The following is a 288358-nucleotide window of genomic DNA, read 5'->3' as shown; positions in this document are numbered from 1 at the left end:
AACTATAATGCGATTTCCTTTGTAAGAGTAAAACTTTTCTGACCAAACAGGTACCTCCTTCAACTTTAGTTTCCAGGAAGCTTAGAGACAAGCTGGAAGCTCAGCTGCATCTAATGGACTTTCTTAATTTTTCCTGCTATGATGTTTCTGTTTACATCCATATACATCATGGCTACTACACTATTTAGCCATTTCATCACAGTTTTATTGTTTGGGGGCTTGTGCAAGCTGTCTAAAATCTTTTATGGTACGAGCTGGGGAGAAATAATTTACTGATGAGAAATAGTTAAGAGGCTGCATTTGTTTGCTGGGGCTGCCATTACAAGCACTACAGACTGGGCGGCCTAAACAACAGATATTTATCATCTTGCAGCTCTGGAGGTCAGAAGTCTGAAATCAAGGTGTTGGCAGGGTTCGTTCCTTTTGCATGCTGTGAGGGAGAATCTGTTCAGGCCTCTCTCCTGGCTTCTGTTGATCTGCTGGCAATCTTTGGTGTTCTTTGGCTTATAGCTGGATCACCTTTATCACTGCCTTCGTCTTATTCTTGTAGACGTGTCTGTCTCTGTGTTCAAATTTCCCCTTTAAATATGGATACATTCATGTGAGATTAGGATATATCCTAATCACCTCATCTTAAGTTGATCATCTGAAAAGACCTTATTTCCAATTAAGGTCACATTCACAGGTGTTGGGATTTAAGACTTAAACATCTTTTCTGGGCGGGAGGAGGGGTGGTGGGGGTGTCAAAATTCAACCCATAATAGAGGTTATGCAAAGAGTGAGACAAATTGGAAAAAATCAAGTCCTTGTGAGTTCAAAGTCTATATTTTTTCCTAATTCAATACACAAGCTTCTTTGCACCTCCTCCTTTCAATTCAGCTTGGGTATTCTTCTGTTATCTCACCCTACCTACGTGTTCCTTGGTTCTTCTAGTCTCTCTAGCACTTGGCTTACCAGATCAAGAATAAGGACAAGTGACTCCAAAGGCAATGTGACTGCTTCCTTTTAGCAGGATGAGTTTTTCATCTCAGCCCCAAATCTCCTTAAGCTGATAAGCAACTTCAGCAAAGTCTCAGGATACAATATCAATGTTCAAAAATCACAAGCATTCCTATACGCCAGTAACAGACAAACAGAGCCAAATCATGAGTGAATTCCCATTCACAATTGCTACAAAGAGAATAAAATACCTAGGAATACAACTTACAAGGGATGAGAAGGACCTCTTCATGGAGAACTACAAACCACTGCTCAAGGAAATAAGAGAGGACACAAGCAAGTGGAAAAATATCCCATGCTCATGAATAGAATCAATATCGTGAAAATGGCTCTACTGCCTAAATTAATTTATAGATTCAATGCCATCCCCATCAAGCTACCATTGACTTTCTTCACAGAATTAAAAATGACTTTAGATTTCAAACAATTTGTAAAAGAAAAGGTGATCTGAGACCTGAGAAATGCAGCCATCATCTTGATTTTATTATGACAGCTGCAATAGTTCTCATCACAGGGTCACAATTTTTCCTACTTTGAGTTGGTGAAGACATAGCCTTTTTTCTTTTTATGTAAAATGTACTGTCTTTGTCATGACTCCCACCTTCTGTGTGGCATTGGTGATGACAGTGGTGAATTGGGGGAATATGATTAGGATTAGTCTATCATGTCAGTTTAGCTTAATATAACCATTTTCCATTTTCTCTCTTTTCTCTGTTCCCCTCAAAGATTGCACTGAGTGTACAGAATGTAGTGAGTTTCGAGATGACAGAGTAGTGGACAGACAGGGTTTCCAAATCTATGGGAATCTGAGATCATGCCAGTCCCTGGTGTAGGTTCTTTCTTGTATGGCGCCCTACCTGGGATCTGATGCTGGAATCTGGTGGCCAGTCTCTTAAAGTTTAATCAGGGCTGGTGGTTCTCTGTGGAGGTCTTGGCCTGCCTTCATTTCATACTGGCACAGCTTAGCAGTTAACACCTTTGTCTTTTATTTAGGCAACCCAGGAACTTTTCAGTCCCATCCATGTCAGTTATTAGTAGGCATGCTCAAGAAAGCTAAGCACCAACATTTTCTCTGTGCCTATCTACATGGCATTACTGGGATCACTTTGATGCTCTGTCTCCCTTTACCCAGTGGGTATAGGGACAGTCAGCAAAGTGGTTCCTCTTCCTGCTACTGGTATTTCTTTTTACTGACTTAAAATTTCTTTCCAGTCTTGGACACAGTCTGGAGAAGAAGAGTGTCCTGTCCTTCCTACCTTCCTGTCCTCCTTTCACATTCCTCAGAACAGAAGGGATGAACTTCTGCCTCCTTACTTTCTCCATCTCAGCAAGACCTCCTGCAGGTAAAACTCTGTGGTCTAGTTTATCCTTCAGGCATCTTGATAATTGATTGAATAAAGACTTTCCCCTGTTGACAGTCTGGCTTTTATGCCTACTGTCTAGCCATTCGCTGGAAATTCCCATTAGGGTTGTTAAAAAATGGTTTCATCTCTTTCTCTTTCAATTTCTCTGGTAACAGTCCTGAAGCACCTCTCTCCATGGTGGATGCCTCAACTGAGTTGGGAGAAAATTATACATTCAAAAAAATGTGAAAAAAGACACAGTTATCTTTCTCCCTCTCACTCACAAATACACATGCCCACCAAATATTATCTCCATTATGAAACAATAATTGATACCATTTCTGGCGCATGTGATAAGGTGCCAAACATTTAGCTAGGCACTTGACATATATTATCTCATTTAATCCTGGTAACAACTCTGAAGTATGGTTCTTTTTAGTCCAATTTTCCAGTTGAGGAAGCTGAAACTTAGAAGGAAGATACATTTCCCCCCATGTTCAATTAGCTATAAATGATGGAGACAAAATATAAACCTTGGTAATTCTCCACTTTTGCTTATTTCCATCTAGAAGAAAACTCTAAGTACTGAAAAGGATTGTACCTTCTGATCTCATTATAATTCTTAGAAGCTGCCATTCTTGTAAAGCAATTCCACGTAGTCTCTCCTATCCTCTCCTGATATTTGTAGTATGCCTAAAACTATTTATGGCCAGCAGTTCCATGGGCTACCCTCTCCCTTGATGTCACTGTGTTCGTAAATATCATCTGCAACCCTCCACACCTAATTCAGCCACTGATGCTCATCTTTTCTCTACAAAGATTAACTGTCATGCATGCCCTGTTGCCCAAGCATTTTTCATGCCTGGCAAATATAACCATCATCAATAACCTATTAGCATTCAGCAGCTTCAGTGAAACAAAAATAAGGAACCAACTGTTTAAGCTCCAAAATGTATAGAACCTCACATGCAAAGGAACTGACAAAGAGGGGTTTGTTTGCTTCTAATAGAAAGCTCTTGCTTTCCTACCGAAGCTGATCCACCTGTAACATGGCATCTTAGGTTTAAGACCTACAAGTGAGACTGATCAAGAAAGATTTTGTAGCCTTTTATGAATTTCTATTTGCCCATTAAATTTTTCCCCAGTCTCTCTCACACTTGATATATGTAAATATTTTATTTACTGGAAACCTTACCTTTGACAGGTGGCGATTCTAGCTGCCACTGACTGTCAGGGTTTAATCCTAAAACAAAAGCTCACTTAAAAGTAAGCACAAGTTATGAATAAAATAGTGATAAAATGTCATTTAATTTCTTTTAGAAGTTCCGTTACTCAGAAGCCTCCAGGTAAATTTTCTAGGCTCCCAAGCCTAGCAGTGAAAAGGCCAGGCATGCCTCAGCCCCACCCTGTTCTCCTGACTTTATCTTGCTTCCCTTTCACAACTCTGGAGAAGAGGGAGAGTGGTGCTCAGGAGAACTGTCCACAAACAACATTTTGTAGCATCAGAGAGCAATTTGGATAACAAGCCATTTTGATTGCAAGGCACAATTTTTTGACCAAAAACAATAATTGTCAGTTGCAACAGTGACAGGAGGTGACTACAGAAAAGAGTGGATTAAAGTTCAGTGTCTGATAAAAGGGCTTTTAGATTTGTAATGTAATCATTCTGACATTTTGATGAATGCCTAACCTTACAAAATGGGCTGGAGGTTGAAGTGTTAATCATGGGATACGTAAAGGCTGCTGCTGTTGCTCTGAGATTTGAACATGAATGTGCAAGTGGAACTTACCTCTTGAAGGATGAATGTTTGTGGTCCTAGTTTGAAAAATACCTGTAGATTCCATAATGTACAAAAGACAACAAGTTCATGGGCTCTGCAGGAGATGCATACATTTTTTTTCAAACCTCCATAATGACATCGTGGTGAGAAGTCATAGAGATTTGCCATAACAAAACAATGTTTATGTGTAATGTGTCTGCCATTTCCCACCATTCATTTCACTTTTGTATCTTATTATCATGGTTTAGCCCACCAATGATTTCAAAGATTGCTTCCCCATTACTAATCTGATATTACTTTTTAAAGCAAACACCTAAAAAATCTAATTGAATAAGGGAGAATTCTTGTGACAAGGCTTCTAGTTGCAAATGATTTGTGTCATCCCTCTGAAACATTATAGGACATCAGATTTGGTACATTAAGTTCTGCAAGATGAAACACTGTATATATTTCCTCTTACTCTAATGACTGTAACTCTCTAAAGGTAACACCAGGCCCACCGAACAATATCAGAAAAATGCATCGATGTTAGGCAGTAAATTATTTTCAGATAAAACAAATCCTTTGGAGAACAGGTAATGAAGGGTAATGCTGGGAGAACCAAATCATTAAAATGAAGAAGATAACAGAGTAATAACCCATTTCAATTAGACTGATTGACACTTTAAGCAATAAAGAAAGGAATCACATTAATGGCATGATAAAAATTACCATTCTCTTCTATTATGCAATATGGGGATTAAAAAAAGTAAGGTAGCAAGTATGTGTTCCACTTGCCTGAAGTTAATAGTTGATTTCAGAGAAAGCAGGAACTGTATACTGTAGTTTTCTTTATTGCTGTATTTCTAGATACAAGAAAAATTAATGGATAGAGAATGGAGAGAATGAAGTGAATAGAAAGATATATTGTAAATCTAATCTACCAGGATCACCTACATGGGCTTGCAAAATAACCTACTGGCTTATTCCATGTATATTATGAAATACACAAATTGTTTACTTTGTTTTCTTTTAGGATACTGCACGTTGGACCTTATAAGGACATTTGTTTTACACCAATAATGACGTGCTTTCCATTCTGTGGTAACAAAAAGATATTTAGCCCACCTAATTTGGGGTATGAAGTAATTAAGAATAAGACCCAAGCGACTGTGGCAAGAGCCTTGTGTACTAGAGGTGCCCAGGAAATGCAGTCATACCCATCAATGAGAGAATCTGCTTTTAGCTCAACCTGCAAGCAGCAGGCGACCACCCTCCAAAGAGAGATTACATCACCTTCTCCACAATGAGTGTCAAGAAAATGTTGATCCTTGCCATAATACATAGCTGACAAAGGAACCCCAAAAAGAGAGTGGGGAGGGGGAGGGTAGGCAGAAGAGGATGGGATGGGAGGGCTGAGGGGAAAGAAAGTGCATAAACTGGAGCAGTCATTGTCCCTCAAAAGTCAATCAGGCCTCTGACATTGGTAGAGCATATTGGTCATTAGGAACAATAAACTCCAACATAATCAGCTGAAAAAGAATTAGGCATTTGAGCAAATCTATAAACAATGGCTAAGATCTAGTTTGAAGAATCTTAACTAAGAGCTGACATCCTGATTCAAAGAGTAAAGCTCCTTCACCTTCACAATTTTTCTCAGAGGTCACTATCTCAATGAGCCATACCTAGATGATCAGAATTTTTTTAACATCCTCTTCCCCCCAAAACTCTACCCTCTTTCTTGCCTTATTTTTCTCATTTGTACATATTACCTTATATTATGTACTTATTTATTTCCTTATTTTCTGTCTACTCCAACTAGAATTATATTTCCAGCACAGCAATGGCCTGTTTTGTTCACTGCTGGGCCCCTAGAACCTAAAACAGCATCTGACGTACAGTACATACTCAAATGTTGATTGACTGATTGCATGAATGTAAAGTTAATCATTGTGTATACAACTGGGAATGAAATATACCTTAAAATCAGCAGATTATGGTTTATTCACTAGAAACAGATGAGGAAGATGAAACTGTTGGAGTGGGGGAATGATGGAAGCAAGGAGAGGTGATACTGTGGTTCCTATCAAGTTCTAGACAACTACTGGGATCATATACGGTCATATTATACAACACGAATTTCCCAAGAATCTTACAGGTAGATTGCGTTTATCATCTTGAGTTTATAAGAGAGTCAGAGGAAGTTCCCTAAAAATAACCAGTGTGACTAAGGTCACCATATTTGGACCTGGAAGTCATCAACAGGTTCACCTCATCTTGACCCATGTGCTGAAGTGAGTACATCTTCAAAAATATCCCACCTGTGACCTTCTGGATGTTTGGGTATATGTGGATATACATGCATAAGGGTGAAGGAGGAGAGATGAGTGATGTGCAGATTTTCCCAGTGCTTCTCTGACATTATGACAGTGATAGAAAATAACTATGACACAAGATTAGCAGGCACAAATGATATTCAACTTTGCAGATTTTTCTGGAGCTTTGAGTCATAGAAAGAGAAAAGACACTTCTTCAGGCTTGCGCAGCTCCTCAGAAAACTAGCAGAGGGTTCCCCTCTCCAATTTATCCTAAGGCTAATGAGTATCATAGCAAAAATGAACTTGACATAATCTGGTAAATTGTTCTCAAATAAAAGTGTCACTTTTGTATTAGGAGTCATTGAAAACTTTTCAGTTTTTTTTGAAACCAGTCTTCTTCTTAATTGTCTAACACACACGGATATTAGTGTAAAATATGTACTATGTATATATATGTATATATATATATTCACTATTTATGTAAGTACATAATATTCTAATCAAGAAAATACTTAGTATTTGAAATATTCATGCTGAGAAACAGAACTAGGCAGATTAAAGCTTACAAGGAATTGATTTCCAAGCAAAGCTATTTTTTTTTCCTAGCAGTGGCAAAGAAGAAGTGGTTTTGTTTCTCTAATAATTAAACTTGTTTGAAACTCCTGAAGAGGCGTGAATGGAATAGTTATACATGTGTAACAGCTCCTTGGTGTCTGGGCCTCAATGGATCTCAGATTCAGTGGGGGAAAGTCTGAGTTCAAACTAGCTTCAAAAAAGTCATGCATTCGACACTCCGGGAAAGCGTACTCTGATAAATATGTGAAAGAACAAAAGTGAGCCGACACTCATCTTCACTAAGCAGCCTATTCGCTGCAGAAATAGGATATGTCTTAATGCTCCAGAAGACTCCATCAACAGACTCATTCTTTTTAAGAACTGCAAAATGGATAATGAAATAGCAAGAGAAACATACCAGTCACAACTATACTGATTCAAGTGTGGTGTTCCCCGAGACTTTTTAAGCTTTCATGATGTAGCATTTCTTCTGGTAGTTTTTCCTAAATCCTGTAGGGCTTTGGAGTGGGGGATGGGCACTGAGTAGGGAATAAATCACAGTGCAGTCACTCATAGCAGGGCTGGGTACAGTCACTATTGGGCACCCTAGATTTGCCTTCTAGCCAATTTCAACACAGTCCTGAGAGGTAGGTCAATGTTAAAATGGCTCTTAAAAATGTGTAGCTCCAGAGAATATCACAGCTTGGATCCAAGTCATAGATATCCCAGCCGGTAGTACACTGAAAACTCAGAGGCTTTGAATATACTTTATTTCTCAAACTAATCTGAGGGCAAGTCCTATAGAATTGACATATTGACATAGTTCAGTGTAAAATAAGTATTGGAAATCAAGAGATGTGGATTGCAGTTCTATCTCTGCCATGAACTGGCCGAGGACATTTGAATGAATAATTACACCTATTAAAGCCTCGGTTTTCTCAGTTGCAAAGAGTAACCTTGGACAAGCTAGTTATTTCCTCTGGACTTCATTTAATTATCCATTAAAAGCAAGCTTGCTATGGTATTTTATGGTATTATTAGAGAGAGTCTTACTATAATATTGTTTTTCAAATTCAGTTAGTGTCCCTGCCTCCAGTAGATATTTAGAGAGGATTCTGAGCAGAATTAGCCAAATAACCAAACAAAGTTGGAGGATTTGAGATTATTTGCTTGATCAATTAAAATATGAAGGTCAGAGCCAGTACGGCTTTTGAGTAGAAAGGTCACTAGGTTGAAAATCCTTCATCTTGGCTTCTAGTACCAGCTTTGCTTCCTACAACCTGTGTATTACCTTAGCAAATGGTTAGATTTACAAGATCCTTTATAGTATGCAATTCTATGCTATATATATTAACAACTGAAGCTTTTAAGGAAAGAGACTTATAATCCTTTATGGGACATCTGAGGGAGACTATTCTATTCGTTTAAATGAAAACAAAAGGAATGTCAGTGGGATGTAAGGAAAAACGGCCTAGTACTCTGAAATAGCAAACACTGGAATTGGATCCTCTTTGACATCTCAAAGTAAACAGCTACCGGTTTTGATTGCTATATTTATTGTCTACCTTATCTTATCTGGGTCTGGTTAAGGTATCACAAGGTCAAAGTCAAGGTGATGGCTTACTGGGCTCTAATCTGGAGACTGTGGGGCAAGAAACCACTTCCAAGATCATTCAGGTTGTCAGCAGAATCCAGTTCTTTGTGGCTGTAGGTCTGAGCTCCAGGTTGCGTTGCTGATGCTCAGCTGTGAATCTCTCTCTCTCAGAAACCCATGGCTACCCACCTTCCTTCTCATGTGGCTCCTCTGTATTCAAACCAGTAACAGCTCAAGTCCTTTATACACTTTGAATTCCTCTGACTTTCCTGATGCTTTCTTCTTCTGTCACTAGCATGGAGAAATTTCTCTGCTTTGAACAGCTTCTGTGATTAGATGAGGTCTACCAGGATAACCCGACCCTTCCAGGGTCAACTATGCCATATCACATAAGACAATCATGGGAAGGAAAAGTCATCACATTCACAGATTCTGGATATCAGCCCTGTGAAATTGGGGGTGGGGAGGCATTTCTGGAAATTCTGCCCAATACATCTGTTTTAGTCATACCCTTTCTGGAAGGCAGAAGGCCCTAAACAATAATGACCTTTTGGCCGAGCTGTTAAAGATAACACAAAGTTTTTTACAATAAATAGTGTTTACGCCTACAAATCATGATTCAAAGGCAATCCAATCTATGTCCACACAACCAAAACCAACTTAGGTGGTTCTGTGAATATTGGAAAAATATGACCCATTGAAGTGCCTAAGTTAGATCATATAAAATAGAGCCATTATTCTCTAGATAGTTATTGAATAATGCCTCGAAACCTGCCTACGTGTTGTCTTTGTTCATGCTGCCAAAGTGTGAAAAGATAAACATCTAGACTCAGGTAGTAAATTGGATAAATAGTGAGAAAGTGAGAGAAATTCACTATGCTAAGGAAAATAACTAGAACAAAGAAACTTCTAATGAACCAAAAGTCAAATAAAAATTCTTTTTTATGCTTCCATTAGTGACCTCTATTGTATTGAAAGTTCAAGCACAAATACAAAGAACAAAATGGAACTGATACCAGCTTATGGATTATGTAACAGCAACCTAAGAAAATAGTTCAGCTCATTTTCCCACTAAATAATAATAATTTAACACTCATCTCACTGAACATTTTGTTTCTGTTCATCCACTTTGAAGAGGCATTTGAACTATTATAGAAAACTTTTACTGTCAAGTGTCTAAAGCATAACACCAATTGCCTCTGAAATATTTTAAGATAAATTAAATAAAAATTCTTGATTGTGCAAAATTGCTTTTTTCAGTAACTGGATGGCAATATTTTAAACTAGCAGTTATACCATGTTCTTAAGACGACTATTTTTCAGCAATTATTATTTGGAAAAATTTAATTTATTGCCCCTTTTCTTTTTCCACCTACAAGTCTCTTTTTCTTTCATCCTTGACCAATCTAACCATTTTTATAGGAATGGCTTATATGTAATTATCCATGTACTACAAGACACATTCACAAAATAGACCACAGAACTTCTACGATGTCTTCCACTGGCTCTCAATATATAACTTCAGGGAAAACGTAAGAATATGTGAGGATACTTGACTCTTTAGCATATGGAGCTGATGTTAAGTCCCACCTCTTCCTTCCCCTTAGCTCACACAATCTACAGAACAGTTACACATCCTTCTCATCATTCCTCACATGTTTTGGTTTTCCCTCCCTCCCTCCTTCCTTCCTCTCTTCCCTCCTCCATCCCTTTCTATCTTCCTCTATCCCTTTCTATCTTCCTCCCTTCCCTTTTTCCTTTATTTCTGCCTCTTTCCCTTTCTATTCCTTCTCTATATGTTTTCTTCCTTTCTTTTTTTCCTTCTTTACTTTTCTTCCTTTCATTGGTCATACCAAATTTTCTTCTTCTGGTTTGAGAATTATATTCTCAAATTCTATTTTTCCTTAGTTGTTCCCACTGTATTAAATAAACACTTGTATTAATTACCCTCAAATTCTATACATGATTTTATATTGCCCCCAAGACAAGTATCCTAGCACATTTTTGCCTCTCTGAGGTCTCATCATGCTTTTCTTCACACTCTCCATCCCAATTTTCCCCACCACACCACATTTCTATCTTTGAGAATTGTTAGTCTGGGTTGTTTTGTATATGCTTTTTCTCTTTTGTTTCTTGTTTATTTATAAGTAATATACCTTACTTATAGCTTTGATAGTTTTCTCATCTATACTTCCCATATTTTCCTAGGTTCTCCTGGATTTATTTTCTTTCTGGGTGTAATTTTTTTTTTAATCAACAGACTTTAATTTTTTTAAACAGTATTAGATTCATAGAAAAGTTGATCCTCTTTGACATCTCAAAGTAAACAGCTACCAGTTTTGGTTGCTATATTTATTGTCTACCTTATCTTATCTGGGTCTGGTTAAGGTATCACAAGGTCAAAGTCAAGGTGACGGCTTACTGGGCTCTAATCTGGAGACTGTGGGGCAAGAAACCACTTCCAAGATCATGGAAATTCTGCGCAATACATGTTTTAGTTTTAGCTGCCAAAAGCACAGAGTTCTCATATATTCCTTCTGCACCTTCCCCCAGACCCCATCCCCCTGGGTTTTTCCCTATTATTCACATCTTGCATTAGTGTGGTGCACTTGTGAAAGTGCTGAACCAACACTGATATATTATTACTAACTAAAGTTTATAGTTTACATTAGATTTCACTCTCAGTGTTGTGCAATTTTATGAGTTTTCACAAATGCATGATGCCATGTATCCATCATAACAGTCTCATATAAAATAATTTCACTGCCCTCAATACGCCCTGTATTCTACCCATTTCCCTCCCCATCCACTGCCCTCCCCATCCTCATCCAGTCTCCGAATCCTTGACAACCACTGATCTTCTTTATTGTCTCTATGGTCTTCCCTTTCCCAGAAGGTCATGGGGCTGCAATTATACAGGCTTTTCAAACTGGCTTCTGCCATTTAGGAATGTATATTTAAGTTTCCTCCATGTTTCTTGTGGCTTTATAACTCATTAGTTTTTATTGCTGAATAGTATTTCATTTTATGGATGTTCCATCTTCAATGGTATTTTCAAAGCACATCTTAAGTGGTCAAACTAAAAATAAATTTGTTTCATTTTCACATTTAAATATTTTATAATATTTTAATAAAATATAAATTCCCAGGTTTAAAGCACTTTTTCTTTAGTAATGTATTATCTTCATGTATCCAGCATAACTGGTGAGAAATATAACAATTGAATATTTGTTTCTTTTTCCCTCCTTGAATATTTTGTTTTGTTCTCTTTGCCTTTTATGTCCTAAAATTTGCAATAATGTAGCTAGGTATACATATTTTTTTCTTTATTCTGTTTACCATTTATGAAATCCTCAAATTTAGATTCTTAATTCTTATATAATTTCAAAATTTATAATGTAGGCCAGGCGCGGTGGTTCAAGCCTGTAATCCCAGCACTTTGGGGGACCAAGACAGGTGGATCACGAGGTCAGGAGATCGAGACCTTCCTGGCTAACACGGTGAAACCCTGTCTCTACTAAAAAATACAAAAAACTAGCCGGGCGAGGTGGCGGCACCTGTAGTCCCAGCTACTCGGGAAGCTGAGGCAGGAGAATGGCGTAAACCCGGGAGGGGGCGCTTGCAGTGAGCCGAGATCCGGCCACTGCACTCCAGCCTGGGTGACAGAGTGAGACTCCATCTCCAAAAAAAAAAAAAAAAAAAAAAAAAAAAATTATAATGTATATTTGAATACAATATTCTTCAAATATTTTCTATCTTTCATTTTTTTTTAATGCTTCTTGTATTTCTATTTTATGGACATTAGCATTACAACATCTTCTCTTTATTTCACTTTTTCTACTATTTCTTTATTTCATTTGTTTGTCCTTTCCTTATACTCTCTGGAAAAGTTCCTCAAACTGATTGCCATGCTTTTGAATTTGTTAAGATAAATATTATGGCCCAGAATATGGTCTACTTGATGAACATTCCATGTGAGGTTGAGAAGAATGTGTATACTGCTGTTGTTGGATGGAATAGTCTATACATGTCAATTAGAACAAATTGATTGCTAGTGCTGTTCAGGTCAACTTATTGATTTTATATCCTTACTGATTTCCTGCATCACTGCATCCTTAATCTTCTTTTCAGTCTTTTTAAAAAGGTTTCTTTAGAGTTTACAATATGTATTTATCACAGGATGGTGCGCAGGCTGTGCCAAAAGAATATAACTATATCACAAATGTACACTACAACCTCACTGAAGGAGGAGGTTGGGGTAAAAGTGGTTAACAGTAATTTTGGAAATGAGTGGAGTCTGTAAGTGAAAAAGGAAGAGGAACTGCACTAAACTCTCTAGTTGATAAAGTGTCTTTCCTACAGCAATATGGGTTAAAATTTTTGTTCAGCTACATGCATACAATAGAATTTAATAATTATGTGAATGGATAGAGGAAGGTTGAAGCCATGTTTCTCACTTCGGTGTAGGATTTTACAGAAAAAACAAGGGGAATAGGCTAGACTAACCAGGCGGTAATAGATTAGACTTGGAAACACCAAAATGAACTCCTGTTTAGCTTAATGTAGACACAGAAGTTTACATACATAAATATTTATAGATAGGGGCACATGTACAAGTTAGCATACACGCATACATTTTTACTTCTTCAGCTGAGAAGCTCTACAAGCAAGGGCACCCCAATAGTAAATCACACTTAGCACTCAGGTCTTGGTTTCTGTTCTGTTCCCCAATTAAAAGAGTCAGAGCTCCTTGAAGAACTGGTTGCTTAATGCTGAAGTAGAAAATATACAAGATAAGCTTGGAGAATTGTGTAGTTCCAGAAAGTAAAGAAGTGCTTTAGAAAAAAAAAAATAAATCCCACACTGATGGGAAATGTCAGAAGGACACAGAAGTCAATGGCCAAAACTGGAACAATTTAAGCAACAAAGTGAAGTCATGTTGGGTGGTAACCCAAAGTATACAATGAATATCCATGAGCCTATACTGATGTAAATAAATGAGTTAATAAATAAATAAATGGGATACAAGAAACAGATCTCCCATATAAAAGAATTCCAGCCAGTCATGGTGGCTCACGTCTGTAATCCCAGCACTTTGGGAGACCGAGGTGGGAGAATCACTTGAGGTCAGGAGTTCGAGATCAGCCTTGCCAAACACGGTGACACCCTGTCTCTACCAAAAATACAAAAATTAGCTGGGCGTGGTGGCGCGCACCTGCAATCCCAGCTACACAGGAGACTGAGGCAGGAGAATCGCTTGAACCTGGGAGTCAGAGGTTGTAGTGAGCTGAGATCGTGCCACTGCACTCTAGCCTGGCCCACAGAGTAAGACTTCATCTCAAGAAAAAGAAAAAATTCCAATTAATTTATGTAGATATTTCACCCTCCAGAGGGTAGACAGTAACTCCCAACTCCTTAAGTGTGAACTGTGTATAGTGAGTTCCTCCCAAACAGTACAGTATGGAAAGGGGAAAAGTCCATGATGTTAAGGTGGAATAATCTGACAACACTGCCTCAGCCCAGTGATCAAGGTCAACATCAACAGTGTAAAGTCATGTTGATAATATGTATTCTTGATACCATTCATAGGACTTTACCTCTGTGAGCTTCCTTACTAAACCTAGAACACCAGTCTAGTACTTAGGAAAACATCAGCACCCCTGCTAGTATTACTCAAAGTTGACAAGGTTGTCAAAAACAAAGGAAGTCTGAGAAAACGTTACAGTTAAGTAGAGCCTAAGGAGCCATAATGAATAAATGTAATGTGGTATCCAGGATGCGCTCCTGGAAGGCAAAGACGACATGAGGTAGAAACTAACAAAATCTGAATAAATTATGTTAAAAATAATTGATATCAATATCTATTGGTATTGTATTAGTCCTTTCTCATGCTGCCAGTAAAGACATACCCAAGACTGGGTAATTTATAAAGGAAAGACGTCTAATGGACTCACAGATCCACATGGCTCTGGAGGCCTCACAATCATGGCAGAAGGCAAAGGAGGAACAAAGTCATGTCTTACATGGTGGCAGGCAAGAGAGCATGTGCAGGGGAACTCCCCTTTATAAAACCATCAGATCTTATGAGACTTATTCACTACCACTAGAATACCAATGAAAAAACCCACCCCATGATTAAGTTATCTCCCATTGGGTCCCTCCCATGACATGTGGGGATTATTACAATTCAAGGGGTGATTTGGGTGGGGACACAGAGCCAAATAATACTGGATATCAATTTAAAAAAATTAGCATTCATATTTATTCATTTATTGTAACAAATCTACCATACTAAGATAAGATATTCATAATAGGTGAACCTACCAGTAGAGGGAAATGAGAATTATCTGTAGTATCTTCACAATTTTTTCTGTATATCTGAAATTGTTTTTAAAATCAGGGTTTATTTTCTTAAAAAGCCAAGGCAAAAATGGTATTTTGATTTTGTATATGTAATAGGGACATTTATAATAGTGAAAACAATGAAGGCAACCCAATATCCAAAAAAGAAAAAAACAAATGATGGTTCATCAATATGAAAGACAAAACAAAAATGAAGTTTTATATTAGGTTGGTGCAAAAGTAATTGTGGTTTTTGCCATTACTTTCAATGACAAAACTTCAATCACTTTTGCACCAACCTAATATATTTTGAAAAAATGAATACAAATGATGTATTGGTTTAATAATCAAATGTAGATTCCTCTGACAGGGGAAGCAAAATAAAGTAGGGGAGGAGATTTTTGCTTTTCAGCTTATGTCTGGTTATACTATTTTTTTCTTAATCCTACTCATATGAATTTGTTGAAAACAAAATTTTTTAAGAAAGGGCTAAGTCTGAGCATGGTGGTTCATGCCTGTAATTCCAGTACTTTGTGGGGCTGAGGTGGGAGGATTGCTTGAGGCCAAGAGTTTGGGATCAGCCTGGGCAAGATAGTGAGATCCCATCTTAAAAAATATATTAAAAATTAGCCAGGCATGGTGGTGTGTGCCTGTAGATAGAGTAAGACACTGTCTCTTATAAAAAAAGAACAAGGTGAAGATGTTGAGGTTCTATTTCAAGCACAAAGTATTTAAGGCACTTCACTGAGACACTGACCTTGCAAAGGTAGGGAACAATTCTGTATATATGTAAATAAAATTATCCACAGTTCAGTTACTGTAACTTAAAATGCTTGCTCTGAATAGCTTGCCCCAGACCACTACATCATTACAGTTCAAAATCTTTACTGTTTGCCACTGTTTACACAATAAAATGTACACATTTGGCAGGCTTTAAAAGAAGCTGACCATCTGACTTCTGCAAACCTTTCATAGTTACCTTCTGCCCCATCAACTGTGTACCTGTCCTCCAGCTATGCTCTCATCCATCTGCATTTCCAAATCTCTGTTCCTTTGTTCATACAGTTCTGTTAGCCACCAGTGTTCCCTTCAAATCTCCAGTTTTAAAAATAATACATGTAGTCCAATTTCAGGCTTAATACAAACTGCTCCTCCACAATCCCAATGAGATTTTGCCAATTAGAAGAAAAAAGATGCTCATTTTTTTTGTTCCTATAGCTTTTTATTTACAAAATGTATGGCCTTTAATTTTCCTATATTATAATTATATTATACATATCCTTTTTTTTTAGTTTTTACATATCTGCTTCTTTACATTATTATAAGATCCCAGAGGAGAGAGACTATCTTGTTCATTTTGATATTTTTCTCTCTTTAACTCAGTGCTTCATATTTAATACAAAGTAGAGACTACAAAACATCTGAATAAATTGAAAGCAGATTTCTTTGAAGAAATTACTAATGAACCTATTTTTTGAATTTCACTAAGATAAGTTCCAGAAGTCAAACATACAGGCCACAATCCCTCCTGTCTAAATTCCACAAGGGTGAATGCTGGGCGTATCACGTGAAATAGTTTTCAGTTAGTACATGTTTTGGGTACTGAGCTATACTGCATCTTTTATTTGTGTCATAATATATACACATACTGCTAAATGAAACTAGTGGATCACTTGATTCTGACCACAGGAAACTTGATAGAGAAGACATATTTAGATACATAATTTAAGCTAAATATGATGAGGACACTTAATGAGAAAGGATTGTAAATAAAAATCATTAAACTCTTAATAATAATATTGAGGATCTGGAATGTAAACACATTAAATATGTACAATGTTTTCTTCTTAACAGTTTTATCATGATTCTTGTCAGTCTAACAACATTCCTTCGTTATTGATTTCTTTATTAGTCAATTTCCATTGGCAAACACTTCCAGTGTTATTTTTCACAGAAGAGCAGTGCATTTCAGCAAAGAAATCCTCGTGGTGATGTTACCAAAACAAACAAACAAAATAAAAAAACTATATACCAAGCATCTGATCTTGCCAAATATACCCAACCTGCTTTGGGTCTTCTTAAAGAGCCACTGACCAAAAATCCTCCCAAAGTTAGAATCTGAAATTCTCATCTGCATTGCCCTTGTGTCTCCAACTTAATAAGCAAAGTAAAAGTCAGAGAAATTCATTCAGAATTTATATTGATTTAACAATAATCAAAATGAATATTTCATGTTCACAAAAAGTAGATATAAATAACTACAAAAATCGATTCTTTGGGACAGGGAAGACTTGTCCTTCCTAAAGTGCCTAATTGGCACTCAAGGAGCGGAGAGTGGGGAGAACCCAGGGGAACCTTTCTTCAACAAATGTCAGTGTGGTGGTTACTCTCATGCCATGGACAGTGTGCTTTGAAAGGATGTGCTTTATTCTCACCATTGTATAAAGTTCCTATTGACTCAAGAAGTGCATTCTGAAAAGTTTGCACTCAATGAGCTGTCTCCAAAGAACCTATATAAAGTTACACCATGTACTACAATTTGTCTTTTCCTCTTCTTTACCCAAAGAGAAACCCTAATATCACTACTTTTATTAAACCTTCCTTGATTTCTCCATATTAAAGAAATTTCACGTGTCCATGAAACTTTGTGCATTTTAGAGATTTTACCAAGTATCTGTATTCAAATGTATTTTTATTACATTTTCAGCTTCATGTGAATATTATTCAGATACTTAGCACAGCATTTGAACATAAAAAATGTTCAGTAATATTTGTATAGTTGAATGAATGACTGAACCTCTCCAGTGTTTGTCTCAAGACTTGTATCTTTATGGCAACAGCATTATTCTTGATACCTCCCTAGACTGGAATCAATGATTTCTAACAGAATACACATTTCAGCTTGCGTTACCCAATGGGGAGCCATCCTTTTTGGAAAACGCACCAAGATTATGATTGCTGAAATTCTTATTGCCATAAGTGATATTGAGAAACTCACCACAGGCCCTATTACTCATGAGAAAAGTACTTTATAAAATCTTTACAGGCTTTGGTTATTTAAGAGGCAACAGAGGATGGTGGTTAAGCATGCATTTCTCGAGATAGACTGTCCAGATTTGAGACTTACTTATTCCATTTGTTGGCTATGCCTTCCTCAGCTAGCTATTTAAATTCTATGTTTTCATGTTTGCAAAATGGAGATAATAATATTACCTATCATACATGGGTTGCAAGGATTGAATTAGGTAACACATGTAAGTTCTTAAGACAGGGTTTGGCATAGAGTAGGTGTTCGGTAAGTGTTAGCTATTCTAAGGTAGTATGCTAAAGACACTTGCTAGTTAGTTTAGCAGGTTAGAGCACAGCACAGTAGAAGGAGACAGTGTGATGATGTGGGAAGGACCCTGGAGTGAAAGTGAGAAGAAATAGATTTAAGTCCTGGCACTGACACTCACTTTGTGCCGTCAGCTGAATCATCGCTTCCTTGAGCATCAATGTTCTCACACTTAAATGTGAAAAATAATATCTAGTTTGCAGAATAGTTTTTGATGATTAAATGAAGTGATGAATGTGAAAGAGCTTTATGAAATATAATGTGTTATAAAATGTGAAGTGTTATTTCTATTTCATCATCAAAAGCACAGCAAGGAACATTTGCACCCTATTGCTTAGCCAGAAGAAGGACAGGACAAATTTGTTTCAGGCAATCCCGCTATTACTTCTATTATTAATATCTAATGATAGCATAGACATTTTAAGTCCAAAGAAAATATATTATTTCCTTTGAAACTAACAAGCCTAAAGGACACTTTTAAAAGTGAACTGCAAGCAAGTACTAAAAGTAAAACAAAATTAATGCCTTCATAGTAAAAAAAAAAAAGTTGCCCTATAAAATACAGTGTTTTCTTAAAATATTTTGGGTCTTGCTCTGTCTCTCAGGTGCTGGAGTGCAGTGGCATGATCATGGCTCACTGCAGCCTCGACCTCCCCAGCTCAAGCAATTTTCTTGCTTCAGCCTCCTGAGTAGCTGAGGCTACAGGAATGGGCATGGGCATGGGCCACTGTGCCTGGCTAATTTTTTTATTATTATTTTGGTAGAGAAGAGGATCTCACTTGTTGCTCAGGCTGGTCTTAGACTCCTGAGTTCAAGTGAGCCTCCCATCTCAGCCTCCCAAAGTGTTGGAATTACAGGAATGAGCCTCCACGCCCAGCCTGGGATTTCCAGTAAGTCAGTAATCACTTGCTTCCTCTTTATGTGTCATTTTTCTCTCACAAATGTCTTTTCCACTGGTAACAAAACCTACTTTCAGTCATTCGTGTGTATTGCGACTTTTACTTCAGTGTGCTTATCAGGCTTCCAGACTTCAACTGGACATAGACTTTTGTTTAATTGGAGTGACAATATAAAGAACATAGAAAAAATATGGTCTCTACCTTCAAGGTGTTTGCACCTTACAGTATAAAGACTGTATGAATTTTATGAATAGATTCCTAAAATAAAAGAAATGAGGCCTGTTAAATGGAAAGACAACAGAAATACAAGTTTGGAGGAAAAAAAGACGGAAGGAGGTACATAACAGGGCAGATGAAGAAAAGACTGCACACTTGATGAGACGAAGGAGAAACAGGTACTGGAGAGAAGAGAACAGGAGATGGACAGACTCACAGCACTGAGACAAGAAACCCATCTTTCATGATAGCATTCAAAAGGGCTTTGAAAGAAGACTTCGGGGCTTAGGGAATACGGAAATAGAAAAAAAGGATAATTTTGTAGGTAAGTATACCAAGAATAAAGTATGTGGGACAAGAGAAAGGTAAGTAAAATGAAAAGACAGGGTGAATTTGGCATGTACTACTACGCAATTGCAGTAGTGGTGGTAATATTGGACTCTTCCTGAATCTGTTTCCTCTCCAACTCCACCACTGAGAAAAAGGTACCTTTGTCTTCAGAAAAGCAGAGACATAGAAGGAAATAATTTACCTGGGAAAGGAGACATGGAAATAGGGAACATACAAAAATCATAACTTTAAAGCCCCCTCCCCATCCAACAAGCAAACATAGCCACGGGCCTCACTTTCGGAGACAGTCTCTAAAAGGAATAGCATCTGCCTATAAAGTAAGTGAAGAATGGCAGTCCAGTCCAGCTGACTCTGGGTGTTCTAACAAGCCACAAGGGTATCCCAGGAAAATCACCTATTTTATATAATTTTCGGTGTGATCTTTCTTTTAGAGAAAAACAATGCCTAAATTCATTAGTGAAAAACTCTACAGGATTGTAGTCCTTCGGAGTAAAACAAAGGGGAGAATATAAGGAAGATTTATCTCAGACAGCAAAATTCCTTAAGATAATATTATTACCTAAGTGCTACTATAGCAATATATATAAATCACAGTATATACATAGACAAGTAAGGGATTAATTCTGCCCAGAGTAAAGGGCAGAGGGGAAATGAGGTTCTCCTGGTGCTATTTCTTATATTGACCTCTATAAAAAAGTTGAGGACAAAACATTAAATTGTAATTCTGGGTAGGAAATTCTATGGGGATATAAACTTAGATAGTCCTCGTACATGACTCTCTGGTAATATAACATAATATGGGAATATACCTTAGAAAAACAAAAGATGTTATTAGAGAAACTGTCCCTTCGACATTCAGAAATTCCTCAGTTAAACCAGTTCAATACTTGAAACACTAGATCTCTCTACTATTGGTTAAAGAAAGATCTTTATGATTTTTTAAAAGCTAGAGATAATTTAATATTTTAATTTAAAACCAAGTATCTTAATTTATATTTTCAACCAAATAGAGGCCTTCCCAGTTGTAAACAAAGTCAGGTCACAGTCGTTTACATTTTTTTTTACCCAAAAGAATTGTGAGATGACTCAAGTCCTCAACTGCAAGGTTAGGGTTCTGTGTGAAAGCATAGAAGGGAAATTTAAAGTATTACCAATCACCTTCTTCATAGCTAAGCTATTTGAAGTCTCCTTTTTTTTTTTTTTTTTTTTTTTTTTTTTGGAGACAGAGTATTGCTCTGTCACCCAGGCTGGAGTACACTGGCACAATCATAGTTCACTACAGCCTTGACCTCCTGGGCTCAAGATATCCTCCTGCCTAGCCTCCTGAGTAGCTGGTACTATAGGCACATGCCACCATGCCCAACAAATTTTTTATGTTTTGTGTAGAGACAGAATCTTACTATGTTACCTGGGCTGGTCTTGAACTCCTGTCCTTAAGTGATCCTCCCACCTCAGCTTCCCAAAGTGCTGGAATTGCAGGTGTGAACCACTGCACCCAGCCTAGGAGGCTTCTTCCAATCTGTCATTCCACTCCAGACTACAGTTACCTAAGCGAACATCCAGCTTAAATTCATACCTAACTTTGCCCTTGACATTCATTCCCCAGTGTCTGTCCATTGGATTTGTTCCTTATAGATTGCTCTCTTCTCCCAGTCTGAAGCACTCCTCTCAAAAAACATGAATACTTTGCAGACCCACATATTATAAATTTACTTTGTTCAACATCTTTGTATAAGAGCTATTAGAATTCTCCTCAAACCTAGTCCTCTCTATTCCTGCAAAGTGCTCTAAATAGTACCCTGTATCTCACTTTAAGATGGCAACTAGGCCTTGCCAAAGTTGACCCATCCTGTCAGTACTGAATGTTGCAAAAATGAAACTAATCTATTAAATTGGAAACTCTATGTTGGGTGTGAACTCTAACTGTATCCAGATTATCCCACAATTGTCTCTTGTTTTAATGGAACCAGTTACTCAGTAGGGTTGGTTGTGGGGTGCATAGTATCCCTGTCATCAGGCTGGACTTCGAGATGCATCACAGTAAGGAAATTGCATGGGTGAGCAAACTGCTTACACCATTTAATAGAAGTAATAGGGCAGGTGCCTAGAAGTAAAGTCTTTAGCCCAAAGGTCTGTGATGGAGTCTGTATTAGTCCATTCTCATGCTGCCGATAAAGACATACCCGAGACTGGGCAATTTATAAAGGAAAGAGACTTAATGGACTCACAGTTCCACATGGCTGGGGAGGCCTCACATTCATAATGGAAGATGAAGAACAAAGGGATATCTTATATGGCAGCGGGCAAGAGAGCTTGTGCAGGGAAACTGCCTTTTATAAAACCATCAGATCTAGTGAGACTTATTCACTTACCAGGATAACAGTATGGGGGAACCACTCCCATGAATCAATCATCTCCGCCTGGCCCCAGCCTTGACATGTGGGAATTGTTACAATTCAAGGTGAGATTTCGGTGAGGACACAGTTAAACCACACCAGAGTCCAAGAATGAAACAAAGCAGAACAAGGGATTACAAATGAAGCTCCCTGGACCCCATGCTGCAGTAGGAAAATTCCTTAATTGGCTGTGTAGGATGCCCTTGGTCCTGTACTGTTCTGGCCCCAGAGCTCCCCACTTTCTCTGGCCAGTCCTGTATTTATAAAATCTTACTCATTTTAATTTCATTAAACCTACACTGATCAACCACCCTCTACTCAAGTCAACCCCACACATATTGTAACTAACTCATTCAATTTTAGCTTTTACATATTACTTTTGTCTCTCATACTAGAATGAAAACTCCATTAGGGAGGATACTAATTCTTACAATCCTCTGTATCCCAGATCAGTTAGAAGAGTGAGCCTCGATAAATATTTGTTAGCTGACTAATTGTTTGGGTAATTGAATCTATTTCTGGGTAATACGATCATAACTTGTTATTACTATTATTTTGGAAGAGAGCCCACTTAGGCCCCTCAGAGTTTTTGGAGACTTTAAATGCTTCTCTACTCATTTATTCTGGGAAAAATATTTCAAACTTGACAACACTGTATATTCAGTTTTAATCCTATTTTGTAATGGAGCTAATGCTTATATCTGCCCATAATTATGATAAATATACTGTCCTATACAATGTCTTTTGTTCATTAATAAAATCAGTAAAATAATAGGTTATTTTGTGGCAACCAGTACTTTCAAATGTGGAACTAAAATAAGTGATATATGATTAGAAAGTTTTTCAGAAAAAGATGAATATTTCTAGTCGAATTAATTTTAAGTAGGAGTCAGGTATGAAAAATCTTTGTATTGCTTATGGAAAATTCCATCCTTTCAACTCTAGTTGCTCTCTTCCCACAGTATTCCCTGCCTGCATTTGGCTCCTAGTTTTAACATCAAAAGCTGCTCTTGTCAGTTATCCTCCATTCCCTCCCCTGTCTAGGATGTGATACACATGGTTAGAGTTCAGTATCAGGCAAGCAGAGGTTACATCACAGCAGTTCAGGTATCTTTAAACTGAACATCAGACATTTCTGCTCTTAAACACTACTTAACCAAGAAACTCTGTTTTTCGGTACCCCCTTTTCCTTTCAGGAATCCAATACAATCTAATCAAAAGTTGAATTCCTCCCATTTTATATTTCTTTCTTTCTTGTTTTAAATAGACAGCTGGCTAATTTTTGATTTTTTTTTTTAAGAGATGGGATCTCACTATGTTGCTCAGGCTGGTCTTGAACTCCTGGCCTCAAGCAATCCTCTTACTTCAGCCTCCCAAAGTGCTTGGATTACAGGTATGAGCCACTGTGCTTGATCTCATTTTCTTCTAAAAGCAAATTATCTCTCTCTTGTGCCTCTTTGAATATTTAGACGCCCTTGGGTGAATTGCAGTGTGTCATAAACTTTAAATTTTATGCTTTCTTTTCTTTCTACCAGGTTCTACAGGGAAAGGTAATAGTTAGTAAATGTTATTTTTCCCTTGATAAAAATTGTGTTAGACCAGGGCAGAAGCATAGATATATTTTCAATAGTATATTGCAGGGAAATATCATCTTGGGGAAAAAAAGGAAGAAAGAGAAGGAGAAAAGGGAAATTGGGGAAGGAGGAGGGGGAAGGAAAGAAATAAAGAGTGAGCTTAATTTAAAAAATAGACAACCTATCCACAGGCAAGGGAGAAAACTTGATACACATTCACAGGATATGGCAGAGGGAAGAGTGTGGGCGTTGGAATAAGACAGCTCTGGTGTCAAATCCAAGTTCCAGCTGAATGTGACCTTGAGCTTAGCTTCCCTTATCTCCAACTACTATATCCTAGCACTTGTATCAAATATATTAATACACTTATATTAAGCTGGTATGAAGATTAGGATAACATCTGTGAAGACCCCAGACAGTGCTTGGAATGAAGGTGCTCACTAACTGGTCACTGAAATGATGAATGATGACATAATGGTGATCATAATGATGAAGAAGAAGGAGAAGGAGGAGGAGAAAGAGGAGGGAAAAGGAGGAGGGAGGAGGAGGAGGAGGGAGGATGAGGAGGTAAGAAGAAAGAAGAAGAAGAAGGAGGAGGAGGAGGAGAAGTAGTAGCAGTCATCATCGTCAGAATAAGAAACTCTTTTCATCTATGAGAAACACTCGCTGTGGAGGTAGGAGGGGGGCTTTGTTTACTCGATCATTTAAAAAATTATTCTCTACTGTATAAAACAACCCACTAGGACAGACATTTACATTTACTGTCCTACTCCTTCTATTAAAACTACTCCAATATGTATTTCTTTTCTGAAACAACAGCTAACATGACAGTGATGGAGGCTATTAACATTTATAACTGACTTGTAAAACCATGAATCAAGATGACTTTTTAAAGTAAGAACTTTCAAGTACCAATTCTTCCTTAACCAGAATTTTCACTTTTCAGTTGAAACGAGTTTCATACTATCTGTATGAAATGGGTGAGAAGGAATTCCAGTTTCATCTGTGCCCAAGGTTCTCTATGTGAACATTGTCTCCTCATTGACTTGGCAACCAAGCATGACACTCTTTCACAAGGACTGGACGATGAGGCAATTCTGGCAAAGTTTTAAACAGAACCAACTTCACTTCATGCTGATATTTCAACCTTGTCCAGTCTGGGATCAGGGTTAGAATGGCCACAAAGGAAGAAAAGGGATACCACTTGATGTCATATGGTTTAGCAGAGGAAAAGTGTCTACCACAAAACGTACTTTTGAGAAGAGACACTTTTGCCTTATTTTAAATATGTCAGATAAAGAAAACAAAGAATCATATTTTCTTCTTACACATTTGTGCTTGTCCACTGACTCTTTGCACTGTAGTGTGACTATTCTGCAACTAGAAATGCCCTGCTAGTTCCTAACGCTCAAGGTACGGTAGTCCTATTTGTGTTTATCAAAATAAATGGACTGGCCATTAATTTCTCTCAGTCCTGTCTTGTCGGGGCATTTCTACCTACCACAGTATAAAATTCTCTCTTCCATATACACTGAAAAATCTTCAAAACATATCCTGTGATTGGGTACATAATAACTATTTGATAAATGCAATCTAGAGTGGGTATTTCACAACTCAAATGCAACATAGCTTGTTGAAACAGCATGACCGAGATCAGCAATCTGGAGGTGTAGTTTCCACTAATTTCTCCACCAATCACTTACTAAAGACAAGTTAGCCAGGTTTCCATTTTCCCATATGTAAAACAACACAAAGTGTGACTTCAGAAAACGACATGGGCACAATGATAATAAATGAGCTGTGCATTTGGTATCATTAACTTCTTGGAGGCACAGGGCTACACAAATCAGAACATCCCATTGTTGTTAGATAGCATTAGAATGAAAAACAAATCAAAGCCTAATCTAACTATATTTGCAATGCTTTGGAAATATATATTTCCATATATATATTTGCAATGCTTTCCTAGGATAACTGTATGGATAAGAATTTATGAGAAATTGCTTGCTAGACATAATGCCTTTGAGATGGGGAGAACTCACATAAGCACAAAGTCCAACATGGAAAGTACGTAAATCAACAAGCAAGAGAAATTCCAACCACAAACCACTCTTCCAAGACCATTCAGATTCAGCCAACTTCATTGGCATGTCCTGGAACACCATGATTGCCAAAGGTAATGTATCAAAGAGAAAGGGTTCACAAAAGTCCTGAAAGAAATAGTAGGGCACAGAGGTTTTCAATGGCATACTTATGTTGGATTACTGTTCCTTCCCAATGTAAAAGCAAATTATTTTTTCATTGAGAGATAATCAGGTTCCAGATCTCCTTCTAAGTATTTTGCCAAGAGTGGCCCAAGAGGACCATACTCAAGGCAGACGCTTAAAGGTTAAAGGAAGTACTTGAGGCATAGCAGCTTTGGAAAGGTACTTGGAGATTACTCTAGAGATTATTTCTATCACTGTTGCCTTATGCTGTATGAAGATGATGCAAATTGAACTGGGACACAATAAAGGGTCTGCTCCTCAGGATCATGGTAAATATAACTGAAAATAGCAAGCATTTGGAATGTGATGTTCCTGCTAAAATGCTATCAAGATGTTCTCCCATGGATCCTGTGGTATAATTTAGGCTTTTTTGTTCTTTTTTCTTTCTTTCTTTCCTTTTTTTTTTTTTTTTTTTTTTTTTGAGAGTCTCTCCGTCACCCGGGCTGGAGTGTAACAGTGATCTTGGCTTCACTGCAACTTCTGCCTCCTGGGTTCAAGCGATTCTCCTGCCTCAGCCTCCCAAGTCTGGGACTACAGGCGCACATCACCATGCCCAACTAATTTGTGTATTTTTAGTAGAGACAGGGTTTTACCATGTTGGATAGGCTGGTCTCAAACTCCTGACATCAGGTGATCTGCCCACCTCAGCCTCCCAAAGTGCTGGGATTACAGGCGTGAACCACTGTGCCCAGCTACTGGGGTCTTTTTATTGTAAGCAACAGGAAGTCATCTTCAACAAAAAGAGGGGTCAAGTTATTGTAAGAATAGTATGAAAAAAATTCTGGAACTTTGCTGGAATGGTAGGTACACTTGGGAAGCAGAACTAGAAAGCATAGGATCTAAGGTACCTCAAGTATACAGGCTAACTTATTCCCTCAGAATCATATATTTATTATTTCTCCACTTTTGTGATATGCAGCAATTCAGTGGCTCTCTGGTCTCACTGCAGCTGCTGTATCTAGTCAATATCAACTTCTTTGTTATGTATGTATTACCTTCTCCACCTCATATCTTCTGCTTTCTCATCATTTGACTTCTGCAAATTCTTATAACCCTTCCCACCTCGTGGTCTCAGATTTCCTCCTTTCTTTTGGCATGTTTACAGTACCAGAGTAAAGAAGAATTCGGTGGGCCTAGATAATTGTTCATCATTCCTTTTTAGATAGAAATTTTGATGGTAAACTTCCTTTTAGAGTTTTGGCCAATCCACAAAGTGGCTGAAATTGGGTCCATGGTCAACTGGGTCAGTTAGGGGAGGCCACATGAGCAGAGTATTCAGTAGAAATTGAGGACTCAGCACTTTTCACTAGAAGAGACTAGGGGAGTGGGAAGCTCCTCAAGGAGCTCATCCCTCTTTAGTTATGTTCAAACTCTGAAAATTAAGTGTCAATCAATTACCAATTACAACCATTAACCCAATTGTCTGTCGCACACCCTGTATGCAAAGCATTAAACTAGATATGCCAGTGAATACCATTTGTCCCTAGAAAGGAAAGGAAAGTTTTCACAATCCTAGTATTTAGTAAGGAAATCTAAGACAGAAACATCTGGACAAAAGGGTGTAAGTGCTTCCTAAATGTCAGGACAAGGTACTATTATAGTTAGTGTCCTTTGGGGCAGTGTAGTATATACGAACAAGTAGCGAACTGAAAGAAATCTGGACTTTTGTCTTAGCTCAGAAATGTAAAGACTGTATTTGTGTTTCAGATCACAGCATAATCCTTTATTAATTACTTTACCTGCTGATGCCTCAATCTATTCCTAAAATGAGGGTAAAGACCTGGGGATGGAAATCTACCATTCTCTAATTATTTTGGTATTACTATTACTTATCTAAGAAAGGCATAAATTATTTAAAATGTTGAGGTTGGAATAATCTAACACCTATCTTTTTTTTTTCTTTCCAACTTTTAGGTTCAGGGGGCACATGTGCAGGTTTGCTACATGGTTAAATTTAATGTTGCTGGGATTTGGGTATACAAATTATTTCATCATGCACGTAGTGAGCATAGTACTGGATAGGTAGCTTTTTTGATTCTCACCCTCCCCCCAAACTCCATCCTCATGTAGGCTTCAGTGTCTATTGTTCTCTTCTTTGTGTACATGCATACTCAGTTCTGCTTTCACTTATAAGTGAGAACATGTGGTATCTGGTTTTCTTATTCTGCCTCAATTTGCTGAGGATAATGGCCTCCAGCCACATCCATGTTGCTACAAAGGACATGATTTCATTCTTTTTTATGGCTGCATAGTATTCCATGACTAACAGGCAAATTACATCATAATTTCACACACACAGACACACACACACACATATATATTTTTTTTCTTTCTTTTTTTTTTTTTTTGAGATGGAGTTTCACTCTGTCACCAGGCTGGAGTGCAGTGGCATGATCTCAGCTCACTACAACCTCTGCCTCCCAGGTTCAAGCGATTCTTCTGCCTCAGCCTCCCAAGTAACTGGGACTATAGGCACAGCTGCCACTAAGCCCAGCTAATTTTTGTATTATTTAGTAGAGGTGGGTTTCACCATGTTGGCCATGATGGTCTCAAACTCTTGACCTCATGTTCTGCCCATCTCGGCCTCCCAAAGTGCTGGGATTACAGGTGCGAGCCACCATGCTCAGCCAACACTGATACATTTTAACTGCCAGACTTATTTTACAATCAATTTAAATTCTCATAACAAACAGTCAGATTATAGCACTCTATTTGAATTGTTTCACCTATGGCTTTTGCCTTTTTGAACCTAAAAGTCAACAAACTTATGTATGTTTCTCCTAATTTAGTAAACCATAACTCAGATTGAAATGATGATGATTACCTCGGATTTAGACTCAACATAACAGAAGCACACAAGAAGCAGAGACTGTGTTTGTCTCCCACAGAGAAAAAGACACCAAGGTTTGATCTGCACCTGTGGTTTACTTCAGCCGTTCTGCCTATAGAATGCCAAATGATATTAATAGCTGGGCAATTTGTGCAAAACTCACAAATCTACTTCTCTTGCTATTATTTAGAGTTTGTCTTATTTGAGAAGAAAACTAAGTGCAGGTGCTACTTCAACCCCTGAAAGTAAGAAATATTTCATGCTCCATTGTCTCCAAAACCTTTGCAGAAAACGTATTAAGTTTAGGAGCCAAACTTGTGTCAGATGCCAATTCTACCCTTTACCGGTATGAAGTGTCTAGGGCAAGTTATTTGAGATCTCTGGCCTCCAATAACACCCAGATTTCAGAGTCATCTCAAAGTCTACATGAGACAATGTATGAAAAGTGCCTCATGGGGAGTGTGGTGTGGACTGCTACTCAATATGTGTAGCGCTTCTTCCACTTCCTCTTCCCCTTGTCTTCCTGCCTTTTGCACTTCTCACAAGTCAGTGATCTCTTACTGATGTACTTTAGCCAGTCACACCACCCTCTACAACTTACCTGAGAAATCTACCCAAAGAAAATTCCCTCCTAGTTACATGGAATGCACATTATGAGGGGTTAAATGAACTTCACAGAAGGCATCCAACACTGCAGTCCTATGACACAAGCAAGGGCAGCAGTTGCTCTAGAATACTTCACGGAAGCGAAACGAAGACAGCAAATGATTTGACTGAGATCACTTAGAGGATAAGTTATAAATGGATGTCTAATAATGCAATTTGCTAAAAGAGTTGATGCAATGGTATTCTAGAGTCATTTCCCCCTGAAGGTTACATTGAAGAGTTCAAATTAGGAAGCAATATTTTGCCAAGTGCCATACTGCAGAACAGGGATACATCATCAATAACTCTGCAAAGAAATGCAATATAAGTGCAGCCCCTAAGAACGGACAATATAAATACGGCAATCATTTAAATATATTTGGAAATCCAATCTCTGCATAAAACAAAAGCCTTTCAAGACAACCAATAAATTGGATTTTTTAATGTAGTAGAAACATACGCAAAACTAACTAGATATCATGAAATATCTGAAATGGTTAAACATCATTATATTTTTGTTTTCCTTTGAGGTAGAAATACTCCCCAAATGTCTTTATAAATTCTACTCTGAGTATCTAAAGAAAAAAACTCAAAATCATTTGAAGCTGAAAGAAGATATGGAAAAAGTAATTTCTATTTTGTGTATCAGGTCCTCTTAGTGATAAATAGTAACATCATACATTAAATTGCACCCTTCTTTCAGTGACCATGAAATGTGCTCTTTGCATTCATTTTTAGAGGTACTGGGTGTATTCAACTGAAAGAACTTATTGCTTCTTTCTATAAATGCTCGCTAATCATGGGTAGAAAATTTTGCCTAAAAATTTGGTAACTCTTTTGCTTTAGAGCAAAGTGCAAGATGTATAAAAAGGAAATCAAACATAGAACTGGAATTCTTAAGGGCTTGGTCTAGAATCAATTTCCCCTACCTATTAACCTCTCCACTCTCTCCTTTTTCTCCTTATTTTCTTATAATCATCACTTTAAGTCATTCTTTAAATCTTTTTTTTGTCTAAAAATAGATTACGAACCCCACAGCTTGCTCTTATAAACACTCTCTGACACATGAATATTAATAATTGTTTATTTCTTCTCTCTATAGCAATTGAGATCTTTTAATAGAGAAAAGTGAGTTATTTCATCTTCTTGCAGTCTCAAATGGGTAAACTCCCAAGGAATGTGCAGTCTTAGAGAAGAAGGTAAGAAATACTTCTTTTCTTTCCAGAAACGACCCCCAGTGTAAAAGCTTTTCAACAGCTAATTTCACTGCTGAATAGTCAATAAGAGCTGCAAAGATTAAAAATTCTTTAAATGAATATATCATATGCTTACAATGCAAGATCCCTTTATGTGTTGGGACCAAAGGTACACAGGGGCAATGTGCCTAATGCTGAAAGACCAGTGAACAAGTTGCTGAGAATAGACTTGGCAAGTGTGGTTTGCCCCTTTTTTCATCATAATCTTGGCTGGAGAAGTTGGAGAAGCAAAGGTTACGGGTTCCCAACAAGTGTTGGCATTGCAGGGCACAGGTATCACGCAGCTCTTCATTGGAGGACCAAACACAAGCATTCTCTCCAGTGTCCAGACACAGGAAATGGGGCCTCTAAACTAGCAGTTCCTCATTTCCTGACCAAAATTGTATATCATTCAATATATTTTCTCTACTGTGCCTCAGCCTTTAGGATAAGTTCCAAATGTCTTAGGGTCATCATCTGTCTGTTTTTAAAGACTTTCCAGCATTTCAAAATTCCAACAGAGATGTATTAAGCAGGTCTTGAGAAAGAAAACCACAATCATTAAGATGGAGAAGCAGCATAATTTGAGCTATTCTTTATGAAATGGGGCATAAGAAAAAGATGTTCAGAGTTTTCTCTTTTTTAAAATAAGATTTTATCATGCAATAATTTTATCATTTTTACATTGCTCATTGTTCAAGAAGAACTTGTATCTTTCAGAATTTCCTATTCTATATTTTACCACATTTTTCATAAGTAAAAATGTTTTCCTTTGGGAAGAAAAGTTTATTATTTTTACGTAGAGGGAAATATCCACTATGAATCTTTGGTCTTTGTAGGATATTAGATGCATGGATTTAAAGCTGTGTATCAAATACAGACTCCTTAATTGGAATGTAAGACCCTTCCAAACATGACTTCTGCCCACTTTTCCAGCCTTTCACACAACTCAGCAATGATATCAAAAGGTGCTTTACCTTGTCTTTCTCTCTTTCCCTTTCGGTTTTCGACATTCTTCTTTCTTCTTTTTCATGGACAATTTCACTTCAATCTTCCAGATTCAGCTTATATCAAGACTCAACTTGTGGTCATTATCTTTACTGTCTTCTCTGATCCTTCCCGGTTTGAATTAGGATGTCCTGCCTTAGAACCTTGTGAAGATCCTCAACCTAGTACCTCTGATACTGATCTATCATTCACTGCCTGCTCTCCTGTTTATTTCCCTCATCAGTTGAAGAGCTCTCTCTTTGGAGAATAATTAGGTATGATTCACCATTGTCAGCCTAGTATAGCACCCAGCAGAGCAGATCGCATGAGCCCAGGAGTTTGAGACTAGCCTGGGAAACATAGCAAGATCCCATCTCTGCAAAAAATTTAAAAAATTAGCCAGGTCTGGTGGCATACTCCTGTAGTCTCAGTTACTCTGGAGGCTAACTTCAAGGAGGATCACTTGAACCCAGGAGGTTGAGGCTGCGGTGAGCCATGATCATACACCACTGTACTCTAGTCTGGGCAAAAGAGTGAGATCCTGTCTCAAAAACAGTGTTTTTAGAAGTTAATTTACCTGAGGTTCAGACCAGGAATTTAATTTCATGGACTGCACTTTTACCATGCTACTAGTTAAGTCCTTTATAAATGCAGGCTGAAGTTAAGCACTTTTAAAAATTTTCCAAAGATGAATAAAATATCCACATGTGAGAAATGGGATGAGTTTATCTCTAGGGGTGTTTTAAGTATTGACTCAATGTTTTGGAAAGATTCAAGGGCTATGATATATATGACATTATCATTGAAAGAAAAATATTCTGCAGACATTTTTTCCAGGGGGCTGATAGCCTCTAATGTCCATTTTAGGCTTAAAATGGTATGATATTATTCACATTAATTGATTAAAGTTACTTTGTGCCAACCTTGAATGAGTCACTGTATGATGAAGAGAAGGCACAGTCTTCCCCTAATGGAGGCAAAAGATTCCCTTCTCCACTCTTTAAAAACCCTGCCAGCTTAAAACTGGCACTGATTACTTGGCGGGAATAAATTTCCACATTGCCATGCCCAAAATAAGCATGTTGTTATTAACAATTACTTACTAGGTGCCTATGCCCAATAGCTTCTGGGAACTAAATGAAAAATAATTAAACATCTTAGATGAAAAAACAGCAGTTTCTCAATTAATTTCAAAAGAGACGTGGAGCATCCTCCACACCATCAGAGACTTCTCCGGACTCCACATCTGATTGTGATTCCCTGCTAAATTTATTCAGTTGTTTCTTTTGCCATCAGCAGCACAAAAATGGACCTTCATAATTTGGCCCCTACCTGCCTCTCTAGAGCCATCATTCCCAACAAACAAATTCTGCTCCAGATACTCCAAATCCCTCTTAATTCTAAATGTGCAGAAACATGCTCTTTCAGCACTTCCTCTTCTGTAGTCATGGACTGTATTATCCACATGTCTGCCTTGCTAATTCCCACTATCCTCTGGGTTCCTCATCCTTTCTCTCCATCACCTAATCTAAATGATCAGAATTTCTCTTCATGACAGCCTTCAAATGGTCTTCCCATAGCTTATCTTCTTCCCAACTGTTTCATACATTATAGCAAGAATGATCTTTTCAAATCTATGTTACTCTCTTTCTCATGGAAGACTTAGCAAGAATGATCCATCTAAGAATGACTATTCTCTACATTGTAGCAAGAATGACCTTTTCAAATCTAATCCTGTCACTCAGTTGTTGAAGACTCTTCAGTGAGTTTCAACAGCTCTAAAGATATAGGAAGAATCTTAATCAGAGCCTGTGAGGTACCATATGATCCTGCCACTTTTACCAGTTCGCCGAATTCCCTTCTCCCACTGTCTCCTTGAGCTGTGACTGTGACCATAGCTTTATTTTCTCAAAACTTCTGTACTCCTGCCCATCATAGTATATATTTATACATGTTGTTCCATCTTCACAAAAGATCCTTCCTTACCCGCCATCTCTACTATTTTGATTAGATGACTCCTGTACATTATTTAAACATCAGTCCCTTTGCCCAGCATATACATGTCTACTAACTGGGTAATATTCCTTTGTCTAGGCATTTATATCACCATATTCCTTTTTTTGTAAGTTCTTATTTAAAATTACATTTAATTATGAGATTGATTGATTATTATCTGAATCCCCCACAGGGCTGCAAGCTTCATGAAACCCCTTGACCATGCTGTTTTTATTAAAATTCTAAGAGACCAGGAAAGAATATTAATCTGGTGGTGAAGTCACAGAATGGATTTGAGGTAAGAAATGTAAGATGAGAAGACCAAATCAAGAAACAGGAGATTTCACCATTAGCATATCAAGGTACACAAGACAAATAACATTTTTGAATCCCTATGACACTAAGTCATCAGATGGACAAGGTTTAATTTTCCCCCCTTTTATTTACAAGGTGCAAAAATACAGTTCACTCTACAGATTTCTTTTTTTGTTGTTGTTTGCTTTGTTTCTGTTTTCTAGTTTAAAAAGAGTTTATTCCAGGGTGATTGTTGAAGATGGCCACTCAGGAGTATAGATACAAGTTGCTCTCATTATACACTCCAGCTACCAGCCATTACAAGTGGGTTTTTTAGGAAAAAAACAAGACGCAGTTCCTAAGTTGTTTACCAAGAATATACATTCAAATACATAAGTTACCGATTGGCTATACATTGTTTTTTGTATCACAAATTCCAGGAACATGAAGATAATGGGTGGCGCAACTAGTCTGGAACAAAACGTCTCCTAACAGTTGTCCCTGGGCACAGGTATGGTATGTGACCAAAGTCCCATACTCATATCTCTCTGGGCCTGATAAATTTTGCATACATTACAGAGCTCAGATTGCTCTGTAACTCTGCAGATTTCTAGACCAGGACATAAATACCTTCTGGGTTAGCATTTAGTTTAGGCAGTAAATAGGTAGAAGAAATATTTTCCCATACACTGAAATATTTAATAATCCCTTTTCAGTCATTCCTAGATTGCTTCTTACATAGAACATTGTCACATTCATTGACATATAATTTTTATTTCAAGAAAATATCAACATGTTATTCTCCCACCTAGAATAAAGTAAACCACTGCAAAACATTCTTCTAAATAAGCAAAAGAGCAATAGTAATACATTGCTATTAATAATTATCATGCCAAAATATATGAAATTGCACACAGAAAACATAGGACTTCATTCATTTCCAAATTGAAGGGAAATTGATTGGAAATAATTATCTAATCTAGACCCAAACCTTTATGGTACTTTTAGAAGAAACTAGAAATATTACTGGTAATAGAATTAACCACATTTGATGTTTACACTGCTCAAATACTGCAAACAGTAAATATCCAATTCCACACTTTACTTTGGTTGCAGATACATAGCCAGTGGATACAGATGAAAGCATTTTCTAAACCAAAATGCAATTTTCATTTGGTTATTAGGGAACCCTAGCAATTAAGAGACATATTCATAAATGGAACAATATTTTCTAAAAAGACAAAAAGGCTAAACATTCAAGGAAACTTAGATCCAAAAAGTAAAGATAGAAAGAGGAAATAAAATTACAGGGACTGTACATGGCAACATAAACACAAAGGATGGTTAGTTGCAGTACACTTCCCACCAGAGACTAAAGGACAGTTCCAGAAAGATTCTGAACTGAGAGTGACAAGTGACCTAACCAACAAAACATGTACGTCAATTAGCAGAACGATTTCAGTCATTAAAGCTGTTAACTAAGTTCCTAGAGCACAGTGGTTAAAAATGTAGGTTCAAATCCTGAACCCATAAGTAACTAATTCTGTCACCTTGGCTGAGTTACTTCTCAGTAAATCCATTTCCTCATACTTAAAATAGGGATAATAATAGCGCCTATTTCAGATGGTTATCTTTAAAGTTAAATAAAATAATTATTTGTAAAGTGCATAGAAAATGAGTAACACACAGTGCACACTATTTGTTAAATAGATATATAAATTAAAATGCCACTGATTCCAATCAGATGCTGAGGAAGCTATGAAGAATTAATAAAACATTTTAAATAGAATGCTTCATTGAACAGGCATATTACTGTTATTAAGTTCTTGCCTCTATTTTAGATGAATCTGAGAAAATCTTGGGATAAAGTTTTACTGTAATGTAATATTTGTTCATTATTAACAGTATGCCAAAGCCCTAGAACAGAAATATAGGCATATGAGGAAATATTTGTCTTCAAGGTGCTTATAATCTAGTTTGGGGAAACAGATAATCATTAATTGAAGAGCAGTACACAATTTAAGTGCAATTTCCAGAAAACACAGTAAATGCTCTCAAAGAAACCACTGCCTAAATAATTAAAAAAAAAAAAAAAAAACAGTAATTGCAATAGGAATTCCAGAAAGAAGAAGATAGTTCAGCTAAGGTAACCCAATAGGATTTTATACAGGAAGTAGGACAGGAGTTGGGAGTTGAAGAATTTGACGAGGCAGACAAGACAGGGACATTTCTGATGAATAGAACAGTGTAAATATAAGTTGAAATGAGAAAACAAATGCATATTTGGGGAAGAAATCAGTAAAAACTGAGTAGAGAGGATGGTTCAGAGAATGATAATGAAGACATGGTTAGAAAATGCCACTTAGGTTTAGCTTCATTATCCCGTTTCCATTCACAAGCAAGAACCTGGGCTGACCCGTAGAGAATAAATGAAGCCAGGTTTCCTGGACCAGTTGTACAGACAAATCCTGGGGCATGGGAGAGGGAAAGAAAGGAGAGAATCTGAATAATTTCCCTGACCAGCTTTCAGCAGACACCCCAGGTGAATCAGCAGATATAAGACAGAAGTCAGAGCAGGTAAGACCGAGTCCCTGAGAAGACCTTGAATATTAGGCTAATGAGTTCTGACTTTATCATATAGGTTATCAAAGTCACTGAAGGTTGAAAGTTTTGTTGTTTTTAAAGGACAGTTAATTGCTAAAATAAAATAAGCCAAAGGACAACCCATTGCTTTCCAATGTGAAGCCTGTGAAAAACTAGGGGTTGGCAATGGACAGGAATCTTGAAATTTGAACTATACGATTAGTTATGATTCTCATAACAATTATCGTGTCCTTAATAATTCTTATATTTTTAAACATCTCACATGCATGGGATATGTGGATATGTTGTCTCAGGTAACATCTGGCAAACAGGGTGCTGTCTATTTAAGCAGATTCATTTTCATATAATTTGCTTATTAGTATTTCCCTTATTTTTAGATTGAGAGAAATAGACAATATCACTCTTTGGTCTTTGTAGGATATTAGACATCACATGGGTTTAAAGCTGTCTGCCTTATTGTATTTTAGAGTACCAACTCACACAAAATGAATTAATGCTGTAACATTAATCCATCAGAGATGTAAAAGTGGAAAGACATGAAAATAGTACTGCAACTTATATACCATTTGGCATAAAAGTTCTAAAGAAAATAACAAGTTTTCAGGGAGAAAGTACATTGTGAATCTGCATTGTGAGAACAAGAATCTCTACCAGTGTGATGATTTTCATGAGTGGCATGTACACACAAAAAGCAAACAGAGTGGAGAAGCCTGACTCTATTACTTCATGAACCACATAGAGTCATTTCTAATATTTAGGCAGAGAGAGCAAAAGTTCCTTAAAAAGTTAAATTTTGGTGTCAATGGATTACTTAACAAGGGTTTCCTTCTAACTATTTAAAGATATTCCAAATTAAATGAGGAAATAAATCAGTGCTGTTATTGACCATATTTAACACATCTGAATGCCAAACTGAATATGAATACATAATTATTGGAGGCAAATTCAACCAGGAATTCATTAGGAATCCATTTGCTAGCGATCTTTTGTGTTGATATATTCAATAATTCTGCTTCATTTGAGAGGACATTCCCTCATCTTAATGAGTTTCCTTTGAGGCACTAAACATCTATCAGTGAAAACTCTTTCCATAATTTCTGTACATTGTAGAATCCTTTTGTCAAGACTAGTTGACAAACCACCAAACATTCGTTACCCTTCCCAATGGGTTATGAATTTGGTATTTCTGATTTAGTGGGAATAAAGAATAAATGAAGATATGGTCTCTACACGGAATAGAATCTGTTGTTCAAACTCTCTTTGAGATGAATATAGATACGTGGTGAAAGACTTTGAAAACATTCTTCCTCATCCTAATTAGCATCATAGTTGTTTCCCATTATTATATTTGCTGTTATTACCACTCATTTTTAGTTTACTATTCTTTTATAAATTGCAGTAAATATTTTTAAATTCCACCTATAATTGGTTTGCTTGTATACTGGATGTCCACTAAGTGGTTTACAGATGCCAAACGACGGAGTGACATTGATGCAAAAGATGAATTGGAAGAAGAAAAAAATGGTAGACAGCGAGATGAGAAGTAATTCCAGTGAATTAGTAGAGGTCTGAGATGGAGGCACTAGAAATAAAGCTAAAAAGATAGTTGCAAAACAGAACAGGAAGATAGAATTTCTGGATATTGCCCCCAGACTAGATATGGAAAACATGAGAGGAGTCACTAAGTTAGACTTTAAGGTTCCAACATTAGGGGAATCATTTTATCACAAACAAAAGAAAGGGGAAGTCAGCAAGAGACTGGTTTACCCTGGAAAGCAAGGGTTTCAACATAGCCATGTTGAATTTGAAGTTAAAATGGTAATGTCCAAGTAAAGAAGTATATGTTGATTTATATAGAATTAAAATATAAATTATTTGGTTCTGTACAGCTGCTTCTAAAATATTTGAACATAGAAGGTTTGCTGAATGAAAGTGAGGAAATTACATTGGTAATTTGCCCAAGAAACTGGCTTCATGCACAAAGGCAAAGAGCTCATGCTCTGAATTGGTGTAGTCAAGATTAATGCAAACACTGTACATGGAATAATTATTAGTATTAAATGTTTTAGCATCAAACCAGAAACATTTCAGCTTCATAAATAATAATATGTCTCTATTTTGGATAATCAAGAGATAAGAATCTTATATACTTTCAGGATTTCATTTATACGTTTTCATTGGTGTATATTTCCAGTAATTTTTCTGTAGGAACAGATAAGAAATTCTCCCAAAGAGTTGGCAGCAATACAAACACAGCTTGATATTTACTGTGAACCACTGTCTGTTTCACTTCACTCAAGCATTTGCTTTTCTTAGAATAATTAACAGTGAAAAGTACACACATACACACACACACACACACACACACACACACACACACACACACACACACCCATGGCAGATCCTCACCCATTGACCCTAATAATCCCACAAAGTGAAACAGCTGAGATGGAGTAATGAAAGGCAATAAAGTTGGAGAAACAAAAGGTTTTCTGTAGAATGGATTAGAGGATTATTTTGCTATATCTTCCTAAAATTCATATTATAATAAACTAATTTCATATCTCCCCCACCACTCACATGCAACATGTCAGTGGTAGTGAGGGTCGTGGGCTGCGGGTCCATGTCACTGAACTCTTGTGAGAACATATGGCTAATATATAGATTAGCTAATCAAGATATGTAGACAGTACAAAAATAGCTCAGAAACCTACAAAGATGAAGCAAGACGTAGACTGAGTTCAAGGTAGATAGTGGGGGAACCAAGAAATTAGCTAGGCATCAACTGTGTAACATTAACATGAAGCAAACTGTTGATTTCATTACCAAGCAGTTAAATCCAGAACTCCCAACCTTTTACCAAACAATGGTAATTGGCAGACCTCAGGATTCCTCAGCTAATGTTGATATCCTCAAAACGACTATATTGATGCAACACATTATAAATTATGTTGTGTTGTATACAACATGTCACTCTACAGCCATTTAATTCCCAGTTCTCTTGTAGTCACTAGGTAAGCTCCCAAGGGTCTTTTAGCCTTTTCTTGAGATTTTCTGCTTGTCTTGAATAAATAATACTGACATGTTAATACAATCACCCAGGAATCAATTGCAAAGGAAACTTTGTGAAAAAATGAATATAAAACAAATATAAAAGCAATAGAATGTTGAGCTTAAATGTGAATAATTATATATTTATAGTATATAGTCTCATGAGAGAATTTTTCTCCACATAAAGTGTCAATTTAGGCCACTTAACCTGTATACTTCACCTATAATTAAAATCGTTAAATACAGGGACACAGAGGTATCCTCATACAGCATGTGGAGAAGTCTACACTCACAGAGAGCTGGGTTATCTGACTATCCAGAGAAACAAGTTTTAGATAAGCCATAATTACCCTAGAGATAGTTTTGGTCAGGACTGAGAATTCTAGTTTTCCTTCCTTCATTTATTTTTGCTTTGTAAACTGTCACACTCCCTGAAGTCAATCTGTTCACCTTTCCACAGTGGTATGTAGTACTAGCTTGAGTGTGACATTAAACAATAAACCCCAGCTCTAGGAAATATTTCACTAACATCAAGTATGTCCTATTCATGTTAAAAATTCTGCTTCAGAAAATCTGGCTCTCCTTTAAAAACTGACCCATCAGAACATAACCCCTTCCCCAATTCCCATCCTCACTCCCTGATTCTCTTCTGCCTCGGAACTTTGTGGGGTAGTGCAGACAGGGATCTCAGCCTTGGGTTTGGAGACACGGGGATCTGAGCTTCACCCCTGCTCTGCCTCTTATAGCTCTGTGTCATTGTGTAAGTTACCCCAATACTCCAAACCTCTTTTCTGAAGTGGGGATGATACTGCATGACTCATAATGTTGTTGTATAGAAAAAAAAGTCTGTGAAGTACACAGCAGGAAATCTGACACTTAGTAGGTATCAAATAATTCCATGCTATTATAATTATTTGCATGGAAACACAGAACCCTGAAAGAAAAGATGACATACACAATAAAGACCCAGAACCTAGTCCTGCTTCTGAACTGCCACAGAAAACCAGCACAGACTGAAAGCAATTTTTCATCCAACTGTCAAGTGCCCTACGACATGAAAGCTCATCACATACTGATTGAGCTGAGGTGTTCCCTGCAGTTGGATGTCTCAGGGGGTCGGTGGTGCACGTCTTCCAGTGAAATTATACCTTCAAGGACTCTCTTCAGAGTCTTTAGAATGCATACAAAAGATCCAATCAGCTTTATAATAACCAAAGAATTAGCTGGCTTGAAGGAACATTTGTTCATTCTTTGCTATTTTGTCAGTGAAGGTCATAGAGTCCACACTAAATTATCTGGAGGGACAAACACACAGGAGATTCAGTAGTGCAGTTCTTGCCTGTGAAGTGGAAGGCCCATGTAAACATAGCCTCCCTTTATTCAAGGCCTACCATAGTAGTGCCTTTCATAGAACAGATGCCCCAAAGTTATTTGATGACTGAATGAATAGACTGGCAGTCAGGATACTTTGGAGCAAAGAGACAGGAACTGAATGCACAAAAATCTGGCAGTGGTCTACTCTTGACAAATAGAGTCACAGAAACATCATTAAGAAATGCAAGGCCTGGCAAAGTGCTTCATACCAGGTGGGAGGAGGATCACTTGAGGCCAGGAGTTTGAGATCAGCCTGGGTAACATAGCTAAACACTATCTTTACATAAAATTTAAAGAAAATTTAGTCAGGCAGGGTAGTGCGCCTACATTTCCGACTACTTGGGAGACTGAGGTGGGAGGACCACTTGAGCCTAGGAGTTGGAGGCTGCAATGAACCATGATTGGACCACAGCACTCCAGACTGGGTGACACAGCAAGACCCTGTCTCAAAAAAAAAAAAAAAAAAAAAAAAAAAAAAAAAAAAAAGGTAATGCCATGTATATGCTGTTGTTTTGTTTTGTTTTTCCTATGAACACGAAGACTCACATAACATGACAAGTTTCAGCATCTTGGAAAACATCTTCTTAGCGTTCAAGGTTAAGTTTTCCAGCACTGACAAAAGAGTGACAGTTTGAAATCTGGACCTTTCCAGATGTGCTTTAGAGGGAAGATCTTCCCTCACAGCCCATGATTTTCACACTTGAAAAGCACTCTGTTAAGACGCAGAGTGAATTTCATTCAAAGCTCCTCCATAGCTCTTCAGTACTAAGTTCTCTCTTTCATTGATGTCCCTTTAAATGCTGGGTCTCTTAATGAGTCTTCACTGGTTGATACATTTGGTTCAACAAAGACGATTTGGTCTATCCACACAGACAACAAACCATTATCAGGAAATTTCCTGAATCCCTGCCCCTCCCTGTCCTCTCCCTACTCCAGGCAGGCCTGAAGATTTATCTTATGTTGTAATATGTTTTCACATTAAGTTGTAAGTAATTGTATGCTAATTTATGGGATTCTGAATAGTATGATTAAAAGAGGACTGGACTTGGGGACTACAAGAGCTACATTTTGATTTGAGACATGGCATCAACTGGGTGCTTGACTTTGAATAAATCACAAATATTTACAGAGCCTTGATTTTCTATCTATTCTGTAAGAGAGCTGGACTGTGAATCTCTCTATTCCCTTCTCAATTCTGAAATTTGAATAAACCCCAGGCTTCAGTGTGGCATATGGTAGGTGCTCAATAAATGTTTATGAGTTTATATGAAGGAACAAGTTAATAATTAGATCTAAAAATTATTTAGGATGAAACCTTTTCATCTAGAGTGATATCTGCAAGATATCTAATGACAAAAGCAAGAAACAGACGATGTGTATATTATGATCTCATTTTTTAAAACAAAGGCCCCAAATCCTATATATCCACAGTATGCATGTGTGTTTATAAGTATATGGGTTTATATGCATGAGTGTTTACATATTTTAAGCATATGAACTTGGGAAAAAATCCCAGATACAGTCTACATAATTGACATAGTTCTTCTGGGTGTATGTTTATGAGGTGAGGGATGATGTTGGTGTGGAGAATGGGAAGAGGGGAACTGGAAGCTAAACCAGAAAGGAAAAGAATTCAGATTGCTACATTTCTCCCTATAAATTTATAAATATAGTGTAACCATATTTATTCATTTCTGTGAAGTTATATATTAGGTATATGCACATATAAAGATAACTTTTTAAAACAGTTTAATTTACCAGTCCTGATAAGGAGGTTTGGTCATTTTCAGTGCTGTTATCTCTAGCTCTGAGGGAGAAGAGTGGGATATATAGTCAACATGAACTTGCAAGGCCTATGGAATCACACTGTGATGGCAGGTCAGGTGAACACTGTCTGTATAAATGAGTGAGTCCATTGCTGTATTCATTTGACCAGCTGTTCTGACTGGCTGCAGGAGTGGTGAAGGGCAATGAGAGACCTGCTCCAGGGGTTTGTAAAAAGGATAAGTTGAAAGGCCAAGGGAGTCAGCAAGCTGGTAAAAGGGAAATTCAAGTGATCAACATTGGGGTCCTAAAAATGAAGCCTAGGAAGCTTGCAAATAGGAAGGGAATAAAAGGCTCAAAGTTGGAAGTACAGAAGAGGTCAAATAGTAAGAGAGCCTTAGAAGGATGCTGAGATATGAGAGGTTCTTGTTGAAAAGGATAATAGATAGAGTTCCAGTTAATAACGAGTGCCAAGAAAGTAGATTCCTGTCGACATATGGAGATAAAAGTCCTGGGAAGAGCTGAGGTCAAGGAACTGTAAAGCTAGGCTGTTTGATGCGTCATTCCAAGCAAACGAAGAAATCCCTGCATGACAGGGATTCAAGTAAGACCATGAACCTGGTGACTATTTCACTTGTGGCTGTCGATGGGGGGACATTTCCAAGGCCTTGTAACTCCTTGTGAGTTACAAGGAGGGGTAAATTGTGAGCAGCTCAAGTGGAGAAGCCTCCGAAGGATAGATTATTATACATATTTTGGCATTGGCATAGTGTGGCAAATATTTGAAAACTCTAGTGGGAAAGGTGGAAGCTGCCAGAGAGTCACCCTCATTCTCTGAGCATGTGTGTATGTGTGTGAGAAAGGGGGAGTGTGGCTTCAAGGAGTTAGTGTCCTTAAAGGAAACCCAGGTTCCAAATGCAGGAAGAAAATGCAGAGAATGTGGAAGATTTGTTAACCATCTACAAATAAGAAATTTGGGCTTCGAGTTAAACCAGCAGAAGTTGACGAGATTGGGGAAGCACACACAAAGGAGATGAAACGTGAAGTTTACTAACCAAAAAGAGCTCACACCTTGCATAATGCTTGGGGGAGTTTCAGGGATGATAAGAAGAAAAGAAAAAGGAAATTATTAACCTGAAGGTAACTAAAATTGTCTTCAAGTTGTTTTGATATGGGTGTTCACCTGAGGCCCAAGGGGATGCTGCAGCTTGGAATGATTGCTAAGGCTTCAGCTGTCCAAACCACGCTTCCTGCATTTGAGAAGGATGGTAGGTAGGAAACACTATACCCACAGTTTACTTGGAGGGTAAGGACATGTAAACTGTGGGTACAACAGTCCTACCCATCATCCTATTGCAGGGCAGAGCAGGACAGTAGATGTGCAGCTGAAGAGCTGCTCAAAACAGTGGGTGGTAACAGACCAGGCTGAGTGGGCAGAAGCAAAGCAAAGATAATGCTTAAGTGAAGTTGAGAGTTTGACTGCACAGGGTGCTGTAAGCTCATGTGACTTTTGCTCAGGCCCACTTCTGCTTCCTATTGTAGACACCTGAGAACTTCCTGCAAAGACCATCACCTTGTCTAGGCTACCTTCCAGAACTGCTTCTCCCATCTGTCCTTAACATGGCAACCTGGTTAATCTTTGTTATTAAAATGCCGTCAACCATTTGTTTGTAACCCAGATAAGGAGAGGGTAGCAATGTCCATAGGGTAGCAGGAAATGAACTTAAGGAAATGAAGACTTGGAAGCCATTTACGTGACTGATATTTGGAAAACCAAAGAGATACCTTTAGTTCTTCTTTGTTATATCCTGAAAATGGTTGTAAGCTATATCTGAATTTACTGAGAAGTTTGTATCTTCAGAACCCCTGTAGAGGATGAATTAATATTTTCACTATCAGATTATCATTTTCTAGCCAGGATACTAAAATAGTGAAAATTGGAAAGATATGCTTGAAAGCCACCCACAGTATACTCAGTTATACTCACTATATTCAATTAGCCCCAAGAAGAAATTACCAAATTATTGATAAAATAATTTATCAATTATTTTATGTATGCTTCATTGAGGTAAACAAATCAATGAATTACGGTCTCACAACGTATAGAAAATATCAGTTTACCTGCCCATTCTTCAGTTTCACAACTCTAAAATGGAAATCATGCCAGGAGTGTTTTGTCTGACTGATCTTTGTCACATACACTTCCTGTCCCCTCCCCTGCCCAGAGCACACATACTTCAAAAAGCTGGCAGAAATAAGAGAGACATCCTAAAGGAGGGGTTTTAAAATTTTCCTTATTGAAATTTTTCTGAAATGAAGAGCTTAAGAAAGAAACAGGTAAATTAGGTTTCTGTGTAAGGGAGTAGAGCAAGGGAGAGAAAAACCTAAGAATGGATTCACCTGTGCAAGAAGGGCATGCATCTAGGTAGCAGCCAGGCACACATGCACCTTGTAAAATGAGCTTCCATGCTTTCTCTGTAGTGATCAGAACCAATCACTGCAGAGTAAGGCAAGAGCAATATTTGGTAAGGAGTGCTCAGGTGGAATATACATGAGGCAGGGCCCCTTCTGAGATCATTAGCACCAAACATTCCAGGATTTGTTGACGTTCAATCAGTTAACTTCTTCCTCAAAGCACCTTGACAGGGTTATGAAATAGCTTACATCAATAAAAAGCTACGAATTCCTCTGAAAAGTGAAACAACATGAACCAAAAGGCTTTTACTGCTTTAAAAAATGATCCCAAAGTGATATTGGTATTAAATTCTTAGATTTTCATGTTTCCTGAGGTTATCGTGCAACATAGTAAAAAAATATTACGGTTTTGCGAAGAAACTTCACAGTACTTTCATCTGCCATATGAAGTTACCAAAAAATAAAATAAAACTGAGAGTAAACAGATGGAAGGAATGTCGCATGGAGTAAACAGATGACATGGAAACTCCTGGAAAAGTCATTATGGCATGCATCTACGCAGGAATCGTAAAGGGCTTCAATCAACTCACTGGTGGTGTGCCAATGATTAGACTACCATGGTTGAAAAGGAAGTAGAGAGAGCGCTCAAATCCTGGGAGAGCTGAGGAGGAGGTGAGATGCTGTGAGCAGATATCACTCTTCAAACATAGAGACATAGAGACCTGCATTCTTACATGCAAGTGATGGTAAAGGCACAGTTATAGTATAGGCCTCTAATTGGTAATGCCTCTTCCCTGACTGGGAGAACAGCCTCTGTTATTGTGTTCATTGCCACATTTATGCCTGCTGGTTGCAGAAGTGGCATATCCCTCAAACTAAAAACCAGTGCCCACTTTGATGCTGCTATACAGATAGAAAAAAAATGTAAGAAATAGAATGTGGATTCTTCCTGGGTTTAGGAAGCTCAGGAAATCACTTATGATAGTATACGATGACGCCTGAAGGTCCAGAGACAGGATTTTTAAATGAGGGCAGAAAAGTCAGGCAACTGCTGGTTGAAGGGGTTCTATATGTCATGTCCTGTTCTAGATGCTGGAGGTATCCATGAAACAAATCAGTCAGGGTCTCTGTTCTTTTGGGCTTCTGGTCATAATTATGTGAATTATTCTAAGCATAATTATATAATAAATCAAACACAAATAAACTGATATGTTATTTATATTAGCTTTTTGGGAATAGGGTGAGTACCTATTTGCAAAGGGTGGCAAATACAAAGCAGACTTGTCAGCACCCCCTGCTTTTCCTTTACCCACAGCAGACAGGAGCCAAGCCAGTTAGGACATTCTGGGTTGCTAAATCCTTCTCAATACAGCACTCCCTCCTGACAGCTAGTGATGATTAATCAGTGTCAGTGTGTGATATTGGAAAACTTATATTTGGCATGCATACTTATTTTTGCCTGTCTTATTTTCTTTGTTTCTTTTTTCTTAATATTTGTTGAAAATTTTGAAATTCCTTGTCTTAGCAATATTGGAGGAAATTAACCAAAGGGAGAGATGTGATTCCCCTCTGACCAGTGTTTATAAGGGAATATGAAGAACTGAGGGATCGGGTCTAGTCTTTTCCACAGCACTTGAAGGAACTGAAATTAAAAGCTGAACCTCCAGAAGGTGGGCCTGGGCTCTCTCCTTGTTGCTGGGTTTTGACCTACCACCTTACTTGCAGCCCTGATCATTCCTATTACAACCCCTGACCATTCATCTTGCTTCTGACTCCACTGTCTGAGGCTACTCAGACCTGAGTACTTCTCACTACCCAAGGCTGAGTGTGGATGCACTACAGAGGTCTCCTTTTCTTTTGAGTTTCTTTCCATGCCTCCAAGAAAGAATAAAAAAGATGGAGGAGAAGGATAAGGAAAAGGGAAAACGAAATAGAGACTAGAAAGAGGGCGTGGAGGAGGGAGCAGAGGAGAAGGAGGAAAGAGAAATACTAAGTTCATGCAACTGAGGTCCTGGAGCTATTTGCCCACTAGTTACATCCTTTCCATTTTTAATGCCTTAACGATTTTGCTTTTCTTTGTGTAAAGTACTGAAGGCCATCCACAGCCTGGTTTTTCAATACACTCCCAGGGCTCCTGTTTAACTTATCAGATAGCACAAAATCACTAAATACAAGTTAATTTTAATATGATCCCAAACAAAACATAATTAGAAGAGCAATGTGCTGTGCAAATTATCATAAAAAGCATTCAAAAGCCAAGTAAAAATGCATTTGAGTTATCTATGGTTTAGGGTTATTTGTGGCTCTCCATTAGGGCAGAACCGAAGTTGACTTTAGCTATGATTTCATGGTCTATAAAAACAACCACTGAGAATTGGGTATGGGTTGCAGTTGTGTTCAAATATTTTATGAACCTTCTTCAATATCAACATTTACTCAACTTCTTTCTGCTATAATGGCCCACCTGTATTACTTCAAAGTAATATACATAGGTTATTCTCACTAGATCCAGAACGTGCCACTTCTATTCAATGGGAAAATGCAGTTTGGAATTGGCTGAGGGAATCTTGACCTTCTAAGATTGAAATGTATTAAGCAGCTCTCTAAGGAAGCACTGTGCAGTGAACTGTAGTGGGGAAATTGTAATCAGGGATAATGGGATAAATGTCTCAAATATATATAGGTGCAATTTCAAATAATGGGATGTAGTTATGCACCAGCCTAACGGGCAGCTTTCAAAGATTAGGTGTCTCTTGAATTTTGGCTAACTATCAAATGTCTTCATGCAGGTTTTCGAAGTAGGTATTCTTGTATTTTTCTACACACAGATTTAAGAATAATCATAAATATGTCTCTACTCTTATTGCTTTTGCCAGATTATTACTCCAGAATGCAAAAGCAAGTCTAGGAGAGATGAATAGGCCCTCAGAATCTTTGTGGTTTGGATCCCTAAATTTCTATATGGTAACAGGTAGGTAAGTTGCAGAAACACAAGATTCAGCCTAAGTTACAAAAATGTTTCCTGACATTGCACTTTTTTTCTCCTTTTCTTCCTAGTTATGGTCATCTGCCTCTCATGGGGATCCAGCTGTTCACAACTCTTGTTTCTTTAGTTTTAGTTTTGGGGGTACATGTGCATGTTTGTTACATGAGTATATTGTGTAATGGTGAAGACTGGGCTTTCTATATACATCCAAATAATTAAGATTTTATCCAACAGATCATCTTTCAATCCTCAGCTTTCTCTCCCTCCCCATTTTTGTGGTCTCCAGTATCTATTATTTCCATCTTTATGTGCATATGTGCACGTTGTTTAGCTCCCACCTATAAATGAGAACATGAGATATTTGATTTTCTGCTTCTCAGTTAGTTCATGTAGGATAATGGCTCCCAGCTCCATCCACGTTGCTGCAAAGGACATGATTTCATTCTTTTTCATGGAAATGCAATTTAAAGCCACACTGAGATACCATCTTATACCAGTCAGAGTGGCTATCATTAAAAAGTCAAAAAAACAACAGATGTTGATGTGGAGAAAAGGGAACATTTATACACTGTTGGGAATGTAGATTGGTTCAACCTGTCTAGAAAACAGTATGAAGATATCTCAAGGAACTAAAAATAGAGCTATCACTGACCTAGCAATACCACTACTGGGTATTTACCTAAAAGAAAATAAATCATCATATTAAAAAAGACATCTGGCTGGGCGCAGTGGCTCACACCTGAAATCCCAGCACTTTGGGAGGCCGAGGCAGGTGGATCACCTGAGGTTGGGAGTTCAAGACCAGCCTGGCCAACGTGGTGAAACTCCATCTCTATTGAAAATACAAAAATTACCTGGGTATGGTGGCGTGCACCTGTAATCCCAGCTATTCAGGAAGCTGAGGCAGGAGAATCGCTTGAATCTAGGACGCAGACGTTGCTGTGAGCTGAGATCACACCCCTGCACTTCAACCTGGGTGACAGAGTAAGACTCTGTCTCAAAAAAAAAAAAAAAGACGTCTTTTTTTTTTTTTTTTTTTTGGGAGACGGAGTCTCGCTCTGTTGCCCAGGCTGGAGTGCAGTGGCGTGATCTCGGCTTACTGTAAGCTCTGCCTCCAGGGTTCACGCCATTCTCCTGCCTCAGCCTCCTGAGTAGCTGGGACTACAGGCACCCACCACCACGCCCGGCTAATTTTTTTGTCTTTTTTAGTAGAGATGGGGTTTCACTGTGTTAGCCAGGATGGTCTCGATCTCCTGACCTCGTGATCCGCCCGCCTCGGCCTCCCAAAGTGCTGGGATTACAGGCTTGAGCCACCACGCCCGGCTGTCTGCTCTTGTATATGAAACCAACTTCAATGTCCATCACCAGTTGACTAGAGGATAAAGAAAATGTAGTATATATATACCATGGAATACCATGTTCATAATTCCTTAGGACTAATTCTGTCTTGGAATTGGAAAGATGTTAACAAGCTCTTGGCTAAAAACTCAGTCGAAGTTGCTCCATCACTGGCCCAAGTTTGCTCCTATGCTTTGGCCCTAACAATGGAGCTTTTGTCTTGTGTACTTTTTGTCCTATTGTCATGCTGCTTTATTCAAATGTGTCATAAACAGAGCTTTCATGACCTGCTTCAGCAACATGAGCTTTGGAGTCAGATTGCCTGAGTAGAAATGTCTGCTCTCTTACTTATCAGCTGGGTGTCCCTAGACAAGTAACTTAATTTTTACGTGGCTCAGTTACCTTATCTGTTCAAGAAAAACAACCTCGTAGCTTGCAGGGAATAAAATTATCTCTGTCAAGTTATCATTAGGCTGGCCCAAAAGTAATTGCGGTTTTTCCCATTGAAGTAATAGGGTCTTTGCTGTTTTTTGTTGTTGTTTTTCATACAGGGTCTTGCTCTGTTACCAAGGCTCAGTGGTGCTGTCATGGCTCACTGCAGCCTAGACCTCCCAGGCTCACTGGATCCTCCTGCCTCAGCCTCCCAAGTAGCTGGGACTACAGGCCTGCACCACCATGCCCAGGTAGTTTTAAATTTTATTTTTGTAGAGATGAAGGTCTCACCAGACTGCTCTTGAACTCCTGAACTCAAGTAATCTTCCCGCCTTGGCCTCCCAAACTGCTGGAATTACAGGCATGAGCCAGTGCACTCAGCCTTTTGCTCTTTATAGTAAGCTTCACTGATAATGTCGGCTTGCTTCTGTCTCAAAACAATGTCTACTTCATTTATCTGCCTATGACGGCACTTGCTTGTATCTTCCTAGACTTCTATGATGTAGGAGTCTTACTGGCACTAGCTGTGTTTCACAACACTATTCATCAAATCTTACACTATTGGACTTTCTTCTTTGCTTTGCAGCTGTTTCTACTCTGCTTCACCATGACCTTCTCTGATCCTGTGGCCATGCGGGCTGGGAAGACAGACAGCTCTCAGTCTAAGTGATCCTGCTATCCAGGACAGGAGTCTAGAGTTACAGACTGGTGTAATTTATCACATTTATAAGGTAGCATCTCAGCCAGCCAGTGGCATGTTTAGGGAAGAGAATATGTAAGTTTGAAAAATCTCAGTCTCCTCCAATACATTTTCTACCTGTTACCAACAGTATCGAACTTGCCTACAGAAAACAGCCTGATCTCAATTTCCTCAGACAATTCACCTATTAAAACGGCATGACTGACCTAGAATTATGGAGATAACTCCTTCTGCTGAGCTCTTTCAACCAGTCACCCCTGATAGTGGAAAGTACAAGAAAAGCACAAACTGTTTCATTTTATTGCATTTGATGGTCAGAAAGTGAAATTACGAACTGTGATTGTTTCACCAAGCAGAAAGGAGACAAGTATAACACCAGTGAGGATGAAATAAAGGACTTCTTTCACAAAGGAAAGAGAGGAGATATACAATTGTCTGTCATAAATTGAAATTGGCTCACCTTATTTTGATTTTGAAAGCCACCATGCACGTGGAAATATTATGGCATTTTGTACACCACAAGTTAATTTAAATTATGCAATAATTACTAGTTTCGTTGGCTTACAAACTGTTAATATGTTACTTATACCCCTAGGCACTGATGTATTCTAAGGCTACCCAAAATCAAAAATTCCAATATTCAAGGTATTGAAATTGAAATAATATAAAAGCACATTCTATTCACTTGAAATAATGGATCAAAATATTTAGCTGATGCATTTTGTTGATTAGACCAGGAGGAAAATTAAATCAGTGATTCATTTTCATGTCTGCTAATTAGCCCTATTGTTTCCTTGGCACAGCCTGTACTAGTTACAGCCATGAGCTGTGTCACTGTTGGTCAGTACAGAAAATTTTCAGGGCATTGATACATGATCATAATCAATACAAGAAAGACAAATCTCAGAATAGTTTTTTTTTGTTTGTTTCGTAGAGAGAGAACACATTCAACGGAGATCTAGAACATCCCCCCAAGTCAAATTACAAGGCACTGGGAATATAAGAACAAGCAGTCACTTTTAAATCATTTCTTGTATTTTTCAATGTCTACATCATATGTTATGTCCACTTCTACTTTTGTCTCTTTTCTCCTTTAAATATAAATGAGGCTTCCCAAAGCTATATTGATTCTCTTAGAAAAGGTTTTAGTACGCTAGGCCTAGTATGTCATCTCTTTTTATATAGATATAGTTCCCAAGCTTCAGGGAGAAAATAGATCTTAAAAAAAAATGGCTCCTTTCCCAAAGTGCTTGAATATAAGAGAAATGGCAGGCAACTCCAGGCTTATACCCAGCAGGCTTGGGAAGAAACAGGACTTAAATGAATTAGATATTGATTGCTTCTGTATTTTTAAAATTTTCTTTAATCCAAACTGGTTCCCTAGACAAGGGATTGGATTTGGACATTAAACGACAGCAAAAGTATTTTTCGAAAGTACAAAAAATCTCCAAGTTTGAAGGTCCCATGTAGGTCGCTTTATTCGATACTTCAATTCTCTCCCTATCTCCTTTAGGGATTTTTCAGACCATCACTGAGCATCTCTTGATAAATATGCTAGTTTATTAGTTAATGACTAATCTACAAAGTTTGAAAACAAGGACTCTTCACTTAATGTTGGTAACTCCATAACTCCTATTATTAAATAGAAGTTTAATAAATAATGTGTGATTGTTTGTCAACCAGGGGGTCACTGCTTGAGAGAGATCAGCAGTAGGAGTTATCTCTGTAACTCTAGGTCAGTCACGCCATTTTACTAGCTGAATTGTCTGAGGAAATTGAGATCAGGTTGTTTTCTGTAGACAATTTTGACCCTGTTAGTAATGGGCAGAAATGTATTAGAGGAGACTGTAGATTTTCAAACTTATATATTCTCTTCCCTAAATATGCCATTTTAAATAAAAATTATAACCACTTATTTCCTGATAGTTATTTCTACACAGTTTGAAGAAGAATATGACTTTCAAACATCTTAGTAACCGGCTTTGGGATTTTCTTTCAGACACACCAAAAAAGATTTGCGGAAGTTCACGAGCAATGCCTCCATAAAGTCCCAGTGGAAGGAAACAGATATGGATAAAATATATGAAAATCCAAAACCAAACATAATCTACTAGTAGTGGGTGGTCTATATTGCTTTGACAAATTTAATTTAATTTTTTATTATGTGTTGTTATATATGTGTCAGGTGGGTCACTATGCTTCATTAAAAGATTTAGTCATTTGCACAATTGAAAGTGAGCAAATATGGTTATAATTGTTTATGAATCTTAGATTCTCGAAGCTCCTAGTTTTCCCTTCATGCTTCATTTTCTTTGCCATACTCCAATCTCAGTTGGTAAAGAAGTATCTGGTGGAGGGAGGCATACAGATTTCATAGAAAATTTTACAAGGCCCTTTTTTTTAAGCCTAGCATTGGCTGAACATACAAGATCAATATCTTATCGAAGAAGTGATACAACCCTACATCTTTGTCTACTTATAGTTTGCACAAATTATTTTGTACATCAGTGAGATACTACTTTTATAAAAATTCTAACAAGTATTTCAGATAGAGTTTTTTTAAATGGAGGAGACAATAATGGAATTCCTTTATTAGTTTCAGCAGATCTATTTCTTAATACCGTGCAGAGTGAGACGTTGTACTCACTTGAACAACCTTTCTGATTTTAAATTGAGGGTTAAATTGCCAGAATCAATATGCAAAAAGATGTATGTATTTAAAATTCTTTGCTAGGATCTAATAGGTCTGATTATACTGATTTGGATGCTCTTCCAACCTTCTGAACCCTTCAAAAAGGAACAGCAAGAGAACAGAGAATACTTTTTCCTCTCTTGGCATCGATTTACAGGGACTTCCAAAGCGAAGTCTGCACCTCTCAACCAATTTAAATGCACTAGATTCTACTACTCTAAGTAAATTAAGTTACTTTTAATTTAAGCCCACACTCAATTCACACAAACCTCTTAACGCAAATCATCTTCTCAAGTCTTGCTTCTTAAAACTGCAAAAAAAATATTTCCAAGGACTCAAAGTCATCTCTAAAGTTTCACTGACAGGCATATCATTAGACACCTACTAAATTGAAACGGCCAAAGCAAACCTAAGGTAAATGAGTAGAAATAGTACAACAAATAATAACTGCTCGGTGAGAAAACAACCATTTTCTTATTATTAAATCTTAATATATTGCTTAATAACACAAAAACTGTAGAAGTGGATTAGTGCCATTTTATGTAACACTCCTGTACCTGAGGGTGACAGGAGAAAGAACAGTCCCAGGTGTTTGGGACTGAGCCCCTCACTGGAAAGGTTTCGATTCCCAACTGAGTTGGAGTTTAGCACTCTAAGCTTTAAGAATTATCACTTCTTTGACAACAAGCTGCCAAAAGTAGCTCCCTAGACTGGAAACCAAAGTTATTGGAAGATTCCCAAGAGATACAAGATTTGGGGAAAATAAAGTTAATTGTTCTTGAATCTAACATGACTCAGAAGAGCAGAATAAAATTATCTCCTGGGTTTGATGATTAATCTTTATCAAAAGGGAGAGCTTTCCATCAGCAGCTGGCCAGAGACTGAAAGCCATCCAGAAGCCCATCAGAATGATTTAGAAGAAAATGGATCTCCTTTGTAGCCTCCTCCATGGTGTAGAATCCCTGAGCATCCCTAGTCTTCCTCCTTGCTCACTCCCTAGATGAACTCATTTGTTCCCACAGCTTCAGCACCTGTCAGAGAAGAACCCCAACCTCATAAAGGATAGCCTAGAATAACAACACCGCCACCCCATTAAGTGTTAAAAGTAGACAATGAGACTTAATGGATCATAGCAATATAGATTTCTTCTCTTTTACATCTTCCATCCAACCTGTCATTAGTAATCCTACTAAATCTGCCTTCTTCATTCCCAGGCATGCTTTCATTGAAGTCTCCCATGATTTTTCACTTGGATTAGTTTGCAACACTGCCTTTGCAGACTGTTTCTAAAGGACAGAACTAATTAAGTCATTCTCCCTTTCCACTTTGCTCTTCTCAGAAAACCCAGTTCCTGAATACTCGAAAATCGTAGCTGCCCATCTGCAAACTCTGCATCTGTGGATTCTTTAAAATGTCATTTAGGGCCAGCAGGCTATGCTTAACATTTCAAAATGCTTAAAGATAATCTCCAATTTATCTGGATAAGGCTTTATAGATTAACTATGAGCTAGAATTATTTCAATTCAGGATAGTACCTGGTGTTCTTCCATGACCCATCAAGACGGGGCCAGGAGTTGGTCTTACGTTCTCCTGGGATTATTCTAAACTTCTCCCCATTCAGCATGATGATGACAAATTGACATTGCCTGTAGACTCTGAACCACAGACAGGATTGGTAAAGGCTCTTTAGGGCAATAGCTGTATTATTCATTATTGTTTCTCCAGAGCCTAGCACTGGAATATGGGAAGTACATAATACATAGATGTTTTAATAACTTTTTAGAAACCTGACTGATAGTTTTATACTTGTAATCAGATTAATGGTATTCATTAATACAAAATAGAGACAAGAATAGATCGTTTTAATGTAAGCAACCAAGTCCAATGTGTATGCCAACAGAACTTTTCAAGACACAGAGCTCAGGAGCAGAAAATACAACCAAGAAATTTTTAGAGTAGTAAAAGGGAAAGAAACTGGTATTTATTGAGCAATCAGTATGTGCTGGGCTCTTTAGCAGATACTTCAGATACATGCCTTCATTTTTTCCTCATTGCAATGCTATGAGAGAGAGCTTACATTTAATAGATGTAAACAAAATAAGATTCAGAGTGATTTCCAAAGTTACAGATTAGCTAAGAAGCAGAAGCAAGGACCCAACCATCTCCTGACTTGAAAGCCTATTGTCCCACAGATGTTTTTAATTGCAGGGAACTAAATACTCACAATCACAACAAATCCAAATGACAGACCTGCCAGTTCTGTTTAGCTTCCTACAGGACTCCTGATGAATGAATTCAGGAGTTACAAATTGAATAAAAACTTGATTGTATCATAGGTCCACACATAGGAAAAACTTAAAATTTTGATTTCTCCCAACTTTTGTATCAGTTGATCCCAGAACTTACATAATAGTAAAGCATATTTACCTAATGCAAAGGCTCATTTCCCTCTTCTGCAAAGACCTCTAAGGCTCATGACTCAAGTGGACACCTTAGGAAGCTTCCTGCCATGCAAGACTCTGTCTCCATTTAGAGCAATAGCATAGTCGCTACATTCTCCATAGAGGATGGATCCTCAAAAGTTTATGCCAGTCTTTCTCTTCTAAGCAAGTCTACATCTTGTAGCCCACAAGCCAGCCACACATGACACATTTAAAAATGCCAATAGAGCCACAGCATGGAAAGAATTGTGCCCTATTATGATAAGGCATTTGCTTGATGGTGGTAATTTTTTTTTCCTTTAAATTGCAGAAGGCCAGGAAGTAACAAAATGGTACCCAAATTGATTATTGCCATGTAAGGCTTTCTTCTTATTCTTTCTTATATTCTGTTCTTATTTTAGTCTTTTAATTTTGTTTAAAAACACAAACAGGATTTTATTGGATGTTCATTTCATTTACTTATTATCTTTAATCAGGAGTTTCGGTCTGTTGTGTTCTGGGATGTATGCCAATTCTTCATGTACTTACGGATACAAACACATACACAAACACACACACACACAAATATCTCTGTCTGTCTATCTGTCTGTCTGTCTATCTATCTATCTATCTATCTATCTATCTATCTATCTATGTGGTCTCTATTGATGCCTTGCACATTGGTATTAAACTGAATGGCAGAGAGGATTTAATCTTCCCGGAAAAAGTGAAGGCAGTTTCCTTCAACTAAAAGTCATGCAGAGGTCCTCTGTGAGGTAGGTAGTCAACTCAATATATTCTTCTCTGGGTCCCTTCATGTTCTCTGATGGGGTAGAAATGGTGCTCTCTCTCTACAACTTAATGTAAGAAATGATGGAAGACAGAGAAAATATTAAATAAACACCAAGAGTGAATGCTTTCCTAGTCTACACCTGTGCCATCCAATACAGGAGTCACTAGACAAATGTGTTCACTGAGCACTTGAAATGTGGGCTTGACTGAATTGTGATGGGCTGTCAGTGCAAATTTACATCAGATTTTGAAGACCTACCACTAAAAAATTCAAAGTACCTCATTAACAGTGTTTTACATTAATGACATGTTGAAACGATAATTCTGGATGAAATTGAAATTACGTTTTGGAAATGTGGGTACTAGAAAGTTAAATATGTGGTCACATTATTATTCTATTGTTTAGTGACCTATTTCTCTCTGAGCTTTAAAACAAGTTGGCTGGAGTGGCTTATGGTCATTACAGACTAAATGGGTAACATAAAATCCACTTAGGAAAAAAAATAGAGAATGGGACTCATACATAGCCCAGTGTACCATATTTTTCTGGCCTGTATTTTAATCATGAAATGTGGCATGTACAGGTAACTATATGAAAGCAGGTTAGTGCATGGGTATGTGTGTCTTACAGTAAAAATTGCTTCTAGGTCTCATTTCACCTCCTCTCAGGGACCCCCCTTTGTAAAACCTGCCAAAGACAAGAAAAAAAAAAAACTCTTTTGATTTGAATTGGCCAATGCAAAACTCATAATTTTCTGGCAAAAATTCCCCAACTTTTTTATACATAAGAACATTTTGGCATTTGACAAATTTGGCAACTATCACTTTTAACATCTAAATGTGCCTTGTATCCCATAGTCAATATTTCCAGAAACCTAGGGGTTTTTTCCCCCCTCTATTTCACGCTGGTAGAAATAATATGATTTGGATGATTCTTAAAAGGGAATGAATAATGAAAATTCACACCTATTCTCCAAACCTCATTTAGCCAATAGTTTTACCTAGAGCAGCCAACACAGGCAAAAGTATACTGGTTTGAATGTTAGATTATTATACATCTTTTACCCACGAAATTGCTGGAAAGCCATGAGCTAGATGACATACAACCAATGTCATAGAAAATGCATGGGGACCTCGTGATCCACCCGCCTCAGCCTCCCAAAGTGCTGGGATTACAGGTGTGAACCACCGCACCCAGCCTAGAAGACTCTTAATGAAAGTTAGCTTCTCCCTCCTTTTCTTCCCAGTTATAAAGTCACCCTGTGCCTACACATTCACATTACCTCATACTTACCAGCACTGACTCTCTTTCTCTCTCATTTTTTAAATTGTCTTTTCAAATGCTGGACTTGGGGAATTCACAATTATGGGCCACATTATCAGCTGTTTGGGTTGTATGAAGGGACTTGAATTTTATCAGTATATGGGGTAATAATGCATAAGATGAAACTATAGACCTTTCCAAGGTTTTTGTTTTGTTTTGTTTTTGTTTTTGTTTTTGTTTTGAGACAGGTTCTCACTCTGTAACCTGGGATGGAATGGAGTGCTATGATCATGGCTCACTGCAGCCTTGATCTCCCAGACTAAAGTGATCCTCCCACCTGAGCCTCCCTGGTATCTGGGACTACAGGCACATACTACCATGCCAGGCTGATTTTTTCTTTTTTTTAAGTAGAGACAGGATCTCACTATGTTGCCCAGGATGGTCTCGAACTCCTGGGCTCAAGGATCCACGTGCCTCAGCCTCCCAAAGTGCCGAGGTTACAGCCATAAGCAACTGCATCATGCCCAGGTGGAACTTTTAAATTTAAAAAAATATCACCCTCAGAAGCGACTGCCTGCATCCCTACTTTTTGAGGCTGGGAAGGAACAGCAAACAATGGGAAAATCATTTACCTCCTGAAGTCAGAAGGGCTCCCTGACCTCTTTCTGAGACTCCAAAAAGCACAGACAGCCTAGATTCTTCATCATGTGGTGCCTCTGTCTCAACTTCTCATCAGATCTACCTTGTTACTCAACAGTGCAGTCTGCTCAATGGAGCAAAAACCAGTCCATTCCCAAGTAGAGTGTGAGTGAGTCCTTCTCTCTTTCTTGTGTCTTAGAACTTGTGCTCTAGAATGTTTTCTGGTCTGAGATTTTGAGACTGTACATTCACTTTTCTATTTATACCAGCTTCTCAGCTGAAGCATGAAAGGATCTGTATTGCATGTTAGAAATATCTTTCAGTGTTTCTAAACTATTCTGCAGCATTCTTTCTGGAGATCCTATTTCATTCACCAATTTTCAACTGATTTATTTTATTGTGGTTTTGCTTAGTCTCTTACATGACTTTCATTTTTATAAAATTTAATACTAGGTTGGTGCAAAAGTAATTACAGTTTTGCCATTACTTTTAATAATGCCAATTTTAATAATGCCATTACTATTTAATGGCAAAAAGCACAACTATTTTTATACCAACCTAATACTATCAGCTAAATAATTTAAAAACAATTTGCAGTGACATCTCACTTATTCTCTCTCTTTCTCTTTCTGCTTCTCTTGTCCCCTCCACTCCCTCTATTTCTCTTATTCTCCTTCTTCCTCTCCTCTGTGATAAGAAATATTCTCCTCTAGTATAAAGAATCTCTCTCTTTGCTTTGAGTGAACTGTCCAGCCAAAGTACTGGAGTTCAAAGCCAGTGGGGGTCATTGGCTCTGATAATTAGAACACCTAGAGACCTTAATTCAAAGTTGTGAATTGATAAGTCTCGGGGGGCAATCACTATCTTGTCAAGGAAATGTGCTATGTCCCACAGATCAAATAAGATACAAATACAGAGATGTTACAAGAATACTCATTCCATTTTCACAAAGAGAGAAGCAATCTTCGCTACCCTTAACTTCATAAATCTATGTGGGGTTAAGAGATATAGATTCTGCCAATTATAGACACCAAATTATAATTAAAAGAATTAAAAACTAATTTAATTAAAGAAACGGTTGCCCACATTACAAGGGTTAACCATGCTATGCAGACAATTAGCAGGAGAGGTTTAATGCAATACAAGTCAACAAATGCCTCTTGAGAGCCTACTAATGTAATGTGTTTAGGTACACTAAAAAACATTCTCTTCTAATAATAAAAAAGTTTCTGGGCACTTTCTCTCTTACATCCTAAGAAAGCATAAACTATATTTCCAAAGAACTTTTCTTCAACCTCTCTCTCCAGTAAAATCTTTATAATCCTACATGTTCCCCACTTTGCCATTGACTAGCTATGGGACCCGAGACAAGTCACTTTTCTCAAGTCATTTCAGTGTCTTCATCTCTAAATGAGGGTTGGAGTGGAATATCTGTCTCAAATCTAGGGCTAGGTCTGTTCCAGCTCCAGGCCTGTGATTTCATCATTCTACTAAGGCAACAAAAGATGGGGTACAGAGGAGGGATGGGAAAAAGAAGGATGTCTGTCAAACAAATGTTATGGCTGTGTTATTTTTTTGTTTGTTTCCTAATTTGATCTTCCTCTCTGGGTTAAAGATATTAGTGACCATTTATGAAGGTCCTGCTATTTAACGGACAGTAGTTTAACATTTATTATTGGCCAGATTTTATAGATGAAAATACTAAGGCACAAAAAGGTTTAGTAGCCTGCCCCAAATCAGAGCTAACAAGCCAGGAACTTCTCCCTCTTCAGGGCTCTCACAGCACATTTTAAGTCCTTCTTTCCCTGTGTGACATCACCTTCTTGTTCTCTTTCTCCATTCTTGACGTTAAGTTCTGAAGTTAAAGCCCCAGTTCTTAGCACCGTGCCAGGAATACAGGAAGTGCTCAATGTATGTTGAAATGACTGAGAAGGCAGAAATGGCCTTATTTGGGGAAAATATCAGTGTTTTATACTAAAAATAAACCCCAAAATTCTATTTATATATTGCTAAGTAGACTAAAGTTCTGGCCTTTACAGTGAACTACTCTTTCTCCTAGGATGATCTTTTTTCTCATCTGACAGATTCATAAGCTAATGGAGAAGAAAGATTGTGTACTTTGACTCACAGACACAACTATATTTGTGTCTACATTTTCATAAGTCAGAGAAATTTCTCTTCACTTTAAGTATCTTATCATTCTTATACAAGCACCTCTACCAATTTAATTCTTTGCTACCTTATCTTTCTTCTCCAACATATTGTAAAAATTTCAAACATTTCACAAGGTTAAAATAATTTTAGAATCAATAGCTATATTTTATACCCAGATGGTACCACTAACATTTTTATATATTTTCTTTCAAGCATATCCACCCATTTATCTATCCCTCTATCCATCCATCATATTTGTTGACACATTTCAAAATAAATTGCAGACATCTTTCTACTTCCCCTAAATACTTCAGCATGCATATCTATGCTACATTATCTTTTTAAATTACATGAAATGTTGGTATGCTGTATTACCTATTGAATCTCAGAAAAAAAATCCCCTTTTGTGTTTTACCAATTTGGGGGCTCACTTGCTATTGAAATTGAGGCCCAAACCTACAAATTACTGCCTGATTAAGAAGAAAGCATATGAAGAGGTAGGTCCATGAGAATGAAATACCTAAACATTTTTGAATGCAAAGAATTGGGTCAAGAAAATCTGCCTAAAATTAAAAGTCTAGCCTTCAATTTTCATTCAAGGAGACAGTGATAATAATGTTAGTGTTTATCTCCTGACTTTATGAATCAACAAATGATGGCATAGCATGTTAGATCATTAGAACATCATTACTGAGATGTAAGTCCAGAAGGTTTCAGTAGGGAAAGCTACCATGACATCTCATGGTCTGGGTCAAGTGTTTGACAAGGGCAAAGCTCCAGGAATGCACCATCCACCTGTTCATTAGATGTCAGCTCATAATAGGCACAAGGCCAAGGTAGGAAATCATACAAACAGCAATTTTCAAAGTTAATGATCTAAAATAATTAGATCAAATGTGACAGTTGTTTGTTAGTTGTTTGGCAAAAGCCAAAATCCAAGTGAGAAAAAAAATTATTTAAACACTTCAAATATCTTATTTAAGTCCCTAAGGCAGGTGGTACTTTTCCTAACTTAGTGTCATGCTGGTCTCTGTTAGACATACTCTGCTCCCCTGAGAAACTGCTAGTACTCACCCATTGTATCACCCCAACCACAGATTTTACTTCTTCTCTGATGCCTTCCTGGTCTTTTCCCAGCAGAAGCATTTCCTCTGTTCAATTCTCATAGCAATTGTTCAGTATCAATTATTATGCTTATGATTTGATTTATAATAAGTTCATTACACATCCATCTGTCCCCACGGCACCTTCATCATTTCAGAAAAGTGCCAGTCATGATACTTGGTATCTAGTAGGTGCTAAAGGGATACTGAATAAATTAGAGTTGAAGCCCATGCCAAATCATTTCAAGCCAGTTGGTATGGAGGAAAAATCCTATGACACTCCTGAGAATCCATTGACCAACTGAAGAGAGGAAAGGACTGGTTAGCAGCAGACAGCAATATCAACTTAGATTCTGAAAGTCCAAACAAAAGCTGTAGGAAAGTAAGAAAGTTGGTTTCTTACTGAGTTCCAAAATTAAAAGATCCTTATTGAATCAGAAGTCACCACAGAAATGTAGGGCTATGTAAGTGGAATTTTTGTCTTAGCGAAAGAGTATTTTAAAAAGGAATCCCTTGTTTGACAGAAAGCAAAAATATTTTACAGGCCATAAGATTTAGTTTTATGTCATGTCATGCTTTTGATCAAAAAGGCACTTTCCATATTCCGTTTCAATCTGGAATATTCTACTTTTTACTATGTTTGAAAAAGGGAACTTCAATGGCAAGGAAAACATGTTCATTTTGCTCACTATCCCAGGGGAAGTGGCACTCGGGGACTCTGCTATGTTTGGAATTTCTTTCCCTCATCAATTCATCAGAATAGATTTCCTAGCACGGCAATGACACTGCTTGCATTTCCTAGGCAAATTTATCAGCTCCTGACATTATAAATCTGAATTTGGATATTTTTAGCTGGACTGGGAAAAGAACAGTTCTCCTGAGACCTCAGTGTCAATGCTGCTGTATGAATCAGCCCCGCGAGGGGATGGAGAACTGCAATCTCAGCCATTGACTTTTTCCCCCTAGAGGAGGGATCACCTCCTTGGCTCACTGCCAGAAATGCTTTGTAGGTTGTTCCAACTCATGGGGCTGGAGCAGGGCTCTGCCTCCATTTATCAATGCAGTATACCACATAGCTGAACCACCCCACTGACTTTTCCCTCACCGATGACTGCTCAGGTGAAAAGAAAATCCTCCAAAGGGAAGAGAATGAGGCCTCAAAGAGTGGGTACCCAAACTCAAAGCGTGAATGAAGGACACAAGGCAAACATGCATCTCCAGAGAGAACAGTCAACCTCAAAGGCATTTCAACCTGGAATTCTTTTATTTTTAGAGCTATTTTCCCAACTTTCCCAATGAACAGAGAAACAGGAATTACAACATTCTCACATAGTCCTTCCAACCTCACAGGTGAGCGAAATATGACCATGAAGTTAATAAGAGGATTAACTGTCACCAAATGCAATGCACTGCCTTATCCTAATCACTATTATTTTCCATTACTTAGATGTGAGGCAGTTGCAATACAAGTCAGTTTGGAAAGTGATTTTCACAGTGTCCTCTCTTTTATTTCTGTTGTTTTTCTCAGCTATTAAAACACCATACTGACACTGGGGAGGCCAAAATGCCCAAGGCTGATGAATGCAAGTTTGCAAAATCAGTAAAAACACAGCTTGCTTTTGTTGTCTCTGGAGTCATCCCTGATGTGGAAGGCATATGGCATAAGGATAGAAAACATATTATGTAATTTAGGGTTTAGCTTACACAGGATGATAGAGATTAATCTCAGTTAATCAGAGAGCCTAGGCAGCCAAGAAGAAAAAAAAAAAAAAAAAAAAAAAACAGCCTTAAACCTCAGAACAATACAGAATATTAGAGAAGTTGACGAGTTGACTCTAGCTTAACTTTGCTTATTCAGAAGTAAGGAGAGGCTAGAGGGAGACTCTTATTGAACTGTTCCAGCTGCTACTCAAACTATCTGGTGCTCACCTGTTTGTTTGACTAATGTCTGGAAAGAAATGACTGAAGAAAGCTGTTTCATTGTCAGCTTGATCTAGGAAAGATTCCTCTTTTCAGTTTTATTCCCATCCCCACCCTTAAATTTCCCAAACAATATGATTTACTGTCTCCAAAAGACTTCACAGAACATGAGGTAAAAGTCTATTTAAAAAGAAATGGAAATTTTTAAAAGACAGCTTCAAACAACCCAATTACACTTAATAGGCATTTGTAACTCTTAATTCTTTGTGTGTATTTTCCATTGTACACACTTACATACTTATATTTAAAATTCATCCTTCTCATCTTCAGTTCAGACTGTCCCTGCTCTATCTTGAGTCTTGCCTAGAGTATTACGTGTCCCCTAGTGATTCAGTGTGTTGCTTTATTTTCCCCATTCCAAACCTTTCTTCATACACTAAACATGTATTAAGCATCACCCAAGGGGTGACAGCAGGGTGGCAGTGGAGAGAAGGAAAAAGTGAGAAGATCTGGGATGGTGTGAAGATGAAATTGCCAAGACATGCTAATGGATAGTATCAGGTTTGTGTTTTAGGATAAATGAGGAATCATAGATGACTTCTATGATGAATGGACAAGACTGAAGGAAAAACAAATTTGCAGATGGGAAACAAGAGTTCCCATTTGTAAGAACTACATCTGGGATACTGAGAGATATCCAGGGTATTTTATGGACTTTGAGTCTACAGGCTTCATGAGACTGCCAAAAATGTACGTGGTACCAACAATGTTTAAAAAATCCCTGACATAGGGCAGAATCCAGGGGCAAGAGCAGATGACCCAGAACCCAAACTAAAATGCTCCAGTAATGAGAAATTAGGCAGAGGAAGAGGTGCTATCAAATGGAGATAAGCAGCTCATGATTCCAGAGGAAACACAGGCATATGTGGTACAAAAAACCAAGAGAAGATACTGTCTCCAGAAGGAAGTGGTTAATGGTGGCAAAAGGTGGTGAGCAATCCAGTGAAATAAAAATACTGTATTTGGACATGTGGAGGAATTGATTAGCCTGTTCAATTTTCATTTTGATGGCAGTGGCAGAAGCCTAACTGAATGGGTTGAGAAACAAATGGGAGGTAAAGAAGTAGAGATGATAAAGGCAGACAAGTTTTTCCTAGAAGTTTAGCTGAGAGGGGGCAAAAGAAGCGAGAGGGGAATATGGGATATGGGAAGGATTTTGTTAACATTGAAAGTTAATTAATGCATCTAAGTCACACTTTCTTCATCTATAAAATAGGTATAAGACCTAATTCATGAATTTGTTAGGATTAAATAAAATAACATGTGTGAAGTGCTTAGCACACTGACCGACACAGTAAGTACTCAAATACATTAGCTATTATGATTATCATCATCTTTGATAACACTTTTTTAGATCTATATAATGATGCTTGCCATATACCATTAGAGTTAATTTTTCTGTCATCCTTCTTAATTGGAAAACATAATAATCATTTAACAAATACATTTTGTTTGAATTGAATGGCAATTGAATTGAATTAAATCAAGAAAGGTAAAAAATGTACACAATGCATTCTAACAGCCAGAAGAGTCCTTTGAATTAACCAGGAGAGGCCAAGTCCTCTCAAGACTCTTGGTTCAAGTCTGACCTTGTCTCAGGTCAGTCACCCATGACACATCCTGCTGGGGGCAGGGGAAAGGCTTCTCATGGCATGAATCACTATACAGGCGGCCAAGTCACCTCTTATTTAGATTTATGAATGTCATATTCTTTATTGACTCTCACAAGAGTTCCTAATCAGAAAGATTCCAAACAGGTTTCAGCCATCTCATTAGGACACAGGAAATTGGATAAAGAGGACAACCTCTGAAATCCTCCCTTAGTCATTGATCTTTGGGAAATTAGCTCTCTATGGCTTAGATCACTCTGCAGATTATAAACATGTCCAGTAAATATAACCTCCATCTAGATCTGCCCAGCAATTGCAACAGCATTTGGCAGGAGAGAAAATGCCTGCCAAGATCCAGGCAGCTGTAGCAGGTGCTGTAAATCAATGCAGGATACTTACATGGTTCTGTATTCCACTGGGGCTCAAAGCCTTCCAAGTAGATTATCTGCATAGATTTCAGGGTGGCAAAGTGGCATTATGAACACACAACTCCCGTATCCATTTTCCTTCCATTTACCTGGATGTCAGAGTTGTTGAGCAAGAAAACTACATTGTTCAACAAGGAAAAGCTCTATAGCTAAAGTGCAAGCCTCATTTCAATAAAAACAGCACGCAAGAAAAATGAAAATGCTAACAAAAGGAGAGAAAAGAAAATGAAAATGTATGATGCTTTGGTAAATAACTTTTATTTGTAGAAATATATGTTATACATACTCATATACATATGTGCATATGTGATATGTGTGTATATGTGCATGTGCACACACATTCCAGTTGTCAAATCTTCTACACCTTTATAAATATATCTAGTAATTTAAGTCAAAGAATTAAAGTATTCAAAACATTCCTTGTTAAGTAGTATTTCTTTTCTTTTTCTTTTTCTTTTTTTTTTTATTTTTCTTTGAGATGGAGTTTCACTCTGTAGCCCAAGCCGGAGTGCAGTGGCCTGATCTTGGCTCACTGCAACCTTTGCCTCTGGGGCTCAAGTGATTCTCTTGCCTCAGCCTCCCAAGTAGCTGGGACTACAGGCACACACCACCATATCCAGTTAATTTTTTTGTATTTTTACTAGAGACAGGGTTTCACCATGTTGCCCTGGGTGGTCTTGAACTCCTGAGCTCAGGCGATCCCCCTGCCTTGGCCTCCCAAAATGCTAGGATTACAGGCATGAGCCACTGTGCCCAGCTGTTAAGTGGTATTTCTACGTTTGTATGGCATGTGACTAAATTGATCAATATTCAATATCATGAAGGTATGTGCTTGCATAATGTTGACTGGATCTAATAGGCAAACAAAGGGATATGTGAACAGAGTTCAGATGTATTTTTAAATATATTATAAAGAATACCTGACCCAGAGCAATACTGCTTCTTCTCCATGATTCTTTTTAGATTCAGTAATAAATAATAATCATAATGACAATAACAAAAACAACATAGCTGAAGACTGGGAAGAAAATTAACAGCATAGCTAAAGATAGGAAGAGAAGGTTACATACTGTATTATATCCATTCTTTTCTAAGTAAAAACACAAAGTACTGTGTGAATTTAGTAGGCAATCACAGAAGTATGAGATAGATCCATATTTGTTTTATGTGCAGAGATGCAATATGGTATGGAGGAACCACATTAGTATCAATCTCAGATCTATCTCTTATAGGTATGTTATCGTCTTCATTTAAATGGGAAAGAAATCATGACTTCCAGGTACATTTAGGCAGGCTCTGCCACACACAAAGATATCTGGCCTAGGAGGTCAGTGGGTCCTTAGATGCAGCCTGTGCTGTATTCTCAGGCACAGGCAGCATCCTCCTGGAGGGGAGGCCATGACAGCACCCTATAGGTTAGTGTCACACCTGAAAAGAACTGCCTTTCAAAGGGTTGATGTAATCATAGAGTGATAAACATCACATTTTATCACAGTGCCAAGTACATCACAGACATTCCTTAAGTACAGCTATGGTTCTTGTTCAGTTTTAAATATCTAATGCTTTGATTTTTCAAAATAAGTTAGATATAAATCTTCATTGTTCAAAACCAGAGACAACTTCTTTCTGTCTTTTTGGATAGAAAGATGGCTGTTAGTACCTTGCAGGAAAATGCACATGCATGATCTTCCATACACATTATGGTGTTTTTCCAAGAAGAGCCATAGAGATTCTGAGTCTGTCTCTTCTCATCGTACTCTCTTCCCATCATCTATAGTACAGGTTTTAAAACAGTAATAAATTGAGGAGAAATCAGAATGGGCACACACACTGTTACGTAGAGCTTCTGCAATCTAGAGGATAATGAAAACTGTCAATAAAACTAGGATTTAATAAAGGAAAAATGTTGTCAGACAAACCTGATGAATTGTTTAGACAATTATGAAGTGGTGCAGGAAAATCACACATTATGAGTGCAGTTACTCAGATATGACAACAGGGTGCTTATGGAGGGAACTGAATGAAACACTGGGCAAAAAACCCAAAAGGTAAAATAAAATAATGGCGATCAAGTTGTGGGGGCAGTCTAGAGAAATTCCACAGATGTCTGCAGAAGGTCATCTCTTCTGTTTATTCATCTTTATTAATGATCTTCAGAACATAGTAAACGGTGTGCTAATGAAATCTGCAGATGATAGTCAGCTGGAGAATGTTGCAAAACATCAGCAAGGACAGAGAAATAATGCAGATGGTCTGAGAGGAGTTACAGATCTTGGGATCAAATAACAAGATGAGAGTCAGGTTGGGAAAGGGCCAGCTTATTCACAAGGGGAAAATGAATGAAAACACAGATATGCACAGGAAGAAAAAAGCCTGGAAAAGAGGCCTTCTGAGAAGGACCTGTCGAAAGGGAGCTGAAGCTAGACAGCAGTTACCATCCAGGTGAGTTTGTGCTGCAAATGGCAGTCCTAGTGGAAGTCTTACTTTCAATCCCAAATCTAACTCTTACAGGCTCCAAACTGCAGATGGCAAGACATCACAGTAAAAAGGGGTGCACATATTTACCTCTGCTCAATTCTCAAGTGGCTGCACCTGGAATACTGTTTTTGGTGTAGGGAAATCTCTACCAGAAAATCTGGAACAAATTCAGAGTGTAACAGCAAAAACATAAGTAACAGGAAGCCTGTTATAACAGAAGATTAGAAGAGCAAAGTATGGATGACTTGGCAAAAGGACTCAGAAGAAAGCCTAGTGACAGTCAATATACTCTGAAAATAAAGAAAACTATGATGGCAAAAGTCAAAGCATCAGAGTGAAAAAAAAAAAAAAAAAAAAAAAAAAAAAAAACCACAGTAAGTTAAAAAGAGAATGCAGCCTGCATAGTATGGAAAATATCCAAACATATCAACTAAGGAAAAAGCATCACAAATTGTTCTGGGGAATCCACAGGGTCATGTTCAAATTTTACTCAGAGTAAGAAGCTTAGAATGATAAAGAGCATTTACTCGAAGGCAAAAAGGGCTTCAGGGAATGTTATTTAATCCATCCCTCTGTCTCTGAAGAGGAATACATGTAAATCATTCCTGGTAAATTATAATGCACACTATTTTGAAAGAATTCAAGATAAGGAGCACGTTGGAAGAGAACTGAGTACTACGGAAGTTTTGTTAAGTTGACTTTCTACTTGACACATTGGGAAATGTGGTTGATGATTTGACTCCAAATCACTCAGTGACCCAGAAGCATTCAATTAAACACTACATACAGCTGATTCCCTGCAGAAAGAATGCTATTCAAAATACATACCTACTGCATGGATTGCTTTGTTAAGCCACCAATTCACATGCAGATTACTGAGTCCTTATATCAGTTCATTAATCACTCAGTATAACATCATTACTTGCTCTCTTGGGAAAGGATTAGAGTGTATCAGGTGCATGTTTGCATGTTTAGGATTTGTCAAACACAAAGCTGAAGTTAATAAACACTTGCATCTCTTTTCTTTTTTTGTGCTCTAGTATAAGAATTATGGTGGTACAAGTCGGTTAGAACAAGCAAGAGCCCTGAAACGGAGAAAGAAGTTACGGGAAAGAGTTTTTGTTCTACCTGCAGCACTAACTTGGAAAGTTAAGAGCTGGAGCCAGAAGGTCTAGAATTGAATCCCAGCACTGTCTCTTACTAGCTGTGTGCCCTCAGCAAGCCACTTCTCTGCATATCATTCTTCTCATGTGTAAAATGATGACAATAATAGTGTGTATTCCATATGATCTTTGAGATGACAACATGAGTGATTCATACAGAAATGTTAAAGCTGTCTGACACATAGTATACACTCAAGATCACTGTAGTTTCCATTTTACAAACTTTCCTTCTTTGAAAATCAAACAGTTAGATGAGATCTATCTAGACCTTTAGTTCTATGTTCATGGTTATTCTTTGAACTCAGAGCTTCTGACTAGGCTAAAGAGACAGAATTAGCACATATAAAAGTAAAAAGAGAAAAAGTAAATGTCATTCTATGTAGTGCTAATAATATGTGCCAAATAAGAAAAGAGATAAAGAAATCCACGTTAATTACAGTAGTTCCAGAAAGCCTGTGGAGCTGCAACTGAAGAATGTGTACCACTTTGATAAACAAGTAATAGTCATAACAGTATCTTAGACCACAGATTGGTATAAACAGCCACCTTAGGAACTGTGAGAGCATTGAAATCAAACTGTGAGAAAAACGAGGTAGGCACAGTATGCAAATTTGTTGTGGGGTGTTGTCCAGTTAGCTAAACAAATTATCTGATTCTGTTTATCCACAGTATTAAGAGGGTGAACAAGGTAGCATGTATTCCTATCACCACCATCACATTGCCTTTTTCTTTACTGTTTCACTTACTAAGCTTATTTATGTTGCTTCCTCATGCAATACATATAGTTCATTCTATCAATTTATCTTATTTATTTATTTCAACAGGTTTTTGAGGAATAGGTGGTGATTGGTTACATGAATAAGGTTTTCAGTGGTGATTTCTGAAATTTTGGTGTAGCCATTACCAGAGCAGTGTACACTGTACTCAATGTATATTCTCTTATCCTTCACCAGCCTCTAACCTTTCCCTCCCAATCTTTCCCCCCAAGTCTCCGAAGTCCAATATATCATTCTTATGCCTTTGGATCTTCATAGCTTAGCTCCTATGTATAAGTGAGAACATACAATGTTTGGTTTTTCATTCCTGAGTTACTTCAGTTAGAATAATAATCTCCAATTCCATCCAGGCTGCTGCAAATGTCATTATTTTGTTCTTTTTATGGCTAAGTAGTATTCCATGGTATATGTGTGTATGTGTGTGTGTGTGTACATATAAATATATATCACATTTTCTTAATCCACTTGTTGATTGATGGGCATTTGGATTGGTTCTATATTTTTGCAACAGCAAATTGTGCTGCTATACATATGCATGTGCAAGTATCTTTTTTGTATAACCACTTCCTCTGGGTAGATACCTGGTAGTGGGATGACTGGATCAAATGGTAGGTCTACTTTTAGTTCTTTAAGGAATCTCCGCACTGTTTTCCATAATGGTTGTACTAGTTTACATTCCCACCAACAATGTAAAAGTGTTGCATTTTCACCACATCGACGGCAACATCTGTTTTTGTTTTGTTTTCTTTTCTTTTCTTTTTATTATGGTCATTCTTGAGGAAGTAAGGTTGTATCACTTTGAGGTTTTGATTTGCATTTCCCTGATAATTAGTGATATTGAGCATTTTTCCATACGCTTGTTGACCAATTTTATATCTTGTTTTGAGAATTGTCTATTCATGTCTTTAGCTCACTTTTTGATGAGATTTTTTTTCTTTATCTTGCCGATTTGAGTTCTTTGTAGATTCTGGATAGTAGTCCTTTGTCAGATGTAGATTGTGAAAATTTTCTCCCACTCTGTGGGTTGTCTGTTAACTCTGCTGATTTTTGAGTTTTGCTGTGGAGAAACTTTTTAGTTTCATTAATTCCCATCTATTTCTCTTTGTTTTTGTTGCATTTGCTTCTGGGTTCTTGGTCATTTAAGTCTTTGCCCAAGCCAACGTCTAGAAGGGTTTTTCTGATGTTATCTTCTAAAATCTTTATGTTTTCAGGTTTTAGATTCAAGTATTTGATCCATTTTGAGTTGATTTTTGCATAGGATAAAAGACGAAGATTCAGCTTCATTCTTCTACATGTGGCTTGCCACTTATCTCAGCACCATTTGTTGAAGAGGGTGTCTTTCCCCACTTTATATTTTTGTTTGCTTTGTCGAATATCAGTGGGCTGTAAGTATTTGGGTTTATTTCTGGGTTCTCTATTTTGTTCCATTGGTCTATGTGCCTATTTTTATACCAGTATCATGCTGTTTTGGTGACTATTGCCTTATAATACAGTTTGATGTTAGATAATGTGATGCCTCCAGATTTGTTCCTTTTGTTTAGTCTTGCTTTGTCTATGCAGGCTCTTTTTTTGTTCCATATGAATTTTAGGATTGTTTTGTCTAGTTCTGTAAAGAATGATGGTGGTATTTTGAAGGGAATTGCATTGAATGTGTAGACTGCTTTTGGCAGTGTGGTCATTTTCACAATATTAATTCTACCCATCCATGAGCATGGGATATGTTTCCATTTGTTTGTGTTGTCTGTGATTTCTTTCAGCAGTGTTTTGTAGTTTTCCTTGTAGAGGTCTTTCGCATCCTTGGTTAGGTATATTCCTAAGTATTTAATTTTATTTTTTTGCTGATATGTGAAAGGGGTTGAGTTCTTGATTTGATTTTCAGCTTGGTTGCTGTTGGTATATAGCAGAGCTACTAATTTGTATACGTTAACTTTGTATCCTAAAACTTTGCTGAGTTCATTTACTAGTTCTAGGAGCTTTTTGGAGAAGTCTTTAGGGTTTCTAGGTATACAATCATATCATCAGCAAACAGCGACAGTTTGATGTCCTCTTTACCAATTTGCATGCCCTTTATTTCTTTCTCTTGTCTGATTGCTCTGGCTAAGACTCCTGGTACAATGTTGAATAGAAGTAGTGAAAGTGGGCATCTTTGTTCCAGTTCTTAATGGAAATGCTTTCCACTTTTCCCTCTTCAGTATAATGTTGGCTGTGGGCTTGCTGTAGATGGTTTTTATTACCTTAAAGTATATCCCTTCTATGCGGATTTTGCTGAGGTTTTTGGTCATAAAGGGAGGCTGGATTTTGTCAAATGGTTTTTCTGTGTCTATTGAGATGATCATGTGATTTCTGGCTGTAATTCTGTTTTTGTGGTGTATCACATTTATTGACTTGCCTATGTTAAACCATCCCTGCACCCCTAGTATGAAACCTACTTGATCATGGTGGATAATCTTTTTGATACACTGTTGGATTCAATTTGCTAGTATTTTCTTGAGGATTTTTGCATCTATGTTCATCAGGGACATTGGTCCATAGTTTTCATTTTATGTTATGTCCTTTCCTGGCTTTGGCATTAGGGTGATACTGGCTTTGTAGATTGATTTAGGGAGTATTCCTTCTTTCTCTATCATTTGGAAGATTTTCGGTAGGATTGGTACCAATTCTTCTTTGAATGTCTGATAGAAATCAGCTGTGAATCCATCTGGTCCTGCACTTTTTTTGTTGTTGGCAATTTTTTATTACCATTTCAATCTTGCAACTTGTTATTGATCTGTTCAGAGGTTCTATATCTTCCTGGTTTAATCTAGGAGGGTTGTAGATTTCCAGGAATTCACCCATCTCCTCTAGGTTTTCTAGTTTATCTGTGTAAAGGTGTTCATAGTAGCCTTGAATAATCTTTTGTATTTTTGTGGTATTGGCTGTAGTATCTCCCATTTCATTTCTAACTAAGATTATTTGGATCTTCTCTCTTCTCAATTAATCTCACTAACGGTATATCAATTTCATTTGTATTTTCAATGAACCAGCTTATTTATTTTCTGTATTGTTTTTGTTTGTTTCAATTTCATTTAGTTCTCTTCTGATCCTCGTTATTTCTTTTCTTCTGCTGGGTTTGGGTTTGGTTTCTTCTTGTTTCTCCAGTTCCAGAGGTGTGACCTTAGATTGTCTACTTGTGCTCTTTCAGCCTTTTTGATGTAGACATTTAATGCTATGAACTTTCCTCTTAGCACCATTTTTTTGTTCTATCTCAGCAGTTTTGATAGGCTGTGTCACTATTGTCACTACGTTCAAATAATTTTTTAAATTTCCATCTTGATTTCCTTGTTGACCCAATGATTATTCAGGAGCAGGTTATTTAATTTTCATGTATTTGTGTGGTTTGGGGGTGCCTTTTGGAGGTGATTTGCAATTTTATTCCACTGTGGTCTGAGAGAGTACTTGATATAATTTCAATGTTCTTAAATTTACTGAGACTTGTTTTGTGGCCTATCATGTGGTCTGTCTTGGACAATGCTCCATGTGCTGATGAGTAGAATGTATATTCTGCAGTTGTTGGGTAGAATGTTCTGTAAATATCTGTCAAGTTCATTTGTTGCAGGGTAGAGTTTAAGTCCATTGTTTTTTTGTTGACTTTCTGTCTTGATGACCAGTTTGGTGCTGTCAGGGGAGTACTAAAGTCCCCCACTGCTATTGTATTGCTGTCTATCTCATTTCTTAGATAGTAATTATTTTATAAATTTGGGTGCTCCAGTGTTAGGTGCTTATATATTTGGAATTGTGATGTTTTCCTGCTGGACTAGTCCCTTTAACATTATATAATGAACATATTTGCCTTTTTAAACTGCGGCTGCTTTAAGTTTAGTCTGATATAAGAATAGATACTCCTGCTTGCTTTTGACGTCCATTTGCATGAAATATCTTTTTCCATCCCTTTATCTTAAGTTTATGTGAGTCCTTATGTGTTAGATGAGTCTCCTGAAAACAGAAGAAAACTTAGTTGGTGAATGCTTATTCATTCTGCCATTCTGTATCTTTTAAGAGGTGCATTTAGGCTATTTACATTCAATGTTAGTATTGAGATGTGAGGTACTATTCTATTCATCATGCTATTTGTTGCCTGAATACATTGTTGTTGTTTTTTTTTCATTGTGTTATTATTATATAGGTCCTGTGAGATTTACGCTTTAAGGAGGTTCTATTTTGGTGTATTTTGAGGATTGGTTTCAGGATTTAGAGCTCCTTTCAGCAGTTCTTGTAGTGCTGGCTTGGTAGCGGTGAATTCTCTCAGCATTTGTTTGTCTGGAAGACACTGTATCTTTCCTTCATTTATGCAGCTTAGTTTTGCTAGATACAAAATTCTTGGCTGATAATTGTTTTGTTTAAAGAGGCAAAGAATAGGACCCCAATCTCTTCTAGCTTGTAGGATTTCTGCTGAGAAATCTGTTAATATGATAGGTTTTTCTTTGTAGGCTACCTGATGTTTTTGCCTCACAGCTCTTAAGATTCTTTCCTTCATCTTGACTTTAGATAACCTGATGACTGTGTGCCAAGCCAATGATCTTTTTACGATGAGTTTCCCAGGTGTTCTTTGAGCTTCTTGTATTTGAATGTCTAGATCTCTAGCAAGGCCATGGATGTCTTCCTCAATTATTCCCTCAAATATGCTTTCCAAACTTTTAGGTTTCTATTCTACCTCAGGAACACTAGTTATTCTTAGGTTTGGATTTTTAACATAATCCCAAACTTCTCGAAGGCTTTGTTCATTTTTTAAAAATTATTTTCTCTTTGTCTTTGATGGACTGGGTTAATTCAAATGCCTTGTCTTTGAGCTCAGAAGTTCTTTCTTCCGCTTGTTTGATTCTATGGCTGAGACTTTTCAGTGCATTTTGCATTTCTCAAAGTGTGTCCTTGATTTCCAGAAGTTGTCATTATTTTTTATTTATGCTCTCTATTTCACTGAAGACTTTTCCTTTCATATCCTGTATCATGTTTTTGACTTCTTTAAGTTGGACTTTACCTTTTTCTGGTGTCTCCTTGATTAGCTTAATAATCAACCTTCTGAAGATTTTTTTCTGACAATTCAGATTTCATCTTGGTTTGGATTCATTGCTGGTGAGCTGGCATGATTTTCGTGGAGTGTTAAACAACCTTATTTTGTCATATTACCAGAATTGTTTTTCTGGTTCCATCTCATTCAGATAGACTATGTCAGAGGGAAGATCTAGGATTCAAGAACTGCTGTTCAGATTCTTTTGTCCCACGAGGTGCCCCCTTGATGTGGTGTTCTCCCCCTTCTCCTAGGAATGGGGCTTTCTGAGAGATGAACTGTAGGGATTGTTTTTGCTCTTCTGGGCCTAGCCACCCAGTGGAGCTACTGGGCTCTGGGCTGGTACTGGGGAGTATCTGCAAAGAGTCCTATGATGTGATCCGTCTTCAGGTCTTGCACCTGTGGATACTAGTACCTACTCTGGTGGAGGTAGCAAGGGAGTGAAGTGGATTTTGTGAGAGTTCTTGGTTGTGTTTTTGTTTAGTGCACTGGTTTTGTGTTTGTTGGCCTCCAGTCAGGAGGTGTCATTTTCAAGAATGCATCAGCTGTGGTCCTATAGGAAGGTTGCAAACTTGCTCTAGGGACACCTGGTTGAGTATTCAGGTTTCTTAGGCAGTGGACAGGGCCATAGACCTCCCAAGAGATTATGACCTTTATCTTCAGCTACCAGGACTGATAGAGAAAGATCACTAGGTGGAGGCAGGGAAAGGTGTGTCTGAGCTCAGCCTCTCTTTTGTCAGGGCCTTGCTGTGGATGCTGTGGGGGATGGGGATGTGGTTCCCAGTCTAATGAAGTTATATTCCCAGGGGGATTATAACTGCCTCTGCTGAGTCATACAGGATGCCAGGGAAGTGGAAGAAAGCCAGCAGTCATAGTGCTTACCCCACTCCCATGCAGCTTGCAGTCCTAAAGGCTGGTCTATCTCCCACCATGCCCTGCCAACAGCACTGAGTCTATTTCCAAGCAGCATATGACCAGGGCTGAGAAATTGCCCCATACCATCAGCATCCACATTGAGAAAGCAAGCAGACTCACAGTTTTTCAACATCTCTGGGAGACTGCAATGATGATCCAGTTCCCTCAAAGTGTCTGTGGATTCTCTCCCATTCTTTCAATTTAAATAAATTTATTTTCTGTCTAATGTTTCTTGCCGTTACCTCTGAGATTTTGCAAGTCATCCCTAATACTTTAAATCTTTTATTCTTTATTTTTATCTTTTATTTACTCTGAAACCCAAAATGTGTCTTTTTCTTTTTTCCCTTAAACATTATTTAAAATGTTACACTTTCTATTAAATCTTCTCTAGCTAACACCTTTCAACACTGTTTAATTAAACCAACAGAGCAAAGTGCTCATCATTTATTTACATGTTTTTATTCAAGCCCATTTTCTTTTTTTCTTCCGATAGAAAAGGTATGTAGACAAGATGTGTTGGAATTGGTGACAAATGGTGCAGTCCAGTCAGATGGGAACACAGGATGTTACTGAAAGAAGAGAGAAGGCTGACTCTGGGAGGGGTTGTAGAAGCTTATACAAGCTTATGTATGAGATGTTGGCAATGAAAAGTTATTTGAAAATGACTGACCACAACCTCTGAGTGAGAAGTCTTCCTACTGCTTTTTTACTTTTAAAAGTCATTTAAACACAAATCTTAAATTTATCTTACATATGTCATCTGTAAAATGCTTAACACAAAAGGTAAGCTCTGCTGACTATACTTACTTGGTTATAAGAAGAATTGCACCAGATTAAAGTTCTTATGACATGCATTTCAATTCATAGATACAGTGATTTGTTTTGGTTTTATGTGCTTATTTGTATTTCTCCAACAGCCTGAATGGATAATAGAGTATCTTGTTGTACTCTGTACATGATGAACACCACGAAAATACCAAGGATGACTAGTCTAATCCTAAAATGCATTATTACTCAGGCCTCAAATTTGGAGTCCATTTATCTGGGCTATTCTTTAGGGTGTTAAAATAAAATGAGTCCATCCTGGCTAACACGGTGAAACCCCGTCTCTACTAAAAAAATACAAAAAAACTAGCCGGGCGAGGTGGCAGGCGCCTGTAGTCCCAGCTACTCAGGAGGCTGAGGCAGGAGAATGGCATGAACCCTGGAGGCGGAGCTTGCAGTGAGCTGAGATCCCGCCACTGCACTTCAGCCTGGGCGACAGAGCGAGACTCCGTCTCAAAAAAAAAAGAAAAAAGAAAAAAAAGAAAATAAAATGAGTGAGTATTTAAGAAAACTTTTCTGAAGTGGAAATTATGTCAATCAGAAATGCAATACCAGGTTGTACAAATTTGGTCCTTTTTTTGGATGTGTTGTTTCGTTCTCCCTAAACAAGGGCAATAGTTTAAATGCAAAATTTCTAAGTAAATTGAAGAGAGGAGACACTCAAAGATTACTAGAAATCATGGCGCTTGCAAAAGGAAATATAAAATGGAAAGGTTATATCTGGCTATGTATAGCACTTTCTGAGAAGTCCCCTAACTGTGAAATCATCAAATATTTTACAACAAAAAACTTATGAAATATGTATGACTGTCTTTCAGGGTTTAGCCCAGGAAAGAGTTTTATGTATTTTGTTAAGTAAACATTTGTTGTACATCACTATATACTTAATACTTGAATAGAAGTAGCCAAATAAAAATTTTAAAAGTTCTTTGCCATTGTCTTTTGCCTATGGAGGAAGATATTTTAGCATAACACTTCTTAAAAGCAATCAAATCTCTTGTGCATCTCCTGTATTGTTTCTGCACCCTTTTTTTGTGACCCTGACTGCTGCCTTTCCATCTTCTATTGGCCATTCTTTCCTCTTCTGCACCACTTCTCGGTGTTTCCTACTCACTTACTCCTATGTGCTATTATGCTCTTCTGTCTTTGACTAGGTTGTGTTCTCCTCCTAAGCTCAAGAGCAGATGGAAGCCTTCAAGGAGCTAAGCAAAATGTCTTAGGAAGCCTACTGTAAAACAATAGTCCAAGCCTCTCATGGAGCCTTACAGGGTAGATCAACATAGGAGAAAAACACCTAGAGCTCTAAAGTCAGTCAGAAATGTGTACTCATGAAAAGATCAGGGACACTGGTGACCTAAAAGTACCTCCAGAAGATGGAGATGCTGCTGTCCGGCCTCCAAGAGCTTCTTGGAGACAGAGTTATGGATAGGGAGTCTGGCCAGTGGAGCCAAATGGAGGTTCCACTCCTGCTTCTGCACTGCACCAGCTGTGATACTGGGTCAGTAATCCATGCTCTCTGAGGTTCAGTTTCTCACCTGTCAGATTGAAAATAATGAGAGGCTGACACAGTGGGTCACACCTGTAATTCCAACCTTTTGGAAGGCCAGGTCAGGAGGATCGCTTAGGGCCAGGAGTTTGAGAGCAGCCTGAGTGACATAAGGGGACCCTGTGTCTACAAAAAACAAAAATAATATATTAGGCTGGGTGTGGTGGCTCACACCTGTCATCCCAGTACTTTGGGAGGCTGAGGCGGGAGGATCATTGAACACAGGAGTTTGAGACCAACCTGGGCAAAATAGTTAGACCTCATTTCTACTAAAAATAATTTTTTAAAAAATTAGCTGGGTGTGGTGGTGTGTTCCTGTGGTCCTAGCTACTTGGGAGGCTGAGGCAGGAGGATTGCTTGAGCCCAGGAGGTTGAGGTTGCAGTGAGTGGAGACTACCTGAAGACTAGGGAAGACCCTATCTCAATAAAACAAAAAACAAAAATATACAAAAAATAAAAACTTTGCTGGGCATGGTGGCACACACCTGTGGTACTGGCTACTCAGCAGACCGAGGCAGGAGGATCGCTTGAGCCCAGGAGTTCGAGGCTGCAGTCAGCTGTAATCATACCACTGCACTCCAGCCTGGGTCGGGTGACAGAGCAATACCCTGACTCTAGTAAAAGAAAAACAAAAGCAAAAACTGTGCTACCTTGTCAAGATATTTTCATTCAATTCTGAAAGCATATTCTGAGTCTCTACATGTGCCAGGCACCATTTTCAATGCTTAGTATGTCAGTGAACAAAATTAATAATGGCATCTGCCATCATGAGATTTAACATTCTGGAATTAATTGAAAAAAAATAGGTAGGTGGGTAGATAAGTAGAAGGATAAATAGAGTTCAGATCCTGACACACAAAAGAAGTTTCATTAAATAGTAGCTCTTAGTCAATATATGTGTAATTTATCCACAGTGGTAAGATGTGGGTACCCTTTCCTTGGATAATAACAAACACTTTGGAGGTACAAAAGCCAATGTCTATGACAGTAAAATTTGTATAGTAGAAAGTAACCCCAGCTACTCGGGAGGCTGAGGCAGGGGAATCGCTTGAACCTGGGAGGTGGAGGTTGCAGTGTGCCAAGATCGCACCATTGCACTCTAGCCTGGGCAACAAGAGTGAGACTCCATCTTAAAAAAAAAAAAAGAGAGTAAAGGGGTGTGTGTATGTGTGTGTAGGGGGAGAAAGAGGTGTATATATATATATATATATATATATATACACACACACACATATATACACATATATATATACACACACACACATATATATCACATCTATGAATATTTGTAATAAGCTCTTTTCTCATTAGCAAGGTTACATAAGCCACATGGAGGTAGGGAACAGATCTCAACTTTGCAACTTATTCAACATGTACATCAAAAAAGTTTACTAAAATTCTAATGCCCCAGACTAAGGTGGTTAATTCTGAGCTTTTAGATGTATTTATATATGCACACACACTCAGGCACCCACACACATATGCACATGATTTATAAAAGTACATATATGTGACTAGCTTTCTGGTTGCAGCAACTATAGTTCTCTTTGTAGTTCTGAAGTCTTTGATGCCTTAGAAAATATACATGAAATACATTCTAGTGACCAGGCTTAGCTGCATGTACCCAGGCACTGCATTTTTTCCATCACAGGTATTTTGAGGCCTCCTACTCTGATGTTGGTATTAAAAAATAAAATCTAGGAATATACAATGTTACTACTGACTCCAAGTGTATTTTAGGTAGTAATAACTGGTAACTTACAGAGATAGAAACTATATGTAAATTGAATCTTAAAACTTTATTAACATTTAGACCAGTTATATCAATTATAAAAAATAAGACTTATTCTAGTGAAGTATTTAAGAGCACAGAGATTGAAATCAGATGATTTTGTTTTGAATCTTAGTTCCTAGACTTTCTAGTTTTCTGATCTTAATGTATATTATCTCTCTGTATCTCAGTTTCATCATATTTAAAATGAAGATAATAGGCTGGGTGCAGTGGCTCACACCGGTAATCCCAGCACTTTGGGAGGCCGAGGCGAGTGGATCACCTGAGGTCAGGAGTTTGAGACCAGCCTGGATAACATGGTGAAACCCCATTTCTACTAAACATACAAAAAATTAGCCAGGTGTGGTGGCGCACACCTGTACTCTCAGCTACTCGGGAGGCTGAGGCAGGAGAGTCACTTGAACCCAGAAGGCAGAGATTGCAGTGACCTGAGATGGTGCCATTGCACTCCAACTTAGGCAAGAAGAGTGAAACTCCGTCTCAAAAAAAAAAAAAAAGTGGGGATAATAATAATAATATCCATTAGGGTCATTGTGGGGACCAAATCAGTTAATATACATAAAACATTATTGTGAGATCTATAAAAATCTTTAATATTACTATCCTTTAACAAACACAAGTGGATTGTCATAAAGCAGAAGCTAGACTATTGAACTGTCCTAGAAAATGAAATTATTTCTACAGTTAAGCCAATACTTGCTAGCTAAAATCCAAATTTAAAATTTTATATAACATTTTATAGGAAATCTAAATTACTTTTCAAACCACAAAATGATTTTGTAAATTCTTTGAATAAAAGAAAAACAAAGTTCAAAATGTGAGCTTATACACAAGGTGCTCATGAATGCCTTATATTTGCATTAAAGACAGCTCTTTGTCATAGAATCCTATACTACACATAAACAAGTAATTTGGAATTATATGCAAGTGGGCACACACACATATACACATACTGTCCCATTCACTGCTTCAAAGCTAAGAAAATTCAGTACTCTGACTTTCAGAAAAATGCAAATCTCAGCCTAGCAATGAGAGCCTAGAATGATCTCAGCCATGTGCTCTCCATGAGTCTTATTTTATCTGAACACACACTTTAATGTGAAAAGTGAGGATTTTAAGGGGGTAAAACACAAAATTTCTATAGGAAATACTATCTCAACATACTCATTTTTGATGAGCAGAACTTTTCAAGTTAAGACTAGAGAAAACACAAGACTAGTAAATGTCACTTATGATGACTTTTAACAAGTGATCTCCAGAGGAATATATCAAAGTAGGAATGTTTCAATCCTCCTAGGATTCTAGAATAAGGTGATTTCAAAGGAAAAGCACAAGAAGGATTCAACGAACTCCTTGCTTGATTCTATGCTTCCATCATCTGAAAGTGTTGCTTCTCTTTTTGACAATATTGTTGGCTAGCTGGTTCTATAAGACACATCAGATACTTGCCTGAAATTTATACATCCGGGTCTTCCTATAAGGAAAATTTGCGAGGTGATAGGTAATGTAAGGGTCTAAAATCAAGGACTGCTCACAGCAAAATATGCCATTATTTACATAGCACATTTCACCCAAAGTCCTGGAAGCTGTAATTTGTAATACACGCTGTAACTGGTAAGCTTTAACGAGCAGATGAAAAATTAGTTACCAAAAGCCTTCCCTTAAAGTAGGTAAAAATTGAGTGGGTAGAGGGTGCTGTGGGGAAGGGAGACGAGCCTTCCTTTTCAAGGACCTATTTGGGTTCATAACCCATCCAGCTGCAGGTGTAAATGCCACACCTCTTTGGATGATTGCTGAAGCCTTCCCTGACTCAGCACAATGACAGATCTGGCAACTGCCTCCCTGTTTTCCAGCTTTGTTTTAGAGCAGTGCTTCTTCACATGAAACATTTACGGTATGGAGTCACTGAGAGTGAGAAAGTAGTTACAGCAAGAATCGCAGCTGTTCACAAGATCAACTGAGCAAAGGGCAGAAGCAAGGCTGCCCTTGGACCTCATCATCAGAACAGCCCCTGAGTCTGCGGCAGGAAGAGAGCCCACCTCTCCTCTGCACTGACTTTCTGGGATAAGTTATTAGAAATCCTGGAGACACAAGAGGTTTAATCTTTCACAGATTGGGGCACAGTATTATATTCTTTGACAATACAGTATTTTATTTATGTGTTTATTTTTTCAGACAATAATTATTAAGTACATAATATGTTCTAGACACCATGCTAAGCACTTTAGGACAATCATCACATGTGTATTGCAGCAAAATGATAAGGTACTTATTCTTAGTTGTAAATATAATAATGATCACAATAATTTTATAGGTTAGGAAATTGAGGCCCTGATGATTTCAACAGCCTGCCCAAGGTCACACAGTTAGTAGGTGATGGGGCTAAAAGTCACATCATGGTATGCTTGTTGTCCAAGCCTGGACTTTCATGGCATGCTTTCTCAGTCTTTTTTTTTTTTTTTGAGTTCCTCTTATTTTTGGTGGGGAGTGTCATTTAATCTTTTTTGGGATCCCACCAAAAGAGAAGCATATCGTAGCAATCATCCAATTAAAAACAATCACCTCTACTCACTTTGACCTAAGGTTTTGGTGAGAGGTCGGAATACTCAATATATTAGGAGAGAAAAAGCAATAGTAGCCCATCACCCTATCAGAGGAGGGAAAAAAGGACTAACTGCTTTTCACCATTCTCCAGGGAGGAAGTAGATGAGCAAAAGTCCAGTGGAAATATCCTCTATCTGAATTTAATCCAAACTCTACAACATTGACGAGCATTTATAAAAACCTTACTTAAGACAGAGAAATGATGCAAATCCTGAGAAACATAGGCAGGAACCAACAATTGAATTCAGCAGAAGGAAACATGAGCCTGTAACATCTGGAGAAACAATCTAATATTCAGATACGGCATTCAAAGCAAAAGAACATTTGGAAAAGAGCAATTGCTACAGATGATTCTTCATTCATAGAGTGTGGTTCGAATTTTATAAAATTAGCCAGCAAGATGCCCTAAAAAAGTCAGTGGTGGTTTCATGCTATCATTGCTATACACTAAAGAAAACGTCAATTTCAGAAAAAGTCAGGGAATTCTAAAAGGTTACATAGCAAGTTGGCTTCAAAACAATACTGATTTCTAAATTGTTCTGTCTTAAATTATCAAAATAACCTTTTCCCCTCCACTAACATCCACTGATTCCAGACCCTAAATAAAGGGTTGAGAAGAGCTAGACATTTGTAACTCCTCGATAAAGATGTTTAGAAAGCCACAATTATGAAACAATCACCAAAGATGGTTAGTCAAGGTAAACAAAGGAGAAAACAATGAACATATATAATTACTGTAAATTACTTTTCCAAATCATTGTATCACACATTCAATTCTAGTCAACGAAAAGTTATCTGCTAGGTTCTAGAAACTGTACCACTTGCTAGAGTTTCTAGCCCCCATTAGAGCTTACAGCTATTAAAGTCAAAGGAATTTCCTTAATGTTGGCTAATCAATAAATGATCTTTTAAACTTTTCAATAGAGAATACATTTTTAAAGTTCAATACTTTTCATTGACTTTTAGCTCTTTCACCAGTTAACTCAAGCTACTTCTTACACTGTGAGTTGTAATGTCACTTCCTCTGCCTATGATATTAGTCAGGACCCTCATGTCACTAATCATACTCAAAAGAATCCTGTTCACAGGCACCAACAAGCCAGGAACCTCCACTTGAACTCACTAGTTAATTTCTTAGTCTACACATCTGTCCTACTGACCTGGCAAGGAATCAGTACCAACCAGCTACAGAATGTTCAAGGCATATTGCCTGGAGAAAAAGAAAGGGGCAGATCCTAGAGGAATGCTTTGCAGGGGAAGATGTAAACAATCAAATATTTAGAGTCTGGTCAAAAGAGAGGCTTGGGTTGCACGAGAAGCCTATCTTCTAAGTCCTGACAAGCTAATAAATAACAATGAGAAGATCAACAGGTAGGAGTACCGAAGGAATGATATATATATTGTAAGACATAAATACAGTTTTTAGAAATGAGATTAAGAAGGAAATGAAATATAGTAAAGAAAAGTTTAGTGTGTTGTCAAAGGTAGTGACAGGATAAGAGGAAGTTATATGTCTTAGTTGGGCAATTTATAGCAATTAAAAATATTTTCAGCATAGAATGTTATTTATGAAACAAAATAATCCAACAATAAGAAAACAGTTAAATAAATATCCAACTTAAGGGAACAAACACACATGCACCATTGCAAAATGTTATATATATGTCATTACATAGACATGTGTGTGTATTATGTAAGAATATATATTTATACATATATATACCATTAAAATAATGCTTATCAAGAGATAATCTATAAAATGTATACAATTTAAGTAAAAAAATGCTAAAACACTATTCAAAAATCCGTATTATAAATAAGTCCAATCACATAGAAAAGTATATAAATGATCAGATGAAATTTGTAACAGTTTAGCCAGGTTTATTAAGAGCTAGAACTACATCTGCCTCTTATTTTTCTATTTTTTTATAATAAATATTATCTGCATCATAATAAAATAACATGTTTTAACCTTAAAAAGGAAGGACAGTTCTTGTAAATAAGAAAAGTCATAGTTCCATTTTAACAGAGGAATAAAATTAACTTCTGGTTGGGAACCTGTGTTTTGATTTCTTTTCCAAGGACCTATGTTCTCTACAACAATGTGATCATAGCTTGTCTCAGACCCAGAATCAAACTTGCATGCCTGCAGAGTAGGCAACAGCACTTCGTGATTTTTTTTATTTCAATAGCTTTAGGGATACAAATGGCTTCTGGTTACAAAGATGAATTGTATGGTGGTGAAGTTTAGGATTTTAGTGTACCTATTACCCAAGTAGTGTACATTGTACCCAATACATAGTTATTTCTCTCTCACCGTCACTCTCACCCTCCCTGCTTCTTAGTCTCCAATGTCCATTATATCACCCTGGATGACTTTAAATACCTATAGCTCTCATTCATAAGTAAGGACATGTGGTATATGATTTTTGATTCCTGAGATACTTTATTTAGAATAATGGCCTCCAGTTCTATCCAAGTTGCTGCAAAAGATATTATTTCATTCTTTTTTAATGGCTGAATAGTATTTCATGGTGTGTCTGTGTGTGTATATGTAGGTATGTGTGCATATGTATATGTATATATACATGTATATATATGTGTGTGTATATATAGTATTTCATGGTATATACACACACATACATGCACGCACCATGTTTTCTTTATCCACTCATCAGTAGATGGGCACTTAGGATGATTCTATACACATGCAGGTGTCTTTCTGATATAGCAACTTCTTTCCCTTTGGGTAGATACAAAGTAGTGGGATTGTCGGATAGAATGGTTGATCTGCCTTTAGTTCTTTGAGAAATCCCCATATTGTTTTCCATAGAGATTGTACTAATTTACATTCCCACCAGCAGTGTATAAGCACTTTTTTTTTTAACCACATCCATGCCAACATCTACTGGTTTTTGACTTTTCACTAATTGCCATTCTGGCTGGGGTAAGGTGGTATCTCATTGTGATTTTAATTTGCATTTCCCTGACAATTAGTGATGGCCAACAGCACTTTCAAGTGGAACTTAAAAAATACCAAGAAAGACCCCCTTCACAGATATTCCTCTTCATTGGAGCCTAAAATGCTATTTGGCTTTTTGTCACACAACCATATCCTGCTAACTCTACACACCTTTTGCTATCATAATATAACACTAAAAGGGAGCTTTCATTATTTAGAGGAAAACTGCATAATAAAAACATACTGAGAGAACAAGGTTTTTTTGTTTTTGTTTTTGTTTTTGTTTTTGTTTTTTTAATCTATCAGAAAGATGCAGGGTGGAGGGTGAAGCTTAAATCTAAAGTACGAAACATTTTAGTAGAGGGTGTGGAATGGGGCACCACCACGTGAGGAGAGAGTGGTCAAGTCACCGGAAAAATAGTCTAGGTGCCCAGATACCAAGACCCAGAAAAAAGAGGATGTTGCTGAAAGCTAGCAAGAAGTAGAGTGAGGAAGTCAAATGGGAAGACACCAAAGATGACAGTCTTCTTCTTGGCCATTTTCCCCAGAGTCTACGCTTTTCTAACTTTAGTCTACTGAAACTAAAAGCCCTGGGGCTTTGACAGCTCAAAATCATGGTATGACACGCTATTAGTACTCTCAAGACTTGCAGAATATTGCAGCTGAAAAGGGCCTGAGAGAACAATTTTTATCAAAATGTTTCATTGCACATATGAGGATATTGGTGTTCAGAAAAATCTTTTAAAAATGCAAATAGGATCACATTATTCCAAAGCCTAATCTCCTTCAATGGTAGCATTTCTGCTTCTAGCTATAACAGAATAGCTTAGATCATACTAGTACTTATAACAACTATAAATGCACGGGAAATGTTGTTTGAAGGTACTGAGGAATGATTAAGACAGTTAGAACTCGACAGACCAAGATCCAGAAAGAAGGGAAATTAGTTCACTTGAGGCAACTGCCTATTCACAAACAGGATAGGGAGACAGTCTGAACGGAAAACAGTAGCTCAGAGCTTTCCATAGTTTCATGGAACTGAAAGACAAAAACTGGAGTTTAGGACCTATAAAGAAAAAAGGTCCGGTCCTTCATTTGAGACCTCTGAAGGGCTGTATCCTAGGACAAAGGGGAAATTGAAAATAACAAGCTGTCAGAATGAAGAGAATAAAACCTTGAATCATCTCACTTCCTAACTGCATCAAGCTGGTCTATCTGTACTTAAATTCCTTCCTGAAGAAAAGACATTCCTCTCTGAGATAACAGATCATCATCCAGAACCTTTACATGTTATTCATACACAATTTCTGATACCCAATCCAAAATTACCAAGCATACATACACACAAAACCAAATGACTGAAAACCAGGAGAAAAGTCAGCAGAAAGGGACCTAGTAGATGGTTTAAATATTACAGTAATGTAAAGATTTTAGAATAAACAACTGTTATTCATATTACTTTTTAAATAGATGACCAGATGGATAATTTTACCAGTGAGATAAAATCAATGAAAAACAATAAAGTGGAAATTTTTGAACAGAAAGTTATATAACTAAATTTAAAATAGATTTTAAAACTTAGTGGATGGGCTTCATAGCAGAATTGACACAGAAGAAGAAGATTAATTAATAAGAAAATAGGTCAGAAAAAAAATCTGGATGAAAACATGGTGAGAAAAAAATAAAAATGGTAGAAAAGAACATAAAGACATGACATAAAGAAATAACACACAAGTAATTAGAATCCCAAAAGCTATGGAGAGACAAAGATTGAGATAAAATAAATATTTGAGTATATCCAGGCCAACTATTTACAAAACTTGATAAAAGACAGCAAGTATAGAATTGACAATCCTGACCAAACTCAAGCAGGATAAATTTGTCATAAAGTATTAACTACATCAGGTTTACATGAATTGAATAATCTAGTTTGAAATACAATTACTGATATGCTATAACAAATTAGGCTTCAAAGCACTTCTAGAGATAAATATGAAAAAAACCATATTGATAAAAGGGTAATTACACCAAAAATATACAAACATTCTTAATGTTTATAGACCTAACAACATAGTTTTAAATTATATAAAGAATAGTACATTCACAACCAAAGTTTGAGATTTTGACATACCTTCCCCAGTACTGATGAAACAAGTCAAAAGCAAATATCAGTAGGGATATTGCCAGTCAATATATATGTCATTATATATATATGTCATTATATATATGTCATTATATATAAATGCCTTAATTTGCATTTATAATGTACCGCATTTAAAATAAGCAAAATGCATGTTACTCCCCAGGGCAAATTGAATGTTTAACAAAATTGGATCATATGATAAGCAATAAAACAAGTCCATTTTAAAGCACCAAAATCATACAATCCATACGCTCTAACCACTGTAGAATTAAGCTAGAACTCAAATACAGAAAAATAACTACATAATCATCAAATAATTTGAATTTAAGCAACACACTTTTTAAATAACCCCTGGATAAAAGAAAAATTACAATGAATATTAGAATATATTTTTAATTAAATAATATGGAAAATACCATGTCAAAACCTAGGGAATATAGCTGAAACTCATTAAAGAGAAACTTATGGCCTTACATGCATGTATTAGAAAAGAAGAAAGTTGAATATCAATAATCTATACTTCTAATTCCAAAAGTCAAAAAAGAAAAGTCAAACCCAAAGGGAATAGAAGTGAGAAAAAGTGAAAAAAAAAAAAAGGCACAAATTTATAAAACACAAATAAGTATACAATAGAGAACATCAACAAAGCCAGCAATTTGCCCTTGGGAAAATCTAATACTATTAAAACTCTTTTAACAAGCCTTATTAAGGAAAAAAACTATAGCACAAATGACCAATATCAGGTATAAAAACAAAAGGGATATTGATAGAGATCCTACAGATGTCAAAAAGATAATAAGAACAGCAACTTTATGTCAATGAAGTTGACAATTTGAATAAAGCAGATAAGCAATTATTTTTTTGAGATGCAGTCTCCATCTAATGCCCAGGCTGGAGTGCAGTGGAACAATCCCAGCTCACTGCACCCTCTGCCTCCTGGGTTCAAGTGATTCTCCTGCCTCAGCCTCCCAAGTAACTGGGACTACAGGCATACACCACTATGCCCGGCTAGAATTTTTTTTTTTTTTTTTTTTTTAGTAGAGACGGGATTTCACCATATTGGATAGGCTGTTCTCGAACTCCTGATCTTGTGATCCACCCACCTTGGCCTACCAAAGTGTTGGGATTACAGGCATGAGCCGCTGCACCCGGCCCAGATAAGCAAATTTTTTGAAAAACTGCAACTTGCAACATAGATGGAGCTAGAGGCCATTGTCTTAAGTGTAACAATTCAGACATGGAAAGACACATACTGCATGTTCTCACTTATAAGTGGGAGCTAAATAATGTGTGCGCATGGAAGCAGAGTATAAAATGATGGACAAAGGAGACTTAGAGGGGTGAGGGGTGGGAGAGGGTGGATGATGGGAGGTTGCTTGGTGGGTACAATGTGCCTTGCTCCAGTGATGGAGGCACTGAAGGCCCTGACTACACCACAATGCAAAATACATCAATGTAGCAAAACTGCACTTGTACCCTATGGACATATACAAAAAATAATAACAACATGTTAAGAAAAACTGTAACTTACAGTTAATGTGAGAAGAACATAAAGTCTGAAGAATCCTAAATCTTTTAAATAAATAGAACCAGTAATTTTAAACATTTCCAGAATAGAAATTTAGGCCAAGATGGCTTCACTGGTGAATTCTTCCAAATATGTAAGGAAGAAATTACAGCAATCATACACAAACTCTTCCAAGAAAGAGAAATAAAAAGCAATTACTAATGCATTTTATGTGGCCATTATAGCCTTGCTATCACAAGGGTATTTTTAGAAAAAAGTTACAGTACAATCCCTCTCATTAATTTATTCTCAAAAGTCATATACATACAAATACACGCATTTATGTGTGTGTGTGTGTGCATATTTTTTCAGAAACATAATGTTGGTCTAGTATTTGATATGATATCACCTCATTAAAAAATAAAGGAAACACAATACAATTATTTTAACAGGTACAGAAAAAATCTGACACAATTACACAATACTACTTGTGATTTAAAAAAACTATTTGCCAATTAAAAATAGTAGAAAACTGTTTTTTAACATAGTGAAGGTTTCTAAAAGAGAAAAGAAAGACTAAAACATCATACTGAATGGTGGAATAAAACCTGAGATCTGGCATCAAATCAAGATGCCTCTCATCTCAGCCTTCCTTCTTGCCTCCTTTCTATTCATTCTTCCTTGCTCAGCACACAGTCATCTCTCCCCAGAATCCTTCCAGGACTCTGCAAGATCAGGTTCCACTTTCATTCTGTGTGTTTTGCTTCCTCAGCTCTATGCTGGCCGTTTTCTTACTTTGTTATTATTACTTCCTTTTTTTTTTTTTTTTTTTTTAATTTCCTTCCCTCTAAGCTACGAGCTCTTTTAAGGTGAAATGATCAGATTGTTCACCTTCACGTCTTCCAACACTTGGCACATAATAGACTTTCAAAAACTCTTTCATGGATGTTGAGCTACTGTATGAAGTGAATTGTCCAAAATTTTCTAGATAATCAATGGCAATTTGGACTAGAACTTGGCTTCTTCCTTCCTACCTGATCCAGTTAACTATCTGCCTAAAAGCACAGTCTCTCATTTTTCTCTTTGTTGTTCCAGCTTACCACTTCCACAGATAGGTCAAAGGCTCAACCCATAAAAGTAAACCTAGAGGTCTTAATTTTTATTCTAACAAGGACAATGATATATAGGTGACTTTATGGCGTTATATTTTTCCATAATGTCTCTTGCCATGGCGAGATAAAGGTAGGTAAAAGTCATTTAACCACATAGTCCACTGAGAAGAAAATCAAATGAGGGCTATTTTATTGATGTATATTGTGGACATCTCTTCTCAATTCCACATTTAGTGACATTATGTTGGTAGCCTAAAAACAATCATGATGGGGATATTTACACCATGGCAAATGGGAGAGGCCAAGTCCACTCAGATTTGCTGACTGTTATTACAGCTCATTCCATTGCCTCTGCTATTGACCACCACAGCCACCATGAAAACAACTAATGTGATAACAAGGTGTTTATATATAAGTTCACATTTTGGAGGCAGGTCTCCTATCCCAACTCTGCCAAGTTCACATGCTCCTGATGTAGGTAGAGCCTGTCAAGAAGTCATTAGAATAATTCTTAAAATCAGCATTGAAATTCCAGGGCCTGCATTTCAGTCAACATATTCTAAAACAAGATTGCTGCTTAAATTACTTAGGAAATAGTAAATGATCACAGTGTGTGTTCAGGGAAACATCAGCTGAAAGAGAAATTTCTTTTTCTTCATAAAATTTAAAAAAAAAAACACTTAACTAAGAAAATTAGCAAAGTCTTATATAGAAGGGACATGCATATTATGTACCACTTTATTTCTCAGTTTAGGGTTTAGATGATGTGGCAATTGATCTATCAACATCTCCATAATTGCAACCAATACCACAAAATAAAATCCTGAGTGTTCACCAATCCTATTTTAGTGTGGAACACCTCATGCAAGCAGCTGTTAATGATGCCAAATATAGTTTTCACAGCATGCAAAATGAACTAATGACCAAGCCTACATTTTAGATTTCAGAGAGGTTCTTTTTCTTTGGTGCAATTAATCCTAAATTCTGCAGAGATCGTAGTCTGCTGATTCACACAGAGGTCAGAGGGAAGGATGGTTTAGGATGCCAGAGGTTTGTCCAACATGCTCTTCCCGTTGCCAAATGTAAAATAACAAAGATTTCTGTGTGCCTGTGTGTGTGTGTGTAAATAGATTGTGAAAGCAATTGCTATCCCTTGAGGGTTTTACCACATTGCCTGTGTGTGATGATGAAAAAGAACCTCCTTGGTATCCTACAGGCTGTAGCGCTTCATGAACTGGCTCCAGTCACTGAGGCAGTGCAGTTGAGAACACAGCGGCCCATCCACATCACCCAGGCTGACAGAAATTATAAGCTAGACAAATTTGATTGGTGATCTGTTACAGTGTGGTGAATTTCAGGAAATACCGAGATTTTCACTTAAATTAGGTATGTCTCCAAATATTTAAAATTGATGCATTTCACGTATGATAGAAAAGCAATATTCAGTAATGAGTAGTTAACAAGCATTACCGTATACTTCAGTAGGAAGATATTGCATATTGTAATTTTGTACCAGAAAATTTCACAGTTTGATTTCTCAGTAACTACCTAAAAATTAACCTGTAAATTTAGTAGGACCAGCATGTCATCTGCTTTTATTATGTAGAAAAGCATATATAGTATGATACAAGTTTTTAAAATACTGTGAAAAGAATGTTTTCAGGTATAGGTCTGTCTGTCTGTCTGTCTGTCTGTCTGTCTGTCTGTCTATCTATCTATCTATCTATCTATCTTTAAAGACAGTTTATTTTTAAATAGCCAGCACTTGAGTCCTTACAACTTACCAAATGCTGTTAACATCCCACTTTTACCTGCATTACCTTAGATATCCTCACAACAACCCTTTGAGACAGGGAATATAATGTTTACTATTTTGCAAGGGAAACAGACAAAGCAACATTCCCAAGGTCATAGAGATAGTGAGTAGCAGAGCCTGGATTTGAACCCAGGCAGACTGTCACCAGAGTCTGGGATCATAGCCATGATAACATAAGGCTTCCTAGGAGCCAGATGGGTCCTGGGCAAGTCTGAAGAACCATTTGGAGTTGTTCAGAACAAACCAGGTTACATCAGAGTCACATCACAATTTTTGGCAATGAAACCATGCCAGACAACTCCATGTGTTTCAGATTTTGGGACTACTGAATGAAAGACACCATACATGCATTAATGATTATTTATATCTATTAAGTATCTGAATTAAAAGATTTGAGCCTAAAAGAGTTTTTACTATTTAGAATATAAGCATACATCATATTTTTTTAATTTAAAGCATGAAAGTAGTTACAATCGGTGACAGTAATTCAAAATATTTAGTACTTTGAAATAGTACAACAGTGGAAGTATCACAATTCTAATCTATGCTAACCAAAATAAAACAAAATTACAGCCCAAGTGGAATTCCTTTTTTGTGTGTTTACTTTCCATGCCACCTCAACAATGTTCCTCAAATATTTGATTACTGAAATATTCTTATTAGGTTAGCTCTAGCAAAGCCCTATTTTACTCAAGGGAATAATAACTAGGCCTATGTGTGTAACACACCAAATAGTTCTTCCCATTCTACCATTCTAACAGAGGCCATGAGACAAAAAATGTGTGGGTTGAGGCATTTAGTTTTTTATGAGTATCTTATATAAAATACATATACACACAAACATTCTCAATTTCAAATCACATTAAATGTTTTTTTTTCCTCTTCTACCCCATGACCCTTAGTACTGATTATAAGATATGACCTGAACCCACCTAGTATTAATAAATTTATTGGCACACAGACTTACTGTCTTTCTTCTACTAAATTATAAGTTCTTTGAGAGTAAGAATCATCTTATTCATTTTCCTAATTCTTGAAGTCAGTAGCAGAATGCATTATGTCATGAAAATGTTCAATGTGCTCTTCACAACATTGTGAATTGATGGGCTGAATCAGGTTAGCTCAATCATCCCTGTGTTATCTGAAATATTTTGATATTACTAATTAAGTTTCAGTAATATGTCAAATTTTAAAAGCTGCCTCTTTAAAATCTATTTGAAACAATATTTCCTATAAATACATAAATGGTCACTATTATAAAATACCTAAACCTCTGCACATTTTCAAAACATAGACACTCATACTGAAGGTAGTTGTCTTTTGGATTTAATATTTCAATGCTAAATTGAAGAAAAAATGAAAAAAAAAAAAAAAAAAGAATGACAACCCCTTCTTGCTTTCTTTATTGTATTTGGTTGAAAAGTGTAAGTGGAATGAAACATTCAAAGAAACTATAACCAAAATGTTTTGCCCTTCTTCAAACAATATAACAAATATTTAGATGAAAATGAAAAAAAAATGGACTAAAATGTACTAGGCCTATTATATAATTTTCCATGGGAACATACTTTTAGATAATGTAGCCAAACTGTTCTAGTATAATCTATCTCCTGGACTATTTTTTCTTTGGGGGATATCAAAATGTTAGAAGCAAATGTATCATCAATTAATGTCTTCCTGTTTCCTTGGACATCTCCATTTCCCATGAAATGTGCTGGAAGTAAGTAAAACTAAAGTGCCAGTTCCAGAATATGCTTGGTAGTAAGGACCAAGCATTTGAGAAATGCTTATTTAAAACATCTTTACTCTTTAACATGTTTCTTAAAAAATAATTTCTTACAAGAGAGAAAGGCACTCGATCAAAACCCACCACACTAGAAATATTGTGCATAATATATGTAGTATAAAAATTTGTAAATTAACTTGGCAAACTATGTCATCTCCAATGAGCTGCTAAACATTATAACCTACTCTATCCATCATGTCATTGGTACTAATGGCCTCTTTGGATTAGGAACCTAGGAAACAGATTGTAAAGGATATAAAACGAGCATATATTTATAGAGATGAATTCTGTGTACTTTTTATAACTACCTTGCAATATTGCAGGTGTAAGATTGTGAAATATCCAATTTAAACTAAATTGGTTCACAGCTATTAATATTTAGAACACTACTTATCCAAGTTCAGCTAAGATATAACTCAGTTTCTTTCTGTTCTTTCAGAGAAATAAAATGGTCAGTCAGAAAAAGGTAAGCTGACAGAGCTAGTGGGGTAGGGATGTTTTATAAAACTATAACTTATACAAGATTCCCCAAGGAATTAAAGTAGAGATGCATGTACCAGAGCTGACATGAGGATGAAAACAATATTTTATATAGTTCTGTCAGCAAACCATGTGCCTGCCATCATAATTTACGGTCTTAGCTATTTTGCCCTTAGCAAAAATAACTATATGCAAGGTAAGCAATGATTTGGGTATTGAGCAGTATTTTGAGTGGACATGTTTTTAATTAAAATTAACTAAAAACAGAGTTTTTGAATCACCAGTCCCCAGATGAATGGCAGATACTGCAATTCTAAAAAATCATATGAAATATCCAATACTGTCAGTTTCTAAGTGACTTTAAGCTACTTCGTAAAAAAAATGGTCTGAACAAAATTGACTTTGAAATTTCAATAAATTATGAAAAATGTCCCGAATAAATGATTTTGATATTATTAGTATATACATAACTGATAATTGTGGGAATTTAAAATAATTTATACCATATGATGACTCTGGGGAAGAGCAAATAATACCAAGAAGAATATCATCCACTGAGCAATAAAATATGTTTCATGATCTAAAATTCTGACCCTATTAATTCTTCAAGGTTTCAGTCAAACAATTAAACTACCATAGAAAATAAAGCTCTGAGACACTGGTCCTTCACCAAAAAGATAACATACACCAAGAAAATCCTGAAAAAGAAAAGATTATTTGATAATTTGAATATCCAGACTGAAATAAACTGGTCTATTTTCAAATAAGTAATCTTATTAACTGGTACTATTTTCCTAAAAGTGAACTTAACGTTATGTATGGGTGCCTTAAAATACTTGTCTCAAACACTCAAGAATTTACCACTTCTCATGTGCTGTACCATTATCAGATCTACAATGGATTAAAAGTCAAATTGCAGGGTGCGGTGGCTCACGCCTGTAATCCCAGCACTTTGGGAGGCTGAGGCGGGCAGATCACGAGGTCAGGAGATTGAGACCATCCTGGCTAACACGGTGAAACCCCGTCTCTACTAACAAAAATACAAAAAAAAAAAATAGCCGGGCGAGGTGGCGGGCACCTGTAGTCCCAACTACTCGGGAGTCTGAGGCAGGAGAATGGCGTGAAGCCGGGAGGCGGAGGTTGCAGTGAGCCAAGATCGCACCACTGCACTCCAGCCTGGACTACAGAGCCAGACTCCGTCAAAAAAAAAAAAAAAAAAAAAAAAGGTCAAATCGCAGTACAGCCTAGACAGCTCTTCTCTGGCACCAGGCAGGTTGCTACAAATAGTGACTTCCAAAAATTAAATCCTATATTTTCTCAAATGTTGAAATTCAGGCGGCGGACATCTTAAAAAAAAAAAAAAAAAAACTGGTCAGGAAATTTCTTCATTTGGAAATTTAAAGTTCTTTAGTGTGAATTCAAAAAGCTGCACAGGATTTTAACGAAGAAAATTTGTGAACAACAACAAAAAATGGTGACATAACAATGCTAACAATGTTTACTGATGCTTTGCATTTTGAGGCAAAATGAATTATATCTGAGTCACAGTGGCTAAAAAGTCATAGAATTCTCCATCCACATGAACGAATCTAGAAACATCTGAATGGGAAAGAAAACCTCCTTTTCTAAGAAGGATGACACCTTTAAAGACTTCTCTTTGGGGAATAGAGCTCCAGGGGGTTAGAGGTCACACTCGCTTTTGGATTAATAGCTAAGTTCCTAGAAACAGGATGAGAGATGTTTTATCCAGACTTCCAATTAGTGGGTTGCTATGATGTACTGCTTGATTTGGGTTTGTTTGCCTCTTCGCTAAATGAAAGTACCCTGTATGTTCTTTTCCATTTCAGTTTTGCCTTGGGACTCAAGGAAGATGGAAAATCAAGTTAAGTGGCTGAAGTTGTTCCTCAGAATTAATGACTGATATTAAACATCGAAGCTAATTTTGGTCTCCACCATTTTTTTCCTGCACAAACTGGGTTTCTGACCACCCCTCAGTTTCCGTCAGTATGCAAACTGCACCCATTCTGGCAGGCACCATGGCGTAATGGAAGCGGAGGGATTAAGTTTTGGGAGGAGAAGTGCCTAAGAGTGACTTGAACATACTCCTGTCTGTCTGTGTAGCATATTTTATTATAATTGTCCATTTGCATTGTTGTCTTCTCCAGTAATCTATGAGGCCCTTGGGAACACAGACTGTAACTTCTGTATAACCCTGGATAGCTCAGTATCTGACAATCACTAGATATGTAAAAATGTAAGAAGAAAATAAAATAAATAAGCAAGGTGTATTTTGACAAACTCCTCAACTTCTCTAAGCAATGTCCTCATTTGAAAGACATGGATAAAAATATTCATTTGGGGTTTATTTCTAAGAATGATGGGAAAATATTTGTAAAGAAATATGGCATATGGTATGTGGTCAATAAATGCTTTTTCCTTCCCTTTTCCCTACTTTGAAAAAAAAATCTCAATAAAGAGAGCAGAGCACACCTGTTCACTTATAAATAGGACATAGAAGATGAATGTGCTGATCTTTCGAAGGAACGGGTATTGTTTTATACCACAGCGATTTCAGCACATGCTTTGGAGTCTGGCAAACCTAGATTGAAATAATGGACCTATTCCATTCTAGCTCTAGCAAACTGGGAAATTCACTGAACCTCTTTAAACCTCAGTGCCCAATTAGCAAAGGAGGAATGATACCCACTTTCTAAAGGGTGTGTATTAAATGATGAAATGCCTGAATAGTGTTTATTACAGAGATTAATTTTAAGTGCCCAATAGATGGTGGCTAAATCTAGCTGAATTACCTATCATCAAAACAGCACAAAGGCACAAAGGTGAGTTTCGTATATGGAGGCATAATCCAGAAATATTTTCCAAAGGAAAAATAAATAGCATTATGTGTGAGGCTTAAAACCATAATTAAAATAATGGAAACTGGGTTTGAACAGTAGCATCCCTCCAGCAGATCTCACAAAGATGCAAGCTTTTTGGTTTCACAGATCTCTGTTTCCCCTCTGGAGGGAGAATTAAGGGAAGGAGCAGGAGACAGAACTACATAATGCCCACTAAAATATTTGGAATCTTTTTCTTTTTCCCTTTCTTTCTCCTACAAAGAACATCTCCTGAATAATAGACAAACCTCACTCTAGTCTTCTACCCTTACACCAAAGCAAAAAAAAAAAAAAAATGCATTTCTAAAGCTCTGCAGACTTTTCTGAGTCATCCTGCTGCATTCTACACCCAAACTCTCAGAGGCAGGTCATTCCACTTTGCCTGGGGATGCTCTCTTACCCTGCCTAGTCCTCCCCTGGATTTTATCCTCAGAGCAGCTGCCTCCAGGGTCCCCACACCGCCAGCCACCTGCACTTACATCTGCTCCTGTGCCTAAGCTCTGCTAGCTGTCATCTTTTCTGGCTACCCACCAAGTCACCCACAACTCCAAGATAGTAAATAGATCTGTACCAAAAAGTAAGATGGTACAGCTAAAATTAAGAAGCTGACAAAAAAACAGTTATCAATCATAAACACATCAGCACATTTTATTCAGTGTTTTATAGTTAGCAAAGTGCTTTTCTATACATGATTGCATTTGGCCCTGTGCTAATATTATATAATAATTTGGCCCTCCCAATATGCTAATATTAATAAAAATAAGATATCATTAATTGAATGCCTCCTCTAGGTTTTAAGCCACATCATTTTAACACTCACAACAAGTCAATCAGCTAGGTATGATTTTTACCATTTTCAGATAAGGAAATTAGGGGTCAGAATAATTAAGTGACATGCCCAAGTTTCAGCAACTAATAACCAATGAATCCGGGACCGCAATCCAAGTCTCTGATTCTTAGTTCAATGCTCTTTCTCTTTAACTAGAAAAATTGGATGTCACAGATCAATTACTGAACTCTAAAAGAAATATTCACAAATCAAGAGATTCCACAGATTCTTTACTTGCAGTCCCATCCGCTGTCTAAATATAATATCAATTTAGTTACTCTTTGAACATGATTCTTTCTCATGATCCTAAGACACACAAAAAAGTTTCTTTTTTTAACTTTTAAGTTCAGAGGTACATGTGCATGTTTGTTGTTTAGGTAAACTCATGTCACGAGGGATTATTGTACAGATTATTTTGTCACCCAGGTATTAAGCCTAGAACCCATTAGTTATTTTCTTGATTCTCTCCCTCCTCCCACTTTCTACCATCTGGTAAGACCCAGCGTCTGTTGTTCCCCTCTATGTGTTCCTGTGGTCTCATCATTTAGCTCCCGCTTATAAGTGAGAACATGAGGTAGTTTTCTGTTCCTGCAATAGTTTGGTAAATTCAATGGCCTCCAGCACCATCCATGTTCCTGCCAAGGACATGATCTTGCTCTTTTTTGCAGCTGCACAGTATTCAATAGTGTATATGTGCCACATTTTCTTTATCCAGTCTACTGTTGGTGAGCATTGAGATTGATTCCACATCTTTGCTATTGTGAATAGTGCTGCATTAAACATACACATGCATTTGTCTTTACAATAGAATGATTCATATTCTTTTGGGTATGTGCACAAGTTTAGGATTGCTGGGTCAAGTGGCACTTCTGTTTGTAGGTCTTTGAAAAATCGCTCCCACACAACAAGTTTCTTCACAATTTTTCTAAGCTTAACTACTCATGAAAACCAAACCCAGGAGGGAGGACCACAGCTGGGGTTCACTTGCTGCACTTTTGTTTTCACGGCTGACAACTTGTATGGATCTTCAAATTCCTCCTGGTGCAACGAAGTAGAGTAAGACAAATAGAAATGTCAGAAATCAATGAAAAAAGTACTTCACACTCCTTGAAAGATGCACTAATTATGAGGCTGGTCCTGTTATAAAACCTGCCTTCCTTGTATTGACTTCTCAGCAGCATTCAAATCAAACACTTCTTTCTTCTCAAGAGATCCTCTTCTCTTTGACAACTCCACACTCTTGCGCTTCCCTTCACGTTGCTGACTTTCCTTCACAGTTTCACCTTTTGGCTCCATATCTTATCTCAAAAATTTGAATTTCTCAAGGCTTGATCCTATCCCCTATTCTTAATCTGTATTCCTATTTACATATCACATATATGTTCAAAACTCAGAAATATCTGTCTCTGACACAGACTTCTCCTTTGAGCTCTAGCCTTTTGTATGCAATGGATGCTTGAAATCTTCTACTGAGCTGTCTCTTGGGCATCTCAAATGTGACATTTCCACAGTTGCTCCCAGTATCATCTCTCTGCTGGACTGTATTGGTAGCCTTCTAACTGGTCTTTTTCGCGCATCTTCCACTCATATAAAATAAGATGACCTCTTAAAACAGATGTCAGATAAACTCACAGCCCTGCTTAAAACTCTTTAATAGTTTATTGTTGCACTGAGAACAGACTCTGGACACATTTTAGAAAACTCAAGGTCTAGCATATTCTAGATCCTTCCTCTGTTTCCATTTTCATCTCATTCCATTCTATGCTGCATGACTGTCTCATTCTACGCTCTGGTCATACTGACTAGAAGTTAGAGACATGTAGCTTCTTCCCGCCTCATGGTTTCTGTTCTGATTGGTCTCGTAGCCTGGAACATTCTTTCCGATGTGTCATTGTCATCCTTTGGCTCACAGCTTAAATATTATCTCCCCAGAGTGAAGATCTTCTCAGAACCCTATGGAAATAAGCCAGCCTACTTAATTTTTATCAGGGCACTCTGTTTCTTTCTTACAGTTATCACAGTCTGCAATTAATCAGATCATTGATTTTTGGTTTGCATTTTAATGGCCTATTTTCTTCCACCAGAATGTAATCGCATAAATGCCACATCTGCCATGTTCACCCTCTTGACCTCACATCATGAACAGTGGCTAGAGTGGATTAGGATCATTAAGGGATGAAGGAAAGAAGCAGCAAAGGACATTGCTGGGAATAAGTGCTCACAGAGCTCCAGGAGGAGCAACATGCTGACAGTGATTCTCCCACATGTACAATGCACCCCTTGATAGGAAACATTCTTTTGAAAAGTTTCACCAAGGTTTCTAAAAGTGGCTGCCACCCACAATCCTTTGTTAGCCACAGGTCTGTTTTCAGTGTTTATAGAAACAGCCACACCCTCCCACAGTCATATGTAAAGAGGAGGCATATGACACAGCACAGACACATTCAGCCAAGAATATTCCTGAGAAAGAACCAGTTACCATTCAGAGACATACTGTTGAGTTAAAGCGAACAATTTTTAATTACATGTTTACATAAATGTTGATCAAACTAGACTGAAAGTCGTCTTATTTTCAAGACTGTTTCATATGGAGACAGCTTCCTTGGGCAAGTCTTCCATGCATCAGCATGGAAGAACTCTGAAGATTAAGTCAGGGGTCTGGTCCAAGGCCTCTGCTGCTGACTAGCCAGCAGTCACTGAATGTCCCTGATCCTCAGTGTCTTCTGCTGTAAAATGTCTTCTCTGTAAAGGGATGCTATAAACTTCAAATTTATTTAAAAAGATATAGTTGAAAACCCTTGGAAACTATAAAATGACTTACAATGGTAAGGCAGTATTATTGTTTTATTTCTCCAAAATACTTACTAATGAAAATGAAGCCTATTTTCTTGATAATTCTTATTTGGGATATTAAAAGCCAACAAAGCCAATATTTGCTATGATGAAGCGCCACAAAGTGTAACTTTTTACCAAATAGTACACCAAATATCCACTAACTTATGTGAGATGACCTACAGTTGAAGTTTGGGTTACAATCCAACTGTGTTTATTGTTTCTACTTGGCTGGAAAACTGTCTGAGATGTAAACCAACCTTATCTTTTTATATAATCAAAAAATTACATATTTGAAAAGATACTAGCACATCATGGTTACTCAACTCATAATCAATGAACTTGAGGGAAGGACTCAATAGATTTCTCCATTTCTCATCTATTCTGGAAAATTAATCTGGCTTTTTTCCCTCATATTTCTGTTATGTTTATAAATTAAATAACCAGCAAATAAATACACAAATTATGTCATATAAATACATAATACAAAAGTAATACACAGATATTATACAATATTTTGATGATATAATATTTTGGCAATATTTACGTAACATTTTGGCAAGTTAATTTGTTGTGCAAAGTTCTGCTTTGTAACTGTGAAATACAAATGTAGAATGAATCATTTAAAATCTGGCAAGGATTTGCCAAAACCTTTCACATAAGGAAATTTTTGGAGGTGATGGATGCAATATTGGCATTTTTAAAATGTGAGTGTTTATTGTTGGTGTCAGCTCCTGGTGACAAGGCTTCCACACATACCCGAAAGCCCCTTCTACCCGCAAACCACTGCCATCAGTGAGTGTTACCTCCCCGTAGAAGTGGAGCCCTCAGCATATTAAAAGCTAATAAACATGGGGTCATGTCCCACATTGCAACTAACCTTTAAAAAACTACTCCATGTTGACTTTTTGTACAGTTTTGTATAGATAATTGTAGATAGAAGACTATACAAAACTATCTATACAAAACTATAGATCCTGAAAGGGCTATTAAAATACTCCTTCTATTTTCCTACTTTATATCTGTGAGATTATGCTTGTTATATACATGTTAATAAAAATAACTTATCACAGAAGCACGAATTCAGTAGCAGATGTAATAATCCAGCTATCTTCCATTCAGACAGACTTTAAAGAGATTTTCAAAATGTGTAACAATGCCAATCTTCTAACAGTATTCTGTTTTGGGAAAATATTTGTTATAAAAATATTTGTTAAGACACAACGAGTTTATTGTTGCTATTTTTAAATAAATTAATAAATGCTTTAAAACTTTCAAAAAAAAAAAAAAAAGCAAAAAAGGAAGTGGAGCCCTAACAAGATTCCTCAAAGAATTGATGTAGTTTCAAGTCCTGGGTATCAAATATGTTTGGAAACAGATGCTGCAGATAAAGAAAAACCAGCACTTTTGACTAATGTCATATTGACTTACAAATTGATGCTTTTAACCTGTACTTAAGAATTTGTATGGGCCTAAGAATTCAAACAGATTCACATTTCAATCTTTTTTCTCTCTGCCTACAGGGAGAGGTGTTAATAAGCAAAGAAGGATCACTAAGTCTAAATAAGTTATAAACTTCAAAAAATAAAGTTAATTCATTAATGGCTTAATTAGCTCCTTGCTGTCATTTTGAAGACCCAGGGCTCAAAATACGCATATACATGGCTGAAATGGATATGGGTGGGACAAAAGAAGGAAAATGGGATGTGAGTTCCAGACCTAAATTGTAGTAACTCCCTAAAGATTCTTTAATTTAACAGACATTTGCTGAGAACTTCCTATGTACAAAAGCTCTGTGCTAAAAAGAAGGTGGCACACAGTGATGAATAGTAGACATTTTCTGGACACTTTTCATCACAAGACCAAGAATATACACATAATTAACAGAGTTGCACACAATCAGAAGTTCATCAATTAAAAAAAAAATTCAGTATTGATTGTTTCACTGCAGCTAAAGGGGGATTGAGTTTAATAATTTTCATATCGCCCTAACAAGACGTAAGTTTATTACAGAGTCTTCTATTCCATTTAGAATTTTAACTCCTGAAAACACAAGCATCCAATTCTTTTGGGAAAAACAAACAAAACCCATTCAGTATTAATAAGAGCTACCATTTACAAAGCACATACTATGTGTCAGGGTTTTGTTGTTGTTGTTGTTTTACATATGAGAAGATGGAGGTTTTGAGAGGCCAGGTAAGCCTGCTGAAGTATCACAGGGAGTATCAGAGCCAAGATGCAAACCTGGTTTGGTATAACTCTTGAGAACTACGTAACTTTGCTTAGCATTTGTAAAACGTCTGCAAAAACAGGCTTTCTGGCTGAAGAAATCTGAGACTGGTTCGGGTAAAAAAAAAAAAAAAGACCATCTGCTTTGCCTGAAGGCTTATTTGGACTTGTCAATTTAGCATTATCAATTCCCAGTCTTTTCCTTGAGGAAATGGCTGAGAAAAAATAGAAGGCTGGATCCTCCTGTGGCATCTCCCATCAGGAGTTCATCATATTCTCTCATTGTCATTTACGTTGGAGGATGTTGCTGTTTATGAGACTCGCGAGAGTATATCCAGAGCTTTCTCTCCATTGTGCCCTAAAGCTGTGTATACCTGGTTTTCCTTACAATCAGTGGGCCCCAAAACACCAAAAATACTTTGCATATAAAAGCTCTGAGGTTTCTTGTTTCCCCATTGGGATCAGTGAGCTTTTTGCTCTGTATTTTATCCTCTGACTTTTCTAATTTTTCTCCTAAAGAGCCACATTTTTTTTCCTGTACATTTTATGTTGTAGTTTTATCCTAACTTATCTCTTTTTCATAGACTGAGATTGTGGCTTCATTTTATTTCCTCTAGACTTTGAGCCATATTTGTGTCCATTTCACTTGACAAACTTCACAGAGATTTATTTTATTTTATTTTTGCAGCAGAAACTGAAGAGTGATTTTTTTAAAAACATGGTACTCCACAGAGAATAGAATATTCTAACAAAGCAATGAAGTTAAATCTCACTGCATGTCACACACTAGAAAAAGATGGTGAATGATTGTTTTGTTTTTATACACAGGGGAGTTTTTCCTCACATTAAAAGGGAAGATAATTCTTTCTTAAAAGTACTGCTCAGAATGAAAATTGAGATGCAAAGTGAGCGTGTACATGAAAAAGAATACACTGCGATATTTTAAAACTAGGCAGTGATTCTGTTCCATCTTAGGTGAGGTGATGGCAGGCTGCAAAAATGGGAACTCTAGCAAGAGATGTAGCTATGGTAGCAGCCTCCAACTTGGCTCCCAAGGATCTCCATCTCCAGCTTCCACACACTATGTTGTCCCTTCTACATCGTACCCACGTTGATACAATAAAACTGAAGGATTTTCATTTCTGAGATGAGGCCATGCACTTAGGTCTTTCTCTGATCATTTGTGTCACATGCTCTGAGGGAAGCAATGTCATAAGAAGCCACATGGAGAATCCCACATGATAAGGAGCTAAAGCTTCCTGCCAACAGCCACACGGTGAGCTTGGAAGTGGATAATCCTGCCTCATTCATGTCTTTAAAATGGCAGCTTTGGCCAACAGCTAGACAACAGCCACATGGGAGACCCTGAGTTGGGGTCACTGCATGAAGCTGTTGTTGGATTCCTGACCCACAGAAACTGAGTTAATAAATGCTTGTTATTTTAAGCTGGTAAGCTTGGGAGTAATTTGTTACAAGGCTAATGGCTAATACAGTATAGCTAATATTGTTCATGCTATTCATCATTTAAACTATTTAACATATCATTTAAACCGTTTAATATATTTAGACTAGACAAATTATATTTTCTCTGCAAATTTTCCAAGATTTATACTACTAATAACCATCCATTTTTTTAACCACTTGCATAAGAGCAAAGATATTATGCTTAGTTGATCAATGAACAGAAATTCTGAGTGTCTGTTAGGCGGCTGTTGTTTTCGAATTTGTACATGTTATTGCCTTAATGTCAAGCATTTTAACTTAATATAATGCTTGTCAATGACCTGTGAATAACAAAAAGTAGTGCTCATTTATACAAAATAAATGAAGTTCTCATTCAACAAATACAAACAGTTTTCTCCAACTGAGTTTATAATGCAACCTACTGAGACAGCCGTTTTGTCCACAAAGAGAAACAGGGAACAATTTCTCTAAAAATCAGAAACATAAACTTAAGAACAGAACAGTACCACCTATTAATAAAGTATCTACCCTCCAAACCTTAATATGTTGTATAAATGTGTCTTAACTAACAAGGTGACGATTATGTATAATAGTTTGATTTCCTTAGAAGAGGGAGTTTTGTCTCCAGAAACTCAAGCATTTGACACTGAAAACAAGATTTTCACGTTGTCATCTTTTGTGTCACCAATGCACTCCACTTCCCCCTTATTGCTGCCTGAGAAATTCTTTGGTTTTAATATTAAGAAGCTAGTCAAACAGGCTTGTTTGTGGAAAAGGAGCTCACTGGAAGGCTTCAGAGGAAATTTTACGGAATTATAAAGCAAGAACAAAGTCAAGGTTGTGGAAACTGGATTGTCTCTCTCTGGGACTCTATACTTTCTCAATACTACTGTCCTATAGGTTTCCTCCATAGATCAGTTTCTTCTGCTTGTATGATGCCCACAATGGCTGCCTATCCAAGTCTACATGATCTTATTTTTAAAAAACTTTATTTTGGGTTAAGGGATACATGTGCAGGTTTGTTACACAGGTAAATTCCATGTTATGGGGGTTTGGCGTACAGATTATTTAATCACCCAGTTGATAAGCATAGTACTTGGTAGGTAGTTTTTTGATCCTCACCTTCCTCCCACTCTCCAGTAGGCCTCAGTGTCCACTGTTCCCTTATGTCCAGGTATACTCAGTGTTTACCTCCAACTTATAAGTGAGAAAATTCAAACCAAAACAGAAATTTGGTTTTCTGTTTCTGTGTTAGTTTGCTTAGAATAATGGCCTCCAGCTCCTTCCATGTTCTTGCACTGGGCATGATCTTGTTCTTTTTTATGGCTGCATAGTATTTGATGATGTATATGTACCACATTTTCTTTATCCAGTCTACTGTTGGTGAGCATTTAGGTTGATTCCATGTCTTTGTTATTGTGAACACTGCTGCAATGAACATATGCATGCATGTGTCTTTATGGTAGAATGATTTATACTCCTTTGGGTACATACCCAACAATAGGATTGCCAGGTCAAATGCTCTTTGAGAAATTGACTAACTGCTTTCCACAGTAGCTGAACTAATTTACATTCCAAGCAGCAGTGAATTTGCATGCTCTTTTATCTGTAGCCTCACCAGCATCTGCTACTTTTTGACTTTTTAATAACAGTCATCTGACTGGCATGAGATGGTACAAGTCTAGATGATCTTGACAGCTTTAGTGATAGCTACTATTTAACTTTCAATCTCTTAGTTCAAAATCTTAGAAGAGAGATTCTTCTTGGTGGGACAAAGCAGCATATGGATTGACTCCCAGGGTCAGTTCTTCAGCGCTTGAACTAGTTATGGCCAAGGTTCCATGGTTGGAGGGCACTGATGCGGCCTTTAGCAACATCAACTTATTGAGCACTGAACAAAACCAAGGAAACTGCACCACAATTTGGAGCTACATGTGATTTTTTTAAACTGTTTTCTAAAATTTGGCAAAATGACTAGTCCACTATTTGGAAACTGAGTTTTTAGAAGTGCAGATACATTTTTGAAAGTGATATTATTTGAATATTACAGAGAAATTCTTTTTATTTATTTATTTCTTGAGATGGAGTTTCAGTCTTGTCACCCAGGTTGGAGTGCAGTGGTGCAATCTTGACTTACCACAACCTCTGCCTCTGGGGTTCAAGTGATCCTCTTCCCTCAGCCTCGCGAGTAGCTGGGATTACAGGCACACACCACCACACCTGGCTAATTTTTGTATTTTTAGTAGAAACGGGGTTTTGCCATGTCGACCAGGCTGGTCTCGAACTCCTGACCTCAAGCAATCTGCCCACCTCGGCCTCCTGAAGCACTGGGATTACAGGCATGATCCACCGTGCCTGGACAAGAGAAATTCTTAAGTGAATATCTGGAGCCAGTATAAATTTAGATATGAAAACCAGATTGACATATTATCTTGTTATTATGTCTATGTAAAAATTACTCAATAACTTAGAGGTGTTATGCTAGTAGATTCTGTGTGTTTGGAATTCAGACAGAGCACAATGTAGATGGTTAGACTCTTCGCCATGATGTTTAGGGCCTCTCATGGAGGAATCAAGTTGAAGGCTCTAGGCCAGAATCATCTGAAGCCTCCGTCACTCACACATTTGACAACTGATGCTAAATATCAACTGGGTCCCCAGTTCCTCTCTCTATGGGCTTTTCCATGTGATTTCTCTACATGGGGTAGTGGCTGTGTTCCAAGGTCTAACATCATGAAAGGGAGAACAAGGTGGAAGTTCTCCTCCCTTTTATGACCTGGACCGTAGCATTACTCCTGTTGCATTCTATTGGACTAAAGTGAGTCACTAAAGCTGGTCCATACCTCCCAGTGGAGGAGTGTCAACATTAACTATAACATGGTCATGTGGGTTGGGATTTATCAGTGTAACTGTCTTTGAAAAGTGTAATCTGCCACAACATAAATTAGGCATATACTTTTTTATTATAAAAATATGTCTGTTAAAACCCACCAAGAAGCATGTATTTCTGGATATTGCACACAAATAATTATGCCACTTGTAGACTAAAGTACTTAAGAAATATATTTTTATTAGTACTTTTTTTCTTCAAATGATTTTTGTACCCATCCTTTTCGTAGTAACGTCTCATCCTTTGTTTTCTATAGCAACAACAGCCTGGTAAGTATTTAAATTTTGAAACTTTGGCAAGCAAAGCTTTCACCTAAATATTTTTATGTATTGAGTGGTTGCCCAGTAGCACATATAGGAATAATTATTGATTACTAATTACTTTGTAATCAGAGTTGATGTGTACAACATGACCCAATAATCAAAAAAGAGAATCTCAGGTGATGAACAAATCCAATCTTATCAAATCCTGGAAAGACCCTCCTAAGTTTTGTCCATATTTAAGTCCAATTTTCTACTGAAGTCTTCCCTAACTAGATAATAGACCTCACCCCTTCTCTCTACATTTTTTTCTCTCTTAGTTCAATGACACAGAGCTTATTTTGCTCTTATTTGTCTTTCTAATAACTTTTTGATTTACTTACTAAATTCTTACTATCCTAGTGGTGGTGGAGTACGGTAGTTAAGTCTCACCATCTCACCTATTTTTTTTTCTTTTTAAACCACACACTCTAGTAGTTCTGAATACAACATAAATATCTGTAAATATTTATTGACATCTTCCCTAATTATAGTTGCATCATTTGAAAAGCCTTTACACAAAGTTGAATGGAATAAGTTCCATTTCATGGAGTGGGAAACAACATATAATGACCTTTCTACAAAATTGTCAGTGATAGATATATGTATTAAAAGTTCATTTGAGAAAGAAACAAACTCTGATAAAGGAATAATGACAGTAACCAGGAACTGATATTGAGAAGAAAGTAATATCTTCCTGGAGCTTCAGTGAGTCATATAAAATATTTAAACTAAAGTAGTTGCTGAATATTTTGCAAAAATTACAATTCCCTCAGGATCGTGGATTGTTTACCAGACAGGCTTCACCAGCCAGTTCATTTTTCTTATGTTCATTCATTGTGCAGTTATATAGACAATTCATGATCCAAAGGGGCACAGAGATCACTTGGTACAATTTTTTGAGGTACCTGTTCAAATGGATCTTTGGCCTTTGATGTGATACTCTTCAGTTTAGCAAAAGGCAGAGTCTGGTTAGCCTTCAATACCTTTTTGTCTGCTTCAAACACAGGAATGAAGACTAAATGCTTCTGTCATGCAGCTCTTCATTATTCCTTTGTCACTTTTTTTTCTTTTTCAGATTCTAGGCCATACTTTCCAACACAGTTTGGTGTACTATTGAAACAATGCAGTTGTAAAATTGTCTTAAGAAGTAGTTTTCCTCAGCAGTGACCCCAAAACAGGCTTACATGTTACATGTAGAAGAGTAAGAACCTGTCTGAAGCTCCTTCCAAGTGACATAGCTGTATCATCATTTGCTTTTCTGAGTATCACCACATAGTGAACACTAAGTGTTCTCCATTCCTAGTTCTTTTACAAACCCCCAAAATTCGAACATCTTTTGTCAGTTACAAATGTTCATCTTCATGATTAATGCTTATAAAACAAGACTTGTCATTTACTCATTAGTGTCTAAATTTTAAGTAAGAATGAGAGATACCATTCCAGTAGAAAATATTTCTAAAACCTTTGAAATTTCTGGGAAAAAAAAGGAGAAATTGTATTTGGGGTTTGAATATGACTAAGATTTCAAATGTCTTCCAAAACCATTTACTGGGCTTCAGTAGAAACATCTGTGACCTCTGTTTTCAGGAAGGGCACTTACTGCCAGTTGCTCTTATCTTAAATCTGTTTAGCAAGAACAGGCATGGAAAGATAAGACATAGTGAAAGAGTTTCTCTGATGGCAAATTCTTGATTGCTATAGAAAGTGATTAAAAATACACAGCTTGGTAGGTTGGCTTGCTTAAGACAGGGAAAAGGGGGTGGAGTGGGAGTTTATATACGCCATGAAGCAGTCAGGATGGGATATGTTCAGGATGTAGGTTACAAAAGAAGATGACATCTGTTTCTTCTATAAAAAAAAAATTGGCAAGTTCTAACTTGTTATATGACCTGTCCAATTTATTTGATCATGGCTGATAAAAACTCTTTCCTAAAGTTCATGCAACTCAAAGAATGATTTGTTTTATGTAGGTTCTCTGATTTTATACTTACCTATTTGTAAGACAACTTCTCTACTTAGTATAATGCTATCCTTGAACACTTCCCTAGGAGATTATTCTAACAATGGGACATCCTTATCATACAATAAAGTGCTTTTAGTACTTGCGTTGTCTTGAGTGACTTTCTGGTGAATTCCATTTTTCACTAGAGTTTTTTCTCCCTGGAATAGTTTTTAGTTTTATAGACACAGATATCTATTCCATTTTTGTGTATGGTCACCAGTATCTTATGACTACCTAAAGATGGCAATGTCAATGTTAACATTAATTACTCAAGTATTCTCACATACTGGACTATAGGTAAAGCCACTATCAGTGAAATTAGTTTGTCCCTTACCTACAATATTATTTTCTTATTCTTTTTCATTAAGCAGCATTCTTAATTGCCTTCTCATTGTGTCTAGATTTACAAATTACTTATTTGTTGCCTCAAATTTACCTGTTTCATGCATCTGAAAAGCAAAGCTAAACAGTGATACTCAAAATAAGCATAAACAGCAAATATTTACAAAGTACCTAAGATGTGCTTGTCCTCAAAGACCCACGGAGATAAAGGACCAAGTTTTAGAAAAACCAGTGACCAGTCAGTAGAAAGAATGTAGTCTCCCATTAATCTTATTATGTTCTTATTCATTTTATTTCTTTTATTTTCATTGGATCTATTCACCACTTACCTTAGGGTAATAATTTTAAAACAACACATTTTACTGAGTGTGTGTATGTGTTTTTATAATGGAATAATTATGATGGCCATTGTTCACATTTCTTTTCTGCAACTCAAATTTAACTTTGGAATTTTTTTTAAAGCTTGAAAATTTTTATAAGAGAATGTAGCCAAGTATAGGCTGAGGTTTGCACAATGGGAGCATAGACTATATCTAATAAATGAATTGATATCCTAACTCAGCCAATGGACCACTAAGAAATGAGAATAGTGAGTCCTGCAGCACTATCTTGAATATTATTTTTTCCAGATTGCAGCCATGACTACCCTGTACCCTAACAAAATTTGCAAATACAGAACACCAAGCTTGACCAATGGATAAATGAGAATTAAATCAAAATGCTTAAAAAAATAAGTCCCATATTGATCTAAACATCAAAATGATTGAACTCATGAGAATAGGGAATAGAAGGATGGTTACAAGAGGCTGAGAAGGGCAGTTGGGAGAAAGAGAGGTAGGATGGTTAATGGGTACAAAAAAATAGAAAGAATGAATAAGCTGGGCATGGTGGTTCACACCTATAATCCCAGCACTTTGGGAAGCTGAGGCAGGAGGATCACTTGAGCCCAGGAGGTTGAGGCTGCAGTGAGCTATGTTCATACCACTGTAGTCCAACCTGGGCGACAGAGCAAGACCCTGTCTCAAAAAAAAAAAAAAAAAAAGGAAATCACAAAATATTTTAATATATTTTACTTATCTCTTTGCTTAAATCTTCTGTTAGGATAAGAGAGAAAATAAATTGCATTTGATTTAGAAATTCAGCCAATCTGAATACATTTTGGAAAAGCCATGAAAGTGAAAGGCATTTGCAGCTACCTCTTCAATGATCTGCAGAGAGTGAAGGAGAAACACAGTAGAAATCATTGTCATACTGGGAGTAATTTAGGAATTGAATTTGGATGCGAAGAACAAAAAGAAAGAAGAGAGCAGGAACCACTGCTAGTAATGTTAGTGTAGAGATTACCTTTATTTTATCTGAAGATAGGCAGCCACTGTCCCATCACCTTTACCCATCATGAGACAAGCAAGAGTTAATTTTTCTATATTTATGTATTTATTTATTTTTGAGACAGAATTTTGCTCTGTCACCCAGGCTGGAGGGCAGTGGTGCAATCTCAGCTCACTGCAACCTCTGCCTCCTGAATTCAAGCAATTCTCCTACCTCAGCCTCCCAAGGAGCTGGGATTACAGGTGTGCACCACCACACTCAGTTAAGTTTTGTATTTTTAGTAGAGATGGGGTAGAGCAGCAGATTGAAACACATTTTGGAGTAAGAAAATGTTGAAATTAAATATTATTTCCAGTCTTAGAATATTTACAAAATACTTAGTCTTTTTGAGCCTCATTTCTCTACCTTTAAAATAGATGCACTATAGTTATGTCATAGGAATTACTTTGAGAATTACACAATAATATATATGAAGCACAGTACCTGGCACATAGTAGAGAGATATATATATATATATAGTCAAAGAGTCAAACTTTATAAAATATTTGAAGAGATTTATACTGAGCCAAATGTGAATGACCAGTAGCCTGAGACACATCCCTCAAGAGATCCTGAGAACATGTGCTCAACATGGTTGGGCTATAGGTTGGTTTTACACATTTTAGCGAGATATAAGACATCAACCAACATACGTAAGATGTATATTGGTTTGATCTGGAAAGGGGGGACAATTTGAAGTGGCAAGGTGTGAGGAACTTCAGAGATTTTCTTTTCTTCTTTTTTTTGAGACGGCATTTCATTCTTGTCACCCAGGCTGGAGTGCAATGGTGCATCTTGGCTCATTGCAACCTCCGCCTCCTGGGTTCAAATGATTCTGCCTTAGCTTCCAAAGTAGCTGAGATTACAGGCACCCACCACCACGCCTAGCTAATTTTTTTTTTTTTTTTTTTTTTGTATTTTTAGTAGAGACAGGGTTTCACCATGTTGGCCAGGCTGGTCTTGAACTCCTGACCTCAGGTGATCTGCCTGCTTCAGCCTCCCAAAGTGCTGGGATAACAAGGCATGAGCCACTGTGCCCGGACAACTTCAAAGATTCTGGTTGAAAGAGTTAAGTTATAGTCTAAAGACCTAGAATCAATAGAAGGGAATGTCTGGGTTAAGATAAGGGGTTGTGGAAACCCGGGTTCCCATATGCGGAAGAAGCCTCCAGGTAGCAGGCTTCGGAGAGAATAGATTGTAAATATTTCTTATCAGAGTTGATTTTCTTCTGGATCAGGAAAGAGGCCTGGAAAAGGAAGGGGATTTTCTTCAGAATGGGGATTTTCCAGTGAGAGACAGATTTGCAGGACTATTCCAACATATGGCAAAAAACCATAATTTGAGATAAAATACTTTGATTTATTTCAGGGCCTGCTATCTGTCAGGTGATACTATATTAGATTCAGGCTGGAATGTGGTATCTTATTGGTACAAAGTCTGTCTCGTCAGTCTGAAAATCTGTTTCAAGGTTAATGCTGGTCAGCTCTGCCTCAGTTCCAGAAGGGAGGAGGGAATATTGAGGCATGTCCTACTCCCCCATCCCATCATGGCCTGAACTACTTTTTCAGGTTAACTTTGGAATGCCCTTGGTTGAGAGAAGGGGTCCATTCAGATGGTTGGGGGGCTTAGAATTTTATTTTCAGTTTACATAGTTTTCCTCTTCCAGTTTGCCTAGAAACAGAATTTGATCGGGAACAAAGGCAATAATGATGAAAACCAGTGAAGCAAAACATTCATCCTGTACAAGCAACTTTAAATGAACAAAGGTTTCCAGATTCATTATTTATTCATACAAATTCTTCATGAGTTCCCATCATGTTAGCATGAGGATCTAAACACAAGTCAAACAAGTCTTATCCCTTGTAAAAGGAAGACAGTTAAGCAAGAAGACACTCACAAATAGTCACAAAAAAAATGCGATATGTTACACAAACAAGAGCTTGAAAGCACAGAGTAACAAGCAATTAAATATGCCTATAGTTGGAAAAGGATCTGTAGATCAATCAGGTTAGGGTCTTCAAGGAGAAGTAAAATAATGCTTCTTAAAGTGTGATGCCAGACCAGCAACAAGAAGACCACATGGGAACTGGTTAGAAAGGCAACTTCAGGGCCCAGATCAACTGAATCAGAAACCTGGAAGTGGGTGTCCAAGAAGCTGTGTCTTAACAAACCCTCTGGGTTATTCTAATGAACACTAACACACCAGACAACCACCAAAACACAAGGACACCAGGCAGATGAAAATCAAGGATGGTAACATTGAAAGCAGGACACGTTTGGGCAACAAAGGAAAATGCTGCATGACAGGGAGTATCACAAGCTTAGAGGTGAGAAACATGGATAAGAATGGTTTAATACCTGGGGTACCCAGATAGTGAAAGTCTCATGTATCATGTTAAAGAGTTTGAACTTATTAAGGACAGGGGTTAGGGGTATTACAGAAAGCCTAATTTCCTTTTCCTTGAAATTTCTGCACAGAAAGTGAGCAGCACACATACATAATAAAACATGAATGAAAAGGTGCTACTATCACTTGGACTCAGGAAGGGGAACATCACACACCGGAGCCTATCATGGGGAGGGGGGAGGGGGGAGGGATTGCATTGGGAGTTATACCTGATGTAAATGACCAGTTGATGGGTGCAGCACAGCAACATGGCACAAGTATACATATGTAACAAACCTGCACGTTATGCACATGTACCCTACAACTTAAAGTATAATAATAATAAATTAATTTAAAAAAAAAAGATGTTTGATCAAAGCATTAACAATGTGTTTAGAAAGGATTCTACTATAATGATTTCCATACACTATTGTCATTCAAAGCAGTTCTGGTCTAGTGGACAAATGCTGGATTTCGAGAGAGGGGGACTAGTGGTTCCTGGCTGGGTAGCCTGGGAAGAACAATCTGATTTTACTGAAATTCAGTTTTCTCTCGCAGAAAATGGGCAAAAACATGTTCCAAGAGTTGTGAAAATGAAATGAAAGAAGCATGTCAAAGTCACTGTGAGCTTTAAAGCATATATATACTGCAAGATACTCTTGTTAATATGACTTAATTCTTCATTCTTTCTGTGTATTAAATGCAAATAAATATATCAAAGGGGTATTCTAACTACTGGGAAATATACACATCAGAAATAATTTTTGTCCATGCCAAAGAATTTGTTGACTAGGTTAGGCTACAAATCTAAACCCAAAACCTACCAAAAAGAAGGAAGAACTGTCCAAGGGTCAGGGACTCAGAGACGAAGAGAAAATCCAGATTTTGCTGCCTCTGGCCCACATTCATGTGTAGATATGATTAAGAACGGACAGTTAATGATAGCACAAGCACAACTAGGGACAAAATTTGGGACACTGCACTAAAGGTACAAGTATTTGAGTTTTGCACCTGGATAAAAACGAAGATCAGACTAAAGGCTGATCCTAGACACAGATAAGAGAAAGCCTTTCAATTAATTACACTCAGACTCCAGGATTAGAAGAGTTTCCAATTTCAGACGCAAAGGCAGAATTTTACCATCAACAAAGCCAAAGGGGAAATGACATTTGAAAACCAACAGATAGAGTTTTTTGCCTTCTCCCGGCTGAAAGCCAGGTACTCAAGCCAAAAGGACAGGATTCAAAGTCAGTTAAAAGCAGAAGGAGTAATTGCAAACATTCTGCCTCCCGCCAAGTTGTGAGTAATACAAAAACCCCTGACTTCTTTGGGGACCTGGCTTTAGCTGTAAGGTCCTTAGAAAAAAAAAATCAATGCAAATAAAAATACAGATACCAGTGCACAAAACATATCAAAATCTGTCAGGCTCCTTAGTACTAACAGGGGACCCTAATCTCTCATTTCTTCCTTTGTATAAATGCACCTTACTGTTATTTTAGTTGCAGCAGGTCATGATGCCAAATCCAGGCAGTGCCAAAGTATCTGCAGACAAGAATGAAGCTGAGATATGGTTTAAAGAATATTTTGGTTTTATTAACCACATTAACTAAACAAATGTATAAATCCTTCTGGTGTTATATGTAAGTCCTCAGAGATTTTTCTAAACACTTTTTTTCCTGACTGCAAAGGTTGGATACTTGTAGTTGAAAATTTGGAATGTCCAGAATGTAGTGAAAGAAATAGCAATTATGATTTCACTACTCAATGATAACCTATGCAAATAATTTACTGTATTTTCCTGAAGCCTTTTAACATACATTCATATGGTTTAATTACTTAGCATTATATCATAAGAACTTTTACATATTAAAACAGAAACACTTCAAAGACATAATTATAATGCCTGCATAGAATTTTATCATCTGAGTATTTGGTGATGTAATTTAAACACTTCCCTATTGCTGAACATTTGACTTTTACCATTATTAAGAATATTGCAATTAAATTCTTTGTGCATAAACTGTTGGTTATATTCAAAAGGAATTTTTGAAATAGTAGATGCAAATAACAAAAATCTTTAACATTTTGTTGTATACTGCCTTGAAGCTCTTTTTTTCTCTACACATGGGTACAATTACATGAAAATTACATTACCTTTCTTTATCTATATCAGAATCTGTCAGACTACTAAATTTTAAATATTGTCTGAATTTTCACTTAGGATAATTTTGGCATTTTCCCTTAACATTTTTTGGAAATGTATTTTTGAATGACTGAATGGTACTGCATTTTATAGAATAGCAATGATCTACATAACAATGTTCTTACTATTGGGTAGGTGGATTAGCCAGAACTTGACACCAATTTAAATAATGTTGAAATAAAGTAGTATTCGGGTTTTTTAAAGCATTTAAGATGTGAATAAACATAATCAGTGCTACAAAAAGTGTGGAACATTTATCTCTAAAAATGCTGTCCAAAAGTGTTACATATTTCTATAAGTCACATGTTAAATAAACTATTATTTACAGCCCACAGGTCAGCTATTAATATTAGCCTTTAAAAAACATTGGTCATTTTATCACAGAAAATGTTATTTTATTTTACTTCAAAATTTGCTTATGTATAACAATTTTCCATTTGATGAATTATCCACATATATGGCTTTTGTCTTGTTTTCTCTTATGAAATTTATTCTTTTATTATTTATATGAGCATGTTATATGTTAGGTATATTAATCATCTACCACATATGACAGATCATTAATATAACTATTCAACATATGGATGATTTTCTACATATAAAACATTTAGCAAATATATTAATGTTTCGCTTTACATTTTTCTATTTGAATGCTTTAAAAGATTTCCTTCATTCTACTGCAAGGAGAACACATTTGCTTTCAGATACAGTTTTTTGTGTGTGCTGTCTTTTTGTTCCCACTTAACCTTAAAATCTATATGAAATTTATTTTGGTGTATAGTGCAATGAATGGTCTACGTTTATTGTTTTTCAAATAGTTATCCAGTTGCTCCAATATCTTTTACTTAATGATACTTTCCTCCCTATATTATATAATAGCATATAATATAGTCTATTATACTATTATTTATCAAAATAGGTTATATTAAATAATACATACATTAATATAGTATATTATACATAGACTCTCATACATAGAAGAGTCTCCTTCTGGGCTTTTGATACTCTTAGGGTTTTCTACCCCCATATTCTTTATTCAGCATAAAGCTACTCGAAGTATTATTCTTTAGACTACATTTTGAAAAGTAGCAGTGATAATCCGACACATTATATCTTAACAGAAAATTAGCTATTTTATACGTTTATTTCAAATGAATTATATATATTTTTCAAATTCCAAAATGTATTCCATAACCATAAACTTTTGTGGGAGTTTGGTTGAGATCACATTAGATAAATACATTAGCTTAAAGGAAACTCACATCTTTCATGTGCTTGTGCTTTACAGGGAGGTGATGATAAACTGCATCATTTATTATTTTTTAATGCTATCTACATCCACCCTGCTAAAGAGCCAGTGATAAAATGGCCAACATGATATACAGCTAAATAAAAGAACAATAAACAGGGATTATCCAACTCCCAGAGATAAGAGGAAGAACATTTTAAGTTTGTAATGAAAGTGGTAGGGTATTTTAATAATTTTATTGTGTTCTTAATCTCAATGCAATAAGTAATTTTACCGGAGCACTGCCTTGTTTATATATGAAGCCCTTATCCTGTAAGCTACTCACAAGAATTTCCTATTTTTTTGTGTGTATGTACACAGATACCAATTTATCTGCGGAGACTGTGAAGTTATCCTAAATTGGTAAAAGAGAACTAGATCTCCTTTAATACTGTTTTTCTAAGAGGTTACTAAAACAGAAACAAAACAAAAACTGAAAGGAAACACAAGACAGATCATTGAGAGTTTTCAGTGACTGGCAGAGTCATTATGTAGATCCTTCTGAAATTGTTATTTCAACTAAGAGCAGCTTGATCAACTGATAAAATCAAGCACTATCACATTTTTTAATTAAACTTTTCATTAGAGATCAGTGTAAATTCATAGGCAGTTGTAAGAAATAAGACAAATCCCATTTACCCTTTACCCAGTTGCCCCCATGGTAACATCTCACAATATCACATCCAGGATATTGACACTCATAGTCAAGATACAGACAATTCCATAATTACAAGCGTTCCTCGTGTTGCACTTTTATAGGCACAACCACTTTCCTCCCACCTTACTTAACCCCTGGCAACCACTAATCTGTTCTTCATTTAATTTTATTGTTTTAAAGTGATATAAAAATTAGATCATACATTATGTAATTTTTTGAGATTGGCCTTTCTCACTCAGCATATTTCTCTGGAAATTCATCCAGGCAGTTGCATGTAACTTTCCATTGCATGCCTGTTCTATTTTATTGCTGAATACTATTCCATGGTATGGATGTATCACAATGTGTTTAACCATGCACCCATTAGTGGACACTGGAGATGTTTCCAGTTTGCAGCTATTACAATTAAAGTTGCTGTGAACATTCAACATTAGTGTACAGGTTTCTATGTGAACACAAGTTTTCACTTCTCTAGGATAAAAGCCCAGGAATGCAATTGCTGGGTCATATGGTAGTGCATGTTTAGTTTATTTATGAAATTGAACTCTTTTCTAGAATGGGCTGTACCATTTTACATTCCCACCAGAAATGAATGAGTAATCTTGTTTCTCCACATCTTCGCCAGCAGTTGGTCTCATCACTCATCTTTTTATTTTAACCACTTTGATAGTTGGATAGTGATACCTCATTGTAGTTTTAATTTGCATTTTCTTAATAGTTAATGACCTCGAACATCTTTTCATGTGCTTTTTCACCAAATGTATAGCCTCTTTGGTGAAATATCTCTTTGTGTCTTTTGTTTATTTTCTAAAATAGATTGTTACTAAAATTTTTTACTGTTGACTTTTGAGTTACTAGTCCTAGATCAAGTATTTGGTTTGTAAATATTTTCTGCCAATCTGTAGCTTGTCTTTCCATCTTTTTAAAGGGTCTTTTGCAGGGCAAAGGTTTTTAATTTTATAAAGTCCAAATTTTCAACATTTCCATTTATAAGTTGTGATCTCAGTGTTAAGTCGATTTGGCTCACCTTAGATCTGGAAGATACTCTCCCATTTTTTTTCTAAAGGTTTTATAAATACATATTTTATATTTAAGTCTGTGATCCATTTCAGTTGACTTTTGTGTAAGGTGTAAGACTTAGGTGAAGACTCACTTTTCTTGCCATTGGGCGTCCAGCACCATTTGTGGAAAAGACAATTGAATGACTTTTGTACCTCTGTCAAAAATCAATTGAGCATATTAACATGTGTCTATTTCTGAGTTTCCTATTCAATTCCATTTGGCATTAGGTTTGTTTTCTGTCAGAACATTAGGGCACTGTCCTATTATCATCTGGCATTTTCAAGATGCAGATTGAAAACTTGACTATGATTGTCATTCTTATGTTAGAATGTTGGTTTATGTTTTTCTCTTTCAAAATCTTTAGGATCTTAAGTCTTGGTATTCTAAAGTTTCATTAGCATGTGTCTGATGCAGGTATTTTAAAATTCATTGTTCTCAACATTATTTGGGTCCTTTCATTCTGAGGATGTGCCTTTCTTCAACACTAGGAAATGTCATAATTATTTTGTCTCATTTATTGTGTTTTTTCCCTCTGCTTTTAGAATTCCTATTAGACAAACCCTCAGCTTCCAAAACGGATTCTCTTTGTCTCTTCCCCTTTTTCACATCTTATACCTTCTTCTTTCTTTTCCTTTTGGAAGATTTCCTTGATTTTTTCAACAATTTTGTTAATTAAACTTTAAAATTCCATGGATTATTTCTGTTCTTTGATTTCTTCATTTTCCGTATCAGAAAATTATTTTAGAGACTCTAATTCTTCAGTATCTCTGACGATGCCAAGGTAGATCGCTTGAAAAGATCTCTTCTCTAAAGCATTTCTCTTTTCTCTAGGATAGTGGTTCTCAGCTCGTGCTGGTTTTGTCCTCCAGAGTATGCTGCAATGTCTTTGTGTAGATATTGAGACATTTTCGTTCACAGTGGCCAGGGATGGATGTTGCTTGCTTCTGACATCAACTGGATAGAGACCAGGCATGCTACTTAACATCCTGCAATGTATAGAACACTTCTCCAGAACAAAAGAGTATCTTGCCCAAAATGCCCAATTCAGAGGTTGCGAAATCCTGTCTCAAGGTTGTTTCCCTTTTTCCTTTCTTTTTTTTTTTTTAAACTTTATATACATATTAATTATCAGGTTAATTAATATAGGTTGTTGGTGTGGATTGATCCACTTTCCTGGCTCAGTTCTCCAAGATGTGCTTTGCTTTAGCTCTTACATGGAACATGCAAACCAGTAAGCTCCATTCCAACTCCCAGAACTACGTAGAGGGCTGCACTTGGTCACCAGCCCACACACTTGGAGGCAATGCCCTCCCATGCAGATTGTTGGTTCCCTTTGCAGAGTTCTCCTGCTTTACTTCTGGGGGTAAATGTGCAGTGACATGCAGGGGGTTGGAAAGAAAAAAACCTGAGTCATTTTCAAACCTGTGGCCAATCACCTCACTTTCTCTTTGCTTTTGACCTCGGCTGCTCTCTGTATCTCCTAACCGGAATGAAGAGCCCAGCTGGGTTCCCTCCTGAAGATTCCTTTAGCTTTAGCAGAGGCCCCTCTTCCTGTTTCTGCTCTATGGAGTTTATGTTCCTCGGTATATTCAGAAAAGGATTCTCTTTTTTCTGTCTTTACTGCCATTTCCATGGGATGTTTGAAGGGAGAGTAGACACATGTTTAGCTCAGTCCACAAACTTGAAGGCTCCTCTCACTCATTTTCAAATTCAGGACGTTTATTTATGAGGTTCTCTCATTAAAAGATACACCTACAAAATAGTCTTAGAAAAGTGTGATCATATATGCAGGAGAATAAAAACTGTAAACAATCCATTTAGAAAGACATCAATAAAAAACCCTGGATTTGTAACATTTGGAACATGATGTCACTTTTCTAGGCCTAGACAGCATGTTTAAAGTGAGTGGATGTTTTAAATCACCTACTGAATCTTTTCAGTTGAGTTTCTATTATTATAAAGTGAAGGTAGATATTCAGAATAAGACCTTATATTTCAACCATTAAATATTTCTTCAGATCATGTTTTAATGAAGCCCCGTGTGTGACTAGGCTTTCCCTGTGGTACAAAATGGATTAATACACAATGCTTCCCCTGAAAAACCAATATTTATGAGTCTCCTTTGTGTAAATACAGAGCTTTAGGGTTTTCTAATATGCTTTATTCAAATTTTAATGTTTTTCATCAGAAGGAAGTATGAATATGTTAGTCTAAAACTAACTATCAGCAGAGAGAAAGACATAATTCTGATAACAGATTTATTAATGGTGGTATATATGAAATCTGCCATGAAAAGACCCTAGGGCATCTAATAACTTTGATTCAAATATATCATATTATAGATTATTGTGGCTGATTGTTTTCCTTTTCATTAAAAAAAAAAAACAGATTTGGGAAGTTTATCTGCTTGCAAGCTGTAAATATTTGAAAGTTAAATGGTCTGTTTTGCTTCTTGAGGAGAAAAACTGAAGGAAAAAAATGCACTGATCTATTCAAGAGAAGACAATTCTGAACCCTGGAAGCCTCAAAAAGCCAAGCAGACAGTTATCAGTGTTGTGAAATGCATCACTGCTCTCTCGGAAACATATTGCTGGCTTGACTTTCTTTTCAGTTAAGAAAAGAAAAAAAAAATTGAAAATGTTAAACTTCCGCACTGTCCTAAAATTCAGAAAGTAGAGGTTTAACACAGCATATTCTCTTTTCTTTTGCTAAACTGCAACACCCTTCTGTATTGATATAGGGTGAAATTCACTACAAATATCATCCAGTAGTTTGGGGTATTGTCAACATACTTAATTTACACCTTCTAGAACAGTATCTGAAAGCTACTTCAGTGTGAGTCCTAAAATAAAAGGATTATCAAGTTATAATGCTGCTGAGGTCAAAAACCTATCTTCTTTTTATACATAGACACATACACATATAATAAACACATGTATAATATATTGATATGTAATATATCAACACATGTGTAATATTAATATGTAAGATATCAACACATGTATAATATATAAATATTGATATGTAATATATCAATTACATATTGGGTTTATATATTGGGTTTATATATTGATATATAATATATGAATATTTATATATGTAATATATGTTTTCATTATTTTTCAATAAACACAAACAATTTTATTAAAACAATTTTATAACCTACTTGAAAAACGTATTCTAACTTTTAACAACTCTTTCAGTGCTTACTTCCTTTATCTAATCTAAATTCTGCACATTGTAATTTAAAGCTATTTCTATCCCCAGTCGAGTTGTAGAATAGCTGGTCAACATCCTCCCTGCAACAATTTCTCATATATTTGACTCTTATCGTTAAAGACCCTTATAGCCATCTTTCCTCAGGCAAAATGACCCTATAGACCTAACTTCTCATAAATCATATTTTCTAAGACGTGAATCATTTTGAAGGTCCAGCTTAGGACTGCTCCCAGTTCTGAGTATCCCTCTCTGTTTCCCCCTAAAACCTTTATCTCCTACTTACTAGCACCTATGAGAGTGATCTTCTCTTTATGTGTAGTTACAGGGCAAGTTAGGAACTAGAGTAACTTTAATTTAAGAGTTCAATAATTTCCACTCTAAGAATATCCACACCACCCCTAAATCTATGTCAGAGAGTTGAGAAATAAAGCTCAGATAATAATAACTGAAAATTAAAATTTTACTGATGTATTACACAGGACTTCCTGTTCTTTCTCTTTCTTTCTTTTAGCAATAGCTAGCATTTATTGAGTGCCTGAAAGCTTTTAAAATACTGTACTCTAATTCTGCCTTTTCTCTTATGTATGCTTGTCGTTACTAATTTTATCCCACAAATCGTTGGTCTCTATCACGGGAAAACCATCTGCTATCTCATTCATCTGCATGCTGATTTTCAGCCTTTTCTGTAACAGGAAACAGGACAAAACTAACAAGCAGGGGTCCCAATACTATATGGAAAATACCAAAGAAATCTGTTCACCGATTAAGTTTTATTTTCTTTCCTAAGCTGATCTAAACCAAAGAAAACCTATGGTAAGTCTCCTGAGTAACTACCGTGATAGCAAGAAGAGGAACCCAATGTGTAGAAAGCCATCAGAGAGAATGTGAAGCCAAGAGGAGGGTTTGTAATTCACTAGACCCAGATAATACGTTCATGATGGAAAGAAAATCAACTGCAGCCTGAATTTACTGTTAACAGTCCTCTTCCAGATAGGAATCCTCAAAAGCTTAGTGACAGGTTTCTCACTGTGTTGCTTCTCCAAGATTTAGAGAAGCTTAGTAGCTTCCAAAGCATGCATGGGCTAGAGCATACATTCAAATCATTGATGATGCCTATTAGCTAACTACCATATTCGAATCATGTTGCCCCTCTCCAAACACATATGAGGCTTCCTTTAAAAATTACTTCAGAGCCAGCTGCAGAATACACACAACAGACACATTAAAAAGATATTAATTTATTTACAACTGGAGCTGATTGTACTATTCATTTTAGCAAACTTGATTGCCTACCCTTGTCATTAAAAATAGTTCCAAATTATTTTTACTGTTTTCTAGGAATCACACATGCTCTTCTTTATACTGTTTTCTTAGTTTTCTTATTTTTCTCAAAAATTGAGCATGAATTTATTTTGTAATCACACAAAAACTTAACCATGGTGTATATATTAAAAAGTAACTGTGTGAAATTGGCAAAACAACAAATATAGAAAGAAATTCACGAAAACATTAACATGGATCATCACTGGATGAGTGATTATTTGCTTCCTTCTACATTTCTACATTTTCTACATTGTTAATAGCAAGGTTATAGTTATTCTACCAGAAGACAAAGCCTTAAAATATTCTTCCATGCTATTATTGTTGGTAGCCAGCAAGCAATGTTGTGTTAATGTTAACACAACTGTTCAATTAACTCTGGACATGGAAAACTGACAAATAGAAGGGATTAATTTTTAATATGCTACCTTACTAAGGAAAATAATATTGTGCCCTCCTCACGAATTCTTACTCATATCCTGAGCAAAAATCATATTTACTAATGTAAACAAATACATATGTTTCTTGTTTCCAATAACCAGTCAAAATTCTCAGTATATGTGTACCCCTCTATTGGTTTATGCTCTGTCTCCATCTCAACCAGATTACCTGGCAGTGTGACTTTCTCCATAATATTAATAACCCTATTTTAAGATCCCAGAAATTCAGGACCATGTAGTAATACAGTGGTATACTGAAAACAGGCTTCCTATATGTATTCCTTCTAATATATTTAAGCAGCAAAACACAGCTGCATAAGAAAGATTCTTTTCATTTTTCCCAGGATTTAGCAAAAAGTCAGGACATACTAACTGTACTAGGCTTATCTGCTGAACAGCATGACTATGGATGTTATGGAGAAAACTGTCGCCTGCTTCTGCTTGGCACCTCTGTGCTTACCAATATATGTGATGAGAGTGCCACTGCAGAAAGCAGAAGCTATGGGTATCATCTTCTCTCATAATGAATTGTGGACATTTTGTTTGGATAGGGAAATAATCCTTGGCAGGAATTTATGAGTCAACTCTTTATAATACAAACAATCCCAATAGAACTTGAAATTGGGAAGTGGGCATTTGTTTTTTCTTTCAACGGTGGTTCTAAAGGTTTTCCATACAGTGACCTCTTCTGTATCTAAATGTATTTTATAAACAGCCTGACTGCATCTCCTTACACTTCAGATTTTTTTTCTGCTTTCATGTCCTCCAGTAACTATTCATTTACTGTGCTGTTATTTCCGCAACCAATCCTTCTGATACATCCAAAAAATAGTTTGAAAGTCAATTATCTTAAAATCATTTGCTTAAATGTGTAATTTTATAGCATGAGAGATCCATTTCTGATTTGATAATTGCTTAGATCTTATCGAAATCATACTGTGCTTCATGAGTCTGCATCTATTGGTAGCATTAAGTTCAGTGGTTGACAACACATTCTAGAAAGAAACACTATTTCTTCTTATTTGTTGCTTATTTGAGACTGGATCATGGAAAAACTCCATACCCACCAAGCATTGGCTTACAAAATTGATAAACTGATGTGCATTTTTACAAAGCCATAGTGTTACTCTAAAATCACTCCATAAAAGCCTTTTTTCTCCTTTATACAGTATTTCCTTTCTTTTAGCAATTCTTGCTATACCTTCAGTTCTAATTCCTACTTTTGGTTCTCTTCAGTAGCCTCATTAACTTTTCTAGTACAATGTAAAAAAAAAAAAATGTCAAATGGGTTGCTCTAAATGCACACAATACAGGATAAATGTAATGTTTGAACCATACATTCCATAAGAAATTACAATGATTTAACTGTTATGCTATAAACTGGGAAATTATCTAATATATATGTGGCTACCTCTATCTGCTGTGTGTTTCAGATCACCCTAGCGTTGTGGGCTTCATATTTTTACATAAATTTAACTGATAAAATTCTGTTCTTCAGGACAGAAAGAGAAGGCAAAAAGAAGGGAGTGGTCACATTGACTTGGAGGTGGTAGAAAAGGCAGTTCTGCCAAGGTTTCTTACAGAAATTGATGTTTGAGTTGAATCTTGAAATAGGAGGAGCCATTACTCTGAGATCAGGCTGCATGGCCAGTTGGCCCCTCTGAGGCCTGCTTTGGTGATCAGAGATCAAAAATGGTTATTGACTCTTTGATTAGAACACTGCAAGAGCTAGAACTACCACCTTGATTCCTAAAGAGGCCCCTCATTATTTCTTTGAGTTGCAGTTTTCATTATGTATTACTCTCTCCAGGGCCCACAGTTGTTCAAAATCCTGAAGCTTATTTTACATGAGGCCTCAAAATAAATAATTTCTAGTGCCAAATAGGATTCCCTTGAAATCTGCAGCAAAGCATTCCTAATATTTCCCAGAAACAAAAACCAAGATAACACGTCGTTACTTTTTGAATGTAAAAATTCATTGGCGGCACCAAGAGGAAAGGAATAGGAGCCTGTTCATTTTCAGGATCTAAATAGTAATAATCAAAACATTTACTGATCAACTGTTACATGCAGAAACAGAGTCTCACTCTCCAGAGGAAATAAGCTAATGAGGAATACAAGCACACAGGCAAATTAAATATGCCTGTGGGAGAATATTCTAAGTGCCAACCAAAGATGCTAAGATGTTACAGAATCACAAGAATTCTACTAAGAGACCATCCAGTCAAAACTAAATTTTAAAGCATTTAAATAAGGAAAAACAGTCCATCTCTGTGGTGGCTGGAATTCTTTTACATCATAGAATTTAGGTCAGAGGAAAATGGGAATTTCAAAACAACAGAGATCTTAAGTAATAACTATCTTTAATGCCCTCCATCCAACTGAACAGCAGGATCTAAGAATATTTCATTTCAGATTAACCCACCTCCCTTACTACTTGCTGAAAAACAAAAGTGTAAGTTATGGTGTAAGTTCAAAATAAATAAAATTGCTTGATTGGGCTACTCTGCTTCTTCTTCAAATAAAAGGAAGACTTTTGAAACAACTCAGCTTCTCCAAAAGAAATGTCTTGTCTGGATTTGTCATACATGACACATCTTACTGATAACTATTTTTCAAGTATAGGCATACCTTAGAGATATTACAAGTTCAGTTCTAGTGAACTGAATAATAAAGTGAACATGATAATAAAGCAAGTCACCTGAATTTTTTGGTGTCCCAGTACATATAAAAATTATACTCTACTGCAGTCTATTAAGTGTGCAATAACATATCTGAAAAAGGTACATACCTTAATTTGTAAATACTTTATTGCTAAAAATGCTAATGATCATCTGAATCTTCAGCAAGTCATAATCTTTTTGCTGGTAGGGGGTCTTCCCTTGATGTTAATGGCTGCTGACTGCTCAGGATGTTGGTTACTGAAGCCTGAGGTGGCTGTGCTAATTGTTTTTTTAAAGACAACAATGAAATTTGCTGCTTTAACTCTTCCTTTTATAAAAGATTTCTCTGTGGCATATAATGCTGTTTGATAGCATGATGCCCACAATAAAACTACTTGAGAAATTGGAGGCAAACCTTTGAAACCCTGTTACTGCTTTATCTAGCCAGTTTATGTAATATTCTAAATCCTTTGTTGTCGTTTACATAATGCTCACAGGATCTTCATCAGGAGCAGATTTCATCTCAAGAAAACTTCTTTTGCTCATCTACAAGAAACGATTCCTCAATCATTCACATTTTAGCACGAGATTGCATCAACTCAGTCACATTCTCAGGCATCACATCTAATTCTAATTCTCTTGCTATTTCCATCACACCTGCAAATGCTTTCTCCACTGAAGTCTTGAACTCTTCAGAGTCATCTGTGAGGACTGGAATCAACTTCTTCAAAACTCCTCTAAATGTTAATATTTTGACCTCCCTTCTTGAATCATGAGTGTTCTTAATGATATCTACGATGATGAATCCTCTCCAGAAGCTTTTCGATGAATTTTGTCCACATCCACCAGATGAATCACTATCTATGGTAGCTATCACCTTACAAAATGTATTTCTTCAAAAATAAGACTTAGAAGTTGAAATTGTTCCTTGGTCCATGGGCTACAGAATGGATGTTGTGTTAGTAGGCATGAAAACAACGTTCACCTCCTTGTACATCTCCATCAGAGCTCTTGAGTGACCAGGTGTATTGTCAATGAGCACTAATATTTTAATAAAGTAAATTAAAGAGTATTTTTTTTTCTGAGCAGTAGGTCTCAACAGTGGGCTTAAAATATTCAGTAAATCATGCTATAAACAGATGTGCTGGCATCCAGGCTTAGTTGTTCTATTGATAAAGTGCAGGCAGAATAGATTTAATACAATTCATAAGGGCCCTAAGATTTTCAGAATGGTAAATGAGCATTGGCTTTGACTTAAGGTCATTGGCTGCATTAGCTCCTAACAAGACAGTTAGCCTGTCCTTTGAAGCCAGTCATTTCCTTCTTCTCTCCAGCTATGAATATCCTAGATGGCATCTTCTTCCAAAAGAAAGCCCTTTTGTGTACACTGGAAATCTCTTGTTTAGTGTGGCCACCTTCATCAATAATCTTAGCTAGAACTTCTGGATAACTTGGTGCAGTTTCTACATCAGTATTGGCTGCACCACCTTGCACTTTTATATTATGAAGATGGCTTCTTTCCTTAAACCTCATGAACCAACCTCTTCTAGGTTCCAACTTTTCTTCTGCAGCTTCGTCACCTCTCATCTTTCATAGAATTGAAGAGACTTAGCTTTGGCTTAAGAGAATGTTGTGGCTGATCTCCTATCAAGACCACTAAAACTTTCTCCATATCAGCAATTAGATTGTCACACTGTCTTATCATTTGTGTATTCATTAAAGTAGTTCTTCTAGTTTTCTTCGAGGACTTTTCCTTTGCATTCACAACTTGGCTAACTGGAACAAGAGGCCAAGCTATTGGCCTATCTCAGCTTTTGATATGCCTTCTTTATTAAGCTTAATCCTTTCTAGGTTTTGGTTTAAAGTGAGAGATGTGTGACTCTTCCTTACACTTGAACACTTACAAGCCATTATAGGGTTGTGAATTTGCCTAACCTCAGTATTATTTTGTCTCAAGGAATAGGAAGGCCCAAGGAGAGGGAGAGTGATTGGGGAACAGCTGGTTGGTGTACAACTGTTACACACATTTATTGACTAAGTTTGCAACCTACATGGGTATGGTTTGTTGTGCTCCTAAACAATTACAATATTAACATCAAAGACCACAGATCACTATAACAGATTAATAATAACTTTCAAAATATTTCAAAATTACCCAAATGTGACACAAAGTAAGCACATTCTGTTGGAACAATGGCACAGTAGACTTGTCATAGGGTTGTCAAAAATCTTCAATTTGTAAAAAACACATATTTGCAAAGCATGATAATGCAATGTGCAATAAAACCACATATGTCTGTACTCAGAGCCTGGAACAGAAACTTAAAAATGTTGAATAAATGAATGAATGAATGTTAAATAAAAGAATAATTTTCTAAGTTGATACAAAGTTGTGGGACTCTATTTCCAATACTCTATCCCTTCTATCAACTAAATTTTGTGACTCGATACACTAGATTAATCCAAGATAGACAAATGCATATACTCCCTTGATTTCTATCTATATTCATACATTTTCAAAGACAATATTATTTATGCTGTCAAACGCAAATACTCCTTTAAACCATTCGAATATTTTGTATAACTGAGTAATCAGGCCATGCTACCCATAGCAAAATAATGAAAAGGAAATGCTGAGAATAATTATAAGATCTAATATTTAAAAAAGAACTAAAGAGACCTTGTTCCAGGTGATTATTTAACTATTTGTTATATATGACTTTTGCCTAACTTTGTGGAGGACATTAAACATCAAAGTCTTCATATGCAATTTGTAATAGTCTGTTTTACTGATGGGTCAGAGAAGGAGAGGGGATTTAACATTGAGAACACCTATGCACTGGGTGCTTAATATATAGGATCTCACAAACTCTTCATGGAAAATCTTGTGCGATAGCTACTATTAGACCCTTTTCTTCACTTGAAGAAATAAACAATCAGAGAGTAGCTTTTGTAAGCTAAAATCACACAGCTGGTAAGCGGAAATATAATGTTAATCCATGGCTGTATGTTTCCAAAACCCATGTTTGTCTACATTAACTACTCTACCCTTCTTACAAGAAGGCCCCCAAAAGCTAAAATGGTGGTCGGCACTCACTGTAAGCTTCATAAAAGCATAGTCTCTGCCCCATCCCTATAAAACAATGACTAGAATATATCAGATTTTCAATACACATTTGTGTCATGAATACATTTGACTCTTAAAATGCTCTCAGTAATGGGATTGCTGGGTCAAATGGTAGTCTGCTTTTAGCCCTTTGAGGAATCGCCATACTGCTTCCCGCAATGGTTGAAATAATTTACACTCCAACCAACAGTGTATAAGGGTTCCCTTTTCTCTGCAACCTCACCAGCAAAGATACATACATGCCAATGTTCATTGCAGCATTGTTCACAATAGCAAAGATATGGAATCAACCTAAATGCCCATCAATGATGGACTGGATAAAGAACATGTGACACATATACACCATGGAATAGTATGCAGCCATAAAAAAAGAACACAATCATATCTTTTGTGGAATATGGATGGAGCTGGAGACCATCTTCCTTAGCAAACTAATGCAGAAACAGAAAACCAAATACTGCTTGTTCTTACTTATAAGAGGGAGGTAAATGATAAGAACTTACAAACACAAAGAAGGAAACAACAGACACTCAGGTCTACTTGAGGGTGGAGGGTAGGAGGAGGGAAGAGGAGCAGAAAAGATAACTACCCAGTACTGAGCTTAATACTTCAATGATGTAATAATATGTACAACGAACCCCCGTGACATGTGTTTATCTATATAACAAACCTTCACATGACCCACAAAAATAAAAATTTAAAAAAAAAGGAATTATAAAAATGCTGTCTACCTCTTCCAGATCTGAACCTGGATCAAAGTTTGATGGGCCTGAGAACTAGCTGGGTCACCTGGATGGAAAGATCCTGAGTGGCAGAAAATGGGGATAACCCATCCCTGCATCACTGGACTCCAATGCTATAGAAATGCCTGTCAGATAAATGCACGTCAAATTAGTAAGGACTTTGTAGTCTTACAAGACTTAGATTACATTCTAGTAATCTAGTTGTCACTTTTCTCTGAGTACAATTGACTTCACATTAATGGGTAAAGTTATCTTTCATTAGAATAAAGACTACAGAACACACTAGTTATCTTCTGATCCCAATAACTCATCCCCTCCACCTAACACTGCGATATGAAGTTGGCCGTGTTGAACAGAATCCACAATGTTCCTCAATTATCCTTGCAGGTGAGTGGTCGTCCCTTGTGTAATCTCTGTCCCTTGAGTACATATGGAATCTACACCTTACTTCTCACCAATGGAATACAGCAAAGATAATGGGATGTCACTTTCATGATGACATTACATAAGATGATACATGCTGTCTTGATTACAGACTTTCTCCCTTTGTGGCTTCAATGAAGCAAGTTTGAAGAGAGCTGCACAGTGAGGAAGTAAAGGAAGCCTTTATCCAACAGACAGCAACAAGTTGAGCTCTGTATTCCAACAGGCCTCAAGGACCTCAATTTCTACATGAACCACATGATGCATGAAATAGATCCTTTCCCAGCCAAGCTTAGAAATTAGATTGCAACTCTGGCCACCATCTTCATTGTAGCCTTGCAGATTTTGCAGCTAAACCATATTCAGACTCCTGAACCACGAAAACTCTAAGATGATAAATGTGTGCCACTCAGTTTGTGGCGATATTACTATACGATAATCAATAAATAATATATTGCCCCATAATTCTACTTGTACTAGAAGATGTGGCGAATTTCCCTGAGTATACTACTTTTTTATTTCAGGACTTTTTGGCCCTATCAAACACAACCCCTGATTGCACTCGTACATAATTTAATGCCTCTTTCATTATCATAGACATAATAGGTTATATCATCTATAATTTGAAATGTATAGATAATATAACCTACCTATATACAAAATTTAAAAATCAATATAATGTCCCAAGTATAACATAAAAAAGATATAAGGGTATTAATTCAAAATAAAATTATAATAATTTCCATATATAGCAATAGAAAAAAAAACTATATTTGAAAACATAGCAAAGTCCTGGGTGCCTGTACCCATAATAAGAATCATGGGAATTCAATAACTACAGCTTGCATGCAGACTGACGGTCTGTACTTTATTTCTATCTTAAATACCACACACACTATTGCCTTTAGATAGGTCATTTTCTGAAATATTGAGCATCTCTTGGAAAAGTTCTGAACAAAATAAAGTTAAGTATTGTCAATTTATACAAGTTGTTTTCTGGGAAAACTTTGAGCATATTAAAATAGCAGAAACAGTACTCTGTGCTTTTAAGTAAAATAAAGTCTAGGCTCAGATGAATATAAACAGTTTCCAACCTACATCAAAATCCAGTGGGTCATTCAAATATTTTAGGAGAAGCAGGAGGATTCCTTTTGAGAAAGACTGTCTCATGCATCACAGGGCACCCAGCATCCTTGCCTTTTACCAGTCATTCAGATGATAAAATAAAATCCTGATACATGTACAAAACTCCTAGGATGGAACACTGCCCCTGTTAAGAACCACTGCTCTAATTGGAATTATGCTCCTGATCAAAGATTTGTTATTAGATGTATGACCAAACATATGTCACAAAATAAGCCACAAGTATATGCCTCTAGAGTACTTTATAGTAGAAAGATTTTGTTACAAGTTCAATATAGTGGGCATTAAAATATATATGTATATACTTTTACGATATGTTATATATATTATCTATTTCATATATTATATATACACACACACGCACATATATATATATATATATATATATACACACACACACACACATGGAGGGGGAGAGAGAGAGATAACCAAAAGAATAGAATATATACAGAACATAAAAACAAACACATTTCAAATAAGTTGCTGAAGTGCATGGTTCTTAAGGTGCTCTCCACCCCTGAGATGTTTGATTATAGACCAGCTCATAAATATGCCATGAAAACAACTTGCTTGTTATAACACTAAATAATTAACCAATAAAAATGTTGCTGGTATGTTTGGAGTCTGAAGTGGCTTTCTAAAAAAAATTAATTTGCTTATATTTATTACAAGGCCATCAACTTTGAAATGATTCTTTCTTATTCCAAAATAAATATTATTCTATCAAACAGGTAATTAAACATAGTGGTGCGCTTTTTAAAGCTACACTGGAATTTGGTATTCTTTTCGCAGTTATTCTCAGATCTAAAGATTTCTTTGATTTGGATGTGTCTCTTGAATGGTAATCAGCTTTTCTTTCCTTTGCTCTTGCCAGTCCCCAACACATTAAAACAGGGTAAATATGTAAAAAAAAAAAAAAAAAAAAAAAAAAAAAAAAAAAAGAAGTGTAAAATGAGTCATCTCAGCCTGTGCTTAAGAAAGTGTGCACACACTTTGACTAGAGATGGCAGTGGAGTTTGACTTTATTTATGTATACATACATTTTTTTAACCAAGTGTCAGAACTCCTTTGTTTTCAACCTCTGGCTGGTTCTACAAGAATCATTTAGCATCATCATTGTGGTGCCCTTCTTTAAGAGAGTGAGAGAATGCAGAGAGAAGTGAATTATATGGGTAGATAATATCAAATGCAAAACATTTATTTTTATCATTAATTCAGCCTCCCAAGCAATATTTATAAAGTAAAAATTTCTACTTCTTGAATATTTTTAAAATTTTTTCAGCCCCATTGGCCTAGTATGTATCCACTCCGTAACTAATAGAGTTACAACCATCATTAATTTACTCTTTCATTCACCCATTTATTCACTCTCTCAATCAGCAAACTTTTTATTCACTATTAAAAGTAAAATATTGAATATTTTAAATGTGATAATCAAAGAGGCTCAAGCACATATAAATATTAAATCAGAATGGTTTGCTTGCCACTCAAATGAATAGAAATCTTTGAAACACTTTCCAACCTCAAACAGAAATTGATGACCGCCTTTAATGCTCGCAATAACCAGTTAGGTAATTGTTATTACTGCCTCCATATTTTCAAATGGGAAAACTGAAGCTTCCCAATATTAGGTAACGCTAACAAGCTTAGATAGCTGGTCAGTGATCTTAAGTCATATCATAACCCAGGCTCATTTTACTACAAATTCTCTCTCAAGCAATAGGTCGAGATTGTTGAGAAATCTTCCAATAGGTCATATAAACTAACTGACTTTTAATTGGTCTTAGCTCTGGATGCTTCTGTGATCAATTCATTTCTTCCCAAGGTTTGTTTTGGTTGGCTTTTTTTTTTTTTTTTTTAGGACAGAGTGATCTAATGCCTATTTCTACCTCCTGCAGATCTGAATCTGCCCCCAGCTATCATAAGTAGGAGCCAAATTCCCAGAACACAAACCTAGGTGTCTCTCAATAGCAGCCATCTGCTTCTCCTGGAAACACAGCAACTTTTTTCTGAAAATGTGTTATTGAGAAATACTTTCTTATCTCTAATTCCTCATGGGAATTTCCTTGTAGGGACATGAGTTACTTGCCTTCAGATGAAAACCTAAAGAAGAAAAAACAGAAACAAAGCGAGGCCAAGAATCATCCTCCAAAAGTCTGAGGAACATCCAGGACATCTCACACAATCACAATCCAGAAATTAGTTTCTACCAACCTGTGCTCCTTGTCTGAAACTCCTCCTGTAGGTGCCTTTAAACTGGCCACATAATCACAGAGGACACAGGAAGAAAAGAGAACCCATCGAAGGCATCGCCCGCCACCTTGCTGCATGGTCTCTGTGCTGAGGCAGACCTGTTTTTTGCCATGTTTAGGCCTCAATTATTAATCAAGAAGAGTTTTCTCCGCTCCTAAGCTCAAAAGTACAAGTTGACAGTCTGGATCCTACAGTGCTGCTCATGGTCTAAAGGAAATTCATTATAAAGTGGCCTTTCTTTATAGAAGAAGACATATTCCTTCTTAATTGTTGCCTCTCAAGCCAGACTCTCTCCCCAGTCTAGATAAAGACGATATTTCTCCTAAGAAGACAATGTTAATGAACTCAATTCTGAGAATACAGTTGCCTGGGCTGAGGCAAAGAGACTTAAAGCATGCCTTGGGCCCCAGTTTTGCTTTTATAAATTCCTTCACTGAAGGAATGGTGGAGAATGCATAAAGGGATGCCCTAAAAGCAGTATTCCCAGAGGCAGCAGTTCTCCCTCTGCACTAGGCTCTCCAGAAATTAGGGGAAAGACAGCTTCCTCAAGGGCATCACTTAGTTGGCCACTCTCTTCGTTTTCCTGGAAAAGGGTGCTGGCAACTACGGAAATGACAACTAGAACTCTGGGATAACCTTGTCATTTTTATGCATTTGATTCTTGGTTAGTATTTGCTTGACACTGATCTAGAAGGGCAGTTATGATTTTAAAGAAAGAGAAAAAGCATAAGAAGCTCTGTGTCTCAGAATGACATCTGATTTATCACAAAGGATTTCCCTGTTTATTCCCCAGTGAGTCACATGTGTGCAGAAATGAAGGAGACACTTTAAAAGACATGGAGATAGAAGGATAGTTACCAGAGGCTGGGAAGGATAGTGGGAGGGTTGGGGTGGAAGGAGGTGGGGATGATCAATGGGTACAAAAAAAAAAGCTAGAAAGAACAAATAAGACCTAGTATTTGATAACACAACAGGGTGACTATAGTCAATAATAATTTAACTGTATTTTTTAAAAACTGAAAATGTATAATTGAATTGTTTGTAATACAAACATAAATGTTTGAAGAGATAGAGACCTCATTTTCCATGATGTGATTATAAAGCATTGCATGCCTGCATCAACACATCTCATGCACCCTGTAAATATTAGGTTGATGCAAAAGTAATTGTGGTTTTTGCCTATATACACCTACTATGTACCCAAAACGATTAAAAATAAATTAAAAGACATTTCTGCTATAATACACCATGCCTCAAATCTTCTTATTTTTCAGAAGTCCAGACATGCAGATAAAACTTTAGTTCATCCATTACTTTAAATTTTAAAAACAGCATTAACATGAAGGAACATGCCAACTGACTAAACTGACTATTAAGTCTCTTATTTATGACATGCCTTTGTTAAGCAAATATCACGCCAGTCAATTCACTAGCATGACCCCACTGACCTCACTGACCCCAAGGAAAGACCCATTCGCCTAAATCTGTAGACATGCAAAACGTCATGGGAAATCCTGTGTTTCTTTCATAAAATGAAAATTCTGCCCCAAACGCAGGCATGATTCAATTACACAAATGACCAGCCAAGGTCCCTTTCAGCTTTCTCATGCAATGAAAATAGCCTCGCATATTTATCGAAGACACCAATAGAAAATCACATTTTCATCGATGGATCAAGGAGCACAGGGACAAGCAAAATGAAAAAGTAAAAAGCTGTAACTTAACAAGAGAGCAAGACTTTTACTTAAAAAATATAATTTAAAAATGGAAATAACCATTTTAACATAGCAGACTGTGCTATTGTTTCAAACGTCAGTAATATTCTGCCACTTTGGGAATGTTTTAAAACACACAAATTCGTCTGCACACTAGTTTTCTGATCAACAGCTTCACAAATGTAATACTGTACTATTTCCTTGCTTTGCTGCCAAGTGGTGACAGTCATGTCTGAGTACCTGCTAGTCTTTTATAGGCATTCAGACCCATTTCACAGAAGAAATGCCAGCATTCTTGTTCTTCTCAGCTTCTCTTCCTATGAAAATTCAAGACCATGCCCCTCCTTGTTTTTTGTTGTTTGTTTGTTTGTTTGTTTTTGCAGACGGATTCTCACTCTGTCACCCAGGCTGGAGTGCAGTGGTCTGATCTCAGCTCACTGCAATCTCCACCTCCTGGGTTCAAGCTATTCTCCTGCCTCAGTCTCACAAGTAGCTGGGATTATAGGCGCGTGCCACCACGCCTGGCTAATTTTTGTATTTTCAGTAGAGACAGGGTTTCACCATGTTGGTCGGGCTGGTCTTAAACTCCTGACCTCGTGATCCACCCACCTTGGCCTCCCAAAGTGCTACAATTACAGGCATGAGCCATCGTGCCCGGCCCCTCCTTATTTTTAGTACTGATTTTATTGCTCTACCAGTGAAATACAAAATTTTAAACCCCATCTCCATCTCTATTCTACAAGAATATCTCCTACATCTGATTCTACTCTTGCAACTCCCAAAACTTATTTCCTGTCTCTAATCTAAATATTTACAGTGTATAATTGAGGTGAGCTACAGCTGTACCCTTTGCTAGGCCTTAGGATTAATAAGAAGTATGTGAAACCTGAGGTTTCTGCTTCTGAAAAGTTTTTTAAATTAAATTATATACTATTACTTGATTGGCCCAAGAAATCCAGAATTATGCATAAGATTTTATATGAAACCAAACATGTCTGAATCCAAGAATAGGAAAGGGAGAGAATTCAAAGATCTAGTTTTGATTTACAGAATGATGAATGGCCATGATAAAATACTTGGATGTATTTGAAAATGCACAACCAATGAGAAGTGTTAACTATGCTTTATTATTTGTCATCCAAAGTTTATATAGCACTGTTTTCAAAATGCTTTGAATGGATGAGCTATAATTATGATGAACACTGTATTCCTGTTTCCATGTTTTACTCCTACATTATCCCAGAAGACTGAATAAATTGAGCTTACCCACTACAACTTTTCCACAACCATCATCATCATCTCTCTCTCTTACTGGTTGTACATAAAATATGGTTTATGAAGGAAGTACTCATGGCTTTCTATATGTCTGTTTCTCCCCAAAAGGAAGAAAAAATAACTCATTTTTTTGGTATTCCATAGTAACTCTTTCTCTGGGCAATGTTGAAAACTAACAGATGCCACCCAGAAAATGAAAACTTTTATTTATTCTGGACCTAGTCTTGAAACAAGGCTGCTGTGAGGAAGTAATTGTCAGACTTCTATAGGCTGCTAAGTATATTGAATGTTTCTGATGTAGTTGGAACAAGAAAGAAGGAATTTCAGTACTGAGGCCAATAAAATAAAATGGTAAAAGGATAAAAGTGGAAGGGCTGTCAGAAAAAGAGTCCTCCCTTAAAGAGGGAAAATGCATAATACACCTTGTGAACTAATTTCCCATTAATTTAGTTCATGGTGATAGAGAACAACAGACATATAATTTAAAAGTTCATTGGCCATCCCCATGGCATCCAAGAATTTATTGAAGAGTGAGTGCTCAGAGCTACTGAGTGAGCAATTACAATGTTAGATGTTGTGCCACATGCATACAGGCCTTTAAGATGCTTCAATCAAAGTCAAGGGAGACCAAGGGCATCTATCAAGGCATCCTAATGGCCTTTATGGTCACTGATTATCATGAGGCAATACTAACCTAGGTAACGCTTCATAAAACAGGATCAAAGTAAAAAAAATAAAAGCCACATTATCCTTTTGAATTCACATTTCTTTCCCTCTTTGAAAGACTTTGTCAAAGTTGTCACGGTAAAAGCAATCAATTTTTTATAAAGAAAAAATATTAATCACTATGTGTCCCGGGCCAACAGGAATATGTGGTAAACCAATTTCAACTTTTTAGGTATTTTTTAAAGGAGGAATTAGATATGCATGGAAAAAGAACAAGTTATTAAGGTTAAGAAACATTTTGGGGTTTTGATGGGTTTTGTGGAGTTTGCTTGCTTGCAGTTTTTTGGTTTGTTTTGCTTTTAAAATAAGAACCAGAGTTGTTTAGTGAAAGTCCCAGGATTTGAAAAACTGATGCTGATGGCCTATGGGCAGACTCTGGACACCCTGCTTACCCACATGGTGGAGTGACCCTCTTAGGTAGTAAGAACCCCTGAAATTAGAGAACACTGAGAAAAGTTTAATGCAATATAAATGGCTCCCCTTGCATGGAGCTATTAAGTGGGAAAGCTAGACTATGGGAGGGCACTGGATGTTGTGAGATTCTTCTTGAGGGTCTCTTACGACAATGCAACAAGCAAGCAACAGAGCTGGGGTTGGGTCCAAGCCCTTTTTCATCTATCATGCCACAGAACGTCTGGCTTTCTTGACAAAAGGACATTGAGGACGGGCGCAGTGGCTCACGCCTGTAATCCCAGCACTTTGGGAGGCCAAGGTAGGTGGATCATGTGGTCAGGAGATCAAGACCATCCTGACCAACACGGTGAAACCCTGTCTCTACTAAAAATACAAAAATTGGCTGGGCATGGTGGCATGTGCCTGTAATCCCAGGTACTCGAAAGGCTGAGGCAGGAGAATCACTTGAATCCAGGAGGTACAAGTTGCAGGGAGCCTGGCGACAGAGCCAGACTCCGTCTCCAAAGAAAAAAAAAAAAAAAGGAAAATGAAAGTGTGGATCTGAGAACACAAGGAAAAAGACAGAAAAATCTTGAGCTACTAACACACACTCCTTTCTTGAGTATCTCTCAAACCATCATCTTATCACAGAAAACTGATGAGTTTAATTTTGAAACCCTGCTAGTTTCTGCAGTAAGTAGTCTTTTGCACATGAGGTGCACTCAAAATTCTTAGTAAAAGAATGCCTAACAACCTACAACAAGGTTTTTCAACAAACAGCCACTAACTTAAAAAAAAACAAAAACAAAACAAAACAAAACAAAAACCCTCTCAAGTTTTACTTTCAAGTGACTCTGAGAAATGCCCTTTAGGAAATGAAGTAAAAGAAAAGCAACAATTTGGCCAAAACTGTATGATTGATTTTATTTTGTGTTTACTTTTTAATAAATTCCTTCCTCCATAATTAAAATTCTCTAATCCAAAAATATTAATAAAATGGTGAAAATCTGAAAAACAGCTGGAATTCTTCCACTCATTTCACAAAATGAGGTTTTCATTTTTCTTCAAGACCAACATACCTCATCAAGTTTATATTAATATCTTTCCTTCTAAGTTATCTTGAACACTCATTTTTAAACTCCTCCAGAATTTATATAAAAGCATTCTATTTATATCTTTCTATTTTGTATTTTATTAAGCCATCTATGTTATCAAACCTATCCCATAATTGAGTTCCTTACCTTCTGATTATGTTAACCCATCTCTAAATTTAATTATACTAAATTTACCATCTGACTACATTCCTTTTTTTTTCCACCATGATCTTCCAAATTCTTTTGTCCTCTTATCTTGCTTCTGTAAGATAAGCGTGCCTGATAAGCTTCCCATTGAAACTAAGGGAAGACAAGCAAGCAGAAGATAATCCCATGCCTTCTTCAACAACTTAAAGAAAAACCTAAACTCATTCCTTCTCCTCAGCTCCATACAATAGATTTCCTAGAATCTTAAGTTATTTTCCCACTCCTTATTTTCTGACAAATTTGTAGTAGCTAAATACTGAACCTCATTGTTTTGTTTTCTTGATTGTATTGCTGCTTGTTAGAAATGTCTAGAAATTTGTCTTAATTTGGAGGTTCCATAAGGTAATATGAATCCAGCAAGGTCACACCCTGCTTTTTTTTTTAATCATACTATTTTCTCATGGATGCACATGTTTAATACATACTGAAAGGAATCTAGATTTCAAACCTGCCCTGATGGGATTTTGTACCACTTTATGCCAATTTAACAATTCTATCATTTAATGAATGCATTAGCTTTTAGATTGCTGTTTCAGACTTGGTGGAAATCACAAGTATTTTAGGTATATATTTCCTATGCACCGAACCAAGAGTTCACATTTAACACAGAGCATGAATAATCCCTGAAAGGCAAAAACGAAGCAACAGCTTAACGGGACCAGATCTTTTTTCCCAAAGAGACCATGGAGTAGATAGCAAAGCCTTTCCTCGACCAAAGATTGTTTATAGTGCAGTTCTAATTTGAAGAAAATGCTACATAGAACGATGTGTCAATGTCTGGTTCATTCCTACAGAGTGGCATGCTAGTGGGAAAATTACAGGCTGCATCAGAGATGAGTCTGAACCTAGAAATGGGCCTCCAGGTGTGGCTGCATGGTCAAGTGACAGCTCATATATGCGCACCACCAGCAGGAATACGAGTTAAGATCTATGCAGTGAGTCTAAGTAGGAACAACATTCTCCAGAGGCTAACTGGAGAAAGCATGTCTTAGATTGAATTGCAGTTGGGCAGAGAAGAGCACCTGTGTCTGATAGGAAGGGATTAGAGTATGAAACGCAGACTTTACCTAAAGCTTAAGTTGTTAGGATAAGGTCAAACATCTAAGAGAGACCCAAAATTGATAAGACATTAACCTCCATCCCAGGCTTATCATCAAAGATACGTGTTTGCTCCTATGATTTTAAGCTAATTTAACTGGAATTGACAATTGCTTCACCACAGTTACCACGTAACATTAAAAAGCCTTTGGTTAACTTTACAGAAGTTTCCCTAGTTCTCTTGAGAGACTCACAAATATCTGTGAACTGATACTGATTTTAGAGATGATCATTTGAGATAGAACACATACATCACAGCTAAGTGCATAGACCATGGAATCATATAGACGCGAGGTGATTCCCAGCTTTACTAGAAATTAGCTGTGTGACCCTGAACAACATAATCCCTCTGAAGCTTGGATACCTCAATGACAATCATATTACCTATGCCATAGAATGACTGTGAGTACTCAATAAGGCAACAGACAGTGCATGGTGAGAGATTACTACTGGTTAGCTGGCAGTGGTGAAAGAGTGATGGCTTCAAAAAGAGTGAATACATTTGAAAGACCAAAACAGCCTAATTATGATGATAAGAGTCATAAGGAGTTTCACACAGGCTAGCCTGATTATATATCTGTGTAGGGCAATAAGACAATCAGGTCATAGACAAATGTAGGTCTTGAGTATGGCATAGATCCACTGAAATCAGGATAATGATAAGTGAATTACCATCCAATTAGAGGTGGGCTTGCCTGCCTTACCTGATCAAACGGATGACTGATCAGTTTCAGTAAAAATATTTATTTGAGGTAGTTACACCACCACTTCCATTGTGCATTTCCTCAGAGATATTTCCCTGAGTTGTTGACTTCACTGACTTCATGCCTCTTTATTGACCCTTGATACAAAACCAAGGAATCTTAGGAGTTCCTGGGTTCTAATCTCAGATCTTCCACCATAAATCGCTCTGAAAATTCTCTGTGCTTATGTATGTGTACGTGTGTGTGTGTGTGTTTGTGTGTGTGTGTGTGTTTGGGATGGTAGATTATAACTGCTCAGGATCATAAAAAGCTGTTTGGCTGACATTCTAGAAATGAAATAAGCATTCCTAGAGCACTGTCATCTTGACTATGAAAGAATGAGACCATAAGCAAAACAGTGATTTCGGCAATATCTTAAACCAATTATACTTAGAGAGTTCAAGAGCAGTTGGTCCAATACAGTTGGCCAAACTATCTTTTACAATATACCTTCAGTGACATATGTATATCAATATATGGTTATATGGTTGTAAAATACATACACAGATTCCCTAATTCACTAATTTATCTAAAGTCTTGGACTAGAATTTAAAATTTTGGATTTGTCTTTGCATAGTCAAATATAATTCTTAAGCCACGAATTAAAAAAACAACAGTGTTTCCCCAAAAGAACCGAAATCAGAAAAATGTGCTGATTTCAGTTTCTAATTTATCACGGATATTTTTCTAAAAAGCTAATATTTGATGATACCTAACATTCCCAACTCAGGCACCTGAATTACTGCCATTACAGTCTTTATTTTTCAAAAATATACAAAGGAATCGTATACCAAGGCCCATCTTGAATTATGTGGCTTTATATGCTATAATTATAAACATGCAGATTAAACCACTCATGACAGATAGAAGAATCATCACCAAGATTGAAACCGGAATGACATAAATCTAACAAAGAATTTCAGAAGGACAAATTGTTATTTTGCAGAAAAATTAAACAATTCTGAAACACACAAATCAAGGGAGTTACTTGTTAGGCAAAACCCTTAAACCAAATTAATAATAACAAAAGCACATTTAAACAGCTAACAGCATTGTTCACACATTTCTGTCACCTTTCCCCAAGGTTAATAGGAAAGAGCTCGTGTGTACATTTTCCATTTTGTGGCTTACCACATTCAGAAAGGAAGCAATCTTTTCCCCCAGGCAGTTCTGAGTTGAATAAAAGGAAACAAAGCAGGAAACATCTTTCTTATTAAGCGACCGTGTTCTCTGTACTGGTTTCCAATGAAGAGGAAAAAAAGAAGAGGTAAAAGGCTAAGTCCATTCACATCACATTGGGACTGAACTTAAATGTCAGCTCAACCAAACAAGTTAAAACTAGACATCTAAAACTTGACATCCTAAAATTGTTATATCTATTTTAAAATCCCTAAAAATTACTGAGTGATTGAATGATTGCTTTCCTAAGTTCTGGGAGGAACAGTGCCCTCCTAAAACACATTACCTAGACAATTCAATAACTAAAAATGAAACATAAAAATTCTCTTATCCTGCACTTTAAAAAACCATTTTACTTTATAACTGAACAATGGAACAGGCTAATATTTTAAAAGCTACTCCCCTATGCATGCAGAGAGAATGCTACATTTTATGAAGTTTGCTCCCTATCTAGAGATAACAGCAACACCAGTTCTTACAGAGAATAAGAACCAAGAACTGTATTAACATCATACAATAAATTATACTATGTTCAAAAATATACACAATAAACTCTCTAATACACTTGTATTTGTAGCATATTATAGGATAATTTTCAACTGCTATTGTAATATGGGGAAATAAACAGCATTTAGACTTGTAAACAGTCTTGAGTCTGTTTCTTTCCTTGTCCAAAAATGTAGCAATGAAATTCAACAAATTGTATCCCTCTTCTGTGCCCCCAAGCTGTATTTAACAGCAAAAAAAAAAAAAGATTATTGTTTAAAAACTGCTTTTGGTTCTCTCCCTGCCATTCTCTTGCTGCCCAAACTTAGACAAATAACTTCCTTTATTACTCAATCCAAGTAACATCGATTGAGTCTTCACAAATTCCATGTATGGGCAATACTTTGCCTCAGTCCCCTCTCAACTGCCTGTCACGGATGTGAAGAAGTCTGTGGGATGGCAATTTTTATAGAAACCATGAAGTTGTGATCCTGAACTAGAGTCACCTACAGAACTAGAGTCGCCTACAGTGGTGGTTGGGTAATCCCAAAAGAGCCTGAGAGAAGGAAGATGGCACTTGGAGAAAAGTAGTCAAAAGGCAGGAATCTTTGAGAAAAAGAGGGGCTGAGACAAGAACTGCACATGAAATCTGAGGCCATATCTGTCCCTCCTAATGAGCCTGGTGACCAGGTGGAGAAATATGGCTCCATCAATGTGGGGCATCGAACAGTAAGATCTCAAAATGCAAAAAGTCATAAGAAGTAAATCTATTTCCCCGATATATACATCTTAATAATAATATGACTGTTCAGATGGAACTCTAAGCAAATCATTTTTCCAAGTTCTTACAGGTAGTGTATTAGTCTGCTCTCATGCTGCTATGAAGAAATACCTGAGACCGGGTAATTTATAAAGGAAAGAGGTTTAATTGACTCACAGTTCCACAGGGCTGGGGAGGCCTCAGGAAACTTACAATCATGGAAGAAGGGGGAACAAACATATCCTTCTTCACATGGTGGCAGGAAGAAGGGCCAAGAAAAGGAGGAAAAGCCTCTTAAAAAACCATCAGATGTCATGATAATTCACTCACTATCACAAGAACAGCATGGAGGTAACTGCCCCCATGATGCAATTACCTCCTACCAGGTCTCTCCCATGACACATGGGGATTATGAAAAGTACAATTCAAGATGAGACTTGGGTAGGAATACAGCCAAAACGTATCATGTGGTAGAGTCTCTGCATGCCAGAGGTACACTTGTTTCTGAGGAGCTGGATCTTCAGAACATCACCTGCTTCAGAAAAGCACCTGCTTTGCCATCAATGAGCTGGAAAGAGGGTGTTCTGTCTTTCCTCCAAGAGGCTATTTCCTCTGGTGCTTCAGTCATTGGTTTTCCAGGTGAGCAGTGGTCTTGACCTCTCATCCATTCACATTACTTCTGGAGTTTCCTCATACTCTTTATAAAAATGTCATCTGTCTGCCTGGTATTCAGATCCACCATAGACTACATAACAGCTTCCTTAAGGACAGCAGTGGTGCCAAAAGTGATTGAGATCCCCAAACTGAAAACCTTTTGGCCCCAGGAAAGGAGCATTCATTAGTTTCTGGGCCCTTACCTGAGAAATGGGAAAATCTAAAGCAAAGCATGCTAAAAGTATAGGTAGATAAAGGCCTTCTTTGATAAAATGTAGGTGGTCATAGCATTTTTGAGAAAGTTAGAAAAAAACAGAGAGGTCAGTGGTGCTCTCTACGCTCCAGGCTACCAAAATCTCTTGCACGCGCTTCAGCATATTCTTCCCAGGAGGGCTATCTCTCACCTACCTGCTTAGTCCATCAATTGTCCACCAATCTCCTCTCTACACTGCAGCAGATATTTCTTCAAAATGCATGTATTATCAGGCCACCTCCCACTTCTTCTGACCCTCACACATTTCAGTGCTCTCACTGTTCTAAGTTAATAACTACACATTTTTAAATGATTACAAGTCCTACAGAACTGGCCCCTGACCATCTTTCATTCTCATCTTGTACCATCTCTTTCTTCTGGAATCCCTCATTCTTCTGCTCCTGCACTTTCCTCCTTTCAGTTTATTGAATGCACCTCACTCCCCTCTGCCTCAAGGCTTCAAACCCACTGGCCTGGGCCTGGCAAACTCCTTTCCCTCCTTGCCCTTCTACTGGTTCTTCAGATTTCAGTTCAAACACCACACCTTTGAGGAAAGGCTTCCTGATTCCTGCCATTAAGCCAAATCTTCACAACATTTGGCTCCCATAGTCTACAGTTAGCACAGTCGGTGAGCATAAATGTCTTGTGTGATGATTGGATTACTGTGTCTCTACTGCACTAAGAGGAAAGTTGTATGAGGGGAGGACCATGTCTTTTGTCCTACTCTACTCAGCATTATCTGCTCAGTGGCTAGCACAGTGCCAGGCACACATGGATGCTCAATGCAATGTGTTGCATGAATGAATTCATGAATTAATAAACAAACAATGAATGAATACACTCTGGTCCTCAGTTTCCTCAACTGTAAGTTGAGGGTTCATACTAGATACCATCAAAGGTCCTTCACAGACACGGCAAATTAAATAATCATTCTATTTCCATATTTATATTATCAGGTATAGGCCATGCTTAATATTACATTTAGAATACATTCACTCAACATATGTTGAAAACTGGAAATACAACCAAAAAGTTGAAGATCTTTCACTCAAGATATTTACAATCCAATTACAAATTCAGACAAGTTTCCTGGAATAGTGAGTGCTGGCTACTCTGACATGGGTATGCCTGTGAAGCTATGAGAGGGCCCAGTAGAATATCTAACCTATGCTGAAAAAGAGACAATGGCAGAGAGGAAGGGAGGGAGAGAAATGTCTAGAAGGCTTTCCAGAAGATTTGATGTAAGAGCTAAAAGTTGGGTTAATCAGATAAAAAGGGGAAAGGAAAGGCAGGACTTTCTGAGAACTGGTAAGTGGGCAAGATGGTAAAAGAAAGTTTATTTTTCAAGTAGTGCCAGTAGTTTCAGTAGCTGGATATAAGTGGTTTATCCAATATGATGGACCTATGGGTGTTTTTAGTTGTCCCTCTTGAATAGAAACATTTTTACCACCCTGAGACACGTGAGGAATTTATAGATATGACATATGTATCATTAAAAGTAGGATACAGGTTCAGTGATGTGCAGAGGTCAGGGCGGGTGGGAGCCACAGCAGCCTATTAGACACGTATCTCGGCAGGTAACATTAAACGAAACAGCTTTAGATGATTGTGGTGATTCTCCCCCTTCCCCTAATAAAACCTAACTGCTACTTTCAGAATAGTAGTTACCATTTAATAGATGAACTTTGTAGACATGAACAGGTACTTGCCAATATCTTCCAAATAATTAATTCTATAGCTATGAGAATGTTTAGTATTTCCAATATCCAAGAAGTCTCATATAGCTTGTTCAGTTTGCTAGTTTGAGAGTTTATTTCAGTCACTGCTCTTGTTTTATGTATCGGGGCATTAAGTGGTATGAATGTGCTTATAAGCAGATTGATAGATGGAGAACCAGTCAGGAGATGGGAAGGGCCAATGATCTCTGGATACCTATGTTTAAGCTCTGCAACCTCTGCCCCTACCTTCACCCATATGGCTGGAACTAATGGCAGCTACTTGGGTTGCTAACATATGATTCATAGGAAGAATCAAAGGAGCAATTGTGCAGATATAACAGACAATGCTACAGCCAATATGGCGCAGGAGGATGCCTGTGCCCATGGAGTATCCCTTTCTCCCCACAGTGCCTGCAAATTAAGGTGACAAAGTTGACTTTCAGTGGACTCTTTCTGTCTTTCCCTCGCCTCAAGGCCACATTCAAGCTCTTGTTATCAGAATTGCCATTTGTAGCTAGGGCACAGCAATTTTCACATCTTCACAAAGGCTACATATGTGAAGTCATTCTCTTAGAGAGCGTATTCAGCTACTGCACAGACAAAAAACAAGCAAAATTACTTTAAATGCTGATATTATTTTTAAGGGCAAATCAATTTCCAAAACCAAATAAAATGGAAAACTCATTAAGAAGTCATGGTCGGGCTAAAGCAGATGGTTAAGTATATCATTTAGTTGCCCAAATCAAGTTCAAAACCAATGACTTTTTGTCCCAGAGCAAATAGTGTACAAGAAAAAGTACAAATATCAAAAACAATGGCTGAATGTTAGATATTCTGTCACAACTTAGTTATCGGGCTATATGGACTATCACCAGTCTATCAGATTGACTAGTTTCCTCTCTTCTTTTTCCTTGTGATAATTAACAAACTCAAGTTTTAGAAATGCTTTACAGATTGAAATAAATCATTGGGAGATTTAAGGAACACTTGGACACAGGAGGGGGAACATCACACACTGGGGCCTGTTGTGGGGTTGGGGGAGGGGGTAGGGATAGCATTAGGAGATATACCTAATGTAAATGATGAGCTAATGTGTGCAGTACACCAACATGGCACATGTATACATATGTAACAAACCTGCACATTGTGCACATATACCCTAGAACTTAAGGTATAATAAAAAATATATAAATAAAAAATAAAAATAGAATGTTTCCTTACCCATCTCTCCCACTCTCCCAACTTTTCTCCTGATACATACAAGTGATAGCTTAAGGTTAATGTCTCAGAAGAATCTCAAAAGAGTAAAGAAGTATCTGCTCCCTGTTGTAAATTAGAACATGTATTTGCTTTTTAAAAAATCCATCTTTTTAAAAAATAAACATTTCCCAGGGTTTCCTTCCTTCCAAACACAATTTCAAGATTGTTTACATTCCAAACCCAAGCAAGAGATGAAACCTACCTCCAGCATAATATTATACGTGGTGATCACATGGACTCTACTCAGCATGCAGAATGCCAAGCCTGATAAAATACTGCTTCATCCTGGCTCACATTGTCATGAAATAGGAGGTACCTGATTTTTTTTTTCACCCATTTCAGGGTGACTGTCTGAATGTTCTTCAAGAAATCTTGAAAGTGAAATCTATCACCTAAAATGATTACCACATTTACAGCAGAAGTAGATGATGTTACTGGATCATGGTATTTCAATAGGTCATCTTGGGCCTGGGACTTCTTACAAAGATGATTTGGAAAAAGCTTTGGCCCATCAAGGGGAAGAAGAAGGAAAGAGGCCCTAGGGTCTCAAAGCCCTCATTTTATGTTTCTCTTAAAGCTAGGCTTTGCCTGTGCCTATCTTTCATCACATCTTCAGATTCATGGAAGATGATACTCCCAGCTGACTGCAATGCAGCAGTTGTGATGGCCCCTATGCAGGAAACAAATTTTCCTGGGACAACTGGTGGACAACTTTATTGTATGTTGTTTCTCTCCTTCTCCTTGTTCCTCTTCAACCACACCCAATGAGTTTAAGTTCCATCTAGGGGGACCAAAACAAATTCTTTTATAATGAAAAGGACCAGTAATAGATTTTGAACATTGCCTCAAGTGTAGGAATGTTCACGGCTCTCTAGGACATGACATTAATTATAGAAACCCATCTGTGTCACACCAACACAAAACTCTATCTAAATGAGATAACACTAGCCTTCCCTCAAAATGCACACCATGATCTACTCAGTGTTGAAGCACCAGGCTGAAGGGGAGAAGTATAGGTTTGAGACCCCAGCTGGGGCACCCTTTCGGTGTTCTTTCAGTAGCACAGCCCTTAATTTGCAATTTCTAACTTTCTTTTCTTGCCCTTGACTTCCAGATAAAATATATTTGCCAAAAGAATAATATTGACAGTGACACCACTCTATAGGTGTGATCACTTTCATATCACTAAGGTTGGCGGGTTTATCAGAGATAATTCAACCGATTTCTTTCTTTTTGTGGAGCAGAAACAGTCATGTAACCTCTCTGAATCTCAGCTTTCTAAATGAAAAACAGGGAACAATGTTTCTCTCCTACCCTATTCAACATTGTTGTTAAGGGCTAAGTAACAGAATATGTGAAAGTGGTTTTGAAAGTTTTTGAGAATCCATCACAAATATGCAGGAAGTAACTATTAAAGTAAGTTGAAATGGAACTCTAAGACAATTATTTGAATGGAGAAGGGGAAAATATTTAAATCTGGCTTTTGAAAGTGATCTTTGCCTTAAATTACCTAGACTGACTTTTATATTACTCAAACACACCACACAATCATTGTTTATTCTTTTTTGCCCTGACTTGTGGAGAGTGAATTGAAGTTGAAGATATTATTGTCATCATTATTATTATGGTGGGACACACCTGCCAGTCACAATTCAGTAACTATTAAACATACGGCAATTGCTTTTCATGCAAAAAAATAATGGGCATATGTTGCCTGGTTAAATGGCACATCTAATAGGTTTGAAAGCTGATTCACATCAATCATTAGGGACAGATTTATACTTTCATGACTAAATGCCCACCATGCAACATTTTCATGATCTAATTCTGCTCCACAGAAGTATTTTGCTGCACAAAAGTGCTCTCCTATTATAATTTGTTGCTACTATGTCTTCATCATTATGAGTATTTCAGCAGCTATGATCATCATCACACGTATTTTAGACTTGAACATGGCCTCTGACATTGTTACAACAGCATTTAAGGAACTCAGAATAGACTAATCATAATAGTATCCATTTGGAGACTATATCACAAAGCAAACCCAGGAGTGCCTTTGGCTTTGTTCTCACAGCTTTGCAAACCTATATACAGAAGCTCTCTCTCAGCTAATGTTCTTTGCATGGGAAATAAATTTGGATCTACTGCTTGTATTAATTTTCCTCCAGGGATGTAGCTATCCATGTCCTGCCCCCAAGTAACTCTGAAAGCCTAGCTGGATACTTTGTTTTCCTAGGCATGGTTTTGCTAGAGGGTGCTGTTTCTAAGCATCCAGCTGGGAAAAAAACTAAGCAGGCTTATTTTCCAAATCTAGACACATACCTCCCCACCATAGGAAATGCTCAAGGGCAAAATGTAAAACGGAACTTCGATTTTCCAGGTTCCATTTGACTCTGAAGAGCTAAGGTAATGTTATAAAAGGCTAGGATAAAGATAATTAGCATCTTCATTTGCTGAAAGATAGAACAAGAACCCAAAGAGGTTCAGCCAACCATAAGGAACCACTTTGCTTTTGTAGCAAAAGATACAATAGATTACCAAACATACTTTTTGTCTAGCTCAGAAATGACACTACGCAGATATCCCTCACCTTGTGCATAAGTGGCTGTTTTATTCCTCAATAGTTATGCAGAAGTTATTTTTAATAACACAAATTATGTCTGTAAAAAGTAATATGTAATTTAGGGCATCATTATAGCACTTCAGTGGTTTTATATATATATATATATATATATAATTTTCTATGTTAGGTATATTCTCAGGGGACGATGGTTTATGAATGAGCTTTAAATGTACAGGTAATGTAATCATTAGGTATAGATCACATTGTGATGAAAATAACAGCTTCACTAAAATGAGTGCACCTCAGATTCTGTTGGGATGGAAAAATGAAATTATGATGGAACCAGGAGTTATAACAATAATGAGATGGAAAGTTAGTAAAGCTGTTGTCTTCATTTTCTTAGCTTCATAGACTCAAGGCACTTAGTTCAACACACATACATTTTATATATTTTATATTTATTAACAGCTAATATGGGCTTTCTTTTTGCAATTTTACAATTTAATTTTCAAATATTAAGGTTGATGCAAAAGTAATTGCGGTTTTAGATCATGAATTTTAAATCATTATAACTAGGCTCAAACACATCTTTGTTAATCAAAATAAGAACCATTACAATCAACATGTTTTTGCCAATGAGAAATAAGTTTGTTTATTTCTGTAGCATAAAAATATGTGTTTCAGGATTTGATGAACTCTTGGAAAGTATTTTCTGCATCCTGCTGATTGTAGAAGCATCTTCCCTGCAGTAAGTTATCAAGATGCTTGAAGAAGTGGCAGTCAGTTTGCAAGAGATCAGGTGAATATGGCAAATGAGGCAAAAATTCATAACCCCATGCATTCAACTTTTGAAGCATTGGTTTTGCAATGTGCAGTCGGGCGTTGTCGTGAAGAATTGAGCCCTTTCTGTTGACCAATGCTGACTGCAGGCATTGCAGTTTTCAGTACATCTCACTGATTTGCTGAACATATTTCCCAGATATAATGGTTTACCCAGGATTCAGAAAACTGTGGTGGATCAGACCAGCAGCAGACCACCAAGCAGTGACCATAACCTTTTTTTGGTGTAAGTCTGGCTTTGGGAAATGCTTTGGAGCTTCTTTTTGGTCCAACCACTGAGTTGGTCATCACCAGTTGTCATATAAAATCTACTTTTTGTCACAAGTCAAAATCTGAGAAATTGTTGTTGCTGCATAGAATAAGAGAAAACAACCCTTCAAAATGACGATTTTTTTATTTTCTCTCAGCTCATGAGACATCCACTTATCGAGCTTTTTCACCTTTCCAATTTGCTTCAAATGTCGAATGATTATAGAATGGTCAACGTTGAGTTCTTCAGCAACTTCACTTGTAGTTTTAACAGGATCAGCTTCAAGATTGCTCTCAACTGGTTGTCGTTAACTTCCAAGGGCTGGCCACTACAATCCTCATCTTCAAGGCTCTCATCTCCTTTGCAAAACTTCTTGAATCACCACTGCACCGTATGTTCGTTAGTTCCCAGACCAAATGAGTTGTTGATGTTGCAAGTTGCCTCCATTGCTTTATGACCCATTTTGAACTACAATAAAGAAATTGCTTATTTGCTTTTTATCTAACATCATTTTCATAGTCTCAAATAAACATAAAATAAACAGCAAGTAGTAAGTCATTACCAAAAAAATGAGAAATACCTATTAAAATAATGTATACCATAACTACATTTAAGAATGTATTCCATATCAAATGGCAAATTTCAATAATGCAAAAACCACAATTACTTTTGCACTCACCTAATAAAACAATGTTAAAAATAAAATGCCTTTCAATATAATTTTAAAGTTGACAATTCTAATTATATCAAAACAATAGAAAGAATATGAATCTACATTTTAAATATTTCAGGATATTCTGCCTTTCACCAACCAGGCATCATAAAATTTTCACATAATCCTTTTAAGAAATGGTGTCCAATTTTTACACATACAATAACCACAGAAAATGGAAAGATATTTTTCAAAAGACATGCTTAAATATTTCCTTTCGCTACTAAGGCTACTCCCAAGACACCATCAAACATTTACTAAAAAGAAGAAAAGAAAATCATTTTTTAATTAGCAACATAGATTGAAGGATTTTGCTTTCCCTTTCTACTTCTTTGTCAACATAATGTGCAATAAAGCAATGAGCTTACTAACTCTGAGAATTTTAATCTCTATAGGTGTCCTATCTCTTTACGAGACTGACTGAATCATTTCATTCTGAACCCCTTATTTCCACTCATGTATAAGGAGGCACCGAGTATATGGCCACCAAAGTTAGTATAGTGCCCTGGAACCAAGAGAGGAGAAAGTTGAAGGAAGTGGTGTCTAACAACAGTAAATACTGCAGAAAATAAGCAGCACTAATCAGGTTTTGTTAATAACATCATGTGATAGTCTCTGAGAAAGCCATTTCATTGTAGTAGCATGGGCAGATGTCAAATCACAAGTAATCACATAGAGAGTGGGTGATAAGAAAACGGGTGGCAAGAGAGTGCAGACTCACTTTGAAAATGGCAATGAACCTGGGAGGAAGACTAGTCACAGGTGATGAGAGGGAGGTGACCGGGAGCTGATAAGTGAATATTGTCCAATGACAATGAAGGAGGAAACACTGAACTAAATCCCTATACAGCTCTGGCTAAGAAGAAAGGCAAGAACGGCCAGAAAGCAAGTGAGTAGGCAGGGAGGACAGGCAAGAAAAAGGGATCAGCAGGAGGAAAAACTGTGGATAAATAAGGCTGAATAGAGACATCCATTTGTGTAGCCATGCCAGGCCAATCTGGTTCAATTTTCTATGTAACAAAGTTCCACTTGTTTTTCAGTTGCCATGGACCCTCAGGTCACGTAACCTGAGCATGTGTGGAAGAGCCAACAGTGCAACCTCTGACCAAGGAGTAGGGACTGAATTAAAAGCAGACACAACAATGGCAGGATCCAGGATCCAAACAGATCAAGCTCTGATATCATCCCACGGCAAAATCCAGTCAGATTACACCTCTTTGCAGGATCCAATCAGATCACACCTTATTACCCTACACTTATAAAATCTGACCACTCCCCAGCTTGGAGAGTCGCTGCTTTGGGAATTGCTCCTGGTGCTCCCCTTACTTGTTACAAGTAACAAGATCCCCTTGCTAAATCCTCCTTGGTTGTGGTCACTGTGTTGATACCCACCAAGAGACCCAACTCACTTGTTATGAGGGTAACATTTGGGGGAAAAAACAAAGTCATATGGGGAAAGCAAAAATTTTGAACACTTCTATATTTTATTTTATTAGAAAATTTATCTTATCTTCATTACACTTTATTATTTTCTCACCTTTTTATAAAACATATTAAAGTAAAATTTCCCCCCAACAGATTCCTCAGAGATAAATTCAAAACATAAATATACCTTAGAGAAATACATCACTGACTCAGATTTATAGGTAGTCTAACTGACACATTATTTGCAGGGAGACACAGCAAACTGCTACTAAAGAAAGAATTGACATTCTTTATCACGAGTAACACATTCATGAAAGCAAAGGGAAATGTGATGCAGCAAACGTCCCATCATCACCCTGTGACGGAAACATCAAGGATGGGTCAGCAGAAGACCCTTCCAAGGATAATGCAACACTATTTCTCCCTTTAAGGGTGAAACCAGAGACAAAAGGAAGTCCACTGTGGCTTTCTCAAAAGAAACAGGGGGCAAGGATAAAATACTAGTTAGTTATTTGTCTAGTGGACAGTTGTTGCACCATCATAGTGACCAAGAGTGAGTCAAACTTTTGGTGAAGTTAACATATGTTGTCTGAAATGAGTTAAATACTCTCTCCTAAAAGCACTAGGACTCACAATATCTTGACATTTTCATAAGTGAATTTACATCCATGTAATTTGCTGATAAACACTCAGATATACAGTTGTGCAGTGTAGGAGTGAGAGCCTTATTTAAGGTTTGAAATCCTGGGTTTGAGTCACTGGGTTTGAGCCATTTACTAGCTATGTGATCTTGTGGCAATGGCTTAACTCTTCTTGACTCTATATTCTTTAGATGCCTGTTGGCTGAACGATACAATATATGGAAAGCACATAGCAGCATGTCTGGCATGAAATGGACGTACAGATTGTCACTGGTTCCCTCTCTTCCATCCCTATGGAGCCTGTTTTAAAAGAAAAGGTTTGTGCATTTGTCATACTCTAAGACTATGCCCCTGGATCTACTAAAGCTGCAGTCCAAACTTTTTGGCACCAGGGATCTGTTTCATGGAAGATAATTTTTCCATGCTCCAGGGTGGGAGTGGGGGATGGTTTGGAGATGATTCAAGTGCATTACAATTATTATGCACTTCAATTCTATTATTATTACATTGTAATAGATAATGAAATGATTATACAATTCACCATAATCTAGACTCAGAGGGAGCCCTGAGTTTGTTTTCCTGCAACTAATTGGTCCCATCTGGGGGTGATGGGAGACAGTGACAGATCATCAGGCATTAGATTCTCATAAGGAGGGTGCAACCTACATCCCTTGCATGTGCAGTTCATAATAGGGTTCACGTTCCTATGAGAATTTGCTGCGGCTGCTGATCTGACAGGAAGCAGAGCTCAGATGGTGATGCAAGTAATGGAGAGCGGCTGTAGGTACAGATGAAGCTTTGCTCACTCACCTGCAGCTCACCTCCTGCTGCGCAGCCTGATTCCTAACAGACCATGGACTAGTACTGGTCCATGGCCCAGGGGTGTGGACCCCTGTATAAAAGGAAGTATATTTGCTATGTAAACAGCATTGCCCAATTCACACCAATGGGAGCCTGGGTGACTGATGAGGGTGAGCTATCATAATTCCATGGATACTTAGGGAATGAAAATATTGGTTAGGCACATGGCTTTCCCCTTCAGGAAGAAAAATGCACTTTTAGGCACTCTGTGTAATCCAAAATACTTGCCTAATTTTGAGATCAGTCACCTAGTTATATAATTTGGAACACTTTAAAAACTTAACCAATACTTAGAACACTGAAATATTATTGCTCAGAATGTTAGAAATCAGAGTGTGTAAATAGATAAGAAATATCTGATTTTTCATTATGCAGATCTGACGGTTTCCTGAATTACAGGCCTTCCCCCATTAAAGTTTACAATAGAGCATTTCTTTGTGTTGTAATGTGTATCTAAAGTTTAAAATTGTCTGAATTTAATCTCCAAAAAAGCATCTAGAAGTTTTATATGTCTAGAATGAAAGTATTTAGGAGCCATAGTGTCATGCTCAGACCTCCTTGATTCTAACCAGTTTATCAATAAATGAGACCTTTTGTTTACTCTTACCAACATCTTTATTACTGGACAGAAAGGGTCTATAGTTGCGCCTCTTGAAACAGGGTATTATCCTCAATGTTATGAATTGATACAACAATGTTAAAGGCTTAATCCCTGTTTGAAAGGACAGTATGAGCTTGTAGGGAACTTAGACATTCACAAATAATGACAGCAGAAATCAGCAAGTGATGAGCCCAACTCAAGTGGTGCCACGTGTTAATGGATTTCACAGACATGAATAAGATTTTTGCAGCTAGTAACATTTATGTGGCCTTCTCTGAATGTATAAGATGTTGATAGTCAGGTATGACAAAAGGGAGTTCATTCCAGTTAGTGACATGAGAAAAGGCTGGCAAGAAATGATCTGAGAAATTCAAGAAAAACATTTCTTTTATTGCACAATAGTAGAAAAGTTACGGTTTTTTAGCTGCTTCAACAGCCCCACCCTCTGTAGGTGTAGGCTGTAAGCTTCATGAGGGCAGAAGCCATGTCTGCTGAATTCATCACTATGTAACTCATAGCTCATCCTAACACTCTGGAAGTAAATATTTATTGAATGAACGAAAGTGTGTAGATAAGGAGAATATCAACATGGACGTAGAGAAGCTCTGTTTTTGGCTCTGATGGCTTAATGTCTTTGAAAGTCTTAGGTAAACTTAGAAAAAGGAATGGATCCCATAGATGGAAAGGATATTTAATATGTTGGTTGGCATAAGTTAAAAATCATCTTGAAAAACTGGAAAGATTGTGTAACACCAATGAGATGCAATTCACTATGGATAAGTCAAAGTTATTCCATATTGAGATTCAAAAAGGCAAATAAAAGGGAAACCTATTAATGTGATCACTCAAGCCCTTTCCAAACCTTGGATTCCATAAGAGATTTCCTTTCGGTAGTAGAACTTATCTAGGAACCATATAGGAGAATAAAATGTAATGAGTTCATTCATTCAGCAAATGTTTGTGAAATACAGAGATGCCCCTTTATTATTAGTTCATGAACGTCTTGCTACATTACCACCTATAGTGCTTGACACTGAACAGGCAGCCAGTCAATACATATTCACTAAATGATAAAATGCATAGACCTTCTTCAACCTCACCAATCCTAACACATTATGTTTGATATTCATTATTTTTCCATCTAGGAAATCGCCACCAAAAGATGTAGAGTTCTTAAAGTTCTTTCTTTTAAGGAGAGGCACATAACGGGGAATACAATGAAAGTTGAGGATCAATTTCATTGGAATTCCTACAGCATTGTTTGCACTCTCCTTATGACACATTCCATTGTACATTATGTTCCAGTTATTTGCAAACAAGATTTTTCTATTTTCCTGTGAGCACTTTACAGTCCAACACTGACATCCAAGTTCTTTGAAGCCTTAGGTAACACCTAGCATAATTCTTTGCACACATTAGTCCTTAAAAATATTTGTTGGATGTTGAAGTTAAAAGAAATTTAGCATAAACCTCCACCAGAACAACATTATATAAATAGAAGTACTGAGGAAGGCGCTGGTAATGAACCAGAATGTAAAAACAGAGAATAGGGTTTGTGATGAACTGCCTCGTGTTGCCTTTAGGCCTTTCAGCCTGAGTTCAGCCATAAAAGAAATCCATCACCTCGTCAATTAAACCTCAGGACTTACAGTACTCAAGGATCCAAACAGCATCCTCGAGTTCTTCTCACTTTGTATTACTATATTCTGAAATCACGTTATAAGGTAATTTTAGAATTCACCTGCTTTCAGAATTTCCTGCTTATAACTAGGTAGAAATGAATGAAAATTTGTGAGAAGGCCTTACCAGCAGTTATTTTAAAACCTTGGGTGAAAAGATCGCTTACCCTGCTTGACTTGCCTGGGTTTCAAACCTCACATTTAAAGCCCTGTCTTGGGGATGTCTTTGGAACTCTGTGCCATGGATATCAACACAGTGTAATAAAGCCTTTTTAATACATTAGGAAAAAAACTCTTTGGAATGAGAACCAAGATTGATTTCCCTTATTTTGACCTCTGTCAAAATACAGTGAGGTCTCGTAAACAGATCATAAATTTAAGTGCATACTGTTGCCTATAAAATCCATTCTGAGAATAGAAGTTCAACATTAAAATCAAGAAATAAAAAGGTATGTTCAAGTCTTTATCTTTTCTGCTTCATGCATATCAGTTTCAGTAAGAAAATGTGTCTCAAATGTATTAATTCAAATGCAACACATGCTAACTTGCCCTACTGAACACCCAAAAGTCTTTGGTCAGAATGCAATTAAAGAAATTCTAATCCACTGATTAGGAACAAAGCAACTTTTATGTAAAATAAATAAATAAATAAAAAACCGCCAGTCTCCTAAATTCATGATCCTTATTCACCTCTGCTGATCTAGAGCTAACAAATACAGCATTTTCACCTTCGTTCAAAACCAGGCTACAACCACTTGCAAAAACCTACTCTGCATTTCAGGATTAAGTAACAGTTAATCAACCACTGAAGTATCAAACAGGATAAAAAGAACTGTAATAATAGGCAGTAGTATTTCTCCCTTAGAAAGCAGCATAATATGTAAAGAGGACCCATTTTAATGCTATACAGGGGAAATAAGTTAATGAAGAATAGACAAAAAGAACTTCTTTTTAGGAGGTTTTTCCCTAACAAGCTGTGAACCCTGAAGACTACTGATAGAATCACATCTGACATACCAATAATTTCATAAGTGTATCCAACCATAAGTTATAAACTAGCTCCTGAAGAATAGACTTCTATGAAGGGCTAAAAGGAGAATTAATAGAAGATTTACTGTTTGTTTGTTTGTTTATTTATTATTTTTATTTTGTAATTTTTTGAGACAGAGTCTTGCCCTGTCGCCCAGGCCGGAGTGCAATGGCGTGATCTCAGCTCACTGCAACCTCCACCTCCTGGGTTCGAATGATTCTCCCGCCTCAGCCTCCCAAGTAGCTGGGACTACAGGCATCTGCCACCACATCCAGCTAATTTTTGTATTGTTAGTAGAGACGGAGTTTCACCATGTTAGCCAGGCTGGTCATGAACTCCTGACCTCATGATCCTCCCAAAGTGCTGGGATTACTTGTTCTACGATCCTCAAAACTCACTTTCATTTTTTTTTTTCAAAATTCCCTTTGGAAAAGAAAAGGGAGAACACATTCACCAAGTCATTGGAATGTACCAGGGCCTACAGAGGCACTTTTAAAAACATGACATCACTTAATCTTCACTGCAACCTTATGGGGGTAGGTTTTATTTTCTACATTCACAGGTGAGTAGAGTTGACCCACACATGAGTGAGTAAACTGAAGCTCAAAGGGGCAGCAGAAAAATGCTGACAACAGACGGTAAGGCCATTCGGGATAATTTAGTTCATGAAGCTCCTTTTGGAGGATTTCATTTCTCCATGTTAAACACACTATCTTTTCCTTTTCAGATACCTCTTTTCAGCAGGAAAATCCTACCATCATCGTTTCCCATTTGAGTTCCATGAGCTTCTACCTAGAGGCAAAATGGAAATGGGAATTTTATAATGAAGGAAGCAGATGGGGAGAAGAATCTGCCAACTTAACAAGCCAGTAAGAGGTACCAGAAATCTCAGAGAGCTGCCCATGACATGCATGGACGGTGGTTCTAGGCTGGCAAGGCTGCTGACTGAACCCTTTAGCACAGCGATATTCCCTTAGCTTTGGGATGGGCAGGTTTCAAAACAGCACCATGGGAGGCAGCTCAGCACCCACCTCTCATCCCACCTGCAGACAGCAGAGAAGTGCAGAACAGAGCCTTTGGGTTAGGACCTGGCTTTCCACTTCCAACTCTGTAACAATGAACAAGTTGCTTAATCTCTTTGTGCGTAAGTGGCTTTATCTATAATAACAGTACCAACATCATATGGCTCTTGGGAGAATTGAGTTGATAATAGGTAAAACTCTTTTGAACAGTACCTGGAAGATTAGCACTCAATGAACATTAGCTGTTGTTGACATTTACTATTTCTGTACATGATATTGAATATGAAGCCCTAGTGTTGGATCATCCCACAAAAGAGCATACTTGCCACATTGACAATGACCGATGAAAAGTATAAAACTCAAACAAAAATGAAACCTTTTTTCCCCATAGCCTTTTCACATACACATCAAGTGATAGTAGAAGTTTCCTTGTGTAATGAAAGTTTAAACTATGTAGATCACAAAGTATCATCAGTAGAAAGGGAAGAAGCAGAGTGACTGGGAATCAGTATTAAAAGGTTTAAAGTGTTTCTTATTAGTGTCATAAACACAATCAGGTTCTCAGCAAATTGAATCTGAATCACATCAGTGAAACTGTTGTTCATCCCTCCCCCAAATTCTATAGGATCAAATGAAAGAGAGGGTAGATTAAGCAGTCCCATAACCAGAAAGCACCAGACTTATGTGCACCTTTATAAATAAAATGAGGCCAATTTCCCTCATTGTAAAAGACAGCCTTACATGAGAAGTAGGCCACCACTAGTCAGAAAAAATTACTACTTTCTCAGTAGATTAGCTGAAAATTGGAGAAATGTTAAGCCACATGACATTTAGTGACACTGCATATTTCTGTGCACATCTGGAATGGAAAGAGCAAACCACCCACTGCAAAGGTGAATTTTGCAAAGAATATGGAAACAATGAGAGCACAACCCTGTCCCTTCCAGGCACTACAACACAAGATTTATAAAACTGCTACTTCTGTTGCTAGTGAGTAATCATGCCACATTGTTCCCATATATGAAAATTAATGGGACAGATGCTGGCTGCAAGGTTCACCGAAATTCAATATAAAAGGTGTTTTATTCTTCTTTATGGCAAAGAGAACAGAGGTGTCCTGCTACATCCAAGTTCTAATTCTGAATTCCTCTTCAGAGCAAAATAATCTTTATAGTTTGCTACATATCTGTGTTAATATGCATAATTTAGAGAAGATTATTTTAAGACACAGACAATTTTCTGTCTTGAAGCCATTTCTCATTGTCTGGGACATCCTATGAAATCCAGGGTTTGATGGGACTGTCAATTAAGGCAGCTGCTGGTCCACAAGAAGATAGAGGGTAAAACTTGCCATGACAATGCAGAAAGAGGAACCAGGCACAAAAAGGAAATGTATCCATACATTTTGTCTTCTTGACTATATCAAGGGCATATCTTAAACTATCTATCTGGCTATTAAGTAAATTTCTATTAAGTGTTTATTACACATTAGATATTGAGTTAGATGCTATGGATAAAATGATGCATTTCCTGACCTCAAGAAATAGTCTAGCTGAGGAAGACAACAAATTACACATGATCCCTTAGAGTAATATGTGATAAAAGCACAGGAAGGAGTGGTCAGGTAGAAGGAACTTGATGGTCAGGCAATGATTCTTGGAAGAGGTTATCAACCCATAATTTTGACATTTATGGAGTTTAATTTCTATTGATCCAAACTTTCCACAGCTAAATTAGGATTTCGGAATGGGAAGAAATGGCTTCATTGGATATTACTGAGTTGAACCCACCAAGTCAGTTTGTTGCTTACTAATTTAGATTGCCAAGAATGGAGAAAACAAGCACTTAGTGAGTAATGAGTACATGACCTAAAACAAGATTGTCTACAGAAAATGTACTTAAGTCAGATATGACACATACAAGCAAATATATCAGTAGCTGGTTGTTTGCAGGTGATCTTATGAAAGAATCATGTCTATTGAGAAGCCATAATAAAAACCAGGTTAACCAAGACTGCTAACAGCAATTCTCCAACAATCAGGGGACCTAGGGATCCTTTTCTTCTATTAACCAAGTCTTCTGTCCCTGGGCAAATCAATTACTTCCAGTTTGCACAACTATGCCTCCATTACAGAATGACAAGGTTTGACAAGATTAAGTTTGCAAACTATATCCCATTCCTACCTCCCTGACAAATAGGCTACTCATCTTTCAAAACTGTTTCATCATCGTTCTTCTGCCGCTCAAACCTCCAACCCTCAGGAATTCTTCTTTTGAGATCTAACTACATTCTAGGCAGACAAATTATAGTATCTTTAAAACTTTAGCACGAATACAATAACCAGAAGGCTCCTTGAGAAAAGGAGTTCTAATTTGTCTTTGCATCCCTCTAACCTAGCACAATGTCTGGCACAGAGCAGGATTCCCAAAATATTTGTCGAACACACATGGCAATATGAATGAATGAATACATACTAAACCCAAACTAAGAATAAAGCACAGGCCAAGTCTAAAAAAGATAAAAAAGAAAAAAAACATGGCTGTATAGGAACTGAAAGCATGCCCCTAATGACTCGGCAGTGTTCTCTCCCTTCTCTCTATTTGTGTCCTACACAGCACCTAATAGAGTGTAGGTGCTCTACATATACCAATAGACTGTAGGACATCCACTGATGTAATTATGTAACCTCCGTAACACAGAGAAAAGTGGACCTGTGAAAATATTTCTGAGGATGAGTGTGTGTGTGTGTGTGTGTGTGTGTGTTTGTGTGTAGTGCACTCCTGATTTTCCATCTGAGAGTTGGGAAAACCTATCTTCTATGACATTGGGGCAGAAGACAATGGATCAAGTACCAAGCATGACTAACTGGTACGATGTCAAAGTAAGATTTCCTGTTTACTACAAGGTAGCCTACTTATTCTGGGATAAAAACATGAGAGACAAAGGCAAGGCCCAGGTGGAATGCAGTCAGACTTGGCTGGGTCAGAAGGAGACAGCATTATTGTAGGCGCTGATTTTTATTTTCTTGGAAGAAATTTTAATGGTTTCCATTTAATTCAGACCAAAAAAAAAAAAAAAAGACAGAGAATAGCACATTTGACCTTTTCCTTCTTCACAGATGATTTATCTTATTTAAGCAGCATGTACTCGGGCCATCTCCACCGATACATCTGCTGGATACTATGGACTAGGTAGACTGGCTGGCTTTGTCATTGAATTTGCAACAGGACCATCACGAATTGGAGTAAGTCATTTTGCCCATCACCTTGATACTAAATTTAGACCACATATATTTTCGTAAATTGTGTGTTACTCCATTTGTACAGTCATTCGTCCTTTTCCCCATGAACACGGTATGTGCTCATTTGCTCTGCTTGCAGGGACACTCAGAACATTTGGTTTAGGAAGGCTCCTTCACAAAACAATTCTGTTACTCTAGATCATTCTTCTCAGCAGACTTGGAAATTTGCTCCCATCTGGTGGCTCCCGAAAACCAGCTGTCTGGTTCCTTTTCCTCCCGGCCCCCTCTCCAGAGGGCCACAATCCTGTCCCTGCAGTTTCACAGGAAGTGCTCAGCCACCTCTGTTTCACTAATGAAAGAACTGACTGAGCCCAGCGAGTGGAAATGACTAGCCAGAGGCAGAGCTAAGATGCTGAAAGTGTTTCACCAAGTACTTCTATATTTTAGACACTCTGACATTTTTGCCTTGCTTCAAAGACGTTTCCTGTTTTCATTTTGTGACTGACTGGAATATAAAATGTTATTTGGGCTTATGCAGTTGAAAAGAGACAGTGGGCTACTTTGCAACATAAAACACGTTGCTCAAAAATATGAGAAGGGGAAAGGTTTTCTAGTTTGGGCACAAAAAGGATATCCTTGACTCATATCCAAGCAGGTTTAGTAACTTTACATGGCTAGACTCTGTTCTCCTTTTCCATCGCTAGAGCATTCCACCATAAAACAACTGTATAACACGTGGAACAGTGGTCTACTCCCTTGTAAAAAAACACAAGCATACACACAAATAATAATGAAGAAAATGTTTTCTGTTTATTTCTAGCTCAATTTCCAGCTATTATCACTTGACACTTTGCTCTTCTGATGTGCACATTTGCTCTGACTCAAGGAAAAGAAATAAGATGTCATTGAATTCACAGCAGGGACCACTGGGGTTTTTATATAGGACAAGAACGGGGAAGGAATAGTGAACAAGAATGGGAGGAGAATGAATAAAACTTTAAAAGAATAAGGCTTTTAAAGTTATAAGGCTAAAATAGTTCATTTATGATATTAATAAACCTATGGAGACCTCAAATTATTATCATAGATGTTTAAACAGTATTTGATGAAATTCAAATCCATTCTTGATTAAAAACATATAATGAAATATTTCTATCTCAACCTAAATGCCAGCACTATGTTTCAAGGGAAAAATCTAAGTTTTTCCAATTTTGATAAGGAACCAAAAAAATGCCAAAAATTTCTACTCTAGTTTAACTAGTTCTGGAGGAAATAGTGAATACAACTACATCAGAGAAAGAAAGTAAAGGCATACAAATTTCAAAGGAAGAAGTGCAATTAACATCACCTGTACATTTATATTTAGGACTTTGGAAAACATAAAATAACCAATTGCTAAAATATATTTTTTCTAAAATGAGAGAATTTAGAAGAGGCCAAAGTTAACCTATACAAATCAATAGCTTTGATACATACACACAAAAGACCCATTTTGACAATGTGGAAATAAGCTAAATTATAGATGGTAAAAGTTATTGGAGGAAAACCATTAAACACTGACAGAAAAGACAAAAAAATGCTTAAACAAATGGAAATGCATATCAGCATATCATGTTCCCAGATAGAAAGATTCAATGCCTTTTGGACATCTCTAAATCACTCTTGAACTTTAATGTGATCCTACTAAAAACACCAACAGAAATTGTTTTTGAAATAGACAAGTTGAATCTAAATTTCATACAAAATATAAACAACAGTGGTGAAGAACAGTCTAAAAAAGAAATGCAGCAATGGGAGACTAGTTCTACAATATACCAAAGTATACTATAAAATCTAAAATAATTAAAACAAGTGGTACAGGCAAGAATAGGCAGATTCCATGGAAGAAACTACAAAGTGAGATGTTGATTCAAAGATATATTACAATTTTTGTGTAATAAAGGTGGGATCTCAAATAACTGGGAAAAATATGGATTGCTTAACAAATGATGTCTGAGTCATACTTCACATCTTTAGCGTAAATTCCAAATATATTAAAATCATTATTATGCTGGCAAGGATATAGAGGAAGGAGAACTCCTATACACTGCTGGTGGGAATGTAAATTAGTACTACCATTATGGAAAACAATACGGAAGCTCCTCAAAATGTTAAAAAATATATGAACCAGCAATCCCATTACTGGGTATATATCCAAAGGAAAGGAAATCAGTATATAGAAGAGATATCTGCACTCTCATGTTATCGCAGCAGTATTTTCAATAGTGAAATATAGAATCCACCTAAGTGTCCATCAGGGGATGAACAGATAAGAAAACACAGTGCATATACACAATGGAATACTACTCAGCCATAAAAAGGATAAAATCCTGCCATTTGCAACAACATGAATGAGGCTAGAGGACATTATGGTAAGTGAAATAAGCCAGGCATGGAGAGAAAAATACAACATGATCTCACTCATGTGGAATCTAGAAAAACTGATATCATAGAAGTTGAAAGTAGAATAGTAGTTACCAGAGACTAGGGAGAATAGGAGGGAGTGGGAGATGGGGAAAGGTTGGTCAGCAGATATAGTTACATAGAAAGGAGTAAGTTCTAGTACTCTATTGAACAGTAACGTGACTACTGCTAACAAGTAGCTAGAAGAGAGAATTTTGAATATTCTCACAACAAAGGAATGATAAATGTTTAAGGTAATTGATATGCTAATGACCATGATTTGATCATTTCACAACATGTACATGTATTAGGACATCACATGGTACCCCACAAACATGCAAAATTATTAGGTGTCAATAAAAATTAATTAAAATTAAAAATAATTACTATTTTATACTCTCAGAATGAGGAAAGTCTCTCAATTTTTGACTCAAAAAACCAGAAGCTATAAAAGGAAAGATTGGCATATCTGTCTACATAAAAAGTTATAATTTCTCCATAGCAAACAGCATGAAAAACAAAGTGAAAAAGGCAAACAACTGAAGAAAATGTTTGCATTTTGTTTTTCATATATGGCATAATTTGTCTTATATATAAAAGCTCCCGTAAGTCAATTTTAAAAACTGATGGAAATGAACAAAGCATACAAACGTATTTCACAATAAATAAAACACAAATGGCCCTTACATATATGTAAGATGCCCAGCCCATTCACAATTTTTAAAAATGTACATTTAAACTACACTGAAATTTGATACCCCCTATCAGAATGGTATGAATTGATCAGTTTGGTAACACACTGGGTTGATAAAGGCATAGAGATTATAGATTGTTGGTGAGAATATAAAATACTGTGACTATGGAGAGCAATTTATACTATTTATCAAAATTTAAAATATGTACATACTATTTGACCTAGTGCATTCATTTCTAGTAATTATCTTACAATGTATTTGCACACATGAAAGTTATGTGTCCAGAGTTATTCACTACAGCATTACTTTTAAGAGAAAACACTGGAAAGGAAGTAAATATTCATTGATAGGGATGCATTAAACTACAGTTGGTATGTACAATGGAATGTTATGTATCTGTTTTAAAGTACCCTCTTTGTATACTAATATCAAAAGATCTCCATATATAAGTTTAATGCAAAAATATGAATGTGTAGTGTACATAATATCCTACCATTTGTTTAAAAAGATGAGAGAACAATACACAGTTTTAAATACTTAATATATCTGAATGTTTAAAAAGATACACAAAGAAACTATTACTGATCCCTTTGGAGAGGGGAATCACTGGCTAAATAACATAGATGGGAAGAAAACTTTACTTTCAACTCTTTTGCTCCCAACAAATGTGTAAAGATGTCAATATATGACCTATTTAGCAATCATAAAATGTAAAATAAATATGATAAAATAAAGTCACAATTGTAATTCAAAATTTATTTTCTGTTACAATGCTTTTGTAAATATAAGCAAAGCCTTACTATGATAATCTTCAAATACTAAAGTTCAAAGTAACATTTTTAACAATTTCAAGTTTAGTGGAAGAAATTATGGACTAGAAGTCAAGAGATGAGGATCCTAGGCTTGGTTTTACTCATTTTCACGCTCTGGGTCCTATATTCCTCTAAAATAAAAAGAATGTGTTGCCTTACATGTACTCTAAGGTCCATTCAGCATTTTTATTCTAGATCTCTGCTGTCCAATAAGGTAGCCACCAGCCATGTGGGTATTTACATTTAAATTTAGGGTTACATTAAATAAACTTAAACATCTCTTCTTTCATCATCCATATTTCAAGTGCCCGCTCAACTAACACAGGTAACTAGTTGCTACCTTAGTGAACAGTACAGACATTGAACATTTCCTTCGTCCCAGAAAGTTCTACTGAACAGTGCAGTCTAGCAGACTCCATAAACGGAGATAATAATTTAATACACAACATTATTTCATACAACAAGAGAGTCAATACAGAAGGGAAGGACATCTGTCCTCTCCCTTGTACATGTTTATACTTGTAATGTGGTTGAAATGAATAGCAAGGACAACTATAATGGGAAAAATATGCTATTAAAGGGTAATATGCAGCCTAAGGGGTTTGTGAAAGGAAGGCCACAAGCTAGGCCTGGTGATTTTGATGAATCTGAATCCACTTATCCACTCACCTGGGTCTGATAACCCAAGCTGTGAAATCACATTATTATCCATCATTATCATCGCTGAAATATCAAGCATCTATAGTACAGCCATTTCCTGCTTCCTTTTAGCTTACTAGATTTAATGAGGCTGAACGTTACTAGTCAGAGACACAGATAAACAAACTACATATTCTCCAACCAGCTAACATGCTAACCAATCTTCAAAAGGCTGTTCTTTTCTAAATGACAAGATTCTAGAGGTCCTGTTCTATTTTTAAAGAATGAATGAGAATTAGTGGAGGACTCCAGAGGCAGGCAACCCTGAGTGCAAGTTCTGACTCTCCTGTTCATTAGCTGTGTGACTTGGCAAGTTATGCAACCAGAGTCCTGTTTTATAAAATGTGTTCATAATTCCTAGTTCACAGATTTGTGGGAAATAAAAGACCAAGCATATATAAAGGATTTAGTATACTGGCAATCACTAAGTATTGTTAAAAAAAAAAAAAAAAAAAAAAAAAGAGCTCTGTTAAACATTTTTTTTAAAATGATTATCTGATCCTCATGGCTTCAATATTAACTAGTAATAACAGCATGCCATTAATATGCATTAACTTCAGACTATAAGATAGAAAACATATCATGTTGCCTTCAAATTCCTGTGATTCTATAGGAAAAGGGGAAAGTTAGGCACTGAAAGGTTAAATGTACAGTTGCATAAACCTTGGTATACAACACGCTCCAGGAAATAACCTGGTACAATCAATGGCAAGGAGAAGCAGCAAGACAAAAGTCATCAAACTACAGAACAACACAATCACTGAGGCTGTGAAACCATTTGGTTGCTAATTTATATGTGTATAATGTATGTAGCATCTTCTTTTTCATTTAATTTTTTAAATTTTTTGAGACAGGGTCTCATTCTGTTACACAGGCTGAAGTGTAATGATGTAATCATAGCCTACTGAAGCTTCAGTCTCCTGGGCTCAAGCAATCCTCCCACCTCAGCCTCCAGAGCAGCAAGGACTGCAGGCATACACCACCATATCCAGCTATTTTTGAAAAATTATTTTCACAGAGACAAGGTCTTGTGTTGATGACCAGGCTGGTCTTGAACTCTTGAGCTCAAGTGATCCTGCCACCTCAGCTTCCCAAACTGCTGAGATTACAGGCATTAGCCACTGCATCCAGCATATGTAGCATCTTCTATGGATTGTTTCAGAGGGCTGATTTTATGCTTTCATCTAATCCTTTTATATTTTAAACAAACTGGAGTGTGTGCCTTTGTGTGTGTGTGTGTGTGCACATGCACGTGCAAGCGAGTGAAGGAAGATCTACTTTTTCCAATTCTTTACATAGATGAACAGCATTATCAAGTCAGATTAATCATGTGGACTCAGTGTCATGTGGCTGGCTTATGCTTAGCTAACTGACAACCTTGAGAGGCAGATAGCAGACAACAAACATACTTGCCAAGAACTTATGAGTAAAATTATTGATAGGGCAGGTTTAAATTGAGCTTGTTCATGGTGCCTCATATCATGGCATTTATTAAGAACAGGCAGCAGCTTTTTAAATATGCCAAGACTCAAGAACCCACCTGCAAGCCAGCCCAGAAGGGCTTACTTTTACCTGAGCCAAATAGAATCATGCTGGTTTGAAAATATCTCCCCTACTGATTTGCCAAAATGCTTAAAATTCCCACTGTTGGGAAACTCGTTACCTTGAAGCATAGAAAAATTTCTGTTAAAATTTGAGCTTGTTTCCCAATAGAGTTAACCCACTTATACCTGCTATGGAATGAGTGAGATTATTTTATCACAAATTGTATATATTTACATGAGATCATAGAGCACAGCTCAGGAAACAGAAGACTAAGATGACTAATCAAGAAGTGGCACAAGAGTTTCTGGTGTGCAGAGAACAGACATTAAGGAATTCAAACAAACCGAGGGACATACCCAAGCCAATTATTACATGGTAACTTTAGCTAACAATAGTTCTTTCCCTCTAGTTTTTATTATTAAAAATCCTACTGAGCAACCACTGGTGCCCAAGGAATCAAGCATTGTAGTAGGCTACTTAGGATATAATTCCTTGTAGGAATTCCTGGTTCTATGGGCCTATCTGCACGTATTTTGAAAACTAATTTTCCAGGGATGTTCTTTTCAGAAATCACAATCACTTCAGGGTAAGAACACTACAGGTCCAGAGGATTCAGACGTGTTAGGTGTCAGTTGCTTCCAGAAGGATATTCATAATAACCAAAGCTGAACAAGGATAGGACATTTGGCAAATGGTCTGGGAACCATATGCTTTTCTGAGCCAAGTACCTGTATCTGTTGAATATGGACATCAGCATAGCCTTTGTGTAAACAAATAGCTAAGATTTTAAGTTAACCAATCAAAAACACATCCTTCTTCTCCTTTTGCCCCCAATCCCACTCCTCTCTATGTGCCTTTTCTAACAATTTTCTTTCCCAATGTTTGAACAGTTTCCACACTTATCCATCACGGGGCAATCTGCTTCTAAAGGTAAGAGGTGGTAGGTAAATTACACCAGGGTTCTCGGGTGGTTGTTAACCTTTGTTGGAGGAGGCTGGTACACCATATCTTTGCAAAGCTTGCATCTATCCTGATAACTTCTTCCTAAAGAGAAAGTTCTCAGGTTCAAATTCTCAAAGAATGTTCATCAACAATCTGATCTCCTCAAAACACTTGCAAAAGGAAAACTGATACCCTGATAAAGTATATTAGAAATTAATATATAATTTGGACTGTTTGCAATTTCCATAAAAAGTCTTATAAAACAATAGGCAACTACAAATTGCCCTTGTGGGGCAAGGCCAAGATTTCATTGCAATGATAACCTGAGGAATCAGAGGAAGCTCTAATATCCCCACTCTAACTTTTGCTCTGGGAAAAGTCAGGATGACATTGTTGAAATTATTGAAAGAAATACAAAGTACTAAATTTTCTGGAAGAAATGGATAAGGAAGAACCTAAGAAGGACCCTAAATTGCAGCCATTCTCTGCGATTATGAAAAAAAGTATCTATGGCTGGGCATGATGGCTCATGCCTGCAATCCCAGCACTTTGGGAGGTTTTGGTGGGCAGACCGCTTGAGTCCAGGAGTTTGAGACCAGCCTGGACAACATGGCAAAACTCTGTCTCTACAAATTATGAAAAATTTGCTGGGGATAGTGGCACATACCTGTAGTTCCAGCTACTCAGGAGGCTGACGTGGGAGGATGACCTGAGCCTGGGGAGTTGGAGGCTGCAGTGAGCCATGATCATGCTGCTGTACTCCAGCCTAGTCAACAGAGTGAGACTGACACCCTGTCTCAGAAAAAAAAAAGGAAAAAAAACACTAGAGCATTTAATGGCTGGCTTATTTCCCACCTCAACTTACTTTCCAATTCAGAGCAAAATCTCATTTTAAAATGTTCTTTTTAGTCCCTAAGTACAGTTGGATATTCATTAAATCACATCTGAAGAATGCACAATGTATTCCATCGCAAAGCTGTGTTCCTGACTCTTGGATTGTATGAGATGAATGCCTCAATTAGGGCTTTCTTTCGAGTTATAACAAAGGCAGGTGTGTACAGACGTGCGAAGGTGAAGAGCAAGCAAGAGAAAAAGAGGAGTCTTGAAAGACAGTAACAACAGATTTAAAATATGGTCATTGTCACCCTTTGTAAACTCCATCATTGGGGAAGCTGCCCAGGTCAAGCCATCTCCTAAAAGCTGGACACTGATTGGAGTCTGGGTGGTCTCTGAGAGAGTCCCTCACTAATGTACAGGGTTTATATACAAATCTCAAAATGGCATAGCCATAGTGATCTGTGATAAAGCTGAAACTTGCTTGTGGGAGGAGAGGCAATATCAACTGTCTATCCTCTTCTAAGTCTTCCTTCCCACCGGGAAAAGATTCCAAACTGCCAACGTCAATCTCAGAAGAACTAGTCCTCTCCATAGAGAGAGAATGCCCCAAATTCACCCTGTCACTAGTTCCAGATGTTTCTTATTAGTAGTAGTAGGCCAGGTTTCACATGGTATGACTGTTATAATGATAAATCAATTACTTCTCAAAAATCTTAAAATTGTTTTACATCTGTCTCAAGAAGGCTTTCTGAAGCTCCATGACATTCTGAATAAAGCACAAAGCTATGTGCTCTGTAATTTCCCAAAAAATCACAAACTCTTTAAGAAGAATGTGTGGCTGGGCATGGTGGCTCACATTTGTAATCCCAGCACTTCGGGAGGCTGAGGGGGGCAGATCACTTGAGGTCAGGGGTTCAAGACCAGCCTGGCCAACATGGGAAAACCCCCTCTTTACTAAAATTTAAAAAAAAATCGCCAGGCATGGTGGTGTGCACCTGTAATGCCAGCTACTCAGGAGGGTGAGGCAGGAGAATTGCTTGAACTCAGGAGACAGAGGGTGCAGTGAGCCGAGATCATGCCACTGCACTCCAGTCTGGGTGCCTGGGTGATAGAGTGAGACTCCGTCAAAAAAGGAAAAAAAAAAAAAAAAGAGGAGGAGGAGGAGCAAACTCTGTGCTATCTTAAAAATGAAACCCTACAGAGGACAAAGGATTAGTTTTTGACTGTCTTGCATATAGTTCCCTTTTTCTTGGTAATGACACCCAAGTTGTCATTAGGCATCCATCTCCTCTCCATACAGTGTTTCAAAGGAAGCTGAGTAAAGCCACAGCTGTAAAGGGGATGGTGGTATTGGGGGAAGGGCCAAGACTGAGACTCATTCAACAAAATCCCATCACCCTCCACAGTGATCAGTTCAGTGATAGGCATATGACCTAAAATGGCCTAATCACATTGAAGCTCAGAAGTTCTTTTCTTTTCTTTCTTTCTTTTTTTCCCCTCCCCCCACAGACTAGGGAGGAAGTAGGTATGTCTTTCCCTGTTGGATTAGAATAAGGAATGAGATGCTCATGGCCAATTTAGGAACAGGAAGACAAGACCTGCTGAGAATAGAGCCAAGGCCAGGGAACTAGATTGAAATGGAGGGAGAGAAGGCAGATCTTGATCACAGTGTTTCAACTGTTGAAGCAAACCTCAGCTGAAATCAGCCCTACCTCCATGGTCCAAACTGTCATCTTCACTGGTTAGTTTAATTTGATATTTCTCGTAACTTGCAATGTAAGCTATCCCAGCTGATCCAAGCATCTAATAATAAATGTTTTCAAATAATCAAATAGGTGGTAAGTTACAGACGGAAGGAAGGAAGGAAGGAAGGAAGGAAGGAAGGAAGGAAGGAAGGAAGGAAGGAAGGAAGGAAGGAAGGAAAGAAGGAAGGAAGGCAGGCAGGCAGGCAGGCAGGCAGGCAGGCAGGCAGGCAGGCAAGCACTGAATCAAAAATAAAAATTTTCAATAACCAAATAGGGACATGTGAAACAATCTTTTTCTTCTCTGTCTAGTAACAACTTGTTCCGTTGTGTTTATTTATTTATTCATTCATTCATTCTTTTTTTGGTAACTACTCATTTGTCATTTCCTTGAAACAATTGATATGATAATATTCTCAGCTAAAGGTGGTTTGTGACTCGCAAAGATTGGCTGCAATACTATTTTTATGTAAAGTGTAAAATCTCAAAAAAAGTCAACTCACCAGAAAGAAAAATTTAGACAGATCAGATTTGGAGTGAACTATGCCCCACCATTCATGCATTTCTAGCCTAGTGAGAAACTGGTGTGCAGTGAGATTTGATCCACTTTCTAGAATAGAAAATATCTATCTAGGCCAGAATATGGTGGTGACAAATGGCTGAACCACACCAACTCGCACTGCTCAGCTGCCTCTTGTGGCCAGCCCACCTCTGGCCTTGTCACCTGCCAGCCTAGCCAATCTCCATAAAACAAAACAGCCATTTCAAGAGAAGAAGCAGGTTCCTACATATGGTCATAAAACCATGTAGAGCCGCTCAACCTGCTGCAGGGCACGTCCCATTCTGCTCAGCAATGAGAAGAATCCAAGACTATAGTGGTTTTTCACCTTATCAAATGCTCCTCAGAAACCCTCACAGAGTATCGTCTCCAGCTTTTTAACAAACAGGTATGGACATATTCAAATTTGGAAATTAACTTGTAGCTATAAGACATGAGGCAGTGGATGAAATTTTAATAAACATTTAAAATTTTACCCAAGTATATCATAGATATGGTCTGTCCATCTGCCATTCCACACTATGTAATGTCCAGTTGCTGTGATAATGCTGTCCATTTGTAGCCGTGAGCATGGTAGGTGCAAAATAACTTTTGTTAAATGAATTCACCATGTTTATTGAACACCAATTAAGTGTCCAGCAATGTATTAGGGGAAATGAAAAGCAAAAATGAAGGTGCCAGAAGTGAATCTCTCTTGGGGAGTTTGCGTTTGAACAAGAACACAACACACTGTGAAAAATTTAAAACATCTACATGAAAGAAGCACAGACTAACAAGGTTACAAGGGACTGCAAATGTATGCATTAAGACAATTCTAGCAGGACAACCTGCTCAGATCTGAGAGAGGTTAATCCAAGAAGTCTCACGAAGGAGGTGAACTTTTCTTGATTCCCAAAAGCAGGGTTTAGGTGGAAGCACGAGACTAGCATTCATGGAGAGGAAACACAGGCTCTTCAAAGATGCCCTGTCTCCGCATTATAGATCAAGTAACTAGCACAGTATCTGCTACTTAATTAGACATTCAGTAAATGTTTGTTGAATAAATGACTGACACTCAATAGGCATTTGTTGAATAATAAGTGAGTAAGTACACAAATGCATTCTACTGACTAGTAGATATTAGAATTCATCTGCAAGATAGCCAGGAAATCTAAGCACTAGTTTGAAGAATATATGGAGATTAGGGAGGGGAGTGGATGAAGCTGACTTTATGCTAAGAAACTAGAGAGTTTGCCTTGCAAATACCAAAGGAAAGGGGTAAGTTGAAAATATCGTGGGTGTATAACACAGGGGATGAGAGAGGTCAAAATATGGTAACAGGTGCCACCCACTGTGTAATTCCCAGGGCTCCCCAACCTGCTGTTTTGCTTTCTGCCAGGGTAGCTTATGCTGTTGGACAGCACGCGGGTGGTGTTTACACCAGAGGAGACCATCTGGAAATGCAATCAGAGACCTGAACCTCAGGGGATTATTGGACCCAGTCGAGCATGAAAGGAAGATCTGTGCCCAGAGCTCTTTGGTTCTGCCATGACCTTAGCTCCACGCAGCTATAATTTTGATCCTTTAATGTAACTAATTCAACTATAGTAACTTTTGCAGGCTCCAGCTCAGTCAATTGTCATCAAAGAGCAGGAACTATATTGAAGCAGGTAACAAAATAGTAAAAAGCAAGTTATTTCCCAAACTACTCTGGTCACTCATCACCAATTATTGAGCAGAGATGGTTTTGTCCTGGAAATTCTATAGGACAAACACATGTGGTATATAATGCCACAAATACACATCACAGACAATGTGATTTTAAAATGGAATCATATCAAAAATACCTGAATGAGTCTTTCAAAGTATCTGTGAACTCATACAAACTTCAGACCTTTCTGGCCTTACTAACACTATGATAATGTATGTGGCAGAAGCACCTTCACAGGCTCAAATCATTCAATGCCTGAACTATTGTATATTCTTTAGTTTTTAAAATTAAATTTCCTGCTGGCCACAGACAGATCCCCCTGGGACACACCCTCATTTCTTTAAACCCTGAAGTAAGACTAATTTTCCTGGCTGGATCTTATGAATATAAGGCCAGATCTTTATCATGCTAAAATGTAGACCAGCCTACACACAGGAAGATTCCCATACAGATGGCCATGAACACTGTCAATCTCTTTGGGAATGGTTACACAATTCTGTCTAATGATGCAATGAAAGCCAGACTCTCAAAAGCAAACAATCAAATAAAGAGAAAGAAGAAGAGCAGTAAAAGAAAAAGTTGAGGCAGAAATAATTTATCTTCCTTTGGAGTAAAATTTGCCTAGGAAAGCTACCCAAGTGTTGCCAGAGAAAAATTGTATTTGTGATAGCTGACCTTCAAATAGATTCTTGATATTTATCATCTAAAATTCAAGCTACAGAAACTCAGCCTTTCACATTAAGAATTTTAACCATGCTGTTGTGTTTATCTTGTCCAACTGATTATGCAAAAATCTTACTATTATTCACTCATTAGAATTCATTCCAAACTCCACATTATTTTGTAGAGAAAGAAGAAAAGGATCACCTCACTAAGGAAAGAAAAAAAAAAAAAAAGGCCCGTTTTCTCCCAGTGACTGTGGAAGACCATATGGAAAGTTTTACTCAAATGGTCATTGCTCTTCTATGACAAATACTTTGCATAATTGTAGCAGTTAGACCTAAGACTGCTCAAATATTGGCGGAAACTATCTGACACTTCTTCACTTACTTTCAGGTACAACATCCATGATACTAAAAACAGTGTATCTGCTGTACAGTGGTGCTTTATTGGCAAGATTGTTAAATTACAAAAGCAATCAGTTTCATGAAAAATATAGCTTCCCACCTTCTGTTATGATACCTTGAACTAGAAAAAACAAATGTAGGCCGGGCGCGGTGGCTCAAGCCTGTAATCCCAGCACTTTGGGAGGCCGAGACGGGTGGATCACGAGGTCAAGAGATCGAGACCATCCCGGCTAACACGGTGAAATCCCGTCTCTACTAAAAAAAAAAAATACAAAAAACTAGCCGGGCGAGGTGGCGAGCGCCTGTAGTCCCAGCTACTTCGGAGGCTGAGGCAGGAGAATGGTGTGAACCCGGGTGGCGGAGCTTGCAGTGAGCTGAGATCCGGCCACTGCACTCCAGCCTGGGCGACAGAGCGAGACTCCGTCTCAAAAAAAAAAACACAAAAAAACAAAAAAAAAAGAAAAAACAAATGTAATTCTAGCAAACAGCCAGCAAACCCACAGGCCAAGGGCTTTCATGGTCCCTTAAAGCTCAGTTTTTCCTAGTTTTTAGGTCACTGCCTGCCAAAGCCCAGTGAACAATCTTCCTTCCAGTAGGTTTATAAAATTATCTTATGAAGGAGGTATATCAATTAGAATTGGATTGAGCATCATACAACCCAAACAAAAATAAAACAAAATTAACAAGCCTAATATAACTACATTTATCGCTCAAACAAAGTAACAAACATCATAAAACTGCTTCTCTCTCAAATGAAATAAATCCAGAAAGAGGCTATTTGAAGGCTGAAATGGGACCTGCAGGTCATCAGAGTCCACACCCAAGAACTGACCTCCATTCTTCAGGTCACCTCCTGTCCTGGGACAGTGACTGAAACTCCACCCACCAGGTGATGTTATTCCAGGCCAGAAGGAGGAGAGGTAGGAAAGTGTATTAGTCCGTTCTCATGCTGCTATTTAAGACATACACAAGACTGGGTAATTTATAAAGGAAAGAGTATTAATGGACTCACAATTCCACATGGCTGGGGAGGCCTCACAATTATGGCTGAAGATGAAGGAGGAGCAAAGGCATGTCTTACATGGCGACAGGCAAGAGGGAGCATGTGTAGGGGTGTAGGGGAACTCCCCTTTACAAAACCATCAGATGTTGTGAGACTTATTTACTATCATGAGAACAGCACAGGAAAGACCCATCCCCATGATTCAATTACCACCCACTGGGTCCCTCCTGCAACACACAGGAATTATGGGAGCTACAATTCAAGTAGAAATTTGGGGACACAGTCAAACCATATCAGAAAGCAAATTCCTCTCCTGCCAGCTGAATCTGCTGTCTTGCAGGATGTCCCAGAATTCTCATACAAATTCTATTTACATCCCATTGACCTGAGACCCACGGGTTCACCTAGGTATAAGACTAGGCAATGTAGCCTTTTATCCCAGCTGGCAATGTGCATGACTCAAAAACAGGGTTCTATTTATAGGGGAAAATAGAATATGGGGTTAATCCAAGAAGTCTCATGAAGGAGGTGAAGTTTTCTTGATTTCCAAAAGCAGGGTGTAGGTGGAAAGCACAAATCTAGCATTCATAGAGAGGAAGCACAAGCTCTTCAAAGAGTCCCCATCCCCACATTGTAGCTCAAGTAACTAGCACAGTATCTGCTACTTAGACATTCAGTAAATGTTTGTTGAATAAATGACTGACACTCAATAGGCATTTGTTGAATGCCTAAGAGTGAACCAATATTCTATGACCGTGTCATAGAGGGTGCCTCTAAATGTAATGACAAAAGTTACAGACTACTTTAATTTCAAAGGTGGATGACATAAGTTAACTTGCCATCCAAGCTTTGTTCTTTCTCTCTCCTCCCCTCTTTTCCTGTCTCTTTCCTTTTTATGATACTTTCATGTCTGTCTCTTCTCTATCTTAGACAAGTTGCTAAACTTCTCTGTGCCTCAGTTCCTTCCTCCAAAAGATGGCGAAAACAATAGCCCTGACCTCAGGCTGTTGCAAGGATAACTATGTTAATACTGTACTCATTTTTAATAATTCCTCTGCTCAGACACTCTCCTTCCCCTGCTCTTTGAATGTATTCTCATCTTTCGTAAACTAGCAACTAGAAAAACTTATGGGTAAAATACCTCTTTTTTTTTTTTTTTTTTTTTGAGACGGAGTCTCAGTCGCCCAGGATGGAGTACAGTGGTGCAATCTCCATTCACTGCAAGCTCCGCCTCCTGGGTTCACGCCTTTCTCCTGCCTCAGCCTCCCGAGTAGATGGGACTACAGGCACCTGCCACCACACCTGGCTAGTTTTTGTATTTTTGGTAGAACAGCGGTTTCACCGTGTTAGCCAGGATGGTCTCGATCTCCTGACCTCGTGATCCACCCGCCTTGGTCTCCCAAAGTGCTGGGATTATAGGCATGAGTCACAGTGCCCAGTCAGTATAAAATACTTTTAAAAGGCATTTGCTATATGCCTTAATTAATAGTTTGAGCCCTGGGTTATTAATTTTCAAATCAGATGATTTTTTTACCTGCTTGCCTACAATTAATAAAAACAACTAATAAACACAAAAAATATGCAATATAACTAAATTTAATGTTTTTCTTTTCCTGTCATGTGGTTATTTTTCTTCCTCACATCAGTGACTCTCAGTAAGAAATATTATTTATGTGGTGTAGAAGGGGATTTTTTAAACAAATCAATCTTCCTAATGTTCACACATGGTCTGTGTTGTGTATGTGTGTATGCTGAAACTCATTGCAAATTTAACAAATGGCTAATGTGAATATTTAGGAAGTAGTATGCTTTCTTTGTTTCTTATTAAACATAACTTCCTTTCACCAATTATATTGTTAATAAAACAATTAGCTTTACATGCATCTGTAGAAACATAAATTTACTTTAATCACCTCTTTTAAAACATCCAAAGGGATTCAGACAACAAGATATGTAAAGCTATTTCTTCCATTTATAAACTGCTAAGATTTATTGATCTCAGCCAACCCAGAAGTCGGGGCCATTGATGAAAATGCATCACCAATGCATATGAATGTAGCAGCTGCTTCCAACTCTGATCCAGGAAAGGATTTAGAAATGGTCAAAGTGATTTTCAATATATTTGTTTTGCCTGACAAGGCCCCTGGGGAATTCAAAGCAGTTTCTGCACCTTTCTAGGCCTAGAAATAGAAGAAGAGAAACTGCTAAAAGCTTACAATCACAGACATAAAACAGAATGGATTCTTATAAGAACCAAGACCTTTGGAGTTAGATAGATGTTATATTCAGAAGCTTTGCCTCTTCTAGGTTGTATGTCTTTAAATTATTCCATTTTTAAGCTTCTGTTCCCATTTTAAAATGGAATAATGATAGCTACTATATGAAGATTTTCATTAAAGTTAAATAAGACAATGTAAGTGAATTGCCCACATTGCAATAATCAAAGTTACTTTTCTTTCCATCAGTGGAAAGTAAAATCATGGCATAGATTTAGTCAGTATGATACAGTTTTCAAAGCATTATGATGTTTCATTTGCTCAGTTACATTTTGTTTATTGTGGACAAAAGTGTTTACTTACATCCAAAGGCATGTGTTAAAATCTGCTAGAAATTTCATGTATCAACACATCATTTCCAAGTATTGAACTGACCCGACCAGATGTTAAATACGCCACGAGACTAATAGTGATGGATTCCTTTAAAAGCAAACAAACTCTTCCAATAAACGTTGTATAATATAAAACAATGTAGTATTCAGGCTTCCAGCCAGCTATAGTTCACATGATTTTAGCATAATAAAACATAATAAAACTGAATTTATAATGACTTGAGTGGGACACCCTTTAAGTTTCTTGTAACCAACATTTTCTTGATGTTGAGATAGCAGTAGCAGTAAACTGCAAGATGCCTATAGCAGACTGTTAATTAGGTCAAGGATCAGTATGGGGTTACTGATTCAAAAGATACCCTGCCAATACATCCTCATCCTGCTGACATTGTTTTGGAGGAAGCCATCAGTCACTTGGTGCTAGAACTCCAAAAAAAAAAAAAGAGAGAAGAAAAAAAAAAAAGGAACAAGGACAGCATTCAAGCAAGTATAAACAAAACTACCACACACACATACATACCTTTGGTCATAATTGTTAGAAAGGATTCCATCTCTGCTTGCTGTCAGAGACTCTATATTAATTTGGTTCTGTATCTTTTCTGCCATTTTTCACTTAAAAAATGTCAGGGCTAATATTTGTAGCCACATCAATTCATAAAACATGGCCTTCTCTGTTGGCTTCTTGAGTACCAATGAAAATATTGATGGTAAAACCTTGCCTGAAAGTGCTGCTAAAAATAAACTTCATAAATTTCTCATGCCATTGTTATTTATCTCCTGAGACTGTTTCTATTTGCAAAACAAGACACCTTCATCTAACACCCCTGCATATGAAACCAAACTGTAGACTTCCAAAATAAGAATATAGAAACAAGAATTCAAAAGACCTAAGTTTGTATCTGGCTCCCAAATTAATTATTAATTTTTGTCTGTCAAACCAGGGTCTGCCTTTTTAATAGGTTAAACATCAACCTATTACCTAAAACAAACCAAAAACACTTTGCTTTTTAGAAATTTCCAGTATGATTGGGAGGCATAGTGGCTGCTGTGCTATTACTACTCACAAATACACAATTTCCTCAACCTATAGACATCAGGTTTGGCCATTTGCCTCATTGTGATCAACAGACTATGAGCAGAAGTGACATTGTCACTGTTTTTTTTAAGAGAGGGAGACTTACTCTCTCACCTAGTCTACAATGTCAGCATAACTATCTCTCCAAACACTCTCATCAAAATGAGAACTGGTTGGTTACAGAAAAAAAAAAAAAAATGTGAGCATCTGCAAAGATAATCAAATGAAACACAACATTTATCCTCTGTCTTCCACACTCTTAGTGCTCCTAAGATAAAGTTCTGTTGAGTGATATCGTATCCACAGTAATTAGAGTTCAGGGAAATGTTTGAGGCAATACTCTAATTACAAAGATAAGTCATTGGAAATAGCTCAGATGATCATGGTCTAGCTCAAGTTTTTTGTTTGTCATGTCCAATCAGAGGTTCAAAAACATGCATTATGCCCCAAGTTTCCCTTAAATAAAATAAAAGTGCCCGCCCTTCTATTGGTCAGTGGAAATGAAGCTCTAATCTGATTACAGACAAAGATATATTGTGTATGTGTAAAGAAAAAGTAGTTTACAGTTTTTCAACTTGGAATAAATATAAAAAGGCTGCTTAGACTGGGAGGCAAAATAGCACACATAAACCAGGTTTCTAGTCTTGGATGCACTTCAAAACAATGATTCCCACAACCCCTTTTCACGAATATCCCTTTGACACTGTAAAGACGTTAAGAAAAGTGAGAATTCATGCTTCCTGGTTTCTCTCTAACACATAAAAATGACATAAGTGTGTTTGGATTCCCGCTGTGTTTTTTTCACGTACATCAGACTCTGAGTCATGCTACTCCCAGAAAAACCTGATGAGCCTTGCATTTCCTGTAAGTAGAGGGTAAGACAAATATTAAATAAATGAAACTACTCTGGGCATGAGTTTAGAAAACTGTCAAAAAGAACTTAAGGGTCCAAAAATGTGCCCACAAAATTGGTATGTGAGGTACTTCAGCCTCACAAATGCTTTTCTGATGCTCTTTTTACTGTCTTTAGAAATAAGATAACCGAGAAAAAGATTTTAAACTCAGCCAACGTGGGAGTAGAACTATTCTGGGATTGCTAATAGCCATGATGCTTGTAGTTCCATAAAAGGATGGGAAATCTGGCTCTTATTCCAGACATCAGGGGTAAAGAATTGGCCTTAGCATTCAATTGCACAGTGTGCCTTTCTAAAACATTAGTGACTTGAGAACCACAAGCATACCAAAAAGATATAAAATTAATCACACCAGAATGAGGAACTTAAATCCAGTCAGCCCTTTATATGTATGAGTTTTGCATCTGTGGATTCAAAAATATCCCCCAAAACATTCCAAAGCATTGCATCTGTATTGAGCATGTACAAACATTTTTCTTGTCATATTCCCTAAACAATGCAAATATAACAACTATTTACATAGCACTTACATTGTATTATGTATATTATATGTAATATAGAGATGATATAAAGTATACAGGAAAATGGGCTAGGTTACATGCAAATACTATGCCATTTTATATTAGAGACTGGAGCATCCATGGATTTTGGTATCTTTGGGACATCCTGGAACCAATTCCCCAAGGGTATCAAGGGACACTACTTGCTATACCTCCATATACCACTCCTGTTTCACACTTCGCTTGATTTTGCTTTTGGAAGGCCTTAATGCTTGTATACCCAGACAATATGAATTGGAATCTATTTTGTAAAATAAAGTATACAAAACATGAAATCCCCAGACAACTTGAGATATGCATATCCTACATGTAATTATTAATCTATAAAATTCTTTTCTCAAGAAATGTGTAAGTTTTTAATTCGCTAATTGGTTTAGATAAGTTCCAATGCTCATAATTCTAGTTCACGGGTTCAATCCCTACCACATATTCCCAGAACTTCGTATAATAATGTACTAGGTACCATTGATTGAGAGACAATTCTCTGTGAACACATTCACATTTCTGCGTGATCTGGGGTTTCTTAGCAAAAAGAGTACTGGTAACCTTGGTTAAAGAATGACTGAATGGACAGTATGTCTCAGAAGTAAAAGACAATGAACTTTTCCTGAGAGATTTAGAGATGTGTCTCTCTGGAGCCATATGCTCATGAAATAAAACCTGGAGGCATCTTTTTACTCTCCCTGAGAGTCATTTGCTTACATGCCAGAATACATACAAGTCTTTCTATCTCTGGAGGGGAAGAAGGGCAGATGTGCCCAGCTGTCCTGTGTAAGCTCCAAGTTTCATAATTCCAGGGTTCCTCTCATGCAGTGCAACACTGCCGCCCATGGGGATGGATATCTGGCCCTCATCGCGTTACTCCACAGGAACTAGGGCTGGAGGAACTAGTGCTAAGATGTTCTGTGATTAATACACAATCTGTTCTCTGATCTAGAGATATCTATTCCCTAATAGCATATGACTAAATATATAAACATCACTGTTCATCACACAAAGGAAGTATCAGTTATAATTCCTAGAGGCAGACTCACTTTTCTCCCCTGATATCTTGCAAATTTGGTCTCTTGGACATATTGTGGAGATGACCTGGGTAAGAGGAGTGTAAAGATGAGAAATTTGATGTAAAGATGAAGAATTTGAATAATGAGTGGAACTGTAAAGATCTTGAATTTTTACCTATAATTTGTATTAATGTATAATCCTGTATTGTAAACCATTTCTCAAGTCAACAGTTAAGCGGCTAATTAGGAAATGTGAGCTTATGTGAGGCTTGGTTGAACTGTTCCATATCTAGAGGAAATTGGCTCAGATCACTTACTTTATCATTTGTTGTTTAAAGGACTATTATTAAGACACAAAACCGAAAAGGAGGGAAATTGGCTATTGATAGGATGAGATTCCTAATTCATAGTTCACTGTCATTAATGTTATTCCCTCAAATTCTTCCAAATTCAATACTTAACAACTGTGTAGGGGGTTGAAAATATAAACAACATGTAAAAGTTTGGGAAAAGAGGTTGCTTTTATTAGAAGGAAAGGATTCTGGGTATGGCCAGTAATGAATGCAAAGCAAGAAATGCCATAAAATGTAAGATATTTTACATAAAAAGCACAAAATACATATCCAACATTAGAAGTATAGATCAACCTATCGTATTGAACTCCTATACTATACAGAGTCTAGGAGTTTAATTCCCTTCTTAAAACATGTAACAATATGTTTTTCAGAAATATCTGATAGATTTTGTTTTATATTTGAATCACCAAATAATTCTTTTCAAATTTATTTTATTTTTAGAGGCAGGGACTTGCTCTGTCACCCAGGCTGGAGTATAAGTAGCGCAATCATAGCTTGCTGTAACCTGGAATTCCTGGCCTCAAGCAATCATCCTGCCTCAGCCCACCAAGTAGCTGGTGACTACAGGTCCATGCAACTGTGTCAGCTCAAATAACTCTTTAAGTTTTTGTTTTGTTTTTTGTTTTGTTTTGTTTTTGAGACAGAGTCTCCATCTGTCACCCAGGCTGGAGTGCAGTGGCATGATCTCAGCTCACTGCAACCTCCACCTCCCGGGTTCAAGCGATTCTCCCTCAGCCTCCCAAGTAGTTGGGACTACAGGCACGTGCCACTATGCCTCGCTAATTTTTTATATTTTTAGTAGAGATAGGGTTTCACAGTGTTAGCCAGGATGGTCTCAATTTGCTGACCTTGTGATCCGTCCACTTCAGCCTCCCAAAGTGCTGGGATTACAGGCGTGAGCCACCGTGCCCAGCCTAAGTTTTTATAACATATGGAACAGGAGTCCCCAACTCCCAGGTTACTGACTGGTACTGGTGCATGGTCTATTAGGAACCAGGCCACACAGCAGGAGGTGAGTGGCAAGTGAGCGAGTATTACCGCCTGAGCTCTGCCTCCTGTTAAATCAGTGGCATCATTAGATTCGCATAGGAACATGAACCCTATCGTGTACTACACATGTGAAGGATCTAGGTTGCATGCTTCTTATGAGAATGTAATGCCTGATATCTGAGGTGGAACAGTTTCATCCCGAAACCATCTCCCTTCCCCAACCCCACTCCATGGCAAAATTATCTTCCATTAAACTGGTCCCTGGTGCTAAAAAGCTTGGGGACTGCTGACATGGACTATACGTCAGCATGTAAAATGTTAAAGGACTACTTCCCTCATGTAATGTGTATACAAGACCATAAAACCTACTTGGTGGGAGAAGGCGTAAAACATAAAAATTGTTTTAATAGGAATCCATCATGAACCCAGAAATCCTCATGTCAACAAATCATTCCAATTTAATTTGACCCAGCACCTGACTACAAGTGTGTACAAATTAGTGAGTTATTAAGTTAATACTGATTCATCTTCCTTGATGTCATGAGTAGTCTTAAGAAATTTATACATGCTGATCTTTTGATTACTTTTTTTTAGAGGCTCGATAAATATCTTTTTATAACATCCTTGTGAATTACATATTTGCTGGCACAAAAGTAGCAACAGCAAAATCATTAGTTGCTCCATAAAATCAGTTCTTCATCACTCAAAACTGTTTCAACCTAACATGTAGAAGAATGAAGTGGGTCTCCTAAAGTAGATTAAAAATATAAAATAAATATTATTTGTGCATAAAGATGATTCTCTGAGGAATGTACATTCAAGAATAAGAGGTATAATTCCAAAGTTCTCTAATACCTTACAAAAGAAATTTCAGACTAGTCTGATTTTAAAGTACATGAGCTTGCACAAATCTGAAACATGTCCTATTTCTATGTAATGCAACTTAAAATGAACAACTTTTGTTTTACAGGATGTTTAATGCTTTTGTTTGTATTAGGAAAATAGTTCCTTTTTAATCACATGCCTCAGTGCTTAGAAAGTTTAAACATAGAGTGAAGAAAAGTCAACTAAAAAGGGGATATTCCCAGCTCTACTACATCATAGACTGATTTTTTTAAATGAAGAAAAATGCAAATGTAAAGAAGATTTTCTAATTTATCTAACAGCATGTTTCCCCATTCAAATGCAAATGCTCTCCATATGTTCTGACTTTGCATGTGTAATAAATATTATATGAAGGTGACTTGGTGACCCCACAAATGGGCTCGAGTCAATAATTTCAGATGCTAGAAGAAAATGGAGTGTGTAGCTAGGCTGTAATTGGTCACCTCCATGGAATGCCTCTAGTCCATCCCAATGGTGTCTAAGCCTGGTCCAGGGCCCCCTGTTAGGAGTCTCTGTGAGACAGCAGAAAAAGACAGAGAGGAACAAAAGCATTATTCCATGGTGAGAAGTGCTCAAATTAGACAGAACATTCTTAGGTGCACTAATGCAGAATCCTCCTACACAGTTTCATTGTTGTCATTTTTGTTCAACAACATTTGCCAAGTTCTTTAGGCCTTAGGGAAGCTCTGTCAGCTTTGGTAGATACTTTATGCAAGCATTGCTTAGAGATGCATCATGCCAAAAGATATAACCTCATAACTAGTCACTCTTGGAGAATTTTTTATAATGAGGGACATTTCAATTTTATGTTCAGTATTATTTGAACAATGACAAATTTTTTAAAATATGTGTATAGCCTATCTTCTGCCTTTTGGAACTTATCTAATTCTCATAACATCTAAATCAATCAGCATGTGAATAAAAATAAAATATGAATTTTTATAGATGTCAGGAAAAATGTCAAGGAAACACTTAACTGGGCTTTGTGTTTAGGGCTGAAGAGGCAATGGCATTCATTTGGCATTTCTTCTAATGATATCCCAGTAGAATAGCACAAGCCTCAGAGATAAAGTGGAGCCAGAAGCCCTAAATTCCAGTCCTGATTCTGCTCCTAATTAGCTGACTAAGCTTAAGAAAAATCATTCAAACTTCTTGAGACTCGGAATTTTAATATCTACCTTGTCTAGTTCACAAAGTGGGGATACAAAGAAATAATATGCTCCAGATTATTTAGAAAACTTTTACAGGACCATATAAATGTAAAATGTGTCAGGACATCTTGGTCATAAGGTGGTAATAATATGGAAATTCATATGCTTGTTTCTAAATGTTGAGAGCTTTTCTACTTCCTTAAAGGTACTTAATAAGAGGAGGAAAGGAAGAAGGAATTATAAGCATTTAAACTTTAGAATGTAAGTAAGAATCATGCTGGAATTCAGGTGACTTGGATGTGGCTTAGGATCCGTGGGGTGGACCCTCATCAGAAGAGAGGATAGAGATGACCCTGGAGAAAGGGAATCAGAGCTAAGGACAGGTGTTCCCCCAACAGCAGGGACATACATCCCTGGCCTCAGTTGAGGTGCACATGCCTGAGTCTTAGGATGAAGGAGTTAAATAATGACAGAGAAAGTCTAATGATGTTAATTTGCTAAACATAAGCAATCATTACAGGTACTGTGACTTCGAAGGTAAGAAGAAGTGACATTAGTGGTATCAAAGCCAAATCTATACTTCATAATAAATTAATATGCAGAATATATAGAGAACTCCTAAAATTCAACAACAAAAAACACTGACAATTCAATTTGAAAATAAGCAAATACTGAATACACAGACACTTCTCCAAAGAAGATACTGAAATGACTGACAAGTACATGAAAAAATGCTTAACATCATTAACCACTATAGAAATACAAATAAAAATTATGAGATACCACCTCACACTCATTACTATCAAAAGAAAAAAAAAACTCCAAAAAAAAAAAATTAGGCTGGTGCAAAAGTAACTACTTTTAATGGGAAAAACCACAATTACTTTTGCAACAAAATGTAACAAATTTTGGTGAGAATGAAAAGAATTGGAATGTTTGTATATTGTTGGTGGAAATGCAAAATGGTACAGATGCTATGGAAAACAGTATGGTGATTCCTCAAAAATATAAACACAGAATTATTGTACGATGCAGCAATCTACTTCTGGATATATACCCATGAGAACCGAAAGCAGGGACTCAAAGAGATATATGTCCATTCATGTTTATAGCATTATTCGTGATAGATAAAAAGTGGAAGCAACCCAAGTACCCGTGGCTGGATGAATGGATGAGCAAAATGTGGTATAGCCATACAATGGATGATTATTCAGTCTTAAAGAAGAAAAATACCCTGAAGTATGCTATAACATGGATGAACCTTGAGGATATAATGCTAAGTGAAATAAGCCAGTCTCAAAAAGATGGCATGCCACTGCACAATACCACTTTAATATGAAGTAGTTTGAATAACCAAAATCATAAAGACAGACAGTAGAATAGTGGTGCCCGGGGCTTAAGTGAGGGGGAGCGGGGAGTTATTGCTTAATGGGTAAAGAGTTCACCTTTTTAGTTTTGTAAGATTAAAGGAGCTATGGCAATGGATTTTGGTGATAGTTCCGCAACATTATAGATGCATTTAATACCAGTGAATCATACGCTTAAAAATAGTACATTTTATATTATATTTTCATACAATGAAAAAAAAATTGAAGAGAAACAGACAAAGCTGTACCTTTTGCACAGACATCAAAACCATGGTCTGTGCATTACTAGCCTAGTCCAGTAATGGGGTCCTCCCAGCAGATGTTAAAATAACAATCCAGGAGAAAAGGAAAGAAAAATTACCATTTTTATTTGGGTGTTCAGGAATAATTTGGGAGAAAAGATTTGCAGGGGGGCACCATTTGGATAGGAGCAGAACAAGAGAAATATGCTTGCTTGACAATTATTGTAGCCTGAATTTTACCCACATGCAAATGAGCCTTAAGAAACATTGCTTATTCCATTTATGGAATGGAAACATTAAATTGAAAAGAAAGATTTTGAAGACATAGTATATACTTGCCAAAGGTATTTATTAATATTTATTATTATTAATTAGTTATTTAAATTATTTAATATTTAATATTTAATTTTAAAATATTTAATATTTATTAATTATTAGGAGAAACATGGCCAGTGGCACACACAACCATATAATATTCTCCATGAACAATCCCAATGTTTAACAAAATATTTCATGACAGTTATTCATCTGATCCTAAGAATATTTAGCAAACGAGTCCTATGTGCCAGACCTTGCACTAAACACTTTTATGTGCATTACCTAATTTAGCTCTCCCAAAAAAATCTACAAAGTGGTTTCAAGCCCGCCTACAGCCCAATTTCACAGTTGAATAACTGAGGTCCAAAGAGATATTATGAATTTTCCAAGCTCAGGCAACCAGAAAAGGAACTGAGCCTGGAGAACTAACTGACCCATGATACCCACTGGATCCCAGATACTGCACTGGGTGTTTTATTCCAGGTAGCTAGAGATGACTAGTAAAGATGACTCATCAGTGAGTATGTCTTCATGATCAATGGGCTGGGAAGACATCTAAAGCTTCAACAAGTTCACAGATGTAGGAAAAGACAGAGACCATGTGTATGCCAGGTATATTCCACGTCATAGTTCCTGGCTCCAGCTACATTTCATAATTTTGTATCTGTATAAAACTCTGTGAGGCAATAAAGATTAGGTGCTGAAAACATTGCTTTTGAAGAGTGTTTCAAAGTTTGTGTGTGAGCTCAAACTGGTTTTTCACTAGTATGTAGTAAGTTGGGAAGTGACAATCCCCTGAGACTTTGCTTATTAATTTGTGAAATGAATGATGAAGCATAATCATGATACTTGACTTGATGGGATTGTTGTGAGAGTTAAATGGAATAAAGTTATTGAAGCATTCAAGAAAATTCCTGGCCAGGCATGGTGGCTCACACCTGTAATCCCCATACTCTGGGAGGCCAAGGCAGGTGGATCACTTGAGCTGAGGAGTTCAAGACCAGCCTGGACAACATGACAAACCTTTTCTCAACAAAAAATACAAAATTTAGCCAGGCATGGTGGTGCACACCTGTAGTCCCAGAAACTCAGGGGGTTGAGGCAGGGGGATCACTTGATCCCAGGAGGTTGAGACTCCAGTAAGCCATGATCGTGCCACTGCTCTCCAGCCTGGGAGACAGAGGGAGACCTGTCTCAAAAGATAAAAAAACAACAACAAAAAAAAAAAAAGAAAGAAAAGAAAAGAAAATTCCTGTAACAAAGTCAATGATCAAAGTGGCAGCAACTTTCTCATCAGAAAGTAAAAATTGTGTTAATGCCAACAGGCTTAGAGCATTACTTGAAAGGATAAATGCTTGAAGCAACTGATACCTAATTTTCTGGAAAATGATTATTATGCAGTGCATGCCTGCATCAAAGTATCACATATACCCCATACATACATTCACCTACTATGTACCCACAAAAATTGAAAAATATATTTTAAAGTAAAAACTGTTCTATACTATTTCAAGGTAATATGTAATCACTTTATTCTTACCTTTCAAGAACTAGAAATGTTCATCCTTGCTTATATGCAAAATATATAATATTAACAATTTTAGTAAACTATGATGATAAATATATAGAGAAGTAATCAAAACATAACTGACAACATATAGTATAGCCATGAGGGGCAGCTGTGGACAGCAGAGAGTGATGAGAATGTGGAAAAGAAAACACTGGCTCAGATGCTTTTCAAATTCTTGCTTCAGTTTTCTCATCAATACAATGATGTGTTTCCACCAGGTAGTTTCAATGGTCCTATCCAACTTGAAAAACCTATGCGTTTCTATTGATTGTCAAGCATTTTTGATCATCACACTTGGACTACGAATAAACAGACAAATAATCACTGGATCCAATTTAATGACAAATTTTGCTCTCTTGATATCTGCTTTACATTTCAATTCCTTTTCTATTGCTCTCTTTCTAAGCTTACATGGATAACCCAAAGCAGTGCAGTGCTTAAGAGATAAAGCGCCTGAAATAGCGAAGAAAGAAAGAGGAGAGGACAGGAATGGGAAGGGGAGGGGAGGGAAGGGGAAGAGACAGAAAGGGATAGGAAGGGAGGAAAGGGGATGGGCAGGGAGAGAGAGATTAAAAAGGAAGAATGAGGAAGGAAAGGAGGAAGGAAGAAAGAAAGAAAAAAGGAAGGAAGGAAGAAAATGAAATGAAATAGACTGGAAAATCCCCAAATTGGGTATTCCAGTTTCAAATCAAGAAGTAACCATTAAGCTGTCCCTAGAAATCCCTGTTGTGAGACTGTCTAATCTAGTGGTTCTCTAAATGTTATCCCAGGAGCAGCAGCCACATCACCTGGGAATTTAATGGAAATGCATATTCTCAGGCCCATTCCATACTTAGTAAATCAGAAACCCTGAAAATGACAACCAGAAATTTGTATTTTAAGAAGCCCTCCAAGGCACCCTCATACAGGCTAGCATTTGAAATCCACTGTTCTAGCCTCTCAAACTGTATGTATTCATTCCTGTTTTTCTAATGAATTCCAGCATCAAGATTTTTAAACACTTGCAATCTATGGTACTATGTATTTAAGCAACTAATCCTACAGCCTATCAAGGTTCAAAAATATCCTATAATCCATTACAGAGCCTGAAATTTCATAGCTATTATATATGGGGTCTATCTGATACTCTGAGCACCCACATATTCTATTTCTATCTAGGAAGTTATGAAGCAGTTTTAGATTCCAAAGTAGCAGAAATGACCAGAGCTTAGAGAAACTGCTGTAGGGATGAAGATATATGAGATCTAATAACTCACAGTTTGAGGTGCTTAATTCAATATATAGATTAACACAACAAGAAAAACAGGAAATCAGTGGGGCCATCTAGTAATCCAATTAATGCATATGACACCTCAATTCTAAGAACATTCATACTTCTCTTTCATTAAATTACAGTATCTTAATAAACATTTGCACCCTCAAATCCTAAACAACAATTTTCATAATAATTTCTGATCAAAGGCATGGTCCACATTTTTATATCTTTTCTAAATTATAAAAGGGAGCAGAACAACACTTAAATTATTTTTAAGAAAACAGTGATAAGATACAAATGTCGAACTACATTTGTTAAGCAACAACAACAACACAGAAGATAAAACCAGTAACATACAATAGAGGCAAAGACGACAAAATTTAAGTCATATATATCTGTCTCTCCTTGTACACCAAATCTTACTGACGTTAGGAAAAAATCTTATTTTAGAATAAGTGCATGGCACATTGGGGAAAATTTTTACCTATCTGATCGGAAATTTGAAAAGTAAAATTCCTTGCAGGTTGAAAGTAGAAGGGATTAATATCAGTAATGGGCTTAGTAGAAATAGAAGTAGAGGAAATCAAAGCCCACACTTACACAGGAGAAATCTACTAGAAGTGAGATTGATTCTCCCTAAAACAGCTCCAGATAAAGCTCTACAAAAGATGCCCCACACTTGGAGTCAAGCAATACACACAGCCAAGAGGCAGTAACCAGGATAATTATGAAAGGACCATGGTGTGAACAGCTGGTCTAGTTGGCTGCCTTCTCTCATGCCCTTGTTTATTCTATGACTAGCAGCCACAGTATTTATCACTAGAATAAAGTCCTGAAACCCTCTTTCTAAATAAAGTTAACCATCTGCCTCGGGGAGGCTCATAGCCAAACTATAGAGAGAGAGGCACCATAAAGCTTAAGATATTCATGATCTCTACAAAGAAAACAGAGGAGAAATAAAGAAAAGAATTATCTGACTCCAGATTGACAGTAAAGCACAACCTTCATGAAGCCCTTTGATATATAGCCTCAGGTAACGAACATTTCCTCTGCACCCACTGTGTAACAGAAATGATTCAGCACCCTCAGAGGATATGCTGGTGGAGAAGTGGTCAGTCCCATACCCTGGTCATGTTTCTATTCTGAAGAAGAAGAACAAACACAAATCTATCTTGGTCACACCAGGTGGTGTTACATGTTATTAAGATAAAGGGCAGGGAAAAGGGATAAAGAGGGGCAGTGAATGACAACTGAATGAGAGCAACCCTTTTCCAAGGAGGTGCATTTTGTGTCAGAAACAATTAAAGGGAGGGAGGAAGCCAAGTAATATCTAGAGAAAAAGCTACTAGGTGAGGAAACAGCTGTGCAAAGGTCCTGAGGTGGGAACACATCCCCCAAAATAACAAGACGACCAATATGACTGAAATGCAGTGAACAATGATAGACATTATAGAAATTATAGAACATAAAGTCAGAAGGGTAAGCAGGAGCTTGATGCCATATGGCTGTATTGGTCATGCTTAGGACTTAAAGCCATTATAAGGGGTGTTTTTGTTGTTGTTTGCAAGAAGTGATGGAACTTGATTTATGTTTTAAGTTTATCTGAGGCTGCTGAATACATAATAACATAGGGTGAAAAGAATGGGAGCAGAGCCCAGATTGGTCTATTGCTGCTGCAATAGAGTAAGTGAAAGACGACGGTGACTTGGATTAGGGATGTAGCTGCGGAGTGGTGAGAGAGACTCAGATACGGCATTTGTTTGAAGGTGGTCATAAAAGTGAGCACTAGTTCATACACTGGATGTAGACAATAGGACGCGAAAGGTATCAGGATGAATCCAAGGTTGGCGTGAGCTACAGGGTGAAGGGTACCATCGTCTGCTGATATGGGGAGACTAGGGAAGGAGCAGACCCATCCTTCTGTGGAAGTTCAGCTACGGGTCTCCCAAGATTGAGAGGCCTATTAGACATCTGAGTTGAAGGTGCTGAACAGCAGTTAGATTCATGAGACTGCAGTTAAAGGCAGAGGTACTAGATGAGGGGATCTGACCCTAAAAAAAATTCTAAAAGAGAGAATTGGGGTCAGAAACAGAGCATTTAGGAGTCTCCAAATCCAGAAAGCATGCTTTTTATACATATCACCTGGCTAAATCCCCTATCCTTTCCATAAGATGCAGATGTATAAATATCTTCAAAGAATAAAAACAAATTGTGACTTAGACTCTTAGTGATAAATATAAACAGAAAACCAAATACCAGCAAATAGAGAAAAAATAGCAGGAAGAAAGTGAGGCGAGCATGCATTCAAAGAAGGGTAGGCTAGTTGCTAAAACACACAGCCTAAAAATATTAACAACAAAGCCCAGTGCAGGTTGGCAGGAGGTGAGACAGGAAGGGCAGTTTTGTTCCAGTCATTCGGGGATCCAGTTTCCTGCATATAGCAACTCTGCCATCATCTATGAATTAGAGTCCTCCATTGTATTCTTTGCATCCTGCCATCAATCAAGTGATTAGAATCTAGAAAAAGCATACTATCTCTCCTTCATCCAACGGCTGGGGAGTATGTTAGAAGTAAGACCCGGAAGTGGTATACATGACTTTTTTCTTGTTCTACTGGCCAAAATTCAGTATGTGTTCCACCCTATTTGCAGGGAAGGCTAAAGTAGAAAAATAAAATGGAAGTTCAGGACACATGGCTTGTATGTGCTACTCCAATGCAAACAGCAGACAACTAGTTCTAAAAAAAAAAAATTTAATAGAAGAAGTAGAAAAAAATCTTGAAATAGGAATAATGAACTAGCTTAAGGGATTCAATACATTACAGCCATTAAGAAAAACTGGTTGGCATTTTATAAAAAGAAACATCTAAAATATAATCACTTTAAAAATAAAATAAAATTTCGTTTAGGATAAGTCAGAGATGGTGACTAGTGAAGAATTTGTGAGCTACAAATGTGTACCTTGGTTTTGGTCCAGATTATAGGACAAACACATCATGGCCTGGAGAGCATAAAAAAGTTAAGACAGAGAATGGAAACAGAAATCCCAACGTTTGTCTAATAACACATAAAAGGTATATATACACACACACACACATATGTATACATATGTACACACACATATATTTGTATATATGTGTATATATGTGTGTGTGTGTATATAGAGAGAGAGAGAGAAAAAAAAACTGAAGGAAAAGATATACATCTTTAGACTGAAATTTCCCCTGAGGTATAGAAGATTACTAAACAATACCAGCACTTAGACATATTTTGATGACATTTCAAAATTCCAAGAATAATGAGCAAATTCCAAAATATCTCAGAGAAGATTAAAAACAGGTATATTACTTACAGATAAATGGGAATAAGATTGGTATAGATATCCCATTTCTAAGGCCATGTGCTGAAACAAATATTGAAATATCTTCACAAGTCTGGAGAAAAACATTTCATAATTTTAAATTCTAAATCTAGCCAAAGTATTAACCAAATGTAAGAGCAAAGATATTTTCAGATACATAACTGCTCAGAAATTTAACACCTACAGGGATTTTCTGAAAAGATTACTGATTCAACAAAACAAAACAAAAAATAATCCAAGAAAGAGAAAGACAACACAAAATAACGAGCAGCAAAGAAAATAGACAACTTATGTTCACATCTTAAAAAATCTCTGCTGCAAAGTTTAAAAATGAAACAATGGCAATCTGGATTTGATATCTGATTATTTAAAAGCAGATGATGTAGAAAGAAAAAGTATTCTAAGGATGAAGTCCTGTTCAAGACAAAATATTAGTACTGATTTATGTCTATGTATTAATATAAAATTTTTTACTTACAGGCCTCAAAACTTTAACAATAACTACTAGACAAACAATAAAAAGAAGCAAATTTTGTAATTCATTAGTTGAAAAAAGATGGAACAAAAACAGCACAAAGAATCTCAAGTAATAATAAAGAAGGAAGGTAATGTGGAATAAATGGGGAAAAGATGTATTAAAAAGCAAAATAATTCAAAAATGAAGAGATAACAAACAAACACAAATATTATGAATTACAACAAATGTGAACTGGCTAAATTATCTGTTAAACTTGTTTTATCTTAAAAGTTATTCACTCTGAGTTGAGTAAAAGGGAGGAAGGAAGGAAGCCAAAATATGCAAGATGAATGATTGAAATAAAATATGAAATAATGTGAAATAAAAGCTAGGAAAATATTTTCCGCACATCAGCTTACACAAAGAAAGTAAACATGCCATTGTTAACATCAGACAAAATATATATGTAAATATACAACCTGATAACAATGAAACATAACTTTTAATCATGAAAGAATAGCAAAAAAATCATAAAATTGGAACAAAATATTTTCTAAAAAATAATTCCATTTAAAAAATGAAAAGAGCTTTATTCTTTATCACTTAAAAATCCATGTTCATTTCAGCAGTATTCACAATAGCCAAGACTGTGAAACAACCTAAATGTTCATCAACAGATGAATAAAGAAAATGCCACACACACACACACACACACACACACACACACACACACACGAATACTCTTGAGCCTTAAAAAAGAAGGAAATTCTGAAACATACAACAACATGGATGAACCTAGAGGTCATTATGCTAAGTGAAACAAATTAGTCACAGAAAAACAAATACTGCATAATTCCACTCATAAAATATTTTCTACAAAAATGTTTTCTACGAAAATGTTCAAATTCACAGAATCAAATTGTGGAATGGGGGTAGCCAGGGTCTGAGGGAAGAGGAAAATTTGAAGTTACTAAACAATGGGCACAAAATTACAGCTAAGAAAAACGAATAAACATGGCCGGGCGCGGTGGCTCAAGCCTGTAATCCCAGCACTTTGGGAGGCCGAGGCGGGCGGATCACAAGGTCAGGAGATCGAGACCACAGTGAAACCCCGTCTCTACTAAAAAAATACAAAAAATTAGCCGGGCGCGGTGGCGGGCGCCTGTAGTCCCAGCTACTCAGGAGGCTGAGGCAGGAGAATGGCGGGAACCCGGGAGGCGGAGCTTGCAGTGAGCCGAGATCGCGCCACTGCACTCCAGCCTGGGCAACAGCGTGAGACTCCGTCTCAAAAAAAAAAAAAAAAAAAAAAAAGAAAAACGAATAAATTCTAAAAATGCAGTAGGCAATATTGTTAGTATGGTCAACAATACTGTACTGCAGACTTTAAAATTTATTGAAGGTAGTATCACGTTAAGTTTTCTTACTACAATGAAATAAAGTAAACAATTGTTTTCTTGGTTTAAGAGTGAGAACATTGAATGTTTTTTCTTTCACTCTCCCTTCTTTCCTCTCTTTCCTTCCATAAATATTTAGTGAGCCCTTTCTATGATCAAGCACTATGATAGTTCCAGGATATAAAACAATAATAAACAAGATAGCCACAGACTCTACCTTCACTAAACTTGTCATATAGTGAGAGGTAGAGAAGACTTACAATAAAATGTGACTTAAAAACAAAAACCATCACTACTGTTGATACAAAAGTCTCATATTATTCATATAAGGGTCACATTTGGTAGGTAAACCTCCACGTGCTCAAGTAGTGTATCAAAGCTGAGAGTGTAGCCAAGAGAGGGGCACAGATACATGCAAATGCTTTTGTCAGGTTGAAAGAAAATTGAGAGGCAGCTTCTAGTTCTTTCGGGCCCTTCATTTCCTGTTTTCTAGGGGAAGCCAAGTTAAAGTCTCCACTCAGAATGGGGCTGGCATTTTACACAATTAGATTACAATAACAAGTAAATTTGACAAAGCATTTTCTCTTTAATCATGGTAGTTTTCCTTGGAGATATGACCCAAGGTTGTGTTCCACATACTCTGTAGACAGAATTTTATAGAACCTTTGCCAATGCTTGTAGTCAAGTTTCTAAAAGTTACTAAGTTGTTCCAAAAATAAAACTCTTAATGTATATTAAACTCAGAAAGCTGTTACATTGATGACAGGCATCTTTACATGCACATTAATGGGTTGGTCTTACCAGAAAACAAGATCACATAATTATGGCCTCCATTTTATCACTTAATTTACTTGATTATTGAAACCAAATAAAATCACTATTCATGTGTCTCCGACACTCAAAAAAGGGTTAATTATTACACTTTACAATATGATTAATGGTCATTTGGATTAAAATGAAAGGGATTTCTTTTCCCCAGGAATTAGCAAAGAAGAAAGTATATTGAGTAATATTTTAAAATCAATGCAACAAATGCAGTTAACTAAATAAATTGCAGCATCTTACTGGAAGATAGGTAATCTATATTCTCTGAAGCAGAAGTAATTGTTCTACAGTTGTTGTTTTTTTTATTTTACATTGTAATGGAATAAACTCGATATTGATGGAAACGTGAAAGAGTTGTGGAACACTAATATATTTGTAGCATAATTAATTTGTAAATGAAGCTAGAGGTAAGAATATTAGTTCATAAATGAACACTATATGCCAATATTTTATTTAGCTTAATATCAGGTTTCATTTATAATCCAGTTATTTGATAATCATGTAAATCATTTCACTTGCTGTAGAAATTATATATATAATTAAGCAACAAATACACTTAAGATGCTGAACAATTACAGTTCTCCAGTTGACAGCATGTGTTCTACCTCTAGATCATTATCATTGAACCTTTCCTTTTTGACTATTATAACCAAGATTTGGCAATATAATGAATATAAATTACTTCAGGTTAATAATAATCATATATAATTTGCTCCAGCTAAATTTTCTAATGTAATTTATCCTTAATTTTTAAAAATCATCTCTGGTTATGTGTCTTCATTAAAAGTCAATGTTGGCAATGATTGATGGGCATTAGAAGGCAAAGTGTGTATGTGTATTTCATTTAAATATTTTCAGTCAGAATTCTTTAACAATACTGTGCAGAAATAATAGCATAGTTGTTATCGTCCATGATACATTGACAGTAGAGATGGTATTCATGTATTTTTTTCTTTTTTTTCCTTTTTTTTTGAGACGGAGTCTTGCTCTGTTGCCCAGGCTGGAGTGCAGTGGTGCAATCTCAGCTCACTGCATGCTTTGCCTCCCGGGTTCACGCCATTCTCCTGCCTCAGCCTCCTAAGTGGCTGGGACTACAGGCGCCCGCCACCACGCATGGCTAACTTTTTGTATTTTTACTAGAGACGGGTTTTCACCGTGTTAGCCAGGATGGTCTCAATCTCTTGACCTCATGATCCACCCACCTCGGCCTCCCAAAGTGCTGGGATTACAGGCGTGAGCCACCGCGCCCAGCCGGTATTCACTTAATTTTAAAGAAAACAAAATGAAGTTTTCTGCTTATAAAATAGATGTATTTTCTTCAAGGTAAAACTGTTACAACTAATTATGCTGTTTCATAATCCATAATAATTATCTATACTATTCTCATGAGAGGTAAAATTTAATATTACAAAACAATTAAAATCTCCAATTTCATGATACAGTCATGTTTATTCTACTCTAAAATGTTTCTCCTATTCCAAAATGACTAAATATTATATAATATATACAATATATTATGTATATCATATATAACATATAATAACTAAATGTTATAATAGCTATAACTATATATTATATAATATATAATATTAATATAATATCCTATTATTATACTACAATTACCTTAAAGCACAAATAAGAAAATATTTATTTCAATTTTAGATATTTTGATCAGACCTTTTTATTATAAAGAAGGATAAATCCAGATTTAGTCATTACCTAAAGTCACTAATATATAAAATTGATCATTGTTTTCAAAACTTGTTGCTAATGATAAAATAATTTTACATAAAAAACTCAGAATTGAAAGGACAACCTTCAATCCTTTCTGACAATTTGGTTGATTTTATATTTAAGTTTAAATTCTGCTAAAAAACAAACTAAAAACTAAAAACTAAAAACTCTCCTCTTCAGTGTATCTCAGCAGTAACAATCCCAGTAGTAACAATGGGTTTTAGGAGAAGTATTTCCTTTCTCCAATCCCACAAATGCCTGATGGGATGGGTAGTTTTCTGTCATCTTGGCTGGGCTATCGTGTCCCGTTATTTAATCATACACTAATCAAAGTGTTTCTATGAAAGCATTTTTTAGATGTGGTTAGCATCTATAATCAGTTGACCATAAGTAAAGGAGATAACCTTCAATGTGGGTGGGTCTCATCCAATTACTTGGCAGGCCTTAAGAGCAATAACTGAGGCTTTTCATAGAAGAAAAAAAGTCAGCTTCAAGACAGCAGCATCAACTGCTACCTGAGTTTGCAGCCCACAGGTCTCCCCGACAGGCTTTTGACTTGCCATCCCCATCAATCACGTTCCTTAAAATAACTGTCTTTTATAGAGAGATATAGAACAGGTTCCAATATATTACAGGTTCTGTGTTCCTGTGTCTTCCTACTTCCCACACACAGAGGGGTCCTGGCCAGAAGAGCAGGCCTGAGAGGTATATTAGGCCCAATCAGAGATGTTTAGAGATGGACAGAAAAAATGCCTGTCCATTTCCTATTCGTTCTGGGTATCAACCAGCATGACTGAGAGTAACAACTTCAGAGGATGCCAATTAAAAGTGATCTCAGAAGGCCAAGAGAGCAAAGGATACGTTAGACAGGCGGGGATGCTTGAAAGCATATTTGGAATATTTCCAAAACTCTACAGAGGTCACTATTACTGAACTTTAGGGTTTTCAGTTTATTCATTCATTAAAGGAATATTCAGGTTATTACTATGTGCAGATTGCTGGTAGTTACTGGAGATATTATTAATGTAAAAGACGCCAAGACCTCTGCCCTCAGGGACTTTGCAATCTAGTTGGAAACTGGGAAAAGACAATAGATAAAGATATAATTAAATAGCAGTTACTGCTATGAAAAAATAGCATAATGAAAGGATTGTGTGGGGAAAGGCAATATTCGGCAGGGTAGCTGGGGAACATCTCTGCAGAAGGCTGAAAGATGTCAACGGCTAGGAGAAGAGAACACCAAACAGAGCTAACTGCAAACACCTAGGCCCTGAGATGGCAATGTGTCTTCAATTTTGGGGAAAAGAAAGGAGGCCAAAGTGGCTGCAGCATAGCACACAAGGGTCAGAGGTAGGAGATTAAGTTCTAGAGAAAGATAATACACTGATCAAGTAGACCCTTTAGGCCATGGAAAGAAATTTGGAATTTTAAGTGCAATGGAAGTCATCCTAGGATTTTAAGTAAAGGAGAATAATGATCAAATTATACTTTTTAAAAGGTCATTTTGCCTCTTCTATTGCTTATGGAATGAGTAGCAGGAAGTTACAGAAGCAAACAGATTAGCTCTAAGATTATTTACATTCAAGGCATGGGATTTTGGTAGGTAGCAGTGTGGAGGGAGAGAAATGAAGAGTATTCATGTTGGAAGCAAATTCAGTATGGTCCACTAGTGGATTTGGTAAATCAGAAAGTTATCCAAGATGATGTCTAAGCTTACTTGAATTAGGATAAACTTGTAGTACAACTGAGTAGGAAGGTGACTAGAAAACAGGGGTTCCACTACCAGCTCTCTGTTGGTGTGGCTTTAGGCAATTATTCTAACTCTGACCCTCCATTTTCCCAACCCCAAAACAAGAGTTTACTATGCAGTGTTCTAAAGTCCTGCCTAGCCCTGACATCTCCTGAATTTCTGGAAAGATTATAGCTGCAGGTACACTGAACAAATACTTTTTAAGTATCTCAACATCTGGAGAAAATAGGTTTCCCTATTATGCTCCCTGTTTTGTTTCCCTTTTATTTCTCTCACTAGCAGATCAGACTAAATTCAATAAGAGGAGAAAAGTCAGCATACCGTCTATCATTCTGACTCATCCTTCGTGGCACCCATGAAAGCTCTCAAATTAGCATATAGGTGATATGTGAGCAATACTGGAATGCTAAGCCAGGAGAACTCTTCTATGCTATGATGCCCACAAAAAGCAACAAAGACAGTTACAGATGACCTCCCCCATTTAATGACAAACATTTTAAAAACTGTTTATTTCCTTTTATTTAAAAATCTGTATATGAAAAGCAGAACATCTTTGATATTCTACAAAGTCCAACATTCACTCAAGTATCACAGATCCGTATTGTTCCCTGCATTTGGAATGATCCCCAAAACAGCCTGTTTTATTCAATCACTCAAATGCTATTTTTCCAAGAGATATATGCTCTTCTTGGTCCTGGGTTTATAGCTTGCTGATTTCTCTTAGGGTTCAAAAGCATGCAACACAAGCATTGAGAATACAAGCAGTTGTAGAGTTATGCCCAGTAGGATGTGGTTTTACAGGTGTACTGTTTTGAGACACATGAAGGGTGACTTTTTCAGAAGAAACAAATAGGAAGCATCAGAAATACCAGCATGTAAATAACTCCTACTAGATATCAACCATTTTTCTGTGCCTTTTTTTTGGGAGTCTCTACTATAAAAAAAAAATTAAAAAATTAATCTCTGACTCCCAATTTCATACCTCTATGAACACATGTAACACCCAAAACTTGCTTGTATATACAAAGAATTAAAACACAGAGTAGAAGGCATTTTGTAGTGGCATATTCGCTCCACTGTGAGGAACATTCATTCTGAGTAGAAATAAATTCTTGTTACTATTTGTGAAGGAATGCAGCATGAAGTAAAGTCAGAAGAAGGAAAGTAGAACATGGAGGAAACTTGCTTGCACTATTATCTGTGTGTATGTAATGAACTTTAAAAATATTTTCTGAAAAGAACACTGGATAATAGATGACTAAAAGCAACAGTATGCTACACATTTGAAAAATATAAATGGAGAAAGACCCAATGCACTGTGAAGTACAAATTTCTGTTGGCATTTAACCTTTCAACAAGGTGAAACAAATAATTGACACTGATTAATACCAGTGAAGAATTTTGATACAAGAGCTTTCCTGGAAGTTAGTGTTACAGAGAATGAGCCATGAGATAGGCCTACTATGGCAGCAAAGCACACAGATCATGTCTTTCTAGTGAAAGAGTTTGTAGACTCCCTCCAACAAATCAAATCTAGCGAAGAACTTGAGCCTCAAAGTGGAGGGGGATGAATGACCTGCTAATGGCATGCAAATAACTGCTGAAACAATAAGGACTTTGATAAGAACCCTTGTCTGATATTAAGCAATATGAAAAATACTGAAAAATATTATCAAAGATAATATTTCTTTGATAAATCAAATAAATCATTTTTAGAAAACACTGTTATAAATTTTTACAATTTCATGTTAAGTTGGTGATAACAACTTACATCTCTATAGAAGGATACCAAAGATTGATTTGGAGACTGCAAAGTAGAATCAGAGGCTCAAAGCCAGAGCTGATCAAATGATTCTGAAATTCTAACTAACGTTTCTGTGTTCTAGCCATAAAATCACACAATATTTCAAAAGTCTGTCAAGAAAATGCTCTGGTCTTAAAAATAGATTATATGTTACAGTGACAAATGAGAAAAATACTTGATATTTAAACAGAAGATGACTGAATAATTATTATGGACTAAAAGATGTAATAGATAATTTATAGGAAAAAAAAAAAGAGAATAGCCAATAAACAAAAAAGGCACTAACTTCACGAAGTAATAGCAACTTAAAAAAAAAAATCAAATGAAACAAAATAACGTTTCATCTACAAAACTGGCTAAGTTGTTTCTAAAATAATTTTTCCAAGTGTCAGACAAAACAGCAAATTATAAAACAATATGCACAGTATGATTCCAATCTAGTTAACAAACAAACAATTGAGTAAGAATTGAAATAGAAAGGATACTGGAGAGGCCGGGCATGGTGGCTCACGCCTGTAATCCCAGCACTTTGGGAGCCTGAAGCAGGCGGATCACAAGGTCAGGAGATTGAGACCATCCTGGCTAACACGGTGAAACCCCGTCTCTACTAAAAAAATATAAAATATATAGTTGGGTGTAGTGGCAGGCGCCTGTAGTCCCAGCTATTCGGGAGGCTGAGGCAAGAGAATGGAGGCGGAGCTTGCAGGGAGCCAAGATAGTGCCACTGCACTTCCGCCAGGGCGACAGAGGGAGACTCCATCAAAAAAAAAAAAAAAAAAGGAAAGAAAGAAAGAAAAGAAAAGAAAAATGAAAGGAGACTGGAGAAATTTAAATCACAATGTTATCCCCGATTTTATTTAGGTAGTGACAATATGTTTACATTTGACTTTTTCTGTTTTTCTTTTTCCTCATTTTTCCAAACTTTCCAGAGTAAGAAGTTTTGCAATGAAAAATATATTACAAATCAGGTTAACTAAAAAGCCTATTGTGCTATTCTGAGGCATTTAACATTATGATTATTCTTTAGAAATATTTGTTTAGTAACACCACTTAAAGCTCTTTTAATTCCCAGAAGAGATATGCATTCCAAGAGGGTAATTGCAATTAGAATATTAATCTCATTAGGTGAAGATCGTCCTAATAGAATCCTGTCAACTTTACTGAGATAAATGTGGTAGAAACAGTTGGTCACCATAAGACATGCTTTAAAAATGCTCAAGCATGTACAACTTACTGCTGCAGCTGAAAATGATTTCAAAGATAACCAAGATTTAGACATGTAATGACTGCTTGTTTTCACCCGACCAGAGTAAAAATAAGAACTGTTTGCTTCTTGGTTCTCACATCAGATGTTACCTCGCCCCACCACCTGCTCTATCCTTCAGTTGCATTAGTGGATATTAGAATATTTTCCTATGAAAATAAAGAGTATAGAGACTCCTCGTTGCTTTTTTTGTTATGGTCACGTAGTAGGGTTGTCTGGATTCAGCTGAAGATGATCTTAAGAAAATAAAAACACCATCAAACAAATTAAAGGAGAAAACTGGGAGATATACTTAAAACAACGAGACTGTTCTCGTTGGTTTTTAAAACATTATAGGCCAACAGATGAGGATGTTTCCAAGGGAATTGCATCAATTAACCTGTATAGGTTCAACATGGCTTCAAATTGTGGGGGATATAGTAGATCTAGTTGCTATACGTAATACAGGCAAGAATTTTACAAATATCATCTTATTCAGACTGACCTCTTCCTTGATTTGTTCTAATAAATTAAATTTTAATATGTGCATAGAAGCTCCACAATAGAAAGAAGGATCAGAGTTGTGATGGTATTAAGAGAAATATGTTATCTTTTTTATAAAACAAAAAAATATATGTATGCATATATGTGTATATATACAGATGTACACATATCTATGCATACACAAAAAACAGGCAACTCAAAAAACAGAAATGGCTAATATATCTCATCGGAAAATCATAAAAATGCAAAATAAGACGATGTTATTATGTCAAATAGAAAGAATACAAAATTATATATAAATTCATATAATTATATTTTAATCATGTGTATGTGTATAACTGAAAGAAATATACCAACATGTTAACTTGTTGGAATCATGGATGCTGTGAATATTATTTTCCTAATTTGTAAAACTAGTAAATTCTCTAACAGAATCTAAAATTATCATTTATTTTTTCATTATGAGAATTTATTTTAACTTTCTAAAAAGAGTAACAGATATGTCTCACTTAAAATGTCAACATAGCCTATTCTAATCCTAAACTAGGTTTTGGTAAGTATCACCTAAAACTGATCACTAATATAGAAGTCTTCAAATTTTGCTTCAGTTTGACTTTCTTCAACTTATGTAGTAGCCACATTATTGGAATAAATTTCTATCAAAAGTTTAGAGATACATGGACAATACTGAATAAAAAGTTGTTTGGGGTTTGCCTATGCATAGTTCCAATATTTGTTAAAACCATTGAGATATTTATACTTAAAGTACATCCACACATATACAAATAAACCCTACCAGGACCAAGTGTTAGAATATACAGCATGTGGCAATCCAAATATATTTCAAGAGAATAAATTAGGAAACTTCAAAAACTGCATTTATTTTAAATCATAATGATGAAACTGCCAAATAAAATGATGTTCAGCTTTTAATTCTATAATTTTTTCATTCACCCAAAAAACTCAAAATATTGAAATATTTCTTCCGTTAATAACCTGTTCTATATTCTGATGTGGCACTTTATGGAAGAAGTAAAGGAATATTAAAGCAAGCAGAAAATAAGAGTGGTTTAAAGCAGTGATTCTGATGTCAGAGCCATCTGTGTCTGGATTCTCAATCCTGACTCCTAATTAGAAAGTTATTTAACTTTCTTAAACATTAACTTTGTCATATATAAAATGGAAATAATTATGCTATATCATAGAATTGAAAGATTAAGTCTTATTATGCACATATGACACTTAAATTGCACATATTCTATATTAAGCAAACAAAACCATATTAACTAAAAGCAAACAGTCAATGGCACTGATTCCCAAGCAAATGGAGGAAAGAAATTAAGGAATCCTTCAGCCTCTGAATGGAGGTCAAGATTCTCTGTTCATTTAACATATTCTTATTCAAATCAGTCAAAGGCAAAGAAATTAATCATAAAATCCAGTCTGAGGACAAGGCAAGACAGCAAAATATTACATTATCACTAAGTCACACAGATGGAATCAACAAACAGATATTGTTTTGAAACTTTTCCCTCTTATTTTTAGTTGACACATGATAATTGTTCATACTTATGGTATACAGAGTGAAATTTCAATACATGTGTACAATGTATAATGATCAAATCGGGGTAATCACCATATCCATCACCTCAAACATTCATCATTTCTCTGTGTTGGCAACACTGAAAACCTTCTCCCCTGGATCTTTGAAAATATGAATAAATCATCTCCAACTGTATTTACCCTACAGTGCCACATAACACTAGAACATATTCTTCTAGTCTAGCTATAACCCTGCACCAAATCTTAACCTCTCCTCTCCTTTCCTTAACCAACTGTTCCCTCTCCTTTATTCCCCCTCCCCCTCACAGCCTCTAATAACCACAATTCTACTCTCTACTACTATGAGCTCTCACACATGAGTAAGGACATGCAGTATTTATCCTTCTATGCCCTACTTATTTCACTTAGCATGATACCCTCCAGACTCATCCATATTGCTGTGAATGACAGAATTTCATTCATTTTTGTGACTGAATAGTAAGCCATTGTGTATATGTACATTTTCTTTATTCATTCATGCTTGCACACCTAGGTGGATTCTATATCATGGCTATTGTGAATAGTGCTGCAATAAATAATGTTGCAATAAATAAATAAATAATAGTGCTGCAGTAAGTAGTGCTCCAATAAACAGGAGATATCTCTTCAATTCCCAGAATTTGTTTCCTTTGGGTAAATACCCAATAGTGGAATTGTTGGATCACATGGTAGTTCTATTTTTAGCCTTTTGAGAAGCCTCTCTACTATTTTCCATAATGGCTGCACTAATTTACATTCCCATTAATAGTGTATAAGAGCTCCCTTTTCTTTGCATTCTCGCCAGGAAACATTTAGATCTTAAACTTTTGGGCTGGATAACGAGTAGAAAAACAAGGTATTGCTGGGTCTTTATTGAGACCACATATTCTCACAACTTATGGTGACTAAACAAGCATCTATCACTGCCTTAAGGAACAAGAGAAAAAAATCCACAAGAATAACTCCAAATTTGGTCCATGACCAAAAGTAGAGTAAGTGTCTCTAGGAAAGGAGCTTATCCTCCAATGCTCTTAGTTCTCAAGATTTGATTTCCACTGAGATATCAACAAAAATGGTTAAGTCTCACAATTTCATGAAACAAAGACATTTTCAAGATAGTGATAATACAATTTGGATGTTACCAAGTTTCAAAGCCCACATGTCAATAAGGAAGCATATCACAGAAATAGGTGTCGAAGCTAGAACTCTGAGACTGATTCCACTTTTTTTATTCTGCTCAGATTCAGTCTGTCTCAGAACTTCACCAAGAATAACATTTCATTAACAACAGATTGCAAATGGAGAGTTTACCTATACTGACCCTACATAATCACTGACCTTGCAAGCACTAGGAATACTGTTGATTCTGTGCCCTGCAGAGGGACTAAGTCACTGTTTGGTAAGAAAGAATTCTCCTTCAGAATTATACCCATTTTGGTTGGAAAAAGACCAACATTTCCACGGTAGTCAGGACTAACTTGTCTTTCCAAATTCTTAGAACAAAGAACTACAAAAGGACAGTTAGGAATACACTCCACCTTCTGCCCAGGCGTGAAGGCTCACGCTTGTAATCCCAGCACTTTGGGAGGCCGAGGCAGGCTGATCACGGGGTCAGGAGATCAAGACCATCCTGGCTAACACGGTGAAAACCCATCTCTACTAAAAATACAAAAACAAAATTAGCCTGGTGTGGTGGCGGGCGCCTGTAGTCCCCGCTACTCGGGAGGCTGAGGCAGGAGAATGGCGGGAACCCGGGAGGCGGAGTTTGCAGTAAGCTGAGATGGCACCACTGCACTCCAGCCTGGGTGACAGAGCAAGACTCCGTCTCAAAAAAAAAAAAAAAAAAAAAAAAAAAAAAAAAAAAAAAAAAGAATTTACTCCACGTTCTTTGGTTACGTGTTGCTAATATTAGAAGAAAAACTCCCACCCCCCCCCCCTTTTTTTTTGAGACAGGTTGAGAGAAGAGTGAGGGTGATAGGTATCTTACCTGAATACAGAATAGGCTGAATAAAGAGATCACTGAGCTTCTTTATGCATGTAAAAGCCTGAGCAGGAAATATCTGGTCTAATGCTTCCCAGTTTTCTGGTCAACCTGTAATGTGATCTTAACATACAAGAATGTCCCAACATGTCAATTATAGACTCTTTAAAGCTAGGTGCATGCTCCATCTAGATTACTTAGAACAATATTTTTCTTATAGTCATTCAAAATTTTTTTTGCCAAGATTACTTGTCGGTTTAAAATATATATTTTCCTTATAACATTTCATAGAAAATCACTCCACAACAATAAACCTGATCATCAAGTGAATACAATTTCTTAAGTGTCTACGATACGCCAAAGGGCTGTTCTAGGTATGTAAACAAAGTATCATCTTTGGGCCAGAAACCAAGTTCTTCATACAACACACATCAAGTAGAATCCCCTAATTATTTTAGTCATTAAATCTGCTTCCTTAGAGTAAATCCCAGAAAAACCAAAAGTAATAATAATTAGCATAATAAGAAATTATATAATAAGAAATCTAAGCACCTTAACTTCTAGGAGGCTGCCCAACACACAGAATATCATACCTACATATTTGTTGAATAAATAAATGGATGAATGTGTAATAGTTTAAAAAATGGGCTGAACTAGCCAAGACTAGATAAATAACAAGTATTAAAAATACACAGGTTAGAGAATTTGTCTAGTAAGGAGTAACCAAAGCCAGTTTTTTAAATGTCTTGTGGTTTTAAAATCTCTGAAAGTTTGTTTTGCTAGGGTACAGGGCAAAATAGGGAGAAGCAGTTCAGTACCGTGGATAGCTCCCGAAAGACATGCTCTCTAAAGTCTGAAATCTGCTTAATTGCTTTGTCTTTCAACGGCAATCATCTCATTCAAGCGCTCTATCACTTTTATGCCTGATTCACTTCCAATAAGAAGAGACTGACTCCTCAACCTCACCCTCACTCTGACACACACAAAACAAATATGCACACGTAAAAGTCTGGCCTATTTGTCAAAATGGAGCACTGTCTGTCTCGATTAGGGGACGTGTCTTAGATAACTGATCCAGGAAGTCTTATCTTTCGCTATGTGACAGCTCATCCTAAGAGGGCTCTCTCCCCACCTCAATCTAGGGCAAACAATTTATTGCAGCACCTGATAAAGAAGCTATCTAAAAGTTGGAATGAAACATATTACAGGCTGGGCATGGTGGATCACACCTGTAATCCCAGCACTTTGGGAGGCTAAGGCAGGTGCATCACTTGAGGTCAGGAATTTGAGAGCAGCCTGACCAACATGGAGAAACTACAACTCTATTAAAAATACAAAAAATAGCTGGTTGTGGTAGCACATGACTGTAATCTCAGCTACTTGGGAGGCTCAGGGAGGAGAATCATTTGAACCCAGGAGGCAGAGGTTGCAGGGAGCTGAGATTGTGCTGTTGTACTCCAGCCTGGGTGACAGAGTGGGACTCCATCTCAAAGAATTTAGAAACATATTACAAAACTATAATTCAGCATTATAGATTCAATAAATCTTTCTGAGGTAGACTACTGTATCATGTTACTACTCCACAAGTATTTACATAAATGACACAACCAAACACTACCTATGACAATAATATAATAATTATTATTATAAAGGAACAATAACTCTAAATTAAAAAGACATTATTTGATATATCCCAAAACAATACAGAGCTAAAGTAAAATGCTGACAAATAGGAGACATTCATCTTTACTATTCTACTTCCTTTGCTTGTCTACCGAGTTCCTAAATATTTGTGTGTTTCTATGTTGTAGCAGTCATCCAGGGTTGAATATTTATTTACACAGTTTACCTCATACTAGATTACAAATTCCTTGAGAGGAAGAGAAATGCTTTATCTTTGTATCATTCATAACAGCTAACAATATCCTAGACGTGGTAAGTATCCAATAATTATTTTTTTGAATTAAAATGAATTGAAGTAGCTCATCCCTGGTTTATACAACGTCTGTTGTCAGAGCAGTATAAAGAAGGTCTATCCTTGTCCATAAACTCATTACTGTAGAGAGAAAGAAGGAAGAGCTGCTGATTCTGTCAGCAAATATAACAGAGAGATTTGGGGCATCTGGAAATATTTACCCCTTTAAAAATCCCTCTGAGAGAAAGTAATACAAACCATGCCTTTCTGCTGTGAAATCACTGAAGATTCTATTTGTGTTTTCTTCTTTATGGTTGTACTTTAAAATCTGCAAAGGCTCTGTTAGGAGGAACCAGCAGAGAAGTATAAAAACAGCTGATCACTTAAGGAAAACATAAAGTTAAGAGAAGAGATTCCAGAGAGAGAGAGAACGAAAGAAAGGAGGAAGGAAGGAAATATGGAAAGAAGAGAAGGGAAGGGAAGAAAGAATGGAGAGACAGAAGGAGGAAGGGAGAATATACTAAAAAAGAAGATGTTGTTCAAAGGTGGTACTGGAAAGTAATGAAAGTTGTATCTCGACAAATGGTGATAAGGTTAGAAAAAGCATCATCATCCCCAAATCTCGCAAGTAGAAAATAAACTTATTATTTTCTTCCTATGGATTATATTACACAGAAAAGAGGAAGGATAAATATAGTTTTGTTTTTGTTTATTTAAGCTTACTTCTTGAGTACATGCTCCAATGACATGTTTTGGAACAATTTATTTAGATTGCTTGCAATAGATTCTCAAGTAATTCGAATAATTACTAAGGTTTTCCAAGATAAATTTAAATTGTGTGCTTAGTTTTACCAAAATCAGATATATTGACAATTTTTATTCTCATAAAATTTTTTATCTTGAATGTAGTCATCCAACTGCTTTAAAACAGTTATTAACAATTTGGGGCATTCACTTTAGAAAATTAGTCACTGAGTGGAGCCCCTTTTCAATTCAGCAGGTTTTCTGTTTCATTGAGACTCAATTCTATCAGGTGTTTCTCTTTCAGCATTGAAAATGTCATCCCCAAGGACTTGCAACCTTGTTTAAACACTAAAACTGTGCAGCAGAGCTCCAAATTTCCATGAAAGTGACTCTGCTAGTCAATCTACTTCATTTTTCTCTCCATCTGCAAAGAATAGGGTTGTTTTTCTTTCCTGCCTCAAGAACACCTAATCCTTACATTTTGAAAGAACAGAACTTGAGTTATTGCCAAGGGCATTATAACATAGCTAGAATAATCTCCTATGAGTGCTAGTTGGTGCTATTGCTTCTTTACATATGCTTTTCTAATTCAGATATGATTTGTTATGAGCTATTTACTGAATATTGAAATTTAATATGGTTAGGTTCTCACACTACCTATGGACAGAAGACTGTGAATTACATGGGTGAGAGAATTAGAAACATGAGTAGGGCTTTTTAAAGTCTCTTTGGATCAACCTTAGGCACCATTTTTGACTTGTTACATTTGCTATCTGTGGACTCAGAAACCAATGCGACAATGGTTTCCAAGTCTAGGTTTTGGATGGGGCTGGAAGTTTTAACAGCCTCACTGTGAACATTTGGCATTTTCCAGACTTCACAATGAGGGAGATTACTGCAAAGTAAGGCAGTAAGTGAAACAGGCAGAGGTGAAACAGGAGAGTCTGCAAGGCCACGATGTAAGTCCAGAGACCATAGAAAAACTTCGATGTCCCATACAGACTTAAAGAAAACAAAAATAAAGATCTATCATAGTAATGGCTTACTAAGCCCTACAATGAACAGCAGTATTAAATTTTTACTAACCTATTAATGAAACAATTTTTTTAAAATCTAAGTAGTCAGTTAAAAAATTAACCAAATGTTTCCAATTCTAAAACCAATAGTTGTTGTGTCATGTGATTTGGAATGCACTAGGCAGAAAACTGACAAGTTCTGATTTCTTTTTTTCTGTTTTGTTTCTTTGGCCATGTGCCATCAAACAAGTCATTTAATCCTCCTGTGCACTGGGCTTCCATTTTGTCATCTGTAAAACAAAGAGCCTGGACTAGAAAATAATGAAATTTACTTGCAGGAATAAATAGGCATTCATTTAGTTTGAACATAAAACTGTCTTACATTTGAACAGTTAGGAAAAGAGAAAAAGTTTTGTGTATTAATATGTGTTCTAGGTTTCTGAATTTATATTCTAGCTCCTCAAAGAGTAATGCACTTTTCATTCTAAATAATAAGAGGTGACAGGGATGAGCACTAAGACTCAAATAAATGAAAAAGATCATGTAACTAGTTCCAGTTCAACTTTCTCCCAAAATCCTATAAAGCTATAAGAACTGGAGGGAAAAGGCCAACCTGGCTGCTGCTGGCTTGAAGTATGCCAAGAAATTCCATCACAACTCCTTTGAGCCAACCAGGGAGCTAGAACGTGTAAGCAATGCAGAAAGCTTCCCTCAGCACTCAACATCAGAAGCCCAAATCAGAATGTGAAGTAGGCTGCCAGGAGTTGAATTTAAGTTACTAGAACCACGGAGGGCAAGAGCGCTGCCTTCTTCATCTCCCACTGTATTCCATGACTCTGTAACAAAGGGCAAGACTAGAGCCAGCCTGAACTCAGAGCTGTGACACTGCCCTCACAGCCATGAGATCCTAGTGACATAGGCCACCAGATGCGAATACAGCAGCCTAAAACATCTAGCAGCAGGTGAAATGAAAAACGGCTCAAGAAAACCTCATGAAGATCCAGACACTGAGAATGACATCTTTCCTAATGATCAAATCTAAGTTTGGTCTACTGAGACATTTTACTTCTCTTAGAACAGAATACCTTAGACAGCATTAGGTAATATTGTGAGTGACAGAGATACAAGAAAGGCAGAATAAATATTGAATGTTTATCCTGAAGGAGTTTGTTTAAAAAATATTCTTGATAGGAGGTGGCAAACACTTTCTATTTCCCTATGGTGCTAATATAGCAGACAGTACTAATGAATAATTATCGATAGTGATAATTAATTATTAATAGCCATAGAGTCTTATGTAGTACCTGGGTACTATGGCCTTACAAATTTTCTCAACTGGCAGGTACTATCAATTGATCTGAGTTGGCAAGAGGAGGAAAATCTATTTACTATCTCTTCCTTTTTTTTCCTTTTCTTTGAAACACAGTTTCACTCTGCCACCCAGCTGGAGTGCAGTGATGCCATCTCAGCTCACTGCAACCTCCCCCTCCCAGGCTCAATGGATTCTTGTGCCTCAGCTCCCCCAGTAGCTGGGACTACAGGCACATGCCACCATGCCTGGTTAATTTTTGTATTATTAGTAGAGATGGGGTTTCACCATGTTGGCCAGGCTAGTCTCAACTCCTGACCTCAAATGATCCGCCCACCTCAGCCTCCTAAAGTGCTGGAATTACAGTTGTAAGCCACCGCATTCAGCCTATTTGCTATCTTTTCTACAAGAGAAAAAGAGTTCTGTGCTGAGAATAATGGCCTGCTCATCCTTTAGGCTCTACCATTAACCACCCCTGGACAAGGTGTCTCATGTCTCTGGACCACATCACCCTTATCAGTAAAATTTGCAGGGAAGGGTGAGCTATCTCTAAGTTGCCTTTGTGTAGCCCAGTCCTAGATATCTGCAACTTTAAGCAGTGGAGAGTATTGATGAATAATTGAGGAAAGCATGATTGTCACATAACTCAAAGAAATGAAGTTATATATTGAAGTCATAAAACATCATCATTTTTCCCTCCTAACAGAGCTGCAGATACTAATTAAATAATTCTCTATTGGACAGTAATTTAAACCAATAAATGTTTTCTTGTGTAACTCCTTCACAGATGAGGAATTAAATGTTCAGAAGGGTTAACCGATTTGCATAAAATTATGTAGGTAAATCTGCATACCCAGATTATGATGATCAGCACCAAGATTATTATTATAAATAAGTTGTGATGGGGTTTAGAGATGGATTGCCAAACTGTGAGCCCACATCTAACAAGCCAGTACCCTTCCTCTGTCACTGCTAGTTTCTTGTTATGATTTCTTGTTATTGAATAGTTTTAGGGTCCCACATCCTTTCTAAAAAAATTTCTTAAGATCTCTTTTTCACCAACCATATTGATGTTACCCATCCTTTCTTATTTGCATTTGCAAGTTTCCCAATTTATAATGCCTGAAATGTGTATTGGTGGGCAATGTACTCTCTTTACCACGTCATACTATGCTGAATAAGACCTTATCTAACACAAGCCTTGTGGAATCCAAAACACAGCTATTTACTGCTACCTTTTTGTTTATATCCTTTCACTTGCATATTATTGAATATGCAACCTTGAGCAGTAATTAGTTAATTCCCTCAAAAAGATCATAGTATGCCATAAAATGATATTAATCTGGGTCTTTAGATCTTTGCTGTCTAATCTTGAATCTGGTTATGAAGTGCTTTCCATTGATTTGCTAATAAAGAAACCAGAGGCATTTCAGGCTGCATATGAAACATAATGAACATAAATTCACTAAGTGATCATATTCTTATAGGATTACAGTCCAGAACCATCATAGCAATGGAAACAAAAGGATGTAAGGCCCATGACATTTAGCATAAACACATATAGGTGGAAGGTTAGATAAGCAGTCAGGAGACTTTAATTCCATCCACAACCATCACAGTAAACTTACAAACTTGCACAACTTTCCTCACTTACTCGGGGCTCTACTATAAAGTGAGGATGCTGGACTTGCTTCCTTCTATCACATTGCTGTTTATCATTTTTTGGCTAATATTGTCATGGCAGCCTCTAGTATCCTCCATGTGTGACAGCTCTCCTGGGCAGTTATATAATTTTACATTTGGCAGCATATACCACCAGTCCTGTTCTTACCCAGGATGACCCAATGCCAACCTGAAAGTCACAGCCCCCTCCTCCAAGATGAATTCAGAACATCTTATGGGGGTCATCAGTAACAGCCTGCTACGGACACAGCTAAGAAAATTCTGTTCTCCACATTCAGTCTGCACTGTGTAGAGGTGAAGAACTTACTACTTTTTTTCTCCAATGAGGTCAGTTGACTCTAAACCACTTTATAAAGCATCTGCCCAGGCTCTACAACTCCGTAAAGCTAATCCCTCTGAACCAAGAAGAGACTTTAAGATTTTCAGGTTTTCTAACCTTTTGTGTTAAAGATAAAAACTGGAGACCCAGAAAGGTGGAAATGCGAGTATTAGAACCAAAAATTCTTGATTCCTAGGTCAGTGAGCTGACAAGGGAAAAATAGGACAGCATAGGAAGACGAACAATTTCATTATTAGTTGGTTATAATGGGTGGTTCTTCTCTAAAACATCATAAAATATATTGTTTTCTTAACATACACTGGAAATTTTAGAAATCTCCTCCACATATGTATTGTTACACTGCCTCACTATAAGAGGCAGATTGTCTGTGCTAGAGCTGAAATTACGTCTCCTTCACTTACTTGTTGTTAGTCAAGTTAACTGCTTTGCACTTCATTTTCTCATCTGTGAAATGGCATTAAAATGCCTTCATTAAATCAGCTTTGAAAGTTAAAGAGAGTTAACTAATGTAATGTTACCTGCACTGTATGTTCACACATTCCTTAGCAAATTCAAGAGGTATATACTGTTTATTGCTCAACAACAACAAATCACTACAAATTAAAATATCCCCTCAGTGTGCCCTAACACCAAGAGGAATCCTTAGGAAAATGTCCTCAGATGTGCTAATAGTCTTGAGAACTCTCAAAGAAAACATGTTCTTACAATGGTCCTGAGGGGTACTGTTCTTCGCTTCCATGACTCTAAGAGCTGGCATCCTTCATGGAAATATGACTGGAGATTTAAGAAGATAATCGGTTTGTTTAAACTTATTTCAAGCCTAAACATTCATATCTTAATGTAGCCATTAAAAATCATACTAAAATAATACCACGGGGAAAGTTTTAAAATATATTAATTGAATAAAATTAATTTAAAAGAGCATTTATAATACAAATTATGTGAATGTGTGTAAATGAGGGAAAAGGCCTAAATATGTGTACCTCAAAATGTTAACAGAGCTCTCATTCAGTAGTAGGAGACGGGTTTTCTTTATCTAGCTTAATTTTTTCCCAATATTTATGCTATAAAAATATGCTTTAAGGACACTTCACTTGGTTAGTAAATATCTTTACAGATACAGGATAATATAGAAGTTAAGAGCACAAGCTTTGCAACCACTGACTCTATAATTTCTAGATATGTAACTTTGCCTAAGTTACCTAAAATGTGTGTCTCAACCCTCTTCAAAATTGGGTTAATACATGTTTGTATATAGTAGAGTCATTGTGAAGATTAAATGAGTTAAAATATATGAAGTGATTAAAATAATGCCTGGCACATAGTCAGGATTCAACAAATGCTAGCTATTGCTCTTGATGATGAGGTCACTAATTTTATTAATTGAAAATATTGATTTAACCAATAATCTTGCTGTAAAACCGCATGAAATTCATATTTTAATAAAGATAAACATGTTACTTAAAATAAGTGACTGCCCTGAACAAGAGAAGTACATATATAACATTAGTATATTTGCCAAACATGCAGTCTAAATTGAAGCCTATTCTCTAATTATGAAAATAAGCTTATGACAACTTATAACAATTTTAGAATTATTAAAATAAACATTGTTGTTGGTCTGTATTCATACATCTTCCATCCTATATCCATGGATGATCCTTTGTGTACTTTTCTAGGTTTGCCAAACTCATTCTGTTTTTAAGCAAAACAAAACAATTTGAGGATTACATAGATGGTTGATTAAAGGACAACAGAAATCCAACCTCAGTTGTGTGGTATTTGCAAAGTCAGTACAATCCAACTGTGTCTATACGCAGGATAGTAAGAAATTCACCAGGTCAAAGAGAAGATAATCATTATTTAAATCCCTACCATCATTCCAACAGGAAATCTAATGCCTGGGCAACTCATTTGGCTGTAATAGTGATGAAATGCATCTTTAAAATGCAATACATCTCTAAAAATAAGTTGCACTTGTATTTTAAAGATACAAATGCAACTGCTTTGCTGGTATAAAAAAAAATTCATATCATAATTTAGTATTTTTCGTACTACTGAAATAGAAGCCTCCATAACCTGGGGTATTGCGAAATACGTGTTTGGTCTTCATCCTCTTTCCTGGAGTACCACACTGAAAATCCTTGGAATCTCCAAACCATGTATTTCGTATGCCAATGAGTTGACTGCTGGCTGCCAGTCTTGGGTAGCTTCAGGATGGGGGCTGGTCACTGGATAGACCAAAGCATGATTAAAGGTTTGGAACTTTCAATCTCACCTCTCAACCTCTGGGGATGTAAGTTGATCACCAGGGTCCTGTGGTTTAATCAATCACACCTATATAATGAAGCCTCTGTAAAAACCCAAAAGGATTGGGTTCAGAGAGCTTCTGGGTAACAGAACACACAGAGTTTCCCAGAGGATGGCCCACCCAGGAAGGGCGTAGAAGCTCTGTCTCCCACCGCCCATGCCTTACCTTTTACATCTCTTCATCTCTATCCTTTACAATATTCTGTATAATAAACTGGTAAATGTAAGTAAGTGTTTTCCTGAGTTACGTGAACCACTCTACCAATTAATCAAACCCAAGGGGGACGTTGTGGGAACCCCAATTTATAGCCAGCTGGCCGGAAGCACAGATGCAACAAACGGGGGCTTGTTACTGGCATCTGAAGTGAGGCGAGGAAACAGTCTTAGGGACTGAGCTCTCAAACTGAGGGATCTGACTCTATCTCCAGGTAGACAGTGTCAGAGCTGCATTGAATTAGAGGACACCTAGCTAGTGTCAGCTGCATAACTGATGGTTTATTTGTTGGTCGTGAGAAATCCCCACACACTTCTTGGTGACTAGAGGTCACAGAAGTCTTCTGTGTTGACTATTGTTAAATGAGAGAATAGAAAAGACACTTTGGTTTAGTTTTTCCTACATTAACAAAATACCAAATCTCCCTTCATCAAGCCAAGGCCTAAGCCACACATACGCAGCATGGAGAGTATACTTTTCCTTGTTTATGTCTCTTAAGTCAGAATTGAACCTCATTTCTTTTCAGAAAGCAAGAAGCAAGCCATATTCATTTTATCTCCCCATTGCTACCTCAACTCCAAACCTCCAAGCATCAAGAATATTCCTTGGCATACAGTGGGCTTTTTCAAATTAATTTTTTCTGCATGAATAAAGCTTTGTGATTTCTTGTTTTATATACAAACGTAAGGATCTATGAACATATGTTTCATAGTAATACATTGTGAATAATTATTTTTCATATCTAAAACATTAGCTCCATACCTAGTCCTAAAGGATGTTTTAAATGGGAGGTGAAGTGGCCTGACCAGCTCCCAGCTAAGCAGGAAACTTGTGCAATGGAGGTATTCATGTCTTCACTCTGTATACCACATGATACTCTTTCTTTCTCAAAAAAAGAATTTTTAAGGTAATTTCTTCAGACATGTGATTAACTACAGACATCTGAATTTTCTTTCATGTTTAAGTTAGATTTAAAAAAATGCAAGATTGTTTTAACCACACATAGAAAGTAATTTTCAATTTAATTATCTGAATGAACTTAAATGAAGTGATGGGGATTTGAAAACAAATTTGAAAAGTACAAAACACACCACAAATGTAAGGCTGTGGTTACTGATCTCTTTCAAATCATGTTTTACATTTGAGAAGCTATATCTCAATAAAGAGTGAGAAAAAAGCAATCAATTCTCATGAATTGCCTCCTTTAATACCTATGACACTAAAATAATATGGCTGTCTTCTGAACTCTGCCTGCTCTTCATCACAAGCTCACCTTTCTTTTCTGCACCTGGACTTTGGCACAGGGTGAGGGGTCTTCAGGATTCCATGTTCAGTTTTCTATCCTAATTATTGATAGCTCTTGCTCAGAAAACACATCCATGCTCTAGTCAATGCTTCAACTGCCAATCCTTGAAGGACAACTCCCACCCAAACCTGGAGTCCTGTCTGCACTTCTGAGTTAGAATCACCTATCTCCATTTGCCCATTGTGTGTTGACTGGTCTGTCTTATCATTTTTCTCAAGTTAAAAATGCTAAACACCAAATTCCCCACATCACCTGCACTGCCTTTTTAAGACTTATTTCTCCTTTATGATCAGACACCAAAAGTCCATGAAAAGCCTTCTTGTGGACTTAACACAGTGCCATTCTGGGGACTGAATGAACAGAGTCCCTGTTCTCTGTAAAGATTTAGCATTCAAAGGGAGTAAAAATGAAGGAAACGTGTGATAAAGGGAAAGATACGCCACAACACTGATCTGAAATACACAACATTAGAAGCTTCCTCATGGTGACTGCCCAACATCTTTGAAGATCTTCCTACATTTTGGAATTTTCTCACACCATGAGTCCAGTTATTGAAGCCAGAAAATTCAAAGAGTATGGGCACCAAACCAGGGAGAACCAGTTTTCTGGCAGGAGCAGTTGGTGAGGCATTTGGTTCCTCAGCTTTGGGAGGCCAAGTCCTGGCATCACAGGTGCTGAGAAGCCATATGATTAGAGAGAAGTCCTAAGGTGTGGCTGTGTAGCCCCAGAACCCCGCTCTTTGGCACTCTCCCAGAGATTCTAGGTGTTTATTAATATCTGTTGTTACGTTATTGTTTTCTGATTCAACTAGCGTGTGCAAATTCTGCTATTTGCAACAGAAAGCACTGTTCAATACACACATTAAAGCACTGAAACTCTGCAAATTCTCAGAAGCACAGATTGAGCATTAGGGACAAGTGGTTGATTTCGAAAACAATGGCATTTATCTTTACCCTAGGGTATTTTTGCACACCAAGCTATGTTTGCCATGCTACAGAGCCATGCAAAATCCACGTTTCCATGAAATGGGAATGCAGAAGTTCTTAGCTCATATGAATAAAAGTTTCACTCTGATTTCCTTAACAAGTAATGAGTGTTTATTCTGAAAAATAATTTAGGATAGTTAATTTGATGACAGTAAGTTTATGAAAACCTGATTTCTCTACCCTGAGGGTAAATTCAACCAAAAATCTTAACATTTAGTTTCCTAAATAGGGTTTCAAGGTCACCAAAAATCAATTTGTTATGATCATGAGTACAGCACAATCATTAGCAGGATGAGCCCTGGAATCAGCATATCTGAATTTGAGTCCCAATTCTACAGCTCAGCAATTTTATCACCTTGAGCAACATAAATCACGTATCCATGCATTAGTTTCCTTTTCTACAAAACAAAAACTTATAGTACCACCCGAATTAGTTTTATAAATATTGTATAAGTAAACGTATGGAAGGTTAGTAGCACATTGCCTAGCATTTATTTAGACTCAATGAATGTCAGCCATTATGATTATGAGTAATATTTTTAGCAATTATGAGGATCATGATGCCATACCAAGCAAGGCCTTCTAGAATTTGGCTAAGCCCTGTGCTAGATGTCTATTTAGTAGGACCATCTAACATAAAACATCTCAGTTGTTCCAAATTACTTTTGAGCCTAAATGGCCCACACTCCTTGGCTGACAAACATCCACCTGGGGGTAAGTTTCCTGACTGAAAAGCTATACAGCTCTTGATGGGCTGTTGTTGTTGTTGTTGTTGTTGTTGTTTTGCCTGAAAACAGCTTTTCTACACCAAGGCCCCTTTGAGGGCATTTTGGCCTCAGCTTAGAAGAACAATGACCTACTGTAATGGCATTTACAGAGGACCTCAGAGTTTCCAAATATTCATTTCTAGACAATGTTTCCAGTTGGGGTCCCTTTCCAGTGACTAGGGGAAAAGAAATATTTGTCTTTGGATATTTATGTTCCAAGCATTTAAATACTTCCCTGGGAAAATATCATCTCCAGCAAATGTTAACTTAAAAAGTTAGTTGTTTGTTTAGCAAAAATCTGTTGCTATAAAACACAATCTTCCCAAGATATTTGCAAACATATGTGTTGGTTTTGTCACTACTATAACAATGTGGTTATGATGTGTTTTGGTTTGATATCTAAAGTTTCTTTTGTTTAATGTCATCATCCATTAACAATGGCTGTCACCATTGTTTGGACTGATCCTTTTGACAAACTGATGAATGTTTTCTATTATTTCCTCAGAAAAGGAAATTCTCCTATACCCATATTTATGTCTGCCTACACAACAACCATGTATAGTTAATAGCTGAAAGCTCTGCAAATGAATGCCCAATAAATTATCTGTTCATTGGCACTGCATAAACCAGAAATTTCTAGAAACTAGCACTTCAGTTCTTTGCTATAACAATGATACTGGACATTCAAAACTCTGGCTTTGTGAACCCCTTGAATCCCTTCTACAGGTACTTTAGAGTCTTTCTCCTCAAAGTGCAATCTTAGAACCAGCAACATCCACATCGTATGTGAGCCTGTCAGACACACAGAACCCGAGAGCCCAATTTAGACTACTAAACCACAGTTCACATTTTAACAAGATCCTCTGTCGATCCACATGCACGTTAAATTTTGTAAAGCACAGCTTTGGGTTCATGGATAGTTGTTTAAGAACCTCTGATCTCTACTGTTCTTTCCATACTTGAGTCACAAGTTAAGTGAAATTTTCATACTATCTTCTAGAAAACCCCAATGTAATGTGTATGAAGGAATACAACTTAAAGGCTAATCCATTTATTCATTCATTATTTCAACATTTATTTATTGAGTTCCATTACGGGCCAGGCATTGTTTCAGTCACTGGAACAAAGCCTCTATCTTCATTTTAAAGAGAGAATACAGATAATAAATATGCAAATAAAGATATAATCTGCCAGATGGTCATTAGTGTTATTAGGTAATACAGAGCAGGGTGGGGGTGATAGGGAATGCTGGTGGGGTACTGCTTTTAAATGAGGTGGCCAGGGAAGCCTCATGAATAACATGAGACTTGTGCCATCGGAAGGAATTGCTTTCCAGCAGAGTAAGGTAAGGCAGCAAACATCCTCAAGCAAGAAGATGTTCAGCGCATCTGAAGACCAAGGACAGATTCCCTGGAATAGGAAAGCAAGAGGGAGAAATTTGGAAGATGAGATCAGTGAGGTGGGATGAGAGTGATCATTTAAGTTCTAATAGTCACTGAACACATGTACCAATTGCAGTGAAACCTTGGGAGAGATATTAGTGCAGTGAAAAAGCCTTTCAATTGCAGTGAAAGCCTTAGGAGAGAGACCAAGTCCAGGTGGGTTCAGCAGAGGGGAGAAGTGCCCCCTTTCTTCCTCTTAGCCACACAATGTGTCTTCCAGAGAAAAAGATTTCTGAGGCTGCTTGAAATACAACTTACTCCCATCAGAAAGCAATTTAGTATTCTTTACTCTTCTTTTTTTTTTTTTTTTTTTTTTTTTTTTTTTTGGAATTTAGGCTTAAAATATAGAGTTGCTAAGCACTGCTGGCAAACACCAGATTCTGTTTCAGAGGGTCTGGCACATACTTGGCAGGAAACATACTAAACTGGAGTTAAGTAATAATCCCATGACTGGCTATAATTCAGAGCCATATCTTGGCTACCTTTTTAGGCTTATGTTCATAATTATTCTAGACCACATTTTGACAGTATTCTAGCCATCTTCTCTGAACATCTGTTTTGGGAACTCTTCTGTCTTTGGCCAATGTGTGCTCTCATCTCAGACAGCAGGCCAGACGACCAGTGCCATCTCCTTAATATTGTACATACACGTCTTGTGTTTTTGAGTCTATGCCAAGTTCCCATTGGGAGACACAAGGTTTTGGTAACGAGGGAAATGTGCTCTTCTTGTTGCCACATCTAAACCACATGAAAGAAATCATGACTGTATTGCTTAAGAAGTCATGCCAGTGACTATAAAGATCAGCCCAGCCTACAAATCACAGCAATCAATTTGTACAACCTTTGTACATGGGTTAATCTAACCCATGCTAATCTCTCCATTATGGCAATGAAGATGCTACAATTACTCCTCACACAGAAAGGCTTCAATCAAATTAATGTTCCATGTCAGATCTATCTTAAACTATTTCCTCTTCTTCATCCAGAATGAAGAATGAATAAATCTGTTGGGGCTGATTGAGCCTCCCAAAGATTTTCAATCTAATCCATCCAAAAAGGAATTTGCAAGTCAAAAATAAAAATAAAAATAAGGATAATAAATGGAGGCTGTTATTCACTTACAGATAGGTATAATCCACTTGAAGAAAATTAATTTATGAAAAGAAAAATTGAGAGATTACAATTCAGAGAAAGTTTCCTTTCCCCACTCAACTGTCTGTAGAATATCAAAGCCAGATAGGATCAATGGAGCTCATAATTTACGAATGAGAGAATGGTGCCTGAAACAGGCAAAAAGACCTTCTTCAAAGGTGCACACCTCTGTGGTGTCAGAGAAAACACTAGGACCAAGATTCCTCATCTCCCAGGTAGCTCACTCCTTTATACACCAGAAATATCTACAGGGTGACTGTACACAGAAGCATCTCTGATTTGCTCCAGTATTTGTTCACAGATCATTAACCACTTGGAGGAAAAAGGGGAACTAACAAATTTAAAGTTAAAATGGCAGGAACCTTTGCTAATTGAAAATCAATCAAAAATGAAGATAGAATGTCTTAGAAATTCTAATGCAGGTGAATAGGAAAATTGGATTCGATTTTTAAAAATTTAATTTTTACAACTCTCAGGAATATTTCTATTTGTGCCACAGGAGGTACCCTTATAATGTCAGTGAATAATTTACGGAATCATTCAATCCATCTGTTCCATACTTGACCTATCTTAATTCTACAGGTGATAGGCAACACAGAGAGCAGAAAATGTTACCATTCAAAATCTGATATTATAAAACCATAAGCCTATTATAAAGATGACCAGCCCAAAATGTGGATTCATGCCTACAACTGAAATAAGAAGAAAGAATGCCAAGAACAAGTAAACAAGCTAGCTAACCTGAATGAGTTTTTACATTTGCCATCTTGAATTTAGTCAATAAATTATTTCTCAAGATGTGGCAGAGCATAAGACCAAGTACAGGACATCCATTACATGGAAATCATTGAAAAATTCTATCTCTAGTTCCCAGTAAATCATCTGCTTATAAAGACGCATCATCAGAAAAGTCTTGTAACTAGCATGGCTATGTTTTCCTAGGACATAGCAATGACCTGGGAGTATCAGAGAGCCTCAGGTGTCTGCTTATGTCTGTATCATTCTGGCACTGATGTATTCTCGCGGGTTCTTGTTTATGTTGTAATCCTCTCCAAATAAGTATATTGCACTAGCAAGAATACTTTATTCCCTAACGACTGTAGATAACATATTTCTTTTTCAGTGATCTGTTTGGTATAATCTTAAGTATGTTGAAAGATCCATTCACAAACACAGCCCTCTCATTTTATAGAATAGAAAACTGAGATGTTTAATAATTTGCCCGAAGGCTATTACAGTTTATTTGTGCAAATCTAGGCCAGGAACTTGGGTCTCCTGGCTCCTTATCAGCTTCTCTTTCCACTATGTCAAGCTACCTCCTCTATGAGTCATCCCCACTGTAGGACACAATCTTACTTGATCCTCCAAATCCAATTCAAATGGCCTACATTTTAACTCACCCATAATTACTAAATTGGACCAGAAGTTTAAAAGCAACTGCTTTTTCTATTACAGTGGAAATTTTGGCTCAATAACTATAAATGTCTTACAACATTGCACAAAACGCCAGGCTTTCCAGAATTTTTTTTTTTTTTTTTTACCCTTCTGGGCTGTCTCCGAACAAGCATTTTCAATGCAGTGTGACACCGGGAAAAAGCCTGCAATCCGTAGCAGAATGCTTCACTAACCCAACACTTCTGACTTTCATCCAAAACTTACAGTTTATTAAGGATTTTAAGGTAATGCCAGCACACTATAACAGGCAATGTTTATTGAGCGAGCCCTCCTTCCCATGTCATTCTTGCTACCAGGTCGTTTGCACACATAGCATCTCATTTCACCTTAATCACAACCTTGAGAAGTGGCTACCATGAACCCCAATCAACAGACGAACAAACTCAGATCCAGAGATCCTTAAGAATCCGCCAAGATCAAACAGACAATGAAAAGAAAAGTCAACATTGGAGTCCACCACTATGCTAAAATGCCCCTAAAGAGTACCAACAAGAAACAGCTCTCATTTTTCAGCAGTGGATGCATTCTGTAGGTGCTGTCCTTCCTGAGCATCTGAAGTTAAGGAAATAAGTGGAAGACACTGGTAAGTCTGATAAGATTGTTACTTCTGTTACATGTGTCTTCTAAATCAACTTCCAACCCACAACTCTACAATTCTACATTTCCTCATCCACAGACTTTCCAAAGCACAGCTGTAACAGTCCTCCTGCGCATGCACTGTTTTAGGGGTAGTGAAACAAGGCCTTCTGCACATTGGCTTCCCAAAAACTAGTCCTCTCTCCATGGGCAAAATGCAGTTCAGCACAGTAGTGCTTTGGGTCATCAAGAGGATTAAATGGATTAATGTGTGCAAAGCCCTTAAATAATGTCACAGTCAATTCTGTACATATTAGTTGCTACTATTATTATCCCTATTCTTACAAAACCAGTGAGCCAGGTAACTGTGCGTTTCTATGTTCAGTGTTCATCATTCAACTTACCAGCATTTATTAAGCATTGACTAGATGCACAGCTCTACAGCAGGAACTGAGGAAAGAATAATAAAGGAAAAAAGAATTCCCCTCCCTGTTCTGCAGGGTCTGGCAGTCCACTTGGGGGAAGGAAGATAAATGCAGATAAGAGCAAGAACAAAAATTAACAAGCAAAAGAAACATTCCCATGCCTGGTATATATAAGGAATGAAGTGCTGGTGGTGACCAGAGAGAGGCTGGCTTGGCTTCATGCTTCCACCAGGATCGCCCTAGACATGCAGCAGTGCAGAGAGTACCACAGGCAGCCGTGGGGTCAGTGCAGAGGCTCAGTAATGACATTGAATAATAGGAGAAAAGTGAAAAGATCCTCGGACTCAGAGGGCAGCTAGGAACATGAATAAATCAAGGATGTGGATATGCTTTGTAAACCATAAAATTACTCAAATTTTAGATGTGATTTCCAGTGTGGATGGTTTTGATGAAGTTTTAACCAATCCTGAATCCCAGCTCACCTTGGGATTGAGAGGTGCATAGTTCTCTCTCCTGGAGTTTAATAGAGGATTTTATTCATGGGAATAATAGAGTTTGGATATTTGTCCCCTCCATACCTTATGTTGAAATTTAATCCCCAATGATAGAGGTGGGGCCTGGTGGAAGGTATCTGGGTCATAGGGGTGGATCCCTCATGAATGGCTTGGTGCTGTCCTCAAGGTAATGACTGAGTTTTCACTCTATTAGTTCCCACAAGAGTCTCCCCACACACCCCCTTCCAAGTCGGCTGTTAAAAAGAGCCTGGCATCTCCCCCGCTCTGTCTTCCTTCCTGTTTCACCATGTAGTATCTGTTCCTTTTCCCTTCTGCCATGGGTGAAGTTTCCTAAGGCTCTCACCAGAAGCAAATGATGTGGCGCCATGCTTCTTGTATAGCCTGAAGACCTCCAAGCCAAATAAACCTCTTTTCTTTATAAATTACCCAGCCTCAGATATTCCTTTACAGCAACACAAATGAACTAAGAACAAGGGAACAATGCAGCCAGGATATTTGGGGACACAAGGGCTGGTGCCAGCTCCCCATCCACCAAACAGGCACATGGGCCTGGGATCCAGAATGCCTGAGCTTGGGGCTCTGCCCCACATCTGCCCAACTCTGTGACCTTGGACGTCTACTCTCTGGTCCTCAGTGTTTCCTCATCTCTACATTGGGTCCAACAACAGCTATCTCCCTAACAGGAAGTGGAGTGAACAGTTGTAAAGACTAAACAAATTAATAGATGAAAAGTTCTTGGCAGACTACCTGGCACCTCATACATATTACACAAGTGTTTGCATTATTTTAATGAACTGTATTACAGGTATGCTGCTCTCTGCCTTGCTCTAGCTCTTGACTGTTTTCTCCAAGACCAGACATCCAGTAGTCAAATCATTAAGTACTGCATTCACTTGGCAGGACTTGGGATTTTGGATGTGGTCTCATAAGGGCAATTAAAGGAAACAAAAGTGGGAAGTGGGGCCTGGATCTTAACAAACAGGCCTGACAAGAGCAAGGGCATGAGGGAAGAGGCTTCTCCATTACCTCATATATTCTAATACTTGCTCAAGTTCAAGAGTTCCTATTTTTTCCCATCATTTCCAGCACAGAGGCCTGGGCATCTAAATGCAAGTCCAGCATCCTTGGCGCCCTTGACAACATTCACAGAAACCCAAAGGAGCCTTCTGAGGCTTCAGACAAGAGCCCCTGCTGGGAATTAGGAGGCACAAGCACATCTGTTTTTCAATTTGACTATTTTTCATTTTGCTTGGACATGCCCAGTGATTCTCGAACTTTCATGGCCTACAACCCTCTGAGGGCTTTGGCCAACCCCTCGAGTTCCACATCAACCTGTCACAAAATGACAAAACCTAAAGAATTCAACTTCTAGTGCACTTTACAGTCAGCGCTCAGAAACAGCTTTATAGATTCAGACTGAGTGAATGTTTGTGAATCACTCTCTGGCAGGCTTTCTACTTTTCATTTAGTGCTCCTAACAAACTATGAAGAAGACAGCATCAGACACATTTTAAAACACAAAGACTAAAGCTTACAAAGTTGAACTGAAATGTTTCATATTCCAATAAACGCCCACTAGTAAAGTACAGATTTTTTTTTTTTGAGATGGAGTCTTGCTGTGTTGTCCAGGCTGGAGTGCAGTGGTAAGATCTCGGCTCACTGCAAGCTCCGCCTCTCAGGTTCACTCCATTCTCTTGCCTCAGCCTCCCCAGTAGCTGGGACTACAGGCACCCGCTACCACGCCCGGCTAATTTTTTCTATTTTTAGTAGAGACGGGGTTTCACCGTGTTAGCCAGGATGGTCTCGAACCCCTGACCTCATGATCCACCTGCCTCGGCCTCCCAAAGTGCTGGGATTACAGGCGTGAGGCACCGCGCCCAACCAAAGTACGGATTTTTAGAACAGATGTAACAGATACAAATACAGTTTTGTTTCATTGATATACTGGGTAGTGGTGTGTCTGGGCTTTTAGTGTGACCACTGCCTGAAGAATGAACACTGTACCTACTACGTAATTTTTCAAACCTCAAACACCTCCCACCCTCTGTGTTTTTGGAGTCCCCAGAGTCCATTATTTCCATCTTGTCTATGTGTACCCATTGTTTATCTCTCACTCATAAGCGAGAACACGCAATATTTGACTTTCTGTTTCTGAGTTCTTTCACTCAGGATAATGGCCTCCAGGTTCATCCCTGTTGCTGCAAAAGATATGATTTCATTCTGTTTTGTGGTTGAGTTGTATTCTACGGCATATATGCCACACTTTCCTTATCCAATCCTCCATGATGGACACTTAGGTGCTGATGCCATGACTTTGCTATTGTGAACAGTACTGTGATAAACATACGAGTACAGGTGCCTTTTTTTTTTTAATAAAATGATTTGTTTTCTTTTGTGTAGATATCTAGTGGTGGGATTGCTGGATTGAATAGTAGTTCTATTTTTGACTCTTTAAGAAATCTCCACACTGTTTTCCACAGGCGTTGCACTAATTTACCTTCCTACCAACAATGTATAATGGTTCTGTTTCTTCTGCATCCTCATCAACATCTGTTGGGTTTTTGTGTGTGTGTGTGACTTTTTAATAATAACTATTCTGACTGGTATAAAATGGTATTGCATTGTGGTTTTAATTTGCATTTATCTGATTACTGATGGTGTGCATTTTTTCACATTTGTTGAACACTTGCATATCTTCTTTTGAGAAATGTCTGTTCATGTACTTTAAAGCCTCCTTTAAATGGGATTGTTTTTTGTTGTTCTTGAGTTGTCTAAATTCCTTGCAGACAACTGGGACTTAATTTAACTAAAAAGCTTCTGCAAAGCAACAGAAATAATCAACAAAGTGAGGAGACAGCCTACAGAATTGGATAAAATATTTGCAAACTATGTATCTAATAAATGATTAATATCCCGAATCTACAATATTTGGATTTGACCTCAGGCTGACTTGACTCTCCTTATGCCAGATACCTCTATTCTCTTTCACCCGTTCAAACACTATTAATCAAAAATCTGTTCTGTGTCAGACACTATAGGCATGGGATGCAGCATGAAAAAGACAATGTCACTGCTCTCAAGAAGGTTACACTCTAGACAAGTAGGCAGGAAATAAGCCAATAAATAAATATATGTTATGATCTAAGATATATAAGAGTCATGAGGAAAAATAAAGCATGGTGACAGATAGAGAATAAAGAAAGAATGAGGGAGTGATTATATGTTGATCATAAATGAAGTGGGGGAGTTAGGCAAAAATCTGGGGGAATATGAAGTACCCAGTAGAGGCAACTACAAGTGCAAAGGCCCTGAGGCAGATACAGAAAAAGGTAAGAACCCCAGTGTGCTTGGAGGAAAGCCAGAAAAGGGGAGAGTGGCAGGAGGTGAAGTTGAAAAGACTGACTCAGGCCAGATCACGCTTGGTTCCTGTGAGCCATAGCAAGCCATTTGTATTGCATGCACTTCTAAGAGAAAACTGCCAAAGGCTTTGCTATGGGAATTATATTTTCAACAGAATTATAATTTTAAAAGATCCCTCTGGCTGCTGTGTGGAGCACCGACTATGGAGGAGCAAGAGTCAATGCAGGAACCTAGTTAGGAAGTCAGGTGAGTAGTTTGGATGAGAGACTATGATGGCTTGAGCTAGGTTTGTAGTTGGACTCATGATATATTTTGACGGTTTTCTCCCTGGTATGAAATTACGGTAGTCTTTGATGAATTCTTTTGGAAGAAATTCTTTTTGAAACCCAGTTTGAGGAATGCTGAAACTCAGACAAACAGAACTCCTTCACTCTGACACTAGGAATAAATGACCATGACTTAAATGTGATGTGATCACCCAAACGACAGTGCATCAAGCACATGATGTAGCAGCAGGATGACAGTGAGCACTGAGCCATGCTGACAGTGCTACACTTACCCCTTTTTAAAAGGTGAAAGCATTTATTTTCTTTTACCCATCCATGGGCCAATACCAGAGAAAGTCTGTCTTGCTATAAAAATAGGTTCCGCAACCCTAAACTTTAAAGTAATTACAGGTTTCCAACCTTTCTGCATTAGAACAGCCTTTCATATGGTCAGCTCAGCCTGAGCCAGGACCTCCATAGATGGACATATCATACAATAAGCCTGCTGCTTTTTGGGCAAAACTCTCTTCGAGGTACTCAAGCGCCGTTGGTACTACCTTTATGCATAGGAGAAGATTACATTTTATAGAGATTAAAATGTATGATTGAACAGCGCCACTAGACTCACAAGCCTGTGCTCTAAATTAAAGGTGGCTTGTTTGGTATGTCTGCAATGGACAATGATGTGACTCCCACATCTCAGTCCAGAAGTTTTCGAGTTCCCCCTTTGCCATTACAACAACCCAGTCTGCTTCAGAGCCTTTTATATCTACCTGATTTTGCTAATAAGGGAGGAAGCAGAAAATATTTTCATGATCATGTTAGGAGTGAGAAGCAGATCCAGTACCAGATCCCAGGTCTTCTCACCTCCCATACCAGGACTCCTTTGATCAGACCAACCTACTTTCCATGCTGACACCTAGTTTTCCAGAGGGTCCTAGAAGCCCAAGGCAATTTTATTCTTAAAAAAAAAAAAAAAAAAAAAAAAAAAGTTGCTAGAAGAAAATAGATACTACTAGCAGATGGAAGGATTGTTGAGAAAATCTGAAGGAAAATAAGCCTAGGTTTATTCCTCAACGTTGTGTTGAATCTGTCCACAAAGGCATGTGCCTTCAGTAGGTCAACAGTCAAAACAGATGGAGCCTTTACTGTGTAGAGAGTCTTGGTGATGAAGAACAGAGGACGGGACTTTCCGTGGGAGAGGCAGGATGAACACACACAAATACACAACAGTAGCACATATAGGTACAGAAGCATGATGAGAAACACTGGATCATCATCAAGAAGATAAAAGTTTAACAGCTTTGAAAAGGGAGAAAGATCATGAAAGATAGTTTTTCCCAATGTGGAAGAGAAAATAACCCAAACACAGTTAGTCAATTGTGTGCATCAAGACTCACAAATGGGATAAAAATTTTATGTACTCACGAAGTTAAATAAAATAATGAATGATCTGGAAACCATGTGTTTATAATGTCGAATAATCGCCTTGGGGTCACAGTTTTGAACAGGCTTGACCTAAGTTTTATCTAAAGTAAGTATCACTAGAAAAGCAGAGTTAACTTTCAAAACACACACTGGTACCTGAATCAGTACTACATTCACACCTATTTTTGCACTGTGCTTGCATTTTTCTGTCCAATGTGCTGAAACAGGACCCTTCACGGAGAAAAGCCAACTATAGGAGAAAGTCTAAGTGAGGAACAAGAAGTTGGGTATCTACCCTCAGGTACCAAGAAGATTGGCTCTGGCACTCTCTGAGAAGATAATTCTGAAACTACAACCATGCATTCTTTGGCTTTGTGGGTTTTTTAGAACTTGGGCACTCCTCATGATTTTGTAACAATTATTACCTTTCTGCTTTCCTATAACTCTCAGCACATTCTTGACACATACAAAAATGAATAGATGTATTCATATTTTATTCAGCTAAAAATTAGTCATCACAGCAATCCTGATAATACTGGTAACTTCTTCTTAATGCTTCTAGAAATTCATTCCACATGGAATTAAGTCTTAAATGATACAGATGCACTTTCAGATTCATATATTTAGGGAAAAACAGTAAAACGTAATTTCAGTAATAGCCCCAAATTGGGGGAAAAGCCACAAATGCCCTTCAACACACATGAATGGATACCCAATATGTGTTACATCCATAAAATAGAATCTTACCCAGCAATTGAAACACACAACTTAGATAAATCTCAGGGGGTTATGCTGAATGGGAAAAAAAGTCAATCTCAAAAGGTTGCATAGTTATTATTCTATTCATATAACATTCTGGAAACGACAAATTTTTAGTGATGGAGATTAATGGCTGCCAGGCATTAGGTTGGGGAAAGGATGAAACTACAAAGGGACTGAACCAGAGAGTTCCTTTGGGATGACTGAAGAGATCTCCATTCTGATTATAGTGGTGGTTACACAAATCTATACATGTGATAAAGTTTCACTGAACTATATGCTATAAAGGAAAATGAGTGCATGTAAGAACTAGTGAAATCTGGAAAAGATCTATAGTTTAGTTAATAGCATTTACCAATGTTGATTTCCTGGTTTTGATAATTGTGCTATGATTATGTTATATGCTTTCCATGAGGGACGCTAGGTAACAGGGCCTGTGGGAACTCTCTGTAGCATTATTGCAATGCCTATGTATGTCTAAAACTATTTCAAAATTCACAAAACAAGTTTTCAAAAACATGTAACTCCATTCCTCCTCCACTTTCCTCAGACCATTTCAGTACCAGAACCATCATGCTGCAGCAACTTGACTTTTACCAAGATAAATGACAAAACAAGAAGAATGTTTATACTCTACTACAAATATTTTTGAATTCAGGGTTTTACTAGAGGCTTAACTATAAATAATTTAGTATCAGGAGTTTTTCTTAACTCACAAATGTGTGTGTGTACCTTTCTAAATCAAAGCACAGATGACACAGTGTCAAGGATAAAACATCTCTTTGGATTGCTGGGAACTTTTTCTAGATAACCCCAACCTATCCGCCAAGCCTCAACAGCTGTCCTGTATTCACAAAATGATTTTACATTTTCCACTCTATTTTTATCCTTAAGACTCTAGAATACAGTCTGCCTTTCTCTCCTTTCCACAGATGCCAACACCTATTTTCTGGGGTATTCTCTCTCTCCAGTACTCCTGAATATATCTGAATAAGACATAACCCTGGAGCTTTGCTGACTCTGGACATAAACACCCCAGAGTATTTCCCCTTAAGGTTTGCTGTTTCTCATTAAAAAGAAGTTACAGCATTACTGACTGCTTCATAAATGTTTTCAGTGAAGTTGTCCTTTGTCTATTTCCTTGCTTCCCTTTCTAAAGATCCATACAACTTGGTTGCCTCTGAGCTTTTTTCTTACTGAGAATCCCCACTCAGCCTTCTCAGTCACAGGAGACACCTATTATAAATTAGTTCACCATTGGTGTCCTTAGTAATTCACAAGTGGGGAGACTCTTTTGTGCACCCCTACTTCAAGGGGACTCATCCTCAACATCAGAGACTCCTCCCCCCTTATCCCTTAAATATGCACCTCTGGCATATTTTCTGCCTTGTCTTTTCCATTTTCTTAGCTCCTACTCTTGATTCTGCCTAATGCCACCCTCTTTTTCTGTGCCCTATGAAAAATTATATCCCAGCATGAACTGCCGTAGTTCTAGTAGCTGACAACCAAAGAAAGTGGACAAGCTGTGACAGAGACCTAGAAGCCGTGCCATCTTGAAAACTGTCTTTCTGGCCCAACCTGGGTCAGCACAGAATATTGGCCTCATGGTTCACAAAACAATGAATGAGCTTCAGCTAGAGCTCTCTGACAATGAGATAGGCCACCTTGCAAGATGAGCTGTCACAGAGGTCAAAGATACTAAAAGATACCCTGAAAATAAATAGCAAGCCATTAAAAACCCATGTAAATTATTGAAGTATTTACAGGTAAAATGAAATAATGTTTTGGATTTGTTTTAAAATATTTCAGCAAAAAATGTTATGAATGGGGGGAACAGATGACACAAAATTGGCAAAATGTTGAGAAATTGTTAAAGCAGGGTAAGGAGTATATGTTCTCTCCCACCTTTTGCATACCTGAAATTTTTATAATGTGTTGTTTCAAAATCTCATGCATTTGCATCTGCACTCACCCAGTCCAACTATGACATACTCCATGGTTAGACATTGAACCTGGCACTATTGAAGGTAGCTGGTGTCCAGAGAAAGTGGAACAGAGTTTAAGATAACTGTGGATTCCAGGAAATTCCATAAATGTTGACTCTATGACAGTGTCTTTCTCTTCACTGAGATTATTTGTGCTCACAAGGGGAGCCGATTCTTCTGATGAACCCAAGGTTGCGACCAGTTAGAAACATCAAGTCTCTATGTAAGAAGGAGAAACTGACTTAGAGTTCCCAAAAATTCAGTATCTTGAAGAATAAGACTGGGTCTAAAGGAATTCCACCAGAAATCATAACGTGAGAAACTATGGTTAGTATGTGTTGGATCTGATTTGTCAATGTGTAAACCGCTCCCTGAGAACTGAGTACCAACAGATACTTGATTTACTCTTCTCGGTCATTTGAACAGCGTTGGACAAGTTATAACTTCCATGGGCTAACATTCCAGTCATCTTCACAGATGATGCACCAATCATCTTACAGAGAGCTTAAGTGGTAAACTAATTCAGCTGATTACCATAGCAACTCAAGATAAGGTGGATATTTTTCTATTTATCCAAAGAGCTTGGTAAACAAGATTATTCTGAACTGTTGTGTAAACTGCAGGTCTGCTTCACTCTAAGCAGCAGATATGGTTCTTTCCAGAATATAAATAAGCTGAATTCTTATTTTCTATATCGGAAATATCAGCTGTTTAAAGTCATTATTAAAGTAAATTATTTTGTAAGGCACATAATCTCAAGTGCAGCAATCCCCATTAGCACAGTGAGGTGATGACATCATTTGTGGGGGAAAAAAAAAAAAAAATATATATATATATATATAAAACTCCTTCTCTCTCCCGCTCTACTTCTTTGAATCTCTGATGTAATAGGTTATCTGTTCTGATGAAAGTATATCCTAAGAAGATACTCCAGTCCTGCAATATCTTAAATATGATAGAGAAGATAAATGTGGACTTGGTGGTGGTTCTTGTTCTTGTGTTTAATGTTATAAGATTAAGGAATTTGACCGATGTTGGATAAATATAGAAAATTTCTTTTATAAATGTGATAATTTGTATTTAAGTGTATATCATTTACTTATGAAGATTACTTACAGTTTTGTTTTGTTTGTTTGTTTTTGAGAAAGAGTTTTGCTCTTGTCACCCAGGCTGGATTGCAATGGCACAATGGCATGATCTCAGCTCACTGCAACCTCCACCTCCAGGTTCAATCAATTCTCCAGCCTTAGCCTCCTGAGTAGCTGGGATTACAAGCACCCGCCACCATGCCCGGCTCATTTTTGTATTTTTAGTAGAGATGGGGTTTCCCCATGTTGGGAAAGCTGGTCTGGAACTCCTGACCTCAAGTGATCCACCTGCCTTGGCCTCTCAAAGTACTGGGATTACAGGCAAGAGCCACCGCACCCGGCTAAGGTTTTCTTAATTGTACTTTATATATTATGGCTTACCATGGTGAAAATACACAAACACAAGATTTAGAGTAGATTCAGAGTGAGCAAATGTTCAATGTTCCTGTTAAACCAAGAACATAAATGAGCATACATACAACACTGGGATATTAGAAAAAGGAAAATATAATTTTCCATTGTTAAAGAAACATAGGACTCTAGTTTACTCAGAATGACTACGTGATAACTAAATGTTCTGCCACACATTTTAACAAATTAATCAACAAGTAAAGTGTCTGCAGTTTGTGCCAGTGAAAAATATCAGTGTTTTTGATCTACACTTCTGTTCCTGGGCTCTCTATAAAATAAGCCAAGGCACAGCCTGCTAATAATAGGGCTTTAACATATTAAAGCATACTCATAATGGGGGTCATGAAGAATGTCATTCTTTTCTTCATGTTAAGAGGAAGACCAACTTACAGCAAGCCCTTGAAAGAAAAAAAATGACCTGCTGCTTTCTCCCTTTAGGATACAAATCCAGTAAGTATTTGAAAACATGTATAAAACAGTCTCTCTTGATCCATGAAAACAAGAAATAAAACATCCTGGAGGGATAGAAATGCTTCACGGAATGTTCAGATGACCATGTAGAGCAAAGGGAGAAGCTTTTGCCCAAGAGAGGTAAGTATATATACATATGAGATGTCACGTTCTGCCCCAAGGAGCAAGATCATAACAAGTGGTAATCTCGTACTCAGTAACCCTTTTTAAAAATAAACATAGATGTATTCAAATAAGAATTATTTAATTAAGAAGGAAAAACTCAACTAAAGTCTAGAGTATTACTTGTGGCAGAAAAATCACTAAAGCTAAACATAGAAGTAAAGTATAGTATTTGTGCTTCCCAAATCAAAAATTAAAACATCACCAAAAATGAATTGGACAATTTCAATCAGAAATATCCTGGAAAATCTGGGATGTATCACTATTATTCTTTGGCTTATTTTACCAAAGTGTTTATCTATTTTTCTGGAATTGACTCTACTGACATTTCCTAGGGGCTTGCACAGAGGCTTGTTGTCCTTCCTCTCAAGTGAATGGTGAGTTAGGTCCAGCTTCCCATAGGAACATTTGGTTCCTCTGTTTCTCCTAATCCCACCCTGAACACAGGCTAGTAACAGAGGGGTAAAGACACTTATCTACGACAGCTTAGGATACAACTCAGGGGATCTTTTTTAACATGGTAGGTAGAAGTGTGTCTCCTCCCACCTAAATACTAAGTTATCTTTCAAGGTCTAATAGATGTTTCAGAATCTCCATAAAGGCTTTCTTACTAGTACTGGTATGTTAATGTGTGTGTGTGTTTTCTTGGTGGAACTAGATGTATACTTGTCTCTTGCCTGTTCCTGAATGAGAAGTGTAGGCTTAGTATGTTCTCATATCGGCGTGTTCTCTAGGGAAATATATGTGTTCCTCCTTGCCAAATGACTTATTGTGGTAAAGCAATAAATGATAAAGAAAGACTATAAAAAGTTGGAGAAAACTACTCTCACATTAATTACTATCTATAAATCAATTACATTGACTAAGCATTTCCTCTATCAAGTCACCTGATCATCACTGCAGCTATTTTTCTTCTATTTGTAAATGAAGAAACAGACTCAAAGAGAATATGATCTCATTATGCAAAGGATAGAAGGAGCCAGGAATAAAACCCTGGCCTTATACAAGAGCCAGGAGTAAAATCTTGGCCCAAATTCTGACCTGTTTTCCATGATGCAGAAAGTTTTTCTTTTCTCTATTCACAGCATTGTCTTAAAATTTAAGGTGGACTCCTTTCTGGCAAAGCATACAGCGGAACACAGAGTGATATGAAAACACTCACCCATGTGAAGGCAGCTAGAGTGCAGAAGAGTTTCCAAGTTTGGAAAACTACACAGGATGTAGAAAAAGTATTTGCCAAAATTCAATACTCATTCCTGATAAAAACTCTCAGAAACACAGGCATACAGGAGAACTTCAATTTGATGAAGAATATCTACAAAAACCTACAGCTAACATTACACATGACGGTAAAAGACTGAATGCTTCCTCTCTATGGTCAAAAACAAGGCAAGCATTTCTGCTCTCACTGCTTTTATTCAATATAGTACTGGAAGTTCTAGCCAGTGCAAGAAGACAAGAAAAGGAAATAAAAGATAGACTAACTGCAAAGAAAGAAAGAAAACAGTCCCTACATGCAGATGACAGGTTTTTTCTGTTTAGAAAAGCCTAAAGTATCTACAAAAAATGTGCGTAGAACTAATAAGTGAGTTCAGTAAGGTTGCAAGATACCAGATAAACATACAAAATCAATTGTGTTTCTATATACTAGCAATATATATATGAACACCAAAATTTAAAACCATAACACTTATAATCACTCAAAAAATAAAAATACTTAGGTATAATAAATATAACAATAGTTCTAACTTGCATACTGAAAACTATAAAAGACTGATGAAAGAAATCAAAGAAGGTGTAAGTAAATGAAGATACATATTGTGTTCATGGATTGGAAGATTCAACATAAAAAACACATAAATTCTCCCATAATTGACATTACAAGTTTAACAAAATTCCTATTAAAAAATCTCAGCAAAATATTGTGTATATATAGATTATTCTAAAATTCCTGTGAGAAGAAAAATTAGAATTGCTAAGTATATTTGAAAAAATTAATTATGAAGTGAGAGGAATCACTCTATCTAACCTCAATACGTATTATACTACATCATTCCATTTATATAACAATCTTGAAATGACATAATTATAGGAATAGTAGTTGCCAGGGGATAAATAGGGAATGGGGTCAGGAGGGAAATCACTGTGGCCATAAAAGCACAAAATGAAGGATTCTTGTAGTGATGAAAATGCTATTTATCATGACTGTATCAATGCCAATATCCTGATTGTGATATTGTATTATAGTTTTGCAAGATGTTACCATTGGGGCAAACTGAGTAAAAGATAGAGTATCTCTCTGTATTATTTCTTATAACTGCATGTCAATATACCATTATCTCAAAAATGTTGACTAAAAACAAGATGAGGAGGAATTGACCAGTCAAAGACAGGAGGCAAGACTAATCTCATAAAAGAAAATAATATATGCAAAATATCTTATTCTTTATTCATCCTATCTCCATCCTTTATCTTCTATGTACACTCAGAATTCCAGAACTATCTATTTTTAAATGTCTCTTGTATCCCTTTATTTCCATTCTCACTTCTAGCATCCTAATCAAATAGTCATACTTTAGTACTTGAGTTAATAGGAGAACCATTAGTTGGTTCCATGATACAACATTTTTCCCTGTCTTTTTCTGACAGTTTAAAGTTTTTAAACATGGAGAAGGGGAAGCTAAACAGAGAAGTCCTGCTTTGGAGTGTGCTCCCTATCTGGTGTAGGCCCAGCCTGTAGATGCAACAGACAAACTGTTACATGGTATCTAAATGACATTGAAAAATTGTTGAGTACCAGAAAAGTATTTTTCATCTAACTAAACTCAGGTCATAATAATATAATAATGGCAAAGAGATTTTACAAAATGTCATATATGCATTTAATAAAAGTATAAGCAAGACCAAATTCCACAGGGAAATATTTTAATATTTTACCATTATATGTGTTGTTTGCTGTAGGTTTATTATAGATTCCCTTTATAAAATGAGAAATATCCCTTCTATTCCAAGTTTGCTGAGACATTTAATCATGAACAGGAGTTACCTTTTTCTCAAATGCTTTTCAGCATCTATTGAGATGATATGATTTTTCTTCTTTATTCTGTTAAATATGATGACTTGCACTACTGATTTTCAAATATTAAACTAACCTTGCATTCCTTGGTAAATTTGTCTTTATGCATATCACTGGGTTTAATCTTCTAATGTTTTATTATGAATTTTTATGTCTATGCTCATAAAGTTATTAGTCCATGATTTCTTTTCTAATAAGTCCTTGTCAGGTTTTCACGTCAAGTAATGCTAGTTTCATAAAACAAGCTAGGAAGTGTTCCTTTCTCCATTATTTTCTTAAATAAATTGCATAAGATTTGTATCTTTTTTTTCCTCAAATGTTTAGAGAATTAATGAAGCTATCTGGATCAATGATTTTTATATGGAAAGTTTTAATAATTACTATATTATCTGACCTCATCGCTGCTATCCAACATTGTAACTAGAGGCCCTAGCCAGAGCAATTAGACAGAAAAAAAATTTTAAGGCATAACAAGGATCTAGAACCAGAAATACCATTTGACTCGGCAATCCCATTACTGGGTATATACACATAGGCATATAAATCATTCTACTATAAAGACACATGCACACGTATGTTTATTGCAGCACTATTTACAATAGCAAAGACATGGAACCAGTCCATATGCCCATCAATGACAGACTGGATAAAGGAAATGTGGCACATATACATCATGGAATACTTTGCAGCCTTAAACAGGAATGAGGTAATGTTCTTTGCAGGTACATGGATGAAGCTGGAAGGTATCATCCTCGGCAAACTAAAACAGGAACAGAAAACCAGACACCACATGTTCTCACTCATAAGTGGGAGTTGAACAATGAGAACACATGGGCACAGAGAGGGGAACAACACACATCAGGGCCTGTTGAGGGGAGGGAACTTAGAGGACTGGTCAATAGGTGCAGCAAACCACCATGGCACATGTATACCTATGTAACAAGCTTGTATGTCCTGCACATGTGCCCTTTTTTTATAGAAGAAATTTTAGAAAAAGAAAAGAAATTTACAAGGATACATTTTTAACTCAAAATAAAATAAACTTTCTCAATGCTATACAAAAAAATTGTCAAAGACGTTAAACTGCCTTTATTCACAAAGGACATAATGGTGCACATAGAAAGTCCTATGAAACATACAAGGACATAGAAGCTACCTCATTTTATTGTACTTGAAAGATATTGTGTTTTTTACCCATTAAAGCTTTGTGGCAACCCTGCATTGAGCAAGTCTGTCAGTATCATTTTTCTAATAGCATGTGCTCCATTTATCTCTCCGTGTCACATTTTGGTAATTCTCACAATATTTCAAACTCTATTTTTATCATTATATTTGTTATGGTGATCTGTGATCAGTGATCTTTCATGTTACTACTATAATGGTTTTGGGGCACCACAAACCATTCCCATGCAAGATGGTCAACTTAACAATTGTTATGTGTGTGCTGACTGCTCCACCAACTGTCTGTTCGTCATCTCGCTCCCTCTCCTCAGGCGTCCGTATTCCCTGAGACACAACAAGAGTGAAATTAAACCAATTAATAACCCTCCAGGACCCTCTAAGTGTTCAAGTGAAAGGAAGAGTCACACAATTTTCACTTTAAATCAAAAGCTATCAATGATTAAGCATAGTAAGGAAGGCATGTCAAAAGCCAAAACAGGCTGAAAGCTAGGTCTCTTGGCCCAAATAATTAGCCAAGCTGTGAATACAAAGGAAACATTCATGAAGGAAATTAACAGTTATTTCTAGTGAACACGCAAAGAATGAGAAAGTGAAACAGCCTTATTGCTGATATGGAGAAAGAGAAAGTTTGAGTTGTATGAATAAAAGATCAAACCAGCCACAATATTCCCTAAGCCAAAGCCTAATCCAGAGCAATTAACTGTCTTCAATTCTGTGAAAGCCAAGAGAAGTAGGAAGCTGCAGAAGAAAAGTCTGAAGTTAGCAAGGATTGGTTCACGAGGTGTAAGGAATGAAACCATCTCCATAACATAACAGCACAAGGTAAAGCAGCAAATGCTAACATAAGCTGCAGCAAGTTATTCTGAAGATACAGCTAAGATGGTTGATAAAGGTGACTACACTCAACAATAGATCTTCAGTGTAGAAGAAATAGTCTTCTATTGATAAAAGATTACATCTAGGACTTTCATAAGTAGGGAAGGGAAGTCAATGCCTGGCTTCAAAGCTTCAAAGGACAGGCTGACTGTATTTTTTTTAATTTATTCTTCAAACTTTTATTTTGCTTTTTATTATTTTTAATTAACACAGAAAAGTTGTACACATTTATGGGGCACAGTGTGCTATTTTGATACATGTATACAATGTATAATGATAAAATCAGGGAAATTAGCATATCTATCACCTCAAATATTATTTGTGTTGGGAGCATTCGAACTCTGCTCTTCTAGCTATTGGAAAATGTAGGGATCAGTCAGTGTGGTCAGAAAAATGGTAAGATGAAGTTATATTATATAGACACAAACCTTCTTGGAAGGTCGGAAGGTTTGCATAGCTTCAGTAATAGATCTGGCTGAATGCAGCCTAATTCTTACCTTGAGTAAATAGCTAAAGTAGGTTCAAAGGAACGTAAGGGAATTTACCTAAATAACTTGTTTACTCATGTGGTCATAAGACTAACTTTTGATCATTCATGGGCAGGATAGCTCTCTGTGAGGGGTGGGGGAGGTGAGAGGTGACCAGGTTAATTACCCACAGGTGTGTTGACTCAAAGCCTGTATCATTTAATCTGTACTAAATAAATGTGAACTTGACTGGCTGATCAGTGCAATGTTCCAGACTCAAAGCAGAGCCCCTTAGCTGGACTGACAGGCAGAATATCTGTGTCAGTGTATGTCTCTCATCCACCGCTGAGTCCAGGTCTGTGGGTCAGACCCCGCAGGAAAATATACAACAAATAGTTGTTAATTCTAGTCACCTTACAGTGTTATAATCACTCACTTGTTAGGAGCTAATGCAGCTAGTGATTTTAGGTTGAACCCAATGCTTATTTACCCTTCCAAAAATACTAGGGCACTTCAGAATTATGTGAAATCTACTCTGCTTGTGCTCTATAAATAGAAGAACAAAGCCTGGATGATAGCATATCTGCTTATCGCATGGTTTTCTAAATATTTTAAGCCCATTGCTGAGACCCACTGCTCAGAAAAAAGGTTCCTTTCAAAATATTACTAATCGTTGACATGACACCTACTCACCCAAGACCTCTGCTAACACATCTCTTCTGCAGCCCATAGATCAAGAAGTAATTTTGACTTTCAAGTCTTATCATGCAAGAAATACATTTTGTAAAGCTATAGGTGCCATAGAAATTGATTCTTCCAGCGGATCTGGGCAAAGTAAATTGAAAGCCTTCTAGAAAGGATTCACCATTTTAGATGCATGCTATGAAGAACATTTGTGATTCATGGGAGGACATCAAAATATTAACATTTACAAGAGGTTGGATAAAGTTGATTTCAATCTGCATAGGTAACTTTGAGGGGTTCAGGACTTCAGAGGAGGAAGTAACTGCTACTACTAAAAACAAGTAAAAAGTTAAATTTAAAATTCAATACAATTTACAATATCAAAGACTAGAAAATGCTTATTAATACATTTAATAAAAGATGCAGGATACTGTCCACTGAAACTACAAAATATTGGTGAGATAAATTAATGATGATCTAAATAAATCGAGAGAGATAATAGACTCATGGGTTACAAAACTTAATGTTGTAAATATATTAATTCTCTCTAAATTAGGCTACAGACTCAAAGCAATTCCAATCAAACTCTGAGCCAGCTTTTTAAGAAACTGATAAGCTGATGTTAAAATTCATATGTGGATATAAAGGATTTCAAATTGCTAAAACATCTTTAAAAAGAATAACAAAGTGAGAACGTATGCTAACTGACTTTAAAATTTAACTAAGAGTATAATATTGGCATAAAGTAGACAAATAGACAACAAAATATGAAGTCCATCAATAAACTCACACTTATATAAGTAAGTGACTTTTGACTTTTGTAAAAGGCACCAATGCAATTAAATGTGGAGAGATATATCTTTTTGATAAATGTACTATAATAAGTGGATGTGTGTATGGAAAAGAAATTAATCTTGACCTTAAAATATACATAAAGATTTACTTGAAATGGATTGTATAAGCCCTAAATGTATAAGCTAAGACTCTGAAGATCATAGAAGAAAAAAGAGATTACATCATAAACTTGATAGGCAAATATTTCTTAGACAGAATGCTAAAACTCTAATATAACAGAAAACATTGATAAAATAGAGTTTACCAATATTTTAAAATTCTGCTCTTCAAAACACACCCTTTAAGAAATTGAAAAGACAAGCTACATTCTGGGAGAGAATATTCACAATTCCCATATTAGAATCATATGCATAATACGTAAGGAACATGTATGAAATCTATAAGAAGACAAACTCACTTTTAAAATGAATGAAAAGACATAGATATTTTACAAAGGAAGATGTGTAAGTGGCCAATAAGCAGAAGAAAACTTGTTCAACATCATTATTCATCAGAGAAATGCCATTTAAAACTACAGTGAGTTACTACTACAAGCTCTTTAACATATGAAAAAGATAAATAACATTAAACCATTGGCTAGAACACAGAATATCTCATTCAGTGTGGAAGAGGTAGTGAAGAATGGTATAACCAATTTGGAAAACTGATCACTTCTCATAAAGCTAAATATGCATCTGGCTTATGTGCTTGCCATCTCATTTCTAAGTATGAGACTCTCTCAAGAGACATTAAAGCAAATTGACATAAAAAATTGTACATGAATGTTCATGGCACCCTCATTCATAATATTCCCAAACTGGAAACAACACAAATATCCATTGTGTGGCACACTCACACAATGGAAGATATAAACTACTAGTACATACAACAACTCAGATAAATCTCAAAAGCATTACACCCAGCTAAATAATCCAGGCACTTCATCCATGTCCCTACAAAAGACATGAGCTCATCCTTTTTTATGGCTGCATAGTATTCCATGGCATATATGTGCCACATTTTCTTTATTCAGTCTGTTAGGCATTTGGGTTGGTTCCAAGTCTTTGCTATTGTGAAGAGTGCTGCAACAGACATACATGTCCATGTGTCTTTACAGTAGAGTGATTTAAAATCCTTTGGATATATACCCAGTAATGGGATTGCATCATTCTCAGCAAACTAACACAGGAACAGAAAACCAAACACTACATGTTATCACTCATAAGTGCAAGTTGAACAATGAGAACACATGGACACACAGAGGGGAACATCACACACTGAAGCCTTTTCGGGGGTGGGGGACTAGGGGAGGGATAGCATTAGAAGAAACACCTAATGTAGATGATGGGTTGATGGGTGTAGCAAACCACCATGGCACATGTATACCTATGTAACAAACCTGCACGTTCTGCACATGTGTCCCAGAACCTAAAGTATGATAAAAAAATAAATAAATAAATTGAGGCACAACACAGTACCCACTGTATGTTTCCGTTTATATTAAGTTCAAGAACAGATAACACTAAACTATAGTGACAGAAATCAGTGGTTGTCTCTATGAGTGGTAGAGGAGAAGGAGGAGTGAGGGGCGTGAGGAATTTTCTGAAAGAATGGGAAGGTGCATAAAGAACTTTCTAGAGTGACAGAATTCATCTGTATCTTAATGGAGTTTTGTTCACAAGTATATACACCTGTCAAAATTTATTGAACTTAACACTTTAATTCATATTTTATTATAAATAAATTATATCTCAATAAAAATGTGATACTACTGTGTGTTGACAACAATTGACACCATCTCTTTCCTTCCCTCCAGCCTTCCGCATTCCCCCTTTACAGGGTCCTCCTACAGGACACAAACTGAGGGAAGTATAAGTTAAAATAAGATTTCTTCAAGTCTTCTCTTCATGCAAAATTCAGAATTTAATTTCTTAAGTCTTGCTGTGACATTTTTCTAGTCTGCCCATGAGAAAACCAGGAAAACTGCATATTACTTATTCGCTTTTCTAAAATCATCCCCAGCACAAATGGTCATTTTATTTTAGAATGTAGCACAGTGAAATGTAAAACTAATGTCCTGATTTAGTGGAGTTGTTTTTTTAGCCAATGTGACAAATTCTACATTATCTGAAACAATAACAGAACCAGGGCTAAGATTTGTGAAAGCCAAGAATAGCCCTTAACGGAATGATGAAAATAAATTTCAACCCCCTTCTATGCCAGGCTTAAAACAGACCTGGCAACAAAAAGCTTAAGCAACATTTTTTTCATCTCCTTATCTTTACCCACCTTTGGTAAAGAGTAGTAAAAGAAGGAGAAAATGTGTGGGAAAAAAATGGACAACAAATTTCCAGTGCTGAGACAGCCTGAAAATGTTCCCAATTTTAAACATCTCAAAGCATATCCCACAGATGTGGCTTTATTTACTCCTTTTCTTATAAAAGAAGTGCTGCAAAAATCCAAAGGATGCCTAAAATTTTGAAATTGCAAGAGAATGGTGATATTGAATGGGAATCATACTTTGAATATGTCTGGCCCCTTGTCTTCAACAGTTGGCTAATGACCCAACGGACTGAAACCTCGATGTTTGCTAAAAGAAAATGACTGCTAAGATACCAAAATGGAAATAAACGCACAGGCAAGGCAACAAAAAGGAAGTCAGGTTCAATGGGCTCATCAAATCTATTAAGTGTGACCCTTCTTCCTTCAGAAACTCTTAACTATATATGGGCACCTTTCAAACAGGTAACATGATTTGTTACTCTTTGAAGCAGTAACATTTTTGATTAATCCTTTTGGCTGTTTGCTTCTAATAGTAGTAAAGGGGAAATAAAACAGACCATAAAGTAAATCCTGAGAACCCAGACGGAGAGATGTTGTAAAAATAATAGACATTAATATTCTGTCACCTAAGCTTGGAAGGAGAGAAAGTTGTAGTGGAGGAGTTTACTACCCTTCCCCACATGTGCAGCTCTCAGCTTTCCATGATGGGCAGACAGTGTCCATCATTAATGTAACTCGGCATTCCTCAGTCAACAGGGTCAACTTGGGAAAAAGTTGTGCCCAGGAGGTTGACTTAAGTGACTTCTCTGGTCTTCTTTCAGCACAAAACAACCTGTGCCTCTTCCTCCTTTGCCCTTAACAGACCTGCTTCCTGACAGTCACCTGGGAAATACCTCATTATCAGTTTCACAGAGATGAGTAAATAACAGATAGGCTGTTACGAGTGTGTCATCAGATATACTTATTTTTTATGACAATAGTTTGTTTGTAATGAGTAAATGACACAAAAGGCTGACATTCTTCATGTAAAATGTGAGACATGAATTGAGACTTCAGTTGTCTCCTCTCAATTGTGTAAGCCTACATAGGGGTGGGAAGATGAAGATGTTATGACTGTAAGGATCTTGCAGATTGTGTTATACAAACAATGCTTTGCATGGATTTAGATTTCTAGCTAATCAAACAGAGGGGTATGTAGAAATAAGATGCTAAAATAAATAATTTCAGCTTCTATCTTGAGCTGGCATTGCCCTAACAGATTTTTCTTCCCCTCTTGGTCTTCTTAACAGCCATAAACAATCTTGATCCTATGGGAAAATCTCTTTTTTTTAGCATCAAATAAAGCCTTCTGAAGCAAACACTTCAGGGATTGAGAAGATAATTGTGATTCGCTTCTCACATTGCAGTTGGTGGTGGGGTAGAATGCAGAGTAGGAATTCCCTCTCTCTCAGAACAGCGGACACCCCTGGGAGTAAGTAAATACTCGCTGCTGCAGTGCAGTGGAACCCCATGCCCCAGATATAGTATTTGGCCAACTTTTCAAATGTATAGTCAGGTACATTGGCTAATTATACATAAAGCCCTAGGAAGCAGAACAAGGATTCATTAAGCCCCAGGCAAGGTTAAATAAAGTACTTCTTGAACATAGTGAGGTTCAAGAAACATGTTATTTACTTGCTCTAAGAGTATGGCATGTGAGTGAAACTTGAACACTTGCTAGTCGTTCAAACAAGAGCAGCTGGAATTACAGATGTGTAATGTACAATGGGTTGGAGACAGCACAGTACAGTAAACACAACATGGATCTGAATACATCCCTGAGCACCTTGGGGAAGTAATCAAGTCACAATCAATCACCTTCAGCAGTGTCAAGTCTCTTAATTACAAAATACCTTCTTAAAGGCTATGTGAGGGTGATTAGCAAGACGTTATATGTTGGGGTGTCAACACTGGGGTCTCAGGTTTAGACATGTTTATATAAATTGGGATTACAGCTGGACACAAGAAAGAAAATCTGTGGTACAGGTAAGGCTACACAGGTCAGTCTTCCCTGTGGAACCTCTGGAGGAAATGAGCTAATAAGTAGTCATTAGTGGGAAGAATGCCCAGAGCAGTGCAGGCCTGTCCAGGGCAGGAGCTGGAGAAGTAGTTATAAGTCGGGAGGAAAAAAAGGCAGAGTGTGGCCTGGCGTGGTGGCTCACGCCTGTAATCTCAGCACTTTGGGAGGCCGAGGCAGGCGGATCACGAGGTCAGGAGATAGAGACCATGGTGAAACCCCGTCTCTACTAAAAATAAAAAAATCAGCCAGGCGTGGTGGTGGATGCCTGTAGTCCCAGCTACTCAAGAGGCTGAGGCAGGAGAATGGCGTGAACCCGGGAGATGGAGCTTGCAATGAGCTGAGATCGCACCATTGCACTCCAGCATGGGCAACAGAGCAAGACTCCGTCTCAAAAAAAAAAAAAAAAAAAAAAGGCAGAGTGCAACTCCAGGAACTACAAAACTAGCAGTGCCCAGTGGGTTCAGAGTAAGAGGTGATAATGCTCTCTCCAGTAAGGAACCTCAGCTTCCACCTAAATATCTGAGTAGGTAGATAAGGTAAACCGAATCAACCCCCACTCCAGTGCCTACAAAATGGCAGACATTCAATAAAGATAATTAGAATCATAAGCAGGAAGTTTCGCACTAAAGTTTTGCACTTTTTGTAACTATAACATTGTCCCTTCATTCTTCCATTTAAATAGATAGGAGCAGCTGTACTCGTCTACTATAATCATAGTACTTGTTACAGGGGCCACTGAGATCCTATCTAAGGAGTGGTTCCAGCTGCTCAGATGGAATGCACTGTAATGTAAGGTTTTCTTTCCAGGGATTAGAAGTGAAAGCATATCCACACATGAGCAGCATCCCATGGTGTATTCAGTCATTCTTGCATTGCTATTAAGAAATAACTGAGAATGGGTAACTTAGGAAGGAAAGGGAATTTAATTGGCTCATGGTTCTGCAGGCTATAGAGGAAACATGACGCTGGCATCTGCTCAGCTTCTGGGGAGACTTCAGGAAACTTACAATCATGGTGGAAGGCAAAGGGGGTGTACGCACGTCCCATGGCCAAAGCAAGAGAGAGAGGGGTGAAGCACTACACACTTTTAAAGACTAGATCTCAGGAGAACTCACTTGCTATCATGAGGACAGTACCAAGGAGATAGTACCAAACTCTTCATGAGAAAGTCATCCCTGTAATTTAATTACCTGCCACAAGACCCCGCCTCAAACACTGGAAATTACAATTCAACATGAGATTTCAGCAGAGACACACCTTCAGATTACATCACATGGGAATGCCACAAGATTTCATCCTTAGTATGTTCTAGCACTAGGTAAAAGATATGTCATTGGCCGCAACAGCAGGTTAACATTGCTCAAGGAAATTTTAAGTTCTCTGGAGTACATATTTTCATACTAGGAATGTTGCTTCTGCCACTTATATTGAGGCAGATGTTAATAACATACTTTAACATCTTTTAAGTTGTTAGAAACAAAACAGCTAAGTACCTGGAAGGATGTAAACACCTCTTCAGAACATGTGCTTTCCAATCCTCCACACTGCTCATACCTAGCCATTCAGAACCACTCTAGACACTAGTAACTTAGATCCAAAGAATAGCAAATAGTTATGAACTAAAATAATAACTAATAGTTGCTGATATTGCTGCAATAATCCAGGGACGAAATTGGGTCAGGGAGGCAAGAAGAGCAAGTAAACTTAAAAAACCCCTGATACATGAAAAAATTAGAGATGGACTAGTTTTTAGTTTTTCTTTCCTTCTCTTACATTATGACAGCGATTGTTTGGATAGATTTAACTCTATAAATAATTAAAATAGCAGTGTCTGTCCAAGTGAATGCCGCAGTCTCCACTGATATTTTACTGCATGATTCCATTAATTTAATAATAGAAGACAAGTTATGGCTCCTTAATTGAATACAATTTACTTTTTAAAAGAAGTAATTAAAACTCAAAATCCCTTGGCTTTTCTCTAGACAGTTTTCTAAGTTTGTGTGTAACCTTCCAAAATCTTACAATAGAGTACCAAAGGTTTACTTTCAAAATAGCTGCATACATGTTGGGAGGGTAGATAATTGTTATAGTTTCTCATCTCTCAGGTTTTTTTTTTTTTTAATGACTGATTTTCATGATGAGAGTTCATTTTTGCTGTTTTTCTTTAAATGTAATTAAAGCCCTCCAACATTTTTATCTCTGAAATGAGATAATTAACAACACTCATTAAAATGTAATAAATCTGCTTTCAAAGGTGGCTTCTGTGTAAAAGGAAAATATCAATATCAATAATGTAAAAAATAATACTGAGATACTACTAATCAGCCTTATATCATAGGGGTGTTACAGCTGACTGGGATCTTCCAGATCTTCTAGTCAATTCCATATCTGATATTCACTTTGGAAACTTTCAGAGAGGAAGAGACTGAGATTCAGAAAGAACCAATAAATTGTTCGAAGTGACACAGCAAATTAGTGACAAAGCCAAGAATAAAACACAATAGGTGGCCCAACAAATTAGAATACTGGTTTTCACTATGGCTCACTGCAATAATAACAACAATCTTGTGCTAAGTGTTTACACTCTTTATAAAGTCCTTTACAGACATTACTTCATTTATCCTCATAAGAATCTTTTAAACAAAAATTACCATTTCCTTATCAAATCCAGAACGGAACTCATGCTCCTCTCCCTTTTCACCTCTGTTCCTTGTCTATGGCTACCAGTCTCAGTCCCACTGCAATTCTATAGCCCAAGCCAAAAAACCTTGAAATCATCTTTGATTCTTCTCCTCCTCATATTCCGATTTTCAGTCTATTGGCAAATCCCAATGGCTGTGACATCAAAATATATCTCAAATCTGACTACCTCTTCCTTGTCCAAGTCCAAATGATAAGCCTAGACTACAGATGTCTGGCATTTACTAGATGTTAAATAAATACTAGCTGAATGTTGAATGCACAGTCTCCTAACTGGTCTCCTCCCCAACCCTTCCATCCCTGCTTTCTTCACTGTCTGTCACTGTAGTCCAGTGAACATGTAAAGCAGGTCATATCCCCTCTTCACTCAAAAGCTCTTAATGCATTCTCATCACACCTAAAATCAACCTTTAAATCTAATCATCTTGCCCACTTAGCTCCAGTCACTCTGTTCTTCTTGCTGGTCTTTGAGCATCCTAAGCATTCTCTTGCCCGTAACTTCCACATTATCAAAAACCAACAAAAACGTTCTGAAACATCAATTACCTTGCCTTCCACAAAACAGTCATCTTCCTGGTTGCCTCCTAACCATCGGATTATTCTGTTTCTCCTTGTAGGCTCATTCTCCTGAATGTGGCTAATAACTGTCGTAGTTCTCCACCTCTCATCCACCCTCATTCCCGAATCTGTGAATCTAGGTTTCTCTTCTAGAGTCTAGATCCAAATGCCTTTTCACGTTTCTTTTACATGAGTCACAGCCATGGCAAATACATGTTCAAAACCAAATAGGTGATCCATGTTCCTAATGAAGCACTTATTTAGAAATATGAACAAATTCATAAAACTCAGGTCTTTGAGCATTCCCTATCTCCATAAACAGCGCCCCCATCCATTTTATCATGCCATCAAGAGTTCTGTGTCACCTTAAACATCTTCCTCTTCCTCACCTCACATCTTCATATCAGTGAATTCTATTAATTCTGCCCCTAATCCCCAAACTTTCTACTTGTCTCCATCTCTACCACAAATATCCATCTAAACTACCACTGTTTCATCCAGATGATTGAAGTGAGAGTCTATCTGTGTCCACACAGTTCTCCACACTACAACTATAATAATGTATTGAAAAAGCACATTTGGTCACGTTACAGCTCTTGATCCGAGCTTCTCAATAGTTTCCCATGTCTTAAAATTCCTTAAAATGGCCAGCAAACACTGCCTGATCTAGCCCCTGCCTATATCCTCCCTCTTAGCTTATGTAGTGCTCTCCTGCACTCTCTGTCGTTCAGCCATGTTTGTCTTATTTTTAAGCTCCATCCTACTGAAGATTCTTTGCAAATGTTGTTCCCTCTACTAAGAACACTGCTCCCTCCCCCTGTTACTCAGGTAACTCATATTCATTTTTAATTACTAGCCCAAGGGTCATTTATTTAATGAAACCTTCCTTCACTCCCCTACCCTCTGACCTAGAGTTTGGGACTAATTTACAAATTTCAGCTTTTCCAAAGGTAATATACAGAGAGAGCCAACTGGCTCAGAGTCGCAAAGAATATTAAACTGTTAGTAAGATGTCTTGCCGATAGTACACAGTCAACAAATATTATTTCCTCCTCTCCTGCAATGTTACCCACACCTCCTATGATTGTGTAAGACCTAGAATACTGCTGTCTTAATCTATACTTCGGGAATTGAAATTAAAAAAGAATGACACTTTCTTTCCACCTCTATAAAAAATAATTTGACTAGCGTTTGGGAACCCATAATTCTTCAATGAATTCCACTTCTGAATTATTATGCCAGTTTTTATTAGAATATACAAATTCCAATGACCTGAGGTTCATATTTTCAAATTGCTCCAAAAGATATTGTCAAGTTATATAAGCACTCTGGGAACCAGGGAGGTAGAAAACAAGAAATGTCCACAAAACTAGAAGAAAGCTACGACATGTCAAATCCCCTATCAGCAAACATTACTGTGTGACCAAGAAAAGACTCACAATATTAGGCAATGCTCATTCAGTAGAATAGCATTCATTTTAGAATAAAAATGTAGATAGTCACTTGTGGCTTGTTGTAATGAGAATTGCAAGAAAACAGAATTGTCAGTTTACTTACAAGTGATGGATGCATCAGAATCCTAAAGGTCTTAGTTCTCTCTACTGATTACTTTACTTTTAGTGTACTTGAGTTTTAGAATTTATTTTCTAATCATTCAGCTCTTACAGCTCACCTCTCTTTTACAGATCACCATCTTGGACAGAAAATTAGAGAGTGTAGGTGTATGTGACCGTGCTTGACATTAGTTAGACATTCAGTTTTGCATTTGTGTATGTGTACTATACAAACATTTACATGCATATGTAGACTCTGTGACATGAAAACAATAATAATAGTTCGTTGGAGCACAGTGCTTCTTTCTTTCCACAGACCCCTCCCTGCTAGCACAGTCCCCTGTGGAAGCAATTCACATGATATTGATCTAGGTGGCATGAGAAATTGGATTAAGAAAACAGCTCCCCAGTCTTACGGATTACATTCTTTCTTCTTTTCCTGTAATCAATTCATGTTTAGGAAAGGGAATTTCATCTCCTGGGAAATTCTATTTGGAATCACAGCAACTGGTTTCCTCTTCTACTGTGGCTGCAGGTTGATGACCTTCAGGAAAGAAAATGGCTTCTCCTGGTGGAAGGTTGTACCCAGAGAATGGAATCATCCCTCCTACAAGCAAAGTGGAGAAACTAAATGTGCCAAGGAGAAATCTCCAGAAAGCTCATCTATGTAGTCTTCATGTATTATGCAGATGCATGAATTTTAAACAACTGCTGGTTTGGCTTCCAAAAATAAATAAACAAACAAACAAATAGATTTTAAAATATGGCTTGCAAAAGAGTATAAACAATCCTTAATTTGCAAACACTTAATTCTATCCAATATATGTAATCCATTTATAATTCCACCATTTATGAAGAGATATATATACACACACACATATATATATATATCGCCTTCAGTGTATCCTTGCCCCGTTTCTTGTCCCCTCTTCCAGTTACTGCCTTTGCTTTCAATACAGAGAGGAAAAAAAATAGAAAGCAAAACAAACATGAACTTGTAAATATAAAGCACAAAAGAAAAAGAAAAAAATTGAATTAAAGGGATAAAATGTGTGTAAAGCAAGAAAAGTTTAGTGATATGAGAATTCCATTGCAGTTGCTCTATTTCAGCTTACATACTTCGAATATATTCCCTCTACACTTCTTCAGCCTTTTTCTATATTTTCTTGCACTGCTTACAATCCTACTAATTAAAGACATTGGGATTGGCAAGTATCATTTGTGAAAATGGCAATATATCTAGGAGGATTAAGAAAAAAATTGCAATTTATTGTGAATGAAGGTTTTTTTATAAAAAAACTGAGCATTTATTTTTTTCTGTACTATAAAACTAATACATTAGAAAACAGAATAAACTATAAATAATCACTCTATATCCAGTCTGTATATTCATATTTGGAGCTTTTTCTTTCCTTGCTTTATATGTATTTTCTAGAGTTGATATTATACTACTTTCAACTTGAATTTTCTTAGCATTTAAACGTATGTACTATCCTATGTCATTGAAAAGTTTTCATAAACATAGTTTTTAATGGCTGCATAATGCTGCATTGTATTGTATAATGCACAATTTACTTAACCATCCTTCCAATATTGTACACTTAGGCAGTTTTCGAATTTTTATTACTGAAAAGAAAGTTGCTGTGATAAACATCTTTATGCAAAAACCTTTGCATTTCAGTACATTTTCTCAGGCTGGAATCTGAGAGAAGAAATTCGACGGTCAGAGGTAGGGTACGCTGATTCCCACCTCACTGTACTTAGAGTACACTGTCTGAGGTATGGGCTACTCTCAGGGATTAGACAGGCTACTGCTCATCAAAGTGGAGCAAAAAATAGATGAAAGTGAAAGGAGGAGTGCCAAAAATTGAGAGAGGGAGAGACAGGTGAAAAGATGCCAAAGATATACTTCAACCTATTACAAAATTTTGTCTTGGGCTGGCTCTGCATAAGAACAAAAGGACCTTTATTCTATTTTCTTTACATATGATCTCCTGTTTTCTGTATCTAGGTCTTGGGCTAAAAATGTCAATGCTCTAGGTCAGCCATAATATTACAAGTTAAAAAATAAAAATTTGTGTTTGCTTGTATGGTTATATGCATTCCAGATACAGAACAAAGAACTAAAATCTAACAGTGAGGCAAAATGTGAAAGAGTTAAAGGCAAAATTTCAGATGATTGGTTCAAGCACTGGCCCAATCACTTGTGACTATAAGCAAACTACTTAACTTCTTTGCCCTCAATCTTCTCATCTGTGAAATGGGCACAATTAGCAGTACCCATAAGAATATTGTGAGGATTCAGTGAGTTAATGGCAGAAGGTGTTTAGAATGTTTATAATCTTGCCTGGAATATACTAAGCACTAGAAAAGTATTTGTTGTTATTACCATAAATAAGTTTGGAGAAAAACGTTTCATCTATAAGCTAAAACCAACCTTTTTAGTATGAAAAGAATGTTGACAGAGAATAAACTGGAATAGTAGGAAATCATTTAATTTTTTACAATAGTATTACAATATGGTAGAAGAAAGATTATATTTTATTTTATGCAATGTTTGGCAAAGAACAACAAAAATGGTTAAAAGTTGACCTTGCAAAGTATTGCTGATAGATGGTATTGAAGTCAAGACAATAAATTCAACCAAAGACTACCGGATAATCTTTGTGTTGATCACTGTAAGAAGTCATTCAGCCTTCAGACTAAAAAGATAACTGAAGTTAAAATAGTAAATATACATCAGCAGCCAAGAAGCCTGGGATATATTTCAACTCTCAAGACTCAGACAAGCTCATTTCAAGATGACATGTGGATGTGAAACAAGTCATATTCCTAGATTCATCTTAAACAAAACAGCCAGGTATTCCAGGGAGGCCTGTATTAATCGAGCTGACAGATTGTGAAGTGGAAGCCTAATAAAGCCAACTAACACGGCCAAGGTCACCAAAACAAAGTGGAGACAGGGAGAAAAATATTCTTGTGACCACATAGGCATCTCCCTCTGGCAGAAGTGCCTAAACTCTAGAAAAAGTAATTAATTGAAAGAATATAAGAGAAGAGACTATGCTTACCACATTACACAAAACAGGTACCCTCAGGAAATGCTGGATGATGATGAAGAGACACTGAATTGAACTAATTAAGTTACTGGAAAAGAACTTCCATTTCAGATTTGTTACTCCACATGAGACTGTGTGTCTCTCGCTTATGTGACAAGAGTGGTATAGGAGAGCCGTGATACAAATCCAGGCAGTGCCGTGTGTGAAATCCTACAACACGCTTCCAACACTTTTTTTATGGGTACATAGTAGGTGTATATATTCACGGGGTGCATGAGATGTTTTGATACAAGCATGCAATGTGAAATAACCCCATCATGGAGAATGGGGTATCCATCCCCTCAAGCATTTATCCTTTGAGTTACAAACAATCCAACTGCACTCTTCAGGTTATTTTAAAATGTACAATTAGGTTATTATTGACTATCGTCTCCCTGCTGTGCTATCAAATAGTAGGTCTTATTCATTCTTTCTAACTACCTTTTTGTACCCATTAACCATCCCCACCTCCCCAACCACTGGCCCCTACTACCCTTCCCAGCCTCTGGTAACCATCCTTCTACTCTCTAGGTCCATGAGTTCAATTGTTGATTTTAAGATTCCACAAATAAGTAAGAACATGTGATATTTGTCTTTCTGTGCCTGGTTTATTTCACTTAAAATAATGACCTCCAGTTCCATCCATGTTGTTGCAAATAACAAGGTCTCCTTCTGTGCTGTGGCTAAAGAGTACTCAATCATATATAAGCACCACATTTTCTTTATCCATTCAGGTGTTGATGGACAGTTAGGTTGATCCCAAATCTTAGCTCCTGTGAACAGTGCTGCAACAAGCATGAGAGTGTAGATACCTCTTTGATATACTGATTTATTTTCTTTTGAGTTATACCTAGCAGTGAGATTGCTGGATCATATGGTAGCTCTATTTTTAGTTTTTTGAGGAACCTCCAACTTGTTCTTCATAGCCAACACTTCTTATATCAGGCCTACCTGTAGAGCAAGAGAAAATATTTGTAATATGCTATTGCATCCAATAAATCAATGGTAAGGACCACGTCTTTAACTCTTCTGCATCACTTTCAGCATCCAAGCACAGTGTCGTTCATGTAGCAAACACGGCAAAAGTATGAAGTGATGAAAAATGTCCTCTAATTTTGAACTGTTTTTATCTGATTGGCCAATTCCATCCCATACGGTCATTTTTAATAAATTTAAGAAAATTCAGTTGCTCACATATTCTCAAAGCAACCACTTAAATCCGCAAAGCAGTTATGCTGAGAGGCTTTAGCCTTTTTAGTGTTTTTACCCGAAAGCTTGGGTTTGCTGTGGCCATGTATTCAAACATTATCCTAGGGCAGTTTTTGTTCTCTCCAAACCAAAAAATGCATTCCCTCTCATCCTGTTTCCCTCCTGCACATTTAACTATTATGCCAACTAGTAAGAGTTCATTCAGGAAAAAAAATATCTTGAAGATTCAACCACAGTTGATCCTGATTTGTCAAAGTACAAGGGATACAGAATTTCCACCAAAGTAGTTATCGCCAAGAAAGGCAGCACAAATTATTCTTCTGCGGTCCTGTCTCCATGCTGGGTATCTGTGGTAATCTCCTGATTGCTTGATTGATAACATCAGTTGATTAAAATGTATTTTTCAAATAACCTCCAGCTCTCATGATATTTTACTATTCCTCTCTCTTTCTCCATTCTTTTGAATTCTTTCCATTTACCTGATAATAATAAAGATACTATTTATTAAGTACCTACAGGTATTTAACAAGGCTCTTCAATGTGTCTCGGCTCATTCACACTCACAGCAAACATGAGCGGTAGGTATCATGACGGAGTCTCAATGTATACATAAGGAAAGATTAATGCTCCGCGAAGAATCTTGGCTAGTAAACTACAGGGCCAGGATTCTAGCTTGGATTTTTCTCGTGGTCAAGACGATGATGTTTCCATCAGTAAAACAGTCTCACTTTTGGGGTTGGATAAAGTAGTCTTCTCCTATTACTTCCAGCTTAGCATAGGAAATATAGAGATATCTCTTCTAAGTCCTACTGTCACCTAAATCTAAACTTGTCCAATTTAACAGTTCATATCACTTTGTAATTATATTTGCAAATCACGTCACCCACATCTGAACCACCAAGTTTTACACTGGCTGCCACTACTCCTACAACCTGCCATTCAACCTGCTCAGTAGTTAAAGCACTTTGAACTCATGAGATATCCTCAAATCAAGTGTGTTTGTGCAGGCCATTCCCTGTGTGGGGGGACAAACATGGTCATCTACTATTTATCCTTGAAGCCTTCCCCTTCCACCAGCTGCTCAGCAGGTTTCAAACATCTCTATCCTAATAGTCATAAAATAAAAGCGAGATCGTGCGTTCATCTACCTCTTCCTCTTAACTCTACTTGTAAAGTTTTCTTCCTCATTTTCTCCCTAATTCTTGGAAAATTCTGAAAAGGATTAACTCTGCAATTCATAATTCAATTCATTAAAAATTAATTGAGTTAGTTATATTGTAATCGTCCCTCCCTTTTCATTCCTACTGTGAAACGTTATTTTTCAGAAAATAGATTCTTTAAGGTTCCCATTTTGTTGAAAGTTAGAAAACTCTAAGGACTCTTTGCTAAGCCATGATGTCACAGTGCCAGAAAGCTAGCTTGATTTGAAACACTACTCAGTGAATAAAAGCAGCTCAATTCTGTATTTTGTTTTGTTTTCTCTTTTGTTTTACAAGGAAAATATCAAAAATTATTACTACAGTATTCACAGTGTAGAATAATACATCTGTACAAAGTAAGACCACAGCTTCCTATGTGTGCTTCAGTTAATGCAGTACCATACAGAGCAAAGACTGCCTTATCAAAGATTCAAGACCTATGGGCTTGGAAGGGTCTATGTCAGTGAGGAGCCCTAAGGCATCAAGCTCATTAATTTCATGATAAGCCAGCCTATAGGGACAACTGAAAACAGCAATAAATCCCCAGGAAACTGAGCATACAGGGAACAAGCTGAAAGTAAACCTTCCTGCTATTGGGTTGGGTGCAGGGTAGGGCTCTGCCATTGTGATCCAATGTATCAGTGAAAATACAGAAACCAGAGGGAGCCAAGAGGTAACAATAAGGTGTCTAGAACATTTTAAAGGAAGAAATAAGTTCCACAAAGTGCTTATGAAAGTACTTTTAGGTTCCCATTTTCATGTATACTGGTGCAGGGTATCATGAAGAAAAGACGTTCAATCATTTCTGGTCCCTACCCAATAGACATTGGACTATAGACAGAGGATCTCTTCATTAATCCTTGAACAGGGTCAGGGGAAGTACACAAACAGCTGGCTGCACATTCTTTATATCTAGGACACAGCTCAGAGCAGAGGCTCAGAATACCATCATGCAGCCCTTTAACAACAGCTGCACATGTATATTAATCTAGAGCCAGGTCCATTAACCTCTGACGTGGGGTTGACCAATAAGAGATAACCAAAATGCAAAGAAATCTCAGAAAAAAAATCTTTCAGCAATTTCTAAAATGTAGTCTGACTCTGCTAGTTAATTTGCATGTTCACATTGTGAGGATATAAGATTTTAATGTTATGGACATAGCAGTTTTCTTTACTATTCCTTGGCTTCAAAACAAAGCTTTTACCCCCCACCCCACCCCAAGGAAAGGCACCAAATTTTACAAAGCTACAATGTTCCTATAGAAGCTTGGAGGTTAGAAGTCATATAAAGCATAATTCTCAGTGCTTTTGTAAATAATTCTATTATTCTGGGCAGATGAAAAATTATAGTTTTTATGCCTTAGTACAGAAAGGATCTGCTGGAGCTTTAAAGCAAGGCTTTCCAGCATGTTCCAGCCACAGACCCTCTAAATTTTCTTCCATAGTTACTATAAGTTGTTGTTTACAAGAAAAAGTATGTATCAAGTAATAACGTTTCCTGGATGTGTGCATGTGCAAATACACACACACACACATTAAACAATAAATAGAAAAAAATTACCATTTATAACTTATGATGACCATGGTAACTAGTCTTAGCATACATATAATTTCAGCCAAAGTCAAAGACACTTGGCACTTGAGTTTGTTGTAATATAATAACACTATCAGCAATTAACTATTATATAGTTCTTATGAGCAGAGAATAGTACATACTTGAACTCATTGAACTCTGATACAGTGCAGCCATACAATAGGCACGGGGCTATGCACTAGACTCCAGGCATAAGAGCCAAGGAGAACTGCTAGGAAAAGACCCCTTCCACCCTCCTGCGGAATACTATTCTTTCCATGTACCAGTGAATGTCATGTGTCTCCCACTATGGGGAAAGGGGAAGATGTGAAAGGGAGACAACTTGTCTTTTTAAGTCAGAGATTGCAAGACTGCAAGAAGGCACATTCACGATGGATGGAGAAGATTGCACACTGCCTGGAGATATTGTTATGTGAGCTCTAAACAGTGACAGGACTGGACTGTCACCCTTGGTAAATGGGTCCTAAGCACAGAACAAAGATTTAAATGGATATTTGGGAAGTAGATGGATAAAATGGCTAAGCTATTTTTAAAAATCTATCTCTTTTTCTTTTGCACACACAGCTAGGCAACACTTGCCAACTCATTATCAGTTAGTGGGCCTATGCCATTGAGTTCTGTCAATGGCATATGGAGGAAAATGCAGGCCTTGCTCATGAAAATGTCCCACATTGCAGGCCACCATTCTTTCTCCTCGCACAGAGACCTTAGAAGCCACATGTTGAAAATAGCAGAGCCACCAGATTTAAAGATACAAGGTACCCGAATCACCACTTGAAAATGAGCTGCTACTTATTGATAACCTCATTTTTCCCCCCACTTGAGCAAGAAATAAACATCTATTATTAATCTACTAAGACCTGGCATGGAGGAAGGTTACCTAGCATTGCAGCTAGCGTAAATTTAATACAAGACAAGATAGGGAAAAGTTTTAGTGTTTTAGGAGAAGGAGAGGAACCTAATCACGTGTTAATAGGTCAAACAACATTTTCCGTAGAAGTCAATAGCTTTTGTTAAAAAAAAAAAAAAAAGTCTTAAAAAAGTTGTCTGTCATTGGTGGTTCTATATCATTCCTATTTTCCTCTTTTTATTTTAATGCAACATATATTTACAAAATAACATATTAAAATGTATACACAATTGGAAGAACAATACATTCAAATATCTTTCTACTATCAGACTAAAAAATGGAACAATACATTTGTGGATAGCATGACCTTCTTCAACCATAGCCCCCTCCTTCCCTCCACAGGTGACCATTATTCTGAATCTCGTTTAATCATTCTCCTAAAATTCTCGATAGTTCTACCACATATGAATTCATTTCAAAACACTATGTTGCTGAATTTTGCTTGTTTTGACCTTACAGAAATGGAATAATGTATATGGGCTTTTCTGCTACTTGTACTTTCCTCTTAGCATTTTGGTTTTGAAATTCATCCAGATTGATGAGTAACACTGCATTACAGTTATTTTTAACAGCTGTATATCACTCCTATCTATGCGCCAATCTATCAGTCTATTGATTTATCTATGTATCCTACTTTTGGTGGATAGTTGCAGTTTTTTCCAGTTTTTTGCCATTACAGTAATTCTAGGAATATTCTTATACATGCTTCCTGGTAAACATGTACAGGAGTTTCTAGGCAGCATATATAGGACTGGCATTACTAACCTGCAAACAGGTCTATCTTCAAACTTTACAGCTAATGCCGACTTATTTCCAAAGCAATTGTACACCCCAAAGCAGTACTGCTTCTCATCCTACCTGAAACTTATTGTCATAATTTCTAGGTTTTTGCTAATATTGGATGAAAAATGATCATCTCAGTATGGTTTATTTTTCATTTTCGTGATTACTATGAATCTGCTGTTGGTAGGTCCTAGGCTGATTTCCATGTCTTTGCTACTGTGTTTAGCACCTTTTAATGTTTATTGGCCATTAGGATACATTTTCTGAATAATATCTGTTGAAGTATTTTTCAGTTTGCTATTATGTTATTTACTATGATTGAGTTTTAGATGTTCCTTATGTATTCTGGATATTGTTCCTTTGTAGGTTAAATGTATTCCATATTTCTTTATTTTTGTGGTCTGTCTTCTCAGGTTTTTTTATTGTTAGTTTTCACGAAAAAAAAAGTTAATGCATTTACTTACCTATTTATTTATTTTCAACCTTTATTTTAGATTGAAGGGGTACATGTGCAGATTTAGTATCTGGGTGTATTGCACAATGCTGAGCTTTGGGGTACAAATGATCCTGGCACCAAGGTACTGAACATAGCACATCACAGGAAGGTTTTCAACCCTCCCCCTGTTCCCTCCTGCCTCTAAGAGTCCCCAGAGTCCATTGTTGCCATCTATATGTCCGTGAGTAACCAGTGTTTGGCTCCCACTTGTAAGTTAGAACATGCAATATTTGATTGTCTGTTCTTGCATTAATTTGCTTATGATAATGGCCTCCATGTTGCTTCAAAGGGCATTATTTCAGTCTTTTTATGGCTATGTAGTATTCCATGGTGTATATGTACCACATTTTCTTTATCCAATCTGCTGTTGGTGGGCCCTAGGCTGATTTCCATGTCTTTGCTACTATGAATAGTGCTGTGATGAACATACAAGTGCATCTATCTTTTTGGTGAAACAATTTGTTTTCTTTTGAATATATACTCAGTATGGGATTGCTAAGTCGAAACACTTTCCATCTCAGAGTAACATCCAGAGTTCTTGTCTTAACTTTCAAGACTTTGCCAGATCAGTTGCTCACCACACCTCTGCCCTCATCTACTGCTCTTCCTCTTGCATTTGTTAACGTCAGAGCCTTTGTGGTCCCTCTCTTTCTTGTTCTCTTTCTTTCTCTCTCTCTTTCTCTCTCTCTCACACACACACACACACACGATGCACACACATCAAATTCCAAGTTACCCTCATGGAGAAGAGAGAGTTATTTGCAAACTGTCAAGCTTGGCAATTTTTTGTTAGCAAAGAAAGGCGTCATGGGCATTTTGGTAAAGTATGGCCTTTTCTTTCTTGCCTATCATTTTCTTCTATTTAAAAATAGTAAGAACTATAGAAAACATCACTGAACTCTATTTTTAGCTTTGCCCTGAGGACCAACCAGGATATTTCTCTAATTATTCATAATGCAAGACAACTGAAAGCTTACTTGAAGAATCCCTTTAGAAAGTAAAAGCAGGATACCATCTGCTATAGATGAAATTGAAATTAACATTTGAATATAGAGTAAAAAAATGAAATCAAAATTAACATTGGAGAACACACCTTTACTTTAAAAGAGGTATCTCAAACATTTCTTGACTTCACTCTTCAGTCCCACGCATGTGTTTGGTCTACTTATTTAAATACTACCATAACAATGGTAGTAAGAGTGTTTGCATTGCCTTATATATAAAAAGAAAGAATAGAGAAAAAACAAAACACTTAACATAAAACAGCCTCATTTTTTTCCCACAAGGCAAATGATATCAGCTGCAACAGTCTAAAATATTTATAATTAACTAAATTTTTTATGAGTTATACTAAGAAGTTTCAATCCATTTCTTAAGAATGATAGCCTGGTCACACAGACTCCCTCAGAAGGTAGTGCCTATGTCTTTTCATTTTGAACTGGAATTTTCATCAAAAGGTTGAGGAAAGCTGAGTAAAAACACTGCCCTGTACAATCCCAACTCTTTTATTCAAAATACTAGCTGGCTTCTTTTCTAACGGTTTTATAAAGAACAAAATAGCTACAAGAAGTAAAGTACAAATTGAAAAAGAAAACACTCTCGTGCAACTGACAATACAAGCATCAAAAGAAAAGAAATTCTCATTCTCAGCAAGTAGTACACAATATTAACATTTAGATGTTATGCTCCCCCCAAATGTCATTGCTCCATTTTCTTGCTACTCCATGTCTCCATGAAATCATAAAATGCCTTCCTTGTACAATCTCCACAACAATGTTTTAGCACACAGAGGCGTAGTTACACATTATTAATATTTATGAACCTGGAGAAGTCTGTAAAGCTTGCCTTTCAGAAAGGCTACTCTGCCTAGACCTTGCCATCAAAAAAGTAATAAAATTAGCTCAAAACCACTTAGCAATATAACCTGAAAGAAAATATATTTAGATCACAAAAGGGAAACTGAAATAAACAATATAAAAAAATGCTAAACCAAGAAGAATACATTAATCAGAATAACCTTTTAGAATTGGTGTTGCATTACCAACTCCATTGTGAGATAACCTTCTGTGAATGTACCAAGCATGATGAAAAGGCCCGGGTGGCCACATAATTGGTTTGCCGCATGAAGGACAGCCATGACACATTCTAATGCTTTATCAGACCTGGCTTTGTCCATCCTTCAGAGAGAAAGGGTAAAGGTAATTTCACGGGAGTAGAGCCAGAAATACTACTAGTAAATGTGGGAAGACAAATGTCTTTGCATCTTTGCTGGTGTATCTTACATGCACACTTACAAACACATACACATACGTGCACACCACACACAGATGTAGTTATTGGCTGAATTGGGCCCCCAAAGGAGGTGTGTTAAAGTCCTAACCCCCGGTGCCTCAGAATGTGACCTTACTTGGAAATAAGTCTGTGGCAGATGTAATGAGTTAAGATGAATTCATACTGGAGTAGGTTAGACCCTTAATCCAATTTGGCTGGTAAACTTACAAAAAGATGAAAATGTGTACGCAGAGACAGAGACATACAGGGAGACACCAGCGGATGACGAGGTGAAGACTGGAGCATTGCAGCTACAAGCCGGCGAATACCAAGGATTGACAGACATGGCCAGAAACCAGGGAGAGGCAAGGAAGAATCTGCCAGAACCTCACAGGGAGCATGACCCTGCCAACACCTTGATTTCAGTTTCTATTGTTTTTAAACCACCCAGTTTGTGGTTCTTTGCAACAACACCTTAGGAAGTGCGTACATATATACACACAGATTTCACTGAAAGACCTGGAAAGAGAGGCCTACTAGTAGTATGATAATAATGTACATTATCATACCTGGTTCAGAGAAGCCTAGTTTAAAAAAATCAATGTATGCTTTGAGAATAAGAAATTTTAAATGACTGTAAATACCTTGATTTTTATCACGAATATCAGTACAACAGGGCATTATACGTGCATTAAATAGAGATAGACACTCAGCTATGTAAGAACTCCTGCTGGCTTGAAAATGAAGTCAAGCTCTTCCCTTTGAAAGGCAGAAGAGGGGAAGCCCTGCAGTACCAACCTCCTGTTCTCTAACCACCTTAGTTACTCTTGCAAAAGACTTTTCAGTAATGAGATCACTTTCTTTCTTGCATAAACATTTTCATTTCTTCATGGCTGCTATGAGGACTTTGGTTATAGGCCTCATCCTCTTCTATCTAGATTTCTACAACATCCTCCCTACTGGTTTTACCCCTTTCCAAATCCAATCTGCTCACTGCCATATGGCTGCTACAATGTTATTTAAAGCTATTAAATGGCCTCTATTTGTGTAAAGCCCTGTTTCCTAAAGCATTAGTCCAGTTGAATGTGTGTGTATGTTTATACATATATATATATATATATATAAAATGTTGAATATTATCCTTAAGTTCAAAAGAAATGAAAAATTCTGGCTTTAAAAAAATTAAACAGAGTTCTTTACTAATTGACTCAGAATCTCTAATAAGCTGATGTCTGTGGCCAGATTCCAAGGGGAAAGGCCAGTGAGCAATGTTTTCCAAATATATTGAATCATGGAACCCTTTCTTGTCAAATCTTAGGGGACTAGGTGCCATAGAACAGACCTTAAGAGACAATTTCCCTTAGGCACGAGAAGGTGGCCTAATTGATCTAAAGCATACAGCCTGCTCCCATCCAAGTTAGTTACATTATTCTAAAAGTGTGGGTTAACCCCAAATTCTCTGAAAGGCAGCTTACCTTTAATTCTCTTGGATTTAACCAAGAGAAAGGTACATTTTTGTCATATATGGGAGATAATTTTTCCTTGGAGAAATGTGCTAGGCAGGAGAGCAGTACCAAAGATTCTGTCCTGGGTGTCATTCACTCATTTACTTATCTGTTCGATAAGTCAACATTTACTGGGTCCCTAATAAATCAGGCCCAGCTCTCAGTCTTCAAAATGCAATTCATGGTCTGAACCTATAGAGAACACAGTCAGGTACATGAGGCAGTCAAGGTAAAATTAAAAAGAAATTACAATGTAACATAATTCTGTAATTGAAAATAGGGCCCTAGATAATCAGATAAGAAGGGCCACATAACACAGCCTTGGATTTTGGGGAAAATTCTAGGAGAAGTGACATCTACAATGAGCTTGGAAGGATGAATTGAAGGAAAACAAAGCAAAAAGACTAGAGAAGGTGTATCAAATTCTTTATCTCATACCACTTCTAGGCTCTCAGATACCCTAAACCTGGAATAAAAACTATCTTACATCTCTAATTTCAACTCTATTAAGTTTGGTATTTTTCCTAGAAGTCTGAGAAGAATTCTTAGACCTAGTCTTGGCCTACAGGGGAAGAGTTCTATAATCTCACAGTGATGTCTGCCCCTGGGAAGAGAAAGAACAAAAGCCATGTATTTGTCCAACATGCTCTAAAGATTTTACATTTTATTTACGTCCATTGGGTCTCAGAGGTCTGTACTTTGAGGTATTTAATTATGTACATTGGGTCTCAGAGGTAATAGGACTGAGGATTGTGTAACACAGAAATATTGTGGGAGAGGGTGAATTGTGTGTGCATGTATGTGTACATACATACATATGACAAATAGCAAGTGCTATTTATCTATTTGAGTTATATATAATGAAGAATGGCCTTGTCATAGAAAATATTGAACAAATATTAGTGGAATGGTGATTAGTTTCATGTAAAGTATTTTATTAGAGCAAGAGGAACCTTTGAAATTGTCTAGTTCAATGTATTTTATTTTAATACTTGAGACATTTGAGACTCAGAGATGTTAAACACCTGCAAAAGGAAGTATGCCTAGTTAGTGGCAGGTTGACATAGAAACTAAGTTTTTTGTTTTTGGTTTTGTTTATTTGACTGATGTGCAAGATTTGGTCTACTACCCAATGATGCATAAAGATTTATTCATTCAAATATAATCACGAGGTAGCTACTATGTGTCCATCACTGTTCTAGGTGTTGGGGATGAAGACAGACATCTCTAGGATAATAGAGAATAAGCCAAGATAAAAATGTCTGAACTGCCAGGTGCAGAGTGGATTCTAACTCATTCAGGGCAGTCAGGGAAGGCTTCAATGAGAAAGTGGCATGTGGACAGAAACCTAAAGAAAGTAAGGAATTAAGCCATGCATATACAAAATAAGCTCGTTCTTAGCACTGGAATCAGTTAGGGCAAGGGTCCTGCAGTACCTCTGAAACATCAGTGATGCCCCTATGTCTGGAGCAGAGTGAGCTGAGGACGGTGGTAGAAAAAGAGATCAGGTGGCATTAAGAGGCCAGATGATAAAAGGCATTGAAGGTCATGGTAAGGACCTTGGGAATTTACGCTGAGTGAGGTCAGAAGTCCGTGGCGGGTTTGAGCAAAGGAGTTGTATGACTTGACTACAGTCTTAGAAGGCTCACTCTGGCTAATGAATAAAGGATAAAATGGCGAGAAAAGGACAGATGTGAGGTTATTTTAATAATCCAGGAAAAAGATGGCGGACGGTAGCAGTTAAAGTGGTAAGAAGTGCCAAATTCTAGATATATGCAGCAAATTTCTTATGGATTGGATATGAGGTATAAGAGAAACAGAAATGATTCCAAAGTTTTGATTCTGATCTGCTAGAAAACAGGAGGTGCCATCTTGGGGGGGTTGTGGGATAATTAGTGAGTGAGCAGCAGTTCCTGCATAATGCTAAAAAGTTGAAGTAGTTAAAAAGAAATACATCTATGTGTTGGCGAATATACAGATTTACATCATTTCATTATAACTACAGGGTATACCACAAAGAACTAAACAAACAAAATCAACAAAATCAAAACAAATAGCTTGATGAAAGTGCTTATCATTTTTAATGCCTACAAAATATTGCACTGAGGTTCCATTTAAAGATTAAAGTATACAGTTTTTGTTAACCATTCACAAATGTAATCATATTGTACAGATACAAAAAACAGAAATGTAGAAAAAATAGAAATTTAAATTACTTTAAATTCCTACAATTTAACATCAAGGGAAGACAGTGGGGTTTTTTGGTGATAAAGTTTGTAAAGCTCTATAATTTAAGTTGCAATTAGCATAGTAAGTGTAGCTTTCACTAACACTAAATATGCCCCTTAAATAAATCTACTCCTCTTTAGACTCCAAATCTGCAAACATACAATTTGTCATAAACCACTTTTGGCTTAGAAAAAATTGTTTTAGGAGTAAGTAGTGGGTGTGTGGAGGATGGAGGTGGTCAGGGCACATCATACACTGTGAATTTAAAGTGTACCTAAACACTCTCATCCTTCTGTACCACTCTCAGTCCCTAGAAATTGACTTGGAAATTCCCCCAGTAGAATTAGTAATACATTGGCTGAGCGCATTTTTTTTCAGAAGGCCATTACCAAGTTGCTCAAGAAGTGTTTGGCCTCTGTCCAGGTGTCCATGCCGCCCACATAGGTGGAGGACTTCTCCAGACCTCTGCCAGCATCACAGATGACCTAATCTTTCATGGGACCCTTAGAGTCATAATAGCGATGGCTGGAAGCAGGAAAGAGGGAGGGTAATACAAACAAACAAAAACCTAAGAGGCTAGGGAGGCTTAGATTGAAAAAACAGGAGAGGAGGGTATATGTATCTAAGGTAGAATAATTTCCTATTCCACACGTTCAGTCCTGGTGCAGCATCTGGAAACACACACATTTATCAGTACCTGTGACCCAAATGAGAGTGAGTAAATTTTTGCAGTAACATCCGGAGAAAATTGGGGGAAAATGGTATTTTTCATATGTAATCCTTATTTTTAGCAGGTGCTGAAGTTTAAGATTGAAGAAGAATCTACTGGTTCCTAAAATTTTAAATGCAGTTAACCAAAAAAAAAAAAAAAAAAGTTTCCACTTTTTGAAAGACATCAGTTATCTCTTCTAGTAATCAAATCCTTTAGAAGATAACCTGACAATTGCTTTCTATATGTGGGCCATATGATTTTAAAAAACTTAAAATAATTATAGCAAATGTCATTGTCATTATTTTATCTCTGATGCCCAAGAAAGGGGAGGAGATAGACTCACTGTTGCCATTACAATATGTACCCTTTTTCTTTATTTTTTTGAGAAAAGGTCTCACTGTGTCACCCAGGCTGGAGTGCAGTGGCACGATGACGGTCCACTACAGCCTTGAACTCCTGGGCTCAAGTGATCTTCCTGCCTCAGCCTCCCAAGCAGCTAGGGCTACAGGGACGCGCCACTATGCCTGGCTACTTTTTTTATTTTTTTGTAGACATGGGGTCTTGCTATGTTGCCCAGGCTAGTCTTGAACTCCTGATCTCATGCAAACCTCTCAAAGCCTGGGGTTACATGCATAAGCCACTGTGCCCAGCCCAGTGCTCTGCTTAAAAAGATGGTAAGGCATACACATGGAAAGGATGGAGTCATGAAATGGCTGGAGAGAGAGGAAATATTCAAGTAGCATTGTGTAAGATCTTGCAGATTACTTAGCCCAAGTCCAATGACCCAAACAAGAGATATTTCTAGCCTCTGCAGGACCAAGAAATTTACATCTTTCTGAATGGAAAACTTGCATCTTTCAAAGGCAGCTGTCCTGTCATTGTTTGGAAAGCTGACAGCAGAGTCATGTGGGCGGGGGGGCAGAGAGGTTCACTCTTAGAAATCGTGACATGTACGGAACCCATACAAATCAGGAGCATGGTGCAAAGTATGGCACGTGGGTGGCAACTGGGTTTGCCATGTACCGTGTACCAGGCAAGCCCTCACACTCTGTTCTCTGGCTGGTAACCTTTCCACAGGCATAACCTGGACTTTTCTGGAGATGGGTGGGAGATGAAAGAAAACAAGAGCGGCAACTCCTCAAAATGTTCCAGGAGTCAGGAATCCAATAGCCAGTCAAGTTCAGTGTCCACAGGCACATCCAGCAAACTACATCAAACTGTAGCCTCTGGGAAAGAACATGGCCAGGATTCAAACAACACATTCTTAAAATGTCTCCATTTTATTCTAAGTGAGACCACATACTGTTTTATACCTACAGCGGCGGGATTTTGTAAGGATTCTTAGAAAGTTTAAAGAACTACCATTTGATCCTGCACTCTCACTACTGGGTGTTTTCCTAAAGGAAAAGAAATCATTATATCAAAAAGATACCTGCACCTGTATGCTTAACACAGCACAACTCACAACAGCAAAGAATATGGAATCAACCTAAGTGTCCATCAGTGCGTGACTGGACAAAAAAAATGTAATAGGTACACAATGGAATATTATTCAGCCATAAAAAAAAAAAGAATGAAGTCATGTCTTTTGTAGCAACATGGGTGAAACTGGAGGCCATTATCTTAAGTGAAACAAGTCAGTCACAGAAAGATAAGTGCTGCATGTTCTCATTTACAAATGGGAGCTAAATAATGCATACGCATGGACATAAAGTATAAAAAGATAGACAATGGAAACTCAGAAGGGTAGAGGCATGGGAGGGGAATAAATAATGAGAAATTATTATTTTTAGAAGAGATGGGGTTTCACCATGTTGACCAGCCAGGCTGGTTTTGAACTCCTGACCTCAAGCCATCGACCTGCCTCAGCTTCCCAAAGTGCTGGGATTACAGGCATGAGCCACTGTGCCTGGCCAATATATGTTATTTGGATGATAACTACCCTAAAAGTCCTAACTTAAATACTACACCATCTATCCATGTAACAAAATTAAACTTATAGCCTAAAATTCATACTCACGATATTTTTTAAAAAATAACTAGATTAAAATGGAGGAACCTAATGTACCTTTCTCCATTTGTATAGGTTCCAAAAATAGATGGTGGGGGGGGGTGGGGGGGGCCTACTGGACCACAGGCTAACTAGCAAAAGTAGCCCAATATCTTGGGCATTGAAGCTGTGCGTATGTATACCTGCTGATTTGCCTCTGCTGCTTTCAGTGAGTGAAGTATCCAAACCAGAGTTTTTATGAGCAACGATAGAAGCACAGTTATGTTAAATAATTGGTAAGGCAAAGCACTGTCTAATCGTGATAACGTCAGCTGTGAACAACCAGTCAATGAACTGGAACGAATCCACTGACCTTCACCCTGAAGAGGAGTGAGAAAGGTCCCCCTGCTGTCATCACCGAGAACAGGGCACTGTTTGTATGGAAAACAAAGCTTTCAATTCCTTACTAGTGCTAGGAAAAATAATAAATAACGTTTTTACATCTGGTGTCTGTGTTTAGAGGAAAAAGAGAAAGAGGATGAAGAACTAAAATGTACTGAGCACCTAACATTCGCTGGCTGATTACATCTTACTGACTCTTCACAGCAGTCTCATGACAGAGGTATCATCATCCCAGAATAAGACAAGGAAAATATTGGGGAAATCAAATGACTCATGATAGATGTCTTACAAATAATGTGATGAAATTCTAGTTCCAATATACCAACTACTATTGTGCTACCTGCTAACATCTTTATTTACTATTGCAATTGCATATTGATGTAGAGCCTTAGAAGTTTTCAACTGCGTTTTAGGTCAGAATTTCCTTAAATATTTATACTTTTCTGCATTAAAAATTATAAATTTATTGACTACATATATATTGAGTTACATTCTGTTTATTTTTCAAATAACACTACTGATATATATTATGGTTTAAAATGTCAAAATTATTGAAAATATATTTAAAAAATAGAGACATTCTGTATGACCACAAAGTATTAACTTGTATTTATAATGTGTATACTTATATCTCTCCATATGTAAAAAATACATATCATACATCTATTTTGGCTTTTGTAAAATGTGTCTGTGTGTGTGTGTGTGTGTGTGTGTGTGTGTAACATAATTTTGTATCCTACTTTTACAACTTTACATCAAGGCTTTTCCCATATAATTAACATTAAACATAATTTAAGTTTCATGATATCTTCTTGAATTGTTAAACCATAATTCCTCTTCAGTTGGACATGTAGACGTCAGTTAGACTTTTCCACACTTGACATAAGAATAATATTTCTGTAAACACCCTTTGTATATATAGCTTTGCCTTTATGTCTGGTATATTTTTAGGTGTGAGTTTTATATGAACATTTGTTGGGTCTGCTCATTTGTAATGTGAAGGTTTGATACATATTGCCAAATTGCTTTCCAGAAAGATGAGACATGCTTCTTCATATCATTTCCAGTATTTAGAAGAATCCACTGAAGCTTTGTGCAAAGTCCTACTCCTTGAAGGAGAAAACTTGCTGTTTCAAATTCAATTAATTCAAAAAGAAAAAACTATTTTCTATACTCATTTTTCTACTCTGCTGTTTTTCCTGTATATTAATATGTTGACATTCTTTAAAAATCATAGATACTAAGCTTCTTCATGTTGTATGTTTAAAATATATGTTCCAAATTTATCACTTCTCTTTTAATTTTACATATATTAACTTTTATACACTTACTATCATTAGTGTCTTACCAAAGTTTGTTATTTCTTCTTGGTTTTGCCTAAGTACTTCATATTTTTATTTTATGGGATCTGGATTTCATGTTTGCTTTGAGCATCTTTCCCTACTGCAAGAGTATAAAAATGTTCCATATATTCTTCTAATACTTTGTTTTCTAATTTAAATTCATAATCCTTGTATGTTTTGCATATCTTGTAAGATAGGAATCTAACTTGATTTCTAGCCAAATTGATAGCAAATTGTCTGAAGCCCATCTGTTCGCCAATCTATCTTTCCCCATTAATTTGGAACATGTTTTTAAACAACAAATTCTTCAATAGTTATGTGTGTGTATATATGTCTATTAATATGATTATCTGTATATACATGGGCATGAGTGAATGTGTCTGTGAGAGAAAAAAGAGAGTGAGTAGCCCTCATTAGAACATCTTTATATGTCATTTATATCCCCAGCCTGGCAAATATCAAAGGCATATGGGTCCACATGCACTAAAAACATAGCAGTGATGCACTCCAGGGATTTGTCACGAAGTACAGAGAGCATAAGCTTGAATTCACTACTTCTCAACAATTATCAGAATCTTGGTTACAGAAATAATTATTGAGGTTTGCCTAAAGTCTATGCAGATTTCCATTCCTGGATAATCTAACCAATTTTGGATTAATCAAACCACAAGAACGTTGTTTTTGGACTGACTGCTTTTTCTTTCTGGTAAAATCATTTTGACTGTATTGCTCTTGGCCTGCAATCATCTAACTACTTAAGGGGCATTACAGACACACAGCTTCATGAGTTCTTGATTACCCTATACCCTGTAGGAACTCTTTCTGATGACAAAGGGGAAATTTTTCTCTGGTCCCACTTAGAGAAAGAATTGGGCTCCTCCAGGATAACTATAAACATTGAAATAACTGTGTTTTCCTCTTAGAGTTGGCCCTCAGAATATTTACAGATTTGTATCCATCATTCAGCTGATGAACCTCAAGCACTTTTTGTGTTAACTTTATCCTCAGATTCCCCAGATTCTTCTTCATTTTCAAAAACCTTACATTCTGTCTTGATTTCCTTATTTATGTTATTTTCTCACATAGTATGTATTCTGATAAACTGTCTTAAATATATTTTAGAAAAAGATGGGGCATAAGTAAATGATACAAAAATATTCTTTAGAATTTTTTTTTCTGGGCGTTTTTCCTCCTTGGTAAGAGGTGAGTACTGGAGAAGACCAAGTCTTTCAAACCTGTCTATACTAGCTCAGGAAAAGCTTGTTTACATTCAATGGTATATTTAGACAGTAGAGTCTGGCTCTAGGTAATTTTATTAACTTACAAATCACTTTCCAATTGTAAACTTTGTGACCCTATTTTGTCTAATATCATTACATTCTTCTCTTTCTAAATTACACTTTCTTCCGTAAGTATTTGCCAAAGCAGGCAAGACCTACATGTGAATGGGCATAATACATGTTACTTGCCAAGGCAGAAAACAGAATATATTTTAATTTTGACATGACCTTCCTGCAAAGTAGCATAAAAAGGAAAAATAACTTTGTTTATTTGTTTAAATCCCACCTCCAAGTCTTGCCTTCTACCCCAATATTTACTTATGTCAATATTATTCCTGATCTTCGCCTAACATAGATCAATGAAAGCAAACTGCCTGGGCACCATTTTTCACGGGTATAATCTGTGTGTAAATAAGTATATATACAAAAATAAGCCTTTACTACTTTACCAATGTTCTTTTTGTAAATGAAAATGTTATTACCTCAAAACTAACAGCCTAGAACCAGATAACCCTTAGAGTCTCTTCTGACTTGGAGTCAACATGGAATTTACAGACAAAACATCATTTTTCCTGTTCTCTTTGGCTCACCAAAAAACTTCAATACCTTTTCTAAGACCTTGAAATATACTAACATGTTTTGAAATAGAACATTATTATATGACCCTGAGTTTTATGAAATAGGATCATAAATAAGAATCAATCAATGGAATTTGTGAAAAATTAGCATAGAATAGTACATTGGCATTTACCTTTGACCTTTTGGATAACTTGGTGAGCAGCCTTAAAGTCCATGACTTGTAATAGTTTGTAATTTTATGAGGCATAAATTTAATTGTGTGAGCTATGAATTTAGCAAGGAGCAGTGAATCGTTAATGACGATAACAATTTAACATACCAGCTTTTGTACATTGATGCACCCTTTTGGTTTTTCTGCTTGTCATATTTATATAATGCTGCACAAAAGTTCCTTGAAAACTACCAATATTTGAGCCAAAAGTTTTTAAAAAAGTGATGCAATCAAACATAAATATGAATTAATACTATGTAATATTTTTATGTAGTAAATAACCAATTACTTTTGGTTTTTATTCCTAATGGGTCTAAAAGAGTAACCGATGTTTTCTGTTTTTCTTTTTAAACGGAGTCTTGCTCTGTCACCCAGGCTGGAGTGCGGTGGCTAGATCTCAGCTCACTGCAACCTCTGCCTCCTAGGTTCAAGCAATTATCTTGCCTCAGCCTCCCAAATTACTGGGACTACAGGTGTGCACCACCATGCCCAGCCAATTTTTGTATGTTTAGTAGAGACGGGGTTTCATCACTTTGGCCAGGCTGGTCTCAAACTCCTGACCTCAGATGATCCACCCACCTTAGCCTTCCAAAGTGTTGGGATTATAGGCATGAGCCACCGCACCTGGCCCAAATACTTTCTGTAGAAGTCTTCCCTTATCTGCAGTTTCACTTTTCATGGTTTCAGTTACCCTTGGTTTGAAACTATTATGTGGAAAATTTCAGAAGTAAATAATTCATAATTTTTAAAGTATCCACTATTCTATGTGGCAAGATGAAGTCTCCCTCTGTCCCGCTCTGTCCTTCCCCCTCCTACCTGGGACGTGAACCATCCCTTTGTCCAGTGGATCCCGTCGAGGAGATGTCTGGGTTATCATAATATCCTAGTGCTCTTGTACAAGTCACCTTTATTCTCCTTCATGATGGTCTCAATGTATGAGAGTAATGATGCTGGCATACTGTTATAATTGTTTTATTATTGCATTAGTTATTGCTATTATTCTCCTACTATGCCTAATTTATAAATTAAACTTCATCATAGGTATGTACATATAGAAAAAAGACAATATATGTAGGGCTTGGTATCATGTGCAGTTTCAGGCATTCACTGGGGGGTTCTTGAATCATTGCCCCATTCAGTAATGGAGGGTTAGTGAATGTAGCGAGCGATACATTTTATAGAGGAAAATATATAGTGCAATTGACTACAGGTCAGACAGGGTATCAGGATCTACCTATACATTTGAAGAATTAAAAGAGGATATCAGGACCTACCCATTTTATGTGCCAGGGGTTTATTCTATTTAGCACTTTATGCTTAGGGCTTAATTTTCATCAAACCATTTAATCGCAGAAAAGCAAAGTATTTATTTTTTAAAGACTCTGGTTGTCTCATCACAGAATGGTCAGAAATTAGAGGAGATGGAAAAACATCTGTGAAGGGGAAGAAACAACTTCTTGTTTGTTGTTTCTTGCCTCATTCCAGAACAACTCTCCAGGGCCTGGAATGCCAGCTCCAGGGCTCCTTAGGATCAGATGGGACTCTATTGCAACTGCTCTGCAGTTCAGCTTTTTCTCCTCTACAGACATAATTTTTTCCACTCCCCCACTGGTATTGGTACTTCTAGCACTCCCCAGTAAATCGCCTACCTCCTACGTAATATTATCTGCCTCAAATTCTGTATTGCAAAAACTTGACCCAGCTCACCAGTGGAGATTTGTAAAAATATACATTCCCAGACCTCATTCTAGATCTAGTAAAATCAAAGTGTCTTACAGCATGAGAAACTATTTAAGTTTCCTAAGTTACATGCCAAAAGTTTGCCTTAGATAGTTTTTATGACTATTCAAAGAGCAGATAATTCTTCTACTCCCAGTGAACTTCAAGGTCTCAAGACTACTTGCTGCCAGGTTGTTGACATATATTTTACATCTGTACAATCTAACCTAATACTTCTCAGGAAATTGTTTCCTTTAGTATCTATCATCTAATTTTCACTATTTAAAACCTTGTTTGTTATACTTACATACACAGATATCAATTAATAGGTAATTACAAAGCTGAAGCTGTAACCTCTACTTTGTAGCAGTCAGACTGTTCCTTTTCTTTTTCCCCTTTTTTTAATACGAAAATAATTTGGAAATTATTTTCCTTTGGAAAAGGAATTTAGGTTAGGCACAGTCAATGTTCTATCTCCTATAATAAAGTGGGATGCTTGTTGCATTAAATATTTAAATACGTAGCAATCTCCAAATCTTGTTTCAGACTCTGTCATTATTATGTTTAAAATAAAGGCAATAAAAACAGAAATGATCATCAATTTCACTATTTTGTGATTCCCATTAGTAGTCATTTCTTTTCTTCAATAAAATTACAGCAACTACACTTACCACTTGTGTGATGAGACATTTTCCAAAACCATCTTTGTGAAGAAAATCTCTTCATCCTAACTGTAATAGCTGTATAAAACCAACGCCATTACACAAAGTCCTAAGGCAAACATTTGTAAATTGTGAAAATTCTTTAAAAATAAACCTATTTGGCCAACAGTTGCAAAAGAAAAAACTTAAAATGAGCACATATTTTTCCTTTGGCTGCTTTAAGCTCAATGAGTTTTCCATTTTCAGTTGCTTTCTTTAATATAAAGAGATTGGCTCTGGAATAAAACTAGCAAAAAGAAAGGTGAGCACTTGCTATTGAAACTGGGAGTCCATGTGCCAAGATCCAGAATGCTGTGCCTGGAAAAGTGCTGAGACCTCAAAACTTTAAAACATTTGTTTTTGCACAGAAATGCTGACACTACCTATCTGTATCAATTCAGCTCTGTGAGTTGTGTAGTGCAGTATCCTCCTTCCACTACCTTAGATATTCTGCCCAACTCCCAGAAACAAACAACAGAAAATTATTCCTCCAATGATGAGTTTTCTCATATGTTAGCTGGGAACATATGCCAAGGCATGTTCTCAGTATCAGAGAGAGAGAGCCTGGAGTCAATCATCTGGATGGCTCAGCAAATGCAATCCCAACACCACCATCACCTCCTAATCCCCTTACATTTGGAACTGTTTCATAGTGAGGCAATCACCTGGAGAAAGGCTAGTGAATTGCAGACGTTGGACCAAATCTACATGTTTTTATACAGCCTGTGGGCTAAGAGTCATTTTTTATATTTTGAAATGGTTAAAAAAAAATCAAGAGAAAAATAACATTTCACAATAGGTGAAAATTACATGAAATTCAAATTTCTGTACCTATAAATAAAGTTTTACTGGAACAGAGCAGCCCTCATTTGTTTATGTACTATATATGGATGCTTTCACACCACAATGGCAGAGTTGAGTAGATGCAACAGAGAACTATGGTTCACAACAGCATAAAATATTTCTCTCTTGCCTTTTACAGAAAATATTTCCAGCCTCTGACCTAGAATGCTGTAATTTACAAGGTTGTTTTACATGCATCTCATTCAACGCAACGAAGTGGAGGGTATTACACAAATTCTACAGAAAAAAAAGACAATGGCATTCCAAGGTCTCATATAGCCAATATGAAGTATTTACTCAAATTCTTTGATTTTGTCAAAGAGCTTCTCTTACAAATAAGTGGTGTATCTCAACAGATAAATTTGGTAATGCTAATTAGTATTTGGTTTGTAAAAAAAAAAAAAAAAAAAAAAAGTTGGCATCCTTTCATTTCTCAATACAACAACCAAAAGTAATTTGCATAAAATCAGGCACTTCAGAGTATTTCAGTTTGTGAAGGACCAAACTAAACTCTTGGAAATCATGTTCTGCCTGATGATATTAACTAACACACTTGCCACTCAAAGAAGAAACACAAGTTTCTCTCTTCAGCTCCTCAGGTGCTCCAGTACAGTGGAAAAGAACCCTGAACACATCATTTTTCCCGTGGACTCCTTCATATTTCTCATGCAAATACAGTAGATTATTCTGACAGGGTCAAACTCTCCTGAAATTGAGTTACTACAGCAATTTTGTTCATTCTTTCTGAACATACCATTATTCATAGTATCCCCAGCCTGAACTAGTCAAGAAGAGAGTTTCATGTCTTCTCTAGGTTTTCTCTCTACGTTTTACACTTGAGTAGCTACACAATTTGTACTTTTCTTCTAATATATGAAGCTAGTATGACAGTCATGAAACGCCATGCCCAGCTAATATTACCTAATTATATAATATATACAATCACTATCAATTCACTTTTTTAAGTGTTTATGAATGCAAGGAGAAGAAAAAACTCTACTAAGAAAAGTGACCAAGCAAATATTGACTAAACTCCGGGAAGAATGACATTTAGCTCCTGCTTGGCCAATAACTACGTAAGTTTGGGGAAATCTTGAACTTCTCTAGGTCTGTTTTCTCCACTATATGAGAAAAGAGACTACATGACCTCTGGAAGCCATTTAAATTTTTAAAATTATTTCCACTTCTGAATGTATTTTGAATGCTCACTCAATCCAAGTAGGTCTGACTTTCTTCATTTCTAAATTAGAGATAGGACCTCCAGCCTAGGTAGTCAGTTACAGTAAGAAAATACATTTAAAGGACACAGTACTCCAAAGATATAATGATAATAGAGTACTTTGTGTTTGTAGATCATTTCATGCATGATAAGCAGGTCTATTACAATTAAAGAAGAGGCTATGCCAGGCACCATGGCACACATCTACAGTCCCAGTTACTCAAGATTGAGATGGGAGGATGACTTGAGCCAGGAGTTCAGAGGCTGTAGTATGTAATGGTTATGCCTGTGAATAGCCACTATACTCCAGCCTGGACAACATATTAAGACTCCATCTCTAAAAGAAGGAAAAGAAAAAAGAGGCTTAAAAAGTGAGAGGAACCACACGAAAAGTGGAAATAATGTTTCTTGTTTTTGAAAGTTCTGCAAACCCATGACAAACTTCCTCTTGGTACACAAGGCTTTTCTCACACTGCTCACTTGAGGCAGATAACACCTGAGCCCTTGTTAGGTGTCCTCTGTCCTCTTTACCTACCCTTGGTTAACATAGACCAACAGGATGAACTGTGCTCCTTCAAAACCCAAAATAATAAGAAAACCACTCTAAACCAATAATCACTTTTCATAGTGATAGATCCCAGGAGGAAATCACACTCAATATCTTAAAATACAAAATATCATCTTTATTTCTTATTTTATAAGCTCAAGTTTAAGTTGTTAAGCAGTTTTACTGAGTTCCGCCTCAAGACCAAAATGTATAATCTCTAAGTTCATCAATATAACATTTCTCAATTGTGAATATTTTCATATATCAATGTTGTTTTCTCAAAATGATTCTAACTACTGTTAAATTTTTTCAACACTATGACTTTATATATCATGGTCACCAAAATAGTTTACATTTAAGCTGATCAATCACCCTAGAGAGGGCTTAGCAGCATCACATTAACCTTTAAAAAGTTAACATTTTTAACTAACTATAAAAAAAGAAATAGGGGTAATATGGCAAAGGCATCTGACATTTGAGCCTGTTGCTCCTTGGTTCTTGTCTAAGCTCTTTTCATTAGGTCATGTAGATTATGGGTTAAATCTTTTACCCTATGTGTCTGGTTATTTGTCTGAACATAGAGTCAATAATAACAATCTTGGTCATGTTTGAGAGTCAATATAAGGGTACAATTAATTAAATCTGATGCTATTATGAACATTTAGATATAAATATAATTCAAAGAGAGCAAGGCTTGATAGGCAGTGAATTAAAAGAGAGCACTTAAAAGCAATAAAAAATTATTAGACTCATTTACTCATAGTAGACATTTGCAAACAATACTATGACAGACCCTGGGGACTCTGTGGTCACCGTGGAAGGACAGTGAACAATACTAGTGAGATGATAGGAAGGAGATGCATCCAAGCCTATGGGAGAATAGATGAAAGACATCCACATTAGACACTGGGGACATGACACTGATACCCAGTGTCAAAGAGCCAGGAAGAAATTAGTTACATGAAGAGGAAGAGGATAGAGAGATCTGGGAGTAAAGTAAGCCCACATGGAAAATTGCAGTGGCATACCATGGCATAGGGAACTAAAACTAGCTAGACCTGGTCTCAGTGGGCAGTGTTTTAGGGAAGCAGCCAGAGCCTGAGACTACCAGGTCCTAAGAGCCTTGTATGTCACACTAACGAGCTTCAACTTCAACCTGAAACCCTGAGAACTTGGTGGATGTTTGGAAAGATATAAGAGTGAGTGAAGGGGCAGAAACCTGAGAAAGATGGAAAATTTGGGAGTCTCTTGCAGCAATGTAGATAGTAACCTATGAGTTCACACAGGAGAAACCCTGGTGAAAGGGATCATGATGCAACAAGGAATACTTAGTAAGAAATAGAAGGTGATCAAGTAGAAATTCAGCACAACTTCTTGTGATAACCTGGACAACTGAGGAGATGCAATATTACATAGCAAACACAGAAAAGGTCAAGAGAGATGGAACTGCAACATGCGTTTCACATGTGCCCCATGAGAATAGCATCACGGGTTCTGGCAAAAGAAAGAAAAAGGAAGAAAAAATTCAATGCTTGCTTCAAATGTTCAAACCAAAATGAAGAGGAGTGAAGAAAGCCATAACATAGCTTTAGTTTATTTCTTTTTTCCTGCGAAGAAAGATGTGAAAATTGTCAGAGGGAGAGGGTCAAGGGAACGGAATGATCTGATAGGAGGTGACACTCTTGAACGTGAAAACATTTTCAAGGATAAGAGATTCCAAAGATAAATTTTAAAAATATTCTATAGAAACTCCCAATGTTTGACTACCTAAATATATGCATAAGGTGGGGGGGCACAGATAAATTAGGAATTATGCCTATCTTAGTTCTAACAGCTAGCAGGATGAAAAACATTAACACAACTTTACTGTGTCAAACGCAGCAACAAATGTACCCACACAGGATTACAGCATCCTATGGAAATAATAGCCTACATCTAATGTTTGGGGCATAATAAACACATTTGCAATCATGAGATTTTTTTATTCCCATACAAGAATGCAGAAACAAAGCCAAAATCCACTTTTCAAGAAAAAAAACTTGGCAAAGTTTCCCAAACAGAAGCCCCACTTACACCAAATCTGGTACCACTGGGTGCCAGACATCCACAGCAGGCACCAGACGGTGGAGCTCCTATCGCTTGCTTCACAGATTGCTGTCTGGTTGCAATTTCTAGTCATATGTGATTTATTTGGTGGAGCAGAGAAAACCCCCTGGCTTCCTTCTATCAGTTCTGCATCCCAGCTTCAGGAATCAAAATAAACATATTTATCCACAGAGATTAGCTCCAGGTATTGCCTCTCTTTATCCATGAAACATTCCTTTACTCTTGTGCAAAGTATTGTTCAAGGAATAATTTAATTTACAAATTGTCAAGTAAGCACCTGGCTAAACAAGGGTGAGGAGAAAAGAAGCACCCTCAGTTGTCATCTTAACATCTAACTTTCATAAACTCCGCATCATTCCTTTCTTCCTTGATCTCTGCCTTTCTTTCATTTCTTGAATTAGGTCCAAGGACATTTCATAGCATGTCTTTCTTTTTTCTTTAAAAAATAAAAATAAAAAAATAAACGGTTTGCCTAATGCAGGAACAGAAAACCAAATACTGCATGTTCTCACTTATAAGTGGGAGACGAATGATGAGAACACACGGACACATGGTGGGAACAACACATACTGGGGCCTGTCAAAACAACACACACTGTTGAGGGGTGGGAGGGAGAGCATCAGGAAGAATAGCTAATAGATGCTGGGCTTAACACCTAGGTGATGGGATGATCTGTGCAGCAATCCACCATGACACATGTTTACCTATGTAACAAACCTGCACATCCTGAACATAAAAGTTGGAAAAGAAAGACTCGCAAAATGTCAATTAATCATATACATATCTACTCAAAAATGTATACAATGTACCTGCAATGTATCAGTCACTCCACCTATCACCAGGAATAGAAAAATAAACAAGTCATATGACAAAGATAGCAAGAACATCTAATATGGAGAGATAATTAAATCATTAAAATACATTTTCATACATGCTATCAGAGAGATACAAAGAAGTGTTAAATAAAAATCCAAAAGGAATAAACTGGAAATATCTTTCATTAAACATGTATTTTTTCAAAGTTATTTTTTTCCATCACACTCACACAGAAATAAGGACATTCCAGAAGGCCTTTCCAGAGTGCAGTGTTTACCCTCCATACAACTGACAATTTTGCACAAGATGTAAGAAAAGCTATGTCTAAACTAAAACCTTTCTCCTACTAAATCATGCCAAAAATCAGGATCTAACTAACAAAAAACATTTGTCTTTACTAAAAAAAAATCATAATCCCAGGGACTGAAAATTTACACATACATCATATGGTAGTCTCTGCAGATAAATTTCCATTTCTTCTTGACACACATCATGCGTGACTATGGCTCATCCTCCAGCATTTATGCCCCAGAAGAGGGTGTGCCATCATTTACATCAATACTTACTTAAAGTAAACCCCAATTGACTTTCAAAATGGGGGAAAAGTAGTATAAGCATTCTAAAAAAATGACCTTTCTAAAGTAACCGCAGCAATTTGATGCTTTCAAAGATCCATATTACTTAGGTGTTCTAAGATATAATTGACCAACAAAGCTCCATTCTCTTACCCCTAACTTTGGGATGTAATTATTTCTTTTCCACAAACCTGAAAACTTCTCTGGGGGCCACACAGCTTCTAAATTATTTTTAAAAAACAAATGAAGACACAATTTCCGGAAAGAAATGTAGAATTAGCAGTTACCTTCTATACTCAGTTTAATTTTCTGAGCATTTCTCTCCTTTAAATGACAATTTAATTAAAGAATGTAAACAATTTTGTTTAAGACCCTGAAGTCATTTTTATTTCTCTGGCTGATAGGAAAGGATCTAACATATCAACCAAATGAGATTAAAGGAAGAAGGTATACCTGAAACTATCTTAAAGACAGGTTACCATAAATAGATATGTTTGACCAAGTTTTATCTTTAGAAGGGAATATAGACTAGAAAGAAAAGAAATGGCCACCTACCAGATTACCAGGGGAAATGAAACAAAACCAGGTGATCAGTTGGAGAGAGTTGTTTTAGCCAGATCACACTGATACACATAATCATTTTCTCAAGACAATTATGCATTCACCAAGGCAGTAAGTATTACTGATTGGAATATCCAAATAATATACGTATACATATACGTACACATATACATACATACACACGTAGCATCTTTTACCGTAATAACTAGTGTTTTCTCAACTTACTGTCGGATGTAACAAGAACCTACAATATAAGCAAATGCTCTTAATCATCACATATATTATGTAAGAAAAATCTCATTGTAGAAATATTTTTCCTTATTAGAGATATTTCTGCTTTTGCTGTTTCTCATTGGCTCTTTTTCTTGATTTCAAATAATCATTCCAGAGTATTCAGAATGTGGATCCCCTCAACAAGAAAGGCTTCTGTTGTTGAAATGTTGTACCTCTATATATAAAGTGTTCCAGTTGGATATGTCTTAGGTTTATTTCTCCAGTGGCATTATTTATGAGTATCAAGAGATAAAAACAATCAAACAATTGTGTACAAAGACTTTATCACAGAAAACAGAGAGTTGAGGATGGTACACAAATCCCGTTGCAAACATTCCAGATTTACTTGGGAGTGCACAGTATTTATGGGAGTGACTGTTTCCTGCTGTAAAGTACAAAGCAGCTTAGGTCTTTGACTGCCCTGGGTGACTGACTGAGTGCATTAAAAGATTCCTATGAGAAGCATGCTTGATGCGAATGAATCCACATTCCACATACTACATCTAGCTACTGAGTCTAGTTGAACCCGTTATTCGAAGCAGGTACTTAGGGAAAGACGGGATGTAGAATTCTTATTTATAATCGACACTCTGTTCTGTTAATACTAAGTGATTAAAGGAAGTAAATTGGAACACAACTTCAGACAAAAAAAAAATACACACACACACACACACACACACACACACACACACACACACATATGTAGAACTAGCAGTTATCTTCTAGACCACTTTAGTTTTCTGGGTATTTAACTCCTTACAAAAAATGATCCTCAGCAACAGATATCCATAAGGTTAAAAAATGGGAACTATCTTGTTTTTAAGAGAGTCAAGACATTTTTATGTCTCTGACTGATAGAAAAAGATCAAACATGTTAACCAAACTGGAATATAAAATGATGTCTATATCTACACACACATACAAGACTAAAAGACACATTAATCACAGCATTAACACAGTAACCATGGCAATATGTTTCCAGAGTGGTAATTCCCAACCATGATTTTTCAAGAACTTGGAATATTCCCAGGTATCTCTAAGATTGCCATGAAAAGTATCATCACCGACAATAACAACGAAAATGCCACTTTTCATTCAGCTAGGTTACAACACTTTGGAGGGGGCATTAAAATGACAAAAAAAAAAAAAAAGCATCACCAAAAATTAAACTGTTTTAAATTTTAAAAGATTATAAATCACTTCTTTTAGGACAGTAAATATAAAGCCGTGAGTTCTGTGCAAATAGCATTGGATGATACGGCTTGTTCTTGGGGAAGTGAATGTGCTTCCCCATTCACTTTTCATGGAAAACTCAGTGTTTCATGGGAAACTCAGTGCATGTCCCACTTTGTAAGATCGGAGGAGGGACAATTCAAAATGGTAAACAGTGATCTTCAGTGCCCTTCCTACATGTCCTCCTATAAATAAATTTTCTCTTCTCACCCAGACCCCCATGTTAACACAATCTTTTTTTTTTTTTTTTTTTTTTTTTTTTTGAGATGGAATCTCATTCAGCCGCCCAGGCTGGAGGGCAGTAGTGCGATCTTGGCTCACTGCAGCCACCACCTCCTGGGTTCCAGTGATTCTCCTGGCTTAACCTCCCAAGCAGCAGGGATTACAGGCATGCACCACCACACGCAGCTAATTTTTCTATTTTTAGTTGAGACAGGGTTTCACCACATTGGCCAGGCTGTTCTCAAACTCCTGACCTCAAGTGATCCACCCGCCTCAGCCTCCCAATGTGCTAGGATTACAGGTGTGAGCCACCGCACCCGGCGAAAATCCTGTATCTGCTCTATCATCAATACTTATTTTTCTCCAAGCTTTTCCTTTAAGAAACTTAAAATGATAGAACAGGAAGAAAAGAAAGCAGAGATGAAAAAGTTGGTTGTGACTTTTATTAACAGTTCAGCCACGAACTGTAAGTATTACCTTGAGGAAGTATTTTCACTGTTCTAAGCTTTATTTTCTTTAACCCATGAAATAGAGACTGTACTAAATGTTCTAGCTCTGACATTTTCTGAACATTTCAGGCATAGCTTATTTTAAATTATAGAGTTATGATCTTTATCTGATAGCATTACCGTTTGATTAAAGTTGCCAGTCTTCAAGACTTTACCCTAAAGATTATGCCTTTTAACAATTAGAACAGTATTTCGACAGTAGTCTTCTAAATATTTCAATGAAACTTTCTAAAGGTACATAAAAATACACAGAAAAAAGCCAGAGCTGAGGGACATCATATTTACTTTTTAAAAAGGTAATATATGTTATTAAGGTAAGGATTGGCTGATAAAAGAATTTGTAAGTGGAGGCTAATTTTACAGTGTAAATCTTACTGTTTTTTTTTTGTCCTTCTCTGATAATGTTTGAAGGCCAATGAAAGCACTGTAGATATTAACATATGTGATTTATGAACATGACTTGGTCAGCATCATGCAAATAAAAAAGAAACACAAAGAAAATAATGTACCCTAGAAACTGAACAAAATATAAAAAAACAGACAATAATAACAAAAACCCAAGGGAATTGGTGGGTGGTTCCATAAAGCAGCTGTCTGATGCTGGTATATGCCCCAGAGGACAATCTCTCCTGAAATACACACTCAATACAGTTTCTCCCTCTGACTATCATTACATATTGGGTATTTATGAAACTGTCTGTCAGGTTATGAAAATCTAACTGGAAGTATTATTCATGTCAATTTCATTCATGCTATTGCTATCAGGACACAAAGAAACTTCCACTAGCTTTGGGAAAAATAAATGACACATGTTTTCTTTAAAAATTAAAAGCACTGTCTTAAAACTATGTATTTAAAATTCTAAATATATATGACTTTCAACTATATTTACATGAAACAATAATTCATATGTCAGGTAAAACCTCCCTGCCCTTTGATACCTAGAAGATTGCCTTGAGCCTCCAATCCCAACCCATGTAGTAGTTCAAAATAAACACTTCCCATTTTCTCATGCAGAATGACTTACCCTGCTAGGAGGCTCTATCCTCAAAGTCTCTCACCTTTAATCCCAAGCGACTTACCAAGTTTTGTTCCCCGCACTCAATACAGTTCCTTCCCTAAGAGTAATTATGGTGCCAACTGGTTATAATGATGATTTTTTTAAATCTTGACAAAAATAATTAAATTCATAATACAGAAGTTAAATAAGAAATTGTACTGTTAAGAACAAATTTAAATAGAAGACTATTACATATTTATTTCTTTGATTCAATTATATTAACATTGTTTCAGAGACTTATATAAACTTATCATTATTCACACCTCTGTGAGGAAGCTGCTCTGTACTTTTATTAAAAACTTGAAAGCAGCACATATATTCAAGTGAACTCTGAATTGAATAGCTAGACTTTCTCTTAACCTAATCATGGATCATTTATCTCAATTAAATTGATTCAATTTTTCTTTTTTTTTTTTTTTTTTTTTTGAGATGGAGTCTGCTCTGTCGCCCAGGCTAGAGTGCAGTGGTGCAATATCCGCTCACTGCAAGCTCCACTTCCCTGGTTCACGCCATTCTCCTGCCTCAGTCTCCCGAGTAGCTGGGATTACAGGTGCCCACCACCACGTCTCGATCGCCCAACCTCATGATCCACCCGCCTCGGCCTCCCAGAGTGCTGGGATTACAGGTGTGAGGCACCGCACCCGGTCTTTTCTTTGTTTTTAAGAATTCGTCAATCTCTGACCTAAATCTATGCACATGCACCTTTTTGTCAAAGAAACTTTATCTTGTTTCTACCTCTAATATTACATTTTTTACAGATTTTTATTCTCTAATTGTATTCTATTCAATAAACACAACAAATATTTACAATTCAAGACTTTATCATGACCATAATTATGTTTTATATTAAATTGACATCCTTAATCAATTACATATTCATCCTTTCATAAATATAGCAATAACTCTGGGTTTCATTTCTATGATAAGTGAAATGTCACTGGTAGAAGAAAAATGCAGAGACAAAAATATTCTTTGAAAGGTATTTTTTATTTACAAAATTTAAATATTTGCAAGGATCCTTGACAAATGGGCACAGCGGGTATTTACAGAAAAAACCCACAAGGCTACTAAAGTTACCATTAGCCTATTCATGGTAGAACAGTTTCTTCATTTTTTAATCATATCTTCAAGGGTCATCACAAATGTGTAGATGTTAGTTTTGCAAAATTCAGGGAACGAATTGTTTCAATGAGAGAGTTTGCAACTTATAAGAGCTCAAGCCTTCCTTAATTTGAGGGAATAGCGCTAGATAAGGTGATAAACAGGAGATACATAGATAGACAGACAGATAGATAGATGAATTGATAGATATATGGATAGATGCATATAGATAAATTTATCTAAGGAAGCAAAGTGTGTTTTACTTCCTAACTGTGGTACACAGTATGCTTAGTCATAACAGCACAACGAGGATCACTTTTCTCACATAGAACTCTAAATTCAAGCATTTTATGATCACAATGGTAACAAAGCAGTCCATGAATGCGGAGAACTTACCAAAAATGAAAACTAGATAACAATCATCAGGATTCAAAAGGAAAAATAGAGGAAAAAAAGTAAACATGCTTTACCCACCATACCATTCTAAACCCTGGCTAATTTTATAGCCTAAAAATCCACACGTCCTTTTAAACTACATACATGACCACCAATACAAAAAAAAAAAAATCCTAATAAAATAAACAAAATTAATCCCAAAATGTCAG

The sequence above is a fragment of the Macaca mulatta genome, chromosome 8, assembly GCF_049350105.2.
Source record: "Macaca mulatta isolate MMU2019108-1 chromosome 8, T2T-MMU8v2.0, whole genome shotgun sequence".
Taxonomy (NCBI): Eukaryota; Metazoa; Chordata; class Mammalia; order Primates; family Cercopithecidae; genus Macaca; species Macaca mulatta.
Note: the sequence above shows the minus strand (reverse complement) of the source record.